The sequence below is a fragment of the Heterodontus francisci genome, chromosome 2 (assembly GCF_036365525.1).
Source record: "Heterodontus francisci isolate sHetFra1 chromosome 2, sHetFra1.hap1, whole genome shotgun sequence".
Lineage (NCBI taxonomy): Eukaryota > Metazoa > Chordata > Chondrichthyes > Heterodontiformes > Heterodontidae > Heterodontus > Heterodontus francisci.
This window is the reverse complement of record NC_090372.1, coordinates 158,028,919-158,317,276: the sequence shown is the minus strand read 5'-3', so window position 1 is coordinate 158,317,276 and position 288,358 is coordinate 158,028,919. Positions and strand designations below refer to the sequence as shown.

Genomic DNA, 288,358 nt, shown 5'->3' with positions numbered 1-288,358 from the left:
TCAATTGACTGTAAAATGAACAGCCCTGGCTCCAAGAACAGACATTAAAAAAACAGTGGGAAGGCACAGTAGAAGCAAACTAACCAAACTAAAATAAAATAAACAAATAAAAATGAAAAAATAACTGCAAATAAAAAGGGGGGCCCGTCATGCTCTGAAATTATTGCACTCAATGTTCAGTCCGCAAGGCTGTAGTGTGCCTAATCAGTAAATGCGGTGCTGTTCCTCGAGTTTGCGTTGATGTTCGCTGGAACACTCTAGGACAGAGATGTGAGCATGAGAGCAGGGGTGGGGGGGGGGGGTTGTTGGGTGGGGTGTGTGTGTTGAAATAGCGAACAACTGGAAGCTCAGGGCCATGCTTACAGACTGATCAGAGGTGTTCCGCAAAGCGGTCACCCAATCTGTGTTTGATCTGCCCAATGTAGAGGAGACCACATTGTGAGCAGCAAATACAGTATACTAAATTGAAAGAAGTACAAGTAAATTGCTGCTTCACCTGAAAGGAGTGTTTGGGGCCTTGGATAGTGAGGAGAGGGGAGGTAAATGGGCAGGTATTACACCTCCTGTGATAGCAATGGAAGGTGCTGTGGGAAGGGGACAAGGTGGTGGGGGTAATGGAAGAGTAGACAAGGGTGTCGTGGAGGGAACAATCCCTTTGAATGCTGACAGGGGAAGGGAGGGGAAGATGCGTTTGGTAGTGGCATCATGCTGGATGTGGCGGAAATGGCGGAGCATGATCCTTTGGTTGTGGAGGTTGGTGGGGTGGAAAGTGAGGACAAAGGAAACCCTGTTTTGGTTCTGGGAGGGAGGGGAAGGAGTGACGGTAGAGGTGCGGGAAATGGGCTGGACACGGTTGAGGGCCCTGTCAACCACAGTGAGGGGAAATCCTCGGTTGAGGAAAAAGGAAGACATATCAGAAGTCCTTACAGGAGGCAGGGTGTGAAGAAGTGTAGTCGAGGTAGCTATGGGAGTCGGTGAGATTATAATGAATATTAGTAGACAGCCGATCCCCAGAGATGGAGACAGAGAAGTCGAGGAAGGGAAGGGAAGTGTCGGATATGGACCATGTGAAGGTGAGAGAAGGGTGAAAATTAGAAGCAAAGTTGATAAAGTTTTCTAGTTCTAGGAGCAGGAAACGGCACCGATACTGTCATCAATGTACCAGAAAATGTGCTGGGGGAGGCAGTCTGAGTAGGACTGGAACAAGGAATGTTCGACATATCTCACAAAAAGACAGGCATAACTAGGACCCATGTGGGTACCCATAGCAACACCTTTTACTTGAAGGAAGTGAGTGGAGTTGAAGGAGAGGTTGTTCAATATGAGAACAAGTTCAGCGAGGCAGAGGAGGGTGGTGGTGGATGAGGACTGGTTGGGCCTCTGTTCAAGGAAGAAATGGAGAGACCTCAGACCGTCCTGGTGGGGGATGGAGGTGTAGAGAGATTGGACGTCCATAGTGAAGAGGAGGCGGTTAGGGCCAGGAAACTGGAAATTGTCAAAATGATGTAGGGCATCAGAGGAGTCACGGATGTAGGTGGGAAGAGACTGGACCAGGGGAGAAAAGACAGAGTCAAGATAGGAAGAAATAAGTTCACTGGGGCAGGTACAGGCTGAAACAATGGGTCTGCCAGGACAGTCCTGTTTGTGGATTTTGGGAAGGAGGTAGAAGCAGGCTGTCCAAGGTTGTGGGACTATGAGGTTGGAAGCTGGAGAGGGAAGATCTCCAGAGGAGATGAGGTCAGTGACAGTCCTATGGACTGTAGCTTGATGTTCAGTGGTGGGGTCATGGCCCGGTGGAAGTAGAAAGAAGTGTCGGAGAGTTGGCACTGAGCCTCTGCAAGGTAGAGGTCGGTACGCCAGACAACAACAGCACCACCTTTGTCTGCAGGTTTGATGGCAATGTCGGGGTTAGAACTGCGAGAACGGAGTGCAGCAAGTTCAGAGGGGGACAGGTTAGAGTGAGTGAGGTGGGCTGAGAAATTGAGACGGCCAATGTCTCACCGACAGTTTTCAATGAAAAGATTAAGAGCGGGTAAGAGGCCAGAGGGAGGGGTCCAGGTAGAGGGAGAATACTAGAGGCGGGTGAATGGGTCTGCTGTCGGGGGGAGGACTCCTGGTCAAAGAAGTGAGCCCGGAGGTGAAGGCGACGGAAGAAGAGCTCAATGTCATGCCGAGCACGGAATTCATTGAGGTGGGGGCGTAAGGAGATAAAACTGAGTCCTTTGCTGAGTACAGAATGTTCAGCATCAGAGAGGGGAAGGTCACAGGGTATAGTGAATACACAGCAAGGGGTCAGATCAGAAAGGGTGGGGTCAGAGAGAAATGAAGGGGAAGAAGGATCTGGAGGGGCATTAGTCCCCATCAGCTGCTGGAGCTTGCGTTCCTTAACACCTGAAAGGAAAAAAAAAGTTTTTTGTTAATGCTAGTCCTAGCAACACCTTCTCCTTTGTTATCCCTTGCCCCACCCCCGCTTTACTTGCTTAAAACCTTTTACATTTCTAACATTTGCCAGTTCTGATGAAGGGTCATTGACCTGAAATGTTAACTCTGCATCTGTCTCCACAGATGCTGCCAGGCCTGCTGAGTATTTCCAGCATTTCTTGTTTTTATTTCAGATTTTCAGCATCTGCTGTATTTTGCTTTTATTTTAGGCTTTGTGGTAGCTAGATTCACATTCTCACCACTCTTTTGGAAAGAGGTTTCTCCTGAATTTCCTCTTGACTTTATTAGTAACTGTTTTATATTTATGGCCCTCAATTTGTCTCTCCCACAGTGGAAAGATCTAACCGAGTAAACCCTTTCATAACTACCTCCATCAGGTCACCCCTCAGCCTCCATTTCCACACAAAAGAGCACTGGCCAGTTCATCCACATCCTGCTGTTGGACTTAAAGGGGAAAGCAATTTGTATTTTGTTTGAGTGGTGGTCTTTGATACAAGAGCAGAAGCTGAAGGAATGTTTGGAAACAGTACAGCAGCAGTACAGAATCCTGCTTCAAGGAGGAGATGATTAAAATCTTGCTGTAGCAAGTGCAGCACAGGAGGGCCCCCGGGTTCTGCCCGATGGTCACTGAGTCAGCCAAGTAATGGGCCAGAGGTCTTGTCAGGAAATAACTGATGAAGCAAATACCAGTAGCTCTGTGCAGAGGACTTGGATTCAGTCCTAGAAAATATGTTCAATGATTTCTCATTTAGCTCATTCATATATGCAGCCTTCACAGTATGGTCCCTTAGATTTCTGTGTGTCTATGGGACAGTTGATACATTTAAGACAGTTTTTACTTACTAAAATTTATTTCTTGATTGAATAGTTTGTAGAGTGCTTTAAAAAGAATAATGCTACAAAGCACATTTATTCATTACAGCCTATCAGCTAACATCTCAGAATTCTCAATTAATATAGGAACATAGGAACAGGAGTAGACCAATTAGCCCCTCAAGTCTGTTCTACTGTTCAGTTAGATCAAGGCCGATCTTCGATATAATTCCACATACCTACCTTTGCTCCATATCCCTTAACATCTTTGGTTAGCAAAAACCTATCAATCTCAGATTCAAAATTAACAATTGATTGCCATTTGTGGAAGAGTTCTATAGGTCTACTACCTGTTGTGTGTAGAAGTGTTTCCTAATTTCACTCCTGAAAGGTCTGGCTCTAATGTTTAACCCATGCTCCCTAGTCCTAGACTCCCCAACCAGCGGAAATAGTTTCTCTTTTTCTACCCTCTCTGTTCCCCTTAATACCTTAAAAACTTTGATCAAGTCACTCCTCAACTTTTTAAATTCCAGAGAATATAACCTTAGTTTGTGTGATCACTTCTCATAATTTAACTCTAAATATCATTCTGGTAAATCTATGCTGGAGTCTTTACAAGGCCAGTATATCCTTCTCAAGGTGTGGTGCCCTGAACTGCTCACAGTACTCCAGGTGTGGTCTAACCAGCACTTTGTATAGCTGTAGCATGACCTCTACCTCCTTGTATTGTCAGGCAAGCCCCCTACCTGCCAAGAATGAGGAAAATTAATTTTGCCACATGAACATCGATTTTAAACTGTTGATGGTGAAGAAAGAACTTGCTTTAAAAAACAATTGGAGACTTTGGCTGGAGAGAGACATTAGCATATCCACAGACAGTCCTTCAAAGGACAAAGGGGCTATTCCTGCTCCACTTTAATCCACAATGGACTTTTGATTACCAGACGTTGAAGTTGGAATGGCTAGCATTCCAGGTTAACTACTAAGATGGCTGAATACGCAAACAGATGGGGTCAGACTGGTTTGGGTCACATGACTAACTGACTGCTGGACTTTTTTTGACTTTGCACTTCCAAAAAGGGAATTTAAGTGGAGAAAAGCTGTTTGCTCATGGACTGAGAACACCTCTCTCCTGTCTTCTCTCATCTCGCTCTAACCAGCTTCGGAAACCATTGAAGACATACGAACCCCAAGGGAGAAAAGTCTCTTGCAGTGAACAAGGTTTAAGAAGAATATTGGGCCCTAACGAAAAGCAAGACTACCTACAATCAAGGATCCTACAGCGAGCTCGAAGCACAGTAAAAACCCTCTTCAGAGATTGCCTCAAACCTCTCCATTTTATTTTTCTTCTGCTCTTTTCTGTCCCTATTTGCATGTGTGTATCGCATGTGCATGCCAGTGTGGAAGCAGCGTATATCCGTAGGCGTTAACTGCATTAGAGTTTAAGTTTAAGATTTAATAAAGTTCACTTTTCTTCTTTAAATCTAAGAAAACCTGGTGTGCTCATTTCTTTGCCTCACAATTGGAAAGCTGTGAACAAGCATTCACCAAAGTGGGAGTTCAAAACACACTGTGTTTAAAATTAAACCCTGTTACAGTAAGACCAGGTGAAAACTAAAAGGGACCCCTAGACACCTTTCTCACCTGGTTGTAACAGTATTCTAGTCTTTTAGATATAAACTCAGGAGTTCCATTAGATTTTTTTGTCATACTTTTTCATGACATTTTAATGATCTATGTATCCAAGTATATTTGGACTTCCAATGTCTCTAGCTTTTCACCATTTAGAAAGTACCCTGATAAATCCAGCCACTACACTCCACTAGGGTGGTGGAAAAGCTTTCAGAAACAATAATCTGAAACAAAATTAGTCGTCACTTGGACAAATGTGGATTAATTATGGCAAGCCAGCACGAATTTGTTAAAGGCAAATCATGTATAAACAAATTTGATTGAGTTTTTTGATGAGGTAACAGAAAGGCTTGATGAGGGTAATACAGTTGATGTTTGGTACATGGACTTCCCAAAGGCACTTGGCAAAGTGCCACAAAATAGACTTGCCAGCAAAGCTGAAGCCCATGGAATGACAGGAACAGTGGCAGCATGGATACAGAGTTGGTCGTGTGACAGGAAACAGACAGTAGTAGTGAAGGGTTGTTTTTCGGACTTCTTTGGCCTCCTTGTCTTGAGAGACAATGGGTAAGCGCCTGGAGGTGGTCAGTGGTTTGTGAAGCAGTGCCAGGAGTGACTATAAAGGCCAATTCTAGAGTGGCAGACTCTTCCACAGGTGCTACAGATAAAATTGGTTGTCGGGGCTGTTACACAGTTGACTTTCCCCTTGCGCTTCTGTCTTTTTTTCTGCCAACTGCTAGGTTTCTTCGACTCGCCACACTTTAGCCCCGCCTTTATGGCTGCCCGCCAGCTCTGGCGATCGCTGGCAGTGGACTCCCACAGCTTGTGATCAATGTCACAGGACTTCATGTCGCGTTTGCAGACGTCTTTAAAGCAGAGACATGGACAGCCGGTGGGTCTGATACCAGTGGCGACCTCGCTGTACAATGTGTCCTTGGGATCCTGCCATCTTCTATGTGGCTCACATGGCCAAGCCTCTGGTCCAGTACACCTACTCAGCATCTATGCTCCAACACTCTGCTCCCCACCTGAAGCTAAAGAACAGTTCTACGAGGAACTCCATAATATCATTAGTAGCATCCCCAATACCGAACACTTGTTCCTGCTGGGGGACTTTAATGCCAGGGTTGGGCCGACCATGACTCATGGCCCTCCTGCCTTGGGCGCTATACTATTGGAAGGATGAATGAGAATGGACAGAGACTGCTTGAGTTGTGTACCTATCATAACCTCTGCATCACCAACTCGTTCTTTCACACAAAACCCTGTCACCAGGTTTCTTGGAGGCACCCAAGATCATACCTTTGGCACCAGCTGGACCTCATCGTCACAAGGCGAGCCTCTTTGAACAGCATTCAAATCACACGCAGCTTCCACAGTGCGGACTGCGACACCGACCACTCCCTGGTGTGCAGCAAGGTTAGACTCAAACCAAAGAAGCTACATCACTCCAAGCAGAAGGGCCGCCCGCGCATCAACACCAGCAGAATTTCTCATCCACAGCTGTTACATAAGTTTCTAAATTCACTTGAAAAAGCCCTTAATGTCCTTATAAAATGCCTTGGGATTTTCCTTTATCTTGCCTGCCAATGCTTTTTCATGTCCCCTCTTCGCTCTCCTTTTTTAGGTACCCTCCCCCTACACTTTCTATGCTCCTCTAGGTCCTCCGCTGTTTTCAGGACTTTGAATCTGCCATAAGCCTCCTTTTTTTGCCTTATCCAATCCTCTATATTCCTTGGCATCCAGGGTTCTCTGGACTTGTTGGTCCTATGCTTCACCTCAATGGGAACATGTTGGCCCTGAACCCTCACTATTTCCTTTTTGAATGACTCCCACTGGTCTGATGTAGACTTTCCTACAAGTAGCTGCTCCCAGTCCACTTTGGCCAGATCCTGTTTTATCATATTGAAATCGGCCTTCCCCCAATTCAGTACTTTTATTTCCGATCCCTCTTTGTCCTTTACCATAACTAACTTAAATCTTACAGAGTTATGGTCACTTTCCACAAAATGTTCCCCCACTGACACTTTTATCACTGGTCCGGCTTCATTCCCTAGGATTAGGTCCAGTACTGCCCCTTCTCTTGTAGGACTTTCTGCATGCTGGCTCAAAATGCCTTCCTGTATGCACTTTAAGAATTCCGCCCATTTTAAGACTTTTGCACTAAGACTATCCCAGCTAATATTGGGGAAGTTGAAATCCCCTACTATTATTACCCTATTATTTTTACACCTCTCTGAGATTTGCCTACATATCTGCTCCTCTATCTCTCCCTGACTGTTTGGAGGCTTGTAGTACACTCCCAGCCAAGTGATTGCCCCCTTTTTGTTTTTAAGTTCTACCCATATGGCCTCATTTGAGGAACCATCTAAGATATCATCCCTCCTTACTGCAGTAATTGACACCTTGATCAACAGTGCAATGGCACTTCCTCTTTTATCCCCTCCCCTGTCACGCCTGAAGATTCTATACCCTGGAATACTGAGCTTCCAGTCCTGCCCTTCCCTCAACCATGTCTCTATGATAGCAATAATATCATATTCCCATGTGTTAATCAATGCCCTCAATTCATCTGCCTTACTAGTAAGACTCCTTGCGTTAAAATAGATGCAATCCAGCCTTGCATTATTCGCTTGTGCTTTAACAGGTCTATATTTGCTCTGCCTTCCAGAGTGACTCAGTTTCTCTACCACATTTGACTGTGCATCACCCCCTACTCTAACTCCACTCTGTATCCCATCGCCCTGCCAAATTAGTTTAAACTCCCCCCCAAAAGCACTAGCAAACCACCCAGCAAGGATGTTGGTCCCATTCCGGTTCAGGTGAAACCCACTAGCACGTGACACTGGGAGTAATACAGAGATTACAACTTTTGAGGTCCTGCTTTTTAAACTGCTACCTAGCTCCTTAAATTCTTGTTGCAGGACCTCATCCCTCTTTCTACCTATGTCGTTGGTACCAATATGTACCACGACCTCTGACTTTTCACCCTCCCCTCCCTACAGAATGTCCTGCAGCCACTCCGTGGGATCCTTGACCCTAGCACCAGGGAGGCAACATACCATCCTATCCCTCAGTATCTTCTCCAGCAGCTTCCCTACCACTGACGTCAGGCTCACCGGTCTATAATTACCTGGATTATCCCTGCTACCCTTCTTAAACAAGGGGACAACATTAGCAATTCTCCAGTCCTCCAGGACCTCACCCGTGTTTAAGGATGTTGCAAAGATATCTGTTAAGGCCCCAACTATTTCCTCTCTCGCTTCCCACAGAAACCTGGGATAGATTCCATCCGGACCTGGGGACTTGTCCACCTTTTTGCCTTTTAGAATACCCAACACTTCCTCCCTCCTTATGCCGACTTGACCTAGAGTAATCAAACATCTGTCCCTAACCTCAACATCCGTCATGTCCCTCTCCTTGGTGAATACTGATGCAAAGTACTCGTTTAGAATCTCACCCATTTTCTCTGACTCCACGCATAACTTTCCTCCTTTGTCCTTGAGTGGGCCAATCCTTTCTCTAGTTACCCTCTTGCTCCTTATATATGAATAAAAGGCTTTGGGATTTTCCTTAACCCTGTTTGCTAAAGATATTTCATGACCCCTTTTAGCCCTCTTAATTCCTCGTTTCAGATTGTGCCTACAATCCCGATATTCTTTCAAAGCTTCGTCTTTCTTCAGCCGCCTAGACCTTATGTATGCTTCCTTTTTCCTCTTAGCTAGTCTCACAATTTCACCTGTCATCCATGGTTCCCTAATCTTGCCATTTCTACCCCTCATTTTCACAGGAACATGTCTCTCCTGCACGCTAATCAACCTCTCTTTAAGAGCCTCCCACATATCAAATGTGGATTTCCCTTCAAACAGCTGCTCCCAATCTACATTCCCCAGCTCCTGCCGAATTTTGGTATAGTTGACCTTCCCCCAATTTAGCACTCTTCCTTTAGGACCACTCTCGTCTTTGTCCATGAGTATTCTAAAACTTACGGAATTGTGATCACTATTCCCAAAGTAGTCCCCTACTGAAACGTCAACCACCTGGCCCGGCTCATTTCCCAACACCAGGTCCAGTATGGCCCCTTCCCGAGTTGGACTATTTACATACTGCTCTATAAAACCCTCCTGGATGCTCCTTACAAATTCTGCTCCATCTAGACTTCTAACATTAAGTGAATCCCAGTCAATGTTGGGAAAATTAAAATCTCCTATCACCACCACCCTGTTGCTCCTACATCTTTCCATAATCGGTTTACATATTTGTACCTCTATCTCATGCTCGCTGTTGGGAGGCCTGTAGTACAGCCCCAACATTGTTACCGCACCCTTCCTATTTCTGAGTTCTGCCCATATTGCCTCACAGCTCGTGTCCTCCATAGTGCCTTCCTTCAGCACAGCTGTGATATCCTCTTTGACCAGTAATGCAACTCCTCCACCCCTTTTACCTCCCTCTCTATCCCGCCTGAAGCATCGGTATCCTGGGATATTTAGTTGCCAATCATGCCCTTCCCTTAACCAAGTCTCAGTAATAGCAATAACATCATACTCCCAGGTACTAATCCAAGCCCTAAGTTCATCTGCCTTACCTACTACACTTCTTGCATTAAAACAAATACACCTCAGACCACCAGTCCCTTTGCTTTCATCATCTGCTCCCTGCCTACTCTTTCCCTTAGTCACGCTGACTTCATTATCTAGTTCCTTACAGGCTTTAGTTACTACATCCTTACTCTCTACTGACCTCATTTGGTTCCCATCCCCCTGCCACATTAGTTTAAACCCTCCCCAACAGCATTAGCAAAAGCACCCCCAAGGACATTGGTTCCAGTCCGGCCCAGGTGTAGACCGTCCAATTTGTAATAGTCCCACCTCCCCCAGAACCGGTCCCAATGTCCCAAAAATCTGAACCCCTCCCTCCTGCACCATCTCTCAAGCCACGCATTCATCCTGACTATTCTTTCATTTCTACTCTGACTATCACGTGGCACTGGTAGCAATCCGGAGATTACTACCTCTGAGGTCCTACTTTTTAACTTGGCTCCTAACTCCCTAAATTCTGCTTGTAGGACCTCATCCCGTTTTTTACCTATATCATTGGTGCCTATGTGCACAACGACAACTGGCTGTTCACCCTCGCCCTTCAGAATGTTCTGCAGCCGATCTGAGACATCCCTGACCCGTGGACCTGGGTGGCAACATACCATTCGGGAGTCTCGTTTTCGACCACAGAACCGCCTATCTACTCCCCTTACAATCGAATCCCCTATGACTATAGCCCTTCCACTATTTTTCCCGCCCTTCTGAACAGCAGAGCCAGCCACGGTGCCATGAACCTGGCGACTGCTGCCTTCGCCTGGTGAGCCATCTCCCTCAACAGTATCCAAAACGGTATACCTGTTGTGGAGGGAGATGACCGCAGGGGACACCTGCGCTGCCTTCCTGCTCTTTCTCTGCCTTTTGGTCACCCATTCCCTTTCTCCCTCAGCAATCCTAATCTGCGGTGTGACCAATTCGCTAAACGTGCCATCCACGACCTCCTCAGCATCGCGGATGCTCCAAAGTGAGTCCATCCGCAGCTCCAGAGCCGTCATGCGGTCTAACAAGAGCTGCAGCTGGACACACTTCCTGCATGTGAAGGAGTCAGGGACATCAGCCATGTCCCTGAGCTCCCACATTGAGCAAGAGGAGCATGTCACGGGTCTGAGATCTCCTGCCATTTTTAATCTTAAACTTAAACTTAGTTAAATGAAAAAGGAACGAAAAGTTTTTTACCAATCACACGATTAAAAAAAAGAGAAATAGAAAAAACCTTACCTTATCTACACACCACCGAGTCCTTTTTTTTTGGTTAGAGGAGGAGGGCGGGTGGGAGACACTACAGGTGTAGTGTCTCGGGTTCAGAAACGGCCCAAATATATAGAGTTTTACTTACCCAACAGCCCCCTGGTCTCCGCCGAAAACAAAAAGAAATTAAGTTTACTTTAAACTGACCTTCCCAGCTGCTCACTCGCTCGCACTCTCTGCCCCCGAAAAAGCTGCTGCAATGAAAGGCAAGTTCTTTTAAACGGCCCAAATATATAGGGTTTTACTTACCCAGCAGCCCCCTGGTCTCCGCCGGAAACAAAAAGAAATTAAGTTTACTTTAAACTGACCTTCCCAGCTGCTCACTCGCTCGCACTCTCTGCCCCCGAAAAAGCTGCTGCAATGAAAGGTAAGTTCTTTTAAACGGCCCAAATATATAGGGTTTTACTTACCCAGCAGCCCCCTGGTCTCCGCCGAAAACAAAAAGAAATTAAGTTTACTTTAAACTGACCTTCCCAGCTGCTCACTCGCTCGCACTCTCTGCTCCCGAAAAAGCTGCTGCAATGAAAGGCAAGTTCTTTTAAACGGCCCAAATATATAGGGTTTTACTTACCCAGCAGCCCCCTGGTCTCCGCCAAAAACAAAAAGAAATTAAGTTTACTTTAAACTGACCTTCCCAGCTGCTCACTCGCTCGCACTCTCTGCTCCCGAAAAAGCTGCTGCAAACCTGTAAACCTAGCATGGATTGCCACTGAAATTACTATTAAAATTAATTAAAATAACTTTGCACATAGTGAGGATTCAGTAAGTACAATGACCACTGCAAAACAAGAAATGTTGAAGGATCAATATTGCAGGAGCATCATTATTGATTAATTTTTATTCTTGCTGCTGTTATCATTGCATTGTACAAAATCATCTTTTTCCAAAACCACACACCCATTTTGTCAGTAGCTCATAAACCCCAGAAAAAAGAAAGAGAAAAATCTAGATTATGGTTTCCAGGTTGACGATTTGTATTGTTTCCGACTGAATGAATAATACACCCATCAGTTTTCTCTCCCCATCCTGAAAACAACTGAAAACTACCTCTTTACCCTTAGACTCGGCAACATGGCAGTTACAGACCACTGTAATCTACTGCAAGGAGATTTACAGCCAATCACCATCCAAGGAATGGCACAAACAACTTGTACATTAGCTTTCCTGCTTCAAATATAAAGAGTGGATATTGTCCCACTGCAACCATTTCATGTAATTTTAAATGACATGTCATGTAGGTGGATCTTCAATTTCCGTAACAATTTTATACATTTCCTAACCTCATTAGCTGACAACTGTTAGAAGGAATTGTAGATTTAAACAGAGGTCCAAGTGATACAATGTAGTTTCGTTTGTGTCACATAACTGGTGATATCTGTTATTATCTCAATTGTTGGGGAGCAGAAGCAAAATGCTTTAAAATTAAATTGGTTTATTTTACCCAGCCGTTCGCACTCTGCTGAGTCTGTTGGGTGTGTTTTGAGACTACAGTGATATCTATAAATTAGTTTTTCTTCCATGCTGTTGCACAGCAAGACTGATTAAAGACTCTCATGAACTTTTGTCTCATTAATGGTCTCGAATTTATGTTTCAAATCTCATTCCAATGTGAATTTAAGTATTTATATGCTTCATGCGGGCATATTAATATAGATACAACATATAAAGGAAATTTGGTTGAAGCTCCATTAATGGCGGCTAATCCAAAGTATTATGCCTGCACCCAAAGTAAAAATGACAGCCTTTCTCTTTAAAGGCTTAAAAGTACTTTATACTATGACATTCTTTTTGCATTAGTCTCAAGTGCGTAGGGAGGCAATAAAACATTATCCAAAATAAGAAGTGATTAGTCGATTATGTTCCTCATTTACAAGTCTTGCTGCAAACTAGGCCAGAATTTTACAGCCCCCCAACGAGCGGGCGGTGGTGGGGGGGTTGATATAAAATCGAGTGGGAGACAGGGGAGAGGGGGTGGTGGGGGGTGCCGTTCCCAACCCCCTCCTGCCTCCACTGCAATTTTTTGCAGGGCAGCAGTGGCAAGAAATGGCCTGTCCACCCCAGGCCAATCCAGGCCCTTATGTGGCCAACTAACTGGCAGTTAAGGGCACCTCTCGCCGCCGCAGGTATTTTACCCTTGGCAGCAAGAGGACAAAGACCCTGTGCCCCATGGAGTGCTGCCGCTGAAGCACAGTCCAAAGTAAATTGATTACCAATCCTTGAACATAATGGGAGAACGATAATGCATCTTTTTTTAACTGTGAAGTAGCTGCCAGGAATTATTGGAGCCAATGTTCGTCTCCCGGCATAGAAAGGACAATGGATGGGTGGGGTGACATGACATTACTGTCGTGGGAGTGACCTGTTCGATATTATGGATCACCCCATATTTGAATGGGTCAGGCAAGCTGCTGCATATTCTTAAGGTTCTGCTTGTTAGAAAGAGATCCCTTCCAAGTTCACAGAGGAGCAATTTGCTCCAGATACTTTAGGTGCTAAAGAACCTCCAAGTTGGCCTAGGTAGGATCTGAAGCTGAAATGGTGGTTTAGCCCACATTTAATGAAAGACACCATCTTAGTAAAGGGGTTGAAGCCTGTGCTAGAAGCAGCCGCCTGGAGGATCATTAAGCAACTGATTACCACTTAAATTGCCTGCTGGTGCTCATTAAGGAGGCTGTACAACATTTTGGAGGAGTGCCTTGACCTGACAGCAACCAGCTTACTGGAAGTAAACCCACTGTTGCAAAGGATTCTGGGTGTTACTTAAAGGTATATCACCTTTTACTGTTTTACCACCAAGCATTCCACTAGCATCCCAGACACTTATGATCACCAGTATTTGTTAAAGCATTTGTTCTGATTACAGACCTATTAGATGCATGCATATCAGAACATTTACAGATGGGCCCATTATACGTTCTTGTAACAGCCAGAGGAAGGTCTTGCCCCTTTGTGTAAGTGTCAGCCCAGGAAGGGACCCTTGGCATGAAGGGTGATATCATATCTGACCATTCATGAAGCCGATCATGTGGGGGAATCAATCATTGATCACCACAAGGTCTCAGCACAAGGAAAAGCCGTGCACAGAAGTGGATAAAAAGGGCCTTATTCCTTTGTTTTATTGCTGTGCAGCCAGACCGTTGGCCAATGCATCAAGAATCAATTCCCCTTGAGTGTCTGATCAGTGCCCTGAGTGGGAGTGGGAACAAAGACTAAAGAGCCCGCGCTGGACTGGATAAAAGAAAAACTTGTGGAATCATATGTGGAAACTGGATAAGAAAACCTTTTAGTCTTTGTGGTTTAATCAGTAAATACAGAGTTGGGTGGGAGAGTGACACCAGTTTTCTGTGGTTGAGTTATAGAAAGGACACAGGCTGGACAAAGAGGTCAGTTTCGTGGGGTAATAATAAAGACACAGATTGGGTAACACAGATCAGTCTGTGTCATTGATGATAAGTTCTGTGCAGTGATATTCGCCTGTTCATCGGCTCTCAGTGTGCTATTTTTATCCTTGTGGTTTTGAAGCATAGTTCAATAAAGTTAGTTGAAGAATGTTGCAATAGTATACCTTTTGTCAGTGTCGTTTTTTTATTCTATTCGAGTCTGAATCCGAGTAACAGTTAAATATGTTACAGGTTGCTGGACCGAGCAATCTCCCACTGGGCATTTCAGATGACTTTTTTGGAGTGATGCCCTTGAGTGCCTCACTATATGCATCAGTAATACGAGGACATCAGTTGTAAATGGGTTTCTTCCTTAATCAGGAACTATCCATTGGTGATAAATACTGTGACTGTTTAATCTCTTTGCCTTCAGTTCATATAAAATAGAAGCCCTTTAAGCATCTACAGCAATGCTTTAACTCTTATTATCAGTGCATGCAAAGTTCCACAGGCTGTCTGTTGTATGGGCAGACATTCAGCATGAATATAAAATTAGAAGCAAGTATGAAGCTCTGGAACAGCCATGGGCAAACAATGATCAATCTCCTGCAGTCCATCAGACCTGCTGGCAATGCACCTTTATCAGGACGTTTTCCTGTATAATCATTAGCCCACGGAGTTGTAGCAATCATGTAATTTCAACTGTACATATACACAGATCACACCGGGGGAAAATTTGCTCTGGTTGCTATGTGTAGTGAAATCATAAACACATTCTTTCTGAATCTATTTACATGTCACTACACATATTAAGCAGAACAATTCTTCTCTCTCTCCCAGCTCTGGTGGCTCATTAACTCCTTAAGGCTAATTTCCTCAATGGTGTCATACCCAGGCTTACACGAAAACAGTTTCAAAAACTCAGTAGAAATTTATAGAAAATGAAGTAAATGTTCATCATAATATTTTACAGTTGATTTTAAATAATGCAGAAACAGTGATAATGCTTCTCTTTTCCTTTCCCTTTAGGCACAGTCAACATGGTTTTATAAAAGGTTTTTTGAGGGTGTAACTAGCAATGTAAATAATGGGGGACTAGTGGATCTAATATATTCGGATTTTCAGAAGGCATTCGATAAGGTGCCACACAAGAGATTGTTACATATGATTAGGGCTCATGGGATTGGAAGTAATATGCTTGAAAATCAACTAACGGACAGAAAAATGGATAGGAATAAATGGGTCATTCTCAGGATGGTAGTGTGTAACTAGTGGGGTGCCACGAGGATCAGTTCTTGGGCATTAGCTATTTACAATCTATATCAATGACTTAGATAAGGGGACTGAATGTAATTTATCCACGTTTGCTGACGATACAAAGCTAAGTGGGAAAATAAGCTGTGAGGAGGATGCAAAGAGGCTGCAAAGGAATATAGAACTATTAAGTGAGAGGCAAGAAAGTGGCAGATGGAGTATAATGTGGGAAAGTGTGAAAGTATCCACTTTGGCAGGAAAATGGAAAAACAGAATACTTTTTAGAAGGTGAGATACAACTAAATGTTGGAATTCAGAGGATTTGAGGGTCCTTGTACATGAATCAAAGAAAGTTAACATGCAGGTACAGTAAGCAATTAGGAAGACATATGGTATGTCAGCCTTTATTGCAATGGGATTGGAGTACTGACGTAAGGCAGTCTTGCTGCAATTATATAGAGCTTTGGTTAGACAACCTGGAGTACGATGTACAGTTTTGGCCTCCTTACCTTCAGAAGGATATACTTGCCTTAAAGGAGTGCAACAAAGGTTCACTTTATTGATTCCTGGGATGAGAAGGCTGTCCTATGAGGAGAGACTGAGTAGTATGGGCCTGTATTCTCTGGAGTTTAGAAGAATGAGAGGTGATCTCATTGAAACTGTATAAAATTCTTAGAGGGCTTGACAGGGTAGATGCTGAGAGGTTGTTTCCCCTGGCTGGAGAGTCTTCAACTAGGAATCATAGTTTCAGGATAAGGGGTTGACTGAAATTAGGAGAAACTTGTTCACTCAGAGGATTGTGAATCTTTGGAGTTCTCTCCCCCAGAGGACTATGGATGCTCAGTGGACGAGTATATTCAAGACTGAGTTTGATAGATTTTTAGGTACTAAAATAATTAATGTATATGAGGATAGGATGGGAAAATGGAGTCGATGTGAAAGTTTAGCCATGATCTTATTGAATGGCGGAGCAGGCTCAATGGGCTATACGACCTACTCCTGCTCCTATTTCTTGTGTTCAAAAGTGGCAAGGTAGAAAACGCCCTTGTGATTTCTCAGTGCAGCAACTATTATTGGCAAAGAGTGTTTTTTCCGACTCACGCATTTCTTTGTTTATCTAACCTCCAATGTTTGCCCATTAGGCTGCACCTTCCAGCATCTCCTTAAGCAAGCACTAACTCCCTCAAAAGGAGCCTCAAAGATAGAACTCCCTACCAACTCTTGCTATGTACAGTATCTATATGATGTATATTTCTGCTATCCCGATATCTATGGATATCACCCTGAAACATGGATTATACTGTTTGTGATGCCATCAATGTCAACTCCTTAATGAATGTCTCTGCTTTTGTTGGATAAGACAGTGCTTAACAAGAGGGAAGAAGAGCTGAAAAGCTGCATCATAAGAAGATAAGAAATAGGAGTGGCCTTTCAAGCTGCTCTGCCATTCAACAAGATCATGGCTGATCTTCTATCTCAACTCCACCTTCCTGCACTATTCCCATATCTCTTAATTCCCTTAATATCCAAAAATCTATCATCCTTTGTCTTGAATTTACTCAATAACTGAGCATCCACAGCTCTCTGAGATAGAGAATGCCAAAGATTCCCAACCCTTTGAGTGAAGGAATTTCTCCTCAGCTCAGTCCTAAATGGTTGACCCCTTGTTCTGAGGCTGCAACCCAGTGTTCCAGATTTCCCCAGCCAGAGGGAAACATTTTCTCAGCACCTACCCTGTCAAGCCACTTAAGAATTTTATGTTTCAATTAGATCACCTCTCATTCTTCTAAATTCAAAGGAATATAGGCCTAATCTACTCAATCTCTCCTCATAGGACAATCCCTTCCCTCCAGGAACCAGTTTAGTGAACCTTTGCTGCACTTCCTCTAGGGCAAGTATGTCCTTCCTTAGGTGAGGAGACCAAAGCTGCACAGAGTACTCCAGGTGTGGCCTCGCCAATGTCCTACATAATTGTAAGCCTTCTTTACTCTTGTACTCCAATTCCTTTGCAAGATAACATACCATTTGACTTCCTAATTGCTTGCTGTACCTGCATGTTAACTTCCTGTGATTCACGTACAAGGACAACACCAAATTCCCTCTGAATGCAAACATTTCCCAGACTCATCATTCAAAAAATAGTCTGCTTTTTAAAAAATTTTCTACCAGGTTAACTTTACACTTCGCCACATTGTATTCCATAGGCCATGTTCTTGCCCACTCACCCAACCTGTCAATATCCTTCTGACCTGACCACTGACTTGAAACATTAACCCTGCTTCTCTCTCCTCAGATGCTGCCAGATCTGCTGAGTATTTCCAGCATTTTTTGTTTTTATATCCCTCTACAACCTATTTGCGTCCTACATAACATAATTTAGTAAGGATATAATAAGTATTTTTTTATTTTAAATAAGTTTCTTAATTAGTGCTAGAAATGTCAGTTAGAGGGGTAAAGTGCTTCACCTGTGAGATGTGGGAGGTCCGTGACGCTTCCAGCGTTCCGGAATACTACATCTGCAGGAAGTGTACCCAGTTACAGCTCCTCACAGACCGCATGGATCGGTTGGAGCATGCAGGTGACAGAAAGCATCATAGACAGGAGTTTTAGAGAAGTGGTTACACCCAAGGTGCAGGCAGATAGATGGGTGACTGCTAGAAGGGGCAAGCAGTCAGTGCAGGAATCCCCTGTGGCTATCCCCCTCTCAAACAAGTATACCGTTTTGGATACTGTTGGGAGGGATGGCCTATTTAGAATAGTGGGAATGGAGGTTAAGGCAGTTGAATGTTCCTCCTGCAGAATGTGGGAGGTAAGGGTCGCCAAGGGTGTTCCTGCTGACTGCATCTGCGGGAAGTGCACCCAGCTCCAGCTCCTCGAGGACCGCGTTAGGGAACTGGAGCTGGAGCTGGAGGAACTTCGGATCATTCGGGAGATTAGATTAGATTAGAGATACAGCACTGAAACAGGCCCTTCGGCCCACCGAGTCTGTGCCGAACATCAACCACCCATTTATACTAATCCTACACTAATCCCATATTCCTACCAAACATCCCCACCTGTCCCTATATTTCCCTACCACCTACCTATACTAGTGACAATTTATAACGGCCAATTTACCTACCAACCTGCAAGTCTTTTGGCTTGTGGGAGGAAACCGGAGCACCCGGAGAAAACCCACGCAAACACAGGGAGAACTTGCAAACTCCACACAGGCAGTACCCGGAATCGAACCCGGGTCCCTGGGCGGAGGGGATTATTATTGAGAGGAGTTATCGGGAGGCAGTCACACCTCAGGTAAAAGAAGAAGGTAGATGGGTTACCGTCAGGGGAAGGAGAGGGAACCAGCAAGCAGTGCAGGGATCCCCTGTGGCCGTTTCCCTCAACAACAGGTATACCGTTTTGGATACTGTTGGGGGAGACGACTTACCAGGGGCAGGCAATGGGATACAGGTCTCTGGCGCAGAGTCTGTCCCTGTTGCTCAGAAGAGAAGGGGTAAGAGGAGCAGAGCATTAGTCATTGGGGACTCCATAGTTAGGGGAACAGATAGGACGTTTTGTGGGAACGAGAGAGACTCACGGTTGGTGTGTTGCCTCCCAGGTGCCAGGGTACGTGATGTCTCGGATCGTGTTTTTGGGATCCTCAAGGGGGAGGGGGAGCAGCCCCAAGTCGTGATACACATAGGCACCAACGACATAGGTAGGAAGACAGATGGGGATTTAAGGCAGAAATTCAGGGAGCTAGGGTGGAAGCTTAGAGCGAGAACAAACAGAGTTGTTATCTCTGGGTTGTTGCCCGTGCCACGTGCTAGCGAAGTGAGGAATAGGGAGAGAGAGGAGTTGAACACGTGGCTGCAGGGATGGTGTAGGAGGGAGGGTTTTGGTTTCCTGGATAATTGGGGCTCTTTCTGAGGTAGGTGGGACCTCTACAAACAGGATGGTCTTCACCTGAACCAGAGGGGTACCAATATCCTGGGGGGGAGATTTGCTAGTGCTCTTCGGGGGGGTTTAAACTAATTCAGCAGGGGGATGGGAACCTAAATTGTAGTTCCAGTGTGCAGGATGTTGAGAGTAGTGAGGTCAGGGATAAGGTTATAAGGACACAAGAGGGCACTGGCAAGCAAGAGCTTGGTTTAAAATGTGTCTACTTCAACGCCAGGAGCATCCGGAATAAGGTGGGTGAGCTTGCAGCATGGGTTGGTACCTGGGATCTCGATGTTGTGGCCATTTCAGAGACATGGGTAGAGCAGGGACAGGAATGGATGTTGCGGGTTCCGGGATTTAGATGTTTCACTAAGAACAGGGAAGATGGTAAAAGAGGGGGGGTGTGGCATTGTTAATCAAGGAAAGTATTACAGCGGCAGAAAGGACGTTTGAGGACTCGTCTACTGAGGTAGTCTGGGCCGAGGTTAGAAACAGGAGAGGAGAGGTCACCCTGTTGGGAGTTTTCTATAGACCTCCAAATAGTTCCAGAGATGTAGAGGAAAGGATAGCAAAGATGATTCTTGACAGGAGCGAGAGTAACAGGGTAGTGGTTATGGGGGACTTTAACTTTCCAAATATTGACTGGAAATACTATAGTTCGAGTACTTTAGATGGGTCTGTTTTTGTCCAGTGTGTGCAGGAGGGTTTTCTGACACAGTATGTAGACAGGCCAACCAGGGGCGATGCCACATTGGATTTGGTACTGGGTAATGAACCTGGCCAGGTGTTAGATTTAGAAGTTGGTGAGCACTTTGGTGATAGTGATCACAATTCGGTTAGGTTTACCTTAGCGATGGGCAGGGACAGGCATATACAGCAGGGCAAGAATTATAGCTGGGGGAAAGGAAATTATGATGCGATTAGGCAAGATTTAGGATGCGTAGGATGGGGAAGGAAACTGCAGGGGATGGGCACAATCGAAATGTGGAGCTTATTCAAGGAGCAGCTACTGCGTGTCCTTGATAAGTATGTACCTGTCAGGCAGGGAGGAAGTTGTCGAGCGAGGGAGCCGTGGTTTACTAAAGAAGTTGAAGAGCTTGTCAAGAGGAAGAAGAAGGCTTATGTTAGGATGCGACGTGAAGGCTCAGTTAGGGCGCTTGAGAGTTACAAGCTAGCCAGGAAGGATCTAAAGGGAGAGATAAGAAGAGCAAGGAGAGGACACGAGAAGTCATTGGCGGATAGGATCAAAGAAAACCCTAAGGCTTTCTATAGGTATATCAGGAATAAAAGAATGACTAGAGATAGGTTAGGGCCAATCAAGGATAGTAGTGGGAAGTTGTGTGTGGAATCGGAGGAGATAGGGGAAGTGTTAAATGAATATTTTTCGTCAGTATTTACAGTGGAGAAAGAAAATGTTGTCGAGGAGAATACTGAGATACAGACTACTAGGCGAGATGGGATTGAGGTTCACAAGGAGGAGGTGTTAGCAATTTTGGAAAGTGTGAAAATAGATAAGTCCCCTGGGCCAGATGGGATTTATCCTAGGATTCTCTGGGAAGCCAGGGAGGAGATTGCATAGCCTTTGTCCTTGATTTTTATGTCGTCATTGTCGACAGGAATAGTGCCGGAAGACTGGAGGATAGCAAATGTCGTCCCCTTGTTCAAGAAGGGGAGAAGAGACAGCCCTGGTAATTATAGACCTGTGAGCCTTACTTCGGTTGTGGGTAAAATGTTGGAAAAGGTTATAAGAGATAGGATTTATAATCATCTTGAAAAGAATAAGTTCATTAGAGATAGTCAGCACGGTTTTGTGAAGGGTAGGTCGTGCCTCACAAACCTTTTTGAGTTTTTTGACAAGGTGACCAAACAGGTGGATGAAGGTAAAGCCGTGGATGTGGTCTATATGGATTTCAGTAAGGCGTTTGATAAAGTTCCCCACGGTAGGCTATTGCAGAAAATACAGAAGTATGGAATTGAAGGTGAATTAGTGCTTTGGATCAGAAATTGGCTAGCTGAAAGAAGACAGAGGGTGGTGGTTGATGGTAAATGTTCATCCTGGAGTATAGTTTCTAGTGGTGTACCGCAAGGATCTGTTTTGGGGCCACTGCTGTTTGTCATTTTTATAAATGACCTGGATGAGGGTGTAGAAGGGTGAGTTAGTAAATTTGCGGATGACACGAAGGTCGGTGGAGTTGTGGATAGTGCCGAAGGATGTTGTAGGTTACAGAGGGACATAGATAGGCTGCAGAGCTGGGCTGAGAGATGGCAAATGGAGTTTAATGCGGAAAAGTGTGAGGTGATTCACTTCGGAAGGAGTAACAGGATTGCAGAATACTGGGCTAATGGGAAGATTCTTGGTAGTGTAGATGAGCAGAGAGATATTGGTGTCCAGGTACATAAATCCCTGAAAGTTGCCACCCAGGTTAATAGAGCTGTTAAGAAGGCATATGGTGTGTTAGCTTTTATTAGTAGGGGGATCGAGTTTAGGAGCCACAAGGTCATGCTGCAGCTGTACAGAACTCTGGTGCGGCCGCACCTGGAGTATTGCGTGCAGTTCTGGTCACCGCATTATAGGAAGGATGTGGAAGCTTTGGAAAAGGTGCAGAGGAGATTTACTAGGATGTTGCCTGGTATGGAGGGAAGGTCTTACGAGGAAAGGCTGAGGGACTAGAGGTTGTTTTCGTTAGAGAGAAGGAGGAGAAGAGGTGACTTAATAGAGACATAAGATAATCAGAGGGTTGGACAGGGTGGATAGTGAGAGCCTTTTTCCTCGGATGGTGATGGCAAACACGAGGGGACATAGCTTCAAGTTGAGGGGTGATAGATATAGGACAGATGTCAGAGGTAGTTTCTTTACACAGAGAGTAGTAGGGGCGTGGAACGCCCTGCCTGCAACAGTAGTAGACTCGCCAACTTTAAGGGCATTTAAGTGGTCATTGGATAGACATATGGATGAAAATGGAATAGTGTAGGTCAGATGGTTTCACAGGTCGGCGCAACATCGAGGGCTGAAGGGCCTGTACTGCGCTGTAATGTTCTATGTTCCATCAGGGGCAAACAACAGCAGCAGCCAGAGCAGTGGTACCACGGCTGGCACAGTTGTTCAGCAGGGAGGGATAAAGCGCAGAAGAGCAATAGTTATAGGGGACTCGATAGTCAGGGGCACAGATAGGCGCTTCTGTGGACGTGAAAGAGACTCCAAGATGGTATGTTGCCTCCCTGGTGCCAGGGTCAAGAATGTCTCTGAACAGACAGGGGGCATTCTGAAGGGGGAGGGTGAGCAGCCAGAGGTTGTGGTACATATCGGTACCAACGACATAGACAGGAAGAGTGACGAGGTCCTGCAGGGGGAGTTTAGGAAGTTAGGTAGAATGTTAAAAGACAGGACCTCTAGGGTTGTAAGCTCAGGACTACTCCCTGTGCCATATGCCAGTGAGGCTAGAAATAGGAAGATAGTGCAGCTAAACAGATGGCTGAACAGCTGGTGTAGGAGGGAGGGTTTCAGGTATCTGGATCATTGGGATTTCTTGAGGGACAGTTGGGACCTGTACAAGGACAGGTTGCATCTAAACTGGAGGGGCACAAATATCCTGGCTGCAAGGTTTGCTAGCGTCACTCGGGAGAGTTTAAACTAGTGTGGCAGGGGGGTGGGAACCAGAGCAGTAGGACAGAAAGTGAAATAAATGAGGGGGAACTAGTAAATAAGGCCAGTAAGACTAAGAGGAAGAGCAGGCAGGGAGATGTTGCTGAGCACAGCGGGACTGGTGGTCTGAAGTGCATTTGTTTCAATGCGAGAAGTATAACAGGTAAGGCAGATGAACTTAGAGCTTGGATTAATACTTGGAACTATGATGTTGTTGCTATTACAGAGACTTGGTTGAGGGAAGGACAAGATTGGCAGCTAAATGTTCTGGGATTTTGAAGCTTCAGGCAGGATAGAGGGGGATGTAAAAGGGGTGGGGGAGTTGCATTACTGGTTAAGGAGAATATCACAGCTGTACTACGGGAGGACACCTCGGAGGGGTCATGCAGCGAGGCAATATGGGTGGAGCTCATGAATAGGAAGGGTGCAGTCACAATGTTGGGAGTTTATTACAGGCCTCCCAACAGCCAGCGGGAGGTAGAGGAGCAGATATGTAGACAGATTTTGGAAAGATGTAAAGGTAACAGGGTTGTAGTGGTGGGTGATTTTAACTTCCCCTATATTGACTGGGACTCACTTAGTGCTAGGGGCTTGGATGGGGCAGAATTTGTAAGGAGCATCCAGGAGGGCTTCTTGAAACAATATGTAGATAGTCCAACTAGGGATGGGGCAGTACTGGGCCTGGTATTGGGGAATGGGCCCGGCCAGGTGGTCGAAGTTTCAGTAGGGGAGCATTTCGGGAACAGTGGCCATAATTCCGTAAGTTTTAAAGTACTTGTGGATAAGGATAAGAGTAGTCCTCGGTAGAAGGTGCTAAATTGCGGGAAGGCTAATTATAACAATATTAGGCAGGAACTGAAGAATTTAGATTGGGGGCGGATGTTTGAGGGTAAATCAACATCTGACATGTGGGAGTCTTTCAAACGCCAGTTGATTAGAATCCAGGACAGGCATGTTCCTGTGAGGAAGAAAGATAAGTTTGGCAAGTTTCGGGAAGCTTGGATAACGAGGGATATTGTGAGCCTAGTCAAAAAGAAAAAGGAAGCATTCGTAAGGGCTAGAAAGCTGGGAACAGACAAAGCCCTTGAGGAATATAAAGACAGTAGGAAGGAACTTAAGAAAGGAGTCAGGAGGGCTAAAAGGGGTCATGGAAAGTCATTGGCAAACAGGATTAAGGAGAATCCCAAGGCTTTTTATACGTATATAAAGAGCATGAGGGTAACCAGGGAAAGGGTTGGCCCGCTCAAGGACAGAGGAGGGAATCTATGTGTGGAGCAAGAGGAAATGGGCGAGGTACTAAATGAGTACTTTGCATCAGTATTCACCAAAGAGAAGGACTTGGTGGATGATGAGTCTAGGGAAGGGAGTGTAGATAGTCTGGGTCATGTCATTATCAAAAAGGAGGAGGCGTTGGGTGTCTTGCAAAGCATTAAGGTAGATAAGTCCCCAGGGCCTGATGGGATCGACCCCAGAATACTGAGGGAGGCAAGGGAAGAAATTGCTGGGGCCTTGACAGAAATCTTTGGATCCTCATTGGCTCCAGGTGAGGTCCCAGAAGACTGGAGAATAGCCAGTGTTGTGCCTTTGTTTAAGAAGGGTAGCAAGGATAATCCAGGAAATTATAGGCCGGTGAGCTTTACGTCAGCGGTAGGGAAATTATTAGAAAGGATTCTTCGGGACAGGATTTACTCCCATTTGGAAACAAATTAACTTATTAGCGAGAGGCAGCATGGTTTTGTGAAGGGGAGGTCGTGTCTCACTAACCTGATTGAGTTTTTTGAGGAGGTGACGAAAATGATTGATGAAAGAAGGGCAGTGGTTGTTATCTATATGGACTTCAGTAAAGTCTTTGACAAGGTCTCTCATGGCAGACTGGTACAAAAGGTGAAGTCACATGGGATCAGAGGTGACAAGATGGATACAGAACTGACTCGGTCATAGAAGACAGAGGGTAGCAGTGGAAGGGTGCTTTTCTGAATGGAGGGCTGAGACTAGTGGTGTTCCGCAGGGATCAGTGCTGGGACCTTTGCTCTTTGTAGTATATATAAATGATTTGGAGGAAAATGTAGCTGGTCTGATTAGTAACTTTGTGGATGACACAAAGGTTGGTGGAGTTGCGGATAGTGATGAGGATTGTCAGAGGATACAGCAGGATATAGATCGGTTGGTGAGTGGGCAAATGCATGGCAGATGCAGTATAACATGGATAAATGTGAGGTTATCCACTTTGGTTGTAAAATCAGAAAGGCAGATTATTATCTGAATGGTGATAGATTGGGAAAGGGGGAGGTGCAACGAGACCTGGGTGTCCTTGTACACCAGTCGCTGAAAGCAAGCATTCAGGTGCAGCTTGCAATTATGAAAGCAAATGGTGTACAAAGAACAAAGAACAAAGAACAAAGATAATTACAGCACAGGAACAGGCCCTTCGGCCCTCCAAGCCTGCGCCGATCCAGATCCTCTCTCTAAACATGTCGCCTATTTTCTAAGGTTCTGTATCTCTTTTCTTCCTGCCCATTCATGTATCTGTCTAGATACATCTTAAAAGACTCCATCGTGCCCGCATCTACCACCTCCGCTGGCAATGCGTTCCAGGTGCCCACCACCCTCTGCGTAAAGAACTTTCCACGCATATCCCCCCTAAACATTTCCCCTTTCACTTTGAACTCGTGTCCTCTAGTAATTGAAACCCCCACTCTGGGAAAAAGCCTCTTGCTATCCACCCTGTCTATACCTCTCATGATTTTGTACACCTCAATCAGGTCCCCCCTCAACCTCCGTCTTTCTAATGAAAATAATCCTAATCTGCTCAACCTCTCTTCATAGCTAGCGCCCTCCATACCAGGCAACATCCTGGTGAACCTCCTCTGCACCCTCTCCAAAGCCTCCACATCCTTTTGATAACGTGGCGACCAGAACTGTACGCAGTATTCCAAATGTGGCCGAACCAAAGTCCTATACAACTGTAACATGACCTGCCAACTCTTGTACTCAATGCCCCGTCCGATGAAGGAAAGCATGCCGTATGCCTTCTTGACCACTCTATTTACCTGCGTTGCCACCTTCAGGGAACAGTGGACCTGAACACCCAAATCTCTCTGGACATCAATTTTCCCCAGGACCTTTCCATTTACTGTATAGTTCACTCTTGAATTGGATCTTCCAAAATGCATCACCTCGCATTTGCCCTGATTGAACTCCATCTGCCATTTCTCTGCCCAACTCTCCAATCTATCTATATTCTGCTGTATTCTCTGACAGTCCCCTTCACTATCTGCTACTCCACCAATCTTAGTGTCGTCTGCAAATTTGCTAATCAGTCCACCTATACTTTCCTCCAAATCATTAATGTATATCACAAACAACAGTGGTCCCAGCACGGATCCCTGTGGAACACCACTGGTCACACGTCTCCATTTTGAGAAACTCCCTTCTACTGCTACTCTCTGTCTCCTGTTGCCCAGCCAGTTCTTTATCCATCTAGCTAGTACACCTTGGACCCCAAGCGCCTTCACTTTCTCCATCAGCCTGCCATGGGGAACCTTATCAAACGCCTTACTGAAGTCCATGTATATGACATCGACAGCCCTTCCCTCATCAATCAACTTTGTCACTTCCTCAAAGAATTCTATTAAGTTGGTAAGACATGACCTTCCCTGCACAAAACCATGTTGCCTATCACTGATGAGCCCATTTTCTTCCAAATGGGAATAGATCCTATCCCTCAGTATCTTCTCCAGCAGCTTCCCTACCACTGACGTCAGGCTGTTGGAAAATCTCTCAAAAACTGCCAGAAAATTCAAAAGTGAGGTACGGGGCCACCTCTTTAAATACTGTTCGACCTAAAAGTGCAAATAAACAACCCTGAATGCTCAGGTTTCATGGGAATTTGTTGAAACTGTTGTCGGCCTAAAGCAAGTCAAGGAAAAGATGCAGAATATGTTATTAAACCACCTCCGCATCATTTACACCTCATTTGCAGCTTCCTGCACCCAGCCATTCATACAGAATGTACTGAATGGGCAAAGATCCAGTGTTATTTGTCCCGACACCTTTATCGGCACCGCTACAACTTACAAACTAGTACACACAGGGCAGTAAAGGCAGGAAAAGTGGGGCCTCTGTTTCAATAATCTCTCTTGCAGTCTTTTAAAAGATCTGGCAATATTTCACAGCAAATTCATGCTGGCAAACGAGTTTGTGAATTGTAAGCCGTGTAATTGACACTTCCTCACTTGCATTAAAAATTTTGATTGCACAATATATTTCAACATGAATGACTTTGAAAAGCAGATTTGGTAGTGTTTAATACTTGAGCTCTATATATATACATATGTAGATCAAAGGGAGCCAGAAAATAGTGGTATTATATCTGAAAGAAGAATTAAATTATAACGAGCACAGTGCACCTTGCATTTATGGTGTCTGGTTCATTATTGGCATCATTTACCTGGACAGACCCATGTGGAATAATGACATCGAACGTTCATGGGAAGGAAACACTAATGTCCCTCAGGGAACAAAATCTGCTGCCCTTGCCCAGTCTGGCCTACGTGTGACTCCAGACTCACAGCAATTTGGTTGACTCTTAACTGCCTTCTGAAACAGCCTTACATGTCACTCAGTTGTATCAAACTGCTATGAAAAACTTTAAGAATAAAACTGGAAACACCACCTGGCATCAGTCTGGGCACTGGGTTTGTGGAAACAACACCCAGCATTAATCTGGGCACTGGGTTTGGGCACAACAAAGGCACACTCAGCCTAGTTAGCCCTGCAAAATCCTCCTCACTAACATCTGGGAACTTGTGCCAAAATTGGGAAAGCTGTCCTACAGACTAGTCAAGCAACAGCTGACATAGTCATACTCACCAAATTGTACCTCACAGCCAATGTCCCAGACTTCTTCATCACCATTAACAACTGGCAGGACAGACCCACCAGAGGTGGTGGCACTGTGGTATAGAGTCATGAGGGTGTGGCCCTGGGACTCCTCAACATTGATTCCTGACCCCACAAAATCTGATGGAATCAGATCAACATGGGCCAGGGAAGCTCCTGCTGATTACCAGGTACCACCCTCCCTCAGTTGACGACACAAAGCTGGGCGGTGGGGGGTGGAAGTGAACTGTGAGGAGGATGCAAAGAGGCTTCAATGTGATTTGGAGAAGTTGGGTGAGTGGGCAGATGCATGGCAGATGCAATGTAACATGGATAAATGTGAGGTTATCCACTTTGGTTGTAAAAACAGAAAGGCAGATTATTATCTGAATGGTGATAGATTGGGAAAGGGGGAGGTGCAATGAGACCTGGGTGTCCTTGACACCAGTTGCTGAAAGCAAGCATTCAGGTGCAGCAAGCAATTATGAAAGCAAATGGTATGTTGGCCTTCATTGCAAGAGGATTTGACTACAGGAGCAAGGAAGTCTTACTGCAATTATACAGGGCCTTGGTGAGACCACATCTGGAGTACTGTGTGCAATTTTGGTCTCCTTATCTCAGGAAGGATGTTCTTGCCATGGAGGGAGTGCAAAGAAGATTTACTAGGCTGATTCCTGGGATGGTAGGATTGATGTATGGGGAGAGATTGGGTTGACTAGGCCTATATTCTCTAGAGTTCAGAAGAATGAGAGGGGATCTCATAGAAACCTATAAAATTTTAACAGAGCTCGACAGGCTAAATGCAGGGAGGATGTTCCCGATGGCTGGGGAGTCCAGAACCAGGGGTCACAGTCTCAGGATATGGGGTACGCCATTTAGAACCGAGATGAGGAGAAATTTCTTCGCTCAGAGAGTGGTGAACCTGTGGAATTCTCTACTGCAGAAGGCAGTGGAGGCCAAATCATTAAATATATTCAAGAAGGAGATAGATATATTTCTTATTGCCAAAGGAATCAAGGGATATGTGGAAAATGCGGGAACAGGGTACTGAATTAGATGATCAGCCATGATCTTTTTTGAATAGTGGAGCAGGCCCAAAGGGCCAAATGGCCTACTCCTGCTCCTATTTTCTATGTTTCTATGTTTCTAATTGGTGAATCAGTACTCCTCCATGTTGAACAGCAGTTTAAAGAAGCACTGAGGGTAGAAAGGGCACTGAATGTACTCTGAGTGGAGACTTCAATGTCCATCACCAAAAGTGGTTCGGGAGCACCACTGCTGACTGAACGGGCTGCGTCCTGAAAAACATATCTGCCAGAATGCGCCTGCGGCAGGTGGTGAGAGAACCAACACCAAGGCAAAACCTACTTGACTTCGCTCTCACCCATCTGCCTATTGCAGATGCATCTATCCATGAGAGTATTGGTAGGAGAGACCACCACACAGTCTTTGTGGAGACGAAGTCCCATCTTCATACTGAGGACACACTTCATTGTGTTGTGTGGAATCACCGCCGTGCTAAATGAGAAGCTATCGCATTGTTAAATTTGAAATAGAGTTTAATACCTCCTGCAGTCTACACAGCCACTTGCATTGTATTCAAGAATATAAATTTACTATGAGTCATGCAGCTTTAAGACTTCATCAGCTTTCACTTTCACATGATGTGAGTCTGGCACGTTTTAATTATTTTGATCTTTGCAAAATAACAGTTACGATTACAGTTCCCCCTGCACTAGGACACTAACCTTTCATGCTTTATGTTTTATCTAAACAGGCAGTACTTTATAATCTTCATGTATCGATTAAGAAAATTCAAAAGATAAAGCTGCAAATGTAGAAGGACATTCCAGAAACTGAAAATGTGAGACCTGAGGGGATCAATATGTGCTGTATCAGAAACTTAGCAGTTGTTTTTTTTTATCTTAATATGAAATGACAATTGGCCACCTGCATCGAGCAAAAAGGACCTGAAGGCAGAAGTAATGGAAATGTTTTATTTAACATTTTTCCAATCATACATGATTAAAAAAACTTTTCTCAATAAAATAAAAATAATAGTAGTTGATAATACCAGAAATGCTGCACGTCTGAAATAAAAACAGCAATTGCTGGAATTGTACTGTGGGTCAACCAATACATGGAAGACAGATATAATGATGGGCATGATGTTTTAGGTGTAATGCAAGTAAGATTATCAGAATCAGAAGAATCTGTTGGTTATGTCTCCTCTTTATTCAAAATGTGAACTGCTGGGAGCCATTCTGTTTAGAGATAGGGGAGGTTGGAGAGAAGTGAGATCTTTTTGCATTTTGTATATCCTTACTGATGTTCATTTTCTGGGTGATTCAAGCAGTTATTTTAATGCTCTGCCAAAACTGGGACTTTGATGCGGGACTTTATGATGGCTTGCTGTCTCTCTTTGTTTACTTTTTAAAGTAAAACTTCTGATTCTGTTTCTCTGGACCATGCCTTCACATTATTCTGAAGGATTTACTGTCAAAGAAAAGTGGTTCAGGCTCATTAACATATTTGTTTCTTAAAGTAATAAATTAGCATAGTTTACTCCTATTTACCACTGGATGGCTTAAGCTATTACTAATTGTCGATTGCCATGCGAATCATAGCACTCTTATGGATTAACAGTGAATATGAGCTGTTTGTACCAAATCACCTATTATCCTCATGCAAAATAATTCTCTACTTATTGTAAAGCATCAAAAAGAAATACTGCCATGTTAAAGCTGCAGGTCACATACATTAAACTGTTCGAACATCAATATTATAAAAACAATGGCAGATTCCATTATTTATACTCTTTTCAGTGACCTTTCATTGTCCTATATTTATGTGAAGGAGTTTATTTTTCACCATAATAGAAATACTTGGTGATAATGTGACCTAGACATTCAACACACTCATTGCTGGGCATGCCGCAGGGACCAGGAACAATTCCTGTGTCTGAGTAATAAAGCGCCAGGTGCACTGACATTGGGCCTCGGTCCCCATTACCACCAAGCCGGAAGTTGCAGACAATAACAGGCATCTTCTTGGTGAAGTGGGATTGAAGTTCGAACCATTATGACACCAGCAGCGGCTCGTAAGTCAGTGATAAAGGGGGATGACAGGAAGAGGATGATTGAGGCGGAAGATAACGGGAGAGGTAACAGTTGTCGGGGTGGGCATCAGCAGCAGTGTGTGAGGGAGGAGCAGTTGTTGGTGACAGCAACTTATGTTCTTTTAATGTGGGGTTAGAAGGAGCACTCCTGCTCCTCCTGGCTCCTCAGGGAAGTACCTGACTGGGACCTAACCACATGTAGAAGGGGTGTTCCTGAGAGCAGCCAGCGCTGGGTTTCTCAGGGTAAATCAATCTTGCAATGGGGGCCTCAAACAATTGCATATGCAATATATTGGCCTTTTGCAATTGGCAGTCAGCACACTATCTCGTAATGAGTGTACACTTCCTGCCCACCATATTGGAGGCTTAGTAAGTCATTTAGCATCCGATAAATGGCCAAATTTCTAGGCTTGTATCTTCCATTACCAAAAAATCCCAATATTTTACAAACTCCTTTGAAAATGCTTGAAGCCCTGATGGAATTTCTTGTTTCTGTCATTGTACACCATACAATAGTTAAAGCTAGAAGATACCCGCATACAATTTTGTATGAATTGCATAACATAAAAATCAGCTGGAAAAAAAATTGGCCCAGACTTTGCTGGGAATATAATGGTGAGTATAATGAACTCAGCAATTTGCTGCACAATTTGCACCACTCCTCATTTAGCCTCATATTAGAGGTTTTCAAAATTAAAGGAGTCTTATTTTTCCCTTCTCTTTTTTCTCTCTCAATCCAATTTTTTTCCCCTCTCTTTATTCCTCTTTCTGTACCTAAGTTGACTCTAAATTAATTAGTTCACTACATTTCCTTCTGCATCATTGATCTGTTTATTTCTTTATCCTTTCATTGGTTAAGGTGAGAACCTGGAGCACTCTTGTTCCTCCTGACTCCCCATTCAGGGAAGTACCTGACTGGAACCTAACCACATGTAGAAGGGGTGTTCCTGAGTGCAGCCAGCGCTGGGTTTCTCACCAAGATGCAAGATGCCCCATTGCCCCCATCGCACAGTTATCAAATTGCACTTCCAGAAACACAAAACTTTTTCCAGTTCAAGAGTGATGGAAAATGCACACTCCAGCAAATTTTGGGCCAAATTATTTTGTATATTGTCAAAAGAATCAGTTCCAATGTTTCCATTTGCCTCTTATGAAGATTCACCTTTCTGCAGTCTCCGTGCTGAATTTAATGGGCCCGCTGCCGGTCCTGGCGACAGACCTGGAAATGGTGCTGTTACCATCTGTCACCCGGTGACAGCCGCACCGCGAGCACGCAGCGGCCAGCCATTTTCCATAGTGGAGACTCAGGCTCCCCTCAATCATGTGGCAAGGGTGGGATGCATGTCGCTGAATGTGGCGTCAGATGATGTCGGAGCAGGTGCTGGTGCCATTATTGAAAAGCCTGCCAGCCCTGCATTCACTCCTGCATTAGTCATTGTCAGCTTGGTGCAGCTAAAAACATTGCTGGACACCCAAACACCCCCCCCACCCCCACAAAGAGGACAGCACAGGATGGCTGAGGCAAGACCAAGGGTGTCGCCACGGTTTAGTGATGCCGCTCTGAAGCTTCTCCTCCAGGGTGCCAGGGAAAGGCGCCAGGTTCTCATCCCCAGCAATGGCAAGAAGAATTCCTCCCGCCTGACCAAGCAAGCTTGGGTGGAGATCGCAGAGGAGGTCAGCAGCCATGAGGTCACCAACCAGAACTGGGTCCTGTGCTGAAAGAGGGTCAACGACCCCCTGTGTTTGGCCAAGGCATGTGCTCCAGACCGCTGTCTTTTTTGGGATTATGTGGGAGCGTGCACGACATAGGGAGGGTGGCACTAGCATGGCGATGGCAGAACAGCTAAAGTCTTACCTCATCCTGACAAATGCATGACTGCATCTCTGCCACAGGTCATCTTTCTTCATAGCTCACCCCTATTAATTCCCTGACAGCATGTGTCAGCAGGGGAGACATCAGATCCCCCAGTAGTGAACGAGGGGCTGTCATTAGCAGAACTGACATGTTGATCTCTCTGTAAATTTTTACTTTTTCCATCCTTCCTCTTGCAGGACATGAGGGCGCACAACATAAAGGAGAAAGCCTGGACTGGTGGAATTGGCAGGGACCCAGGGAGGCCAAGCAATCCCAGACGTCGAAACTGGAGTCCCTGCACAAGAGAGTGAGGATTGGCTTCCATCGACATATAAATCACTTTTGGAGACCGTATCACGTATGGTTGTCATAATGAGATCCACACAGCCTAACCGACACATGTTTGTGTTCCTTCATGCAAGTCAGCGTGCATAGAGGACTGCAGCTGCAGAAGGACAGATGTCCACCTCTGAGGAGGAGGACCACTCAGAGGATGCACCGTCCCATGTCTCTCCTACGCCTGCCACCAGCACAGATACTTTCACCTCGGTGGGTAATCGTTTAGCTTTAGAATCAGGGTCACAAGCTGGTGAGAGCACCGCACATGTACCTGAGCAACTGGCTGAGGCTGAGACAGCCGAGGCCTCCAACAGTCGGAGGACTGTGGGTGGCCAAGCCCATGCTGAGCCCCAGGCTCCTGATGGGCCTCTAGTGTCGACAACACTGGGCATGCTGGAGTTGCAGAGAGAGGTAAGGCAACACCCGGCAGAGATGCCAGAGGCCATGCACAGCCATGAATGGATGATGGAGGAGTCCATCCACGACATGACTGCTGCCACGTCTCAGGCATGTGAGTGCATGGCTTCCTTCATCGAGAGGTTGGTGACCCTCATGGAGAGCCAGATCCCACAGATGCGCACAGACCTGCATGTCATCCCCTTGAGCTCGATGCAGCAGTGGCAAGGCGAGAGAAGGACCAAAAGCCTGGAGATTTCTCCCACTCCTTGTCCTTCGCTGGTGAGCAGGAAGGTTCAAGTGAGCCTTGAAAGGGAGGAGGAGAGGATGACCTTCAAATCTGGAGGCTCCCTTCGGGGCGCTCCAAGTGTGGACACCTGCTCCTCAGTCCCTCTGTCGGTGAGCCCAGTTCCAGCAGCTGCAGTGCAGGACATCCTCAGGCAGCTGCGGCCTTCCAGGCATCAGGCAGCCAGAGGACGCCCGCCAAAGTTATCACAGGCCAAGGGGCAGCCTGATCAGCAGCCTGTCTCCAGCCAGCTGCTGTTGCAGGGATCACACCACGTAGAAGCACCCACAAACATATGAAGAAAACCACCTAGCCAAACTTAGGGACTCACAGGTGTAGGAAATATTTCATGTATTGATCAATTAAAAGTTATTTTGTGCAAATCATTAACAATCATTGTCTGAGAGTCATTTTCCATTATGCCTTAATTATGAGTTGCTGACTTCCCCTTTCCCCTTGTTGTCAGATGCCCTTAAGAGGACTACCTTAAGAAGCTGTAGGTGAAGGTCACCGGAGGAAGTGGTGTCATGTCCCACATGTCCAGGGAGTAATGAATGTAGCCCGATAGAATAAGAGGTGTATGGATGTGGCTCCTGTAGTAGATTTATATATATTCTCGTTAAGTTGTAATAAAAATCACTTTTCTTTGGATATTACTTGTAGTCCTGTGAGTCTTACAATAGTTCACATACTATAAGTAATATTACACCCCTTAGTGGAATGCCAATGTGACCACAGACCCATTAACATATGTTCTCTCATGGGCACTAGCACAGGTTGCAGTTGGGTGCAAGTCAGGGAACACTAATGGAAAGAAGGCGACAGACTACATGCATTAAGGTGTGTCTTTATTGGATTCTCTGTGAGTGGACATCAGGGTGGCTGGAAGTGGGTGATTTTGAGGTTGTTCCTTGCCTCCTTGGCATGTTGCTCAATCTGCCTGGCCTCAGGCAGAAGGTCTTCAACCATCCAGAGCTGCTTGCCACTCTCCCTCTTCTGCATCCTCCTCATCAGTGGAAGAGTGTTGCTCAGGCATCTCATCATCATGTAAGGCCTCCCCCCTCTGCAGTGCTAGATTGTGCACAGCACAGCAGACCACCATGATGTGCAAGACCCGAAGCATACAGCAGGGCTCCGCTGGATCAATCTAGGCAACAGAATCTCATCTTCAGTAGTGCAAGGGCCACTCAATGGTTGCTCAAGTGGAGCCGTGGTAATTGTACCTCTCCTCTGCTGCATTGCGAGGATTCCTCACTGACGTAAGAAGCCAAGTCTTCAACGGGTAACCCTTGTCCCTGAGTATCCACCCCTGAAGGGGAATGGGAGGATTGAAAAGCTGAGGCATCTGAGATTGTCTTAAACAGGGGGTCTCACTTCCTTTTAAGGTCCTGACCCCGTACTGAGTATCAGTCGCATGAAACAAACTTTGGATATAATTTCCACTTTATGTGGAAAACCTTCATTCACCCGCTAAGCAATAGTATGTACTTACAACACCAGTTGCTTAGTTAGAACCGCGTACAGGAGCTCGTTCCCGGGTGGTCAGATCTACTGAATGAATTCTCCCGCACGACTTCCTGTGACTGACCAAGTCACATTTCCTGGCTGCAGCAACAATGGCCTTCTGTGCTGTGGCTTTATACCCCTTTCTGGTCCCTCATTATATAAGATAATGTCTTGAATTGGGTTATCCGATTGGGTTTCAGTGCCTTATCAATCCCACCATGGCTATGCAGAACAACCTGCATGTGGTCATATCCTACTCTCAGCAGGGGGGGGGTCTTAGGTGCATTCCAGCAATAGCAATCTAACAGGACTTGACAGGGTAGATGCAGGAAGAATGTTCCCGATGGTGGGGGAGTCCAGAACCAGGGGTCATAGTCTAAGGATACGGGGTAAACCTTTCAGGACTGAGATGAGGAGAAATTTCTTCACCCAGAGAGTGGTGAGCCTGTGGAATTCGCTACCACAGAAAGCAGTTGAGGCCAAAACATTGTATGTTTTCAAGAAGGAGTTAGATATAGCTCTTGGGTCCAAAGGGATCAAAGGGTATGGGGCGAAAGTGGGAACAGGCTACTGAGTTGGATGATCAGCCATGATCATAATGAATGGCGGAGCAGGCTTGAAGGGCCGAATGGCCTGCTCCTGCTCCTATTTTCTATGTTTCTATGTGATATCTATATCTTGATAAGGCAAGAAGGAAACCATTCACACATATTCTAAGAGGCCATTGTCCACGACAGTGGTTGTAGACAGACTGTCTGATGTTGTAATAGCCTGGGGCTACCATATTCCATGTGTTTGTGTGTGTGTGTGTGTCTTTGTTCAGTTACACTGTCTCTAATCTTAAAAAGTCCAATATGAACCCCAGTGATGATGTCTTCGGTCAGGAATTCTTCTCCCTTCGGCCCGATGTTCTCTGCACCCATGTTCTTACCAATGGCGAGCCCCCTCACGCTGGTCCACACCACAACTAGTTATATTTTATTTATGAACAGAAATGCAAGAGATGTTAAAAATGCCTTACAGCATAACAAAAATACAAGAGATAGCCAAATGCCTTACAGTCGAAGTATGTACGCATCATGGCTGCTTCCCAGGAAGTGGGCGCACACTTGCAGGTAACGCTTTCGCTGGTCACAGAGCAGTTAAACATTGATTGAATGGAAGCCCTTCCTGTTGATGAAGGCAACTGGCTGGTACATGGGAGCCTTGAGGGCCAGATGTGTGCAATCTATCACACCTTGCATCCAGGGAAATCCAGCGATGGCTCCGAACCCGATGGCCCGCTCGGCTTGACTGTCAGGGTAGGTCCGGTAGTGTTTAAGGTTGCCGGCCCCCTTAAAAAGGGAATTGGTCATTTCGTTGATGCAGTGGTAGGCTGCTGCCTGGGACACCCCACACATGTCCGTGGTTGATCCTTGGAAAGCTCCAGATGTGTAGAGGTTTAGTGCCACAGTGATCTTCAGGGCCCCTGGCATGGGGCAACCCCAAAATCACATAGGTCTCAACCTGTCCTGCAGCAGGGCTCATAGGTTGTTGATGGCCTCCCTGGAGAGCCGTAGCCTTCATTGACAATGGCGCTTGGATATTTGGAGGTAGCTGGTACGACTCTAGAACACATTCTGGCTTGCATGGGCCCTTCTTGGTATTGCCGGCTGCTGTTGCACTCCCTGTGGAGCTTCATGGACAGGCATAGCTGCCTCTTGGTCCTCCCTCCATCAGAGGTGCTGCATCATGCCACAAGGGCCCAAGAATACAGGGTGTATGAGACCCATGCCAGGTGACCTGTGGGCCTGCAGATCGCTGTTGATGCAGAGACGACCCTGTCTTGGGAACTAAACTTTTGACAATTCTCCTGACAGAGTAGAGCCCTTGTTGGCCCTCAGAGCCCAACCATGCTGACAGCCGGCCCTCTCCTCTAGCAGTGTGAATGACCAAACATCTCACACAGCAGTTTGGTAACCCAATACAGCAGCCCCCCATACCCATACTAACCCTTTGAAGACTCTCCAAGACTCTGATCTCCCTTGCAGAATCCCCGAGACTGGAGACTCTTTTGCAGAGTTTCCAAACCCTGAAACCCTATGCTGAGCCCCTGAAACGTCGAAGCCTCTTGCTGAGCCCCCGAGACCCCGAACCACCCACACAGCACCACAGTTTGAAATTGACCTCTGAACCCCCATCATCCCTTATGCTCAGGGCTACCTTCCCATCGCGGCACTGAAGCCTCTCGCCTTGATGCTACCAGGTTTTGACAACCATGAAACCAAAGGCATGTGAGTGCCGCCCACTATCCACTAAATAAAGAGCCAACCATTAAATCGAGAATAACTAGATGTGAATGCATTACAAACAACCGCTCGGCAATTTAAAATAGCTTCCTCCTGTATTGGGGCACTAATGCCACTCTTTTTCTGGGCAGACAGTTCTGATGTGATTCTCTGTGCCCCCAAGCCATCATTCCCACCTTAAACAGCCACATTAAATTCTGTCTTCCATGTTCATGAGCATGAAGACAAAGACCTTGGCTAGTTACAGTAAGTGCCACTGGATAATATCAGAAGTGCCAATTTTTCCTGCTCATTGAGGTCAATAATCTCAATTACTATAAAATATTTTCCCAAGTGGCCTTAATGAGAAATTAACAAACTTTGTGAGGTTGCCAATGGTGAAGCATGTTGAAGTTAGTGAGGTCATGAGATGAGCATCCAGTTCCACTTTTTAATGTATATTGCAGCTTTAACTCAATTTCTAATTGTGGTATGTTTTTCACATCAGTTGTAATTGAGTTTTTCTCGTGTAGACCTCATTTACAACTGCACCGTTTCACTAAAATGACATATGAAGTATCTACTGCTACACTGCACTGTCTCCAAGTTTTACTCCATAAAGCAGTTATAAATTATATTCATGACAGTAACGCAAAAATATGTAGTATAAAAACACAGCTCATTTATCTCGGTATGATAAAAAGGTAGGACATTTGAGCAACATTGTGTAAATGGTAATTAGGTGAACAGAATTCTTCCATATGATTTGGAACTTTAAATATACAAATTCATAAAATAGATAATGCAACATTAATCTTTTCATGTCCATATGTGCTGTTGTGATTTCTTTGGTACATCTAAGATGGTGTCAAAATTAAATTTAGCATGATGGGTTACAGTTCATTCCATAATGAAAGCCTTTATCTTTGTTCCAGCAGTGATACTGGAAGAATGAATATTAAAGAGATTTTTTATGTTGGATTACAAATGATCGAAAACAGTGCTGCTTCTGAGAAACAATCTGAACAACATCCGCCCTCATTTATGTATTAATGGAGAATGCTGCTGGTAATTAGGGTAGTACATAGAATGACTTATTGACTGTTGGTGATATCTCTTCCTGCAAAATATTCACATTTCACTCACTTGATTGGCACCTACCTTGCTGGTAGCTCTAATAGATTTAAAAATTATTATTTTTGTTTTGATTGTAAGGCGACATCATTCAACCAGAACATATATTACATTTCTTCTATATGAAATGAAATTCAATATTAAAGCAATGTTAAACTTTATATATATCCTTATAATATATATCGAGAAGCTGAATGTGAAATTTAGTTATTTATATTCCCCATGGCAAACACCATTCTCTTGCCAAATATGTGCACAAATAACTTACTTTCCAGGCGTCTACCATTGCCATACATTGCTTTTCAGTTTTCCATCCAATTTGCTCCCATTGTTTCTCCAGTGCTGAAGGTGGAAACTCATGATGGGTGCTGATGCTACAGATGGTGTTAACTTGTTTCTCACTCAAGTGTCCGATAACTTCAGGCCTGAACCTGAACACGCAATATTGATTTACTTTTTCTTTGATGCATACAAGGAAAATTACAGCTAATTATACCAATTTCCCTGATGAGTCATAGAGTCATAGAGAGTCATAGAGTGATACAGCACAGAAACAGGCCCTTCGGCCCATCGTGTCTGTGCTGGCCATCAAGCACCTATCTATTCTAATCCCATTTTCCAGCACTTGGCCCGTGGCCTTGTATGCTATGGCATTTCAAATGCTCATCTAAATACTTCTTAAATGTTGTGAGAGTTCCTGCCCCTACCACCCTTTTAGACAGTGCTTTCCAGATTCCAACCACCCTCTGGGTGAAATTTCTTTTCCTCAAATCCCCTCTATACCTCCTGCCGCTTACCTTAAACATGTGCCCCCTGGTTATTGACACCTCCGCTAAGGGAAAAAGTTTCTTCCTATCTATCCTATCAATGCCCCTCATAATTTTGTATACCTCAATCAGGTCCCCCCCTCAGCCTTCCCTGCTCTAAGCAAAACAACCCTAGCCTATTCAGTCTCTATTCATAGCTGAAATGCTCCAGCCTAAGCACCATCCTGGTGAATCTCCTCTGCACCCTCTCCAATCCAATCACATCCTTCCTATAGTGTGGTGACCAGAACTGTACACAGTACTCCAGCTGTGGCCTAACTAGCATTTTATACAGCTCCATCATAACCTCCCTGCTCTTATAGTCTATGTCTCAGCTAATAAAGGCAAGTATCCCATATGCCTTCCTAACCACCTTATCTACCTGTGCTGCTGCCTTCAGTGATCTATGAACAAGTACACCAAGGTCCCTCTGACCCTCTGTACATCCTAGGGTCCTACCATCCATTGTATATTCCCTTGCCTTGTTAGTCCTCCCACCTCACACTTCTCAGGATTAAATTCCATTTGCCACTGCTCCGCTCATCTTACCAGCCCATCTGTAGCATCATGTAATCTAAGGCTTTCCTCCTCACTATTTACGACACCACCAATTTTCGTATCATCTGTGAACTTACTGATCATACCTCTTATATTCACGTCTAAATCATTAATGTACGCTACAAACAGCAAGGGTCCCAGCACCGATCCCTGCAGTACACCACTTGTCACAGGCTTCCACTTGCAAAACCAACTCTCGACCATCACCCTCTGCCTCCTGCCACTAAGCCAATTTTGGATCCAATTTGCCAAATTGCCCTGGATCCCATGGGCTCTTACCTTCTTAACTAATCTCCCATGCAGGACCTTATCAAAAGCCATACTGCAGTCCATGTACTCCACACATCTAGACACCTCCTCGAAAAATTCAGTCAAGTTTGTTAGACATGATCTCCCCCTGACAAAGCCATGCTGACTATCCCTGATTAATCCCTGCCTCTCCAAGTGGAGATTAATCCTGTCCCTCAGAATTTTTTCCAATAGTTTCCCTGCCACTGATGTTAGACTCACTGGCCTGTAATTACCTGGTTTATCCCTGCTACCCTTCTTGAATAATGGTACCACATTCGCTGTCCTCTAGTCCTCTGGTACCACTCCTGTGGCCAAATAGGATTTGAAAATTTGTGTCAGAGCCCCTCTCATGTCCTCCCTGGCCTCACATAACAGCCTGGGATACATCTCATCTGGGCCTGCGGATTTATCCACTTCTAAGCCCACTAAAACAGCTAATACTTCCTCCCTTTCAATGCCAATTTGTTCAAGTATATCACAATCCCCCTCCCTGATCTCTACACCTACATCGTCCTTCTCCACCGTGAACACAGATGCAAAGTAATCATTTAAAACCTCACTTACATCCTCCGGCTCTACATACAGATTGCCACTTTGGTCCCTAATGGGCCCTACACTTTCCCTGGTGATCCCCTTGCCCTTAATATACTTATAAAACACCTTGGGATTTTCCTTTATCTTGCCCGCCAGTGTTTTTTCATGTCCCCTCTTCGCTCTCCTAATTACTTCTATAAGTACCCTTCTACACTTTCTATACGCCTCTAGGGCCTTTGCTGTTTTCAGCACTCTGAATCTGCCTCCTTTTTTTCCCTTATCCAATCCTCTATATCCCTTGACATCCAGGGTTCCCTGGACTTGTTTGTCCTAACCTTCACCTTTACGGGAACGTGTTGGCCCCGAACTCTCACTATTTCCTTTTTGAATGACTCCCACTGGTCTGATGTAGACTTTCCTACAAGTAGCTGCTCCCAATCCACTTAGGCCAGATCCTGTTTTATCATATTGAAAATGGCCTTCCTCCATTTCAGTATTTTTATTTCCGGTCCTTCTTTATCCGTTTCTATAACTACCTTAAATCTTACAGAGTTATGGCCACTATCCAGGAAATGTTCCCCCACTGATATTTCTACCACTTGTCTGGCTTCATTTCCTAGGATTAGATCCAGTACCACCCCTTCTCTTGTAGGACTTTCTACGTGTTGGCTCAAAAAGCTCTCCTGTATGCACTTTAAGAATTCTGCCCCCTTTAAGCCTTTTGCACTAAGACTATCCCAGTTGATATTAGGGATGTTGAAATCCCCTAGTATTATTACCCTATTATTTTTTACACCTCTCTGAGATTTGCCTACATATCTCCTCCTCTATCTCTCCCTGACTGTTTGGAGGCCTGTAGTACACTCTGAGCCAAGTGATTGCCCCTTTTTTGTTTTTAAGTTCTACCCATGTGGTCTCATTTCAGGAACCTTCTAAGATATCATCCCTCCTTACTGCAGTAATTGACTCCTTGATCAACAGTGCAATGCCACCTCCTCTTTTATCCCCTCCCCTGTCACCCCTGAAGATTCTATACCCTGGAATATTGAGCTGCCAGTCCTGCCCTTCCCTCAACCATGTCTCCGCAATAGCAATAATATCATATTCCCATGTTTTAATTCATCTGCCTTACTAGAAAGACTCCTTGCATTAAAATAGATGCAATCCAGCCTTGCATTATTCGCATGTCCTTAACAGGTCTATATTTGCTCTGCCTTCCAGACTGACTCAGTTTCTCTACCACATTTGACAGTGTATCACCCCCTACTGTACCTCCACTCTGTATCCCATCCCCCTGCCAAATTAGTTAAAACGCCCCCTCCAACAGCACTAGCAAACCATCCAACAAGGATGTTGGTCCCGTCCGGTTAAGGTGAAACCCATTCAACTTGTACAAGTCCCACCTTCGCCAGAAACAGACCCAGTGATCCAGAAAACTAAAGTCCTCCCTCCTGCACCTTCTCTTCAGCCATGCGTTCATCTGCTGTATCCTCCTATTCCTATACTCACTAGCACATGGCACTGGGAGTAATCCAGAAATTACAACATTTGAGGTCCTGCTTTTTAATCTGTTACCTGGCTCCCTAAATTCTTGTCGCAGGACCTCATCCCTCTTTCTACCTGTGTCCTTGGTACCAATGTGAACCACGACCTCTGACTTTTCACCCTCCCCCTTCAGAATGTCCTGCAGCCACTCCGTGACATCCTTGACCCTAGCACCAGGGAGGCAACATACCATCCTGGAGTCACGTTTGCAGCCACAGAAATGCCTATATGTACCCCTTATGATAGAATCCCCTGTCACTATAGCTCTCCCACTCTTTTTCCTGCCCTCCGGTGCAGCTGAGCCACCCAAGGTGCCACAGACTTGCTCTTGCTGCATTCCCCTGAGAAGCTATCTCCCCCAATAGTATCCAAAGTGGAAAATCTGTTAGGTAGGGAGATGGACCCGGGAACTCCTGCACTACCTGCCTAGTTCTTCTACTCTGCCTGGCGGTCACCCATTTCCTTTCTGCCTGAGCAGTCATTACCTGCGGTGTGACCACCTCCCTGTACTTGCTATCCACAATGATCTCAGCCTCGCAGATGCTCCACAGTGTCCCCAGCTGCTGCTCCAGAATCAAAACATGGATTTTGAGTAGCTGCAGCTGGAGACACTTCCTGCACACATGTTCACCCTGGACACTGGACGTGTCCCTGATTTCCCACATTGCACAGGAGGAGCACTCCATGCTGCCAAGCTACCGTTCCATGACTTACCCTTAATTTACTCCCTTAAATTACCCAAAAATTCGATTATTTACACTAGGGACCTTGATTCCCTAAAAAACACTACCTACTAGATTTAAAAACGACTGTAGACCTTTCTGTTTACTTTGGTTACTTGCCCAGCTATTTAGAGTTATTCCCTAACAGCAGTTACTCACCAACCAGTCACTTTGCAGCATTCCTCTGATGTCACTGTTGACTTTTATTTTCAAAACTCTGGCGCGACTGCTCTCCACTCCTGACGGTAAGTGAAGACCCTGAGCCTGGTGCTGAATTTATCTTCTCCCAGTTCTAGGCATTCCACACAGGTCCAACTGCTCTCCGCTCCTGAAGGTTGCTCCTGAGATTGGCCAACATCACAAACCAAGGATCATACCTGGGATCTCTGTGACCTGAGTGAGTGGCTCTGTGCAACACCATGTGTCATGTTAGACAGAGCCATCAAGGTTTAGGAAGCAGTAGGAGGTGCAGTCTAGGGCAACTGTAATACAAAGAACAAAGAACAGTACAGCACAGGAACAGGCCATTCGGCCCTCCAAGCCTGCGCCGATCTTGATGCCTGTCTGAACTAAAACCTTCTGCACTTCCGGGGTCCATATCCCTCTATTCCCATCCTATTCATGTATTTGTCAAGATGCCTCTTAAACGTCGCTATCGTACCTGCTTCCACCACCTCCCCCAGCAGCAAGTTCCAGGCACTCACCACCCTCTGTGTAAAGAACTTGCATCGCACATCCCCTCTAAACTTTGCCCCTTGCACCTTAAACCTATGTCCCCTAGTAACTGACTCTTTCACCCTGGGAAAAATCTTCTGACTATCCACTCTGTTATGCCGCTCATAACTTTGTAAATCTCTATCATGTCGCCCCTCCATCTCCGTCGTTCCAGTGAAAACAATCCGAGTTTATCTAACCTCTCCTCATAGCTAATGCCCTCCAGACCAGGCAACATCCTGGTAAACCTCTTCTGTACCCTCTCCAAAGCCTCCACGTCCTTCTGGCAGTGTGGCGACCAGAATTGCACGCAATATTCTAAGTGTGGCCTAACTAAGGTTCTGTACAGCTGCAGCATGACTTTCCAATTGCCCGACCGATGAAGGCAAGCATGCCATATGCCTTCTTGACTACATTATCCACCTTTCCCTCTTTGCCCCAATATTTCCCTCCGTGCCCCAATTCCATCTAAAACTGCATGAATTTTCTAATTGTGGCTGTAGCAAACTAAACGTCTAATTTTGTTAAAACAGCAGATGATACAATAAATTACTGGTAGTTTTTACAGTCAATAAAAAAAATTACACTATTTCTTGCAATAACTCATCCCAGAGTTCTGAATCTGATTCTACAATGTACTTCAGTTCACTGCCACTATAATTCCTTCCAGCTAAACTCTAACGTTTGACCACTGTTACCACGGTAACCACAATGTTTTAGTACGCTGACATTTTCCTAATGTTCTTTAATGAACATAGCTAAATCTCATTGCCTCAGCAATGGTGGAGCAGGCTCAAAGGGCTGTATGGTCTATCCTGCTCCTACTTCTTATGTTCTGATCTTTTTCATGAGACCCACCTTCCCCCTTGACCCCTTCCCACAAGATAACTGGCATTATTAATGGGTTCCTTTCCTTAAGCACCAGCACCTCTCTTTTAAAAACTCTGTAATACCTCCTCAAAAAATCTACTATCAGCCCAATCCTCACAACCGATCTCTTGATCTCCAAGTTTAATTTCCTTTTAAACATTCTATAATGGCTTGACATAGGCATATAATGCTTTCAAAATCCCTTGTTCAAATTCCTCCAGTCTGGCTTTCATTTTGTTCACAGTGCCGAGACAGCTCCAGCCAGTCAGAAATGATGTGCTCTGTAACTGTGACTGTACCCAAAGTGCATTATCCCTTAAATGAAAACAGAAAATGCTGGAAATACTCAGCATGTCAGGTTGCTTCTCTGGATAGAGAAACAACATTAACATTTCAGGTCAATGATCTTTCATCAAAACCGGCAAAACTTGGAGATATAATTGGTTTAAAGTAAGTACAGAACCAGGGAAATTGGGTGAGGAAAGAGCAAAAGGTAGGGTCTGTGATAGGGTGAAAGCAAGGAGTGAGTAAATGATAAAAGAATGATGGTGCAAGCAAAAGTGGGTGTAATGGAACAAGGAAAGAAACACAAGATGGGTCTAGAGAAGGTGTAAATGACAACAGCAGAATGATAAGCTTCACCTGCTGTCCGAGACAATGGGAGCAGTGCTTATGATCTGAAATTGTTGAACTGAATGTTGAGTCCAGAAGGCTGTGAAATGCCTAATTGAAAAATGAGGCGTTGTTCCTTGAGCTTCCTTTGAGCTTCATTAGAGCAGTGTAGGACGCTGAGGACAGGGTTCAGTGTGGGAGCGCAGCAGCTGTAAAGAGGAGCTCGCTACCATATAATGAGTTATTTTTATGTTGCCTGAAGCAACATAAATGAGATGCTTGGAGTCCAGTTAGTTGAAGATCTCAAACAGGTTTATTAACAGCTAACTATTAATTACAGTACAAAGCAACTATTTACAGAACCTTCCTCTAGGTGTTACAGTTACAGATTGATTCAGGCTTGTAGTTAGCATCCTAGTACTTGGCTCATTAGCATACTAAGATCTTAATGGGATATCACTCTTAAAGGCAATCATACAACATCCCCTTTCTTTCCAAAGATAAGTCTCGTATGCTAAAAGTAAAAATGCATAACCTTAGATAACATCAAAATTATTTACACATGGATAGAGATTGTGAAATTTACAAATGTAGAAGCTTATGAATCCACATATTGTTTTTTTGGTTTGACATCTCTTCCAGATATGGTTATGTTATAACCTTCTGGGGATATGGATTTCACCCTTGGCTATCCTGGGATTGCAGACATGTTGTCAATGCGTTGGCTGACATCCTGTTGATCTGCCACACCCCCACCATTGCAGCATGCTCCTTCCAGTCTGCTATGTGCAATTGGAGTACTGCACACCTCTCTCAGTTGGCTATGGTTCCTTCTCAACATTGCTCTGCTAGATGTTGTCATCTTGTAGGACTTAGGCTCACCGCACATTCTGGACACCTTTGCAGGCAACCATGTTTTCATTTTGGGGTGTATGACTCTGACCTTTTGTCCTACATGTAGCTGCGGTAGTTCTGCCCCTGCATGTCGGTCATGAACCATCTTCATTCTCCCCTGTTTTTCGAGCAGTGTCTCCTGCATCTCAGAGAATTTGGACAGATGCTGGCTTAGCAGAGTCATCCGTACTTGTCTGTCAAACATGATCTCTGTTGGTGACAGTAAGCTCATATCCATAGGTGTAGCTCTGAGGTGGGAAATGACAACATGAAAATCTTGTTTTGTTCTCCAACACTTTAGGCTAAGTGCTTTGACTGTGTGAACCATTCGCTCGGTGAGACCATTCAAGCTAGGGTAATGTTTGGAGGACATCACATGGTTTACGCCCCATTTGGTGCACATATCCCTGAAAGGTTTGCCCGTATACTGTGGCCCATTGTCAGAAGTAATCTCTTCAGGTGCACCGAATAGACTGAATATAGCACTCAATATGCCAGTCGCCTTGTTCGCTCTATGCCCATATGGTCTTTGTGAAGTTGTGACAAGGTGTCCTCATGGACAGCATTGGGCACAATCACTTGTTTTCCCTTAAAGGTGGTGCCTCTCGTGATACTGAGTTCATCTCTGTAAGGCCAGAAACATCTGAGGGTTTCTGGCACCTCTTTTACCGTATCCGGCCAACCTTCGATGATGACTCTCCACAGTGCCTTCAGTTGTGGGTCATTTGCTGTTTCTGATTGTAGTTGGTCATATTTGTGCTGACCAAAATGCAATAAATCAGTTTTGAACACATTTTCCACCTCAATCTCCATGCTGTCCACTTGTAGATCTTAATTCTTGCTCAGGTTTGGCAATCTGCTCAGTGTATCCAAGGTGACCATTTTAGTACCCGGTTTGTGGTACAAGTTGAAGTCGTACCCCTGTACCTTCACTAAGTGTCGCTGTAGTCGAGGTGGTGCACTTGTCAATGGCTTGTGCCAGATCATCTCCAGTGGTTTGTGGTCAGTTTCCACCCTGAACTGCTTGACAAACAGGTAGGTCTGGCCTTGTGATACCAAATGTCAGAGCAAGTATTTCACACTCTATGTTTGAGTAATTGGACTGTGCTGAGGATAAACATTTAAAACCTATTACAAGCAGGTGAGAAAGGGGACTAGAGTTTCCCTCTCAGCCTTTGCCTGGTTTGACCATAACAGGGTTTAATTTTTAAAATACTGTGTTTTTAGCTCCTCCTCAGTGAATCCTTGTTCACTGCTCTCCAGTTGTAAGGCAAAGAAATCAACCAGACAGGTTTTCTTAGATTTAAACAAGAATGGTGGAAATTTACTAACCTTAAACTTTAATTCAGTTAATGACTATGAATACGCAATGCAACCATGCTAGCATGCATACGCGATAAACACATACGCAGATAGAGACAGAAAAAGTAGAAAGAATAAAGGGGAAAAGTTTGAGGCAATAACTGGGATTTATTTATGGTCCTTTGAGTTCGATGTAGAGTCTTTGATTGTCGGTAAGTCTTGCTGCTTCATTGGGGCTCCGTGCATGCTTGAAAACTTGTTTCGATGTAGGAGTCTTTTCTCTCTTGAGGTTTAAATGATTTCAGTTGATCCGGAGATTCGTGAGAGAGAGAGAGAGAGAGCTAGCCAGAAGAGAGGCCCTCTTCTTCCAAGTTCAGTTGCAATGTCCTGTGAGCAGTTCAAAACCAAAAACCTGGGCCGGCAGGTTAGTCATGTGATTGATTGTTGTTTAACAAACCCTTGCGTTTGTGGATTCTCCATCTTAGCAGACACTCTGGAATGCTGGCTTTCTTACACATTCAATATCTGGTGATCAAAATCCATTTGGGCGAATTTGATCAGGGAGCCATTCTATTTTCTCTTAGTATGCAAATGTTTTCCAGCCACTGCTAATCTCTTTAAACAAGTCGTTTCTTCATTCCAGCAACAGTTTAAAATTAATGTTCATATGACAAAATTAATATGCCTCATTCTTGGCAGCTGGAGTCTTCATGACAAACCGAATGCACTTGGTTTGCCATCCTGTAGGATTCATGCTTCTAGCCCTTTCTGTGAGATGCAAGTTCCACGATTGTCTTCTTCTTTGGGTCATAGGGTACAGGTTTCTGCTGACAATGCTTGTTTGAGAAACTCAAACATATGCTGATGGGGTCCTCCTGCCATACAAATGGTACATCTTTCTTTTAGAGCTCTCTCAATGATGATGCTTTGTCAGAAAAATTTGGAATGTGTGGTGCCAAAAAGTTGTCTTGTGGAGTAGGCATATGCCTTACATCTTCAACATTTCCTGGGTTAGGACGGATTCTGCAATGGAATAAATGGAGCCAAAGAAGTCTATCTGACTTACATTCACATGGTACGTGTTACTGTTAAAAACAAGCCCTTTGTGACAAGTTACTGCCATCACGGAATGGAGATTTTGATCATGTTATTTGGTTTTGCCCATTACCGCAATGTTATTGGCAATGTATCTGCAGCCAGGCACGTTTTCTATAATTCTGTCCATATGCTGCTGAAACAGATCTTGACTGACAGATAAGCTGAAGGATAATCGCTGGAAGCAGTTTCTTCCAAATGGTGTCCTGAATGTGGAGACATCTTGAGATTCCTGAACTAGGTGCACTGACCAATATCCATATTTGGCATCCAACTCGGAGAAGAATTTGGCTCCTGTGAAATTGGAATTCAATTCCTCTAATGTTGGAATCTTGTGGGAGCATGTCTTTAGGGAGAGGTTTAGACACCTCGGATCTAGACATACCCTGATTGCTCCATCTTTCTTCAGTACACAAGTATTGAGCTGCACCAGTCTGTGTGATGATGCACATGATGGATGATGCCATTGCGTTCCATGTCATCAAACTCACACTTGTGTTTTTCTTGTACGTGCACACTGCACTTTCTGGGAGGGTTGATTGACGGAATTGCATCCTCTCTGAGGTGCAGTACGGCATTGTCTTTGAAATTTTCTATGGCGCTGAACTTGTCTGGGTACGTTTGCTGTAGGCCATGGACTAACTCAATGCGGGTACCCTTGGTCTCTTCTGCTGTAATGACCTCGTGGATGGTTATGATGTTGACGTCCTTACACACTGGCAGTCCTGCCACTGCTGGTCCGCTCATGTCTACTAGGTGGAACGTTTGCCCTATCTGCATTGCATTATTAATATGTGCAAGGGATAGGTGACCCCTTTTATGCAGCTAAGTTGGCAGTTGTCACTTGTATCATTGATTTCCGATTACTCTGGTCTGTATGTTTGAGGATTTGGACTGGTAGGATATTTGCACTAGTGCTGGTGTCAATCTTGACCCTGAATGTATGTTTGCCAGCTTTCTTTCGGCACATGATGTTAATAGTGGCAAAAGTTCCAATTGTTTGACTTCATCAACATGATGTGTCAGGTTCACAGTTTGGAACGCCTGTTCATCTTCTGGCTGAGACTTACTCCTCGTTGAGTCTTGTCTCAGGTCTGTTTCACTGTGGACTTCGTGTATTGGCTTGTGTTTACGCAGGTCTCTGGCACTCTCCTTGCTGTTGTTGCCCTGTTGCTGTGCCTGTCTTCTGTTTGTCTGTGTCCTGCTGCAGCTTCTGGCCATGTCTTTGGAGCCAGATTTCTTGCATAAGCGGGCCCAGTGTCCTTTTGCACCGCACACCTTGCACAGGTCATGAAATGCATGGCAATTTTGCCGTGAGTGGGACAGACTGCACTTACCATACAGCTTGCTTGCTCTTTTTACCCTGGTTATGGTGTCGATACTGCATCTAGTGCTTGCAGGTGCTGTTGTCCAGCTACAATGGCTCTGTATTTCCTGCCATCTTCCAGCAGTGCATCAATGCTATGACCTTTCTTTTTCCCCAAGAGATCTTTCTGAAATGGGCGTTGATACAATCACTAGCTCCATTAGTCAGTCTGACAGCTCAGTTTCTGAAAAGTCGCATTCATTGCCCTTACTATGGCATCTACTGACAAACTGGTCTATTGATTCCTGTGGCTATTGCCTGTAGGACATCAGTTCCAGGTGACGAATTCTAAAATTCACGCTTAATCTGAGCTGATCTCCTAGCACTTTCCATATCTTTGCAGATCTTTCTGGTCCTTGTCAGATGAGCATAAGGTATTGATTCTGTGCAAGCCCTCATTTCCAATTGCTGTCATTATTTTTATTATGCTTTTCTGGTTGCACAATTATTTGGTCTGTAAAGCATAACTGCATTCTCTGTTTGAAAAGTTGGAACATGGATAGGTTGTCCATGATCTTCCAGTTCACGCAGAGAAATTTGGTATCCAACTTCCTGCTGTTCTTTTGCTTAAAATGTGCTATTAGACTTGGTTCTGTGGCTCCGTACTGTTTTGCCTTTAAACATATTCTCTGTCACTTAGACTGGCTGCTTTGATTGACAGGAGCAGGTGTTTAGCACTGCTTGTCTATTTATCTAGCTTTCAGCAATTCAGTCTGCCTATTTACACAGTTGTACAATAGATATTTCAAGTATTTTTTCCTCTGCCAGAGTTTGTTTATACAGCCGTTAAACAGGCAATTCTTCACACTTGAGTGGTTTTATGTTTTTAAAACTTTAGCTGAGTGAATGAAAGCTCTTCATGCTTGAGTGATTTAATGGTTTTTTAAAGCTTCAGCTGCGGGCTGCGTGGATGGAGGATTCCAGCGCTATTTGCTGTCGGGCACATCCTGTAATGCTGCCAACTCAATCGGCCTGGGAGAGGAGTCGGGTCTTCCCTGTATTTTTTTGATGGAGCTCTTGAAAAAAAATCAACTTTTTAAGCACTTTAAAGCTTTTTTTTTAACTGGGACTGCTTGACCATCGGAACAATGACTCACCCAATCACAGTGATTGATTTGCAGCCTATCATTCAGCTCTGTCTTCTACAGCTGGAGGTAAGTTTTTATTTACACTGTTTGGGCCAGTATTTCTTATTAACTTTCTCTCTTTTAGCTGTTTTCCCTGTGGTCTTTAATTTTAGACTTTGTCTTCTCACCACCCACTGCCTTCATATAGTGAGGAACTCGCTACCATATAATGAGTTCTATTTATGTTGCCTGATGCAACATAAATGAGATGCGTTGAGTTCAGTTAGTTGAAGATCTCAAATGGGTTTATTAACAGTTATTATATACAGTACAGAGCTAACTATTTACAGAACCTTCCTCTAGGTATTACAGTTACAGAGTGACTCAGGCTTGCAGTCACATGACTGCATCCTGGTACTTGGCTCATTAGCATATTAAGATCTTAAAGGGACATCATTCTTAAAGGCAACCAACAGCAGCAAACTAAAATGGCAAATGATCGGAATCTCAGGACTGAACAGTGGTGTTCATCGAAGCAATCACCCAATCTTTGATCTCCCCACTGTCAAGGAGACTGCATTTTGAGCAGCAAATGCCGTTTATTAATTTTTTATTCTTTCACGAGATGTGGGCATTGATGGCTATGCCAGCATTTATTGCCCATCCCTAATTACCCTTGAGAAGGTGATGGTGAATTGCCTTCTTGAACTGCTGCTGTCCATGTGGTGTAGGTACACCCATAATGCCGTTAGGAAGGAAGTTCCAGACCCAGCGACAGTGAAGAAATGGGGGTATAGTTTCAAGTCAGGATGATGTGTGACTTGGAGGAGAACTTGCAGGTGGTGCTGTTCCCATGCATCTGTTTTGGTCCTTCTAGTTGGTAGAGGTCACGGGTTTGGAAAGTGCTGTCTAAGAAGCCTTGGTGAGTTGCTGCAGTGAATCTTGTAGATGGAACACATTGTTGGCACTGTGTGTCAGTGGTGAAGGGAGTGAATGTTGAAGGTGGTGGATGGAGTGCCAGTCAAGCGGGTTGCTTTGTCCTGGGTGGTGTTGAGCTTCTTGATTGTTTTTGGAGCTACACTCATCCAGACAAGTATTCCATCACACTCCTGACCTGCGGCTTATAGATGGTGGACAAGTTTTGGGGAGTCAGGAGGTGAGTTATTTGCTGCAGAATTCCCAGCCTCTGACCTGCTGTTGTAGCTACAGTATTTATATGGCTGGTCCAGTTCACCTTTTGGTCAATGGTAATCCCCAAGATGTTGATAGTGGGGGATTCAGCGATGGTAGTGCCATTGAATGTCAAGGGGAGATTGTTGGATTCCCTCTTGCTGGAGATGGTCATTGCCTAGCAATTGTGTGGTGTGAATATAACTTGCCACTTATCAGTTCAAGCCTTTATGTTGTCCAAGTCTTGCTGCATATGGACATGGACTGCTTCAGTATCTGAGGAGTCTCGAATGGTGCTGAACAATGTGCAATCTTCAACGAACATCCCCACATCTGACCTTATGATGGCGGGAAGGTCATTGATGAAGCAGCTGAAGATGGTTGGGTCTAGGATATTACCCTGAGGAACTTCTGCAGTGATGTCCTAGGATTGAGATGTTTGACCTCCAACAACCACAACCATCTTCCTTTGTGCTAGATATGACTCCAACCAGTGGAGAGTTTTCCCCCTGATTCTCATTGACTCCAGTTTTTCTGGGGCTCCTTGATGCCACACTTGATCAAGTGCTGCCTTGATGTCAAGGGCAATCACTCTCACTTCACCTCTTGAGTTCAGCTCTTTTTTCCAAAGAACAATGCTGTAATGAGGCTGTAAATTGAAAATGGTACAAGGCAATTGCTGTTTCACCTGGGACTCTGGACAGTGGGAAGAGCGGAGGTGAAAGAGCAAATGTTTCATCTCCTACGCTTGAACAGGAAGCTGCCCTGGGCAGATATGTTGGTGAAGAGTGGACTTGGGTATTCTGCAGTTAACAGTCCTTTTATAATGCTGAAAGGGGATGGGTGGGGTATTATTCCTTCTTGCTCTTCTTAACTTCTACAAATGTTTGGTATGATGAACCATGCCATCATGGTTCTCCCCACTGTCCAGCTCTGGCACTCATTCCAAATACTGCTAGCAAAGTATTTCTTCCTGTCCCAATATGGGCTCCTCCAGAATTCGCCAAGGTTCAATGCTTGATCCCTTCTTTCTCATTGACACTTTGTCCCTCAGTGCCATGATCCATTGACACATATTTGTATTCTTACCCTTTTTCCTCACCCCATGACCACTCCTATGCTTTCAGACTGCCTGTCCAACATCAAGTCATGGACAAGCCACAACTTTCTCCAACATTGCATTGGAAAGACAAAGCCAACAGCTTCAGCCTCCACTGTAAATTGCCAATAACTCTAGCCCCCTTCCTGGTCACTTTCCCAAACTGAACCAAACCTTGACATGCTCTACAACCCAGAGCTGAGTTTGAAACATCAAATCCAGACTGCCTACTTTAAATGGTGCAATATTGCCTCCCTGTGGTCCTATTTTAACCCCTACACCAATGAAATTGTAATCCATGCCTTTGTCATTCCTAGATTCAATTATTCCAGTGGCCTACTTTCTGGTCTTCTATCTTATACCCTCCACAAACTCAAACTTGTCCAAAATGCAGGAGCCCGTATGTATCCTGTCTCACACTGGGCCCCATTTGCTATTTACTCCCATCTTTGCTAACCTACACTGAATCCCTGTGTTAAGTGTGTATTAAATGAATGTAATTTTATGCAGGTGATGGGCATTAACTCGGGATTCACTTGTGCCCCCTATAAATATGACAGACTGAAACTGTGGTTGTTGGGTTAGGAGGTGCATGCTTATCATGTGTAACTCTGTAAATACATGCTTATAAAAGTGTGTAAAGATTGGCTCCAGTTCTATCCTTCATCAACTGGCTTTCTGGAGTATAACACCCTGTTTCCTCAATGCAACAATAACAACTTATATCGTGGTATTTAAGGGATTAATCTTACCCTCTCCCCCATCCCCCAACAGTGCAAAACTGAAGTCAATGCAACGTTAAATCGAGCAGGGTAGAAAACGGTCTGTCAATTAGATCCTGTCAGTTTGCTGTTAGGTGGGTTCGGGTGAATTTAGCCTCTATGTCTGTGCCCTCATCTTCAAATTCCTTCCTGGCCTTACAGCCATATATTCCTCCTGTCTTCAATCCTCTCCCCTGTCTCTGGCCTTTGTTGCATCCCCTTCTCTTCAACAACACTAATGGCAGAGCCTTCGGACACTTTAAGAATTTAAGAATAGGAGTAGGTCATCCAGCCCCTCAAACCATTCAATCGTATTATGGCTGATCTACACCTCAACTCTAATTGCTGGTCTTTGCTTCATATCCCTTAATACCCTAACCTAATAAAAATGTATTGATCTCAGTTTTGAAAATTTCAGTTGTGTCAATATCCATAGTCTTTAATGACAGCTTTCCAATACCCTTTGTGTGGAAAACATGTTTCCTCTTTTCACTTTTAAATAACCTAATTCTAATTTCTGATTGTAGTCCTTTATTCTGGATTCCCCCACAAGGGGAAATAGTTTCTCTCTATCTCCCCTAATAATTGTCCGCATCAATTTAAGCACCTCAATTAGCTCAGCCCTCAAAAAAAAGGGACAGGGAGATACTGGCAAACAAACCCTGAATCAACTTTTGTCAAGAAATCCAAACTGCCTGTGACAATGGTAATCTATGAGCTATGTACGAAGGGATCATGAGGGCGCTTGGCCCTGCCATCACCAAAGTTGCTCCCCTGAAGTTGACAGATGGTGAAGTACTCACTGGCAGAAGTAAACAGATGTCCTGCTGGGCTGAACATTACTGTGAGCAGTACTCCTGTGAGTGGGACATCTCCCAGTCTGCGCTCGGTGCTCTCCCGCACTTTCCTGTCATGGATGAGTTGGATGAAGAACCTCATCACTTGAGCTTGAGAAGGCTATAGATGGCCTTGTGAACAGAAGGGCACTCAGCAAGGTCAGAATCTCAGCCGAGCTGCTCAAGCACAGAAAGTCCCATCTATTGCCAGAACTTTACGACCTTCTCCTTCTCTGCTGGAAAGTAAACTCTGTTCCACAAGAGATGCGTGACACCAAAATCATCACACTAAAAAAAAAAGGCAACAGAGAAGACTGCAACAACTACAGGGGCATCTCACTCCTTAGCATCATGGGGAAAGTTTTTGCTAGGGTCATACTTAAAAGACTCCATCTACTTGCAGACCGAGTGCACCTGCAGGCACAGTACGGTGTCCGTGCCGGAATATCTACTGTGACATGATCTTCTCCATAAGCCATCTACAGATAAGTTTAGGAAACAGGGTATACCTCTTTACATTATTTTCATCGATCTCGCTAAGGCATTCGACTCCGTCAGCAGAGCAGGGCTCAACATGATTTTGGGGAAAATTGGTTGGCCACCAAAGCTCCTCAGTCTCATCCACTCCTTCCATGACAACATGCACTGCATTGTACTGTTTGATGGCTCCACTTCTGACAGTTTCGGAGTGAAGAATGGAGTGAAACAGGGCTGTGTCCTACCCCCATTCTGTTTGGCATCTTCTTCTCCATGCTCTTGACCCTGCAGATATGGAAGGCGTCTACTTGCACACTAGGTCAGATGGCAAGCACTAACATCTATCAAGGCTGAAAGCAAACACAAAAACACATCATGTCCTGATCAGAGAACTCCTCTATGTTAATGATGCTGCACTTCTCACTCACACGGAAACTCAGCGACAAAGACTCATGGACTGTCTCTCCCATACCTGTAACTTGTTCTCCCTGACTATAGGCATCAAGAAAACCATGGTCATGGGACAAGGTGTTGCATCTCTGCTACTGATCACACCCCACTGGAAGTGGTTAGCAAATTCTGCTACCTTGGGTCCACGGTGACAGACAGTCTGTCCCTTGATGCAGAGCTCGATACATGCATAGGGAACTCATGAAAACTTTGGCCAACTCATGAAACACACATGGATTAACATCAAGCTGACCCTTAGGACCAAGCCGATAGCTTTTAAGGCCTGTGTTCTCAGCACCTTTCTGTTTGACTGTGGAACACGGGAAATTTACATTTAGCAGGAAAAAAAGTTTAACAATTTCCATCATTGCTGTCTGCGGCACATTATGGGTATATCCTGGCAGGGCAAAATCGAGAATGCAGCAGTCCTCGCAAAGGCAGAGCTCCCAAGTGTGTTAGCACTAATCAAACAGAGGTGGCTTTGGTGAATTGGACCCATCCATAAGATGGAAGATGGTCACATACCCAAGGACCTTCTCTATGGTGGGGTAGCTAGAGCCAGCTGACCAGTTGCGTGCCCAAAGCTCCGCTTCAAGGTTGTCTGCAAGTGTGACATGAAGGCCCTAAACATTGACTATCACACCTGGGAGTCACTAGCTGATGAAAGAGGGACATGCAACACCTGTTGTGTGCTGGTGTGTACCACCACCATGACCAGTGGCTGCAGCAGCTTGGCAACAGGCGCCAACGCCAAAATCATCATCTGGCAGCTTCGCGTGCAGCATTTGTGGCAGAACCTGCTTCTCAAGGATTGGCCTTCATAGCCATCAACCAAGAGAAGACACCCCATCTAAATGGGTTGTTTGCTCTGTATTTATCATCTTTCGTAGATGGAAAAATGCCAACCAAAACACGCCATATATCACAGAGTGCACCATACTTGCAGATAGATAGAAAGATAGATGAAAGTCATGAACAGTTAAACAGTTCTATACATTTGAATGGATATACACAGCAACAGGTCCAGGGTCAATCCTTATGTTCAGGGCTACCTCAGCTTTTGCCTTTACCGTCCTGGCAGCTTTTACTTTTGCTTCATTTTTATGCTATTCTCTGAACAGAGGGCGTTTCTCTTCCTTTTCAATTTGGCATTTTTCATTCTTTATTTATTGAAGTTAAGTCTGGTCTTCTTCCTTCAATTGTGAGAACTGTTTCTGTATTTTGTTCTCTGTGAGATTTACTCTCTCTATTTGTAGTAGGCAGCAGTTTACTTTTCTCATATTTTAAATATTTGTTGAAAATTCTTCCACTTCTGCCAATCGCTGCATAGTAGTAAATGTTTCATCATGAAAATGAAAGAAAATCTCACTGTCACCTTTTAAAAAATAAATGCAGTAATAGTGAATCAGATTCCTACTGTCGATAAAGCTTCACTCAAAAACTGTATGTTGTTTGGGGGTTAAGAAAGCTACATATTACAAAATGTAATACAAGTTTGCCGAATGGGGCATTAATCTCAGGTCGCTGTTTTCACCTCCAAGCATCTTCCTTCAAGCACAGTTAAGAGACTGGTGATGATCTAAATCTTTCTATTACCACTGTTAAGAATCTAATGAATTTGAAGACCAGGAGATAAACAGCAAATTAAAGGGAGCTCACAGCAAGATACAATGGTGCAGTACCTAAGCAAAACAAACCTGCGCTGATTCTTTGTTTTTGAAGGATGTATGTTGGAAAGAAAGGCAGCGTGACTGAACTCAAAGATTAGATTTAAGATTAGAAGCACAGAAATAAGTTTAAATGTAAAGTGAAATGGGTTAGCACATGCCAGAAACAGCTAGTTGTAAATGTACTTATTACTGAAGAGCAAGTGTTGAGCAAAAACAAGAAATGCTGGATTCACTCAGCAGGTCTGGCAGCATCTGTGGAAAGAGAAGCAGAGTTAACGTTTCGGGTCAGTGACCCTTCTTCGGAACTGACAAATATTAGAAGTGTTGAGCAGGACCCCTTTTAAAAATCAACCACATTATTTAAAAGTGTTTATTTGATCAGTGCCCATGTTGTATCTAATATTTTATTGGCTTTAATGCATTAGGAAACATATAAAGACAGTTGGCTTGTAACCTGCCAACCACCCTAAATGGTAGATTACTACTTGCCTGCAAGATATGATTCCATCAAATGCACTATCCCTGAAGAGCTGCACACAGTAAATTAGTTTCATATATCAGTCCAATGCTTACTATTATTACAAACTTAGCCCAAAAAGCAGCTGCAATGGAATCTCTACAAGGAGTAGAATGAAGATTGTAAATCATATGTCTACCAATTATGCCATGTTAGTGCCATCAAAATTCACTGCAGCAATCACCCTCTGTGACATTCAGATCCCAGCTGGTGTTATGACAGGCAACAATGAGACATCACTATTTTAGAATCACTACTGCATCTTTTGAGACATCTATACGTTCCATACGTAGAGCACTAAATTCAATGGCGAAATATTAGGATATTTCAAATTGCAAGACCACTTGACGTTTTGGGTCCCATTGATTGTGCTCGTGTGACCTCAGATCTGAATTAGATCACTTTTAGAATCAAGGGCCTATAAATTGGATTGCGCCCACATTGGGATCTGATCCCAGTACAGTTCATGCTGAAAATGACTAATAAGGCTGGTGGCACGAACACAGCAAATTATTTCAAAAGTTGCAATGGGATAGTACTGGTGAGCTACGGGTGCTATTTGTGGCCCCAGAAGCAGATCACTGTTTGCAGTGGGGCAGCAAGATTAGTCAGGTGGGATGTCACATGTCAGCTGAGGGGCAAACTAAGTCTAAGAGATCGGTGAGCAGTGCCTTCAGCACCCACAGTATTAACGTAGAGCCAGGAGGACGATTCCTGCTTCTCCTGGCTCCAGAGTTTTAACAAAACTTTCCTTTTTGGTGGTGGTCTCCAGTGATCCCTTTAAGGAACATTAGTTTGGGCACATGTAGATTTACAGATGTCTGCTGCATTCAAGGCAAACCAATTTCTGGTTTGAGTCATAAAACAGGGGTTAGGCCTCTTCTCGCTTATTGTATGGGCCTAATGCTTGTTTTAGGTGGCTGTCAGGGTCACCCCTACAGTGCTTACACTAATATGGCATCAGACGTGTTTCTAAAGCTGTCCAGATAGTGAAGATTGCGCCCCCACCCCACCCCACTGAATTAGACCTCTTTGTATTTGTTTTCTGCCTGGAAACAGGTGCAATGAGGTCATATTTATTTAGTGACTGTCCAAGTAGCATGTAAAACATATGACATTTGTTGAGAAGGGGAATTCCAAGTTGGAGAGGTAGAACTTGCAGATTATCTTTTCTCAGGGAAGGAACCTAGTACCCCTTAATTTAAAAGATCAGCATGTGATGGTGGTAGGGATGGCCATAAAACATTAGTCATGCATGGGTTCTGGTTGGAGTGGATTCCATAGCTTGAATGGCTTTTCCCAGAACTTCCTTATATGCTTCTTACAGAACGTTCTAATTCTCTGTATTTTGCCTCATTCCCAGGAAAAGAATTTTGCTGGTGGCAAAAACTCAAGAAGGAAGAGACGGATAAATCAAGTAACTATGGATCAATTAGTCCAACTTCACTTTTAGGTAAGCTCTTAAAATCCATAATTCAAGTTAATATTAATGAGCACTTAGAAAGGCATGGTAAATCAAGGACATCCATCACAGTTAAAGACAAGTCATGTTTTACAATTTTAATATTTTTTTGAGGAAGTGATTGATTGGATTGATAAAGAGAATGTTGTGTGTAAGAAATTTTGGAAGACTTTCAATAAGGTGTTTCAAAAGACTTGTTAGAAAAATTCAACTGTACAGTATAAGAGGAATTGTAGCAACATGGATGGAAAGTTGGTCTATGGACAGGAGAAGAGTTATAGAGTCATTTAGAGTCATTTACATCACAGAAGGAGGCCATTCGGCCCATAAAGTCTTTGCCGGCTCTCCATGGATCTATGCAGTCAGTCCCACTCCCCTCGATCCCCATAGCCCTGCAAGTCTATTTCTCTCAGGTAGCCATCCAGCTTCCTCTTGAAATCATTGATTGTCTCTGCTTCCACCACCCTTGTGGACGGCGAGTTCCAGGTCATTACCACTCGCTGTGTAAATAAGTGCTTCCTCATATTCCCCCTGCAACTTTTGCCCCAACCTTTCAATTTGTGTCCCCTAGTCCTTGTACCATTTTGTTAAGGGGAACAGTTTTCTCTTGTCTAACTTATCTAAGCCTGTCATAATCTTGTACACTTCTATTAAATCTCCCCTCAATCTCCTTTGTTCCAAGGAGAACCAACCCAGCTTTTCCAACCTAACATTGTGACGAAACTCCTTTTCTCTTGGATTGAAGAAAGGTAGGGAGAGGTCTACCCGGATATATACGAATATGAGCATAGAGATAACATGTTCAACAATGATGTCTGTTACTCATTTTTTATTTATTAATCAAAAATGCAATTAACAACATCTGGATCCCCAATTAGCCACATGTGGAGTGCAGCTAATATATTAACCAACACTATGATAGTTAAGGTAACAAAAATCCAAAGGTTTTATAAGTAGGCACATAGAATACAAGTAAAAACTAATGATAAATTTATACAAAATATTAGTTAGGCCGCAGTTAGGGTACTGTGTGCAGTTTTATAATGGAATATATTAAAGCTGTATAGAGTATCCAGCGTAGATTCACCGGGATGATGCAAGTGCTAGGAAACCAAAGAAATAAGGAGAAACTAAAGCTATTGGGAGCATTTCCACTGCAGCAGAGAAGGCCAAGGGGTGGTTTTTGAAATTATGAAGGGTTTTGTGAAAGGTTTTCATAGAGTGAATATGAAAAGACTTTCCTCAGGTTAGGGAATCAGTGTGCTGATTTTACAGACCTTCCTATGTCGGGGGTCGTGATGCGGGGGGCCGGAAAATGCCTCCGAGAGAGGCCAACCATGAACCTCGACACCGGGAATGCCTGGCCCCATATTGCCGGCAGCAGCAAAGCCTCGTGGCGGCCCCCCCTCAGTCACTTGGTGACGGAAGCCCAATTTACCTATGTAAAATAATTTACATACCTGAATTAATGATCGTTGCACTCCTGCCATCCATCTCGGAGTGATATTGGTGCCGGTAGCCGGCACTTCCACGCCTTTGGATCCCCATCCAGGGATCCAAGGCGGAACATTGGTGGGAAGGGGGGGATCAGGTAAGTTCTTCAGTGCGGTGGGTGGGGAGCAGCAGCAGACTGATTTCATTGGTGTAGAGGACGGTGGGAAGGGGTAAAGATTAAAGTTTATGAAATTTGCGGCGGGGTGGAAGGTCAAGTGGGCAGGGGAAGTGTTTTGAGGGGGGAGAGGTCAAGTAATTAATTTTATGGTTATTGGGGCGGGGAGATGGGAGAGGGGCAATTTAAATGGATTTAAATTTTTTTATCGTATTTACCTTTAAAAATTTAAATTGAATGGAAGGGCTCGAAACCCTTCAAAAATGGCATCAGAGCCTGCACAAAGGCTGCTGACGCCATTGCCGGGAATGGACAGCCCACCCCCTCCACGTTATTGGAGTGGGCGGTCCGTCCAGCCATTTCAATGAGCCATCACTGTGCGGTCCATGCGGGCGGACAGCCATAGTTTACGAAATCGGCAGTGGAAATGTAAAATGCAGCCCAGTGTATGAACAGTCATCAGTTTAAATTTGTCACTAGAAGATTGAGGAAAGGGGTGAAATTTCTTTCCACACAAGGTGCAGGACAGCATCATAAGGAACCGTTGATGTAGAGACCATTGCATGTGATGCAGTTGGATAAATATTTGAAGCAGGAGATGTAGGATTATGTGGAAAAAGCAGGGAAGTGTGATTAGTTTTGGATTACGTTAGCAAAGAGATGGCACAGACATGGTGGGTTGAATAATTTCCTTATGTGCTGTAAACTTCTATTATTCCATGGCTGTCTGCCACAGTTAATCAAGTATTTGAAAGGTAAGATGTCCATCAAATATGTTATTTGCTTCTATTTAGATCCCAATTAATGCCAGAAGAGGCTGTAATTATCCATCATTTGAAAGGTGGATTTCTTAGGTCACTACTGCCTTGTGCAAAAGACTTATGCATTGCTTCTCATCAACTGTGCATGTTTCTGGCTTCGCTGACCCTTGTGTATGTTAAGACCTAGAAACTGACTTTTCTTTACCTAGTTCCCTATGTGCCACCGTTTTAGGGGTACTCAGCAAAGGGTATAGGTGTGAAACCCTGTAAAAGCAAGTATCCACTTGATGCGCATTTAGTGGGCAGGACGCTCCTACCTAAATTAATACATAATTGACATTGAAGTGATTTCAGGATGGCCTGGATTTTGCAATGGCAATGACGGTGAAACTCAGCGTTTGCCATCATTATTTCACTGAAACTGTCAGCAACATGTGGAGTCTGCAGATGTGCAGAATAACACAGAAATCCAGAAGATGCTGTCAGTGATTCTACACTTCTCCAAAGGATACACAGTTGAGGCACCCCCTGATTACAATCAATGGGAAATAAATTGAATTGACGAGAATATCCACTTCTGCGCATTTAATGTCACTGTAAAATCCCTTGAAAAAGTTACATCTTGATGAATGATGTTTTTGACAGCATAATAACTTCATAATTACTGCTAAATACCCTCACTGGCCCAGAAAAGCTAACATTATATTTGTGGATTGTCAAACTTATCCATCATGATAAAAAAAAATCTTTTTTTTAAGTTGGTTTATCTTTATTTTAGTTTATATCTTAATCCAATCATAATCATTTATTTCACTATCTGAAAATCTAAATTAAAAGTGAAGGATATTAAGTGCTTTTTACTTCCTGGTTTGCTGTTTGTGAATACTTCAATGTGATTGCCCGATTACCTACTTGCTGAGATCACTGCGGCTGCATACAAAGACATCCCGTTGACATGAGACCAGATTTTAAACTGCCCTGAGCAAAGAGGAAAACCACATCACACTAAATCTGTGGATAATTTTCTTCGAGATCAGTGGTGAGGGCGTTTGCTTCACCATTGACTGCAAAATCTGGGCCGAAGCCCTCCTGTCACTTTCCGGGGATTCTGCTGGTTGTATTCCTGCTTTGAAGACCACCCAAGCCAGCTGAGTATTTGACATTGCAGAGCTGCTCCTTCAGGTTGGTGGGTCTGTAAAGGGGATGTCAGTAATTTTATCTCATTGCAGATAACATTTTTTTTCAATTCTTGATTGGAGCAGGGCTGATCTATGGCCTGGAGGCTATTTGACAACATCCAACAAGCCAGTAATTTATTTCCGAATAAAGGTTTTTAACAGCAGCAGCTTGCTTTATTTAGAGCCTTGAACAAACAAAAAAAAACCAGAAGTGTAATCAGACAAAAATTTATGCTGTGCCAAAGAAGAAAGCATTAAATGGGATGATCAAAATCTGGGACAAAGAGATGGTTTTAGGGAATGTCTTAAAGGAACAGAGGGATGGAGAGGAGGAGGGAATTGGAGACCATAGGGCCTAAATGGCTGAAGGCATCTTGCCAATGGAGGGAGAGTCAGAGGAACAGAGAGATCAGGGGATATCTGAAGAGGCAGTTTTCGAGGGAAGGAGAATGGCAATGGAGGGCTTTAAGCATAAGGATGAGAATTTTGGAATTTTGAAAACATTGAGGGGGTTGAGAGCCAATGCAGATCGAAGAGACAGAGGTGATAGGAGAGAAGGACCTAATATTTACTAGGATATGGTCAGCAGAGCTTTTGATGAAGTGAAGTTGATGAAGTGTGCAGGATGGAAATTTAACCCAAAGAACATTGGAATAGTTATGTGTAGTGACAGAGGCATGGATGAGGCAATGAAAGGAGTTGCTAAGGAGAGATGCTGTTTCAGTGCTAGGGCAGGGGAGAGTCTGGGAGGAGCAGAAAAAGTAGCTAAGGCAGAGGAAAGGTGGTCTCAATTTTAGTGACAGAGTCCATGAGTTCCTCGCATTTATTGTTGCAGGTGAGGGTGGAGGAGGCAGGGGAGAGGGTTTTAAAGAAATAGTTGGTTGTGCAGCATAGAAGCTGGGAGGTTACCTTTGTTCTCCAGGATGATCTTGCAGTATGGGACAGTTTTTGTGGGGGAGAGTGAGGCCTCATACCATTTGATGTGGTCCAACCAGATTGGTGCTGGTTGACCATATCTGTTGTACACTTGATACGCTCACGTATATGCCAAATGTGGATGAAGGCAAAAGAATAAGGCCTATACTAGGGGGTACAACTAAGATGGGAAAGAGCAAAGGTTTTTTGGGAACAAGGACATCAAAGGCCGAGGTGAAGGAGTGATTAAGCAGATCAGCAGCAGTGAATGGAGGATCAAATGCTTGGCAGTTATAAGTAACTTGGGAGAGAGGTGCAGATGTAGAAGGAAATAACGTTGGACTCTAGAGCATCCCTAATTTTAATTGCTCCACCACTGGTGACTGCGCCTTCAGCTGCCTAGGCCCTAAGCTCTGGAACTGTCTTTCTCCACCTCTCCCCTCTCTTCCCTCCTTTAAGATACTCCTTGAAACCTACCTCTTTGACAAAGCTTTTGGCCATCTGTCCTAGTAACGCCATATGTGGCTCAGTGGCAAATTTGGTTTTATAATGCTGCTGTGTGTTGTATGATCACTTTAAGAGTGATGTCCTTGCAACCATACAAGTATATGAATTAGGAGCAGGAGTAGGCCACTCGGCCCCTCGAGCCTGCTCTGCCATTCAGTAAGATCATAGCTGATCTGATTGTAACCTCGACTCCACATTTCCCCTACCCCAAATAACCTTCCACCCCCTTGCTTATCAAGAATCTATCTACTTCTGCCTTCAAAATATTCAAAGACTCTGCTTCTACCGCCTTTTGAGGAAGAGAGTTCCAAAGGCTCACAATCCTCTGAGAGAAAAAATTCCTCCTCATCGCTGTTTTAAATGGACGACCCCTTATTTTTAAACAGTGACCTCTAGTTCTAGATTCTCCCACAAGAGTAAAGATCCTTTCCACATTCACCCTGTCAAGACCCCTCAGAATCTTATATGTTTCAATCAAATTGCCTCTTACACTTCTAAATTTCAGCGGATACAAGCCTAGTCTATCCAACCTTTCCTCATAAGACAATCCGCCCATTCCAGGTACTAGTCTAATAAATCTTCTCTGAACTGCTTCCAACTCATAAACATCCTTCCTTAAATAAGGAGATCACACAGTACTCCAGATGTGGTCTCACCAATCCCTGTATAACTGAAGCATAACTTCCCTACTTTTGTATTCAATTCCCCTCACGATAAACGATAACATTCTATTAGCTTTCCTAATTACTTGCAGTACCTGCATACTAACCTTTTGTGATTCATGCACGAGGACACCCAGATCCCTCTGCATCTTAGCCTTCTTATATCCTCTCCACACTTACTTTCCTACCTAGCTTTGTGTCATCAGCAAATTTAGCAACCAGATCTTCAGTCCCTTCATCTAAGCCATTTATATAAATTGTAAAAATTGAGGCCCCTGCACTGTTCCCTGTGGCACACCACTCGTTATATCTTGCCAACCATAAAATGACCCATTTATGCCTACTCTCTGTTTCCTGTTAGCTAGTCAATCTTCTATCCATGCCAAAATGTTACTCCCTATACCACGAGCTTTTATTTTCTGCAATAGCCTTTTATGTGGCATCTTATCAAATGCCTTCTGGAAATCTAAGTACAGTATATCCATCGGTTCCCCTTTATCCACAGCACATGTTACTTCTTCAAAGTACTCCAATAAATTGGTTAAAGATGATTTCCCTTTCACAAAACCATGTTGACTCTGCCTGATTACCTTGACTGTTTCTAAGTGCCCTGCTATAAAGTCTTTAATAATAGCGTCTAACATTTTCCCTATGACCGATATTAAGCTAACTGGCCTGTAGTTTCCTGCTTTCTGTCTCCCTCCCTTTTTAATAAAGGAGTTACATTTGCTATTTTCCAATCTAATGGAACCTTCCCCAAATCTAGGGAATTTTGTAAAATTAAAACCAATGCATCAACTATCTCACTAGCTACTTCTTTTAAGACCCTAGGATGAAGTCCATCAGGACCCAGGGACTTGTCAGCCCGCAGCTCCAACAATTTGTTCAGTACCACTGCTTGGTGATTGTAATTTTCTTGAGTTTCTCCCTCCCTTTTATTTTCTGATTTACAGCTATTTCTGGGATGTTACTTGTATCCTCTATGGTGAAGACAGACCGATGCAAAATACCTGTTCAATTCATCTGCCATCTCCTTATGTTCCCTTATTAATTCCCCAGACTCACTTTCTATAAGACCAACGCTCACTTTGTTAACTCTTTTATTTTTAAAATATCTATAGAAACTCTATCTGTCTTTATATTTCTCACCAGCATTCTCTCATACTCTAATTTCTCCCTCCTTATTAATCTTTTAGTCGTTCTTTGATGCTTTTTATATTCTGTCCAATCTTCTCACCTGCCACCCATCTTTGTGCAATTATATGCTTTTTTTTTCAGTTTGATACTAGCTTTAACTTTTTTAGTTAACCACGGATGGTGGGTCCTCCCCTTGGAATTTTTCATTCTCGTTGGAATGTATCTTTTATGTGTATTCCGAAATATCCCCTTAAATGTCTGCCACTGCATCTCTATTGGCCTATACCTTAACCTACTTTGCCAATTCACTTTTACTAGCTCTGCTTTTGCACCCTCATAATTGCCCTTGTTTAAGTTTAAAATACTAGTCTTAGACCCACTCTTCTCTCCCTCAAACTGAATGTAAAATTCAAGCATATTATGATCGTTGCTGCCTAGGTGTGCCTTCACTATGAGGTCATTAATTAATTCTATTTTGTTGCACAATAATACCAGGTCTAGTATACATTCTGGTTGGCTCCAGAATGTGCTGTTCTAAGAAACTGTCTTGAAAACATTCTATGAACTCCTCATCTACGTTACCTTTGTCCATCTGATTTTTCCAGTCTATCTGAAGATGAAAATCCCCCATGATTATCGTCATACCTTTCTGACAAGCACCCATTATTTCTTCCTTTATACCCCATCCTACCATGTGGTTACTGTTAGAGGGCCTGTACACCACTCCCACAAGTGACTTCTTGCCTTTATCATTTCTCATCTTGACTCAAACCACCTCTACATCCTGGTTTCCTGAGCTTATGTCATCCCTCTCTATTGTGCTAATACCATCATTAATTAACAGAGCCACCCCTCCACCTTTTCCTAGCTTCCTGTCCTTCCTACATGTCATGTACCCTTCAATATTGAGGTGCTAATCTATGTCATCCTGCAACCATGTCTCTGTAATGGTTATCAGATCGTACATATTTATTTCTATTTGTGCTATCAGTTCATCTTTTTTTAAAGAACTCGGTACGCTAATGAGCCAAGTACTAGGATGCAGTCATGTGACTAGAAGTCATAGTCACTCTGCACTGCAACACACTGGACAAAGGTTCTGTACATAGTTTGCTCTGTATTGTATATACTAGTTTAGCCATTAATAAACCTTCTAAAAATCTTCAAGGAACTGGAATCCACATACCTTATTGTATTGCTTAAGATAATACAAAGAAACTCATGACATTGTGAAGTGCTTTGGGACATTTTATTACATAAAAGGCGCTATATAAATACAAGTTGTTGTTAGAAGAAGGACATGGCTAATGGAAACACCAGGAAGTGGTCAGATATGGCACTGCCTGTGATCAAGACTATAAGAGTAGAGTGTTGAAAATGGGTAGGAGAATTTATATGGAGGAAGAGGTTTAGGGAGGACAGGATAGCAGTGAAATCAGAGAGAGGCTAAATGAGAGGGCTGAGTTGGATATTGAAATTACAAAATGATGAGAAATCATTTAGTGCAGAGGCTGAGGGAGAAAAAGCGGGAGGATTTATGAAGATATATCGTTGCAGTGTTGTTTTTCTAACATTTGGCCGTTCTAGCTAATTGACAAAGATCAGTGTACATCTAGTGAAGCAATCATCTGGGTAATTTAATAGCTGAACAACGACAGTAATCCACTGAGATATTACCTCAGGCCCTGAAAGAGGAGATTTACATCTCGCAAAAGTTTAATGTTTTGCAAGCTGCCTGGAGAAAGAAAAGTGAAAATGTCATTCAGTGAACTCCCTCTGTGTGCTTAAATAAGCACTATCAGAATAATTACACAGCATGAAAATAATTGCATAATCACTGCCAAATGTTTTATGTAATGCATGCTTTAAAATTGCTGATTTTTATCCCCATTTTAAAGCAATACCTTTTCCACACAATTTTTCAGCAGCAAAATGGTAGGCTGCAGCAGTGTGCAGGTGCAGCCCATTGCTTAGATGTTGAGGAGAGGCCCAAGAAAGAAACTAATTAAAAACTAGGATGCATCAAACTGTGAGTAATACCAAAGAAATAGCATTGGAGAATAACATTACATTTCATTGTTTAAATGCACAGGAAAGGTAAATAATAGAAGAAATTACAACACAGTAGCTGATATGCTCATTTGTGGCCTGCAATTTTACAATTTATGGGAGTAAACGTGTTTGAATAGCATGGACTAAGCGATCCCATTGAGTGTATGCTGCACAACATACAATATAGGGGAAGTTAGAAGAGAAGATGAGGGAGAAAGGAATAGAAGGATATGCTGATTGGGCGAGATGAAGTTGGTCAGAATTTTATTGGCACAGCGGGCCATCCTCTGCCTTCTCAGCCACTGGTAAAATGGCATGGCAGCTGGAAGACGATGGGCACTCCACCCCCTGCCTTCCCTCGCCATTTTACAGAGCCCCCTACCCCCTGTCTCCCAGCTGGTAGAGTGAGAGGAGGCAGGTGTGGTGTATAAACACCAGCACAGACCTGCTGGATCAAATGGTCTGTTTCTGTGCTGTAGAGTCTATGTAGTTTTCATTTCCTCACTTGTGTCATGCAAAATGCTGCCATCAAGTGAATGTATGGACCCTTCTCCTGGGCTTCTGCCTGTAGCGCTCTGTAACCAGCCCTAGGAGATGTGGGGGAATTGCCTCTATTTCTTTAATGTTTAATGCTCTCTCTTTCTCTGAAAGCAGTACCTGAGCTCCATGCAGTACCATTCCTTTTAGGATAGCTGAAATCGATGGCTCAATGTTGTCCAGAAAGTGATGATCTATCTCTCCTCAGTGAAGCTTCTTGGTGGTACAATATGAGGTAGCACAGAGCCATTGTCTTGCACCTTTTTTGAGAAGCTAAGCTGGTTAAGACAAGGAATAGCCCTGCTTCCATTCCCATTCTGTGCTGAAGTAGACAATCTCAGTCAATGTGGAGGTAAAGGTGCTAAATTTGGTCCATTTCCCGCACTTCTACCCTCACCCCTTCCCCTCCCTCCCAGAACCGTGACAAGGTTTTGACCCAGCAACAGGGAAGGAGTGGCGATATAGTTCCAGGTCAGGATGGTGTGTGGCCTGGAGGGGAACTTGTCCTTCTACGTGGTGGAGGTTGCGGGTTTGAAAGGTGCTGTCTAAGGAGCCTTGGTGTGTTTCTGCCGTGCATCTTGTAGATGGTACACACTGCTGCCACTGTGCATCGGTGATGGAGGGAGTGAATATTTGTAAATGGAGTGCCAATCAAATGGGCTGCTTTGTCCTGGATAGCATCGAGCTTCTTGAGTGTTGTTGGAGCTGCACCCATCCATGCAAGTGGAGTGTATTCCATCACACTCCTGACTTGTGTCTTGTGGTTACCAATTCTTCTGAAACTGGAAACAGTTTCACAACCCAATAAGATTTTGAACATCTCTAACAAATCTTCATTAACCTTCTCTTCTCGAAGGAGAAAAATCCAGTTTCTCTGATCTCTCCACATAACTGTTATCTTTTAACCCTGGTATCATTCTAAGTCTCCACACCATCCTGTCTAGAGCCTTGCCACAATACTCCAGCTGGGGCCTAACCAGTGTTTTATAAAGGTTCAACATAACTTCCTTGCTTTTGTATTCCATGTCAATTTATAAAGCCAAGGATCCAGTGTGCATTTATAACAGACATCTCAACTTGATATGCCACCTCCATGTTAAATTTCATCTGCCATGTGTTTGCCCAATTCACCAGTATGTCCATGTCCTCCTGAAGTCTGTTACTATCCTCCTCACTGTTTATTACATTTCATAGTTTGTCATTTGCAAACTTTGAAATTACGCCCTGCACTCCCTCCAGTCTGAAAAACAAGGGTTGACTTTCTGCTTTCTGTCCCTCTGCCAATTTCGTATCCAGGCAGACAATGCCCCTTTAATCCCATGGGCTTCAATTTTGGTAACAAGTCTATTATTTGGTACTTTATAAAATGCTTTTTGAAAGTCCATACACACAATTTCAACCATTCTACATTGTTACAACTGAGGCAAGAGGAGTGCACGGTCTTTCTAGTTCCACTTCTCCACAGATCACAACATTTGTTTTTAATGTTTACCCAGTTACCAATGCAGTCAATCATGTACTCTACTCTTTATCCCACAATAAAATACGCCAACCAGGCTTCTTTAATAAAAAACAAAATTATCAGTTTATTATAAAACAAGACTCAACCCGTAATGAAGCAAAGCATTAACACACAGATTGAAATATGAAAGTTCCCCCTTTCTAGTTCACCACACACAAACTCACACACACACTGAAAAAAAATACAGAAGTTTTCTCTGCAGAGATCTGTTACAAAAATATACAAAAAAAACTTTGGCCAAATACTTACTAATACTGGAAGAAAAAAAGAGAAGATATGGAAAGATGTCAGTTGTCCCTTTTTAGGTCTGATGTCCCAAATACACGTAGATGGCTGTCACTGGGATCTTTCTGGAGCAGTTCTTTTCAGGAGATGTTGAGGATCAGTTTGGCAGGTTTTCCAGGAGAAATGCAGCATCAGGGATTTCTGGCAGGCTTTCAAGGAGAAATGCAGCATCAGTTTCTTTATTTCTTATGATTGATTCTCATGAAGTTCTCAAAGAGATGGAAGAGGGTGAGTTGAGTGTGGATGCTCTCTTGGCTGATTTTCTCCAACTGTCTTCAAAACAATTCACACCCCAAAACACTGTCCTTCTTCTTTGGCCTCCTTATCATGAGAGACAATGGGTAAGTGCCGGGAGGTGGTCAGTGGTATATGGAGCAGCGCAGCGCCTGGAGTGGCTATAAAGGCCAATTCTAGAGTGACAGGCTCTTCCACAGGTGCTGCAGAAAAAAATGTTTGTCGGGGCTGTTACACAGTTGGCTCTCCCCTTGCGCTTCTGTCTTTTTTCCTGCCAACTGCGAAGTCTCTTCGACTCGCCACACTTTAGCCCCGCGTTTATGGCTGCCCGCCAGTTCTGGCGAACGCTGACAACTGACTCCCACAACTTGTGATCAATGTCACAGGACTTCATGTCGTGTTTGCAGACGTCTTTAAAGTGGAGACATGGACGGCCGGTGGGTCTGATACCAGTGGCGAGCTCGCTGTACAATGTGTCTTTGGGAATCCTGCCATCTTCCATGTGGCTCACATGGCCAAGCCATCTCAAGCGCCGCTGACAGTAGTGTGTATAAGCTGGGGATGTTGGCCGCCTCGAGGACTTCTGTGTTGGAGATACGGTCCTGCCACCTGATGCCAAGTATTCTCCGGAGGCAGCGAAGATGGAATGAATTGAGACGTCGCTCTTGGCTGACGTACATTGTCCAGGTCTCGCTGCCATAGAACAAGGTACTGAGGACACAGGCTTGATGCACTCGGACTTTTGTGTCCCGTGTCAGTGCATCATTTTCCCACACTCTCTTGGCCAGTCTGGACATAGCAGTGGAAGCCTTTCCAATGCGCTTGTTGATTTCTGCATCTAGAGACAGGTTACTGGTGATAGTTGAGCCTAGGTAGGTGAACTCTTGAACCACTTCCAGAGCGTGGTCGCCGATATTGATGGATGGAGCATTTCTGACGTCCTGCCCCATGATGTTCGTTTTCTTGAGGCTGATGGTTAGGCCAAATTCATTGCAGGCAGCCGTAAACCTGTCGATGAGACTCTGCAGGCACTCTTCAGTGTGAGATGTTAAAGCAGCATCATCAGCAAAGAGGAGTTCCCTGATGAGGACTTTCCGTACTTTGGACTCGCTCTTAGATGGGCAAGGTTGAACAACCCGCCCCCTGATCTTGTGTGGTGGAAAAGTCCTTCTTCAGAAGACTTGAACGCATGTGAAAGCAGCAGGGAGAAGAAAATCCCAAAAAGTGTGGGTGCGAGAACACAGCCCTGTTTCACGCTACTCAGGATAGGAAAGGGGTCTGATGAGGTGCTGCCATGTTGAATTGTGCTTTTCATATTGTCATGGAATGAGGTGATGATACTTAGTAGCTTTGGTGGACATCCAATCTTTTCTAGTAGTCTGAAGAGACCACGTCTGCTGACGAGGTCAAAGGCTTTGGTGAGATCAATGAAAGCAATGTAGAGGGGCATCCGTTGTTCGCGGCATTTCTCCTGTATCTGCCGAAGGAGAACAGCAGGTCAACGGTCGATCTCTCTGCACAAAGCCACACTGTGCCTCAGGGTAGACGCGCTCGGCCAGCTTCTGGAGCCTGTTTAGAGCGATTCGAGCAAAGACTTTCCCCACTATGCTGAGCAGGGATATTCCACGGTAGTTGTTGCAGTCACCGTGGTCACCTTTGTTTTTATAGAGGGTGATGATATTGGCATCGCGCATATCCTGAGGTACTGCTCCCTCATCCCAGCACAGGCATTGCAGTTCATGTAGTGCTGAGAGTATAGCAGGCTTGGCACTCTTGATTATTTCAGGGGTAATGCCGTCCTTCCCAGGGGCTTTTCCTCTGGCTAGAGAATCAATGGCATCACTGAGTTCCGATTTTGTTGGCTGTATGTCCAGCTCATCCATGACTGGTAGAGGCTGGGCTGCATTGAGGGCAGTCTCAGTGACAACATTCTCCCTGGAGTACAGTTCTAGGTAGTGCTCAACCTAGCGGTCCATTTGTTTGCGTTGGTCAGTGATTATGTCCCCTGATTTAGATTTGAGGGGGGCGATCTTCTTGATGGTTGGCCCAAAAGCTCTCTTAATGCCATCATACATTCCTCTGATGTTTCCGGTGTCTGAGGCTAGCTGAATATGACAGCATAGGTGTTGCCAGTAGTCATTTGCGCATCGCCTGGCTGTTCTTTGTGCAGTGCTTCTGGCTGCTTTAAGTGCTACGGATGTTAACTCGCTGGGGGCTTTCTTGTAGTTCAACAGTGCAATGCGCTTAGTGGCTATGACAGGTTCCAGCTCTTCATTATGAGATTGAAACCAGTTTGCATTTCTCTTCGCACGTTTGCCGTAGGTGGTCAAAGCTGACCATAGATGGCGTCTCTGATGTGGGCCCACTTGGTCTCAGCATCCCCTGTGGGAGTGTTTTGAAGGGCTGTTACAAGTGAATTTAGAAATTTTTTTAACAGCTGTGGATGAGAAATTCTGCTCATGTTGATGCGCGGGTGGCCCTTCTGCTTGGAATGATGCAACTTCTTTGGTCTGAGTCTAACCTTGCTTCACACCAGGGAGTGGTCGGTTTCGCAGTCCGCACTGTGGAAGCTGCGTGTGATTTGAACACTGTTTAAGGAGGCTCGCCTTGTGACGATGAGGTCTAGCTGGTGCCAATGACGCGATCTTGGGTGCCTCCATGAAACCTGGTGACAGGTTTTAGTGTGAAAGAACGAGTTGGTGATGCAGAGGTTATGATAGGTACACAACTCAAGCAGTCTCTGCCCGTTCTCATTCATCCTTCCAACGCCATCGCACCCAAGGCAGGAGGGCCATGAGTCATGGTCGGCCCCAACCCTGGCATTAAAGTCCCCCAGCAGAAACAGGTGTTCGGTGTTGGGGATGCTGCTAATGATGTTATGGAGTTCAAAGTGTCACTGTCCAAAGTGAAACCAAAAGCCATATCTCTAGAGTCAAGCCTCCTGACCCCTATAAAGCTTGACCTGCCGCTTACAGTAAACATCTTCCCCAGGTCACCAAGATCTCTGTTGTTTATTACTTAAAGCACATGGCTTCCAGCAAAGCTGTTTTTAAACAATATCTCTGTGTCCTTTTAATGAACTGTCAACAACAAAGCAAAGTTCAGCTTCTGTGAAATCTTCAGCATTCTCCACAAATCCATCTCCACAATTTAAATATAAGTCCTCAAAGACATGTACTTAACAAAAAATATAGAAGCACTTTCACAACAACATGCACGTAGTCACTTTGTTATTTCATCAAAGAAATCAATCAAGTTAGTCAAACATAATTTGCATTTAGCAGATCTGTGCTGGCTTTCATTTATTAACCCATACTTTTCCAGTTGAAAATTAATTTTGATCCAGATTAATGCCTCTAAAAGTTTCCCCGCCACTGACATTAGGCTGTATGGCCAGTAATGGCTGAGTTTATCCCTTTACACATTTTTGAACAGGGGTGTAATATTTGCGATGCCGCAGACCTCTGGGACCACTCCCATATCTAAGTGGAGGGGTTGGTGGGGAGGGGGGTGGGGGGGCAGGGTTGGAAGATTGTGGGCAGATGCTTTGCAATTTCCACCAGTACTTGCCTCAGGAAGCTAAGATACATCCCACCCAGACTGGGCGACTTTTCTACTTCGATAAATAGAATTGAGGCCATTCCAGTCAATTTTCCGCACACATCTAAATCGCATCCTGTAGCTTCATTGCAGTGTCAGGGTGACATGGAATGACCTTTCATTTATAGAGCATTAAAATCACTGAGGTCTTTTCCACATTACAATAAAGGAACATTGTAGAGATTTTAAAGAATGACATTATATTCATCATACACACTTCACTCCTGTGGTTAGTTACTGTGGCAGTAGCTAAGGTCATGACAAATACACTCAAAAACAAGGTACCAGATTGTGGTACCTAGGCCAATGCTTTATGGCGCTGAATATTAGAGCACCAGCACGCGGGCGAGGGAGAGATGAGACGTGTTTACTGCTGTGATTCCTCCACAAAGCATCAATTTGGTGAGGGTGACCAGCTTGGATGTTGAAGGGAGGGAGAGCTGTGGGAACAATCAGTCTGGACCTCTATAACATGTCTCTCCATGGTAACCAGCTGACCCTTTCAGCCCTGATAGATACTTGGCGCAGGTAGGCCCAATAACAGAAAACAACTTTAAAAGAGGAAGTTTTGTCCTTAACAATAAAAACACAACAAAGTAAGTGTCAGGACATTATTTCACACAATTTAATAGAATCTAGCTCAGAATCTGCTGAATGATTTGGACTAATTCAGTATTCTACTACTTGCCACATAGGTGAATCTACTACCAGCTCCACTTCAAGACATCATCTTGGCTGCTGACCGTACATAATTGTCATTGTCAGCCAAGTCACATGGGCACAGATTAACTATGTGTTCTGCTTCACATCAGCATTCCTTTGTTGCTATGACTCATGGCAGAGAGCTAATTTGCTTGACTTTTACCCTTGATAATAGAGTTAGGAAGTAAAATACTCAATTCCTGAATCATAACTGATGTACATTATGAAGTTTGAGCACAATCCTTCAAATTAGAACAATAAGTGGCAGATTAACATTTTGCTAAATATATATTCAAATATTTCAGTTGATATTTGTGTTAATGTGATAGAGGATTTTCATTTTATGATCCCTAATGACATTTTATTACTGTCGTGTTCAATGTTTAATTGATCTGTGTTTGATTGTGTTAGTCTGTTCACTGATTGCTGTTCACTGTGCTTAATTGCTTAAGCCTGTGGATAGAGCTTAAGAGTTTATGACACTGAAATTACATATAAGGAAGTTCTGGAAAAAAAAACAACTAAATTCTATGGAGACAATGTGCTGAAATCTTGTAAGTGCTGAGATATTTTAAAGTACTGTAAATAAAACTGTCATTGATTTAGAACTAGTGACATCTCTGTATTGCTTTGAGGAAAATCAGAACTATAAAATATCCAGCAAACTGGCAAATACATAACAATTATGTGATTGTGCTTGGAAAACTGTCTATAAAAGCTGATCTCTGAAAACTGCATCCACTGAAGTATAATGCATTTGACTTTATGTATCAAATTTGATCCCAGCCTCTCAGCAACATGGTGATCTATAACGGGAAGATTATTAGTTGGCCAGTGCTGGGGCGTGGTACAAGAGCCAAGCTTGACCCTGATTGTCAGCTATCACCCACATATGCATACTTATCACCATGGGTTACTAGATAGCTATCAGTGGTAATGCTAGCTGATTTTCAATTCCTTGAACACGAAAACAGAGGCTAATTGTAGCAATTCCAATTGCTGACCCAGTCTCAGAAATCAGCTGAATACAGATCTGGGAATTAAACTGTGATCATCATGGTATGTGTGGCAGAGCATCAAGTGCTGACAATACCTAGTTGTTGGCATGTTTGTTAAAGAATTATGATTCTAAATGCAGAATTAAATGATATGTAATGATATAAAGGCCCTGATGAGCAGGAAACTAGAACTTGGCCTTTGATCCTCTGATTACTGGGTTCACATCTAGTGGGATACTTGTGCCTGAAAGGAATGGAGTGTGACACTTCCCCTCAACCCCACCTGTAAATATGGACTAAAATGACAACACAACTGAATTGAAAGAGGTCAGTTTATTTATTTAGAGATACAGCACTGAAACAGGCCCTTCGGCCCACTGAGTCTGTGCCGACCAACAGCCACCCATTTATACTAACCCTACATATTCCCTACCACCTACCTACACAAGGGACAATTTACAATAGCCAATTTACCTATCACCTGCAAGACTTTGGCTGTGGGAGGAAACCGGAGCACCCGGCGAAAACCCACATGGTCACAGGGAGAACTTGCAAACTCCACACAGGCAGCACCCAGAATTGAACCTGGGTCCCTGGAGCTGTGAGGCTGCGGTGCTAACCACTGTGCCGAGTTCTGTTTTCCAGTGACATGTCCTGAATGGTGTTATTCACTTCTTCATCAGCTTATCAGTGTGTTATTCATATCCTTGTGATTTTAAAGCACAGTTCACTGAAGTTTGTTCTCGAATTTTGTCATCCTATATCTTTGCCAGTGTCATTACTTATTCTATTTGCATCTGAATCCTCAGCAAATGGAATGTGTGTGAGGGTCATACAGGCAGTGGGATGGGGCTGTCGGAAAAGATATTGATCACGCACTGTGATTGATCATGCAAGGAGAGACCCTATCACTGATCCCGGTGATATCGTGCATGAGAGGAGAGTGGGGTTCAATCCTGGATATAAGGGGGTCCCCTTTCCTTTATCTGGCACTGCAGTCAAGATAGCCTGGCCAGCTATTGGAAGAAGATCCCTCCTGAACAATTGATCCTCGATCAGCAGGATCTTGATGAGATTAAAGACACAGTCTAGGTGAGAGTCCGGGGGAATAATTTGTAACATTGATTTTACAGTAAATTTCACTGGAAGTTTAGTGCTATTTTACTGGAATTCTATGTAAACTATGTGTAATCTTTAATCTTGTAGGGCATGTTTAATTTTTTTTGAAAGCCATACAGAATAAAGCTTAAGGTACTCCAATGTACTCACGAGTGTTGGCATTTATTTCCTTATCAGATCAAATCTGTAGTTACGTAGGACTAGACTTATGAATAATTGTTTTTGAGTTGCTTGTCCTACACACTCCACATACACATTGCCTCAAGCCAGTTCGCCTGTTAGGGAGTTAATAAATTTGCCTACGTAACAAAAAAAGAACTTTATGACGGAAAATAAAGCAAAGCATGAGCTGCTTTATGTAAAGCAGTGGAAGAAATGGGTCGTTTCATGTGCTGTTAGGCATGGAAGAGAAGAAGAATGATATAATGAGGTTGAGGGCAAAGCAGGATTTGTAAATGTCATTCTTTCTCCTTCGAGTCATCTCTAAATGATTCCTAGTGAGTTTGAAAAATATTTCAAAAAGGATATAGTTGATTGCATATATTTGTGGTGTCACTTTTTTATTTTGTCATGCTCGGCCCCCACCTGCCAAGAATGAGGCACATTAATTTTGTCATGAACATTGATTTTAAACTGTTACAGGAGTGAGGGGCGGACTTGTCGAACAGATCAGCCATAGCTGGAAAAGACATTTGCATATTAACAGGGGGTGTTTGGAAGGACAAAGCAGCCATTTCCTGACATTCAACCCACAATGGACTTTTGATCACCAGACGTTGAAGGTGGGGGAGCTCGCATTCCAGGTTGACTGCTAAGATGGCTGAATACACAAACGCATATGGTCAAACCAGCTAATCACATGACTAATCTGTTGGGCAACCTGAGCTTTGTGAATTTGTACAAATAGTTTGTGCAGAAAGTCTGTTTGCTCCTGGACTGAGAAGATCTCCCTCCTGTCTGCTCCCATCTCTTTCTCACAAGCCTCTGAATCCACTGAAGACACATGAACCCCAGGAGAGAAAAGTCTCCTACAGTGAACAAGGTTTAAGAAGAATACTGGGCCCCAACGAAAAGCACGATCTACCTACAATCAAGGACTCTACAGTGAGCTCAAAGAACCGTAACAACAACTCTTCAAACATTGCCTCAAACCTGTCCACTTTATTTTTCTTCTGCTCTTTTCTGTCTCTATTTGCATGTGTGTATTGTGTATGCATGGTAGTGTGGGACGCAGCATGTATCTGTAGGCGTTAACTGAATTAGAGTTTAAGTTTAAGAAATTTCTACTTTTCTTCTTTAAACCGAAGAAAGCCTGTTTGTGCTGGTTTCTTTGCCTTATAATTGGAAAGTGATGAACAAGGATTCACCAAGGGGGAGCTGAAAACATGGTGTGTTTAAAATTAAACCCTGTTATAGTATGACCAGGTGAAGGCTGAAAGGGAACCCTAGACCTCTTTCTCACCTGGTAGCAACAATTTGGATTATGAAAATAATTGGAATGCATTTTAAAATATATCTGATGCAATTAAATAGTTGTGGACAATGTAGACAAATAAAGAAAAAAGCTAATCCATTAATTTGAAACTACAGTTTACATCCGCAGGATGGAAGACAGTCGTATACCTTCTGTATGATGAGGTAGCCAGAGCCAGATGATTAGTGAGGTGCCCAAAGCTCTGCTTCAACGATGTCTGTAAGCATGACATGAAGGCCTTAAATGCCAAGTATCACATCCTATTGCACGTGAGTGTCACTAGCTGACGAAAGAGGGAAATGGCGATGTGTGTTGTTGTTGCAGTTATAGCGTAGCTAGGGCATTGTTGATAAAGTCTTGGAGTCTGGATAAGGTCAATTAATAACTCTTATTATTTACACATCTCTATTTACACTCTCCACAAACCTCTCTAGGTAGCATCCTTCATGCTGCTGCTCTCTTCTTCCAAAGCCCATTATCATGTGACTATTACATCATCATCTCTACAGTGGGAGGGGTTGCTCTCACTGTCTCCAGCATTAACCCCTTCAGGTCCTTATACTATAGGCGACAGCTACAGCGGCTTGGCAACAGGTACCAACTCTGAAAGCAATAACCCAAAATGTCACCTGGCAGCTTTATGTGCGGCACTTGTGGCAGTATCTGCCTCTCAGGGATTGGCCTGCACAGCCATCAGCAAAGGTGCACCATAGGAAGACACCCCATCTAAATGTATTATTTGCTGCGTATTCATTATCTCTCATGGATGGAAGGATGCCAACAAAAACAGTTTACAGAAAGACTGTACTTATTGCTGTACAACTTTAAGAGCATACCAAAATATTGAATGAGAAAATTACATTTTTCTCATCAAAGCTACACCCAGGGATAGGCACCAACATGTTGCGCCACAGACATTTGACAAAATTATTGACTCATCCACTGCCTAAAGGCAGCGCACGCCAACACATGGTCTACGAGTTGCACTAGGCCATAATCCTCAGGCTGGGAGCGCTCCTTTGCCTTGACAAAGCCGATGTCTTTGGCCTTTTGTCTGAAGCATTGGTGGCACATGTTTAGGTCGTACCTCTGGATCAGGCCATGTTAGTTCGCACAGACTTATCTGGAAGGGGGAGGAAAGAAGAAAGACAGTGAGATGTGTAGTTGGATGGGAGGTGGCATTGGGAACCTCAGTCCGACAGGGCAGAAATTAACACCACTAGTGCCCTTTTTATGAGGCTTGGAGCAAGACATTTACAGTTACCACAGACCTTCTAAATTTTAACCTCAGACACTGGTGTCCTTGTATGGACACGTTACGATCCCCTGGCCGCACCTTCCACAGCCCATATGCATCTGCCCTGTTATACATTCTACCCTGGTCCATAAATACTCCCTGATCCACAAAGATAATCAAACAAAACTCCAGAATATTCATTCTGTCTCACATCTCCATTATTCAGCACTTGTTTGAGGTCTTCCAATTCAACTTAACAGGAACCATGGGGGAAATTTTAACAGGAAAGGATAAGTGGGTTTGGGTATGTGCAGGGAGCTAAATCCCCTAAAAATAATGTCTGGTCTAGATCCAAACCTCATCCCACCCTCTTCCAGGTTTCACCTGGGCAGGTTTGAAGGTGGGTGGGGAACCACTGTGCTTGTTGGGTAAGGCATTTAAATATTCTAATAGGCAATCAAGTACTGTTTTAATCAAAGATTCTGGATTCAACAGCCAGCGGACCTATTTCCTGAGTTGTCAGCAACTCTCCAGCGTCACCAAGGTGAGTGCATAGAGGAGCATAGTTCTTCAGTGAAATTGACAAGCTGGGCAGCCTTTGATCAGTGAAACTGAAGAGCTGCACCCATGACCAGGTGAAAGGCTACTGCTCACAGCACTCCTTCTCAGAGAGTGCTTTCAGTTACGAACATAAGAACATAAGAAATAGGATCAGGAGTAGGCCATTCGGCCCCTCAAGCCTGCCTTGCCATTCAATAAGATCATGGTTGATCTGCCCCAGACCTCAACTCCTCTTCCGTGCCAGCTCCTTATAGCCCTCTTAGTTCCCCATAGTTATTAACAAATGATTGCTAACTTCTTAGAAGTCACTTCACCTGTCTTGTGCTTCCTTGCTGTCAGCCTTTACCATGACATGGAAGCAGCTTATGAAGCTCTACCTTGCACCTCTGATGAAGAACAAGAGGAGCAGCAACATTAACAGCAGCAGCAGCAGAGGCTGCACCAGCACCAGCTGCCTTTTCCTCAGGCACATGCTGGAGCAGAGGGAATGAACACAGAGATCCAGGTCCATGGAGGTGAGGCCTCCAGCACAGGGTCTACAGGCAAAGGATCAGCTCTCTTGACATGTGTGAGCACCAGTGCCTAAGAAGGCTTAGGTTTTAACAGCAGTTCGCTGATGACATCTGGACCCTCCTGGAACAAGACCTCCTTCCCAGTGGACCAGGTGGGCACACATTGCTATGGCTGACAAGGTACCTGTGACTGGAGGATTACCACCTCAATGCACCCCACCTCCCCCCCCCCCACACCCCTACCATCTCTGCCTCTCCCCCAGGTTGCGTGCTGTTTTCTTCCACAAGGAGAGAAAACAGAGAGCTATGAATGTTAGCAATGGCTTCTGTGAATAGGAGGGAAGGACAACATTGTGGAGGGTGATTGTGAGGCATGAGTGCAAGAGGGCAATAGGATGAAGGTGAGTTTTTGGGTGTTCAGAGAGGAGTGTGAGGTGCCTGCAGAGAAAGAAATGACTGTAAGGTATGTTGTTCTGAGGAGTGCTATGCAGGAGAATGCTGGGAAAGTCAGAGTGTGGGGCTTGGCACTGGAAATTGCTAAGCCACTCACATTTCCCACCCTCTTGAGCACCTGGATTCTCTTGGCACACTGTCTCCAGGTTGGAGGGACCACATGTTTGCTGCTCACTTCCAACCACACCTGCTTGGTTGGAGAAGTTGTCCTGTTCCTCCCCTCCTTGGGAAATATTACCTCACTGCAGCCTCTCAGATCCCACAGCAGAACCTGCAGGTAAGAATGAGAAACCCGATGTGGGGGAGGGGGAAATGAAGTCTTCCCAGGCCTCCTCTCCGTTCCTGTGGTTGCTGCGGCCTCAAAAATCCACATGCAGCTGTGCCATTCTAACTCATATCATGCTCCCTTTAATTAGAAATCCTTCCTTTGACAGATTCAACACATGATCCCGCCCACCCTCTCTGATTGGTCAGGGAACCCGGATGTGGGATGCTACTGTCGTGGCTCAGTTAAAGAGCATTGGCAAAGCCCCCTGGAGATTCCAACGGGTTCCCGACCAACAAATGATTTCACTGTTTTGGCTGGGACTAAGTTGTGAAAACTCCATCCCATGAGTCCATGGAGAATCTGAACATCTGCTGTATCCCATTTCCAAATGGATGCTAATCCATGTGCTTCTTGAATGAATTGGACGAGGCACCTTGTGGCACTTTTATCTTGTGGGATAATAAAAGCAAAATACTGTGGATGCTGGAAATCTAAAATCTTTCCTCATTCATAAGGTCAGAAGTACAGATATTAGCTGATGATTGCACAATGTTTCAGCACGATTCGTGACTCCTCAGATACGACAGCAGCCCATGTCCAAATGCAGCAAGACCTGGACAACATCCAGGCTTGATCTGATAAGTGGGAAGTAACATTCACGCTATACAAGTGCCAGGCAATGACTATCTCAAACAAGAAAGAATCTAATCATCTCCTCTTGACGTCCGATGGGATTACCATCATTGAATCCCCCCACTATCAACCTCCTGGGGTTATGATTGACCAGAAACTGAACTGGACCAGCCACATAAATGCTGTGCCTACAAGAGCAGGTCAGAGGCTGGGAATTCTGTGGTGAGTAACACACTTCCTGACTCTCCAAAGCCTGTCCACCACCTACCAGGCACAAGTTAGGAGTGTGATGGTATACTCTCCACTTGCCTAGATGGGTGCAGCTCCAACAACACTCAAGAAGCTCGACAACAGCCTGCTTGATTGGCACCCCATCCACAAACATTCACTCCCTCCACCACCGAGTCACAGTGGCAGCAGTGTGTACCGTCTGCAAGATGCACTGCAGTAATGCGCCCAGGCTCCTTAGACAGCACCTTCCAAACCCATGACCTCTATCACCTAGAAGGACAAGGGCAGCAGATGCATGGGAACACCACCACCTGCAAATTCCCCCATAAGCCACACACCATCCTGACTTGGAACTATATCGCCGTTCCTTCACTGTTGCTGGGTCAAAATTCTGGAACTTCTTTCGTAACGGCACTGTTGGTGTACCTACACCCCAAGGTTCAAGAAGGCAGCTCATCACCATCTTCTCAAGGGCAATAACGGATGGGCAACAAATGCTGGCCCAGCCAGCGACGCCTACATCCCATGAAAGAATTTTAAAAAAAATTAAAACAGAAAGTGCTGGAAATAATCAGCAGGTCTGGTAGCAGCTGTGGAGAGAGAAACAGAGTTAATGGGCTGGACTTGGTTCTTCCTCAGGCATCGGGTTCTATGGCAGCGGGGTGTGGGGGTGGGGGTGGGGGTGGCGAGTGCTGAAGATGGCTCCGGATGAGGCCCGCCACAGATCTCGACGCCATTAGGGCCGAGCCCGATACTCCTGGCAGCGGCAAGACTCCGAGATAGCACCCCCACCGCTGGTCGATGGGACCACAATTTATATATTCAAATTAATAAAATTAATAAATGTAACCATAATCACCTGAGATCTTGAGGGTCCGCGCGATCATCAACACGGTGGCTGGCACTCCCATGCCTTCAGATCCCTGTCTGAGGAAACAAGGTGCCACACTGATGGGGAGGGGGGAGGTGTTAAGTTTGTCGGTGTGGGAGTGGGGGAATAGGGTCAAATACATGTAATGGGTGTAGGAGATGGTTATGCAGTATGTGGGAGGGAAAGATCAGTTGTAAAAGGTAAGTGTTTTGGGGGAAAGGGTAAATAGTTATTGTAATTGTTTTGGGGGGATGGGAAAGGGGCGTTAAAAATTTATTTACTTAATTTTGAGGGATCTTTCTTTAAAAATTTTAATATGCCGGCAGGGCTGTCTGCTCTTTAAAAATGGCGCCAGGCCTGTGCACAGGCAGCTGATGCCACAGAGATGGACAGCACCACCAACCCCCACCCGCCCCCGGCTATTTAAATGAGTCGCCGTGCTTAAGATCACGCTGGCCCGCACGGTTGGGCTATCATTTTTTGAGCTTACCAACAAGATCGGCGACGGGCTCTTAAAATCCAGCCCAATAGGACAGAGCGCAGGAGAGATGAACAACAAAGGTGTCACAGAATGAAAGGTAAAGGGAGTGCTAATAGTTGTGGTAAAAGACAAAGCATTAGTCCAGAAAGACTGTTAATGGCAGAATAATGAACAGCTCTGTCCAAAAGCAAAAACATGAAAGACAGGTTTAAGACTAGCACATGGTTAAAAAATAAAATAAAATAAAGTAAATAAAAATTTAAAAAAATTAAAATTGCAGTTATGCTCTGAAATTGTTGAACTCGATGTTGAGTCCAGAAGGCTGTCGAATGCCTAATTGGAAGATGAGGCGCTGTTCCTCAAGCTTACGTTGAGCTTCATTGGAACACTACATCAGGCCAAGAACAGCAAGGTGGGCATGAGAGCAGGGTCGTGAATTTAAATGACAGACAATCCAAATCTCGGGGTCATGCTTGTGGACTAAGCAGAGGTGTTCTGCAAAGCAATCACCCAGTCTGCATTTGGTCTCCCCAATGTACAGGATAAAGCATTGTGAGCAGCAAATACAGTATAATAAATTGAAAGATGTACAAGTAAATTGGTGCTTTACCTGGAAGTAGTGTTTAGGGCCTCGTTTGGTGAGGAGAGAGGAGGTAAAAGGGCATTCGCCCTCACTCACTTCCATCCATGCCTGTTTAGTTGGAGAGGTTGTCCTCTTGCTCCCCTCCTTGGGAAATATTACTTCACTGCTGCCTCTCAGATCCCACAGGGGAACCTCCAGGTAAGAGGATGAGACTCAGTGTGGTGGGGGGAACAAAGCCTTCCCAGGTATCCTCTCCATTCCTGTGGTTGCTGCAGCCTAAAAATCCACGTGCAGCTGAGCCTGGACCCCAGGATCTGGCAGCAGTGCCACAAAAAGTTTAATGATCTCACAAGGTGGTCAGTGTCAGTGAATGTATATTCACATAACATTTCCTACCCACCACAACACCAACTTCTCAGGCAGCTGAATGCACCACACCAACATCTCTCACCCATCACCAGTCCCTGGCACTCAGAACTCAAGCCTAACATCCAGATACTCCATCTCACTCTCACATGCCTACCAATGTTGCCAGTCTCACACCGACCTCCTACTGCCTCCACATACCTCCAGCTATTCAGCAATGGCAGGCAAATATCCAAACACAGTGCAAGACAATCACTAAAATAAAAGCAAAATACTGCGGATGCTAGAAATCTGAAATAAAAACAAGAAACACCGGAAATACTCAACAGGTCTGGCAGCCTCTGTGGAGCATCTGAAGAAGGGTCACTGACCTGAAATGTTAACTCTGCTTCTCTCTCCATAGATGCTGCCAGACCTGCTGAGTATTTTCAGCGTTTCTTGTTTTTATTGCAAGACAATCACTGACATTCTGCCTTCTCTCTTGCAGGATAAGGTGGCCCTCAATAGAAGGGAGCAAAGCAGAGCTGGCAGGGTAAAAGGACCATCTGCATCACCTGAGCTCTATGGAGGAGATAGTTCTCAGTATCATGGGGCCAGCTGCAATAGAGTCCCTGCCATACGACATCACTGAGAACATTGACGATGACAGCCTTAAGGTCCTTCTCATCTCCCAGTATGTCAGAATCCTGCTAAATGGCATAATGAGAAAGCTGCTGATGGTGTGGCCATGGACCTCTGGCTTCCCACACCACTGTCCTTCCCTCACACCAACTTCCCTTTCTGAATTCCTGTTTTCCGACACCTGAGAACTGCTGCCTACCCCACCACAGGAGCCCAAGGAGGAGAAAGAGAGAAACAGCACGGCATTGATTAAGAGGTCCCATCACTTGATCTGACACTCGCAGGCATCAGCTTAGATACTGGCATTGCATGTACCCTGGAAGCAAGTATAGAGTTGGCATTAGCAGCTGGTAAGTCATCTGATTTTTAGATTTTTAGATTTAGAGATACAGCACTGAAACAGGCCCTTCGGCCCACCGAGTCCATGCCGACCATTAACCACCCATTTATACTAATCCTACACTAATCCCATATTCCTACCACATCCTCACCTGTCCCTATATTCCCCTACCACCTACCTATACTAGGGGCAATTTATAATGGCCAATTTACCTATCAACCTGCAAGTCTTTTGGCTGTGGGAGGAAACCGGAGCACCCGGAGGAAACCCACGCAGACACAGGGAGAACTTGCAAACTCCACACAGGCAGTACCCAGAATTGAACCCGGGCCGCTGGAGCTGTGAGGCTGCGGTGCTAACCACTGCGACACTGTGCCGCCCTGGGCATGTGTTACCTGCAGACAGGCCAGGGGTAAAGGATTATTTGGTTGCCAGCTCACTGGAGGACAAGATCTGCTGCAGAGAACTCAGATGAGGACCTTGGTGGGTAGGCATACAGGAGAGTGCTGATGGGATGCACACCAAGATGCTGGATGTATTGCTTGGCCTGCCAGTCAGCCTCCTGTCACTGTCAAGGTGCATTGAGGAGTTCAGCTCCGAGTTGGCAGAGGGCATGGCATAGAGCTCCAACTCCATATCGGAGAGGCATTGCCACTCCTGCCCCCATACCTGTTGTAGTCTTTGTGTGGACAGGCCACCAGATCTTCTGGCCCTCCCTGTGTGGATGCAGCAACACTCTCTGGCAAATTCAGAAACTCACCAAAACACTTCCAAGAACACTCCAGAGTACTGCTAGACACTTTGCAATCGAAAAAGTTCCACAAATATCACCTTACCTTCTATTTATATGTCTGTTTAAATAATGCTCGTGCAGGGCCCATCTTGCAGTTTCATGATTGTTGTTCACAGAGCAATGTAAGAATATGCTGACTGAACACTCATTGGCTAATTTAGGAATTCTGCCGTCACATGAGCCAGTTGGCCAGTGTGACATCAGGATAGTGTCGATTCACAGCCTTCCAGCGCATGCAGGGAATGTCCCCTCATTCTACTAACAGAACACCATGCGGGATGTGCAGGAAATGGCTGGTGGCATGAAGGGCACACAGGGAGCAGTGCAAGGCCTTCATCACAAGCAGTGCTACGCAAAGCATTAACTCATCCATAATGTGTTGAATAAGAAAAACTCTGTCAATGGAAACATGCATCATTTGGGAACAATCTAGTTTAAAAAACTTGGTTTGATGATGTTCCTATTTTGGAGATCTTGTTTTCCTCCTCCTCCCTCCATTAAGTGATGGCGCAATTTTAATTTTTGCGGTTTAAGCTGATTCCAACTAGAAATATAATTGTTTTAACATTGCACAAACATATTGCAGTGAGTTTGGAAATCAAACTGAATTCCATTTGCCTTGTCATCTCATCAAATCAGAACTCCTCAAACTTTTGGATAGAGCAATTATAGTTGAAAATATTTTGATTAGTATTCTGTCAGATCGAGTGTTGTTGAAACTTACATTGCTTTGCAATACCTTAGGTGTGCTCAGGTTAATTTGAAGAGCTACAATTGTTACATATATGAGACCTAGTGGGTTGAAATCTCCTCCTGTTGGCAGAGCAGAATCATAGTATGATCCAGGAAAGAAAGAGGGCATTCGGCCTATCCTGCCTGTGCTGGCTCTTTGAAAGAGTTGTCCAATTAGTCCCCTTCCCCTGCTCTTTCCAAATTGCCCAGCAAGGTTTTTCCCATTCAAGTATTTATCAAATTACCTTTTGCAAGCTGTTATTGAATCAGCTTCCACCACTCTTTCAGGCAGTGTTTTCAGATCGTAATAACTTGCTGCTTATAAAAATATTTCTGCATGCTGTCTCTGGTTCTTTTGCCAATCACAATAAATATGTGTCCTCTGCTACAGACCCTTCTGTCACTGAAAACAGTTTCTCTTTACTTGCTGTGTCAAAACCCTTCAAGATTTTGAACACCTTTATCAAATCTCACCTTATCTTTTTCTTTTGGAAGGAGAGAAAAACCACTTTCTCGAGTCTCCCCAGGTAACTGAAATCGTTTATCGCTGGTACCAGTCTAGTAAATCTCCTCTGCACTCTCTCTAAGGCCTTAACATCCTTCTTAAGGCTTAAGTCATGATTTATAAAGGTTTCGCATAACTTCCTTGCTTTTGTGCTCTAAGCCTCTATTTATAAAGGCAAGAATCCCATATAACTCTTTAACAGCCTACTTGTCCTGCCATTTTGAAGGACTTATATTCCTGCATTCCCTTTAAAATTATACCATTTAGTTCATATTGCCTCTCCTCATTCCTCCTACCAAAATGAATCACTTCACATTTCCCTGTGTTAAATTTCATCTGCCATGTGTCCATCCATTTTGGCAGTCTTCCTGAAATCTGTTACTTTTTTTTATGCTTTCAGCGGATGTGGGCGGCGCTGGCTAGGCCAGCATTTATTGTCCATCCTTAATTTTTTTCTTTATTCATTCATGGGATGTGGGCATCACTGGCTAGGCCAGCATTTATTGCCCATCCCTAATTGCCCTTGAGAAGGAGGTGGTGAGCTGCCTTCTTGAACCGCTGCAGTCCATGTGAGGTAGGTACACCCACAGTGCTGTTAGGAAGGGAGTTCCAGGATTTTGACCCAGCGACAGAGAAGGAACAGCGATATAGTTCCAAGTCAGGATGGTATGTGGCTTGGAGGGGAACATGGAGGTGGCTTTCCCATGCATTTGCTGCCCTTGTCCTTCTAGTTGGTAGAGGTCATGAGTGTGGTAGATGCTGTTGAAGGAGCCTTGGTGAGTTGCTGCACAGCATCTTGAGGATGGTACACACTGCTGCCACTGTCCATCAGTGGTGGAGGGAGTGAATGTTGGAGATGGTGGATAGGTTGCCAATCAAGTGGGCTGCTTTGTCTTGGATGATGTCGAACTTCTTGAGTGTTGTTGGAGCTGCACCCATCCAGGCAAATGGAGACTATGCCATCACACTCCTGACTTTTGCCTTGTAGATGGTGGACAGGCACTGGGCAGACAGGAGGTGAGTTACTCGCTGCAGAATTCCCAGCCTCCGACCTGCTTTTGTAGCCACACAATTTATGTGGCTGGTCCAGTTCAGTTTCTGGTCAATGGTAACTCCCAGGTTGTTGATAGTGGGGAATTCAGTGATGATAATGCTATTGACTGTCAAGGGGAGATGGTTAGATTCTCTCTTGTTGGAGATGGTTATTATCTGGCGCTTGTGTGCTGCGAATGTTACTTGCCGCTTGTCAACCCAAGCCTGGATATTGTCCAGGACCTGCTGCATATGGACATGGACTGCTTCAGTATCTGAGGAGTCACGAATGGTGCTGAACATTGTGAAATCATCAGCGAACATCCCCACTTCTGACCTTATGATGGAGGGAAGGTCATTAATGAGCAGCTGAAGATGGTTGGGCCTAGGACACTACCCTGAGGAACTCCTGCAGTGATGTCCTGGGACTGAGATGATTGACCTCCAACAAGTACAACCTTTCTGCTAGGCGTGACTCCAACCAATGGAGAGTTTTTCCCCTGATTCCCATTTGCTCCAGTTTTGCTAGGGCTCCTTGATGCCATACTCGGTCAAGTGCTGCCTTGATGTCAAGGGCATTCACTCTCACCTCATCTCTGGAGTTCAGCTCTTTTGTCTATGTTTGGACCAAGACTGTAATGAGGTGAGCAGCTGAATGGCCCTAGCAGAACCCAAACTGTGTGTCAGTGAGCAGGTTATTGCTGAGCAAGTGCTGCTTGATAGTACTGTTAATAACCCCTTCCATCACTTTGCAGCTGATTGGGAATAGACTGATAGAGCGGTAATTGGCTGGGTTGCATATATCCTGCTTTTTGTGTACAGGACATACCTGGACAATTTTCCACATTGCCAGGTCAATGCCAGTGTTGTAGCTGTACCGGAACACCTTGGCTAGGGGTGCGGCTAATTCTGGAGCACAAGTCATCAGTACTATTGCCGGAATGTTGTCAGGGCCCATATGCAGTATCCAGAATCTTCATCCATTTCTTGATATCACGTGGAGTGAATTGGATTGGCTGAAGACTGCCATCTGTGATGCTGGGGACCTCAGGAGGAGGCCGAGATGGATCATCCACTTGGCACTTCTGGCTGAAGATGGATGCAAATGCTTCGGCCTTGTCTTTTGCGCTGAAATGCTGGGCTCCCCCATCGTTGAGGATGGAGATATTTGTAGAGCCTCCTCCTCCTGTAATGTGCTTAATTTTACACCACCATTCATGACTGGATGTGGCAAGACTGTAGAACTTAGATCTGATCCGTTGGTTGTGGGATCGCTTAGCCCAATCTATTGCATGCTGCTTCCTCTGTTGGCATGCAGGTAGTCCTGTGTTGTAGCTTCACCAGTCTGACACCTCATTTTGAGGTATGTCTGGTGCTGCTCCTGGCATCCCCTCCTGCACTCTTCATTGAACCAGAGTTGGTCTCCCGGCTTGATGGTAATGGCTGAGTGGGGGATATGCCGGGCCATCAGGTTACAGATTGTGGTTGAGTACAATTCTGCTGCTGCTGCTGATCCAAGGTGCCTCCGGGATGCCCAGTTTTGAGTTGCTGAATCTGTTCAAAATCTATCCCATTTAGCACGGTGGTAGTGCCACACAACACGATGGGGGGTACCCTCAGTGTGAAGACGGGACTTCCTCTCCACAAGGACGGTGCGGTGGTCACTCCTACCAATACTGCCATGGACAGATGCATCTGTGACAAGTAGATTGGTGAGGACGAGGTCAAGTAGGTTTTTCCCTCACCAAACTGCCACAGACCCAGTCTAGCAGCTATGTCCTTTAGGACTTGGCCAGCTCGGTCAGTAGTGGTGCTACCAAGCCATTCTTGGCAATGGACATTGAAGTATCCCATCCAAAGTACAGTTTGTACCCTTGCTACCCTCATTGCTTCTTCCAGTTGGTATTCAACATGGGAAAGCACTGATTCATCAGCCACAGGGGGAATGGGTGGTGCGGGCAAGTAGGTGGTAATCAGCGGGAGGTTTCCTTGCCCATGTTCGACCTGATGCCATGAGACTTCATGGGTTCTGGAATCAACGTTGAGGACTCACAGGGCAACTCCCCCCCACCTGTATACCAGGCACCGCCACCTCTGGTGGGTCTGTCCTGCCAGTGGGACAGGACATTCCCAGGGATGGTGATGTCTGGGACACCAGATATGGTATCTGCAAGGTATAATTCCATGGGTATGACTATGTCAGGCTGTTGCTTGACTAGTCTGTGGGACAGCTGTCCCAATTTTGGTACAAGCCCCCGGATGTTCATAAGGAGGACTTTGCAGGGTCAACAAGACTGGGTTTGTCCTTGGCATTTCTGGTGCCTAGGTCGATGCTGTGTGGTCTATCCGGTTTCATTCCTCTTCTTAAACTTTGTAGCAGTTTGATACAACTGAGTGGCTTGCTAGGCCATTTGAGATGACTGTTAAGAGTCAACCACATTGCTGCGGGTCTGGAGTCACATGCAGGTCAGACTAGTAGGCCACATGTAGGAGTGGCGCAGTGGCTAGCACCACAGCCTCACAGCTCCAGCGACCCAAGTTCTGTTCTGGGTACTGCCTGTGTGGAGTTTGCAAGTTTGCCCTGTGACTGTGTGGGTTTCCTCTGGGTGCTCTGGTTTCCTCCCACATGCCAAAAATTTGCGGGTTGATAGGTAAATTGGCCATTGTAAAAATTGCCTCTAGTGTAGGTAGGTGGTAGGAGAATTGAGGGAAGTGGGGATGTGAGAGGGAAAATGGGATTAATGTAGGATTAGTATAAATGGGTGGCTGATGGCTGGCGTGGACTAGGTGGGCCAAAGGGCCTGTTTTGGTGCTGTATCTATCTATCACTAGGTAAGGTGGGCAGATTTCCTTCCCTAAAGGACATTAGTGCACCAGATGGGTTTTTACAACAATAGTAAATGATTTCATAGTCACCACTAGACTAGTTTTTTTAATTCCAGATTTATTAATTGAATTCAAATTCTGCCATCATGGGATTCAAACACATGTTCCCAGAACATTAGCCTGGGCTCTAGGCTACTGATATTACCACTATGCTGCTGCTTGTGTCTTCTGCAAACTTTGAAATTATGTCCTGTACACCTAATTCAGGTCATTAATATAAATAAAAAAAACAGTTGTCTGAATATTGACCCCTGGATTACACCACTATCTACCTCCCTCTGGTCCGAAAAACAACCGTTCATCACTAGTCTCTGCTTTCTGTTCCTTAGCCAATTTTATACTCATTGCCCTTTTAATCACATGGGCTTCACTTTTGGTAACAAGACTATTATGCAGTAATATAGCCTGCCCACGTGAATCTACTGTTGACCTGTAACATTTTCCTTGCAGCGTCCTAATTAATAATGCAGAGGGATGCTTACAGCATAAATATTGTTCCTGATAGGGTTACTGCTACTGGGAGGGAATGAAATTGAGTTCTGATGAAGCCTTTAAAAGCCCGCAGCCAGTTAAAGGGGCTCATCCATTTTCCAGAAGCTGGCAAAGACAATTGTTTCAAGCAGCAGCAGCCTTGGTGGGATGGGGCAGAAGTAAGGGCTCCCATGTTTTTTGATGCATCTGCAGAAGTGTTGCTGGCTGAAATGAGGGCCAGCCAGTTGGGCATTTTGGGCAAATTCCCCATAAGAGATTGGTGCAGGCTTTCTGGACAGAGGTGACAAAGATAGTTAGTGCTACCTCCACCATCCCAAGAGCTGTCACACAGTGCAAAGAGAAGTTTGTTGACCTCGCAAGGGTAGCAATGCTGATCCTAGACATTGGTGCCAATACATATACCATTCAAACTGCCTTCATTCATCTCCTTATCTATCATTCCCTTCCTCTCTTAGCATTTGAGTGTCAAGGAAACTAATTAATAGAAAGAGGAACCTCTCAAAACGGGAGTCATCATAACTGGCAATCACGCTATCAGCTCACATTGGCTGTCACAAGGGCTCCTGTTAACTTAGAATAATACTTCATGTAAAGGGACAATGTACCTGCTCCTGTCATTATCATGGTATGCACACACACATATAGGGCAAGTGTCCATGCCATCGACATGCCTTGAACATTCACATCTCTCCCTCCAAAGGAAATGTTCACCTGTCTGCTCCAACCTTGATTTTTGATTCCAATGGTGAAAGAAGATGCTCTAATAAATAATAGGCTTCTCTGGTATCAATGATATAAATTGTTCTGGTCAAATTCCACACAGCAGCCCTATGTGGACTTTTTGTACACCCTATGTACTTTGGATGGTGGTGATTATTCTATTTGAATTTTTAAATGTAACATTTGGGATTCATCTTATCAACTAAAATAAAATGCAAGGTGTTCCACCAGCTCTTTGATGTCTTCCTTTGAAACACATCATTGAAATATTCTTGGTAATATAATCCAAATGTGGAAGCACTTATGAAGAACCATCCAGTCGAAAGTATGCTCCACCTTGGACTTTGTGGGATTGTGATTTATGGAATTCAGCACCTATGTTTGGCCAAAAAAAAATCTCCCGGAGTCAGTTATCAGACTGTCTTTGAAAAATTATGGCTTTAGGAGAGTTAGCTATTTTCTGTAACAAAACTAGTGTTATAGGTTTCCAGGCAGGGGCTATGATCATTTGTTTAGATCAAGTGTTCTAGTCTTAACATTCTGTTTTAGTGCTAGTATCACACTACCTCTATGAATCTCCAGTCACTGTTGAAGAGAATGCCATAGGCCATCCAGATGCGACAATGAAAAGTTAAAACAGAATCTAGATCAATTTTATCAAATGTTCTGAAAACAACCAGAAGCAACAGTTTGTATTACTGAACAACAAAAACCGAAGCATCATTAAAACAGTTGCAGTGTGAGCTTTCAGTGCAAACCAGAACCACAGAGAGAACTTTGGCTCCAGTTTAAATTAGTATCCTCATCAAAAGCCAAATAAAGAACTGCTGAATTTGCTGCAACTCAGCATAGTCACTGCAATTAAGCTCTTCTTTCTCACAAGTCAATAAAACAGAGAAATGCCATGATAGTGCTGAGTGAATGACACTGTGAAAAACTAATCATGTGGAACATACAAACTCAAATCAAGTTATCAGCACCAATTATTGTCCAGAAATGTTGTGCTGGCCACAAGAAAAGTGTTTTGGGTTTTAAGAGTAAACATGTTTGGGTCCGAGGTGGTCGTACGACTGGTGTTAGTCAGAACTATTTCACTGCATCTATTGTTACATTCATTCAATGTAGCAGCACGTAAATAACACCAGGATTCAATAAACCATATCCTTCAATGTGGAAAGATATTCATTTATCAGAGCAATGCCATCTGATGTTTAGCCTTTAAACCCCTTCTGGAATCAATGCCGCCTATTCATTTAAATTAAAACAGTAGGTATATAGCATGTCGGCCTAAAAATAGGGAGTTTGTTTGCATAGACAGGATTCTAGCTGAACAGTTAATGATGAAAGAAAAATCAATATGAATTCCCATGAGAAATAAATGAATCCGGCTTTTTGTTTTCTCTTTAAATAAAAGTCCATTAGTTCAAGATGGCCTGTGACATGTTACTTAATGCTATTGAACAGTCAGGTTGTTTCTACCTCATTTTCCAAGCATTAGCTATGGGTCAATGCATGTTATTTTCAGATCAGCTGCACCCTTATCCATAAGTATTCTCCTGCACACTACTATTCCTTCACATGGCCCATGAAATAGAGTACAATATTACTATTGATAAAACCAATATTAGTGTAAATATTTGTCACACATGTAAAATATTACTGTTTCTGTATAGACATTTGATTTACGCTACACTTTCAAATGCAATTCCAGGGTCTGAAATGAAAATAACTTTAGAATGGAATTTAATTCATCTCAGCTTCAATTCAGTAGCTGCTTCAGTTATTGAGTCTTAAAACCAGGCAGTTTGCAGTTTGCACAACATGACCCTACTAACACATGATTGAAATTTTTTGATTTGAGATTAGCCAGCAGCAATGAGTAAGATCAGTTTGAAGCAGAAAATGGAAAGAATGCAAAACTGAATCATTTCAATTTTCATGCAATATTTATGATATTGAGGCTGAGGCTAAATCATAAATTGACTGAAATTCAGCACTTTACATATAGATTTATGTGAATGAAAAGTACAGTGCTGGAAAACAGAGCTTAATAATTGTTTCAGCTTTAATATGCTGACTTTCTAGCTTTCCACTTATTCTAACAATCTAACTTAAATTGATTAATTGATCAAGTAATATACAAATTCGTAAAACCCAGGAACAGCAGAGCTTGCTGGATGCGGTGAGGAATAAAGCTTGAATTTGCAATGGCATTTGACCATATTCAATAAAGCTGCATCAATTTTAAATGCTTAAAATATTAGTTCAGGGTAAAATAGGATATTTTATTTCTTTAGCACAGTAAAACAGAAGGTTTGTTTTCCACCAGAAAATAGTCAAGGCAGTATGTTTGTTTTCCCTTTTTCCGTGCCCGTCAAGGTGAGGGATGTCAGCGCAGGGAATGGATCTTCCTTTGTTTCTCACACCCATTGTCATCATCTAGAACAGGGTGAAACTCTTTCTACTCAACAACAACTTTTTGTATTTATGGAACGTCTTTAATGTAGAAGTATGTTCTAAGATGCTTCACAGAGACATAATCATAAAAAAATGGACACTGAGCCAAAGAAGGAGGTAAAGTTGCCCAATAACGTGCCTCAACTCCAACCAGTACTACTCCTACTGCACCAATGTGACAACTTTTCCATTTCCCACACCGGTCATCCTGTGGCCTCTAAGTGAGATCAATGTTAAATTGCAGGCAGCAAGGACACCCATTTGATGTTATGAGAACCTGATTTATTATTTTAATCTGAGGCCTGAGGAGGGGAGCAGTGATGGCTTCCCTGCCAAGCCAAATATGCTGGCAACGGGAGCTAGGGCAAAAGAAGCCCAGTAAAGCTTTAAAAAATCTTTTGGGCCTCCCATATCTCAAGCTTCCTCTTCCTCCCTGGACCAGAAATCCTCTCTCAAGAGCATTTACCTGGTATCAGAGACAATTCCTTTGGGTCCCCAAATGGCAGTCTCCTGCCGACCAACTTTAACAGCTAGACAATTGCTTCCCACCAACATTCAGTTGTTTAGGTTGGCAAGCAGCATGCTAATAAGGCCTGATCATTAAAATTGGCTGGGCTGCTCCTGGAAGGACCAACTGATCATTTTGTTATGTTCCTGCCCAGGAGTTAAAATTCAGTCCATCGAGTCTGGAAGCAATAAGGCAGTTTGCAATGGAGCTGAAGTCAGGTCAGAGATGAGCAATATCTAGGAGTTGAACAGAAAGTGCTGGAAATATTCAGCAGGTCTGGTAGCATCTGTGGAAAGAGAAAGAGTTAACATTTAAGGTCTGTTACCTTTCATCACAGGTCACAGACCTGAAACATTAACTCTGTTTCTCTCTTCACAGATGCTACCAGACCTGCTGAGTATTTCCAGCACTTTCTGTTTTTATTTCAGATTTCCAGCATCAGCAGTATTTTGCTTTTATCTAGGAGTTGAAAATAGGTAAGAGTGATGATTTGGGCCCCACCCCCCACTATCACTGCAACCTCCTCAAGCCCCACAGCCCTCCGTGTATCTGCGCTCCACCAATATTGTCTTGTTGCGCATCCCTAATTTTAATAACTCCACCACTGGTAGTCATGCCTTCAGCCTCCAAGGGCCTAAGCTCTGGAATTTCCTTCCTAATTCCCTCTGCCTCTCTAATTCTCTTTCCTCCGTTAATTTGTTCCTCAAAAGCTACCTCTTTGAACAAGCTTTTGGTCATCAGTCCTAATTTCGCTTAATGGGGCTTAGTGTCAAATTTTGTTTGATAGCACTTTTCTGAAGCACCTGAGGATGTTTTATTACGTTTATATAAATACAAGTTGTTGTTGTTGACTTCCGATTTAGTTCAGATGTAGATGAACATGCATGTACACAGCTTCTGCTTCCACAACTAAAACACTGGCGAGAGAGCAGAAAGAAACAAGCATAATGGGTCTGTTGATACCATTGGCAGGATTTTCCTTGCAGGCATCTGAACCTCGTCATCAGGCTGAAATGTGCGTCAGAAGCCTGCACTGTGTGGAAAACAGTCGCATTTTTTCCTTTCCCCAAGGGCAGCTATTTAATGGCCAGAAGGTAGCTTGCCATCCAATAAAGGACAGCAGGCAAGGTCTCGAAGCTAGAGGGCCATTTAGAGGTCTTCCAGCTTGAAAGCAGCAGCAGGCTGTAATGGGAGGGAAGTAAGGGAGAGGGCAGTTCAAAATGGAGGTACCCTCTCTCTTACTTCTTTAAATTTAAACTAAAAAATGTGCTTTGCAGTCGGGCCACCATTGTGAGGTTGGGGGGAGTCCCTCTACAGGGCGGCCTGCGACTGTTGCTGCACCCAGGCAAGCAGGGAGGGCCTCCAGACCCCAGGAGTTCTGGCTCCCAGATCTGCCACCAGGAAGCTAACTCCAGAAAGTTAATAAAAACAAGAAATGCTGGAAATACTCAGCAGGTCTGGCAGCATCTGTGCAGAGAGAAGCAGAGTTAACGTTTCAGGTCAGGCACCCTTATTCAGAACTGACAAATATTAGAAATGTGAAAGATTTTAAGCAAGTAAAGTTGGGGTGGGGGGCAAGAGATAACAAAGGTGAAGGGGTTGATAGCACAGGGTCACAGAGAGTTCCAGAACATTAAACTGGCTCCGACTGTCTGAGGGAACCTGGAGGCCAACTGGAAAATCCAAGTCAGCCTCCTTTAATCACCTTTAATATGCCCTTAATGAGCTGTGTCAGCTACCAGCCGCATGCGGGCGAGTAACCCAGCCAACCACCCCCACCACCATCTCACCTCCGCGGAAATGGCCTTGCGGTGGGATGGAGCCGAGGAACGGACATGCAGGCTAGCGGCGCTTTTGTACCAACTGCCAGCCTCCGATCCCAGCCCCGGCAGGGCCTAAAAATCAAGCCCCATGTCAGCACTGGTATCAAACTGGTATGTGTAGTACAGCAACCTCCATGAGGAATGTGTGTTGACTGATGTCTGTAAAACTAGTTAATTGTCTGCTCATTCACTCTTTAATTACCAAACGTCCCCAAACACCAATAATTATTAAAATACAGTACTGCAAACCATTTTAGCTGACAAACAAATTTTTACAATAAATATGTCTTTAAATGTATGACAAATTTAAGAGCAAAATTATCTGTGCAACATTATAATTTAATGCTGTTCAATGTATTCTTTGTGCATTAAAGTTATAATATTCCTGATTTATAGTTTGCACGTGTCCAGAAACAGGTACCAGAATAATATTTACGTTTCTGGTGTTGAATCGTCGACAGAATTAGACCAATGTACTGAACCAGAGAGCATTTATTCCTTTCAAAATAGCCTAAAATATCAACATGTTTGGTATATTGTCTGACATGGACTTACATGACATTTGTGCAATTTCCTTTTGCGATTTGACTTAGCTGGTAGTCTTACAGTGCGACTACAAGGTTGCAATTCTGTGACAAATGTCATTTTGTTGTGTCATAGCACAATTGTGCCCTTCATTCTGTATAGGCAGTGTCATGTAAAATTAACCCATTCAAAGATCAACTGAGACCTTAAGTTTTCCCTCTGTCGTTCATATCATGCTGTCACTGATGCAAACAAGAGGTTCCATTGAAGGACATATAGAAGGTCATGATTAAAGCAATAACTACACCAGATACTTTTTGGTGGCACTGGAGGCCTTAAGCACAGTAATGTCAAGAGAAAAGGTCAGAAGATATCATGCTTTGCATGCAGACTGCTGTTTAATAAATTAAATTCAGTTGGAGGTACTAATGATTTCAAAAAAGCAGATTAAGCAAAAAAAAAGAAATACACTTTATCTCAGTTGATTGTTGCCTACGTCACGTTGAGTCTTTTTACATATTAATTGATTTGGCAGCGTGATTCCTGGGTCCATGCATAAAATGGGCCGAGTGCAAAAAATGAAATTTATTTACCGAGTTAATGTAACTATTATTTTTATTCTATTATTTTTAGCAGGTTCAAGAGGTTCTTAGTCCCTGCTACTTTTAATTAGCTCTAATTGGCAATGTGGTTATGCATTTGTTGTTGATAAGCTGAATTTAGTAATAATAGACATTTCACCTTGATGAGATCAATAGTTAAACATAATGGAATTAGTAAGCTCCATCCAATGGCTCAGTTAATGCAAGTGTTGTATGATATGCGACTGAACCATAAAAGGAGGTCACTGATATGATTCCTGCTCTGTGCTGAGTTTATCAATTTTCATTGAGGATGGTCGTAGGATACTTACAATTGGTCTTGATGTCCCTGTGCTATATTGTGAGGGAACAAGACTTCACACCAGCCGCGTTTTTCAATTTCCTGGGCTGTTTGTGGGATCAGCACATGATGGGTGACAGACCGGAAGGTGGGGGGCTTGATGGGGTGGGGGGATCGTGGCGACCCCGCCTTGGCCTTGTTTTGGACACCCAGCCGAATTCTACAGCAGGCAGCCACTTAACTGTCCACCGTCAGGGTCTCCGTCCGTTTAAGGAGGGGGATCCAGCCCCAAGAGCAGCAGGCCAATCAGAGGACCAGCAGCTCAGTAGTACTGGCAGCGCCACCAGGAGCAGTGGCCACTGCAGGTACTACAGGAGTCTCAGGACCAGGAGCAGCACTGGAGCCCTGGACCTCGCATAAGTGGAGCCTGATCACCGGTGCCAGTCCATCAGGTCCTGATGAGGGTGATGGGGACGGTGGTCATTGAGGGCAGGGTTGTTTGCAGAGTGGCTGCCTTTGCCACCAGGGGTATTCTGTCGGCCACAGATTGCCCAAGGAGGAGGAGGCGCCCCCCCCACCACCACTCTCCACTGCCCAGCCCACAGGGAGGCCGCCTTGTTTTACTGGGCGACCTCCCCGCGTAACGGGGCTCCCACCAGCCGCTGGTAAAAGACCAGCAGCAGTGGGAAGAGGCCCTTAAGTGGCTATTAATTGGCCACTTAAAGCATCAATTGGCTTCTGGGCAGCAAGGCCATTTTCACCTTCCCCGCCCCCAACAGTCACATGGCATCAGGAAGGCAACGGGCGCGTCATCCCCCGCCTTGCCTCACTATTTTATGGGCCTTGCCACCTCATAGCCCGTTTCCCAAGGGCCCATAAAATTCAGCCTGATGAGTTAAAACAGCTTTCTGCTGAACATGGATGTACTGTATAGGTGAGCCTAAGGCAAGGATATATCCATAGTATTAAGCAGGGATAGTCAGCAACATGTTGCACCACGGACATTTCACAAAATTATTGACTCAGCCATGGACAGGGGAGCAATTAATCTGTATATAAAGTGTATCCAACCGAATGCCATCAAAACAAATTTCTCCCTATTTAGTGATATACCTGGAATTGATTTTGGTTGCACAATTAGTCAATGTCTGCCCGCACACTTGAAATAGCAGTGCAGAGAATTTGGACAAATGTTTATCTCAGGAGTTATTTTGACCTCTTTCTCTCGCCTCTCTCCCCGTCTCTCTCTCTCTCCTCTCCCTGTACTCTCTCCTCCTGCCTCTCTCTTTCCTCGCCCTGTTTCTCTCTCCCGCTCCCTATTTCTCTCCCTTTTCCCCTCCCTGTCTCTCTCTCCCTTTGCTCCCTGGGCCAGTGCTTGTTAAAGGGCTACATGCTCCCTCCATGCAGCACCTCTGACTGTGTGCTGTCCTGCTTCCTACTCTCCCCTTGATCTCTCTCGGTCTGTCCCCTGCAGCAGCCATTCCCGCTCACTCCGTGATCCATGCGATCTCCGTCGATCCCAGTGCGCCTGCACCCGCGAACCACCTTCACCACTCATCCTGCCCAGGCAGCCTACTGTCAGTCACAGATAGTGACCAATCACAACCAAGCAGCCGCTGTCCATCAGACGCAGTTCCCACCTACCTCCTGGGCCTGACGTACACTTTAATAGGAAAGCCATCAATCAAAGCCGAGCTACCCGAAGCCCGCTGTCAGTCACCGGGGATTCGTGGGCCGAATGGAAACCACAGACCTCTAAAGGACACATTGCTGACTGCTGATATTAAGGAGCAAAAACAAGAAATGCTGGAATCACTCAGCAGGTCTGGCAGCATCTGTGGAAAGAGAAGCAGAGTTAACGTTTCGGGTCAGTGACCCTAGAAGAAGGGTCACTGACCCGAAACGTTAACTCTGCTTCTCTTTCCACAGATGCTGCCAGACCTGCTGAGTGATTCCAGCATTTCTTGTTTTTGTTTCAGATTTCCAGCATCCGCAGTATTTTGCTTTGATATTAAGGAGCTGATGTGATGTGTGAAATTCGCTCATTCATGTAACTGATGGTCTGCAAGACCACCTGACATGGTGTCAGCAGATCTGTTTTGCTGCTGTTCCGTTATGCTCTCTGGTCACTTGTTTATAGTGATAAAGTAAGGGCAATATAATCATGGACCTTACGAGGACAATATAATCCTGGTAGCAGAATAATTAGAGGAGATTGAGAAGAGTTAAGTGTATTTTGCTGGCTCCATGTTGTTATTCTGATGTCACGTTTATGTGTCTTTGATGTATTATGATTTAATGGTAGTATGCAATAGAATGTAGAGAACATGCTGTACACATACGGGATTGTGTCATATGATGTCTCACCAATGGGCAAGGGACTGCACAGGAGGGAACAGCAAAGAGTAGAAATGCAGCTGTTTTAGGAGATTCTATAGTTAGGGCGAGAGACAAGCATTTCTGTATCCGTTATTATGAGTCCTGTATGGTGTGTTGCTTCCCTCATGTCATGGAGAGGGTGCAGAATATTCTGCAGGGGGATGGGAGTGAGCCAGAAGTTGTGGTACATGTTGGCAGCAATGACATAGAGAGCAGGTGTTGAGGTCCTAAGGTCAGATTTTTAGGAGCTAGGGTGGAAGCTAGAAGCACAAATCACCATGTGGGAATATTGTAGCGTCAATAATGGAAATAATGGTGAGGACTGGGCACTTAATATTCAAGGATACAAAGTATTCAGAAAAGATAGGGAAGGAAAAATGGGAGGTGGGATGGCAGTACTGATTAGGGAAGACATTGTAGTGTTGGAAAGGGAGGAAGTTCTTGAAGGGGCAAAGACGGAATCCATTTGGTTTGAGTTCAGAAGCAAAACAGGTATGATCATGTTACTAGGGTATTCTATAGGCCTCCAAATAGTGAGAGAGAGATAGAGAAGCAAATCTGCAGGGTGTGCACTGAGTACTACTAGAGGGCACAGTGTGTGAAGAAGGAAGTTTGGTAAGTGAGTGGATTTTAAGGGTTAATCCCTCAAGTCTACTTTTTGTTTTGTTTACATTCAGCAATTAACTGAAGTTACTATTTAAGTTAAGATGCAAGGTAGGTTTCTTACAGTTTTAAACTGTCTGAGAGCAGCTGTAGCTAGGCAATTAGGTAGCTAACTTAAACAGGTTTCGGAGCTCCGGCAGAGCAACGTGGACACATCATTGTTTTCAGTGAGTATAAATTCAGGTGACTCTCAGTGCAGCTTGTCTGCATTATGAGCTGCTGGAAGCTACAGAGTGTGAAGGAGGGAGTTCAGTAAGGAGGGGAACTATAAATTAATTAACAGAAAACAAATTAAATTAAATTAACACTAAAGATGGCAGGACAGGTGATGTGTCACAGCTGCAGTATGTGCAAGTTTCTGGATGCCACGGCAATCCATGGCATCTGTAGTGTTTGCCACTTGAGGAGCTTCAGCTCAGAGTCATTGAGCTGGAGGCCAAGCTCCAGACACTGCGATGCATCAGGGAGGGGGAAAGTTACCTGGATATTTTGTTCCAGAAGGCAGTCACACCGCTTAGGATAGGGTTATCTGTTCTTGCCAGTGGTCAAGGACAGGAGGGTGTGACTGTGAGTCAGGCAGGTAAGGGGATCGAGAAGGTGGGAGTGGAGGAGCCTCATCCCTTGCAATTGAGCTCAAGTTCAAGGTTCTTGCAGCTTATATGGAGAGAGCGAGGGCTGTAGTGTGGAAGAGCAGACTGACCATGGCACCATGGTACAAGAAGCTGTTCAAGTGGACGGAGCAAAAAGGAAAGTAGTGGTAGTAGGGGACATTATAGTAAGGGGGATTGACACTGTCCTCTGCAGCAAAGAGCAAGAGTTCAGAAGGCTGTGTTGCTTGCCCGGTGCCAGGGTTTGGGATATCGGCTCAGGGCTGGAGAGGAACATACAGTGCGAGGGGGAGTAGCCAGTCGTTGTGGTCCATGTAGGTACCAATGACAGACAAGACAAGAAAAGAAATTCTGCATAGTCAGTATAAGGAGCTAGACACCAAATCAAGAAGCAGAGCCTCAAAGGTAATAATCTCTGGATTATTACCTGAGCCATCTGCAAATTGGAGTAGGGAAAATAAGATTAGAGAAATGAATGCGTGGCTCAAACACTGGTGTGGTAGAAGTGGGTTCCGGTTTGTGGGGCACTGGTACCAGTACTAGGAAAAATGGGGAGGTCGACACCTGAACTATGCTGGGACTGGTGTTCTGGCGAGTTGCATAACTAGGGAAGTAGACAGGGTTTTAAACTAAATAGTGGGGGAAAGGGATCAAATCTGGGAAGATGTGGTAAATCCAAGAGTAGAGACAAGGCAAGAGATAGGTATTAATATGGGAAAAGATAAACAAATCATGGCAGGAAGGGACAGTAATTACAAACCTAAGAGTAAATGAGCAGACAAGGCTGGAAGTTACAAAAATAATTAAAGGACAAAACTAAAGATTCTGTATCTGAATGCACATAGCATTCGAAGCAAAACAGATGAACTGAGATCGCAAATAGAGATAAATAAGTACGATCTGATAGCCATTACAAAGACATAGCTGCAGGATGGCATAGATTGGGACCTGAATATTGAAGAGTACATGACATTTAGGAAGGACAGGAAGCTAGGAAAAGGTGGAGGGGTGGCTGTGTTAATTAATGATGGTATTAACACAATAGAGAGGGATGACCTAAGTTCAGGAAACCAGGATATAGAGGCAGTTTGGGTAGAGATGAGAAACGATAAAGGCAAGAAGCCACTTGCGGGAGTGGTGTACAGGCCCTCTAATAGTAACCACATGGTAGGATAGGGTGTAAAGGAAGAAATAATAGGTGCTTGCCAGAAAGATACAGCGATAATCATGGGGGATTTTAATCTACATATAGATTACAAAAATCAGATGAGCAAAAGTAGCCTAGATGAGGAGTTCATAGAATGTTTTCAAGATAGTTTCTTCAAACAACACATTCTGGAGCCAACCAGAGAACAGGCTATACTAGATCTGGTATTGTGCAACAAGATTGGATTAATTAATGACTTCATAGTGAAGGTGCCCCGAGGTAGCAGCGATCATAATATGCTTGAATTTTACATTCAGTTTGAGGGCGAGAAGAGTGGGTCGAAGACTAGTATTTTAAACTTAATTTAGTTTAGTTTAGTTTAGTTTAGAGATACAGCACTGAAACAGGCCCTTCGGCCCACCGAGTCTGTGCCGACCATCAACCACCCATTTATACTAATCCTACACTAATCCCATATTCCTACCACATCCCCACCTGTCCCTATATATTTCCCTACCACCTACCTAAACTAGGGGCAATTTATAATGGCCAATTAACCTATCAACCTGCAAGTCTTTGGCATGTGGGAGGAAACCGGAGCACCCGGAGGAAACCCACGCAGACACAGGGAGAATTTGCAAACTCCGCACAGGCAGTACCCAGAATCGAACCCGGGTCCCTGGGGCAATTATGAGGGTACGAAAGCAGAGCTAGCAAAAGTGAACTGACAAAGTAGGTTAAGGTATAGGTCAATAGAGATGCAGTGGCAGACATTTAAGGGGATATTTCAGAATACACAGAATAGATACATTCCAACAAGAAAGAAAATTCCAAGGGAAGGACCGACTATCCATGGTTAACTAAAAAGTTAAAGAAAGTATCAAACTTAAAGAAAAAGCATATAATTGCACAAAGATGGGTGGCAGGTCAGAAGATTGGACAGAATATAAAAAGCATCAAAGAACGACTAAAAGATTAATAAGGAGGGAAAGATTAGAGTATGAGAGAAAGATGGCAAGAAATATAAAGACAGATAATAAGAGTTTCTGTATATATTGAAAAAAGAAGAGTTAACAAAGTGAGCATTAGTCCTATAGAAAGTGAGTCTGGGGAATTAATAAGGGAAAATAAGGAGATGGCACATGAATTGAACAGGCTGTTTGCATCAGTCTTAACTATTGACGATACAAGTAATATCCCAGAAATAGCTGTAAATCAGAAAGTGGAAAGGGAGTGAGGAATTCAAGAAAATTACAATCACCAGGGAGGTGGTACTGAACAAATTGTTGGAGCTGCAGGCTGACAAGTCACTGAGTCCTGATGGATTTCTTCCTAGGGTCATAAAAGAAATGGCTAGTGAGATGGTTGATGCGATGATTTTGATTTTCCAAAATTCCTTAGATTTGGGGAAGGTTCCATTAGATTGGAAAATAGCAAATGTAACTTCTTTATTCAAAAAGGGTGGGAGACCCAAAGCAGGAAACTACAGGCCAGTTAGCTTAACATCTGTCATAGGGAAAATGTTAGAAGCTATTATTTAAGACGTTATGGTAAGGCACGGAGGAAAATTCAAGGTAATCAGGCAGAGTCAACATGTTTTTGTGAAAGGGAAATTATATTTAACCAATTTATTGAAGTACTTTGAAGAAGTAACATGTGCTGTGAATAAAGGTGAACTGGTGGATCTACTGTACTTACATTTTCAGAAGACATTTGATAAGGTGCCAAAGGTTATTGCGGAAAATAAAAGCTCATGGTGTAGAGGGTGACATTTTGGCATGGATAGATGATTGGCTAGCTAATAGGAAACATAGTAGGACATAAATGGGTCACTTTCTGGTTGGCAAGATGTAACAAGTGGTGTGCCACAGGGATCAGTGCTGGGGCCTCAATTTCTTACAATTTATACAAATGACTTGGATAAAGGGACCGATGGTATGGTTGCTAAATTTGCTGATGACACAAAGATAGGTAGGAAAGTAAGTTGTGAAGACGACATAAGGAGGCTACAAAGGGATATAGATAGGTTAAGTGAGCGGGCAAAGATCTGGCAAATGGAGTACAATGTGGGAAAATGTGTAATTTGCCATTTTGGCAGGAAGAATAAAAAATAAGCTTATTATCTAAATCGTGACAGATTGCAGAGCTCTGAGATGCAGAGGGATCTGGGTGTCCTAGTGCATGAATCGCAAAAGGTTAGGATGCTGGTTCAACAAGTAATTAGGAAAGCTAATAGAATGTTATCATTTATTACAAGGGGAATTGGGAAATTATGCTTCAGCTATACAGGGCATTGGTGAGACCATGTCTGGAGTGCACTGTACAGTATTGGTCTCCTTATTTAAGGAAGGATGTAAATGCATTGGAGCAGTTCAAAGAAAGTTTACTAGACTAATACCTGGAATGCACAGATTGTCTTATGAGAAAAGGTTGGACAGGCTAGGCTTGTATCCGCTGGAGTTTAGAAGAGTAAGAAGTGACTTATTGAAACATATAAGATTCTGAGGGGTCTTGACAGGGTGGATGTGGAAAGGATGTTTCCCCTTGTGGGAGAATCTCGAACTAGGGGTTACTGTTTAAAAAAAGGGGTCACCCATTTAAGACAGAGATGAGGAGAAATTTTTTCTCTCAGAGGGCCATCAGTCTTTGGAACTCTCTTCCTCAAAAGGCGGTGGAAGCAGAGTCTTTGAATATTTTTAAGGCAGAGGTAGATAGATTCTTGATAAGCAAGGGGGTGAAAGGTTATTGGGGGTAGGCAGAAATGTGGAGTTGAGGTTACAATCAGATCAGCCATGATCTTATTGAATGGCAGAGCAGGCTCGAAGGGCCGAATGGCCTACACCTGCTCCTAATTCGTATGTTCGTATGAATGTTCGTATGATAACAGAGATGTGCAAGAAGTATGGAGTGGTGATATTGGGGGACTTTAATTACCCAAATATCGATTGAGATAATTTTACAGTAAAGGGTAAGGAGGGGAAGCAATTTCTGAAATGTGTTTTTTTTTTAGTTTAGTTCAAAAGAAATTTCTTGATCAGTATATTCTCAGCCCAGCTAGAAAGGAGGCATTGCTGGATCTGGTGCTGGGAACTGAGGTGGGTCAAGTGGACCAGGTATCTGTTAGGGAGTACTTAGGTAAGACTGACCATCATATCCTAAGGTTTAGACTAGTAATGCAGAAAAGCAAGGAATAAAATAAGGTAGAATGTTTAGATTGGACGAGGGCTAATTTCAACGCAATGAGAAGGGATCTAGCCAGGGTAGAATGGAACCAAAGACTGGCAGGAAGAGCTGTATCAGAACAATGGGTTATTTTTAAGGAAGAGATGCTTCAGGCTAGGTGCATTCCAGTGAGGGAAAAATGTAGGGGAACCAATAACAGGGCTCCTTGGATGATGAGGGAGATAGAAATTATGATGAAATGAAAAAGAGGGTGTATGATGCATGTCAGGTGAATTCTTCAAGTGAGAACCAGGCCATGGTACAATAAGTTAAGAGGAGAGGTGAAGAGGAAAAAAATACTGGCAAAGAATGAGAATAGAATGGCAGTCAACATAAAAGAGAACTCCAAAGTCTTCTAGCAGCATGTAACTAGTAAGCGGGTACTAAGAGGTGGAGTGGGGCCTATTCGGGTCAAAGCGGGTAATATAGTTAATAAGTACTTTGTATCAGTGTTCACTAAGGAAGTGGAATATGAAAAATATCGATAGAAGCAGAGAAAGTGGAGGCAATGAGAGGGTAAAAATTGAGAAAAAGGAGATACTAAAAAGGCTGGCTATGCTTAGCGTAGATAAGTCACCTTGGCCAGATGGTTGCATCCCAGGTTGCGAAAGGAAATGGGGATGGAATATAGTGGAAGTGCTTGCCATAATCTTCCAATCTTCCCTGGATATGAGGGGAGGTGCCAGAGGATTGGAGAATTGCAAATGTGACACCCTTATTCAAAAAAGGGTTTAAGGGCTGTTGTGGCAACTACAGTCCAGTTAGTTTAAGATCAGTGATGGGTAAGGTTTTCGAAACAATAATCAGGGAAAAATCAACACACACTTGGAGAAGTTCAAGTTAATTAAGGATAGTCAACACGAACTTGTAAAAGGCACATCATGCTTGATTAATCTAATTGAATTTTTTGATGAAATAACAGAGAGTCTTGACGAAGGGAATGCAGTGGATGTTGTTTATCTGGACTTTAAGAAAGCATTTGACAAGGCTGGTTAACAAAATTGAGGCTCATGGAATAGGATAATTTTATCCAATTGGATAAAATATTGGCTGTAGGGACAGAAACGACGAGTCGTAATAAATGACTGCTTGTCAGACTGGAGGATGGTAGACAGTGGTGTTCCCCATGGGTCAGTGCTGAGACCACTGCATTTTTTGATCTATATCAATGACTTGGATCATTTCAATGACAGAGTAGAATTTCAAAAATTGTTGAGGGCACCAAACATGGAGGAGTTGCAAACAGTGATGATATGAACCACCTGCAACAGGACATAGATAGGCTAGCAGAATGGGCAGACAAGTGGCAGATGGAATTTAATGCTGATAAGTGTGGGGTGATGCTTTTTGACAGAAGGAATAGGGTGAGGCAATATATACTAAATGGCACAGTTCTAAATGGTGTGCAAGTACAGAGGAAACTGGGGGTTCATGTGCATCCATCTTTAAAGGTGGCAGAACATATTGAGAGAGTGGTTAGTAAAGCATGTGGGATCTTGGGCTTCATAAATAGAAGCATTGAGTACAAAAGCAGGGAAGTTATGCTGAACTTTTATGACGCTCTGGTTAGGCCCCAACTGCAGTATTGCATCCAGTTATGTTCACCACACTTTTAGGAAGGAGGTGAGGGCCCTTGAGAGGGTACAGATGAGATATACCAGAATGATTCAAAGGAGGGAGGATTTTAGTTACAAAGTTAGATTGGAAAAACTGGGATTGTTCTCCTTAGAACAAAGGAGATTTGATAGAGGTGTACAAGATTATGACCTGCTTAGATAAGTTAGACAATGAAAAAGTGTTCCCATTAACTATGATACAAGGACTAGGGGACACAGATGGAAGGTTTTGAGCAAGAGATGCAGGAGGAATATGAGGAAGAACTATTTTTACGCGTGGATGGTAATGACCTGGGACTCACTGCCACAAGGGTGGTGGAAGTAGAGACGATGGGCTGGATTTTACCAAGCCCTTGACATCGTGCTCCATGGCTGGGGGGTGCTGTGGCTCTCCACAGACCTCGACATCAGGAGGGCCCAACCCGATCCTCCAAGAGGTGGAAAGGCTCTGTGGCGATGCCCCTGCCGCAGGGCGATGGGACTACAATTTAAATATGCAAATGAATAAAGTTAATGAATTACATACACTTACCTCCACACTTGAGGGCCAGCTGTGATCTTTGGTGCGGCAGTTGGCACTCCTGCGCCTTCAGATTCCTGTCCATGGAAACGCGGTGCCACGCTAGTGGGGAGAGGGGGAGGAGGTAAGTTTGTCAGTGCGATGCCGTGGTCGGGGGGGGAGAGGGTCAAATAAACGTAATGGATGTCAGGGATGGTGGGAAGGGTTGAACCTTAAACTTTGTGCAGCTTTGGGGGAGAAGGTCAGATGCTAAACATAAGTGTTTTGAGGGAGAAGGGCAAATAGTTATTGTGATTGTTATTGGGGGCGGGGGTGGGAAAGGGATGTTAGAAATTTATTTATTTAATTTTGGGGATTAGGATTTAGAACATTTAAATTGGGTGGCAGGGCTGGCTGCCATTTAAAAATGACGTCAACACCTGTGCACAGGCAGCTGACGCCATTGCCGGGCATGGACAGCCCACCCCCACCACGAAATTGCGGTGGGGGGAGGGGAGGGGGCCATTTTTTGAGCTCGCCACCAAGATTGGCGGCGGGCTCTTAAAATCCAGCCCAATGACTTCAAAAGGAAATTGGCTGGCCACTTGATGGAAATAGATTTGCAGGGCTATGGGAATTGAGCCGGGGAGTGGGATGGACTCAATCGCTCTGTGGAGAGTCAGCATGGACTCGATGGGTGGACTGGTCGCCTTCTGTGCTGTAAATGACTCTCTATGGGCTGGATTTTAAAGCCTCTCCGATGCCAGGAACGGTGGCGGGGGTGGGGGGGGGGCAATGAAGACTGCAACAGAACAGGCTCACCACCGACTCCGACGGAGAGGGGGGCGGAGGTGTTTTTCTCTGTGCAGGACTGGGGAGTGGGGTTAGAATGCCTCGGATTGGTCGGGGGAGTGATGGGAAAGGGTAAAGGACAAAGGGCTGAAATTTACGTCACCCTGATGAGTGGGGTGGTGGTGGGGCGGGTGGGTGGCGTAAAATAGAGCGGGAGGCTCCGGGAGACCGTCCCGACCTGCTCCCGCCTCCGCCAACACTTTACGCAAGGCGGCAGCGGTGACAAATGGCCCGCCTGCCTCAGGCCAATCAAGGTCCTTAAGTGGCTACTTAAAATATGGGTCAGATTCCCAGGCGAGGCAGAAGCGGGTTCGCCACTGATTTTTTAGACGGTGGCCGGCTCCCGTCCGCCTAGGGCAAAATCCCGGCCGCAGTTTCCGAACTTTGTTGAGGGGTGGGGAACAGGTCAAATTTTCAAGGCAGGTATTCCAGGGGGCAAAAAGGCAGAAATGTTGTGTTATGCCATTATTGGGGGGGTGCTAGAGGGCATGGAAAACTTATTTCATTCATTTTTAAACACTTAACATCCAAGGTACCTTTAAATTTTAAAGGCACATTGAGATGTAAGCCCTTTAAAAATGGCGCCGGCGCCTGCGGATTGGTGGCGGACGCCGTTGCTGGCGATGGCTCGCCTGCCCCTTCCACATCATTGTGGGGCGTGGGCACCGTGGCCTTGATAACGAGCCGCCACGTTTGGCATCACGGCTGCTCCATGATGTGGACCCCGTGTGTGCGGGCTTGCATTTTTTTACGCCCGCCGCCTATTTTGGTAGCGGACTCTTAACATGCAGCCCTATGACTCTAAGAGTAAGAAAGAGTTGAATTTTATAAGCCCGCCGCCGATTTTGGGATTCCAAGCACGGTGGCTCATTTAAATAGCCAGGTTGGGCCGCACACCCCCAGATCACGTGGAGGGGGCAGGCTGTCCATCCCCAGCAAAGGTGTCAGCTGCCTGTGCGCAGGTGTGACACCATTTTTAAAGGGCTGTCAGCCCTACCGGCATATTTAAATATTTAAAGAAATATTTAATTAAATTAAATAAATGCACCTCATTTGCCCCTCTCCCACCCACCCAATAACAATTAAATTAATTTGCCCTTCCCCCCCCAAAACACTTACCGTTACCATCTGACCTTCCCCCCACCCCACAAACTTTAAACTACAACACATCCCACCACCCCCTTCACCCATGTTGTTAATTTGATCCCATCCCCCCCCACTCCACACTGAGAAACTTACCTCCTTCCCCGCCCCACCAGGGTTGCGCCTCGTTTCCCCAGGTGGAGATCCGAAGGCACGGGAGTGCTAGCCGCCGGGTTGAAGATCACAACGAGACATCAGGAGGTGACAAGTTTATTTAAATTAATTATTTTAATTGATTTAAATATTCAAATTATGGTCCCGTCGCCCAGCGGTAGGGAGGCCACCACAGTACCTCGCCTCCACCGGTAGGATCAGCCCTTACCCTGTTGGCGTCGAAGTCCGTGGTTGGCCTCATCCAGGGCCATCTTCAGCCCCCCCCCCCCCCCCCCCCCCCCCGCCATGGATCTTGACATTGAGGGATCCTTAAAATCCAGCCTGAACAATCTATAGTAGAACTTCGAATTTGGAAGAAGACAAACCTCATTGGGCTGAGGGGGGAATCTAGCTAGGGTAAAATGAACTAAAAATTGACAGCAAAATCTGTAACAGGACAATAGGTGATCTTTGAGAAGATGTTTCAGGTACAAGATAGTTACATTCCAACAAGGACAAACGGTAAGGGAACCAAAGCCAGGGCTCAGTGGATGACGAGGGAGATAGAAAATATGATGAAACAAAAAGAGGATATATGATGTCTGTCAGGTGAATTCTTCAAATGAGAAACAGGCCAAATGCCATAGGTTGAGAGGGGAAGTGAAGAGGAAAATAAGACTGACACAGAGAGAATGTGATAATAGAATGGCTGTTATCATAAAAGGGAACCCAAAAATCTTGTATTTACATGTAAATAGTACGCGGGTACTAAGAGGCAGTAAGGACCTATTGGGGCAATTAATTATTGGGAAGACTGAAGCCATTGTTTTTGCTCCCTACCCCAAACTCCGTTCCCTAGCTACTGACTCCATCCCTCTCCCTGACAACAGTCTGAGATTAAGCCAGTCTGTTCACAACCTTGGTATCATGTTTGACTCCAAGATGCACTTTCCACCTCACATTTGTGCCATCACTAAGACTGCCTGTTTCCACCTTGCTAACATCGGCCGACTTTGCCACTGTCTCAGCTCATCTGCTGCTGAAGCCCTCTATCAGCCCTTGTTACCTCTAGACTTGACTATTCCAATGCACTCCTGGCTGGTCCCCCGCATTTGAGTCTCCATAAACTTGAGGTCATCCAAAACTCTGCTGCTGTGTCTTAACACGCGCCAAATCCAGTTCCCCTATCACCCCTGTGCTCGCTGACCTGGTCAACACTGCCTGATTTTAAAATTCTCATCCTTGCTTTCAAATCCCTCAATGGCTTCACCCGTCCCTATCTCTATAATCTCCTCCAGCCCCACAACCCTCAAAGCTATCTACTCTCCTCGAATTCTGGCCTCCTGTGCATCCCTGATTTTAATTGTTCCACTATTGGTGGCCTCACCTTCAGTTGCCTGGGCCCCAAGCACTGGTATACCCTTCACTATGCCTCTCTGCCTTCCTACCTTACTTGCCTCATTTAAGATACTCCTTAAAACCTAGATCTTTGACCAAGCTTTTGGTCATCGGACCTAATATCTCCTTTTGTGGCTCAGTCTCATACTTTTTTTTATCATGCTCCTGTGAAGCACCTTGCAGTGTTTTATTACATTGAAGGTGCTATATAAATATAAGTTGTTGTTGTTGATATATGCTTAGAGGTGCAGGACAAGGCTAGAATACTTAATGAGTACTTTGTATTGGTTTTTACTAAGGAAGAGGATGCTGACAAAATATCGGTAGCATCAGAGATACTAGAGTTCATGGATAGGGTAGAAATTGATAGGCAGGATGTGCTGGAAAGGCTGGCTATGTTTAGAGTGGATAGGTCACCTGGTCCAGATGGCTTGCATCCCAGGTTGCTAAAGGAAGTGGGGACGGAGATAGCGGAAGGGCTTGCCATAATCTTCCAATCTTCCCCAGATATGGGGTCGGTGCCAGATGATTAGAAAGTGGCAAATGTGACACCCTTATTCAAGAAAGGGCGCAAGGACATTCCTAGTAACTACAGGCCAGTCAGTTTAAAATCAGTGGTAAGATTTTAGAGACAATAATCAGGGTAAAAAAATCAACAGGCACTCGGAGAGCATTGAGTTAATTAAGGAGAGCCAGCACGGATTTGTAAAAGGCAGATAATGCTTGCCTAATCTAATTGAATTTTTGATGAATTAAAAAGAAAGTTGATGAGGGGAAAGCAATGGATGCTGTCTAAATAGATTTTAAGAAAGCCTTTGACATAGTACCACATAAAAGGCTGGTTCACAAAATTGAGGTTCATGGAATAGGAAGGTCAGTCAGCTTGGATAAAAAATTGGCTTAAGGACAGAAAACAGTGAGTAGTGCTAAATGGTTGTTTTTCAGAATTGAGAATGGTAGACAGTGGTCTGCCCCAAGGTTCAGCACTAGGATCACTGCTTTTTTGATATAAAGAAATGACTTGGATATTGGAAAAGTAAGTAAAATTTCAAAAATTGCGAATGATACCAAACTTGGAGGTTTAGCAGACAGTGAAGATGCTACCAATCAACTGCAACAGGACATAGAAAGGCTAGCAGAATGGGCAGACAAGTGGCAGATAGAATTTAACACAGAAAAGTGTGAGGTGATGCATTTCGGCAAAAGGGATAGGGAGAGACTATATAGACTAAATGGTACAGTTCTGAAGAGTGTGCAGGGACAGAGTGATGTGAGGGTTCATGTGCATAGATTTTTGACGGTGTCAGGACATATTCAGAGTAGTTAACAAAGCATATGGGATCCTGGACTTCATAAAGAGTGGTATTTGATATAAAAGTATTGAAGTTATGCTGAACCTTTATAAAGTTCTGGTTAGGTTAGATCTGATCCAGTTCTGATCACCACACTTTAGGAAAGATGTGAGAGTCCTTGAGAGGGTGCAGTGGAGATTTACCAGAATGGTTCCAGGGATGATGGGTTTTAGCTACAAGTTTAGGTTGGAGAAGCTGGGGTTGTTTTCCTTGGAGCAAAGGAGATTGAGGGGAGATTTGGTAGAGGTGTACAAGATTATGATAGGTTTAGATAAGGTAGACAAAACAAAGCTGTTCCCATTAGCTGATGGTACAAACACTAGGGGACACAGATTGAAGGTTTTGGGCAAGAGATATGAGGAGGGCGCAAGGTGGTGGGGGGGGGGGGGGGGGGGGGGGGGTGGGGGGGGGTTGCACGTGTGAGGAAGAAATTTATACGCACAAGTGGTAATGACCTGGAAGTCACTGCCTATGAAGATGGTGGAAGTGGAGACAATCAATGATTTCAAAAGGAAATTGATGGCCACTTGAGGGAAATAAAAGTGAAGGGCTGAGCAGATATAATGGGGCCATGGGACTGATTGGATTGCTCTAAAGAGAGCCAGCATGGACTTGATGGGCTGAATTACCTTCTTCTGTGCCGTAATGCCTCTAAAGACCTGAGCACAAACTGGAATCATGTAGTATGGTGACTCATTAAAGACCTGATTCTGCATTGTTACAACTGCATGTGTCTGCACTCCAGAGTTTAAAGTAACAAGACAAATCAGAACCAGAAAGCAGCCCCAATATGTCGTGGAAAAAGAGCCAGATCATACTCAGCATTCTGCTGAATAATGGATAAGAACACAATCACATAATTGTAACAGCACAGAAGGAGGCCATTTGGTCCATCGTATCTGTGCCAGCTGTCTGGAACAGCAGTTCATCTAGTGCCACTAGCCAGCCATTTCCCCGTAGCCCTGCACATTCTTTCTTTTCAGATAATAATCCAATGATGAAACCTTGTGCACACTCTACCTAGTTGGCAATAATTCTAACTTATGGAGGAGGCAAAAAAAAGCAGAGAAAAAGACCTGAGGCCAATTTCAGGAAAACGTGGGAAATTCCACTTTAACTCCCTAAAGCAATCCAGAATGCTCCAAGGGACAATGGCTAACAAGAATATATCAACAGTGTTATGACCAGGTGAGAAAGAGGTCTAGGTTTCCCTTTCAGCCTTCACCTGGTCTTACTATAACAGGGTATTTTTTAAGACACTGTGTTTTTAGCTCCCCCTTGGTGAATCCTTGTTTACTGCTTTCCAATTATAAAGATTGAAATTTATTAAACTTAAACTCTATTTTGGTTGACGCCTATGGATACATGACACACCCATGCTAGCATGCATACGTGATACATACATGCAAATAGAGACAGAAAAGAGCAGAAGAAATAAAGTGTAAAAGATTGAGGCAACATCTGAAGAGTTTTTGTTTTGGGTCTTCGAACCTACTGTAGTGTCCTTGATTGTAGGTAGATTCTTGCTTTTCGTTGGGGCCCAGTATTCTTCTTAAACCTTGTTCCCTGTATGAGACTTTTCTCTCTTGGTATTCATGTGTCTTCAGTTGGTTTTTGGAGTTTTGTGAGAAAGAGATGGGAACAGACAGGAGAGGCTGTGGTGTGCCAGCCAGGAGAGATCATTTCAATCCGGGAACAAAAAGCTTTCTGCAGGCTCTCAGTTCAAAACTCTACAACAGCCAGTTAGTCATGTGACTAACTGGTCTGACCACGTCTGTTTGTGGATTGAATTGGAGCAGGGAATAGCTCCTTTGTTTACAAGCACTGTCTGTTAATATGCAAAAATGTCTTTCCAGCCAGAGGCCTGGCAACCCCTTGCCACAGGCCTTCTCTTCCTCCCAGCAACAATTTGAAATTTAATGTCCATGTGGCGAAATGAATGTGCCTCATTCTTGGCAGGTGGGGGCCTGCATGACAAGTCATACTTAACTAACCCACCAGCCAAATATGCCCCAATGTTCTTAGTGACACTGGGCCAAAGGTCACAGATTTCCTACCCAACTTTATCTTTTATACCCTTCAACAGGACAGAGTTTGGCTTTCAGCACTAAGCAGCCTGCTAATATTATCCACCTTTATATAAAGAATGGTTACTTTAATGAGCTGCTGTTGCTATCATTAGACCATTGTGAATCTGGATCTTCAGGAGACAAGAGGTAAACAGAGAAAGCTGGAGGAAAGAAAAAATCATTTTAGTAATTGTACTGTAATGTTTTACTTAAAGCAAGTACACCCAGGTACCAATTTGTCAGGGGTTCTCTCCATGCTAAGTGACTTTTTGCTGTAAGTTGCCTTGAAGTATTTATCACAGGAGAGATTGACTGGTGATTGGGACTATAATTGGTGGCAAAACTCAACAGGGTTTGTTGGTTCTATATGATTGAATCTTTTGTAAGAGAACATCAATGAATGCCTACATCTGCAGCTTAAATATTACATTCTGCTGACAAAGTGTACTAATATACTCTTTATGCCTCCTTGTAATATCAGGTCTGCCACGGTTCTGACAACCGATGATTTACTCAACAGTCTCTTTATAAAATAAATGGCGTCACTAGTGTCCACACTTTAGTCTATGAAATGCGTATTATGGTCTTAGGCAGCCTTTTAAAACCCCAGAAGCTCTCTATCAGTTGACAATAAGACCGTCAAAGTTTAGTGTGCGCTATAAAATATATGTTTAGATTACAAACTAAAGTTACTACACTTACACAATTTATTGAAAACGTAACAACTTTTGTTTTGCCACAATTTATTTCCAACTCCTGCCATATAACAATCATTATTCTTCAGCACAGAGTATCATACAGACATTTGTAAGTAAACCTTAACAAATTTCAAGACAAATATACAATACAGTAAATAAAAAGATAATATTCCTGGCTTGGGAAAGTATAATACAGATTTTTACTTCTAAAGTAATGCTTTACTGCATTGACTTTATTTACATTAGGAACCACATTATGTACAATATCATTCGTTGATAGAACCAAATTTATTATGGAAAAATATTATTGCATTATACAGTACTATAATCCCATTTTATAGGGAAAAATCTAACAAAGCAGCACTGGATGTACAGTATTCAGTGCAATTCTATCCACTTAGACTGTACTCTGCTTTTTTTTTATACACAAAATACAAATGCTTTAAAGATTACGTTTTCAAGTTAACTAAAAGTCTAAAGAGCTATTAACAGCATAAAGTACAAATGTAATACATTCAAGTTAACTAAGAGACAGGATTTCTGGAAAACAGTTAAATGGAAAGTGTGATATAAATCCATACTTTAATACATTAGATCTGAAGCATTTAAAATCATGAAAAGGGATCGATGTCCCCAGTGTCCGAACAAAAAATTGCTCTATCCTAATGGCAAATTTGAGGAGACCATCTGGAAAATACCATGACACTTTCACATAATTATTGTTAATACTAAGGCAGATGGAATCTATGACATGGAAAACTATTATAGTGCACAGGGCAATGAGTGTCATTATCTAAGAACTTCACTGAAAAAAAGCTAAAGTCTGACAAGAATCCACATGAGTACTTCAGCTCAGAAAGACCAATCAAAAATGTTGAAACAAAGGCCAGAATTTTATATAGATGGCAGGTGTCCCGCTGCCGGGGCCGAAGGCTGGCCGATCCCACTTCGGTGGGCAGTGGGACCTGGGACCGCATTTTGTCAGCGGCAGCCAATTAAGTAGCTGATGCCGGGGCTGCTGTCCCTATTAAGAGTGGTGGTCCGTCCCAATCAGAGGGCCGGCAGCTCAGCAGCGCCACCGCTAGCAGTGGCCACTGCTGGGGCTGTACCTGCAGGATGAGGGTGCATCCATGGCTTTGCATCCTCAGAGTCAGGTAAGTGGGGTCTGGTGGCACCGGGTCAAGTCAGGCAGGGCCTGGCGAGGGGATGGGGAAAGGGTCGCAGAGGGCCGGTGGCACCATTGCCATGGAGCCCGCTGGTAGACTACCAGGTTTCACTGGACTGTCTCCACACGCGGCAGAGGGACCCCAAGAGCTGGTAAAATGCCAGCAGAGGCAGGAAGAGGCCCTTAATTGGCCCCTTAAGTAGCTCAATTGGTCTCCAGATGGGTGGGCTGTCTGCCACCTTTCCTGCTGCTGGCAAAATGGTATAGCAGCAAGAAGATGATGGGCACACCACCCAATGCCTTCCCGCACCATTTTGCCATCCTTGCTGCCTCCTAGCCCATCCCCAAAAGGCTCGTAAAATCCAGCCCAAAGTCTTTTATAGCATGTCCTTTTGGCTAACCAGTGCATACATATCACGAACATGAATAAACCCAAGTATTTAAAAATATTTTTAACATTTTATTTACTGTATTTGACTTCCTAGTATTTTGTTTCAGGTGTTTGGAGCAGAGCGATGTTGCAGTTCGTGCCCTGGAAACAGAGGATGGAGCAAAGGGTGGAGGTGGATAGCTGAAGCAGCAGCTGCTGCTGCGGCTGGGTGAGGGGCAAACAGAGTTGGACAGAGAGCAGTGTGTGGCAGTGGATGAAGTGCCAGGTGGGCTGGGTGGATAGCAGCTGCAGGGATGAAGTGCAGCGGGTGGCCGGCTAGGAAGGCGGCAGGGTGAGCCGGAAAAATTGCCTGAGCAATTGGAGAAAAAGAGAAGGGTGTGATATGTGGCTGAGTGATATGGTGAAGCTGTGCCATCGCTTGATGGTGGGCATTAGGGTGGAGAGCAGCTGTAAGAGTGGCCGCAGCATGATGCTGGAGGAGAGTGTGGTGAACAGTGGTAACAGAAGAAGCAGCAGCAGCAGTAGAAGGTTGCTGAAGGGAAACTGGTTGAAATGCTGGTACTGGAGAGAAAGTAACCCCTGCTGATGATGATGGGAATGTCTTGACTTGTTTGGCAAAGAGCTGTTGCTGGATATGCTGCTGTGCCTGTAACTGTAATTTGCTATATTTTTCCATTTCTTCAGGTGTGAAAATTATAGGTTGACTAGCCAGAGGGGGTGAGATTGATTTAGTACGCTCCATGAATGGAGGGTCCATTTCATCAACATTCTCTGAGTTAGTGTTGTAATCAAACATAACCTCTCCCATTGGAACAGAATTTATATCACTAGAATTATAAAGCATCGTTGGGGAATTCTCCTCTTTGACTGCCATTGAACCATCAGTAAAAATAGCTGCAGCAGAGGAAACAACACTGGATGTATCTTCAGGGACTGGGATAACATTTTCTTGAGCAGCCTGTACTTGGTATATAGTAAGGCCTATCTGTTCCTCCTCAGTAGTTTCTATTACACTACACTTTGATCCTTTTCCTATGTCTGTTTTATCCACGTGTACTTCTTTCAGAAGAAGGCTCTTGTCTTGGTTAATAACAGATGCAGTTTCATTTTCATTCCATTCTGAGTGTTCAGCCTCATCTGCTTTGTCACTGTTATCGCCTTTACTATTATCATCTTTTTTCACACCTGTCTTTTTTGTTGTAGCTAATTTTCCAACTAAAGACAACAATGTCAAATTATCCATGGACGGAGGAAGCCTGGGGCCACAATAACCTGGTGGAGGATCCTTTAGCTTTAGACCCAGTGAATTTGAAGCTGATCTTAGGTCTTCCGTGGTCATTGTTTCCTCTTCAATTTTTTTACGTTGCATTTTTTCTAACAGGTGCTCTGCTAGCAAGGATGTTTTTTCATCTTGAATCATTTCCTTCAATGGAAGAATGGAACAACCAATGCTCACATTCCTCTGGAGTACGCTAGGTGACATTGGGCTGTAATTCCGCATTGTATCTTCATTCTTTATTGTTCCATGTTGCTTTCCTTTGTCTCTTTTTACCTCATGATAGTCACGATAGCAATGCAATGACTTTTTATGATAGACTGTGTCTTTTGAGAAAGACCTGGAGCTCCTGTGACTTGGCTGCCTCTCACTAGATATTTCTTGCCCGCCCTCTTCCTTATATCTAGAGCACAATCTTCTCAAACTGGGATGTCTACTGCTTACATAATCTCTAATGGGACTTTCTTGTCTATTCCAGCTATGCTTTGACCTGCTCCTATATCTACTTCTACTGTGAGGTTGGCTACTGCTGGAGTTTCTGCTTCTGCTGTGCATTCGGCCTTTTGTGCATGTGTGAATCCGAGTATGGGTGTTACTTCGGATTCTGCCTCGACTGCCACTTCTTTTCCTATTGTACTGGTCATCATCAGAAGATAATGATGACACTGACGAATGGCTGTGCCTTTTCTTTTTAAGTCTGGAATGACATTTGTAATCATAATGTGACCTACGATGTCTTTTTGAACAATGCCGAGACCGACTTCTGAGACTGTAATCACTTGATCTATCAGAATAATTTCTGCTACTCTGACTAGACCTACTGCGGTCACTTGAGGTATCAGAAGATGACCTAAATGATGAACCATGTGAAGATGAATAGCTTCTGGATTTTCGACAAGCACTTCTATTACTTTCTGAATCATCTTCATAGCTACAATGTGAAGATGATTTACGACACTTTCTGTGGTACTCCTCTGTGCTATCAGTGTCATTGCTGTTCAAATTTAGGCCGTCATGTTTGTATTTGTGCACCCTTTGATCTTCATATGTTTCTTTGAAACTACTTAAAGAATTATTAGGTGAAACCTTCTGTTTTTTGTTGCTTAAATCAAGAAGAGAAACTGATTGTTTCTTGATCATGCTGCTGCTGATTTGTTCCAGTTCCTCTCCAGTGCTAGAATGCTCACCCTTTAAAGCTCGTTTTGGAGTTAGCTTGGAATGCTTTTCTTCTTTCAAATTTTCTTCAGTACTCTGGTATCCTGGGTCTGCTTTTTTCCATACATATTCATCCTCTTTTTCCAGATTATGTTTGCACTTTCTTCCTTTCTTTTTTTTGCTCACATTATCTGCATGGCCAGGCTCTGATTTTTGCTTAGACTTCTTGCTGGACTTGTGGTGGTTCTTCCTTTTCTTTGATTGGCGTGATAGTACTGTTTTTCTCTTGTTCAGATCTTCCTCATTTTCTTTTCTTCTATTTTGCACTTTAGTTACGTCTGTTCCGTTATCTCCTTCGATAGCAACAGCTGTATTTTGTTGATGCTCCTTATTAGGTTCCAGCCCTGTAATACCATTCGCTCGGTTTTTATTTCTTGACAGTTTAAAATCAAAGTACAATGGATTGCAACTGTATGAAAGAGATGGCTCAGTCTGAGTGAAGAGTAAAAGTTCAGACGGCCACTGAAGTGTAGTTGATTCATCTCTACTTAGCACTGAAAGAAAGGGTCCAGTTATTTGCTTTGGCCTGTTTGATGGTTCCACCCTGCCCAACTTTTCTTTAGCTGGCAATATGGGCTCTGTCTGTTTTTCATTAAACATCGATGGTTCTTCACCTTTTGTCTTCCAACCATCCTGATCCAATGTTTCCCCTTCCTTTTGTTCGGCTGCCTGCTGACAAGTAGGAGAATTCAATTGTGGTGCAGCCATTTTCTTGGTATCTGTGACCTTGTGCTTTCCATTGCCAATTTCTGAGATCGTGGAACATTTAAAGTCAGAACTATTAGTCTGAGACTCTTTAATTATGTCATTATGAGCTGTCACTTTGTCTGTATCTGCCTTCTCAGATGATTTCATGAAAAATAAGAAAGGGAACTTTGTCTTGGTTTTGCAAAGTGTAGGAGTATAACAATAATATTGGTTTTCTGCTTCATCCTTATTTTCCTTCAACATGAGTGCCTTTAGCTTTTTAACTCTCGCAAAAGGATTGCTCCCAATGCTACTGTCCATCTGAGACTGTTTGGTTTGCTCATTATTTTCAGTGTATGCAGTGCTATTTATCGCTGCAGGTCTCTCTGACATCTCTGCTTCAGCTGCTGCTTTCCCTTTGTGATTCTGTGGTTCATCTCCACATTGCTTTTCTTCAATGGTGTCATTGAAAACTGAAGCTGATGATTCCAGCTTCAATGGAGCTTTTTTGGAGAAAGAAAATGAGACACTACCCTTGTGGGTGGGGATGCAGGGGCTGCTTTTATTTGTGAACAGATTGAAAGGCTTTAAACCTAGCTGGCCTTGTATCTGTGGTGTAGATTTATCATGAGCACACTGATTACCACATGGGGGACATTGCAGGCTATTTTCCAGATTCTTTTTCAGTGCCTCTTCTTTTTTGAATGAAGCCCTGGTATTGCTCTTTCTTCCACTATCTCTACCTTTGGCAATGGATCCAGCAGCAGCTCTTTTTGAGCGATTGTCAATGGCCACGGTTGTAGGTTTGAACATAGGGCCACTTCCTGGAGCACTGTGTAAAACCAAACAAATTGTGCGATAAGTCACCTTATAACAAGTGAGAATAAAGTGCAAAATGTAACTTAATTTCATTTGATTCAGTTATTTGGATAACTAGATTTTTTTTATAATTTCAATATCTTTGTGTATTGTGTAGCTATGAAAATTTTCTAAATAATCCTTATTCTAGTTAAATATACTTCAATTTCTATAAATTGTGTAATAAAATTCATCTAATAGCTGCAGTTAGTAAATATTGTTTTGGACGACTGTACCATAAAGAGTTGTTTGTGGTTTATGACTGCACCTGAAGAATATTCCAGTGTGACAGAAACATATGACTGGTAAACCTGCTGTAGCCTTCACAGACTGAAACAGCAATTTTTATTGCTTCAAGTTTCGCATAGGCTCATTTATAGTATTCCCTCAATGCTTTACCTTGGCATGACAATGTTGTTTCAACTAATTACCTGCATCAGTGGGGGATTTTTATTCACAACCCACCTGCAATTAGAAGTTTATGTTGCATTATTAAGCTGCTGTCTAGCAGTATTCCATTGATTCACCAACTCACAAGTGAAAATGACTGCAAATTGGGTACATTAATTTTTGTTCACTTTAGAGGATTCTGTACATTACCTGATATCTGCAGAAAAGAGTCAAAGGTGAAAGAAGACTATCTCCACAACAAACTCCTATGTGATGAATGTCAATTGAAAAGGGACAGAGAGAAATGTTCACAAAACTGAAATACCAATTAGTTAGGCATCAGTCAATTAGATAAATGAGCAAGAAATATCTGATGTAAGATTTAGAACAATACATCATAAAACTTTTCACTCATACTGTTTTGAAAATCTATTCAATAGTATAATTAGTGGCTTTTCGGCATCTTATGTAAGTAATGAAAAGATTGTACATTATTGTGCTATTACCATTTTTATCAACATAAAAGGCAGTAAGACGACAGAACATATAAATTTAAATGCACAATCTGTATTGGCTCAAAGTCAATGCAATATTCATTACTTTCTACTATAACTATCACCCTATTGCCCTTATATTGGTTCTTCATAATGTTACAGAAATTGATATTAACTCTCAATTTATCCTTTACATTGAAAGCCCTGGTCTAATCCATAATTGCCAGTATGATTTTCAGCATATCCATTCTACTAGTGATCCTGGTGCCTATCTTATACATCTCTCAAACTCTTTGAACACTTTGGTGAATCATGTATTTAGCGCCATCTCCAAAGTCCTGCACTATTGACTTCATCCTTCACCTTGGTTTCACAATTTTAAAAAAAAGTGCATTAGATTTTATTACAACAAATTATAAGAACAGTGCCATTCCCTGTAAATGTACCATATCAGAACTAGCAGTAATAATCAAACAAACCAGTGTTATGTCTGGCTATTAACCCCATGCAATATCTTTTAAATATGTATCTTAACTTTACAACATGTATTAGCTCTTTTTCCAAATGAAGAATATGGACATTGCACAATTGCAACACCAGAAAGTGCTCTTAAGTTCCATTTCTGTTGGTCTTCGGCCACTGCCTCCTGCAGTATGGATCTTCTACAGCTGGCAACTACATTAAGGTCAACCTGGCAGGTATTTTAAGACTGGTGGCCAGTAAGACTCATCTTTTTCTTTTACTGGGCCTTTCTGGCTGATGCTAATCTGCTTGGTATCAGTAAACATGATCTACTGGAAATGCCATCATGCTAATCCCTCTGGAGGGATGGTATGATGTCATCACATATGCCAGTAGCTATTCTCTGTATAAGGATGCCATGATGTTGCTGGCGAGGCATATTTACTGGCTGTAGGTAGAGCATTGGCAGTCATGACCTCACTACTCTGCACAAGAGCATCCACATAACAGCAGGCCCCCACTGTGTAATCAATTTAAAGGAAGACCAGCTGTATGTTAGAAAGGTAGATGTAAGAGAGCAACTCAGTTTACTTATTGTCTCAATATCTGGGCTGCAATAGAAAAACATAATAATAAAAATATTGCAATATTATTTTTATTATAGAGTAGCTAAAACTATAAAATGGTCTTTATATATTTCATGGTACTGTGATTCTGAAATTTGAAAAGTAGGTATATCTAGTAATTGAGAGTGTAAAATGAGTTTAAATATTGACAGAAGACATCTACCATTCAGATATTGATGGGTACTGACCATTCTGACTGTTTCCGTAGCTCTGCAAGCTGATGAAGACGTTTCAGTGCCTTTTCCTGTTTCTTTTCATCTTTTCTTGATCTTGAAGCTACATTTCGAGCAAATTCTCTTTGCTTTAGTTCTTTCAGTCTCTGTTACAGAAATGCAGAATGCGCAAGATTAATTGGTGTCAATTACCCTATCCTGCACAATTAGCTTATAAATGTTCACTTAAGGCCAACCAAATGTACTGAGCAGTTTCAAACAGCAAGGGCAAAAATAATTTGTTCCTGGTTTCCAAGTGTGCCTCCTTTCACTAATTAAAGAGTATTATAAAAAGGAGTCGATATGAGGTTTGATGATATACACAAAAGTTCATTAAATCAACTCGAATCGTTCTTTATAGCTTGCACTTTTGAAACTGCAACAGAAGATAAAACAAATCATCTAAAATATTGATAAAGCCAAGGTCTACAAATAATATTTGGGGCCCAAAAGACTACTATCATGTTTGAATTTAGTACCACATGACAGACAGTAAGAAGCAAATGATCTAATCCTTGTGTCCAAACATACAGCAGGCATACAGCAGGCAAAAAACTGGAACAGTATAGCTCTGGCCTTTGTCCCAACCATGTGCAGTAGGCTTTGTTTCACCTGTCAAATCTGAAAAATGGCCGAGGAACTCTCTGCAAGGTTTTCCTTAGTGTCACGCGCTGCATTTCAGCTGTCACTGTATGTTGTTCATCTGCAAACATATTTGTGGGGAAAGCAAAAAAGAAAACAGAGTTTCTACTTGTCAAGGAAAGAATTTAATGCTTTTCTGGCACTGCAGAAAGCAGGCAGTGGAGAGCAAATGTCATTTCACTACTTACAGTCCACATGACAACCAACAAAGCAAACGGACCAGCACTAAAAACAGAACACCAAATTGCTCATAGCACGTTTACACTAATGATGCAGATGTCAAGGAAATGGGAGACATAAAGAAGTACAGCTATACTAAGATAAGGGAACTCACTCTGGTGATCTGCGCTCCAAAAATTAGAAGCACTTTTGTGCAGAGTAGTATTTTGTTTGATGTCACACCATAAAACAAAAACAAAGTAAAAATACAAAGCAGTGAGAGAACAAGTGAACACATAGAAAGCATTACAAGGCAAGCAAAATTATATTTCTTTCCAGGGTTTTAAATCAATACATGTAGACAACAAAATGTTCTATTTTTCTGTGCTTATTAATGATAATCATGAGAATGCAGGAAAATTGGGACTGGGTAATTGATGGTGATAATCTCTTCCAAGGTATGTGCATGGTACTGTTTCCCCTTTAAACAACCCTGACAATGAAACAAAGAACAAAGAACAGTACAGCACAGTAACAGGGCATTCGGCCCTCCAGGCCTGCGCCGATCTTGATGCCTGCCTAAACTAAAACCTTCTGCACTTCCGGGGTCCGTATCCCTCTATTCCCTTCCTATTCATGTATTTGTCAAGATGCCTCTTAAACGTCTCTTTGGTACCTGCTTCCACCACCTCCCCCGGCAACAAGTTCCAGGCACTCATCACCCTCTGTGTAAAGAACTTGCCTCGCACATCCCCTCTAAATTTTGCCCCTCTCACCTTAAACCTATGTCCCCTAGTAACTGACTCTTCCACCCTGGGAAAAAGCTTCTGACTATCCACTCTGTCCATGCCGGTTATAACTTTGTAAACCTCTATCATGTCGCCCCTCCACCTCCGTCGTTCCAGTGAAAACAATCCGAGTTTATCCAACCTCTCCTCATAGCTAATGCCCTCCAGACCAGGCAACATCCTGGTAAACCTCATCTGTACCTCAAAGCCTCCACGTCCTTCTGGTAGTGTGGCGACCAGAATTGCACGCAATATTCTAAGTGTGGCCTAACTAAAGTTCTGTACAGCTGCAGCATGACTTGCCAATTTTTATACTCTATGCCCCAACCGATGAAGGCAAGCATGCCGTATGCCTTCTTGACTACCTTATCCACCTGCGTTGCCACTTTCAGTGACCTGTGGACCTGTACGCCCAGATCTCTCTGCCTGTCAATACTCCTAAGGGTTCTGCCATTTACTGTACACTTCCCACCTGCATTAGACCTTCCAGAATGCATTACCTCACATTTGTCCAGATTAAACTCCATCTGCCATTTCTCCACCCAAGTCTCCAACCGATCTATATCCTGCTGTATCCTCTGACAATCCTCATCACTGTCCGCAACTCCACCTACCTTTGTGTCGTCCGCAAACGTACTAATCAGACCAGCTACATTTTCCTCCAAATCATTTATATATACTACAAAGAGCAAAGGTCCCAGCACTGATCCCTGCGGAACACCACTAGTCACATCCCTCCATTCAGAAAAGCACCCTTCCACTGCTACCCTCTGTCTTCTATGACTGAGCCAGTTCTGTATCCATCTTGCCAGCTCCCCTCTGATCCCGTGTGACTTCACCTTTTGTACCAGTCTGCCATGAGGGACCTTGTCAAAGGCTTTACTGAAGTCCATATAGATAACATCCACTGCCCTACCTTCAATAATCATCTTCGTCACTTCCTCAAAAAACTCAATCAAAGTAGTGAGACACGACCTCCCCTTCACAAAACCATGCTGCTTCTTGCTAATAAGTCCATTTGTTTCCAAATGGGAGTAAATCCTGTCCCGAAGAATCCTCTCTAATAATTTCCCTACCACTGACATAAGGCTCACCGGCCTATAATTTCCTGGATTATCCTTGCTACCCTTCTTAAACAGAGGAACAACATTGGCTATTCTCCAGTCCTCTGGGACCTCACCTGTAGCCAATGAGGATCCAAAGATTTCTGTCAAGGCCCCAGCAATTTCTTCCCTTGCCTCCCTCAGTATTCTGGGGTAGATTCCATCAGGCCCTGGGGACTTATCTACCTTAATGCTTTGCAAGACACCCAACACCTCCTCCTTTTTGATAATGAGATGACTGAGACTACCTACACTCCCTTCCCTAGGCTCATCGTCCACCAAGTCCTTCTCCTTGGTGAATACTGATGCAAAGTATTCATTTAGTACCTCACCCATTTCCTCTGGCTCCACACATAGATTCCCTTCTCTGTCCTTGAGTGGGCCAACCCTTTCCCTGGTTACCCTCTTGCTCTTTATATACGTATAAAAAGCCTTGGGATTTTCCATAATCCTGTTTGCCAATGACTTCTCATAACCCCTTTCAGCCTTCCTGACTCCTTGCTTATGTTCCTTCCTACTGTCTTTATATTCCTCAAGGGATTCGTCTGTTCCTAGCCTTCCAGCCCTTACGAATGCTTCCTTTTTCTTTTTGACGAGGCTCACAATATCCCTCGTTATCCAAGGTTCCCGAAGCTTGCCAAACTTATCCTTCTTCCTCACAGGAACATGCTGGTCCTGGATTCTAATCAACTGACGTTTGAAAGACTCCCACATGTCAGATGTTGATTTACCCTCAAATAGCCGCCCCCAATCTAAATTCTTCAGTTCCTGCCTAATATTGTTATAATTAGCCTTCCCCCAATTTAGCACCTTCACCCGAGGACTACTCTTATCCTTATCCACAAGTACCTTAAAACTTATGGAATTATGGTCACTGTTCCCGAAATGCTCCCCTACTGAAACTTCGACCACCTGGCCGGGCTCATTCCCCAATACCAGGTCCAGTATGGCCCCATCCCTAGTTGGACTATCTACGTATTGTTTCAAGAAGCCCTCCTGGATGCTCCTTACAAATTCTGCCTCATCCAAGCCCCTAGCACTGAGTGAGTCCCAGTCAATATAGGGGAAGTTAAAATCACCCACCACTACAACCTTGTTACCTTTACATCTTTCCAAAATCTGTCTACATATCTGCTCCTCTACCTCCCGCTGGCTGTTGGGAGGCCTGTAGTAAACCCCCAACATCGTGACTGCACCTTTCCTATTCCTGAGCTCCACCCATATTGCCTCGCTGCATGACCCCTCCGAGGTGTCCTCCCGCAGTACAGCTGTGATATTCACCTTAACCAGTAATGCAACTCCCCCACCCCTTTTACATCCCCCTCTATCCCACTTGAAGCTTCTAAATCCTGGAACATTTAGCTGCCAATCCTGTCCTTCCCTCAACCAAACCTGGTCACCAACCACAGAAAAGCATCCTTTGCAACACCAAACACCCTTTCTCACTTCTACCTTCATAATTCTTGGGCAAGTTAATTAGTTGATGATAATTAAACAATCAAAAATAAAGCAAACAACAATAGTCAGTGACGTGATACCAAACTAAATAACTCTTTCTGTTCCACAACGAATTTGCTCCAAAGATGGTTTGGTCTTAAAACAACAAAGCCTTGTGTGCTCCCCATGTGATTTTGCAGATGCTGGAAATATTAACCATTATCTAAACAGCAATTTTGAGAGCATTATGTAGCATTTGAATATTTGAAACAACTTATTATGTAAAATTAAACCTCACGATTTATAGTAAACTTGTTGCTGCTCTAATTAAACAGACTTTGTTTTACAAGGTACTTTTCCATTCAAGTATGTTTTATCATACAAAAAAGTGATGAGTGAGGCCAACTACAGTACAGGAATATTAGATATCCATGTCCAGAGCATTGTTCAGGTACAGGGGAAGGGATGATATCACTATTATCCCAATCTGCATACAATTAAGGTTGGTCACCGAAGCACATTGGGCAAAGTAATTGTCCTGGACATCGAATTCACTGAATTTTACAGAATTCACATTCTAATACATTGCTCAGTACCAAAGTAATTGTATAATGATCAATTATCTAAATAAATGAAGTAGTCAAATAGAGTTTTAGACAGCTAGTTTTGAAAGCTTTTAGGCACAATTTCAGCACACATATTCTCTACTCTTCTATCCCAGTGGGAAAGGATATTCAAATTGCACCAGGGGACTGGCTTTCCTCATTTTTGCCTTCTGTGAGTAAAAAAAGGAATGGCAGAAATCTTTGAGGCAGAATCTCTGCCCACTTTACCATGATCCAGAATTTCTGGGGCTTTTCCTAATGTAGTACACACGAGCCCAGGACAGGATAATACGCATTCCTGGCTTTCATGCATCAATTTTTTGAAGTTACATTATGTACAGCAGACATCAAATGCAGGTTTGTGCAAGTACTCTCCTCAGACTGGAGGGTCTGAGACTCAACTGCAAGCTGAAAAAGGAATCCCAGGACTGTGTTTTCTCTATCTCAAACCAGATGTTCTGGCTTTAGAGTCTTCAGGCAGCTAGAAGAGCAGCATCTAGAAGGTTGCAGAAAGGCACCCAGGATAGTAGCTGCAGGTCTCTTTGAAATGTACTATCACTCCTGTTTCCAAGCCTGCTTCATGATGAAAGGCCTTGCTAGGAGGTTGGCCTATGCAGAGGAAGAAAACTGGCTATGCTAATGGACTAAGACACCAAAATGGGGTGCAGGGAGGCTTGACCTGTCCACCGACTGTGCACAGTCGGGGACAGAGTGGGGGACAGAGGAAGACTGGACCTGAACCTAGCAGCAATAACTGGGTTCTCACCATTAATATAATTTTCCATGTTGAGCACCAATTGGTACTGAGGGTAGCAAGGGCACAGAAGGTAACTTGGGTGGGGGTTGAGGTGGGGGGGGGCGGGGGGACTTCAATGTCCACCACCAAGAGTGGCTTGGTAGCACCATTACTGACTGAGCTGGCCGACTCCTGAAGGACATACCTGCCAGATGTGGTGAGAGAACCAACAAGAGGGATAAACCTACTTGACCTGGTCCTCACCAATCTATATGTTGCAGATGCATCTGTCCATGACGGTACTGGTAGGAGTGACCTGTGGAAATGAAGTCCCATCTTTACACTGAGGACACACTCCATCATGTTGTGTGGCACTACCACTGTGCTAAATGGGATAGATTTAGAACAGATCGAGCAGCTCAAAAATTGGGCATCCATGAGGTACTGTCTGGTATTTATATCCTTTAGGACACAGCCAGCTCAGTCAGTAGTGTTGCTCCCGAGCTGCTCTTGGTAATGCACATTTAAGTCCCCGACCCAGAGTATATTCTGGGTAGTTGCTATCCTCAGTGCCGTAGGAAATCAACGGCATCAAAATTATATTTCACCACAATGTGTAACCCCCACATGACCCAGCATATCCCTCACTCTACAATTAATATCAAGCCAGGGGACCAACCCTGGTTCAATGAGGGAGTGTAGAAGAATATGCTAGAAACAGCATCAGGCATACCTAAAATGAGTTATCAACCAAGTGAAGCTAAAACACAGGACTGCGTGCTTGTTAAACAGCAGAAGCAGCATGCTATGGACATGGCTAAGTGATCCCACAACCAATGAATCAGATCAAAGTTCTGCACTATTGGCACATCCAGTTTTGATTAACAGGGCTAATTAAACAACTAACAAGAGGGGGAGTGTCCACGAACATCCCCATCCTCAATGATGGCAGAGCCTCGCGTGTGGGTGCAAAAGACAAGGCTGAAGCATTTGCAACCATTTTCAGCCAGAAGTGCTGATTGGATGATCTGCCTTGGCCTCTACCTGAGGGTCCCAGTGTAATATTATTTTTTCCTTTGATATGTGAACTATTGTAATGATTCAAAGGACTACAAGTAATATGCAAAGGAAATGTGGGTTTTTATTATAACAACCTGAACATTATATATATATATATATATATTTATACACAAACAGTTACTGCATGAGTACATCTAAATACATCTCACTCTGCCAGGCCACACCCATAATTTTCTGGTCATGTATGATACAACATCACTTCTTCCAATGTTCTTCACTTACAGCTTCTTAAGGTAATTCGCTCTTAAGGTCGTCCCATTACATCCCTCTTTTTTCGAAAGATAAAAACATACGTACAATAAAAAATTTTGCGGTTCAGATTAACTATACATGATTAAAACAAACATTATTTACAGGTAAGCAAGTTGAACACTCTCTAAAGCATAGAGGAGGTTTGCTGATTCATCCTGATATTGTTATCATAAACCTTTTCCCAGAGCAGAGCTTGTCTTGATGACTCTTGAGACTCTGGTAACTCAGAACTCTGGTTAGCATGTTCTTCAGCTGTGCTTGTAGTCGTGGTACATTAACATTCAGACTTTGTCTTTGAACATGTCCGCAATGCCACAGAGTTGTCACATGTAGTGTTGCTGTATAGGTCTTTGAGTTGACTTTGGTTCCATCTAAGAATTGCACCATTGGGTGTCTGGACCTTGTACGATCTGGGCTGGTCACATATCCTCGCAATCTCTGCAGGATACCAAGTTCCAGATGCACGATTGAGGACTCTTGCCTTCTGCCCTACTCGTAATCGAGATAATTCTGGCCCTGCTTGCTGGTCAAATGATGCGCTCATCTTCCTTTGTTTCGAAAGCTTAGAAAAATGATTGGCAACATCACCAATCACTGGCAATCCCTCTGGCCTCCGGGTACTTAGAGCAAAGAACTGAAACCCGAGGAGAGACTCCCAATCAGATCACCTCTTCATGTCAAGACTCTGCCTTTATGTTGTCCTTTGCATGCATCAACCCGATACACTCAACCTGGATATTTTGTACCATCTTCCATGCATTACTGAATCCATGTATTGTGACAATTTGTAAATTTCGGAATACTGGAAGTCCTGTTACAGCTGGTCCAGCTGTGTCTACAATATAAAGCATTTGTGGTAGCCATTTGGAGCTCCCATAGCCCCACTGCAACATTATTGTTCCAATGCACATGATTGGAGAACCATTGTAGGCAGTTAGCCTAGCTATGCTAGGACCATTGTTGTTTCCAAATTGCGTTGATGATTTGGACTTTGGAATCACAAACCTAATTTCTAAATTTGTGGAAGACACAAGTTGGGGGGATAGTCAATACTGGGGGGGATAGTCAATACTGAGGAGGACTGCAACGAATTATAGAATGGGCAAATAATTGGCAAATGAAGTTCAACACAGATAAATGTGAGATTGTGAATTTTGGTAGGAAGAATAGGGAAGTCACATTCCTTGGAAGGTGCAAGTCTAGGTGGGGTAGAGGAACAAAGGGATTGGTACAAATATACCAATCATTAAAAGTTGTGTCACAGATTAGCAAGGCCATAAAAAAGCAAGCCAAGCACTAGGCTTTATTTATAGAGGAACAGAGTTGAAAAGTATGAAAGTTATACTAAAACTGCATCGAACCTTGGTTAGACCACACTTAAGAGTACTGCATGCAGTTCTGATTGCCATATAATAAAAAAGATATAGAGGTACTTGAGAGGGTGCAGAGAAGATTTACAGAATAATACCAGAAATGAATGGGTAGACATATCAGGAAAGGACAAACAGGCCGGGTCTCTTTTCTGTTGAGTAAAGAAGGCTGAGGGGTGACCTAATAGAGGGCTTTAAAATTATGAAAGGTTTTGATAGAGTAGATACATAGAGAATGCTTCCATTTGTGGGGAAGAGAAAAGAAAAAGGAAAGACTTGCATTCATACAGCACTTTTCACGACCACTAGATGTCTCAAAGTGCTTTACAGCCAATGAAGTACTTTTTGAAGTGTAGTTATTGTTGTAATGTAGGAAACGCAGCAGTCAATATGCACACAGAAAACTCCCACAAACAGCAGTGTGATAATGACCAGATAATCTGTTTTTGTGATGCTGATTGCGGGATAAATATTAGTCAGGAACTGGGGATAGCTACCCTGCTCTTTTTTGAAAAAGTGCCATGGGATCTTTTACATCCACCCGTGCAGGCAAGTAGGTCCTTGGTTTAACATCTCATCCAAAAGATGGCACCTCTAACAGTGCAGCACTCCCTCAGTACTGAACTGGAGTGTGTTTTTTGTGTTTAAGTCCTGAAATTGGACGATGAACCTGTACCTTTGTGACTCAGAGGCAAGAATGCTACCAACTGAGCCACAGCATAACTAGAAACCATCAATGTGAGACAGTCACCAAGAAATCCAATAGGGAATTCAGATGAAACTTCTTTACCTAAAGAGTGGTGAGAATGTGGAACTCACTACCATAGGGACTAGCTGAAGCAAGTAGTACAAATGCATTTAAGGGGAAGCTAGACAAGCATATTATTATGACTGAGGCAGGAGTAATGTACTGTCAATTCAGTCCCAATACTCTACAGGTCACAGCATATTATTAAGGTTTCCCACCTACTGGAAATTAGCCAAATTAAACACTTAATTAAACCCCTAGAATAAAACACACCAAACAAGGTACCTTTAAACAACAACAAATTAACTGTTTATTAATAAACTAAATCTTAAACAATACTGGGATACATCTATGTCTGAAAAGACTTATAACTTCTTATTCCTCCTAACCCTCATGCACACACACATACATTCAAAAACCAATGGTTAACCGGTTCAAAAATGATGTTTTAAATTAGAGCTGTTTCTTAGGAATACAAAAAAACTGGGTTATAAGTCTTGGTGGGTTACATTCCCAGTTTGGTGAGGAGTCCCAGAATCGAACAGTCAGATGCCATTCCAAGCCTCCAGGTGCGTTTGATGAACAGTCTGTAATGGATAGGTATTCATGGTACTTCGACTGCAGTAGTTATCACACAGATCTTTCAACAAGAAGTATAACAACAGGTATATTTACATTTTTGAATTACCAGTCTATCAGCAGAAAATTTACTGAGTTTCCAGAACTCACAGAAACACAAAAGGCAACAGAAAGTCAGTCCTGAGGTAGAGACTGCTTAGAAATGGGAGTAAAAAGGAATTTGCTACCTCCAATGATGCAAATATTCCTTTCATGGGGTCTTTTCCTCTTTGAGTGAAACACAGCCTGTCGGCCAATGCAGATTTTCTGCTTAGAGAGACAAATCCTTCCTTTCTTCAAGAGAGCATGCTTCGCTGCTCTGCCAGTTCAAACCACTTCTAGCCAGTCTTTCTTCTTCTTTGGTCTCCTTGTCTCGGGAGACAATGGGTAAGCGCCTGGAGGTGGTCAGTGGTTTGTGGAGCAGCGCCTGGCGTGGCTATTAAGGCCAATACTAGAGTGACAGACTCTTCCACAAGTGCTGCAGATAAAATTGGTTGTCAGGGCTGTTTCGCAGTTGGCTCTCCCCTTGCGCTTCTGTCCTTTTTCCTGCCAACTGCTAAGTCTCTTCGACTCGCCACACTTTAGCCCCGCCTTTATAGCTGCCCGCCAGCTCTGGCGATCGCTGGCAACTGACTCCCACGACTTGTGATCAATGTCACAGTACTTCATGTCGTGTTTGCAGACGTCTTTAAAGCGGAGACATGGACGGCCGGTGGGTTTGATACCAGTGGCGAGCTCGCTGTACAATGTGTCCTTGGGGATCCTGCCATCTTCCATGCGGCTCACATGGCCAAGCCATCTCAAGCGCCGCTGACTCAGTAGGGTGTATCTTTACACACAGTCAAACTGATACAATATGGCATGTGACCTCTCTCTCTTGCTGTTGCTTAGGAAACAGGCTTGCAGTTCACACACAGTTCCCAGAGAATCTTAAAAACTGCTCTCAGTCTTAAAGGCACACAGATCCCCGTCAGTTTAAAAAGAACACTTCCATGACAATATGAGAGAGAAGGGAATCGAGGGATACAATGATAGATTTCGGTGAGGAAAGATAGGAGGAGGATCGAGTGGAGCATAAATGCCGGCATGTTCTGGTTGGGCCGAATGTCTTGTTTCTGTGCTCTATATTGATGTAATCTTATGTAGTCTTCAATCAATTCAATTCACTCCACATTATATCAAAAAATGACTGAGCACCCTGGGTATGACAAAGGCTATGGGCCCTGACAACATCCAGACTGTAGTGCTGAAGACCTGTGCTCCAGAATTATTTGAGCTCTACTCAAGAGGTTCCAGTACAACTACAACACTGATATCTATCCGGCAATGTGGAAAATTGCCCAGGTATGTCATGCCCACATAAAGCATGACAAATTCAATCTGGCCAGTTACTGCAACATCAGCCTACTCTCAACCATGAGAAAAGTGATGGAAGGGTTCACCGACAACGCTTACTCACTAATATCCTGCTCACCAATGATCAGTTTGAGTTCTGCCAGGACCATTTGGCTCCATACCACACTATGGCCTGGGTCCAAACATGGACGATAGATTTGAGATGAGAGTGACTGCCCTTGACATTCAGGCAGCTCTTGACCAAGTATAGTATCAGGGAGCCACAGTAAAATTGAAACCAATAGAATTAGAAAATTTTTGAATTAGCAGTCTATAAGCAGAAATTTTACTGAGTTTCCAGAACTCACAGAAACACAAAAGGCAACAGAAAGTCACTACTGAGGTAGTGACTTCTTAGAGATGGGAGTAAAAAGGAATTTGCTACCTCCATTAATGCAAATATTCCTTTCCAGGGGTCTTTTCCTCTTTAGGTGAAACACAGCCTGTAGCCTAATGTAGATTTTCTGCTGAGAGAAACAAATCCTTCCTTCCTTCAAGAGAGCATGCTTCGCGGCTCTGCCAGTTCAAACCACTTCTAGCCAGTCTTTACACACAGTCAAACTGATACAATATGGCATGTGACCTGTCTCTCTTGCTGTTGCTTACGAAACAGGCTTGCAGTTCACACACTGTTCCCAGAGAATCTTAAAAACTGCTCTCAGTCTTAAAGGCACACAGACCCCCATTAGTTTAAAAAAGCACTTCCATGACAATATGAGAAAGGAATCGAGGGATACGATGATAGATTTCCGTGAGGAAAGATAGGAGGAGGCTCGAGTGGAGCATAAATGCCGGCATGTTCTGGTTGGGCCGAATGGCTTGTTTCTGTGCTTAGAAGACTCTCATTTGACTGGTGTCATGCCTAGCACAAAGGAAGACGGTTGTGGTTGCTGACGGCCAATCATATCAGTCCCAGGATATAGTTGCAGGAGTTCCTCAGGGCAGTGTCCTAGGTCCACCTTGCTGCAGCTGTTCCATCAAAGACCGTCCTCTTTCATAAGGTCAGAAGTGGGAATGTTCAGTTCCATTCACAATTTCTCAGATAATAAGGCAGTCCATGTCAACATGCAGCAACACCCTGAGATCATCCAGATTTGTGCTGATAAGTGGTAAGTAATGCTCGCGCCACATAAATGGCAGGCAATGACCATCTTCAACAAGAGTGAATCTAACTATTGGCATTCAATGGCATTACCAACCCCAAATTCCTCGCTATCAATATCTTGGTGGTTACCATTGACCAGAAACTTAAATGGACCAGCCAAATAAATACTCCAAGAGCAGGTCAGAGGTTGGCTATTCTGTGGTGAGCAACTCACCTCCTGACTCCCCAAAGCCTTTCCACCATCTACAATGCACATGTCATGAGGTGATGGAATACTCTCGACTTGCCTGGATGAGTGTGGCTCCAACAACATTCAAGAAGCTCAGCACCATCTAGGAAAAAGCAGCGCACGTGATTGGCAACCCATCCACCACCTCAAACATTCACTCCCTCCACAGCTGGTGTACCATTTCTGCAGTGTTTACTATCTACAAGATGCACTGCAGCAAATCACCAAGGATTTTCCAACAGTACCTCCCAAAACCACGACCTTTATCACATATAAGGAAAAGGGCAGCACCAGCACCTCAAATCTCCTCACCAAGTCACACACCATCTTGATGTGGAAATTTATCACTGTTCCCTCATTGTCATTGGATCAAAATCCTGGAATTCCCTACCCAGCAGCACTGTGGCTGCACCTTCACCACACGGACTGCAGCAGTTCAAGGTGCTGGTTCACCACCAGCTTCTCAAGGGTGGTTAGGGATGTGCAATAAATGCTGGCTTTGCCAGTGATGCCACATCCTGTGAATAAATTAAAAAGAAAAGAAAGTTTAAAGGTGGTACAGCATGGAATTGTATTAGATTACGTGAACATTTGGTACTTTACTTCAATGTGCTCTGATCTCTAATTATTTAGGGACTGTTCATTTAGTTGTAGGACTTCACAATAGAAAGGTTCATTCCTGCTTTTAGGCTAAAAGTACTACAATTATATTCCTAACCTGATCTAAGTGCCTTTGAATGTTTATTATACTGGACTGACAGTCAACATGGATAAAGGACATACCATAGAAACTCATAAAGTATAGTATTCCTGTAAAATACCATATACTCATTTTCAATAGTCTGCTTCTACTTGATCATATGGGGTAAAAAACAATGGATTGAAAAAGTGGATAGTGCTGTCCAGGCACAATTACATCGAGTTACATTGATTGCACAGCACAGAAATTGGCCATTTGGCGCAATTGGTCTATGTCCATTAACAGTTCTTGGCTGTCTGAACCTTACCATCATTTTTTAAACTCAGAGGCACTGCAGAATGATATCTCTTGACTGGATCGGGCCATTGAAGGTAAAAACAAAATAAATGGCAAAAATTCAAGGTGGCTCTATATTGAGAAGATGTCCACCCAGCAGTCCCACATCCATTCATCGAAAAGTGTTATGAGGAGGGCTCTAATTTACATAAGTTGAACCTTGTAGTTCAGTGCAATACATGCCATTCAGCTGAAGCAGTGTTGCTCCACTATGCAGCTTTATTTATTGCTGGTGAGGGAGAGGAGACTTTTGTCTTAGTTGGCCAGGTGCTGAAAAACTAGTAGGGATGTAATCCCAACTCCTAATTAATTATCACACACATGACAATATTAAAAATATTTCTCCAATCATTAAACCATGTTATCGTGTAGAAAATGGAATACCATAGTATTTCTTGAGTAAGCTATTATGGTAAATTGTATATAATTTAACTCAGTAATATATTTCTATCAACATAAAAATCTTTTTCCAAATGCCATTTAATACTGAGATCATGTACTATGTGTTTGGCTACTGGAGTTACTGAAAACAGCTCAACAAACAATCAAGTTAAATGTTACAAACAAAAGAGCATATCGTATGAAAAAACAGGCACTCAAGGATTAGTTGAAGGCTGTAATGATATGTAGTCTAAGGATCATGATGATGAGAGTTCTAAAGTACTTGGGCTTTGTTTTGAAGGTTTATTGGATCATATGAATGCTAAGATTCAATGATAACAGTATAATTCATCTAGTTTTAGCAAATGTACTCATGGGGTATATTCACAATGCAGTTATATATATTACACAGTGTTTTTTCCCAATAAATAAATTATTACATATATTCTGTAATGGAATATTACTTTGGCAAACATTTAAAATTCTACTCCAAATCCCGTTACTTTTTTCCATGTTTATTCACTCTTCTTCAGATGGTACATAGACACATTATTTTATTAAATGATGACTTCAAAGAATTTTTATTTGGAATGTATAATTCAGTCCCTTGAAATCTTTTGACTTTAATAAGATGATTTATGGTTCATTTTCTCTAATCTGAGGCGGTATATATTCAATTCATGTTAAAAGCAAGGTCTATTTGGAGAAGTCAGTGGCATCCCCAATTCCCCTGGGCAATCTGCTGTTCTGTGGAAGACAGCGCAACATAAATTCCCATCCAATTTTAAAAGCGGGACCCTGGATTTTATCCAAAATAATTAAACTCAAGGGGAGTGTTGAATAAGTATATGTATATGGTGACATGTACTGCAATAACAGGTGATATATATTTGTAAAAGAACACATAGGAACAAGCAGGAATTAAAATAGTAAGTTAAGGGCATGACAGCATAATGGTAAATTACTGGAATGGTAATATAGAAGCCTCGACTAATAATCTGGAAACAAGAGTTCAAATCTCACCACAGCAGCTGGGGAATTTAAATTCAATGAATTAGATAAATCTGGAAAAACAAAACTAATATTAGTAATGGTGACCATGAAACTACCAGATTGTTGTAAAAAGCCATCTGGTTCACTTTAGTGAAGGAAATCTGCCATCGTCACCTAGTCTGGTCTATATGTGACTCCAGACCCACAGCAATGTGGTTGACTCTCAATTGGCCTCTGAACTGGTCTAGCAAGCCACTCAACTGTCTTCAAGAAGGTGGCTCACCACCACCTTTTCAAGGGCAATTCAGGATGGACAATAAATGTTGGCCTTGCCAGTGACACCCACATCTCGTGAATGAATTAAAAAAAACAATCAGTTCCCCAATGGATGAATTGGTAAATGCACCATCCAATATGACAATGAGCCTAGAGAGCAGGAAGCTAGAAAGAAAAGAGTTGGGGTGATTTGATACAAGATGGAGCTAGCAGTACAAATAACCATCTTTGACAGGCAAGCTGGCAGAGGAGGCTTTCATTAGGTATATGCCTCTGGACAAGAGAGAGGAAACATAGAGTCATAGAGTGAATGTAGACAGTCAGTAGGTTAGGATCAGGCTCAGCTTAGCCTGACTGAAGAATAGCCACTTGGGTAAAGTACTGGAGGGCCGCTGACACATGTACAACCTTAACACAAGTCATCACCTTAAAGGAAGAAGAGAGGAGTCTCTACAATTGAATAGGAAAAAGAATACAATTAAAAGCACTGTTCAAGGATGGTTTATTTCTTCGCATATTTTACAAAAAGAGAAACTGAATCATGGAAATGCAGTACAGAAGGAGGCCACTCAGTCTAGCAAGTCTGTGCCATTGGTAGCTTCCTCAATGGAGTATTCTAGACAGAATGTCTGGCACACAGACCACCAGGCAAGCTGGTGCTGACAGGAATGCTGTTGGCGGGGTCTGTGAATGTAGCCTGAAGGTACTGGAGAAAGTTGTAAACTAAACTCTTTTCTCAAAAGGGAGAGGATGCTACAATATGATAGCTTGAAATCTGATAAAACATCATTGGACACAGAGCAACACAGAGATAGCCAGAATTGGAATACTTATATAGCAGAGGTTATAAGGTGAAAGCAGTGGAGGAATCATATGCCAGATCGCAGAATGCTATGTAATAAACTAGCAAGAAGGTTTTCTATGAGATTGTCATCGAATTTGAGATGTGTCCCTTGGGTATTAGTACCTCGGGATAGTATATTAGAATTGTAACCAGTAAGGCTGGAATTTCTGGATGGACACATAATTGTGTGCATTCCCCTGAATATAAAACCCCTCAACATATTAGCACTCCTGAAGGATAAGGTAACCTCCAGGCAATGAAAATCAATAAAACAGTAATTCAGAAGAACGTGAGGACAAAAAGTATTGGGCCAGAACTTCATTTAGCTACGATCACACTACAGGAGCAGTTTTTTTCTCAGAATAATCATGATACCGAAGGGTAGGTTTTAACCTTGTCAGTTCAGCTGGAACAGCGTGAGTAGGGGTTAAAATCACTTCTGGAGGCTGCCTGCACCCCCACAATTTTAACTCGCCAGATTTTGGCTGCGTGTCAGACGCCTGTCTCAGGCAAGTGAGGTCCTAATTAAAAGGTCGGAGCTACGCTCCAAAGACATCACCTCCGATTCCACTGCATTTTAACTCAAAACTCCAGTTGCTCCACCCAGACCCAGACCCACCAGCAAAAATAAGTAGCACTGGCTCTGACAATCTTGTGCTGCCTGATTTGGGAGGAGAGTTTCCAGCTTCCAGATCACTACTTCAACACTTTTAATGCCATATAATCCTTTAAAGCGCTTTCTCAGATTTCTGATGAAGGCTCACTGACCTGGAACGTTAACTCTGCTTCTCTCTCCACAGATGCTGCCAGACCTGCTGAGTATTTCCAGCATTTCCCAGCTTACGATTTGTGCTATTCTTGCTTCTTTGTTCTGAATGGAGCGAGACTTAAGGGAGCAGCAGTCACAGCCTCATCAACCAGCACCTGGGCCTCACTGAAGATACCAGATTTGGAGGGGGGGTGGGGGGTGCTGCAAGTAGGAAGTCATATCCACCACAAAGGGTCTACAGGCAACGAGTCACCTTATTGTACCTCTCTGAAGAGCAGTGATGGAGGAAGCTGTGCTTCTCTAGGCAGGCTGTCACAGACCTCTGCAATCTTCTGCATCAGGTCTTGCTGGGTCAGGGGGGCATGCTAAGCCAGGTCACCACAGCCCTGATTTGTTAATGGCATTGCATCCATTCAGTTTGCTTCTGGAGACAAAACAGTCAAGTCTCCCACTCTGCAGTTCACAGCCGCATTAAACAGATGCCTGATGTCCTCTTTGCCAGGATATTTCCTTCCCCACTTACCCCAGCAATCTACAGGATTGAGCTACTGGCTTTGCAGCAATGGCTGACTTCCCTTGCATACAGGTTACGGTTGACTTTGCACATAGGCAACAGGGCACCACAACATGTGCCAGCAAAGTTCATCAGCAGAAAAGGATTCCACTCTGTCATTGCACAGCTAGTGGCTCATCAGAAGAGCATCATCATGCAGGTCTGTTCAAAATAACCGGGGAGTTACCAGAGTGATTTTACTCTACTTTAACACACTACTATCTGTAGTTTAAGGGTTTGAAAGGGTTAATGTCTGGGACAGTGTGAGTCACACTTCCCACTATGATGTAAGAGAACACATGTAAAAGAGAAGAAGAAACAAACAGAGGAGTTAGACATGTTTGACTGAAGTGTATATAGTTTCTTATCATGTAATAAATAGTTGTGTTTCATCCTTACCAAAGACTCTGTAATCACTGCTGGTTAGAGTAACCAAACATACAATATGTTGGCAATGGTGAACAGCGGTGGTTCTTGCTATACAACATCCAGAAAAATTTGAAAAATGTCAGACATGAAGAAGTAGCTCCAAAACTAAAGAACTTGAGAAGAGGCTGTGAAGAGCTCCAGATCTGCTCCGTGGATGAAGTAGTGAGTTGGAGAGTCCGCTTGCAGAGGCATGCAGGCTGCATCACAGAGGCGTGGTGAGTCTGTGAAGAAAAATCCCAGTCCAGCGATCACAGCTTTGAGGCGGAGAATCAACAACGTTCTGTATCTGGTGAGGAACCCTTAAAAAGGGTAGAAAATAGTTCCTAACGGCACACTCGGCAGACGGCATCAGGAAAAAACAAAAATCCTTAAGAAGGGCAGATCCGAGGTCAGCGCCATTACACGAGGCGACCGTGAGGCTGAAAAGCGTGGGAAACTTCCAAAAAGCATGGGAAAACTTCCAGCACAGGAAGGGAAATTTAAAAGGGAACGAAAACTACACAAAGTTTAGAAAAGCCATGGATCTTAAATTTACACTACCTGAGTGGTTTGAATACATGGAAGGACCAAATCAAATTCAAAATTGGTCTCTCTGGAGAAAAAGATTTTTGAGACACAGAATTGCTTCTCAATTAGTCAGCAAGTCTAAATCAGAACAAGTCAACACTTTACTCAATAGGAGCAATAGCAGATGATGTTACTGCAAGACAAGGCAATAATGAGATATCAGTTAAATTTGATGAAGTCTTAAAAGCCTTTGATAAGTGTTTCAACCTGAGGAACAACAAGATTCTAGAAAGGGCCAAATTCAACAGTAGAGTCCAGAAATCAGGTTAATGGGTAGATGCTTTCATTAATGACCTTTACAGACTAGCTGAAGGATTCAAATATGGAGACCTAAAATCAGAATTAATATGAGGCAGCATTGTAGTAGGTATTGCAGATGAATTCCTATCAGATTTATTGCAGTCTAAGGAAGACCTCACCCTAGGCAAAGCAATACAGCTGGTGAGACAAGCAGAGGTCCACAACAGTACAATCCTGAGAGGTGAAGAATAACCTTGGTTCAGGAAACCTCCAATGACCATGCAGTTCCTTAAGCACAGGACTGTAAAAGAAACACCAGAAAAGAAGGTACACTTGGGAGGGAAGGTGCAAGACACCATGAAACCCTGCCAGTGCTGTGGCACCAAAAAACTCACAGGCGCAGACAGTGTCCTGCAAACAAAGAACAGTGATTTCACTGCAAGTAAGTTGGTCATTTTGGGAAGATGTGCCAAAGTTAAATCTCTACTTTCAAAGCTTCTAAAGAAAAGGTCTTCATGAATAGAGCTATTAATGAAGTTGAACAATCTCCATCAGAAGAGAAATTAGAAAACCTCCTTGGTGAGATCAATGACCCTAATCATGAATTTTGGTCTGCAGATATATATGTCAATGAACATATCACCAACTTTAAACTAGACACTGGAGCAAGTGTGACTGTTTAATCAGACAACGGCCTGTGGCTATCAACACATTGCCTGCAACCAACAGACATTCAGTTACACAGTCCAGGAGGGATTGAACTGAATGTAAAGGGAAAGCTACAGGGAGCACTCCAGTACAAGGGAAAGCAGATATTGGAAATACTGTGGGCTGAATTTTGTGCTCCTCTGTAAGGCGGGATTTTATGTGGGGGGGGGGGGGGGAATAGAATTGGCATGAATTCGGCTGCTACAGAACTCGATGCCATAATGCTGCGTTCCGATTCTGTCGGAGGTGGCAAAGTGCCTTCGCAGCACTTCCGCACCACCACAATGGCACTGGAACTTACATGTTCAACACTTTTTAGCATACATCTGAATCCAATTAATAGTGATCTTACTAGGTGTTCGTAATCAGTGTCTAGTTTAAAGTTGGTGATATGTTCATTGACATATATATCTGCAGACCAAAATTCATGATTAGGGTCATTAATCTCACCTGCAGGTTTTCTGCTTTCTCTTCTGATGCAGATTGTTCAACTTCATTAATAGCTCTATGTGCACTCACATGCCTTCAGATGAGACCCTTTAAAAAGCTGGCAGCACTGAGGCAAGAGTCCTCGGTGACTTGAAACGGTAATTTACTTTACCACTGTCATTTGGGGGAAGTGGTTGGGAGAACACTGCAAGTGGTGTGTCTGTGAGGGGGGGCGGGGGGGAGGTGGAAGGATTCTGCAAGTGGTGTGCCGATGGAGGGGGGGTTTGGGAGGACTCTGCAACTGCATTGTCTGTGGGTGGAGGGAGGGGGGAGGTGGTTGGCAGAACTCGGCTAGTGCAGAGGTATTTTTCTTTCGGAAGGTCAGTGCAGGGCACTGAAATGTTCTTGGTTTGCTCATGATGGCTATCAATTTTGGAAATTGTCCAACATCAATCCATACCATGGAGCTAATGGATGCTCCCCATAACCAAAATTCCAACATTTCTTTGCCCAGATAGGTAAACTTAACCTTTGAAGGAACCTAAAGGTCCAGGGAGGATAGAGATGGGTATGATTCACAATGTTTTCTTGGATCCCCATGCTGTGCAGTGGTAAATCCACTGGAGATGGGCACAAGAGGCAGCTGCGGTGCAAGAGGAGCCTCCCAGACATGACCAGCAGCAGCTGAGAACACAACAAAGAGCACAGATACAGCAGTGAGTATACAGAACTCACCTGACATACCTGCAGATGTCTGAGTGGAGCTACTGGAGAAGACTGTGGCTGTCCAGAGACCGTCACAGACCCCTGCGCACTGCTCAATGACAATTTGTGACCAGTGGGTTTTGGTGGTCACCTTATGCCTGTGGCCCTGAGGATTGCTGTGGCCCTAAACTTTTATGCCTTTGGATCATTCCAGGGATCCACCAGGGACATGTGTGGGGTCTCTCAATCCGCAGTGCACTGCTGCATCAAGGAGTTGACCAATGCTCTGTTCCGGAAGGCCGTTGAGTATGTATGCTACAGCACAGACTCTGAGAGTCAGGCCAAGAGGGCCATTGGATTTGGGGCCATTGCAGGATTCCCGCAGGTCCAAGGGGTGATCAACCACATGCATATGGCCATCAAGTCTCCCACAGACCAACCATCCACCTACATCAAGGCTTTTCATTCCATAAATGGACAACTTGTATGCAACCACAGAATGCACTTTCTACAAGTGTGTGCCCGTTTCCTGGGAATCTGCCACGTCTCATTCATACTTCGGCAGTCCCATCTTTTCACTCCCCCCGCTCGCCTTCAAGGGCGGGTTCTCAGGGATAAGGGCAATCCATTGAGGACATGGCTTCTGACGCCTGTAAGGAACCTCAGCAATGATGCGGAAGAGCATTGCAATGCCTGTCAAGGCTCCACCAGAGTGACCATCGAGCAGGCCATTGATATGCTGAAGATACGGTTCCGTTGCCTCGATAGAGCTGGACGAACCCTTCAGTATTCTCCACAGAAGGTTGGACACAGCATTGTGGTCTGCTGCATTCTATGTAACATAGCACTACAGAGGGGAGAGGCATTGCCAGAGGAAGACATGTGGAAGTCTGACGAAGAGGATACAGAGGGCACACAAGGCCAAGCAGCCATGTAGCAGAGTGATGGAGAGCAGACATCTTCAGCAGCGCGTAAGTGAGGCAAGGTAGAGCCTTAAAATAGAGCTTTTCCTAAATCCATGACTTGCAATAAATATACTTCTAACTAAAACGCGTCCTCATGTAGTATCAAGTTTTCTGCCTCCATACTATCTTGTCCTCCAGCATTAATGGCAACATCCAATTCAGCCAGTGTCCATGTGACATCATTCAAATAATGAAATGATCAAGCTTATTGGCATGTTAATAATGTCAGTGGTCACTTTGCCAATGCAGTAAGGCATTTGAGAGGATTGCAGTGAGTACACTCACGCCATGGTGGAATACGGTTATCCATCAATGAAGGCTGAGGATTTGGGCACCAATGAACTTTTAATTACAATAAATATGAGATATCTATTTCACCCCTGAATACCCATGTGAGTCAAGGTGTCTTTTTATACATTTGCGTGCGTTCCTGCGTGGTACATCCTCTGTGACAGCAGCTGGACTGGAGCCCAGGCTGCTGATCATGATGCCCCTTGACTTGTGATGACTTTGGCAGGCGTCCTCTGGGTGCCTGAGGCCTGGGGGGCCTCGGCTGCCTGAAAGCTTCCTGCACTGGTGCAGGAGTGCACTCAGCTATAGCAGCTGCTGGAGCTTGGCTCACTGGCAGAGGGGATGAGGAACCAATGTGCACACTTGAATCGCCCTGAGGGAAGACAGGAGATGTGGAGTGCATCCTCTCCTCCTCCCTCTCAAGGCTCCTTCGAACCTCCCTGCTAACTGGAGAAAGACTAAGAGCTGGAACATTCTCCGGCCTCTTGGTCCTTCTCTCGCCCTGCCACTGCTGAGTGGACGTCATGGTCACGGCAAGTGTTTGCAGGTCATTGCGCATCTGTGGAATGTGGCTCTCCAAGAGGGTTGCCAACCTCTCGATGGATGATGCCATGTGCTCATATGCCTGGTACATGGCAGCAGTCATGGCATGGATAGACTCCCCCACTGTCCGCTCAAGACTATGCATGACCTCTGGCATCTCCACCAGATGTTGCTCTAACCCTCCCTGCAACTCCAGCATGCCCTGTGCAGCCAAAATCAGAGGCTCATTATCAGCCTGGGACTCCACCTGGGCCTGGCCACCCACAGTCCTCCAACTGTCAGAGGCTTCGGCTATCTCAGACTCAGCCAGCCGCTCAGGCGCATGTGTTGTGCTGTCACCAGATTGTGACTCTGATTGTAAAGCTGAGTGGAATCCCACCGAGGTGAAAGTATCTGTGCTGGTGGAAAGTGTAGGAGAGTCATGGGATGGTGCATCCTCGGAGTGCCCCTTGTCCTCAGAGGTTGTCGTCAGTCTCTCAGGGCCTGTAGTCTCCTGAGAACAACGACCTGCAAAATACAATGCAAACAACACATGTGTGGGTTAGGTTACACATATCCCATTAAGGACAACATGCCAGAGCTAATTCGCCATGACTATTGCATTTGTATCTGATTGGCAATAATCACTCTCTTGCGCTGGGACACGAGCTCCATGTCTGAGATGGTGCGTCCTCTTTGGCTCCTGGCTAGTTGCAGTGCCTCCTCTTCTGCCTGACTTAAAGGATGCAGGTCAGGCACTCCGCCACCAGTCCTGTCTGCCTCCCTCCTGTTTTGGGCTCCTCTTCTCCTTAAAGAGCAAGGATGCAGATATTGAACATTGCCAAACATCAACATCACAGTTCTGCTAATATGGGCGCTTCATCAACACTTGGGGAATGCTTTGTCTGGCCTACTGACTCAACATGTCATAACTTGCTCTGAGGTATTACCGAGGGAGACTTGATTCACTTATGCAGCCAGCCATCTGCCAGCAATCTTCTATGACCTCCCTGTCTTTGAAATGGCAGTGGCACCCATGTGGCATACCATGTAGTGTCAATCAGATCACACTGAGCAATTTTGGAATGTGGCAGTTACCTTTGCTGAATGCAAGAGATCATTGATCCTCTTCCTACACCCTGGACCCAGTTTTGTCGGGTGACCCCACGGCTACTAACCTCCTCTACGATTTCCGTCCAGGCTTGCTTGCTCAGGCAGGAGGACCTCTTCTTGCCATCACTGGGGAAGAGGACCTCCCGCATTTCCCTTGTAGCCTGGAGGAGAATAAGCACAGATGCATCAATGAACCGTGGGGCCAACCTTGCTTGGACCTCTGACATGATCAGAAGGATGCTCAGTGGGGCAGCTTGCTGAGATTTAACTTCTTGGAACAGCACAGATGTGTTGCTTCAGTGAGCTTCTATAGAATGCAAGGAGAAAGTGAATACAGGGCTGGCAGGCTTTTAAAGGTGGCGCCAGCATCTGGTCCTGCATCAGGTGACGCCGTGAATGCCGTCTCCAATTCCATTGCCGCCACATGATTTGTGGGGTCGACTACCTCCATTATACAAAACGGCCGCCTGCTGCAAAAGCTCGGTGGCACGGCCAATCACGGGACAAGCGGGAATGCCGCCATTTTGCACACCTGCCATTGCACCCAGTGGCGTGATGAGAAAATTCAGCCCTGTATGTTCTACAGAATTAAGAATTTTCTCTTTCAAGCAGAAGAACTTGTATAGACCTACATCTTATCAGGAAAGTGGAAGAAATTAAGCAGCAAGAATCCAGGAGTCACTTCCAAAAAGACTCTTTGAAATTATTTATAGTCTAGGAAGACTTAAGACCGAATATCGCATTACGTTGCAAAAAGATGCTAAACCTGTATGTCTTTTCACACCAATGAAGATACCACACCGACTAATGAAGCAAGTTCAACATTTGCTCGAAGAGATGACCAGGATGGGAGTCATTTTTCCTGTGACGAAGCCAACAGAGTGGTGCCCTGGAAAGATTCCAGATCCTAAACCTAACGGTAATCTTCGCATTTGTGTAGATTTAACCCAGCTTAATAAGGTTGTGGCATGAGAAATTCATCCAATGTTCTCAGTAGACAAAAGCTTGGAAAAGTTACCTAGCTCGACGTGAATAGTGGCTTTTTGCAAGTCCCTTTGGATGAGAAGTCAAAGTTACTGACAACATTCATCATTCCGTTCAGAGGATTTTGCTTCAATCGTTTACATTTTAGTATAACATCAGCTTCTGAAATATTCCAAAGAACTACGTTGAACATTCTACAGGGCCTTAAAGGAGTAATATGCCATTCTTAGACATCTTAGTCCACGGTAAATCCGTTGAAGAACATGACCTGAGGGTTAGTGCGGTTTTGAACTGTCCACTTGAAGAAGGCCTGACACTTAATGCGTAGTGTGAAAACGTCTATTCATTTTTTAGGACAAATTGTCAGTAGCAAGGGCTGAATGTCAGACCCGCAAAAGACGAGAGTCATGAGTGAATTCCCAATTCCTACTTATGTCCAAGATCAATGATTCCTTGGAATGGTTAATCAGTTGGCAAAATTTCCACCCAATCTGGTGCAAGTTACTGAACCCTTAAGACATCTATTACGGAAAGCTCAAGCATGGTGTTGGAATGCACATCAGAAGCAGGCATTTCAAAGGATCAAGGGAATGCTTATTTCGCCAGACAACTTAGTGCATTGTAACTCCTCACTAGCGACCACAATTGCAGCAGATGGCACATCTACAAAGCTGGGGGCAGTCTTTTTTTTAAGAACAGCCAGATGGATGTCATGGACCGGTTTATTGTGCATCTCGAGCACTGTGTGAGACTGAGACAAGGTACACTGTCATAGAGAAAGAAGCTCTCGCAGTCTCATGGGCTTGTGAAAAGTTCTCAGATTATATCATTGACTTAAAGGTTGTCATTGAGATGGACCACAAACCCCTAGTTTCCTTACTTGATGAAAAGGAACTGGCTTGAATGCCTCCGAGAATCCAGAGATTCCAGTTGAGGTGAATTAGATTCACATATGAACTGGTATATGTACAGGGCAAGTTGCAAATGTCAGCAGATGCATTGTCCAGAGCTACTGTTGACCATCCTACACAACAGGATGTTAACTTCATTAATGAGATTGAATCATATTCCCAGTTTGCTGCATCACAATGACCAGCAAGCTCAAAAAATCCCCAAGAAGTTCATCATGTTCAGATGCAAGATGAGGAATGCATCCATATTAGCCAATATTGTACGCAAGGTTGGCCACAGCAGCATCCCAGTGGTACGATGATGAAAATCTTCTTTGAGTATAGGAAGTACTTTACTATTGTGGATGATTTGCCGGTATATGATGAGAGGCTGGTGATTCTGGTCTCACTCCAGGCAGATATCTTGGAGAAAATGCACCAGGGCCACATGAGTATCACAAAATGCAGAGCAGTCATCCGTGTGGTGGCTGGGAATATCGAGAGATATAGAAGAAATGATTTCTGATTGCCAGGTATGAGCAGTGCACAGACCAAACTAGAGGGAACCCCTTATCTCAACCCAATTTCCAACCAGATGTGAGAACGTCTGGGGATGGATCTATTCATATTTAATGGGAAATCCTACCAAATTGTTATGGATTTTTTTTTAAGGTGGAGCGAAGTCAAACTTCTGTGCACAATGACTCCTGAGACAGTCATTCAAGCTTCATAGCAGATCTTTGCAACACATGGCATTCCTGATGAGATTGTGTCAGATAACGGACCTCAATTTGCAAATGACTACTTCACGCACTTTGCGGAAAACTGTAGATTTGTACATCTTAAAAGTCCCATAGATATCCTCAATCTAATGGTGAAGCTGAAAGAGGAATCAGAACTATCAAAGCACTGTTAGAAAAGAATGAAGATTTTCAAACAGCACTCCTAAACTACCGATTTACTCCATTGCTACATGGATTAGCACCATCAGAACTGTTTTTTTTTTATTCATTCAGGGATGTGGGAGTCGCTGGCTAGGCCAGCATTTATTGCCCATGCCTAATTGCCCTTGAGAAGGTAGTGGTGAGCTGCCTTCTTGAACCGCTGCAGTCCATTTGGGGTAGGTCTACCCACAGTGCTGTTAGGAAGGGAGTTCCAGGATTCTGACCCAGCAACAGTGAAGGAACGGCAATATAGTTCCAAGTCAGGATGGTGTGTGACTTGGAGGGGAACTTGCAGGTGGTGGTGTTCCCATGCTTTTGCTGCCCTTGTCCTTCTAGTTGGGAGAGGTCGCGGGTTTGGAAGGTGCTGTCTAAGGAGCCTTGGTGCATTGCTGCAGTGCATCTTGTAGATAGTACACACTGCTGCCACTGTGTGTCGGTGGTGGAGGGAGTGAATTTTTGTAGATGGGGTGCCAATCAAGCAGGCTGCTTTGTCCTGGATGGTGTCAAGCTTCTTGAGTGTTGTTGGAACTGCACCCATCCAGGCAAGTGGAGAGTATTCCATCACACTCGTGACTTGAGCCTTGTAGATGATGGACAGGCTTTGGGGAGTCAGGAGGTGAGTTACTCGCCTCAGGATTCCTAGCCTCTGACCTGCTCTTGTAGCCACGGTATCTATATGGCTACTCCAATTCAGTTTCTGGTCAATGGTAGCCCCTAGGATGTTGATAGTGGGGGATTCAGCGATGGTAATGCCGTTGAATGTCAAGGGGAGATGGTTAGATTCTCTCTTGTTGGAGATGGTCATTGCCTGGCACTTGTGTGGTGCGAATGTTACTTGCCACTGATCAGCCCAAGCCTGGATATTGTCCAGGTCTTGCTGCATTTCTACATGGACTGCTTCAGTATCTGAGGAGCCACGAATAGTACTGAACATTGTGCAATCATCAACGAACATCCCCACTTCTGACCTTATGATTGATGGTAGGTCATTGATAAAGCAGCTGAAGATGGTTGGGCCTAGGACACTACCCTGAGGAACTCCTGCAGTGATGTCCTGGAGCTCAGATGATTGGCCTCCAACAACCACAACCATCTTCCTTTGCGATAGGTATGACTCCAGCCAGCGGAGGGTTTTCCCCCTTTGATTCCCATTGACCTCAATTTTGCTAGGGCTCCTTGATGCCATACTTGGTCAAATGCTGCCTTGATGTCAAGGGCAGTCACTCTCACCTCACCTCTTCAGTTCAGCTCTTTTGTCCATGTTTGAACCAAGGCTGTAATGAGGTTAGGAGTTGAGTGGCCCTGGCGGAACCCAAACTGAGCGTCACTGAGCAGGTTATTGCTAAGCAAGTGCTTGATTGCAACTGTTGATGGGGAGGAAGCTCAAAACACAACTTCCCATCCTACCCAAAAAATTACTTCCGGGGCTAGAAGTCCAGGATATCAGAGCGTTCAAGACAGAGAAAAGTCTCATCAAAAACAACGCTTATAACTAGAACAGGTGATATTGTACCAGGAACCTACCCAAGTTGATGGAAGGAGAAATGGCATGGATACAAGAACAAGGTAGAGAAGGAGTCCAGAGAGATAAAAATCAACAGAGATCTTATTTAGTACTTCACAAGCTACTATAAGAAGAAACAGGAGAAATCTTAATCCTATTCATCAGACGTCAGTCATACATTTGGATGAACCAGATATTGAACCTGAAATTCAGAAAATACCGGCTACAACAAACCTCAATGAAGGCTGTCCAAGTCAAGAAACAAGAGTTCAGAGAAAGACCAATGATCTTCCGAGTCATATAAGAACATGATCATGAAGCCTCCTGACAGATTGAATCTGTGATGTTAGAGACTTGGGGGAGATGGAGTAGTATGTAAATGTGAAAATGATTGTAAATAAATATGTGAACAAAGACTTGGGGAGAGATGTAGTATAAAGGTTTGAAAGGGTTAATGTCTGGGATAGTATGAGTATCACCTCCCACTATGATGATGTAAGAACATATGTAAAAGAGACTTGAGAAGGAGCATCATGACTATCAGAGTAGTTAGAGATGTTTAAATGTAAGTGTGTATAGTTACTTATTATGTAATAAATAGTTGTGGTTCATCCTTACCAAAGGTTCTGTAATCTCTGCTGGATAGAGTAACTAAATATAAAACACCGTCCTCCTGCTATTTGACCATGTGAGGAATGTGGCATGATGGCTGCTAGGGGAAATGGAATCCCCCCCTGCAGAGCTGGCTGATGACATCCCTGCGCAAACCCACCATGCCCAAGCAGCACAGATACAATCAAGACCAGGGCACGACCAGAATCCTTATGGAGCCCACAATTGGAAGGCTCAAATAGAGGTTTAGGTGTCTGGTTAAAATGAGGGCTCTGGTTACTGGTTCACTGCTGTTCACTATCTGAAGATATTGCAACGAATCTAATATTAACAACTATTAGAGACAGATTATTTTAAATTATGTAATGATTCACAGTAAAGAATGACAAAAGAAAGAGCATCTCCCGAAATTGAAATACATTAAGTTTATCTTGCCCTTCTCCCTGGACTTTAAGTATGTTAGAGGTACAAAAGGTGAGCAATTGTCTCTAAACATAATTTAGGAGTACAAAGAATGAAAAGATCGAGAAAACTGCAGCAATGTCAAGATGTAAGTTGATTTTACAACGAGAAGCCTGATATTTAACATTATATGCTATGGCCCTGGGGAGAAAAGTGGAAACACTGGATAAATGGAGTAAATGCCATTAATGTTCTACTCTCGTGTTTCTGCAGCTCCTCAGGTGAAGTTATGATGGATGAGCATGAGAGTCCTTCAGAATTTCACCCTCATTTTTCTCTATCCCTATGAAATAACAGTAACTGTTTTTACTTTGTCAGATTGTTAGCACTGCATAACAACTGATAGAATTATCAACAACAGAAGAATCACATGGTATTTAAAGCACAGAAACAAGCCATTCGGCCAAACTGGTCTATGCCAGTGTTTATGCTCCACAAAAGCCTCCACCTATCCAACTTTAACAGTATATCCTTCTATTCCTTTCTCTCTGGTGCATTTATCTAGCTTCCCCTTAAATGCATCGAAGCTACTTGCCTCAACTATTTCATGTAGTAGCAAGTTCCACATTCTCACCATAGAACTACATATAAATATATATATTATGTATACACATTACATGTAAAACAAATAAAGGTTCGTATATTGGGCCTATCCACAACTAATTGTGCTCCAAGTAGTGCAAATAATTTTAATTGCTTTAATGACACTGTATATGCCTTTCTAAGCTTAATGCAATAAAGTTTACAACTGGTGAATTAAAAGTACCAATTTAGTCAATTATTGAGTAGTAACTCCAACTAAATTAAGTAACATTGCATGCTTTGATACTTTAGACACTTCACACATCATTTGCCACAAAGTCCACAATTCATTTAATATTATTTATATCTAACTGTATTTCCCGTGTAAAATAGCTGTTTAAATTTTACGCAGGCAACACTAATTTCTAACAATGACACTCAGTCCAATATATGCAACAAACTCAGTTAGATTATACGACAGTGTGTTGCGCCCAGGTAAGAAAGGGGCTCCCTATCAGCCTTTTCCTGGTTTGACTTTAACGGGGTTTAATTTTTAAAATATCATGTTTTTTGCTTCCCCTCAGTGAATCCTTGTTCACTGCTCTCCAATTGAACTGGCAAAGAAATCAACCAGATTTAAACAAGAAAGGTGTAAGTTTATTAACCTTAAAACTCTAATTCAGTTAAAACTACTAAAAATACACAACGCGACCATGCAAGTATGCATACGCGATGAACACACATGCGGATAGAAACAGAAAAGGAGAAAGAATAAAGGGGAAAGGTTTGAAGCAATAGCTGGAGTTAATTTACTGTCTTTTGAGTTCAATGTAAAGTCTTTGGGTTGCAGTAAAATCTTGCTGTCTCGTTGGGGCCCAGTGCACTCTTTCAAACCTGTTTCGATGGTTTTCTGTCTTCTGGAAATCCAGTTGTAGTCTCTTCTTTTCATGACAGAGGGAGAGACAGGGAAAGACCTACCTTCTCTTTTGTCTCCAAATTGCAGTCTGACTCAAACTGTTCTGTGAACACAATTCAAACCAAACCTGGGCCAGCAGGCCAGTCATGTGACTAGCTCTTTTTTTCGGGACAATCTGCCCGGCAAGTTTTGTGGATTCTTTCAATCTTAGTAGACATCCTCAGTAGGGGGCTGGAATGCTGACATCCACACACTCAATGTCCTTTGATCAAAATCCATTCGGGTTAATTGAATCAGGGAGCAGTTCCATTGTCTTCTCCAGCCAACTGTCTCTTAGAATGCAAATGTTTCCAGCCACTGTCTTTTTAGAATGCAGGTGCAGCCATGTTTTCAGTCCAGTGAGAGTTTAAAATTAATGTTCCATATGACAAAATTAATATGCCTTATTCTTGGCAGGTGCGTTTTCCTCACACCTCCATATCCAGTGGAATGAAATGTGATTTTAGAAGAGTTTCATTCGAAGAGAATAGAGAGGAGTAAGTACAGGAAAACACATATGCATTTCTCTCATTCATTCAGAAATCCTAAAAATTGTTACCACCTGTCTTTCCTTTGTAGCAGTGCTGCTTTAAACTGCCCCTTTTCCCTTGAGATGGGTCTAGCTATGTGTTGCCCCAAAGGGGTTTGAAGTTTCTTCACTATCTACCTGTAATGGTTTGGGAAGGGGCATCCCAGTACACATCTAATTTCTGGGCAGGTTTTCAGTTTGCACATTTCCATGACTGTCTAGGGTGCCTTTGTTCCTGTTGAGGTCTGCAGGGGGAGGGTTAGATTTGATTAGCCCCAGTTTGGAGATCTGCTCGAGAATCAGTAGTGGGTTGCTCCATTCTGAACTCTCTTTCAGTACGTTGATGAGTCATGCAAGGGCTTTTCACCTTAGGGGATAGTTTTCTCCTGATTGTGGGGGTGGATGCTTTGCTAATCTTCCCTTTGTCATCTGGGATACTCCAGTCTGCAGGTATTTGTCCAGATTCTACTGCACTCCCCTGCGACACTTTGACTAGGTGAGGCATCACCCTCACGATTTCTCTGCCCTCTTGAGGACTTTCTTTGTCTCTGCAGGTTTCTGTAAATGCTGTCAGCAACTCTGGTGGGGTGATTCTAGTGTCTGCATTTACATAGGATGATGTAGGATCTAATTTTTCAAACATTTCGGGGCTGGCTGACTGGACACTAGGGGTTTCCATTTAGGAATCCTCCAGGAATTCCTTTAAACTGTCCTTTTTGGGTCAAAATCCTAGAACTCCTTTCCTAACAGCACTCTGGGTATACCTACCCCAAATGGACTGCAGCGGTTCAAGAAGGCAGCTTACCACCACCTTCTCAAGGGCAATTAGGGATGGGCAATAAATGCTGGCCTGGCCAGTGACACCTACATCCCATGAATGAATTAAAAAAAAAATCCACTTTCCTCCCTAACCTTTTGGCAACCCTGTGCCTGTCTGTCCCCTTTTGTTCTCAGCAGGGGTCCCTTACAATTTAACTGCCCTCTGCTGGAGGGTCCTCCAAACACCTTTTTTTTTTATTCATTCATGGGATGTGGGCGTCCCAGCACCCACAGTGCTGTTAGGAAGGGAGTTCCAGGATTTTGACCCAGCGACAGTGAAGGAACAGCGATATAGTTCCAAGTCAGGATGGTGTGTGACTTGGAGGGGAACTTGCAGGTGGTGGTGTTCCCATGTATGTGCTGCCCTTGTCATTCCAGTTGGTAGAGATCGCGGGTTTGGAAGGTGCTGTCTAAGGAGCCTTGGTGCATTGCTGCAGTGCATCTTGTAGATGGTACACACTGCTGCCACTGTGCGTCGGTGGTGGAGGGAGTGAATGTTTGTAGATGGGGTGCCAATCAAGCAGGCTGCTTTGTCCTGGATGGTGTCGAGCTTCTTGAGTATTGTTGCAGCTGCACCCATCCAGGCAAGTGGAGGGTATTCCATCACACTCCTGACTTGTGCCTTGTGGATGGTGGACAGGCTTTGGGGAGACAGGAAGTGAGTTACTCGCCTCAGGATTCCTAGCCTCTGACCTGCTCTTGTAGCCACGGTATTTATATGGCCACTCCAATTCAGTTTCTGGTCAATGGTAGCCCCTAGGATGTTGATAGTGGGGGATTCAGCGATGGTAATGCCGTTGAATGTCAAGGGGAGATGGTTAGATTCTCTCTTGTTGGAGATGGTCATTGCCTAGCACTTGTGTGGTGCGAATATTACTTGCCACTTATCAGCCCAAACCTGGATATTGTCCAGGTCTTGCTGCATTTCTACACGAACTGCTTCAGTATCTGAGGAGTCACGAATGGTGCTGAAGATTGTGCAATCATCAGCGAACATCCCCACTTCTGACCTTATGATTGAAGGAAGGTCATTGATGAAGCAGCTGAAGATGGTTGAGCCTAGGACACTACCCTGAGGAACTCCTGCAGTGATGTCCTAGAGCTCAGATGATTGACCTCCAACAATCACAACCATCTTCCTTTGAGCTAGATATGATTCCAGCCAGCGGAGTGTTTTCCATTGACCTCAGTTTTGCTAGGGCTCCTTGATGCCATACTCGGTCAAATGCTGCCTTGATGTCAAGGGCAGTCACTCTCACCTCACCTCTTGAGTTCAGCTCTTTTGTCCATGTTTGAACCAAGGCTGTAATGAGGTCAGAAGCTGAGTGGCCCTGGCGGAACCCAAACTGAGCATCACTGAGCAGGTTATTGCTAAGCAAGTGCCGCTTGATGGCGCTGTTGATGACACCTTCCATCACTTTACTGATGATTGAGAGTAGGCTGATGGGGCAGTAATTGGCCAGGTTGGACTTGTCCTGCTTTTCGTGTACAGGACATACCTGGGCAATTTTCCACATTGCAGGGTAGATGCCAGTGTTTTAGCTGTACTGGAATAGCTTGGCTAGGGGCGCAGCAAGTTCTCGAGCACAGGTCTTCAGTACTGTTGCCGGAATATTGTCAGGGCCCATAGCTTTTGCAGTATCCAGTGCCTTCAGTCATTTCTTGATATCACGCGGAGTGAATTGAATTGGATGAAGTCTGGCATCAGTGATGCTGGGGACTTCAGGAGGAGGCCAAGATGGATCATCAACTCGGCACTTCTGGCTGAAGATTGTTGCAAATGCTTCAGCCTTATCTTTCGCACTGATGTGCTGGGCTCCCCCATCATTGAGGATGGGGATATTTGTGGAGCCTCCTCCTCCAGTTAGTTGTTTAATTGTCCACCACCATTCACAGCTGGATGTGGCAGGACTGCAGAGCTTAGATCTGATCCGTTGTTTATGGGAATGCTTAGCTCTGTCTATTGCATGCTGCTTACGCAGTTTGGCATGCAAGTAGTCCTGTGTTGTAGCCTGACCAGGTTGACACCTCATTTTGAGGTATGCCTGGTGCTGCTCCTGGCATGCCCTCCTGCACTCTTCATTGAACCAGGGTTGGACTCCTGGCTTGATGGTAATGGTAGAGTGGGGGATATGCTGGGCCATGAGGTTACAGATTGTGGTTGAGTACAATTCTGCTGCTTAGGTGTAGGTGTAGATGTAGGTGTAGGACTTAGGTGTAGATTTCACTGTAGGTTGGGATTTCCCCTCAACCTGGCATATGTGGCAACTCCTACAGTACTCCAACACATCTTTGTGGAGTTTTGGCCAGTCAAACTGCTGTCTTATGCAGGCTTTGGTTTTTCGTATACTGACATGTACAGCCATTGTAATCTCATGGGCCATTCTCAATATTTCTCTCCGGTACCTCTGCGGCATCATTAACTGGTGAACCGCTGTCCACTCCTTGCTCTCAAGTTTGGGAGGAGAACTGCACTTCCTCATCAGAATCTCATTCTTTAAATAGTAGCAGTCAGGGACCCCCTCTGCTTCAATTTCAGACTGGGCAGCCCGTGCTAACTCTCTCAATACTGGGTCGGCTCGCTGAGCCTTGGCTAGGGAAGATTCATTTAATTCATTCCCTGGGTCTTCTAACTTTCCAAAGAAAGTCTCAGACAGACAGATCTCATGGCGATTTGCCTGCAGTGCTAATTCAGTCTCTTCTGGAGGAGCTGGTTTGATCATGGCCTGATCCACTACACATCCAGGGGATCTGCAGGGGACTGTCTCCTGCCACTGCCCTGTCTCTTGGCCTCCTGCGGTCTCTCTTTCACTACTGGGGAAGCTACCACCTTCGCCCCTGCCAGATCATTACCTAGGAGCAGGCCAACCCTGTCTACAGGCAAACTAGGGACAATCCCTACGGTCACCAGTCCCGAAACTAGAACGCACTCCAAGTGCACCGGACATAAAAGGTACAGGCATACACTGCCCTCTAATACAATTCACCACCGTTCTGGTATTTACTGCACTCTCTGGGGGAAAGGTCAGGCCTTTTCCCAGAAAAAGGATCTAGTGGCCCCTGTGTCCCTGAGGATTACTATAGGCTTGCTTGCCCCACTCGAGGGGTGAGGGTTTACTCTCCCTTCAGACACAAAATCCTGATAACCCTCAGGAATCCTTTTATATTTTCCTGCACCTGCAGCAGTACATTTCCTGGGCCTTACTACTGCTGCAGTTAAAGCCACAGCTTGTTCAACTGCGTTTTCTATCAGGTTCCTTTCTCCTTCACTGAGCGGGTGTGCCCTGATTAACCTTACAGGCTTTCCCTGTAGTTTCCAGCAGTCAGCTCTTAGATTACCTGCTTTGTTACAATGGAAGCACACAGGTCTCCGGGTCTCATTCCTACTTACAGCACCTTCCTTTTTGCCTGGAGGAGGGTCCCCTGTGTCTCATACTTTTCTCTCTCACCCAGGACTGCTTGGGCTTCTATCACCTTCCCTCCCTTTATCCTTTTTGGATTTGTGGGGGTGACTAGGAAAGGTTTACCCTGGGGAACCAGGGGATGAAAGCAAACTCATCAGCCAGAACTGCGCTTGCCTGGCTCTATGAACTTTTTGTTCCTCTACATGTGCCTTTATGGAGAGGGGGAGAGTGTTTTTAAATTCTACAAGCAAAATTACCTGCGTGAGATTTTCATAGCTGGGCTGCACTTTAAGATCCCTCAACCACTGGTCAAAAGCCAGCTGCTTACTTCTCTCAAACTCCAAGTAAGTTTGATCAGCTTGCTTATTGAGGGTTCCAAACTTCTGGCAATAGGCTTTAGGTACGAGCTCATATGCCCCAAGGATAGCAGTTTCGTCAGTTCATAATTTGATGAACTCTCATCAGGCAACACAGAATAAACCTCATGGGCTTTTCCTGTTAACTTGCTTTGTAACAGAAGAGTTGAAGTCTCAGCTGGCCACCATAACTGCCTTGCAAGTTTTTCAAAAGATACAAAAACTTCATTCCACGTCTACCTCATTGAATTTTGGGATCAGTTGGGTAAATTTTTAACAATTCAGTACCCAGCCCAGAATTATGATCCTCCATATTGGCCATGCTTTCACTGGGGTTACTCTGTTGCCCCCTAGTTAACTCAAGCCGCCTCAGCTCTCTCTCCTCACGTTCCTTCTGGAAGGTTCTCTCTCTTTAGTCATAGAGTTATCCAGCACAGAAACTGGCCCTTCAGCCCATTGTGCCTGTGCTGACCATCAAGCACCTATCTGTTCTAATCCCATTTTCCAGCACGTGGCCCGTAGCCTTGTATGCTATGGCGTTTCAAGTGCTCATCTAAATACTCCTTAAATGTTGTGATGGTTCCTGCCTCTACCACCTCTTCAGGCAGTGTGTTCCAGATTCCAACCACCCCCGGGTGAATTATTTTTCCTCAAATCCGCTCTAAACCTCCTGCCCCTTACTTTAAATCTACGCCCCCTGGTTATTGACCCCTCCACTAAGGGAAAAAAGTTTCTTCCTATCTATCCAATCAATGCCCCTCATAATTTTGTATACCTCTATCAGGTCCCCCCTCAGCCTTCTCTGCTCTAAGGAAAAAACTAGCCTATCTAGTCTCTCTTCATAGCTGAAATGCTCCAGTCCAGGCAATATCCTGGTGAATTTCCTCTGCACCCTCTCCAGTGCAATCACATCCTTTCTATAGTGTGGTGACCAGAACTGGACACAGTACTCCAGCTGTGGCCTAACTAGCATTTTATACAGCTCCATCATAACCTCCCTGCTCTTATATTCTATGCCTTGGCTAATAAAGGCATCCTAACCACCTTATCTACCTGTGCTGCTGCCTTCAGTGATCTGTGGACAAGTACACCAAGGTCCCTCTGATCCTCAATACTTCCTAGAGTCCTACCATCCATTGTATATTCCCTTGCCTTGTTCGTCCTCCCAAAATGCATCACCTCACACTTCTCAGGATTAAATTTCATTTGCCACTGCTCCATCCATCTTACCAGCCCATCTATATCGTCCTGTAATCTATTTAAATCTTCACTATTTATGACACCACCAATTTTCGTGTGATCTGTGAACTTATTGAGCATACCTCCTATATTCACGTCTAAATCATTAATATACACTACAAACAGCAAGGGTCCCAACACCGATCCCTGCGGTACACCAGTGGTCACAGGCTTCCACTCGCAAAAACAACCCTTGACCATCACCCTCTGCCTCCTGCCACTAAGCCAATTTTCGATCCAGTTTGCCAAATTGCCCTGGATCCCATGGGCTCTTACCTTCTTAACCAATCTCCCATGCGGAACCTTATCAAAATTCTTACTGAAGTCCATGTAGACTAGATCAACTGCTTTACCCTCATCAACACATCTAGTCACCTCCTCGAAATATTCGTTAGACATGATCTCCCCCTGATTAATCCCTGCCTCTGCAAGTGGAGATTAATCCTGTCCCTCAGAATTTTTTCCAATAGTTTCCCAACCACTGATGCTAGACTCACTGGCCTGTAATTACCTGGTTTATCCCTGCTACCCTTCTTGAATAATGGTACCACATTCGCTGTCCTCCAGTCCTCTCGTACTTCTCCTGTGGCCAGAGAGGATCTAAAAATTTGTGTCAGAGCCCCTGCTATCTCCTCCCTTGCCTCACATAACAGCTTTTCTTTCTCCTCTCTTTCTTTCTCTCTCTCCTCTCTTTCTTTCTGTCTCTCCAGTCTTTCTTTTCCTTTCTCGTGTCTCTCTCTTTCTCTTTCTTCAAATTCAAATTTCCTCTGTTCTAATTGTATCTTTGTTAGCAATACTCTGTCAGAGTCTATTTCTAACCCTGTTTCTGCTTGTTCAGATTCAAGAAAAAAATGGTTGGCCACTAGTCTTAGGAGTTCAGACTTTCTAGCCTTGGCATGAACAGTGATTCCACACTGCTTAACTATTTTTCTTACATAGACGTTGCTTTTAACTTATCCCAAGTGACTTCACCCTGGCTTGGGGAGTTACTGGCTTCAGTTGCACTCATGTTAGTATTCTAACACACACAACCACAGGAAAACCTGTATTTAAATCTTTTCTCTTTTTGATTGGGATCAATTTGATTTCTCACTTACAATTTCTCATTTGTCTGTAGGTCGAATCTGGACACTGGCCCCCAAATTTCTGTTATGACCAGGTGAGAAGGGGGTCTAGGGTTTCCCTCTCAGCCTTTTCCTGGTTTGACCATTACTGGGTTTAATTTTTAAAACACTGTTTTTAGCTTCCCCTCAGTGAATCCTTGTTCACCGCTCTCCAATTGTAATGGCAAAGAAATCAACCAGACAGGTTTTCTGTAAGGTGTAAGCTTATTGACCTTAAAACTCTAATTCGGTTAAAACTACTAAAAACATGCGAGGCGAACATGCTGGCATGCATCCGCGATGAACACACACACAGATACAGACATAAAAGGAGCATAAAGGGGAAAGGTTTGAAGCAATAGCTGGAGTTCATTTACTGTCTTTTCAGTTCGATGTAAAGTCTTTGCGTTGCAGATAAATCTTGCTGTCTCGTTGGAGCCCAGTGCACTCTTTCAAACCTGTTTCAATGGTTTTCTGTCTTCTGGAAATCCAGTTGCAGTCTTTTCTTTTCATGAGAGAGGGAGAGACAGAGAGAGGCCTACCTTCTCTTTTGTCTCCAAATTGCAGTTTGACCCAAACTGTTCTGTGAACACAATTCAAACCAAACCTGGGCCAGTAGGTTAGTCATGTGACTAGCTCTTTTTTTCGGGATAACCTGCCCGGCGAGTTTTGTGGATTCTTTCAATCTTAGTAGATATCTGCAGTAGGGGGCTAAAATGCTGACCTTCACACACTCATGGGCTCAATTATACCAGACCCTCGACGCCATGGGTCGCGGCGTGGGGGCCAATAAAATGCTACAGAGAGAGGCCCGCCTCGACCTGCGATGTCGTGAAGGGCCCGCCACATATTACCTGCAATGGCAGGACCTCGATGCGGCCCCCCCCCTATAACACTGCCTGGCGGCGGGTCATTCATCAGCATATGTAGATGAGCATTTAAAAATTGAAATTAACTTACCTGCAGGCAGCGGCCGTCCCACTCCAATATTATGGTCGCCATTCGTGCTCTGCGCGCCTTCAGAACTCCAATTGGAGTTCCGGGCGAGAACCTGGTGGGGAGGGGGAAGGAATAAAATTTTCAGGGCAGAAGGGCTGGCGGAGCAGGTAAATCAATTTTTACTGGATGTGGGTATGGTGGGAAGGGTTGGAGGGCAAAAGGTCGAAGGTTGAGAGGGAAAGTTTGGGTATTTGAACAAGCAATTGATGGTCACTTCATTGCCGGAAATGACCATTGGGTGGGGGGTTGGGGAAGGGCCATCACTTATTTTTATCTGTAATAACAATTACGTCATCGGGGTGGACGCTCCGCCCCCGCTATTGAAATGAGCCCCAGTGCGAAATATCGTGGGGGCTCCTCGGCGGCCACTGAATGCGAGCGCCGTGCTGAGTTTAAAGGGCGCCACCACAGACCGCGGCGCTCGAATAACTTTCAGCCCAATGTCTTTTGATCAAAATCCATTTGGTTAATTGAATCAGTGAGCAGTTCCATTGTCTTCTCCAGGCAACTGTCTCTTAGAATGCAAATGTTTCCAGCCACTGTCCTTTTAGGATGCAGGGGCAGCCATGTTTTCAGTCCAGTAAGAGATTAAAATAAATGTTCCATATGATAGACACATAGAAACGTAGAAAATAGCAGGAGTAGGCCATTCTGCCCTTCGAGCCTGCTCCGCCATTCATTATGATCATGGCTGATCATCCAACTCAGTAACCTGTTCCTGCTTTCACCCCATATCCTTTGATCCCTTTAAACCCAAGAGCTATATCTAACTCCTTCTTGAAAACAGACAATGTTTTGGCCTCAACTGCTTTCTGTGGTAGCGAATTTCACAGGTTCACCACTCTCTGGGTGAAGAAATTTCTTCTCATCTCATTCCTGAAAGGTTTACCCCGTATCCTTAGCCTATGACCCCTGATGAAATTAATATGACTCATTCTTTGCAGGTGTGGTTTGCCTCACAAGTGGTGCAAGGCAATGACTTCCTTTATAAAAATATTAATGAATGCAAGACCCAGTGGATAAGTTCTGCACATAACAGAAAATTTCAGCAAGTATTAAGAACTGCATTGAAGCCTGTGAAGAGGCAACATGCTCTTGGTTTTTGACATATATATATATAAATAATTGGTTAGGAGAACAAGGACAAATTGGTAACTAAAAATGAACTGTTAGATAACCAAATAAATTTCACAGGTAAGTAAGCATCTTTCTTATAATTCATGTACAAACATTAGACTTGTTAATTCTACTTTGTTACTTCAAAAAATTTAAAATTGAAAACAAGAACATTTTTCTCTAAAATATTTGAATCTAAACAAATTATCTATTAATCTAGAAGTGAATAAAGAAACAAAGAAATAATTTTTGAATATTCTAAACTTTTTGTAAACTATATTTATTTACATGATTTACAATGAATTGTCTGTCCAGCTTTTAGGATCATTGGCAACTTGAAGATTGTTCCACAGGCTCATTTCTGAATTTAGTGGCACATCAGCAATTTCTAACCAGCTGCTGTTCCCAGTGGTTTTTGAAACACTTGATGGAACTCTGAAGCATTTTAGTCTCAGTAGGGAGGAAGCTTGTTTGTTCCTACCCAGTGTGTTGGGCAGACTAACTACAGAGCTAACCTCATCTGCCACAATGCTATTCTGCTATACACCTGAATGATACCAGATTGTACACTGTCACTCCACAGTTGTTAATGTTGTCACTATGCCAAAAGATTCTCAGACTTATATAGAATATCCAGAGATGGGTGATAGCTCTGTAGAGGGTCCTGTCTTAAGTATGGATACATATGAACATACAAATTAGGAGTAGGAGCTGGCCACTCGCCCCCTTGAGCCTGCTCTGCCATTCAATAAGTTCAAGGCTGAACTGATTACTCCACATTCCCGCCTACCCCCGATAACTTTTCATCCCATTGCTTATCAAGGTTGACGGTGTGGTGTAAGATTACTTTCCTTTGGGGCTGTGGTGTGCACTCCTCTGTCCCACCCTCATCAGACACCACGTTGCTGTCCATAATTTTATCCTTCTTTGAGATGCGAATGTGGGATTTTGGCATAACTCTGAAAAATCGATACAGACAAGTCATCTGTGAATACTTAAAATAATATTTTCATTAATTGGTCAGAGGCTGTGTGTGAAATGTAGGCTTCTACAATGAGGTAGAAGGAACAAAGAAACAATAATTATATACTTTCACTTCAAGCATAGCAAATGATTATGAATGCTGAAGATATCAGGATTTGCAAAATATTAAATATCAGTAGGACTGTTATAGAAAATGCAATGAACATTGTAATGGTAGTAACGGTAATTTATCCACATTTCTTAAAAAGGACCATGTATAACATACCAGAGTTGGAAGGTTCGGAGGGTGTTCTGGCTCTCTTTCTTTATAGATTGAAAAATTTTACAAACATTTATTTATTATTCTGTAAGGGTTTTTGGGGGATAATATTGCATGTGAACATTTTAAAATTAAACTGTTCAGACATTTTTTCAGTACTCTATTTCTCGGAAAGTTTATTGAGATGTTTAAATAATGATTGTCTGTGTCCTTTTGATGATTCTTCTATAGGTAATGCTGCTTCATGTCCAAAAAATTCATGTTTAAATTTGATATGCTACTTCACTAAAATACACTGACTGTGATATTCCTCTTTGTAGCACCAAGGGAATGTTCACTTTTCAGACACCACAAAGAGGACACCAACAGGGTAGGGACCTGTTTTGTTGGCCCCTTTTACACTGCCCTGGGAATTTTGAGCATCCCTAGATGGGCGATGCAGGACTCATACCTATTGCTGGTGCAAGTCCATGTTGCAATATAAATAAAGGAAGCAGTGATCCCAGCTTCCCACTTCACTTTCCTCCCACTACGAGCACTTCCAGTGGTGCCCCAGGAAGTTGTACTGGGCCTAAAAAGGAAGACTTGCATTTATATACCACCTTTCATGACCACCAAAAATGCTTTACAGTGAATTAGTACTTTGAAGTGTAGCCAATTTGCACACAGCAAGCTCTGAGAAACAGCAATGCAATAATGACCAGATAATCTGCTTTCGTGATGTTGATTGAAGGATAAATATTGACCAGAACACCAGAGATAACTCTCCCGCTCTTCTTCAAAATAGTGCCATAGGATCTTTCACATCCACCTGAGAGGGCAGATTGGACCTGGGTTTAAAGTCTCATCCAAAAGTCGGCGCCTCTAACAGTGCAACACTCCCTTAGTTCTGCGCTAGATTGTAGTGCTCAAATCTTGGAGTGGGACATGAATCCACAGATCAGAGGCAAGAGTGCTATCAACTGAACTATGGCTAACACACAGTTCAAATGACCTGAGGGGGGCTGGCAGTGGGCCTAAGGGTATGCTTCCATTTTTCTTTTCAGGGACTCAGCAGTATCTTTGGGCCTCGAGGTCATCTGGTTGTCAGTGGAGGACAGAGGCCTGATGGTCCTGAAGCCAGCTGCTGAGTGTAAAACGTAACAGCAGTAGATCAGAATATTTTACATTGGAGGCTCAATGGTAAATGTGTGTGACTAATGCATAGCAGTTGTTACAGTTCAGGTTTTCCATAGATATGTTTAAGAGTTTTGTGACATTAGCTGCTTCTGTACGTGGTCTGAGCACCTTACTTTTATGGGAGTATACTCACACTGCCCTGTATTTACTTTCCTGATAGCATAATCCAGAAATGGAACTCCAGCATCCCTTTGTGATCTGGACCAGATTTTTAAATAGATGTTTTGGGGATTTGGAATGTACTGGCAAAGCAGTATATATTGCCTCTTAGAGTCACACAGATGGCATTAAGAGTCAACCATCTTGTGTGGGATTGGAGGCACTTGCAGACCAGATTGGGAAGGAGTAGTAGATCCCAAGGCCATTAGTGAGCCAATTGTGTTTTTGTGACAATCCAACAGTTTTTATGGAGATTGTTTTCTGGTGTCTGCCACAAATTACCCGATTTATTGAATTACATTTGATACTTGTACCTTTTGCACATATATTCTTTCTCCAAAGGCAGACCAAGTTAAACCCAGACAAGGCAAGGTTTGGGTGGAATCATAAACTGCATTATTCCACTATATGTGAGCAATAGATATTTTCAGAGTTGCTTGATTCAAAAGATATATTTGTTTAATGGTGCAAGATACACCGACACAACACTACCCTCAGTTTAGTGGATATACTGATTTAACACTTTTGCACCCTGTTCCACAGCCCAAAGCAGAAACCACTCCCTGCAGTCCTCTGTGTTTCACAGTCTTTTGCTGTAGTCTGTGCAGCACCCTGTTTACAAAAGCCTGACTGATTGGTGCCAGTATTCTGTTCTTAAAAGCTTCTCACTCTTTGTCAAAAAGCCTGTTCCTTTTACATTGACAGACAGCAAAGGCTTTGCCAACATAATGGCAAGAGATGTCTTTCTGAAAAATCCAACAAAATAATTAATTGCTGATTGTGCAGTGGCTATGAGAAGCAACTTCCATTTAGCATATCAATCACCTTTTGTCTGTTTTTAAACTTGAGAATGTGCACTGCTTTTGAAAACCCAGCATTAAAGATGACTCGTCACACTCTCAGGTAAACGTAAAAAAATCCCATGGCATAAATTTCAAAAAGATGTGGGGGAGGAGTGGGGGAGGTTATCCTTGATGTATTGGACAAAGATTTTGGGAAGCTCGTAGTCTTCGGTTGCAGGCTCGCTGGTGGCTAGTCAGGCCTATCCGTGACAGGCAGATTCTCCCACAGCGGGTGCAAGTGAAGATGTAGTTGCTGCTGGGGGCAATTGGATCTATCCTTCTCCTCCTTTTCTCTTTCATGCTGGTTCTTTGCTCAGTCTCAAAGGTGTTTGTAGCCCTCCTGATATCGCATCTCCAGGCATCATGATCTATGGCCTGCACTTCCCACTGGCGATGGTCGATGTGGCGTACAGAGAGGGACTTCTTCAGGGAGTCCTTGAAAGGTTTGTGTGGGGCCCCTCTGTTCCTTTTACCCGTGGTCAGCTCTCCATACACCACGGTCTTGGGCAGGGGACTGTCATCCATCCTGGCAACATGACCCGCCCAACGCAGCTGGCTTTGCAGGAGGATGGCTTCGATGCTGGTGATGTTGGCTGTTTCCAGGATATGTTTCCAGGCTGTTTTGAGGCTATCCCTTAACCAACATTACTTAAAAAAACAGATTATCTGGTCATTTATCACATTGCTGTTTGTGGGACCTTTCTGGGCAGGTTGCTGTGTTTTTTACATTCAGCAGTGACTGATGATAATGATGGCTATTTCTTTGCAAATGAAGATGACTACACTGCATTAAAAAAACACTTCATCAGCTATAAATGCTTTGAGACATCCTGAGGTCATGATGTGATGGAATATAGGTATAATAGACTTAATTACAAAGAACAAAGAACAGCACAGGATCAGGCCATTCAGCCCTCCAAGCCTGCGCCGATCTTGATGCCTGCCTAAACTAAAACCTTCTGCACTTCCGGGGTCCGTATCCCTCTATTCCCTTCCTATTCATATATTTGTCAAGATGTCTCTTAAACGTCGCTATCATATCTGCTTCCACCACCTCCCCTGGCAGCAAGTTCCAGGCACTCATCACCCTCTGTGTAAAAAACTTGCCTCGCACATCCCCTCTAAACTTTGCCCCTCGCACCTTAAACCTATGTCCCCTAGTAACTGACTCTTCCACCCTGGGAAAAAGCTTCTGACTATCCACTCTGTCCATGCCGCTCATAACTTTGTAAACCTCTATCATGTCGCCCCTCCACCTCCGTCGTTCCAGTGAAAACAATCCGAGTTTTTCCAACCTCTCCTCATAGCTAATGCCCTCCAGACCAAGCAACATCCTGGTAAACCTCCTCTGTACTCTCTCCAAAGCCTCCACGTCCTTCTGGTATTGTGGCGACCAGAATTGCACGCAATATTCTAAGTGTGGCCTAACTAAGGTTCTGTACAGCTGCAACATGACTTGCCAATCTTTATACTCTATGCCCCGACCGATGAAGGCAAGCATGCCGTATGCCTTCTTGACTACCTTATCCAACTGCGTTGCCACTTTCAGTGACCTGTGGACCTGTACGCCTAGATCTCTCTGCCTGTCAATACTCCTAAGGGTTCTGCCATTTACTGTATACCTCCCACCTGCATTAGACCTTCCAAAATGCATTACCTCACATTTGTCCAGATTAAACTCCATCTGCCATTTCTCCGCCCAAGTCTCCAACCGATCTATATTCTGCTGTATCCTCTGACAATCCTCATCATTATCCGCAACTCCACCAACCTTTGTGTCGTCCGCAAACTTACTAATCAGACCAGCTACATTTTCCTCCAAATCATTTATATATACTACAAACAGCAAAGGTCCCAGCACTGATACCTGCGGAACACCACTAGTCACATCCCTCCATTCAAAAAAACACCCATCCACTGTTACCCTCTGTCTTCTGTGACTGAGCCAGTTCTGTATCCATCCTGCCAGCTCACCTCTGATCCCGTGTGACTTCACCTTTTGCACCAGTCTGCCATGCAGGACCTTGTCAAAGGCTTTACTAAAGTCCATATAGACAACATCCACCGCCCTTCCCTCATCAATCATCTTCGTCACTTCCTCAAAAACATTAGGTAGAATTTAGATATAATTAATATATTATACATTTAGAATTAAAGATTGAATAAATGGTCAGTTTTCAAGACTCACTGAAATTCCCTTTAAGGGCAGAGTTAAAAATCCATGAACATCCCTATTACAATAGAATGTGTACCAGAAACACCTTTTAAGTTAAATGAGACAGGCTGCACATGGCCCGTACTGATAACTATAATCTTAATTGGTTGATAATGTTAATGATATAGACAGACTGACTGAAGGAGATGGTACAAGGTACCACCAAAGAACCATCACAAAATGGAATGTTACCTACAAAAACAGTTACTGCACAAATTTAATTCAAAAATTCTTAAGTATAAAACACATTTATAAAGTTAAGTCTTAGTGTTACTATAAAACACTACCAACATTTTGTCCAGATAAAAGCTCACAACTTCATGAGAAGGGAATTCTCAGCAGATAATTAATTGTGAATAAGTAGCTAATGATATTACCATGGATGTATAACGAAAGCAGGAAAAACACGCACAGAAAGGTAACAACTATATTCCAAAAGATGAGTTAATAGATTAGAAACAGTATAAACGTGAGAGTTTTGAATCAAAAAATCAGGGGTATTGAAATTCCTCATCAATGCTTCTCAACCTATGGTAAGAACAACTGACTGCATGACAAGAGAATTCTGTTCTTAACCAAGAGTGTTTTGTCTTGTTAAGCAGGAGGCTTACCTGGGGAATTTAAGGTTACACTTTACTTTGAAGTTTGATGGATATTAAGATAGCTTGCTGTAACATTGTCAAGGTTGAACTTTTGGATTCTATTTTAGAAATAAGATTATGTTTTACATCTTTTAGTAATCACCCCCATTAACTCTCCTGACAGCGTGTGTCAACATGAGATATATCAGATCTGCCAGCAGGGAACGAGGCTCTGACATTAGCAAAACTGTTAGGTTGAACTCACTGCCAATCTCTACCATCTCCATCCTTCCTCTTGCAAGACAAGAGGGCCCACAACACGAGGGAGACAGCCCAAACAGGCGGAGGCCTGCCAGCTATGCAGCCTCTCACTTAAAAGTTCTTTTGTTCAAATCATTAATGACCAATCATTGTCTGAAAGCCATTATTCCATTATGAATTAATTGTGAACAGCGGACTTTACCTTTCCTCCTTAGTGGAATGCCAATGTAACCACAGTCTTCCTTAACATATGGTCTCCCATGGGTACTAGCGCAGTTTGCAGCTGGGCGCAAGTCATGGAACACAAATGCAAAGGAGGCACAGACTACATGCATTTTTGAGGTGAGTCTTTGTTGGTTTCTCTGTGAGTGGACATCAAGGTGGTTGGAAGCAGCTGATTGAGGTTATCTCTTGCTTCCTTGGCATGTCACTCAATTTGCCTGTCCTCCGGTGCAAGGGTCCGCCATCCAATACTGTTTGCTCATCTCCCTCCTCTGTGTTCTCCTCATCGGTGGAGGAGTGTTGCTCAGGCTTCTCATTGTCATGTAAGACCTCTGGCTCTGAAGTGCTAGATTGTGCAGAGCACAGCAGACCACCAGGATACGCAAGACCCTCATTGGGGTATACTACAGGACTCTATTGGATCAATCGAGGCAGCGGAACCTCACCTTCATCAGCCTAATGGCCTGCTCAATGGTTGCTCGGGCAGAGCCATGGCAATTATTGTACCTCTCCTCCGCTGCATTGCAAGGGTTCCTAACGGGCGTGAGTAGCCAAGTGTTCAATCCAACCCTGAAGGCAAGCGGGGGCCTGACAAGCTGTGGCACCCAGGACAGGCAAAGCATGTAGGTGTCACTTCCTGGGAAGCAAGCACACACCTGCAGGAAACATTTTTGATGGTCACAGACCAGTTGAACATTGGATCGAATGGAAGCCCATCTTGTTGATGAAGGTCTGTGGGAGCCTTGATGGCAACATGCATGCAATCTGTCACACCTCACACCTAGGGAAATCCAGCGATGGCTCCGAAACCAATGGCCTCTCTGCCTGACTGTCAGGATCAGTCCATTAGCGCACATAGTTGCTGGTCCTCATGTACAGGACACTGGTCACCTCCTGGATGCAGTGGTGGGTTGCTGCCTGGGAGGCACCACACCTATTCCCGGTGGATCCCTGGAAAGATCCAGATGCGCAGAAGTTTAGGGCCATGGCGATCTTCAGGGCCACTGGCACAGGGTGATCCCCAAATTCCATAGGTCGCAACTCGTCCTGCAGCAGAGCACATAAGTCGGTGACAGCTGCCCTGGAGAGCCATAGTCTTCGCTGACAATGGCACCCTGACATTTGGAGGTAGCTGACTCGACTTCGGTACACTCTCCGGAGCAGGTGGGCCCTTTTTGACCTGGCTGGCTGCTGTTGCTGCTGCTCTCATCGTGGAGCGTCACAGACAACCACAGCTGCTTCTTGGCCCTCCCTCCATCAGAGGTGCCACATCACGCCATGGGGGTCCAAAAACAAAGGGTGTATGAGACCCATGCCAGGTGACCAGCGTGCCTACCGATTGCTATCGATGTAGGTGATGACCCTGCCTTGGCAGCTGTTCTTTTGAAAATTCTCCCGGCAGACTCCCTAATGCCCCTAAGTGCCCAACCTTGCTGATTGCCGACCCTCTCATCCAGCAGTATGGGCGACCAAACATCGCACACAGCAGTTTGGTCACCCAATACAGCCCCCAAACCCAAGCACTCCACCATTGCAGAGCACACGGCAACACAGTCTGACAATGGCTTCCGACCTCCCCTTTCCCTTATGCAGCACTGTTCATGGCTGCCTCCCCATCGCGGCACTGAAGCCTCTCGCCTCGCTGCCACTAGCTTTTAATGGTTGTGATCCCGAAGGCACGTGAGTTCTGCCCGCCATCCACTCAATCAAAATCCAACCATTAAATTAAGGTTAATTATATGCAAATGCATTACAAATAACTACTCAGAAATTTAAATTAGATTCCAGTCATGTTAGGGCAGCAACGCCGCCTTGGTGCTTTCCCGCTGCTTACAAAATCTGGAACCGATATCATGATGCCGGATTTCCAGGTGAACAGTTCCAATGTGATTCTCCATAACCCCCATGTCACCATTCCTGCTTTAAGCAGCCACATTAAATTCAGCCTGAAGTGTGCCACATGACATACTGGTTTGGGCGCCCTGTAGTTTTCCAGGGTGCCTGTCCCAAATTGTCATTTGGCTCAAATTGAGGGGCTAGTGCACACCTCAGGTGCTTTGTAAAATCTGTTGAAGACTGATTGCAGCATGCAAGGTAAATGCAGCAGCATTATCCCAATGAAGCCTGCAACCAATTTGCTGTGCTCCTGCTGTTGACTTAATTAGGCAAGTGAGCATGCGCTGCACCACGATCATAACCCAATCCGGGTACAACCAATTTCAGGTCAGACTGTTCAGCTCAACCACTTTTGCCTGCATGCAATCAGTAGTCATAATCCCATGTGCCAGTACTGTTCTCATAACCCTTTATTCCCCTCTCCTTCAACCATCTATTCCTAAATGTTGATATGACCTCTGTTTCAATCACCAGCTCTGGCAGTGCATTCTAAAGCCTCAGAACACTTTGTGTATTTTTATATATATATATTCTCATACTCTGATATCTAGTTGGATTGATTTCTGAGTCAATGAAGCAGTATTTAAATGGAGATTCAGCTGCAAGTAATTGAATCACAAAATTTATGTGCCATTGTGCTATTTGCGATGCCAAGGGAGTTTCCAGTTTCTCTCTCTTGAGTTATGTACTGCCTGTCCTACAGAGAGGGGGTGAGTTGATGAGTGGCTGTTGAAAAGGTAAGTGCAGATGTGTGGAACTTGAGTATATAATTCATCTGCTGAGAGCTGGCAAAGAAGCAAGGTGGAATGAGAATGGGGAAATGTTAAGTGAAAAGAGAAAGATGTCAGTATTTGGTGCAAAGACAAGAAGAGGGGAGTGTGTTTGGAATGAGAAGGAGAAGTGTTGCAGTGTGCCTTTGTGGTGTACGCTGAATGATTTAATGGAGGGGAGAGTGTTGGAATGGGGACTAAAAGGAGTGTTGGCTGGTCTTGTTGAGAGAGATGAAGAAATGTCTTCACCCTTGCTGCACTTGTAAGGTCATTAAATCTCTTTCTACATTAAACAAAGGTCCTCAACATGATGTTGCTGGCACTAATGCATTCAGCCACCTTTGTTCAGGCCCACTGGATACTGAACCTGTTTATGCTCCTGCAGTTGCAGGGAACAGGATCTTGCTACTCCTCCTGATCTCTTCCACCAGGATATCCAAAGAAGCATCAGAAAACTTAAGGCACCCCAGTAACTAATCACTGTGATGAGAATGCTGGTTACACTGCTCCAACAAAATCAGCAGAAGGGAATGCAATCTTGCTTAAGAGGTGCATTCACACTCTAATACAGGACTCTCAGTGAAAATGGGCATGCTGCCCATTTCCATGCAATCAGTTGGGCAGTCCATCAATCATACTAAATGGAGGCCCGGGCATTTAAATTGTGATATCAATGGGGCTTGCTGCTTATTTTGCCCCTGCCTGCCCTGATTTCTGTCCTGAGTTAAAATTGAGGATTTTGTTTGTAAATATTTTTCCTCATGCCAGGCAGCGTCCTAGTGTGCTGTACCCTCTCTATTGCCTTAAGATCTTTCCTGTCATGTGAAGCTCAAAATGGCACAAAGTAATACAGTCTTACTCAGGTTTTATATGTATTCAGCAGCACATCTCAGCTTTCATATTCTACTCCCTCTTCTTGTAAAATCAAGAATTCTATTAACTGCTTTTTAGGCCTTATCCACTTGAAATGTAACTTTAAATGTCTTGTGAACCTAAATCCCTAAATATCTCTGGTCTTCCACATAACCCACTCTTTCCTCATTCCCAATACAATAACTTTTTTAAACCAAAATTTACCATCTTACACATGGTAACAGTGAATTCTATGGGTTGCTTTTTTGCCAGTACCACCACCTTATCAATCTCCCCATGCAGCTTCTTTTTGTCCTCAGAATTATTTACTATGGCATCTATTTTAGTACTGCCTGCAAATTTTGACACCATTTCCTCCAGACCTATATTCAACTCATTGCTGTTCACAGTGAACGGAAACAGTTACAGAAATGAACCCCATGTGGTGGCACTGCCCACTTCAAACCACCTGAGTGACTGTGTTTAACTCCTATTCCCTGTTTACTAATCACTAATCAGTTTATAATCCAACTTGCTAGTCTCCTTTTTCCATACCTTTTGATCTTTTCCAATAGTTTCCTATGGAGTATCTTATCGAAGGCTTTTGAAAAATCCGTGTTGTTATGACTGACCACTCAAGACAAAGCCCCCAATCAAAATATATGATTCTGATTGTGACGGAAGGAATGCACTATTGATTTAGTCCCGTCCCTCCACAGATCGCCTAACATATCATTTTTAAACTTTCCAAATTAAAGAAAGACTCTGCCAAATTGTACCATCTATTAACCCCCAAATGAGGCTAACCAAACCAGGTGTATTTAGATCAACAGATCAACAAGAAATTAGAGACGCATGCAATAAGGATACAACTGTAATCATGGGTGGCTTTAATCGACATATAGACTGGTCAAACCAAATTAGCAATAATAATAATACAATAATTCCTGGAGTGTGTACGTGATGGGTTTTTAGACCAATGCGTTGAGGAACCAACTAGAGAACAGGCTATCCTAGACTGGGTATTGTGTCATGAGAAAGGATTAATTAACAATCTTGTTGTGCGGGGTCCCTTGGGGAGGAGCAACCATATGACAGAATTCTTCATTAAGATAGAGAGGGAAGTAGTTGAATTCAAAACTAGGGTCCTGAATCTAAATAAAGGAAATTATGAAGGTATGAGCCACGAGTTGGCTATGGTAGATTGGGGAACTTTACTAAAAGGGTTGACGGTGGATAGGCAATGGATAATATTTAAAGAATGTGTGCATGAATTATAACAATTAGTCATTCCTGTCTGGCGCAAAAATAAAACCGGAATGGTGGCTCAACTGTGGCTTACAAAGAAACTATGGATAGTATTAGATCCAAAGAGGAGGCATATAAAAGTGCCAGAAAAAGCAGCAAGTCTGAGGATTGGGAGCAGTTTAGAATTCAGCAAAGGAGGATAAAGAAGTTGATTAAGCAGGGGAAAATAGAGTATGAGATTAAACTTGCGGGCAACATAAAAACTGGCTGTAAAAGCTTCTATAAATATGTGAAGAGAAAAGATTAGTGAAGACAAATGTAGATCCCTTACAGTCAGAAACAGGGGAAATTATAATGGGGAACAAAGAAATGGCAGAACTATTAAACACATACTTTGGTTCTGTCTTCACAAAGGAGGACACAAATAATCTCCCAGAAATGATAGGGAACCAAGGGTCTAATGAGAGAGAGAAATTGAAGGAAATCAGTATTAGTAAAAAAAAATAGTGCTAGGGAAATTAATGGGGTTAAAGGCTGACAAATCCCCAGGGCCTGATCATCTACATCCCAGAGTAATAAAGGAAGTGGCCCTGGAAATAGTGGATGCAATGGTTGTCAGCTTCCAAAATTCTATAGACTCTGGAGCAGTTCCTACAGATTGGAGGGTGGCAAATGTAACCCCACTATTTAAAAAAGGAGGGAGAGAAAAAAGAGGGAATTGCAGACCAGTTAGCCTTACATCAGTAGTGGGGAAAATGCTAGAGTCTATTATAAAGGATGTGACAGCAGAACACCTGGAAAGCACAAACAGGATTAGACAAGTCAGCATGGATTTACGAAAGGGAAGTCATGCTTAACAAATCTACTGGAGTTTTTTTGAGGCTATAACTAGTAGAATAGATAAGGGAGAACCAGTGGATGTATTTGGATTTTCAGAAGACTTTCGATAAGGTCGCACATAAGAGGTTAGTGTGTACAATTAAAGCACATGGGATTGGGGGTAATATACTGGCATGGACTAAGAACTGGTTGGCAGACAGGAAACAGAGAGTTGGAATAAACGGGTCTTTTCCAGGTAGCAGGCAGTGACTAGTGGGGTACCGCAGGGATCAGTGCTTGGGCACCGGCTATTCATAATATATATTAATAACTTGGGTGAGGGAACTAAATGTAACATTTCCAAGTTTGCAGATGACACAAAGCTGGGTGGGAGTGTGAGCTGCGAGGAGGATGCAGAGAAGATCCAGTGTGACTTGGACAGGTTGAGTGAGTGGGTAAATATATGGCAGATGCAGTATAATGTGGATAAATGTGAGGTTATCCACTTTGGTGGCAAAAACAGAAAGGCAGATTATCTGAATGGTGATAGATTGGGAAAAGGGGAGGTACAACGAGACCTTGGGTGTCCTTGTACACCAGTCACTGAAAGCAAGCATTCAGGTGCAGCAAGCAGTTAGGAAGGTGAATGGTATGTTGGCCTTCATTGCAAGAGGATTTGAGTACAAGAGCAAGGATGTCTTACTGCAATTATACAGGGCCTTGGTGAGACAACATCTGGAGTATTATGTGCAGTTTTGGTCTCCTTATCTGAGGAAGGATGTTCTTGCCAAGGAAGGAGTGCAAAGAAGATTTACTAGGCTGATTCCTGGGATGGCAGGATTGATGTATGAGGAGAGATTGGGTCAACTAGGCCTAGATTCACTAGAGTTTAGAAGAATGAGAGGGGATCCATAGAAACCCATAAAATTCTAACAAGACTAGATGCTCTTCTGGATGCAGGGAGGATGTTCCCGATGGCTGGGGAGTCCAGAACCAGGGGTCACAGACTCAGGATACGGGGTACGCCATTTAGAACCGAGATGAGGAGAAATGTCTTCACTCAAGAGGGTGGTGAACCTGTGGAATTCTCTACTGCAGAAGGCAGTGGAGGCCAAGGCATTAAATATATTCAAGAAGGAGATAGATATATTTCTTAATGCCAAAGGGATCAAGGAATATGGGGAGAAAGCGGGAACAGGGTACTGAATTAGACGATCAGCCATGAACTTTTTTGAATGGCGGAGCAAGCCCAAAGGGCTGAGTGGCCTACTCCTGCTCCTATTTTCTATGTTTCTATAAACAGCATTTAAAATAGAAAAATTAGTGTCCTTGAATATTTATGCTCCTGTCGAAGTGAAATCTTCCAATATGGAACAGTCTAAGGTTGCTTGAAGTCCTCACAGCCATCCGATGGGGAAAAAAGTGGTTCTTCAACAGTTGAATTGATGCTCTTCTTTTCCAGTGATGAATTTCAACAATTACAGTTCAGTAATTAAAGGAATTTGGTTATTTTCTTTTAAGAAATTAATCTGACCTGACATCAGAATTTTGAGAGTGTAATAAATAGGGTTTAAATAAACAGAGAGCTCTCATTTCCTTCAGTGTATGCTGGTCCAGCTGTTTGTCTGTCTCAAAAACCAGTTTTTTAACTAGTTTCAAATGTCAATTGACAACAATGTATCTCTCGATTCTCAGTCTCCGAGTGGCTATATCCCGGGGCAACGAGAATGCATTCTTTGGAGCTTGTTGCCTTAAAGTAGTACTGCTCCTTTTCCAGCCTTAAAGGCACATCGCATTCTTCCCGGAAAAATAACTACAGGAGCATAACAATGTACACCATAGCAATTACATTCCCCCTATCTACAATATCCACCATCTCCCCAGGCAATTTTATTGGACTCTGCCAAGCATGATCTTCATTTCTGAAATCCCTGTTGGCTGCTTCTAATTATTTTCTTCTCATCTAGCTATTTAGTAATTTTATCTTTAATTAAAGATTTGAAAATTTTCCCTACCACAGATGCTAAACTAAGTGACCTGCAATTTGGCTCTGTATCCCTTTTAAAAATGGTGCTAATTTAGACAGACAAATCTCCAGTCCTCCATCACTCATCCACGTTCAATAGAACCCTGATCTAAATATAGAAACATAAAAATAGGAGCAGGAGTTGGCCATTCAGCCCTTCGAGTATGCTCCGCCATTCAATACGATCATGGCTGATCATCCAAACTCAGTAACCTGTTCCCGCTTTCTCCCCATATCCTTTGATTCCATTAGCTCCAAGAACTACATCTAACTCTTTCTTGAATATATTTAATGATTTGGCCTCAACTGTTTTCCGTGGTCGAGAATTCCACAGGTTCACCACTCTGTGGGTGAAGAAATCTCTCCTCATCTCAGTCCTAAATGGCTAACCCCTTATCCTTAGACTGTAACCCCTGGTCCTGAACGCCCCCGCCATCAGGAACATCCTTCCTGCATCTAGTCTGTCTAGTCCTGTTAGAATTTTGTAGGTTTCTATGAGATCCCCTCTCATTCTTCCAAACTCTAGCAAATACAAGCCTAATTGACCCAATTTCTCTTCATACATTAGTCCTGCCATCTGTCTGGTGAACCTTCGCTGCACTCCCTCCATAGCAAGAATATCCTTCCTCAGATAAGGATACCAAAACTGCACACAATACTCCAGATGTGGTCTCACCAAGGCCTTGTATAATTGCAGCAAGACATCCTTGCTCCTGTACTCAAATCCTCTCGCTATGAAGGCCAACATACCACTTGCCTTCTTAACTGCCTGCTGCAGCTGCATGCTTACGTTCAGCGACTGGTGTACAAGGACACCCAGGTCTCGCTGCACCTCCCCCTTTCCCAATCTATCGCCATTCAGATAATAATCTGCCTTTCTGTTTTTGCCACCTCATATTTATCCACATTATACTGCATCTGCCATATATTTACCCACTCACTCAACCTGTCCAAATCATACTGGAGCTTCTCTGCATCCTCCTCGCAGCTCACACTCCCACCCAGCTTTGTGTCATCTGCAAACTTGGATATATTACATTTAATTCCCTCATCTATATCATTAATATATATTACGAATAGCTGGGGTCCTAGCACTGATCGTTGTGGTACCCCACTAGTCACTGCCTGCCACTCAGAAAAAGACTCGTTTATTCCTGCTCTTTGTTTCCTGTCTGCCAACCAGTTCTCTATCCGTGTCAGTACCTTACCCCAATCCCATGTGCTTTAATTTTGCAAGCTTATCTCTTATGTGGGACCTTATTGAAAACTTTCTGAAAGTCCAAATACACCACATCCACTGGTTCTCCTTTATCTATTCTACTAGTTACATACTCAAAAAATTCCAGTAGATTTGTCAAGCACGACTTCCCTTTCGTAAATCCATGTTGATGTTGTCTGATAAATAAAAGCAAAATACTGCGGATGCTGGAAATCTGAAATAAAAACAAGAAATGCTGGAATCACTCAGCAGGTCTGGCAGCATCTGTGGAAAGAGAAGCAGAGTTAACGTTTCGGGTCAGTGACCCTTCACTGACCCGAAACGTTAACTCTGCTTCTCTTTCCACAGATGCTGCCAGACCTGCTGAGTGATTCCAGCATTTCTTGATGTTGTCTGATCCTGTCATTGTTTTCCAAGTGCTCTGCTATTACATCTTTTATAACGGATTCTAGCATTTTCCTCACTACTGATGTCAGGCTAGCTGGTCTATAATTCCCTGTTTTCTCTCTACCTCCTTTTTTAAATCATTCTAATAATAGTATTAGAAATTGCAATCCATAAAGTTTGTACTTGTTAAGCAATCACAACATCAAAGATATTTCAGAACAGAAGGTGACAATTTTGAAAGAATGGACAGAGCCAGCCACTGCAGTGTAAGGTCATCTTAGAACTCAGTAAAAAGATCCACCTGGATGACAAATGGCTCTGACTGTAACTCTTCAGCCAGCACATCTACTCCTTCCAAAAGAGAAATATGCCCATAATTGGGCACTTACATATGCAAAGCGGCTACCACTGATCTAATGACGTCATGTTCTACCTTTCTTCTGGTCCTGCCATCAAAGCTCCCTCAGCAGAACCGGGAAGATTCCACCCAGTGAGTCACCAGCCAGGGCAAGGGGAAGGACAGTGCAAGTGCCAGCTCCCTGGAGGACGAGATTGCATACAAGTTCTGCTGCAGGAAACTCAGAGCAGGATATCGATGGGGCAGCATACAAGAAAGGACTGATGGGCCTGCACACAGAAATGCTTGGTGCAATGACAGGTCTGCCAGAAAGCTTGATGTCACTGTCGAGGAGCATGGAGGAGTCCAGCTCCAACTTGGCACAGTAACTTCACACAGAGCTTGGAGCTCATCCTCTCCAGCGTGGAAATGGTGGTCAACTGTATGAGAAGATTTGCGAACCTGACCATGATACAATGTCTGGTGACCAATGTCTCAGCTTCCACTGCAGCACAAGCAGAAGCCACCCAATGTCTCAGTGCTCAGATTGAGACCATGCAAGCACAGCTTGGTGCCGTGCTGCCATCATGGCTGCGGATAAGGGCTTTCAGGGTCTCAAGCAGTCCACCAATCTGTGTGGATTACTAGGATTCCTAAGTCATCACATCTGGGGAGTGGCAATGGCTCCATGGAGCATGAACCTGCTGTCCTCTCTCAGGATGACAGGATTCATGCTCCCACCACTGCAACTCTGCTGCTGTCTGTCAACTAGACAACCCAGATGGCTGGTACCAATGCTGAGGTGCTACAGTGTGAAGATGGGTCTTCTGGGCACAGAGCTGCTCACTATCTGCAGTCTTCCTAAATGAAAGTCAGCAGCCTTCCACCAGCCATGCTGCAGCCATTGGGGTAGAACTGCCTAGGAGCACTAAGCCAAGCAAAGTCACCCGCAAGACAGGCACTCAGGGAAAGCACAAGGGTGATTATTTGACTTTTGTATGGTATATTGGATGGTTTGTTGGATAAATTTGGTTTGGAATGGCTGTTTTGTGCTAGCTTTTATTTCAGCATGGTGGTCAAGCAGATGCTGTGATATTCCATTCGGAGGGATAGTAAGGCAGGTGACTTGTACAATGGGAATTTGAGATTGTGTTCAGTGGAACCGTAAATGAGGGGCCCACAGAAAGGGGTTGTGTTGTATAAACAGAAAATCCTGGAAATACTCAGCAATCATGAAATACTGGGCTGGATTTTCTGGCAGGTGATGAGACCCCCACATGGGCCCTTATGGGGGTCCTGAGCGCATCCATTGTGTCAGTGCACTTGCCGGTTTAACGATCTGGGAGGCAGCCTCCTAATTGGCCACCTCACATTTGCCATCCTTGGTGGACTCCCATGGCTCCAGGCCCAATCAGATGCATTATAGCATCTGCTCAATCAGAGGGTCTGCAGCACGGTCAGGCCAGCAGCTCCACCTTGAGAGGCAGGCAGGTGAGCACCAGGGCATCTCAACATGGAGGCACCCTCAGTAGCCTGCATAGAATTAATGAAATAAAGTGGTCCGAAGCCGGTAGGGCCATTGGGGTGGAGGGGGAGCCCCTCTGTAGGATTAGTGACAGAGGGGCTGCGGGCTTTGCTCCTCCAATTCCGATGGTCCCCCGGCCTGCTGCCGGGAAGCTGCTCAGATGTTCGTAAAATACCGGTGGCGGCGCAACATTGCCCCTAAGTGGGGCATTAAATGGACTATTTGGCTGCTCACCTCCATGGATCAGGCAGCTGACCTGGTTTTCATATCGCCCCATGAAAGCCCCCTAGGGCAGGAATGCATCGGGCAGCGGTCCCAACATGGCACCCTCTTATTTTCCCAGCCTGCCACTTTCAACTCCATCTGCACGTTAACTCTGTTTCTCTCTCCACAGATGCTGCCAGACCTGCTGAGTATTTCCAGCATTTTCTGTTTTAATTTCAGATTTCCAGCATCCGTAGTATTTTGTTTTTGTATAACGGGTTGTGTTGATTACCTCCTCCCTTCTTCTTGTTCCTCCTGCTCATGGTATCCCATGATAGCCAGGTTGTGGAGGATACAGCAGACCATTATGAATCGGGACATATGCTCTGGTGAATACTGAAGGGCTCCTCCCGATTGGTCTAAGCAGTGCAATCATTGTTGCAGTACTCCAATGGTTTGCTCAATGATATTTCAGAAAGCAGCATGGCTCTCATAGTACACATGCTGGCCACATGTGGTTAGGTCGCGGATCAGAGTTATGTGCCAGGTGTTAAGCGGATTGTCCTCGTTGCCCAGCAGCCACCCTCTGACTTGATGTGGTGGCTCAAATACTGAGGAAACAGCAGACTGGCACAGAATAAAAGCATCATGACTGCTGCCAGGATAGCATGCATTCACCAGCATGATGTGCTGAGCATGGTCGAATACCAACTGCACAGTGAGTGGAAACATTTGCACTTGTGGTAGCTCTCAGCATTTAGATGTGGCGCCCACAAATTACTTGTGTGCAGTTGATGGCACCCTGCTATCCTGGAAAAGCCACGTGTATGCTTCACCTGCTTCTCTCTGGTCATTGCCAGGTAGTTGTGCCTGATCCTGTAGATTAGGTAGCTGGCATGCAGGTAGTTGTCCCCAGAGACTGGCTCTGACATCATTTGATATCTAACATTTGCTCTTTGTTCATTGTAGAACTCATCCTTTAAATCAATTAAGAAAGACACACTGACAGTAACTGCCATAGTTTACAAGTGTGTGGCAGTGAAACAAATAAACAATACAATGTAAAGGGGCCGATAAGATGAGTGTACTGCATATGCGGGACATGCAAGTTAGTGAGGAAGGGAAGTGGGTGACCGTCCATTTGGGCAAGAAGAGTACACAAAAGGCAGCCCAGGGATCTCCTGACAGTGCTGCATTGGAAAACAGGGATTCAGTCTTGAATCCCTGTGATAATGACAACAACTTGGAGGATAGCAACCACAAACATAACCACAGCTCCGGGGAGCAAATGGTGGTGGGTAAACAAAGAAATTAAGTGCAGTAGTATAATAGTATGAGGCATTCCATAATCCATAGAATAGGTAGCTGCCTTTACAATTGCAACCCAGAGTTCTGAATGGTGAATTGCTTTGTAATATTACCTGTTCCTTTGGTATGTGAAGTATTGTAAGACTTGTATGGACTACAAGTAATATCCAAATACAAGCGTTTTTATTGTAACTTAATCTGGAACACATATACACACAGCTACTACAGGAGCACATCGACACACATCTTACTCTGTCGGGCTATATACCCACAACTCCCTGGTCATGTGTGACGCAACATCGCTTCATCCGATGACTCTACACTTACAGCCTCTTAAAGTGATGGCACAACATGCATCCAAAGAGCTAGGGTAAGGATAACACAGAACAGGTGCAAAAGATTTTTTGACAGGGAAGGGGAAAAGCCGGAAGTTTTATCAGAACTAATGATATAGGTTGAGATAGAATTATGGTCTTGCAAAAGGTTGTACAATTTAGGCGATAGATTAAAGATAACCTCAAGTTAAGTAATCTCACGATTACATCTGGTGCTGCCTAATCAGTAAATGAATATTAAGGAAATATTAATGTGTGGCTGGAAAAAGGATTGAAAGATTCAGAATTCTGGGTTTAGTTCTGGCCCAGGTAACTATAGACTAGTCATCCTAATCTGTAGTGAGTAAATGTCTAGAGGTCATAATAAATGATAAAATAAATATACACCCAGAAAGGCATGGGTTAATAAAGGATAGCCAATGTGAGTTTATAAAAGGCAAAACATGTCTAACAAATGTAATGGAGGGAAAAATGAGTTTTGTTTTATTCATTAATGAGATGTGGGTGCCACTGGCAAGATCAGCATTTCTTGCCCATTTCTAATTGCCCTTGAGAAGGTGGTGGTGAGCCGCCTTCTTGAACTGCTGCAGTCCTGCATCGTGTTGCACTGCTTGATTGTTATTGGAGCTGCACTCATTCAGACAAGTGGAAAGTATTCCATCACACTCCTGACTTGTGCCTTATAGATGGTGGACAGGCTTTCGAGAGTCAGGAGATGAGTTACTGGCTGTAGAATTCCCAGTCTCTGACCTACACTTGTAGCCACAGTATTTATTTGGATGGACCAGTTAAATTTCCGGTCAATGGTAACCCCCAGGATGTTGATGGTGGGGGTTTCAGCAATGGTAATGCCGTTGAATGTCAAGGGGAGGTGGTTAGAGTTTCTCATGTGGAACTGGTCACCGCCTGGCACAAATATTGCTTGCACTTAGCAGCCCAATCCTGAAAATTGTCCAGGTGTTGCTGCATAAGAGCACTGACTGCTTCAATACCTCAGGACTTAGAAATGAACACTGCAATCATCCCCACTTCTGACCTTATGATGGATGGAAGGTCATTTATGAAGTAGCTGAAGATGGTTGGGCCTAGGACACAACCCTGAGGAAATCCTCCAGTGATGTCCTGGGGCTGAGATGATTGACCTCTAACAACCACAACCATCTTCCTTTGTGCTACATATGACTCCAGTCAGTGACGAGTTTTCCTCCTGATAACCATTGACTTTGGTTTTTCTAGGGTCCCTTGATGCCACACTAAGTCGAATTCTGCCTCAATGTCAAGGACACTCACTCTCACCTCACCTCTTGACCTCAGCTCTTTTGTCCATGTTTGGATCAAGCTTGTAATACGGTCTGGAGCCAAGTGCTCCTGGTGAAACCCAAACTGAGCATCAATGAACAGGTTATTGGTGAGAAAGCGCCACTTGATAGCACGAACGATGACACCTTCCATCACTTTGTTCATGATTAAGAGTAGACTGATGGGGTGGTAATTGGCTTGATTGGATTTGTCCTGCTTTTTGTGGACAGGACATATATGGACAATTTTTCACATTGTTGGGTAGATGCCAGTGTTGCAGCTGTACTGGAATAGCTTAGCTAGGGGCACAGCTAGTTTTGGGGCACAAGTCTTCAGCTCCATAGCCAGGATGTTGTCAGGGCCCATAGCCTTTGCTGAATCCAGTGTGTTCAACTGTTCCTTGATATCACATGGAGTGAATCAAATTGGCTGAAGACTGGCATCTGTAATGCTGGGGACCTCAGGAGGAGGCTGAGATGGATCATCCACTTGTCACTTCTGGCTGAAGATGGTTGTAAATACTTCAACCTTCTCTTTTGTCCTCATGCGCTGGGCTCCCCCATCATTAAGGATGTGGATGTTCATGGAGTCCCCTTCTCCTGGTAGTTGTTTAATTGTCAACCACCATTCCGGATTGAATGTGGCAGGACTGCAGAGCTTAGATCTGATCCGTTGTTTGTAGGATTGCTTAGCTATAGCATGTTGCTTTCACTGTATAGCATGCATGTACTCCTTTGTTGTTGCTTCAATAGGTTGGGACCTCATTTTTAGGTATGCCTGGTGCTGCTGCTGGCGTGCTCTCCTACACTCCTTACTGAACCAGTGTGACCCCCTGGCTTGATGGCAATGGTAGAATGAGGGATATGCAAGGCTATGAGGTTACAGATTGTGGTAGAATACAATTCTGCTGCGGTTGATGGCCTACACTGCTTCACGGATACCCTGCTTTGAGCTGCTAGATTTGTTCTAAATCTATCACATTTAGAACGGTGGTAGTGCCACACAACATGACAGAGTGCCCTCAGGATGAAGATGGCACTTCATCTCCACAAGGACTATGTAGGCCTAGTCTGGCTGTCCTTTAGGACTCAGCCAGCTCAGTCAGTAGTGGTGCTGCCGAGCCACCGATGGACATTGAAATCCCCTACCCAGAGTACATTCTATGCCCTTGCTACCCTCAGTGCTTCTTCCAAGTGGTGTTCAACATGGAGGAGTACTGATTCATAAGCTGACAGAAGGCAGTAGGTGGGAATCAGCAGGAGATTTCCTTGCTCATGTTTGACCTTATGCCATAAGACTACACGGGGTCAGTAGTCAATGTTGAGAATGCCCAGGGCCACTTCTCCTGACTGTATACCACTGTGCCATCATCTCTGCTGGGTTTGTCCTGCGGTGGGACAGGACATATCCTGGGATGGTGTTAGGGGAGTCTAGGATGTTGGCTGAAAGGCATGATTTGGTGAGTATGACTATACTTGCAGGTTGACTATATATGACTATACTTGAGTATGCCAAAGACTTGCAGGTTGATAGGTAAATTGGCCATTGTAAATTGCCCCTAGTGTAGGTAGGTGGTAGGAGAATGGTGGGAATGTGGTAGGGAATATGGTATTAATGTAGGATTAGTATAAATGGGTGGTTTTTGGTCGGCACAAATTCAGTGGGCCGAAGGGCCTGTTTCAGTGCTGTATCTCTCTATGACTCTCTATTACTCTATGTCAGGCTGCTGCTCAACTAGTCTGTGGGACAGCACTCCCAATTTTGGCACAAGTCCCCAGATGTTACTTTTCAGGATGACTGGGCTGCGTGTTGTAGTATAAAGATCTGAAAGGGTTAATGTTGAGAATGTAAAGAATACCTCCTACCATGATGATGTAAGAGATCACATGTGAGAGAGACTTGAAGATAGATGCAGCGTGACTTTAGCGGAGTCACACAGACTGGTGTGAATATGTACATAGTTATAATGTAATAAAGGTTAATGTTCTAATTACACTGGACTAAAGAATCTCTCTAAGCTAGACTAACTAAGGTGGCAGCATATCAAACAAACATACAACAGGTGTGCCTTTGACTTGCCCGTTGCCTAGATAGCTGCTGCATGGTCCATCCAGTTTAATTCTTATTGGACTTTCTTGTAGCAGTTTGCTACAACTGAGAGTCTTGCTAGGTTATTTCAGAGGGCAGTTAAGAGTTAACTGCATTGCTCTGGGTCTATAATGTGTATTGACAAAGGAAATGCTGTGGATAGCATATATACAGATTTTCAAAAGGCATTTGATAAATTGCCACATAGTAGGCTTGATGATAAAGTTAAGGGAGATGACAGTGAATATAGTGGTGTAACAGTGAATATAGTGGTGTAACATGGATAGGAAGTTGCTTAAAGGACGGAAAGCAGACAGTAATAGTTTATGGATTTTAATTTTGGACTGAACGTATGTAAACAGTATTCCCTAGTGGTCTGTAGAAGGAGTATTAATATGTACCTATATATATATTTTTTTGAGAGTATGGGTAAAATATCAAGTTGGCAGATAGGGAATATGTTTAACTGTAAACAATGTTGACAGGTTAATAGGTTGGACAGATAGGGTGAGACTGCCGAATAGCTACACTAAGATGATACCACTATTTAAGAGATTTTAGTTATAGGGAGAGACTAGATAAACTGGGGCTCTTTTCGTTAGAAAACAAGACGACAGCTAATAGAGCTGCTCAGAATTATGAGGGATTTTATGTGTAAATAGGGATAAATTATTTTCATTGTTCAGTGAGTCAGAAACTGAATGGTATAAATCTAAGATCATCCCTGGAAGGACTCAAGAGAATTTTTTATACATAAGGTTGTTAGAAAATTAAATGCCTCACTAATAACAGTAATGGAAGTAGAACTATCATAATTTTGAAAAAAAGTTATATATTTGAAAAAGAAAATATTGAAAGGATATGGGAAAAGAGGAAGGGAATGAGATTTAGTGTATAGCTCTTTCAGTTTACTGGCACAGGCGTGATGGGTCAAATGGCTTCCCCCTGTTCTGTAATACCCTATGAGTTTATAAAACATGAAGGAGCTCCTCCTTTACATAGTGTACATGATTAGATTACTTTGCTAATGAAGTAAATATATATTCTGTATGAGAAAACGGATCACCAATGGAAAGCAGCACAAAAATTTACAATTCTGCGCTCAAGGAGTGGGATCACGTACAAGGTACAGTAAATTCCAGCCATCATTAAATAATTTCAATATAGTGGGAAAGCACAGGCTTTTCTAACATTATATCTATAAATTATTCCCCACAGACACATTTAAACATTTTTTTGCAATTATAGCACTGAATTCCTAAAACATCAAATAACATAATTAGGACTAGTCAATGTGAATGTAAAGTATGTCTCAACATCTTAAGAATGTGGTGGCATGAATATATTAATTACCACTATTGATTTATTGGGATCACTTTTACCTTGACTGCATTCTGCTTTATATAGTCAGACATTGATTTTAAGTGTTATTGTAACATTCTAAGAATTTTTTTCCAATAATGAAAACATGATTAAATACATCAGATCATATTGTTTTTCATTTACACAGAATACTATGAGAATAGCATTTAATAAAATACCAAATAGGTTCACATAGCTATCAAAGATTATGAATTGTATGTTCTGATTTTCAAACTTGTGCCTTCAGTGTATCTCAGTTTTAAATGAGATTTCCTCATCTCCAGGTTCTCCTTGACAAATGGCTTTTCCAACTGGGCCCCAGCAAAAATCTCTTAAGCGTTCATACCCCTCCATCTGACAATACTGGGCGTGAGTTAGACTCTCACTTTTATTTCTCTGTATCACTTTCTCACTGTTGTTCTCTCCTCTCCTTCACTTTTGCTTTACTTGCACGTTCCTCCTTTGATTTTATCTTTACCATTCGTTTTTAATGCTATTTCTCTCCTTCACTTACACACTTCTCACTCTGTTGCTGCTTTACCTTTGTTTTTCTTAGTTTTTCTCTACTGCTGTTGTTTCTCATTCCTTCCCATTTCTTCTTTCCGTTTTCCCTTTTCCTGCTCTTTTTTTTTTTACAAAGTGATTCCTGACAACGCTGGCCAGCGCCGACGTCATCAGGCTGCGCCGCGGTGCGCACATGCGCAGACGGTCTCCTGATCTCTGCGCATGCGCTGCATTCCGGCTTGCCAGGACCAGTTTGCGCATGCGCTGGTGACGTCATCGCGTTACGTCGTCTTCCTCGGGCAACGCGCCAGGTTAGCCTCTGCGCATGCGCTTCATGCAATGCCACCGGATATTCACGCATGCGCCAATCTTCCGATATTCACGCATGCGTCAAAGCTTCGGCGCGAGTTTTTGAAAGTGGAAGGAGGAGAGGTTTCGTCGGGCATTTTCTCGCATTTTATCTCAATTATTTAGTCGTTTTGGAGATTTGCTTCATTTTTATTAGACAGAGGAGATTGTTCCAAGGTAAGTTGCTCTGAAAACATTTCCATTGTCTGGGGCACTGCATGTGCTGTAGTCCCTGTCGTAAATTGCTCTGAAAACATTTCCATTGTCTGGGACACTGCATGTGCTCCAGTCCCTGTTGTAAGTTGCTGTGTGCAGGCAGTACATGTGCTGCAGTCCAGCGAACAACCTTCCATCTAAACAGTCACTTTCGTTTTTGTAACGTTTCAATGGAGTGCATTCTGTATTTCTTATCTCATCTCATGTATCCTGTGTGGTCCCTTAACAGCCTTCCTGAACTTCCTGAACATATGCCTGCCTGTTCAAAGCTCCACTTCGCCCACCTGCAGTACCCTCTCCTTGCTGTTCAGTTACACAGTCACCTGTTCCTGCACCAATCAGAGCAGTGCACATGGACACACAGCCACCTCATGCCGTGTCCAGTGGTAGCACAAATGTGAATGCTCTGGCTGCGTACACAAGTGGTGAGGTGGGAGTGCAGCCACACCGTTCTCCATCCTCAGAGTTGCTTTAAGGCAAAGGTAGGTAAGAGTGAAAGAAATGGAAGGTGATGCTGATAGTAGTAGGCAGGATTAAATGAGAGCATATGGGAAGGCGCAGGAGTAGCATAACCACTAGGAGGGAACAGCTGGGCTAAATGGCCTGCTTTATGTTCATAGTCCAAAAGAAATGTGCTTCTTTTTCCAGCACCCTCACATCATTCATGTTTTCCCTGCGAGCAGCATTGAACCATCACGAGATAGGGGCAGTTACATCATCCTGACTCCTACAGCTGAGGTGGGTACTAAGTGATTCATTGGCGGTGTTATCAGTACATGCCTATCCTGCAGAGCATAAAGCATGCGCAACAGTAATTTCATTGGAGGGAGGGAAGCTCTGACACTCCTGTTCTTTCCTTATTTCTTTTCATGTAAAACGTGCCCTTGAGAAAACAATCCTTGAGACTTAAGGATGGCATTCAAGCAAAGGAGGCAGTGCAGGAGAGGACGCAAGGATGTGCTGATTCCTGCATCTGAGGTGGGTAATAAGTGCTTCAGTGGCGACGTTATCAATTGGTGCCTTCACTGCAGAACTTAAAAAGGTGTGCACAACAGTAATTTCAGTGGATGGAGGGAGGCAAGCTCTGACTCTGATTTGCTTTATTTCTTTTCATGTAAAACATGCCGTCGAGAAAACAATCCTTGAGACTTAAGGTCAGCATTCAAGCAACGAAGGCAACTGGATCATGCTGCGGAGCTTGTTACGATGTGGAAAGGAACATTGCATTTATGGATGAATTGGGAATGCACATTGGGATGCGCTTGGGGAACATTCACCAAGAATAGACTGAGCTCAGACTCTTGTGACTTTGCCTTCTTCACATGGACAATACAGTAGTGGAATAGAGAGCCAAGCGTTCATTCACCACAAGGCTCTCCAGGAACAATCTCTTCAGCTGTGCATAGCAGAGACTCGGCCTGTCTGTCTCACGGGAATGCTGGACACAACACTCATGTATCCATGCACAGCAGTTCCTCGGATGTTTAATGAACTTAATAAAACTTCTCAATAATTAAATCCAGATTTGTTGAGGTTTTGTTTTGGATGCTATTTCCTCGACTTTGCAACTGCACTGCAGATATTCAACTGTGGTGGAGGGGTGGAGGTAGGGGTGTAGAGGGAGGGGTGGATGTAGGGGGGTGGAGGTAGGGGGGTAGAGGGAGGGGTGGGTGAAGAGGGGGATAGAGGGGTGGGTGAGGAGGGGGGAGGGGTGGGTTAAGAGGGAGAGGGGGGAGGGGTGGGTGAAGAGGGAGAGGGGGTAGGGGTGGGTGAAGAGGAAGAGGGGGGAGGGGTGGGGAGAGCAGGGAGGGGTGGGGAGAGCGGGGAGGGGTGGGGAGAGGGAGCATGCAAAAGGCAGGGACCAGACAGTTGCAACGCCTGAAGTACTGTTGAGAAGTAGGGGAGAAAGCAACTGGATTGGGCATCCGCAGCTGGAGGGAATGGCTGAATGGAGAGGGCCAGAAGCGAGAGGCCATAGAGAGCCGCGGGGAGGGAGCGGCCAAAGACCTTGGTGTTGCCGGGTGCAGGGACTGGCCGGTAAGTCTTTTGCTGTTGTGTTTATGGCGCATGCACAGAAAAAGGCATTCCTCTTCTGCTCCGCTGCTGCCCCCCCACTCTCCCCCACCGCCGCCCTCCCCCCCACCACTCTCCCCCACCGCCGCCCTCCCCCCCACCACTCTCCCCCACCGCCGCCCTCCCCCCACCCCCACCCCTTCCTCCCTCTCCCTCCCCTCCTCCCTTCCCTCCCTCTTTCCCCCTCCCTCCCTCTATCCCCCCTCCCTCCCTCTCTCTTTCCCTTCCTCTCTCCCCCACCCCGCCGCCGTCGCTGTCCCTGCGCTGGTCTCCCCGGCCCGCTCCACACTCTCACTCCGGCCATTGTATGCTGCCACGTTCTTGTTAGGTTGCCTCTGTGTGATTCTTTGACCAGTGCCATCTTTAGTCCTGGCAGCTGCTACATTCGCAAGCTGTGACGTTTTAGCGGCACATGCTGTATTTGCGCATGTGCTAAAACAGCGCCACCTACCGATAGCGTTGTCAACAAATGCAGTCTTTTTTTTAACCTCTTCAACAGTTTTCTTTTCAGTCTACTTTTTACAGCATTAAAGATTCTGTGTGAGAAGCAGTATGGGGAAGACGAGGGAGTTGAATGGATTTCTCAATTAGTCAAGGAGTGGGACTTCAAAAGAGCAGAACCTAAAAAAATTAGAACAGGAAATTAACAATCCAATGCTGGTTCGGACTGGGATGGTCGTTCCTAGTGATAATTCTACCAGTGAACTTACCTTTTTTTTCATTCTGGAACTCCCTTTTCAAGAAGCCTGAGCTTTGTGGGTAAATCACATTTTCTACATTTTTGTGTAAACTTGAAGTGCTGATTTTGTACAATGTGGTTCCTTTGGAAGTGTGAAAGGAACATAATGCTAAATGTATTGTGATTAGTCAGTTTATTGTGATTCCTACAATGGAATTTTTGTTTCACCATGTGCTTCCTACAATCAGCAGATGAGTCACAAACTCTTTAGCCTCCTTTGTGCAGACACATTTCATTTAAATCCCTCCATTCTCTCTCCATCCCTAATGCATTCATAATAATGAATTGCCATAGGCCTTCAGGAATTCCTTGCAAGCACAGAATTGGTGGTGGTTAAATTTACAAAAAATCTGAGTTATCAATTTTCTTTACAGGAATAGAACAAAACCCCTTTTGAATGTTTCCTTGTTGGAGCACAGATCAATCTGGCCTTCTATTGATCCATTCCTTTTAAGCACCTCAGTTCTAGTCTCTGGGACTCCTCCTAAATCTCTCCCCATTGCTCCATCTCCTTCTGCCTTCAAAAACATCCTCAAAATCTTTCTGACCAGTTGTTTGGTCAGCTAACTCTCAAGTTACTGCTCTGGAATCAATTCTTCTCTTTAAAGTACCTTTGGTACATTTTACTACAATAAGGTGGTGTACAGATGTAAGTTGTTGTTGAGGCAAAAACAGATGGAAATACAGAAATGGAAAGAAGGAACTGCATGGGGTTACAAAAAGGAAAAGAAAGGAAATTTAGAAAACAGTAAAAGCAGGTAAAACTGACAGCAAGAGTTGCTCCAACATGCTTTTCCACAGCATCATACAACATGGCTTTGCACCCACAATTCCCCTAACAATGAGTCCTAAATCTTAGCCAAGCTGCCACTGGGACATAATGAACACTGGCCATGTGCTTCCCACAATCAGCAGGTGAGTCACAAACTCTTTAGCCTCCTTTGTACAGACATTTAAATCCCTTACATGCTCTACTCTCTCTCTCCATCCCTTAAGCTCTCATCTAATGCATTCATAATAGCGAATTGCCATAGGCCAATAGGAATTCTTTGCAAGCATAGAATGAACCTCATCTTATTTCCATTAAAGTTCCTGGTATGAGGAAAGACCCAACAGCATAAATAGCAATAGGCCAGAAAGCTCCCATTTAAATTATACCTACAATCTATACTGTAAATCTGCAGCTGTCTGTACGCATTCTTTTTAAAAAATTGTAAACCATGATATCTTTCAACAAACTTAAAAACTATGTAATAAATACTTGAACACTTTCTTACCACTCTCAAGCTTTTCATTTCAAGAATAATGGTTTTGTGACATGGGATGTAATTACTATTTATAATTAATAGCTAAAGGAATTAACTCTTCCTGATTAGCTTCTGGGACAATGTGTTTTTTCTTAACAAGGGAAAAAGTTAAGTTACAAAACAAGATTGTGTACTGATGACCATTGTTCAAACGATTGTTGCCTCTACATCGGAGGGACAATTCCAATATCTGGTGCTCACCAGATCACAGATTCACCCCTTTGCTTTCTCAGTAATTGCTGAGGGTCTTCTGTTGTGCAAGCAGACTAAATGTGGAGATCCATCCATGTTTGCGAGAGTTAACAGACAGAAAGACGCTATGGGCTGTATTTTAATTTCTTGACCTGCTAGGAGTGAGAGGCTCCAGTGGCATGCAGGAAACCCGGAAGCAAGTGGCTTTTTAACCCAGCCATTGCAATGCCTTATTATTTCCAGGTTTCCTGACCAATTAGTGTGAACAGGTGAGATGATGATCTGCTTGAGGTGATTCCAACTCCAGTATTTAAAGGGAAACTCCAAACATGCAAATTTGATGGATTTTGGAGTTGGGAGATCAACAGAAGGAATTGGTAGAATGGAGTCTAGACTTTCAAAGGCTGTGCCTCATTTTCGTGAATCCTGCCTGGATTCTGGGGGCTGTGAGGGCCTGCAGTGAGATACTCTTCCATACCGATGGGAGAAAGAAGCCTGCTAGTGAAACAGAGAAGGCATACCTGGAGGTTGCCCATGAAGTCAACAGCAGGAGTCAACATCAAAACTGGTTTAATGAACTAAACATGGCAGGGAAGGCGAGTACAATGGCACATATACCTACATCGTAATGTGCAAATCATCCGAATCCCCTCACTTTGCCTTCTCAAGCCTACTCACTTACCTTGCAGGTGCACCTATCCCTCTCTGTCTGTGCACTTCCTCACATCCCCATCTGTCCATGCACTACTGACACTCATCCTCATCCTTATGCAATGCCATGCCTCTCCCTCATAGTCACCCTCAACAAATGCTCTACATCCATCAGGTGAACACATGCCAGTACTCTCAATCACAGCTCTCTTCTTTCCCTTCTTGTAGGAAAGACAACATAGAACATGAGGGGATGACAGAAAACTGGAGGTGATCCTCCAGCTATCTCACAACTGATAGCTTCTGAGGAGTGGTGCTGGAGATCAGTGGAGTCTCAGAGTATTTGGCCATCAGAGATGGGGAGATGGGGTCCTCCTAGCTACCTAGGTGACAGAATTAAATATCAGACAGTCACATGGTATACAACACTCTGCAAGCATGCACACTGCAACAGGAACACCTGGCAATACATCACACATTCTTTACTGCAGCTCCAGAAATGCCAACATTGAGTGAAATATGATTATGTGCATAACAGTCATTTAAAACATTCTTACATTGATAGTTCTATAATCTCCCAAAGGGCCTTCAAGCATCCCGCAGAGGTGATCCAGGACATGACTCCTCCTCAGTGGAGGTCACTCACTCTGCGGACAGTCACAGGACTCATGCAGACCACGTACCAGCTCAGATAGTCACAGTTCTGTGGGACTGGTAAGGCAGGTAGTTGGGTTTTCACTTGGTGATTCACATATCACAAGTGAGCAAGAATGGATGGTGGAGACAGGAACAGCAGTGGAGTGTCCGCATAAGTGACTGCAGAATGCTCCGAGCTCTGCTTAGCTGGATGTAGTTGCAGTACCTCAGGGGCCATTGAAGAACAGGATATTTCTGGAGCTGCAGTAACGAATGTGTGATGTATTGCCAGGTGTTCCAGTTGCAGTGTGCACGCTTGCAGAGATTGAAGGAGTTAGTCTCAAGTATGAGTGGCATGATGTAGCAGGCCTTTGTGATGATGTTTTTGTCCATGAAAAGAGTGGCCTCTTGGATGGAGTATTAACCATGGCAATCAAATGAGTACATGCTGGAATAAAAACAAGAAATGCTGGAAATACTCAGCAGGTCTGGCAGCATTTGTGGACAGAGAAGCAGCGTACATGCTGGCCTTCATCAATATCTTGCACACTATAGGGCTGAATTTAGTCAGCCTGCCGCGGGTACCAGCTGCAGGCCCGGAAATGGTCACTGTTCCCATTTGTCATGGCTGACCCACTGCAATCACACCCGGGCGGCCATTTTGCATAATGGAGGCGTTGACTGCCCAATCATGCTGCAGGGCAGGATGCGACACACCAAATACAGCGTCAGATGACTCTGGAGCAGGTGCTGGCACCATATTTAAAGGTATGTGAGCCCTCCTTGCATTGCTTCCCTGCACCCATTTGCTGCAAGCTGCTCAAAACTGTGACCCATTTTGCAGTGACTCTGGACACCCACCCCCCCCAACCCCCGAGACAGACCCTGCAGGGTGACACAGGCAAGACCCAGCGTAGCCCCATGTTTCAATGATGCCTCCCTCCAGATTCTCCTCCAGGCTGCAAGGGAAAGGTGGGAGGTTCTCTTCCCCAGCAATGGCAAGAAGAGGTCCCCCTGTCTGGCCAAGCAAGCCTGGGTGGAGATAGCTGAGGAGGTCAGCAGCCATGGGGTCTCCCTCCAGAACTGTGTACAGTGCAGGAACAGGGTCAATGACCTCCTTCATTCTGCTTCTCTCTTTTTTAGTGATTGCAAGTGGATACGCAGCAGGAAGCGGGATATGGGAAGGGAGGCACCACAACGGCAATGGCAGAGGGGGTTAGGCATCACCTCATCCAGACAGATGCATGGCTGCCTTTTGGCCACAGGCCACCTTCTTTCACAGCTCACCTCGCTTAACTCCCTTGAGAGCGGACTGCAGCGTGAGTATATGTGAGAGCCCAATAGGGGATGAGGGACTGTCATTAGCAGAACTGTCATGTTGATCTCCCTCTGAAGTTTGATTATCTCCATCTTTCCACTTGCAGGACAAGAAGGCCCACAACAGGAGGGAGACAGCCTAAACAAGTGGAGGGATACCGGATCTTATGCCTCTCACCCTAGCCAAGGAAGAAGCATTGGAATTGGCAGGGACACAGGGTGGCCATGCCATATCAGATGGAGAGACTGGAGGCTCCACGCAAGAGAATGAGGATTGGCTTCCTCACTTCTGAAGATCACTTCTGGAGAATCACATCACGTATGGTTAGCATGACAAGATCTGCACAGCCTAACCCACACTTGTTGGTGTTCTCCCATGTAGGTTAGATTATGCAGAGCGCAGCAGACCACAACAAAATGTGAAACCCTCACCAGGGCATACCGCAGGGCTCTACCAGAACAATCTAAACAGTGGCTCTCATCTTCAGTAGCCCAATAGCCAGCTCGAAGGTCGATCAGATGGAGCGTGGCAAGGTTTGCACCTCTTCTCTGCTGCACTGCGAGGGTTCCTCACAGGCGTCAGAAGCCATGGCTTCAATGGTAGCCCTTGACCCCGAGAATCCATCTCTGAAGGCGAGAAGGCTGAAAAGCTGTGGCACCTGAGACCATTGAAGTATATAGGTGTTGTGGCTGCTTCCTGGGAAGCGGGCACACATCTGCAGGAAACGCTTTCAGTGGTCGCAGGAGGGTGGAACACTGATTGAATGAAAGCCCTTCCTGTTGATGAAGGCAGCTGGCTGCTCTGTGGGAACCTTGATGGTGACATGTGTTCAATCTATGACACCTTGCATCCGGGCAAATCCAGTGATGCCCCCAAATCCGATGGCCCTCTTGGCCTGACTGTCAGGGCCGGTCTGGTAGCGCACATAGTTGCTTTAACAGGGCATTGGTCACCTCCTTGATGCAGTGGTGGGCTGCTGTCTGAGAGACTCCACACATATGGGCAGCACAGTGGCGCAGTGGTTAGCACCGCAGTCTCACAGCTCCAGCGACCCGGGTTCAATTCTGGGTACTGCCTGTGTGGAGTTTGCAAGTTCTCCCTGTGTCTGCGTGGGTTTTTGCCAGGTGCTCCGGTTTCCTCCCACCACCAAAAGACTTGCAGGTTGACAGGTAAATTGGCCATTCTAAATTGCCCCTAGTATAGGTAGGTGGTAGGAGAATATAGGGACAGGTGGGGATGTGGTAGGAATATGGGATTAGTGTAGGATTAGTATAAATGGGTGGTTGATGGTCGGCACAGACTCGGTGGGCCGAAGGTCCTGTTTCAGTGCTGTATCTCTAAATAAAAAAAATAAAATGTCCCTGGTGGATTGCTGAAAAGATCCAGATGTGTAGAAGTTTAGGGCCACGGTGATGCAGCAGGGCACATAAATCGGTGATGGCCTCCTTGGAGAGGCATAATCTTTGCTGGCAATGGCGTCTGGACATTTGAAGGTAGCTGATTCAAGTCTGGCACATTCTCTGGCACAGGCAGGCCCTTCTTGGCATGGCCGGCTGCCACTGTTATGATGCTTCATGGGCAAATGCAGCTGCCTCTTGGTCTTCCCTTCATCAGAGGCGCTGCTAAACGCCATGGGGGTCCAAAAAGACAGAGTGTATGAGACCCATGTTAGGTGACCAGTGGGCCTTCAGAGCGCTGTTGATGCAGAGACAACCCTGCCCTGGCAACTGAGGTTTTGCCACTTCTCCAGACAGAATCCCTGAACTGCGCAAAGTGTTCTCCCACTCATTGCTAGCAGGGAAGTGCGGGTGGGCCATGAGATGGGTAGTAGTGAAAGGGGGCATGCAACTAGGGACTCTGCTTCAGAGCAGTTAAGAACTTGGTTAGGTTTTCTTTTCAGGTTAGCCTGCTGGTCTAAACTCAGTGTCCACCCTTACTGATGGCTAACCATCTCATCCAGCCAAACAGCTTGTCCAACAGTTTGTTCACCCTATACAGCTACCCATACCCAAGCCCAAACGCCACCCCCCACAATGCAAAGCTCCCGTGACTTCGACACCCCCCCACCCCACAACCTTGCAGAGCTCCTGAAAACCTAACACCCACACCACCCCCCCCCCCCCCCTTGCAGAGTGCACAGCATTGTTGTCCAAAAATGGCCTCCGCTCCCCCGCCTCTTCCCCTATGCAGTGCTGGACATAGCTGCCTTACTGTCACAGCACTGAAGCCTCACCTGAGTGCTGCCAGCTTTTAGCAGTGGGGAATCTGATGGCACATGAGTGCTTCCCGCTGTCCACTGAATCGCAAGCTCCTCATTGAGTCTTGATGAATTAGGTGCAAGTGTATTAAAAATAAGTGTTCAGCAATTTAAAATACATACCCGTTGCATCAGGGCAACAATTCTGCCTTGATGCTTTCCTGCTGCTGATTAAGTTGCCTGTAAATAGTGTCATGCTAGGCCCCCCACCTGCCAAGAATGAGGCACATCAATTTTGTCATGAAAATTGATTTTTAACTGTTGTTGGAGCGAGGAAATGACTTGTTAAACAGATCAGCCGTGGCTGGAAAAAAACATTTACATACTAACAGACATCGAAGGTGAGGAAGCACATTCCAGGGCCTGCTAAGGAGGATACAATCCACAAGGGCCAGGGCTGGTTATACCAGTTGGTCACATGACTACCTGGCTGTTCCAGGGTTTTCTCTGGAACTGGCCACAAAGAAATTGAACTCAGAAAGACTTTTTGCTCCTGGACTGAGAAGATCTCTCCTGTCTGCTCCCATCTCTTTCTCAAAAGTCTCTGAATCCACTGAAGACACACGAACCTCAAGAGAGAAAAGTCTCCTACAGCAAACAAGGTTTAAGAAGAATATTGGGCTCCAACAAAAAGCAAGATCTACCGACAATCAAGGACTCTACAGTGAGCTCAAAGAGCCATAACAACAACTCTTCAGTTATTGCCTCAAACCTTTTCACTTTATTTTTCTGCAGCTCTTTTCTGTCTCTATTTGCATATGTGTATCGCGTATGCATGCTAGTGTGGACGCGTCGTGTATCCATAGGCATCAACCAAATTAGAGTTTAAGTTTAATACATTTCAACTTTTCTTCTTTAAACCTAAGGAAGCCTGTTTGTGCTGGTTTCTTTGCCTTATAAATGGAAAGCGGTGAACAAGGATTCACCAAGGGGAAGCAAAAAACACGGTGTATTTAAAATTAAACCCTGTTACAGTAAGACCAGGTGAAGGCTTAAAGGGACCCTTAACATCTTTCTCACCTGGTCGTAACAATAGCTTAAAAAAAATCAGAGAAAAAAGTTATTTTTTTTTAAAACCGTCAAATAGCTACCTTGTAAGTGGTAAGGTTGGTTTTAGTTAGTGTAATTTATTAGTAATGACAAATTGGAAAGTGCTGTTTGGACAGAGAGCAAGGCTGTGAGTTGTGTATGAGGAATTTATTGACGAGGGGAAAGAAGTGCTTTTTGCTGTCTTTCTTTTCTTTTCTACCTTTTCAGCCTCCACGGTACAGGGGAAGAAGCTGATTGGCAAATAACTGCTAAGTTATTCTACTTATTATATTAGCAATTTTTTTTTGTAAAGCTAAGGTATGGCAAGGCAGTTCGGCCGAGCAGAATGCGCCTCCTGTGGCATGTGGGAAATCAAGGACACACCATGTGTCCTTGACAAACACATCTGCAGGAAGTGTCACCGGCTGCAGAAGCTTGAGTTTTGGAAATCAAGTGGCAGCTGGAGTCACTGTGGCGCATCCGCAACGCAACTATGTGGATAGCACATTTCAGGAGGGAGTCACCTTGGAGCTTAAGAGAGCAGAGGCAGAGAGGGACTGGGTGGCTGCCAGACAGACAAGAAGGTCGAGGCACATAGTGCAGGAGTCCCTGGCGAGGATCCCGCTTTCTAACCAGTATTCAGTTCTGAGTACCGATGGGAGAGAGGGTTCCTCTAGAGAGTACAGCGAGACTCATGACCAGAGCACCATGGGTGCCAATTTGCCAATTTAACTGCCCACCCTGCTCATCAAGGAGGGTTAAAATTCACACCAATTAATTGACTGTTATATAAGTAAATGTGCTTCCTAAATTCCATAAGCATTAATGAGATGAATGTCTGCTTAATCTGTTTTTTGGTGGTATCAGTTGAGACAAAAATGTTGGTCAAGACATCAGGAAAATTCTCTGCCTTTCAAACAGCTCTATGGATCTTCAATGCCCATCTGAGACAGGATAACAGACAGACACCAAGTAGTAGACTTTACAAATGCATGCTCCTGGCACAAAACTTTATGTAATATGAGCATGCGTTAGGTACTCAGGCATAGAGGTCATTATCTCCTGCATGATTTCTACCCAATAATTGAGCAGCAATTTTATCTCCTTTCACCTAAAGAGTGACAGGACCATGTCATAGCTGCCCAATACCAGCACACTGTTGCATTTGAGACAGTACAGCAGGTAACTGATGGCAGCTATGTGGTCTTCTGGCTAGCAATTCCTGGTTCTTCCTCTGCTCGCACCACTTGTTGCTCTTCACCTGGACACTGCGACTCAGCCAGTGCTAGCTTCACAAGCTCACTAACTGCATCCTCTCTATGTGTGTTACTGTAATAGTGCTTGCAAACACTGATGAAAGTTGCACAGGCTGCTATTTTGTTTTGCGTCACTGGCAGGTTGCTCTTGCAGTTCTACAACAACAGAAAAGAAACAAATCGTGGCGGCAATAAATACTTTCAAATGACACTTGCTGGCAATATAAAGTGTGAAGGAGTACTATAAAGAAAGAATTTGCATTTATATAGCACCTTTCATGGCCTCAGGATGTTTCAAAGCACACATTCTAAGTGCAGTCACTGCTGTAATGTAGGGAAGTTAAGACCAATTAAATAGTTTGAGAGATGTTGGCTAAGGAATAAATGTTAGCCAGCACATCAGGACTGCCCCTACCCACCCACCACTCTTCTCCAAACTGAATCTTTTATGTCCACCTTAGAGGATCTCAGTTTAATGTCAAATTCAAAAGGTGGCAACAGTACAGCACTGGACTCTCAGCTGAGATTTTGGGTTAAATCCCAGAGTGGGACTTAAACCCATAACAGACTGACCCAGTGGAGAGTCTGTTACCACTGAACCATGACATACAAGATATAAGAATAGGTTTCCAGCACTGAGTTTTATGAAGACCTGCAGCTTCATCCTCACCTCCTCCTGAAGTCCCCAGCATCTTTAGCGAATCATGCGTCTTTAGCCAATTCAATTCACTCCACGTGATATCAAGAAACGACTGAACGCACTGGATACTGCAAAGGCTATGGGCCCTGACAATATTCCGGCAATAGCACTGAAGACCTGTGCTCCAGAATTAGCCATGCCCCTAGCCAAGCTGTTCCAGTATAGCTACAACACTGTCATTTACCCGGCAATGTGGAAAATTGCCCAGGTATGTCCTGTACAGAAAAAGCAAGACAAGTCCAACCCAGCCAATTACCGCGCCATCAGTCTACTCTCGATCATCAGTAAAGTGATGGAAGGTGTCGTCAACAGTGCGATCAAGTGACACTTGCTTAGCAATAACCAGCTCAGTGACACTCAGTTTGGGTTCCGTCAGGGCCACTCAGCTCCTGACCTCATTACAGCCTTGGTTCAAACATGGACAAAAGAGCTTAACTCAAGAGGTGAGGTGAAAGTAACTGCCCTTGACATCAAGGCAGCATTTGACCAAGTATGGCATCAAGGAGCCCTAGCAAAACTGGAGTCAATAGGAATCAGAGGGAAATCTCTCCAATGATTGGAGTCACACCTATCACAAAGGAAGATGGTTGTGGTTATTGGAGGTCAATTATCTCAGCTCCAGGACATCAGTGCAGGAGTTCCTCAGGGTAGTGTCCAAGGCCCAACCTCTTCAGCTGTTTAATCAATGACCATCCTTCAATCATAAGATCAGAATCTTATGTTCGCTGATGATTGCACAATGTTCAGCACCTTTCACGACTCCTCAGATACTGAAGCAGTCCGCGCAGAAATGCAGACCTGGACAATATCCAGGCTTGAGCGGATAGGTGGCAAGTAACATTCGTGCCACACAAATGTGATGGAATACTCTCCACTTGCCTGGATCGGTGCAGCTCCAACAACACTCAAGAAGCTCGACACCATCCAGGACAAAGCAGCTCGCTTGATTGGCAACCCCTCTACAAACATTCACTCCCTCCACCACCGACAAACAGTGGCAGCAATGTGTACCATCTATAAGATGCACTGCAGCAATGCACCAAGCTTCCTTCAACAGCATTTTCCAAACCCGTTACCTCTACCACCTGGAAGGGCAACGACGGCAGATGCATGGGAACACCAGCACCTGCAAGTTCCCCTCCAGCCACACACCTTCCTGACTTGGAACTATATTACCGTTCCTTCACTGTTGCTGGGTCAAAATCCTGGAACTCCCTTCCTAATAGCATTGTGGATATACCTACCCCACATGGACTGCAGTGGTTCAAGAAGGCAGCGCACCACCACCTTCTCAAGGGCAATTAGGGACAGGCAATAAATGCCGGCCTAGCCAGTGATGCCCACATCCCATAAACAAATTTTAAAAAAAACTCCAAGATATTATATGCAAAGATATTTTGGGTGACCTCCTTCTATGGAGTTAAATGCTTGTGATTTCTGTCCTCTTTTCCAGTTTGAATTTATTCAACTGCAGAATGTGTCATCCTGTTCAGCATGCAGTAAACTATTATTTAGGTGCTGGAAATTGAAGGAACACATAAACAAACCCAACTTGAAGCCTATCCTGGGTGCCAGTAAATGAGCATACAGTAAATTCTGTTATAATTTTTATATGTGTTGTTACAAACCGGTGAGTAAGGGGTCTCAGGCTCCCCTCTCACCCTTTTCCAGGTTTAGCCGTAATAGGGTTTAACTTTTGAAAAACCAGTGTTTTTAGCTTCCCCTCAGTGAGTTCTTGCTCACTGCCCTCCAATTGTAATTGTAAAGGAATCAACCAGACAGGTTTTCTCAGGTTTAAAAAAGAAATGCATAAGTTTATCAACATTAAAACTCTAACTCAGTTAAAGCTACTAAAAATATGCGATGCAACCATGCTAGCACGCATACGCAATAAACACATGCACATATAGATACAAAGGAGGGGAAAGAATTAAAGGGGGAAGATTTGAAGTAGTATATGGAATTCAGTTACTGTTTTTTGGGTTTGCTGTGAAGTCTTTGACTAAAGTTAAGTCTTGCAGTTCTCATTGGAGCCCAGTGCACACTTTCAAACTTGTTTCAGTTGCAGGGGTCTTCTGGCTTGAGGCTTAAGTTTCGTCCATGGGTCCCTGGAACTTTGCATGAAAGGGGGAGAGAGAGAGAGAGAGAGAGAGAGAGAGACCTTGCTTCCCTTTGGTCTTCAAAATGTGGTTTGTCTCAAAACTTTACTGTGAAGCACAATTCAATCAGTTCCCAGATTGGCCAGCAGGTTAGTCATGTGACTAGCTCTTTGTTTGAGACAGCATCACTTGCAAAGATTGTTGATTCTTAAAAGCTTGCTGGACACACTCAGTGCAGGGGTTGGCGGGGGGGGTGGGGGGGGTGTGGTGTGTGGAAATGCTGGCTCTGACACAGACAATGACTCTCAATGTCTTTTGATCATCACTTGACAAAACCGATCTGGCTAACTGAATCATGGAGCACTCCCATTGTCTCTCTATCCAGCTGTCTCTCAGAATGCAACTGTACAGCCATGTTTTCAACCACTGCTCTGTGGTCCTTTTAAACAAGTTATGTTCAATGTCCAGTAAATGTTCAAATATTGTTCCATAGGACGAAATTAATATGTTTCCATTTGGCAGGTATGGTTTCCATCACAGTGTGAAGAACTTTGAAGTTGCCAGTGTACCAACTGTACTGTGCCGCTAGAATATATGCCATGCTGAAGTATGGATAAGAAGAGTTAACAGGATGTGTGGGTGCTTGATATGGATGAACACATTGACAGGTAAGATACTGTAGCTTTATCTTGATCCGTCCACCTAGAACTGTTGTGTAAACTTTCTTTGCTGGGTTGTTTTACGCATGCTGTCTTCCCCACGTCTGTTCTCAGGTCCTGAAGACACTGTGTAAAGTACTGAGCTTGGCTGCCATCTCCTACCAGACATGGTGGATGACCACCTTATGGGAAAAATTCCTAGAGTGCCAAACAAGGCATCTTTTCTCTTATAAACCTCATATACCTGCACATCCAATTTGGTAGTCATCGAAGAATGGATCTGTAGCTGTGCCTCTCCACCACCTTCCCATTAAGTCCATTGTGTCTCTACATTCCATTTGTCTTCCCTTATTTTTTGCCTGTCACTTCTTTCTCCCACATAGTCCTTGAAAAGGCTGAAAAACATTTAAAAACTATTGTTGCCTTCAGAAAGGCTTAAAAAAGTGGTTACATTCCTTTAAACTTTCTCTTTAAGAAATGTTGGCTTGTCAGATATCTCAGCCATACATGAGGTGCACTTCCTGCACTTTGGGCAATGTATGCAGGGAGCATAATTCAATTATTCAAATGAACTGACCTCAAAAAATCACACAAGCTCAGTTCATCTGTCAAAATGCGTACTGTTTACCTTTTGAGCCTTCTACGGGCTTAAATAGATTTTCAATATTTTTCGGCCTTTCCAAAGGCTATTTAGAGGGAAACAAGGGGTCCACTGGGACTATCCCTCAGAGAAAAACAGATACAATATATACTGACTGTAATTTTTCTGGTAATCAACTATGGATTATCCATTGATAAACTTCCAGTGATAATGCCAAAAATGTTACTTTTTCAATAATACATTATCAGTACTTGACACATCCTAGTTATTGATGCCCATCATGACATCTTCCTCAAAATGCTGCACTACAAACAAAATATGATTGCTGTCATTGCAATGGCACTGAATGGTAAGATGTAGGTTCTATTCCCTCACTCCTCTGAGTTCCAGACTCAGCTGTACATCTGTGTGAAGACATTGAACAGAGGGAGGCTAGGCATCTCCACATAAAGAGGGAACATACGAACATACGAGCTAGGAGCAGCAGTAGGCTATTCGTTCCCTCGAGCCTGCTCCACCATTCTATAAGATCATAGCTGATCTGTTTGTGGACTCAACTCCACTTTCCTGCCTACCCCCGATACCCATTGACTCCCTTGTTTGTGAAGAATCTGTCTACATCTGTCTTAAACATTCAATGACCCCGCCTCCACCGCTCTCCTGGGAAGAGAGTTCCACAGACTCATGACCCACAGAGAAAAAAATTCTCCTCATCTCTGCCTTAAATGGGAGACCCCTTATTTTAAACTGTGCTCCCTAGTTCTAGTCTCTCCCACAAGGGGAAACAGCCTTTCAATATCCACTCTGTCAAGTTCCCTCAGTATGTTATATGTTTCAATAAGATCACCTCTCATCCTTCTAATCTCCAATGAATACAGACCCAACCTGTCCAACCTTCCCTCATAAGACAACCCTCTCTCTCATCCCAGGAATCAGTCGAGTGAACCTTCTTTGAACTGTTTCCAATGCAATTATATCCTTTCTTAAGTAAGGAGACCAAAAATGTACACAATACTCTAGATGTAGTCTTGCCAACGCCCTGTACAACTGTAGCAAAACATCTCTACTTCTATATTCCATCCCCTTTGCAATAAATGACAACATTGCATTTACCTTCTTAATCACTTGTTGTATCTGCATACTAACCATTTGTGTTTTGTGTATGAGGGCGCCCAGATCCCTCTGCATCTCAGAGTTCTGCAATCTCTCTCCATTTAAATAATATTTTGCTTTTCAATTCTTCCTGCCAAAGTGGACAAGTTCACACTGTCCCACATTATACTCCATCTGCCAAATCTTTGCCCACTCACTTTACCTATTTATATCCCTTTGCAGACTCCTTAAATCCTCTTCACAGCTTACTATCCTACCTATCTTTGTGTCATCAGCAAATTTAGCAACCATACGTTCTGTCCCTTCATTCAAGTCATTGATATAGATTGTAAATGGTTGAGGCCCCAGCAGTGACCCCTGTGGCACTCCACTCATTACAGCTTGCCAACCTGAAAACGATCCATTTATGCCTACTCTCTGTTTCCTGTCAGCTAACTAATTCTCTAACCATGCTAATATGTTACCCCTTATACCATGGGCTCTTATTTTGTTTAGTAACCTTTGATGTGGCACCTTGTCAAATGCCTTCTGGAAATCCAAGTATACCACATCCACGAGTTCCCCTTTATCCACGTTGCTTGTTACTTCCTCAAAGCAGTCTAATAAATTAGTCAAACAAGATTTCCCTTTCACAAAACCATGTTGACTCTGCCTGATTGCACTGAGATTTTCTATATAACCTCCTTAATAATAGATTCCAGCATTTCCCGTATGACAGATCTTAGGTTAATTGGCCTGTAGTTTCCTGCTTTCTGTCTTCCTCCTTTCTTGAATAGTGGAGTTACATTCACTATTTTCCAATCTGATAGGACCTTTCCAGAATCTAGGACATTTTGGAAAATTAAAACCAATGCATTCATTATCTCAGCCGCCACTTCTTTAAAGACCCTAGGATGAAGCCCATCAGGACCTGGGGACTTGTCAGCTTTTCGTTCTAATGATTTTCTCAGTACCTTTTCCCTGGTGATCGTAATTGTTTTAAGTTCCTCCCTCCCTTTCAACTCTTGATTCACAATTATTTCTGGGATGTTATTTGTATCCTCTACAGTGTAGAGACAGATGCAAAAAATTTGTTCAATTCCTCCACCATTTCCTTATTTTCCATAATTTATTTATTTTTATTTAGAGATACAGCAGTGAAACAGGCCCTTCGGCCCACCGAGTCTGTGCTGACCAACAACTACCTATTTATACTAATCCTACATTAATCCCATATTTCCTACCACATCCCCACCATTCTCCTACCTACACTAGGGGCAATTTACAATGGCCAATTTACCTATCAACCTGCAAGTCTTTGGCTGTGGGAAGAAGCCAGAGCACCCGGCAGAAACCCACGCGGTCACAGGGAGAACTTGCAAACTCCGCACAGGCAGTACCCAAAACTGAACCCGGGTCGCTGGAGCTGTGAGGCTGCGGTGCTAACCATTGCGCCACTGTGCCGCCCTGACTACCTAGACTCACTCTCTAGAGGACCAATACTCATTTTGCCTATCTTTTCCTTTTAAAATACCTATTGAAACTTTTACTTTTTATATTTCTAGCTAGCTATCTCGCGTACTCTAATTTCTCTCATTATTCTTTTAGTCATGCTTTGCTATTTTTTATATTCTGTCCAAGCTTCTGACCTGCCACCACTCTTCACTGAATTACATGCTCTTTCTTTCAATTTGATATCATCTTTAACTTCCTTAGTTAACCACGGATGGTGCGTCTTTCTCCTAGTCTTTCTCACTGGAATGTATCTTTGCTGAGTGTTATGAAATATCTCCTTAAATGTCTGCCACTGCCCTATCCCTTAACCTAATTTCCCAGTTTATTTTAGCCAGTTCTGTCTTCAAACCCTCATAATTACCCTTATTTATGTTTAAAACACTAGTCTTAGATCCACTCTTCTCACCCTCAAACTGAATGTGAAATTCAGTCATATTGTGATCACTGCTACCTAGGGATGCCTTTTCTATGAGGTAATTAATTAATCCTGTCTCGTTACACTTTATGAGATCTAGAACCTGCTCCTTGGTTGGCTCTAGAATGTGCTGCTCTAAGAAACTATCCAGAAAACACTCCATGAACTCATCTTCCAGGTTATGTTTGCCAATCTGATTCGTCCAATCTATCTGTAGATTAACATCACCCATGATTATCTTTCTCACCGGGGCCTATAAACTACTCCCACAAGTTACTTCCTCCTTTTACTATTTCTTGTCTCTACCCAAACTGATTGTACATCTTGATTTTTAGAACTAAGGTCACCTCTCTCTATTGTACTAATGTCATCCTTAATTAACAGAGCTACCCCTTCACCTTTTCCCGGTTTCTTGTTCTTCTGAAATGTCATGTACCCTTAAGTATTCAGGTCCCAGCCTTTGCCATTTTGCCGTCATGTCCCTGTAATAGCTATAGATCATAAATATTTATTTTTATTTGAGCTAACAATTCATTTGTTTTGTTACGAATGCTAAGCGCATTCAAATACAGAGACTTTTGTTCTGTCTTTTTACTATTTATGCAACCTCTAGCCTTAACTGCTTGCACAATCTTAATTTTGTATATTCTGTCCCTTCCTGCCACGCTTTGTTTATTATTTCCCTTATTGCTACCTTGCTCTTTCCTTGTCCTCTCTTTAATGTATCATATCTTCTCCCTCTTGATCTCTCACCCCCACTATTTAGTTTAAAGCCCTCTCTAGTCTTGTTATATGACTCGCCAGAACACCAGTCCCAGCATGGTTCAGGTGAAGACCATCCCAATGGTACAGCTCCCACTTTTCCCAGTACTGGTGCCAGTGCCCCATTTCTCCCACACCAATCATTGAGCCACGCATTTAACTCTCTCATCTTATTTACCCTATGCCAATTTGCTTATGGCTCAGGTAGTAATTATTACCTTTGAGGTTCTGCTTTCTCATTTAGACCCTATCTGTTCATACTGCCTATGCAGAACCACTTTCCGAGGCCTATCTATGGTGTTGTTACTCACTTGGACCATGACAATTGGATCCTCCCCCTCCCACTGCAAGTTCCTCTCCAGTCCAGAGCAGATATCCTGAACCCTGGCACCGGGCAGGCAACACAGCCTTCTAGACTCTCGCTCTTGGCTGCAGAGAACTGTGTCTATCCCCCTGACTATACTATCTCCTACTAGCACTGCATTTTAGATTTAGATTTTTAGATTTAGAGATACAGCACTGAAACAGGCCCTTCGGCCCACCGAGTCTGTGCCAACCATTAACCACCCATTTATACTAATCCTACACTAATCCCATATTCCTACCACATCCTCACCTGTCCCTATATTCCCCTACCACCTACCTATACTAGGGGCAATTTATAATGGCCAATTTACCTATCAACCTGCAAGTCTTTTGGCTGTGGGAGGAAACTGGAGCACCCGGAGGAAACCCACGCAGACACAGGGAGAACTTGCAAACTCCACACAGGCAGTACCCAGAATTGAACCCGGGTCGCTGGAGTTGTGAGGCTGCGGTGCTAACCAAAGCGCCACTGTGCCGCCCATTTCTGTTTACTCACCCCACCTGAACAGTTTCCTGTACCACAGTACCACTGTCAGTTTTCTCGTCCACCCTGCAGCCCTCGCTCTCATCTATACAAGCTGACAGAACCTCAAACCTGTTGGACAATTGCAAGGGCTGAGACTCCTCCATTTCTGCCTTCTTGATCCCCTTACCTGCCTCACTCATAGTCACACCCTCCTGTCCCTGACCGCTGCCTGAATCAGCCGACCCTATCCGAAGGGGTGTGACTGCCTCTGGAACAAAGTGTTCAGGTAACTTACGCCATCCCTGATGCATCGCAGTGTCTGTAGCTCAGCTTACAGCTCACTGACTCTGAGCCAAAAATCTTCGAGCCACAGAGACTTATTGCAGACATGTTTGCTGTGGATCACACTGGTGTCCACCAGCTCCCACATACTGCAGCTGTAACACATCACCTGCCCTGCCATCCTTAATGCATTTTAATTAACTATTAAACTAATTATTTTGTTAATTTTTAAAATTAATTAATGCCCCACCTCACCAGTGCTTACTGTACTAATTTAAACCTTGGTAATACAATAAACCTTAAAGTAAAACACAACAGTAGACTCACCAGCTTTTATATTTTTCCATATTCTAGCTATTTACACACGTTTCCTAAAAGTATTTGCAAACAAACCCTTACAGTAGATACTCACCAACCAATCAATTTAAGACTTTACTGTGAAGTCACTGTTTACTTTTCTTCACTCTTCCTTCAAACCCAGCACGCACCGATTCCAAGCAGCTGACTGGTGCATCTCTCCAACTTTCAGCTAAGCGTAGACCTTGAGCCCCGGCCCCGATTTATATCCTCCCGCTCCGGTCTGCTTCCACACAGGTCACCCGCCTCTCTGACACCCAGGTAGTCTAATAATTAATTTCTAATGAACTGCTCTCATACAATCCTCTAGAAGGCACCCAAGAGCACCACTGGCAGTGACATAGAGCACAATACCTCCTTTGCCGTCTCAGATATAGGAATCAGGAAGTGAAGATGATGAAGGGAGGGGGAGAAGTGGAGTGTAAAAAGGGAGCAGATAGTCTCTGAAAATAAATCTGACTTATCAACCATAGAATAAATTACAAAAATGAATGCACGCCAGGAATGATATCCAGGGAGAAATCTCACCTGCTCAGGTAAATGTTATAAACCACTCATATTTTACTGGCATAATTTCTGATTTATTCTTAACTTCTTTACCATTATTTTCTACTTCTAGTAATAAAAAGATGAGAAGAATATTCATTCATCAAATATTTAAACATCAGAATAGGTTTTTATGTTTAGTAATTAGACCAAGTATGGAGATACACATTCTTAAATTGTGTTTCCCTACAAGACCTTGAGATTGAATTAATTCTATTTTGAATACTAGTTGGGTATTAAGATATTAGTTGGTTTTTTCATTGTCAAAAAATATATTTTTTTTTAATGGGAGCAATTTAAGTATATTTTTAAACTCCCAAAGCTATAGACTCAAGTGGAGGAGCATAATGGACTGGTTGGGCCAAATGGCCTGTTGCTGTGCTTTATATTCTATGCAATCCTAAAATCTATCATGGTAGGTATTACCGTTTTATTACATAACCCCAAGGGCCTCCTCTAAATAAACATTTTGAATGAATATAAATAAGCTCCAGGTATATATTATCCTAAACCCATGTCTTTCACTTTCCGGCCTACTGTCAGAAAGGCTTACATGTGATCTGTCAGTAGCTTGCAACTGACACTGTAAAATATTTACAAGATCCTAGCACTGACTGAATACCTGCAACTTTGCAGTGAAAGGCCAAGTATTTGTTTTCTGAGATGTAATTCTACCAATACTGACCGTAATGAGCACTGTAATGAAGGGAGGCGGTGGCGCAGCAGTAATGTGACTGGACTAGTAATCCAGAGGCTTAGGCTAATGCTCTGGGGCCATGGGTTCGAATCCCAAAAGGGTCAATCCCAAGATGGTGAATTTCGAATTCATTTAATAAATCTAGAATCAAGAACCAATCTAATGGCAACCATGAAACCATTTTCAATTGTTGTAAAAACTCATCTGGTTCACTAATGTCCTTTAGGAAATTTGCCGTCCAGGGTCTGGCCTAGATGTGACTCCACAGCAATATGGTTGATTCTTAACTGCCCTCTGAAGTGGCCTAGCAAGCCACTCAGTAGTATCAAACAGTCGAAGAAAGTGGTGCAGTGGTTAGCACCGCAGCCTCACAGCTCCAGCGACCCGGGTTCAATTCTGGGTACTGTCTGTGCGGAGTTTGCAAGTTCTCCCTGTGACTGCGTGGGTTTTCGCCGGGTGCTCCGGTTTCCTCCCACAGCCAAAGACTTTCAGATTGATAGGTAAATTGGCCATTATAAATTGCCCCTAGTATAGGTAGGTGGTAGGGAAATTGAGGGAAGGTGGGGATGTGGTAGGAATATGGGATTAATGTTCTAGTTCTTTGGCCTGCTTGTCTCGAGAGACAATGGGTAAGCACCTGGAGGTGGTCAGTGGTTTGTGGAGCAGCGCCTGGAGTGGCTATAAAGGCCAATTCTAGAGTGACAGACTCTTCCACAGGTGCTGCAGAAAAATTTTTTTGTCGGGGATGTTACACAGTTGGCTCTCCCCTTGCGCTTCTGTCTTTTTTCCTGCCAACTGCTCGCGATCGCTGGCAACTGACTCCCACGACTTGTGATCAATGTCACAGGACTTCATGTCGCGTTTGCAGACGTCTTTAAAGCGGAGACATGAACGGCCGGTGGGTCTGATACCAGTGGCGAGCTCGCTGTACAATGTGTCTTTGGGGATCCTGCCATCTTCCATGCAGTTCACATGGCCAAGCCATCTCAAGCGCCGCTGACTCAGTAGTGTGTATAAGCTGGGGATGTTGGCCGCCTCGCGGACTTCTGTGTTGGAGATACGGTCCTGCCACCTGATGCCAAGTATTCTCCGGAGGCAGCGAAGATGGAATGAATTGAGACGTCGCTCTTGGCTGACATACGTTGTCCAGACCTCGCTGCCATAGAGCAAGGTACTGAAGATTAATGTAGGATTAGTATAAATGGATGGTTGATGGTTGGCACAGACTTGGTGGGCCGAAGGGCCTGTTTCAGTGCTGTATCTCTAAATAAAAATAAAATAAAATAAAAAAGGAATGAAACCGGACGGACCACCCGGCATCAACCGAGGCACTGGAAACAACACAGGCAAACCCAGCCCTGTTGACTCTGCAAAGTCCTCCTTACTAACATCTGGGTGCTTCTGCCAAAATTGGGAGAGCTGTCCCACAGGTGAGTCAAGCAACAGCCATAGTCATACTCAGGGTATCATACCTTACAGACAATATCCCTGACGAGAGATGGCGGCACAGTGGTATACAGTCGGGAGGGAGTTGCCCTGGGAGTCCTCAACATTGACTCCGAACCCCATGAAGTCTCATGGCATCAGGTCAAACATGAGCAATGAAACCTCGTCCAGATGACCACCTACCACCCCCCTCCTTGGCTGATGAATTAGTGTTTCTCCATGTTGAACACCAATTGCAAGAAGCACTGAGGGTAGCAAGGGCACAAAATGTACTCTGGGTGGGGTACTTCAATGTCCATCACCAAGAGTGGCTCGGTAACACCACTACTATGAGGAGCTGACACGAAAGAGGAGTTGAGGTCTGGGGCAGATCAGCCATGATTTTATTGAGTGGTGGGGCAGGCTTGAGGGGCCAAATGGCCTACTCCTGTTCCTATTTCTTATGTTCTTATGTACTGACCAAGCTGGCCAAGTCCTAAAGGACAAAGCTGCTGGACTGGGTCTGTGGCAGGTGATGCGGGAACCAACAAGAGGGAAAAATATACTTGACCTCATCCTCACCAATCTACCTGTCACAGATGCATCTGTCGATGACACTATCAGTAGGAGTGACCACCGCACAGTCCTTGTGGAGACGCAGTCGCATCTTCACATTGAGGATATCCACCATTGTGTTGTGTGTGGCATTACCACAATTTCGAACAGATCTAGCAACTCAAAACTGGGCATCCATGAGGCACTGAGGGCCATCAGCAGCAGCAGAATTGTATTCAACCACAATCTGTGACCTCATGGCCCAGCATATCCCCCACTCTACCATTACCATCAAACCAGGTGTCAAACCCTGGTTCAATGTAGAGTGCAGGAGGGCATGCAAGGAGCAGCACCAGGCATACCTAAAAATGAGGTATCAGCCTGGTGAAGCAAAACACAGGAATACTTGCATGCCAAAAGGTGGAAGCAGCATCCAATGGACAGGGCTTAGCGATCCCACAACTAATGGATCAGATCGAGGTTCTGCAGTCCTGTCACATCCAGTCGTGAATGTTGGTGGATAATTAAACAACTAACAGGAGGAGGAGGTTCCACAAGTACCACCATCCTCAACGATGGGGGAGCATAGAACATAGAACATAGAACAGTACAGCACAGTACAGGCCCTTCGGCCCACGATGTTGTGCCGACCCTTTAACCTACTCTAAGATCAAACTAACTACCTACCCTTCATTCTACTATCATCCATATACCTATCCAAGAGTCGCTTAAATGTCCCTAATGTATCTGCTTCTACCACCGCTGGCAGTGCATTCCACGCACCCACCACTCTGTGTAAAGAACCTACCTCTGACATCTCCCCGAAACCTTCCTCCAGTCACCTTAAAATTATGCCCCCTGGTGATAGCCCTTTCCGCCCTGGGAAAAAGTCTCTGGCTATCCACTCTATCTATGCCTCTCATCATCTTGTACCCCTCTATCAAGTCACATCTCATCCTTCTTCGCTCCAATGAGAAAAGCCCTAGCTCCCTCAACTTTTCTTCATAAGACATGCCCTCCAGTCCAGGCAGCATCCTGGTAAATCTCCTCTGCACCCTCTCTAAAGCTTCCACATCCTTCCTATAATGAGGCGACCAGAACTGAACACAATATTCCAAGTGTGGTCTAACCAGGGCTTTATAGAGCTGCAGCATAACCTCGCGGCTCTTAAACTCAATCCCCCTGTTAATGAAAGCCAACACCCCATACGCCTTAACAACCCTATCAACTTGGGTGGCAACTTTGAGGGATCTATGGACGTGGACCCCAAGATCCCTCTGTTCCTCCACACTGCCAAGAATCCTGTCTTTAAGCCTGTATTCTGCATTCAAATTCAACCTTCCAAAATGAATCACTTCACACTTTCCCAGGTTGAACTCCATCTTCCACTTCTCAGCCCAGCTCTGCATCCTGTCAATGTCCCGTTGCAACCTACAACAGCCCTCCAAACTATCCACAACTCCAGCAACCTTTGTGTCATCGGCAAACTTACTAACCCAGCCTTCCACTTCCTCATCCAAGTCATTTATAAAAATCACAAAGAACAGAGGTCCCAGAACAGATCCCTGCGGAACACCACTGGTCACCGAGCTCCAGGCTGAATACTTTCCATCTACTACCACCCTCTGTCTTCTATGGGCCAGCCAATTCTGCATCCAGACTGCCAAATTTCCGTGTATCCCATGCCTCCTTACTTTCTGAATGAGCCTACCATGGGGAACCTTATCAAACGCCTTGCTAAAATCCATATACACCACATCCACTGCTCTTCCTTCATCAATGTGTTTTGTCACATCTTCAAAGAATTCAATAAGGCTTGTGAGGCATGACCTGCCCCTCACAAAGCCATGCTGACTATCTCTAATCAAACTATGCTTTTCCAAATAATCATAAATCCTGTCTCTCAGATTCCTCTCCAATAATTTGCCCACCACCGACGTAAGACTGACTGGTCTGTAATTCCCAGGGTTATCCCTATTCCCTTTCTTGAACAAGGGAACAACATTTGACACCCTCCAATCATCTGGTACTACTCCATTGGACAGTGAGGACGCAAAGATCACCTAGGACATCAGTGCAAAAGGCAAGGTTGAAGCATTTGCATCCATCTACAGCCAGAAGTACCGACTGGATGATCGATCTCAGCCTCCTCCTGAAGTCCCTTGTATCACAGATGCCAGTTTTCAGCCAATCTGATTCACTCCAAGTGATAGTAAGAAACAGGTGAAGGCATTAGATACTGCAAAGGCCCTGACAACATTCCGACAATTGTACTGAAGACTTGTGCTCCAGAACTAGCCGTACCCCTAGCCAAGCTGTTCCAGTAAAGCTACAACACTGGCATCTATCCGCCAGTGTGGAAGATTGCCCAGGTATGTCCTGTCCACAAAAAGCAGGACAAATCCAACCGCCCTATCAGTCTACTTTCAATCATCAGCAAAGTGATGAGAGGGGTCGTCGACAGTGCTATCAAGTGGCACTTGCTCAGCAATAACTTGCTCACTGACGCTCAGTTTGGGTTCTACCAGGGCCACTCAGCTCCTGGCCTTGGTCCAAATATGGGCAAAAGAGCTGAACTCCAGGAGGTGAGGCGAGTGACTGCCCTTGACATCAAGGCAGCATTTAATTGAGTATGGCATCAAGGAGCTCTAGAAAAACCGGAGTCAATGGGAATCGGAGGAAACCTCTCCAAAGGTTGGAGTCATCGAAGACAAGAACAAAAGACAGTAAGGGGAATAAGAAAAGTGATGTGCAGAGAAATCAAGGGCCAGAATCAAACAGGGCCACAGTGAAAAATAGTGGGAAGGGGACAAAGTAATGTTAAGAAGACAACCCTTAAGGCTTTGTGCCTTAACGCGCAGAGCATTCGCAATAAAGTGGATGAATTAATCACGCAAATAGATGTAAATGGGTATGATATCGTCGGGATTACGGAGACATGGCTGCAAGGTGACCAGGGATGGGAAACTAACATCCAGGGGTATTCAGTATTGAGAAAGGACAGACAAAAAGTAAAAGGTGGTGGAGTTGCATTGCTGGTTAAAGAGGAAATTAAAGCAATAATGAGGAAGGATATTAGCTCTAACAATGTGGAATCTGTATGGGTAGAGCTGAGAGACCCCCAAACTGTAGTGGTGATTTTGGGAATGGCATTAAACAGAAAATTAGAGACGCATGTGATAAAGGAACATATGTAATAATGGGTGATTTTAATCTGCATATAGATTGGGCAAATCAAATTAGTCACAATAGCGTAGAGGAGGAATTCTTGAAGTGTATACGGGACGGTTTTCTGGACCAATACGTTGAGGAACCAACTAGAGAACAGGCCATCCTAGACTGGGTATTGTGTAATGAGAAAGGAATAATTGTCAATCTAGTTGCACGAGACCCCTTGGGGATGATAGAATTCTTCATCAAGATGGAGAGTGACATAGTTGATTCTGAGACTAGGGTCCTGAATCTTAATAAAGGAAACTACGATGGTCTGAGGCGCGAGTTGGCTATGATGGATTGGGAAACGTTACTTAAAGGGATGACGGTGGATTGGCAATGGCAAACATTCAAAGAGCGCATGGATGAACTGCAACAATTGTTTATTTCTGTCTGGCGCAAAAGTATAACGGGAAAGGTAGCCAAACCATGGCTTACAAGGGAAATTAGAGATAGCATTAGATCCAAGGAAGAGACATACAGATTTGTCATAAACAAATAACAGACCTGAGGACTGGGAGCAGTTTAGAATTCAGCAAAGGAGGACCAAGGGATTGATTAAGAAGGGGAAAATAGAGTACGAGAGTAAGCTTGCGGGGAACATAAAAACTGACTGTAAAAGTTTCAATAGGTATGTGAAGAGAAAAATATTGGTGAAGACAAATGTAGGTCCCTTACAGTCAGAAACAGGGGTATTTATTATGGGGAACAAAGAAATGACTGACCAACTAAATGCATACTTTGGTTATGTCTTCACAAAGGAGGACACAAATATCATACCAGACATGTTGGGGAACACAGGGTTTAGTGAGAAGGAGGAACTGAAGGAAATCAGTATGAGTAGAGAAATGGTGTTGGGGAAATTGATGCGATTGAAGGCCAATAAATCCCCAGGGCCTGATAATCTACATCCCAGAGTACTTAAGGTAGTGGCCCTAGAAATTGTGGATGCATCGGTGGTCATCTTCCAAGATTCTATAGACTCTGGAACAGTTCCTACAGATTGGAGGGTAGCTAATGTAACCCCATTATTTAAAAAGGGAGGTAGAGAAAAAACAGGGAATTATAGACCAGTCAGCCTGACGTCGGTACTGGGGAAAATTCTGGAGTCCATTATCAAAGATTTTATAGCAGAGCACTTGGAGAACAGTGGTAGAATTGGACAGAGTCAGCAGGGATTTACGAAAGGGAAATCACGCTTGACAAATCTACTAGAATTCTTCGAGGATGTAACTAGTAGAGTTGATGAGGGACAGCCAGTGGATGTGGTTTATTTGGACTTTCAGAAGGCTTTCAACAAAGTCCCACATAAGAGATTAGCGTGTAAAATTAAAGCGCATGGGATTGGGGGTAGTGTATTGTGATGGATAGAAAATTGGTTCGCAGATGGGAAACGAAGAGTAGGAATAAACAGGTCTTTTTCCGAATGGCAGGCAGTGACTAGTGGGGTACCGCAGAAATCTGTGCTCGGACCCCATCTATTCAAAATATATATTAATGATTTAGATGAGGGAACGAAATGTAATAACTCAAAATTTGCAGATGACACAAAACTGGGTGGGAGAGTGAGTTGTGAGGAGGATGCAGAGAGGCTTCAGGGTGATTTGGACAAGTTGAATGAGTGGGCAAATGCATGGCAGATACAGTACAATGTGGATAAATGTGAGATTATCCACTTTGGTAGCAAAGACAGGAAGGCAGATTATTATCTGAACGGCTATAAACTGAGAGAGGGGAATATGCAACGAGACCTAGGTGTTCTCGTACACAAGTCACAGAAGGTAAGCATGCAGGTGCAACAGGCGGTAAAAAAGGCAAATGGTATGTTGGCCTTCATAGCGAGAGGATTCGAGTACAGGAGCAGGGATGTCTTGTTGCAATTATACAGGGCCTTGGTGAGACTACACCTGGAATATTGTGTGCAGCTTTGGTCTCCTTATCTGAGGAAGGATGTTCTTTCTATAGAGGGAGTGCAGCAAAGGTTTACCAGACTGATTCCTGGGATGATGGGACTGACGTATGAGGAGAGATTGAGTCGGTTAGGATTATATTCGCTGGAGTTCAGAAGAGTGAGGGGGGTTCTCATAGAAACCTATAAAATTCTAACAGGACTTGACAGGGTAGATGCAGGAAGGATGTTCCCGATGGTGGGGGAGTCCAGAACCAGGGGTCATAGTCTAAGGATACAGGGTAAACCTTTCAGGACTGAGATGAGGAGAAATTACTTCACCCAGAGAGTGGTGAGCCTGTGGAATTCGCTACCACTGAAAGCAGTTGAGGCCAAAATATTGTATGTTTTCAAGAAGGAGTTAGATATAGCTCTTGGGTTTAAAGGGATCAAAGGATATGGGGGGAAAGCGGGAATAGGTTACTGAGTTGGATGATCAGCCATGATCATAATGAATGGCAGAGCAGGCTCGAAGAGCCGAATGACATACTCCTGCTCCTATTTTCTATATTTCTATACATAGCACAAAGGAAGATGGTTGGAGATCAATCATCTCAGTCCCAGGACATCACTGCAGGAGTTCCTCAGGGTAATATCCTAGGCCCAGTCATCTTCAGCTGCTTCATCAATGACCTTTCCTCCATCATAAGATCAGAAGTGGGGATATTCGCTGTTGATTGCACAATGTTCAGCACCATTCATGACTCCTCAGATACTGAAGCAGCCCGTGTCCAGATGCAGCAAGACCTGGACAACATCCAGGCTTGGACTGATAAGTGGCATGTAACATTCACGCCACACATGTGCCATGCAATGACCATCTCAAACAAGAGAGAATCTAACCATCACCCCTTGATGTTCAATGGCATTACCATCACTGAATCCTCCACTATCGACATCCTGGGAGTTACCTTTGACCGGAAACTGAACTGGACCAGCCACATAAATACTGTAGCTACAAGAGCAGGTCAGAGGCTAGGAATTCTGCAGCGATTAATTAACCTCTTGACTCTCCAGTGCCTGTCTACCATCTACAAGGCACAAGTCAGGAGTGTGATGGAATATTCTCCACTTGCCTGGATGGGTGCAGCTGCAACAACACTCAAGAAGCTCGACATTATCCAGGTCAAAGCAGCCCGCTTGATTGGCACCCCATCCACCACCTTCCACATTCAATCCCTTCACACAAGAACACAAGAACTCAAGAAATAGGAGCAGGAGTAGGCCATTCAGTCCTTTGATCCTGCTCCGCCATTCAATGAGATCATGGCTGAACTTCTACTCAACACCATTTTCCTGCACTATTCCTGTAACCTTTGATGTTTTTAATATGTAGAAATCTATCGAGCTCAGTCTTAACCATACTCAACGACTGAGCCTCCACAGCCCTCTGGGGCAGGGAATTACAAAGATTCACCACTCTCTGTCCTCATCTCAGTCCGAAATGGCCTGCCCCTTATTCTGTGACATTGTCCCCTGGTTCTGGACTCCCCAGCCAGGGGAAACATCCTTCCTGCATCAACCCTGTAGAGCCCTGTAAGAATTTTGTATGTTTGAAGCAGATCACCTCTTATTTCTCTAAACTCCAGAGAATAAAAGCGCAGTCTATTTTAATCTTTCCTCATAGCACAATCCCTCCATCCCAGGAATTAGCTTGGTGAACCTTCGTTGCACTCCCTCTATGGCAAGTATATCTTTCCTTAGATAAGGAGACCAAAACTGCACACAATACTCCAGGTACGGTCTCACCAAGGCTCTATATAATTGCAGTAAGACATCTTTACGCCTGTACTCAAATCCTCGCGTAATGACGGCCAACATACCATTTGCCTTCTTAATTGCTTGCTGTACCTGCATGTTAGCTTTCAGTGACTCATGAATAAGGACAGCCAAGTCCCTTTGAAATTCAACACTTTCCAGCCTTTCACCATTTAAGAAATACTCTGTATTTCTGTATTTCCTACCAAAGTGCACAACCTCACATTTCTCCACATTGTATTCCATCTGCCAAATTTTTGCCTACTCGCTTAGCCTCTCTAAATCCCCTTGAAGCATCTTTGCATCCTCCTCACAACTCACACTTCCACCTAGTTTTGTGTCATCTGCAAACTTGGAAATATTACATTTAATCACCACATCCAAATTATTGATAAAGATTGTGAATAGCTAGGGCCCAGGCACTGATCCTTGCGGTACCCCACTAGTCTCGGCCTGCCAATCGGAAAATGACACATTTATTCCTACTCTCTGTTTTCTGTCCGTTTACCAGTTCTCAATCCATTGCCGTATATTCCTCCAAATCCCATGTGCTCTAATTTTGTTTACTAACCTCTTGTGTGGGACCTTAGCAAAAGCTTTCTGAGAACCTAAATATTCCACATCCACTGGTTCCCCCTTATTTCTGCTACAAGTAACATCCTCAAAAAACACCAACAGGTTTGTTAAACATGATTTCCCTTTCATAAATCTAAGTTAACTCTGCCCAATCCTACCATTATTTTCTAAGTGTCCTGTTATCATATCCTTTATTATAGATTCTAGCATTTTCCCTATGACACAGGCTAACAGGTCTGTAGTTCCTGTTCTCTCTCCCTCCTTTCTTAAATAGTGGCATTACATTTGTCACCTTCCAATCCACAGGAACCATTCCAGAGTATATAGAATTTTGAAAGATGAGCACCAATGCATCGATTATCTCTACAGCCAATTCTTTCAACACTCTGGGATGTGGATCATGAGGTCCAGGGGATTTATCTACTTTAAGTCCAATTAATTTCTCTAGTACCTTTTTTTGCTAATATTAATATCTTGCAGCTCCTCACTTACACTAGTCCCTTGATTCTCCATTATTTCTGGGAGGTTTTTTAGTATTTTCCTCTGTGAAGACAGACACAACATATTTATTTAGTTTCTCTGCCATTTCCCTATTCCCTACTATAAATTCTCCTGACTCCGCTTGTAATGGACCCACATTTGTGTTTGCTGATCTTTTCCTTTTTACATACCTATAGAAGCTTTTACAGTTCGTTTTTACGTTTCTCACTAGTTTACTCTTTACTCTTACTTTCTTAATCTTTTTCTTGGTCCTCCTTTGCAGAATTCTGAAATGCTCCCAATCCTCAGGCTTACTATTTCTTTTGGCAACTTTATACACCTCTTCCTTTGCTCTAATACGATCCTGGATTCCTTTCGTTAGCCACAGTTGGAACACTTTCCTTGCTGGGTTTCTGTGCATTAAAGGAATGTTTTTTTGTTGTAAACTATGTATTAGTTCTTTAAATGTTCGCAATTTCCTGTCTACTGTCATACCTTTTAACGTAGTTTCCCAATCCACCATGGCCAATTTGCCCTCATACCTTCGTAGTTTCCTTTGCTTAAATTTAAGACCCTAGTTTCTGATTGAACTACATCACTTTCAAACTTAATGTAAAATTCTATCACATTACGGTCACTCTTTCCTAAAGGCTCCTTTCCAACAAGATTAATTAGCCCTTTTTTGTTTCACAATACTAGATCTAAAATGGCCCATTTCCTAGTTGGATCCTCAATGTACTGCTCTAGAAAACCATCTTGCGTACATTCCAAGAATTCATTATCCACAACATGAGTACTAATAAAATTTATCCAGTCTATATGTAGATTAAAATCCCCCTTGATTACTGTATTACCCTTGTTACATGCACCTCTAATCTCCTGATTTATACATTACCACTGCTGTTTGGTGGCCTATAAACAATTCCGACCAATGTTTTCTACGCCTTGCTGTTTCTTAGTTCCACCCAAATTGATTCTACGTCTTGATCTTTAGAACTAAGGTCATCTCTCACTACAGTACTATTGTCGTCTTTAATTAAGAGAGATACTCCACCTCTTTTCCTAGCATCCTGTCCTTCCTGAATGTCACATACTCTTGTATATTCAGGTCCCAACTTTGGTTTCCTTGTAGCAGCGTCTCTGTAATGGCTATCAGGTCATACATGTGAATTTCTACTGAGCTGACAATTCACCTGTTTTATTGTGAATGCTGCGGGCATTCAGATACAGAGCTGTTAATTCAGTTGGTTTTACTGTTTTTGAAAACTCTGGCCCTATCTGCTGGCACACTTTTTAAGTTTGCAATCACTGCCCCTTCCTGCCATACTTTGATCATCATTATCTTTATTGCTACTTTTATTGCTATATTGCCTTGTCATTTCCCTTTAATTTACTCAATCTTTCCCTACATGATCTCTTCCCCCCTCTCTACATCCCTAGTTATACAACTCGCGAGAACACTCCGAGAACACACTTCACCACTGACACACAGTGCATCTACAGATGCACTGCAGCAACTCACCAAGGCTCCTTCGACAGCATCTTTCAAACCCGTGTCCTCTGCCACCTAGAAGGAAAAGGGCAGCAGATGCATGGAAAAACCACCTGAAAGTTCCCCTTCAAGCCACACACCATCCTGACCTGGAACTATATTGCCGTTCCTTCACTGTTGCTAGGTCAAAATCCTGAAATTCCCTTCCTAACAGCATTGTTGGTGTAGCTACACCCCAAAGACTGCAGTAGTTCAAGAAGGCAGCTCACCACCACCTTCTCAAGGGCAATTAGGGATGGGTAATAAATGCTGGCCTAGCCAGCGACATCCACATTCCATGAACGAAAAAAAAAAATCAGGCTCCCACAGATTTGACTGCGGTTGTACTATATTTTGGAAGAAAAGTTTTTTTGGTTCAAAAAAATGCTATGTGTAACCCAGAAGCCCATTTACAAGGGATATTCATCACTTTTGTCTTAATTTGACAAACATATTTACATTTTGCAAAAAGCCACAACTGTGTTTGCTGCAGTAATTCTGACAACCTTGACCCAGAACTATTCGCCAAAGAAAATTGACTTTCTTACTTCGATTTGCTGAAAAACAGAATAAGGGAATGGGCCTGATAAGACACATGAAGCAGATATGCACTGTGGAATACAATGCTAATGACAACAGACTCCAGTGCTTCTGGCTGTCTGGAAACAGCTGGGCACTTTTTAACTCTTGACACTAGAATTTATCGAGGTCACTGCTCTCCTGTCAGCAAAGCATAGTAACTTACAGCTGCTACTCTGAAATCTGAATGGTTTTCTCTTTATTTGTCCTTCAAAATCCACAGACATTACACTGACTTCAGCCAGTCTTAAAGACAGGCAATATATATGTGACTGCATAGCTGATGTGATGTGTCATGACAGTAGAAATAATGCACATTGAAGTATATTCAATCTTGAAAATTAAAGTGCTTAATCTTGTGAAATATATACCTATGAATTACATCATTCCAGCTCTAACATTATATATAAATATATATATATATATTTTTTTTTTTTTTAAATACATTTTTCAGATTCGGTTGTTCATTTTCTATTATGGTGTTAAAATGAATACTAGGTTAAGTTTACCGGATATGTGTGAGGACAAGGCTGAGCAGCAGTGGTGGATGGATACTTAGGGATGTGAGGAAGTGCAATGAAAAAGGATGGATGCACTTGTAAGTGGCTGTGAGGAGTGATGTGATGCAGTGGACTTGACAAGGCGGAATTGGGGACACAACAGGAAGTAGGTGAATGTACAACTGTACACTTTCCTGACATAGGCATCCTTGTGCAATTTCCTACCTCTCCCTGATGGTCACCCTCATCAAATGCACTGCATCCATCTGGTGAACATATGCCATTACAGTCATTCATAAGTCTGATCTTTCTGCTGTTGCAGAGGAGTGTGCAAAAACCGAAGGGAGAAGGAGAGCACCAGAGGTGGCCATCTACAGATCTTGCAGATGACAACTGTAGAGGAGGTGCTGGAGATCATTGTTGTTTTGGCAATCCTGGCCATCAGAGTTGGGGGGTTTGGGACTTCCCAGCTACCTAGGGAAAGAATTAAATATTACCCATCCACAGGTCATACTCAGTCATGCTGATTTGATTTCAGCAGCGAGTGACATATGATTATCTTCATAATGGTAAGTTGCAACATCTCTATCTTGCCCGTACTAATCATATCATTTTTTTCAGCAGCAGTCGATAGATCTTGCAAACAATGAATCCTCAGAGGAGCTGATCCTTTCGGAGGGTACCCTCTCACCAGAATCATGATTACAATGCTCCAGCTCAGATACATGCACTTCAGTGGGTCAAGTTAAGCAGTTAATTGAGTTTTCACCTAGTGACACACAGTTTACAAGTGAGCAACAGCAGACATCGGCGGAGACTCCATGTTGGAGGGCCCAGCCCGCTCCAAGCTCTGCTCAACTGAACACAAATGCTGTTACCTGGGATTGTGGGGAACATTGGGGGAGGCATTGATAAAAAGGATAATCATTGAGCAGTAATGTGTGACCGACTGACAGGAGCTCCACGCATACCATCCATGATTGAAGAGAGAATGGAAGAGTCTGCCTTTAGCATGAATGGGTTGATTATATTGGGCATTGTCAGGATCTCTTCTGTCATGGATAGACTGGCCCAAATCGTAGAACATCAATTGTGGCAATGAAATGTGTTCGTGTAAGCTTTGACCACATGATGCAGACTCTGGATGCCAACATGTCTGGCTCCTTAAATAGGATGACAGACACCTTAGCCTTAGCTTTACAGTGCATCACTGACCTACACCAAGCTGCTGTCCAGAAAAGTGGTAAAAGTGAAGTGCAGCTGGTCCATGAGAGGGATAATGGCGAAAGAGAACATGGAAGTGGGAATACCACCCAAAGTGCTCCCACTTCTCACCCATTTTCTACCCCGTCAATGAGTACCTGACACGTTGCTCCATGTTCCAATGGCCGAGTCTGCCCCTGTGCAGGTGCAGCAGTCTATGATGAGGCCTCACAAGCTCCAAAATCTAAAGTTCATTGGTCATGAGCATCACAGCAGTCAAAGCAGGGATCTGGGGAGCCTGCTTCTACCTCTGCTCAAGCCACAGCGGTTGCATCACATAGAAAGGGAAGAATAAAGCTTTCTATGTTCACCAAAGATATGCACACTAGTGTATGGGAAAATATTAAGTTGTTAAATTTGTATTTTTAGTACAATTGCATAAAATATATTACTTTCCACCAATTTCATATGTTGCCCATTTTGGTTCTTGGGAGGTACCTCACCTTCTCAGTTGTTTATTGATGAAAGGGATGACATGAATTCACAGAAACTAATGAAGGGATATGTAATGGGTGGTTGGTTGGTAGCAAGTTTGCATTGGGTCAGTAGGATTGGAGGGGAAGCAGGGGATGAAATTTGCTGTTGGATGTGGTTGTAGCATGGATCCAATGATGGTAACTAACTGAATCTTATGGCTCTAAGAGAATTACTGGCATTCTGGGTAAAGTGGCTGGTGCCAAGATGAGTTTGCCATCTTCCTCTTCCTCCTCCTCTTTTCTCTCCAATGCAATTAGAAAATCAAAGCATGATGAGGCAAAGTCAACATGGTTTTACAGAAGGGAAATGTGTTTCATAAATTTATTAGAGTTTGTTGAGGATATAACTAGTAGGGTAGATAAAGGGGAGCCAGTAGATGTAGTATACTTGGATTTCCAAAAGGCATCGATAAGGCGCCACACAAAAGGTTAATACACAAGATAAGGGCTCATGGAGTTGGGGGTAATATATTAGCATGGATAGAGGGTAAGTTAATGGACAGGAAGCAGAGAGTTGGGATAAAACGGGGCATTTTCAAGTTGACAGGCTGTGACTAGTGGAGTGCTGCAAGGATCAGTGCTGGGGCCTCAGCTATTTACAATCTATATTAATAACTTAAACGAAGAGACCGCGAGCAATGTATCTAAATTTACTGACCATACAGAGCTCGGTGGGGAATATAAGCTGTGAGCAGGACACAAAGAGACTGCAAACAGATATGGACAAGCTAAGTGAGTGGGCAACAAGCTGGCAGATCATAGAGTCATTTGTGGCGTAGGAGGACGACATTTGGCCCATCAAATCTATGCCAGTTCTCTGCAGAGCAATCCAGTCAGTCGCACTCCCTTGCTCGTTCCCCGTCAATGGAGTATAATGAGGGGAAGTGTGAAGTTATTCAATTTGGTAGTAAGAATAGAAAAGCAGAATATTTTTTAAAAGGCGTGACACTTGTAAATGTTGATGTTCAGAGGGACTTAGGTGTACTTGTACAAGGAACACAGAAAGTTATCATACAGGTACAGCAAGCAATTAGGAAGGCAGATGGTATGTTGGCCTTTATTGCAAGGGGATTAGAGTAGATGAATAAGGAATCTTGCTACAATTGTAAAGGGCTTTGGTGAGATCACAGCTGGAGTACTATGCATAGTTTTACTCTCCATATTTAAGGAAAGATATACTTGCATTGGAGGCAGTATAGCGAAGGCTCACTAGATTAGTTCCTGGGATGAGAGGGTTGTCCTATGATGAGAGGCAGAGTAAATTGGGCCTATACTGTCTAGAGTTTAGAAGAATGAGAGGTGATCACATTGAAACATTCAAGATTCCGAGGGGTTTGACAGGGTAGACACTTAGACGTTGTTTTCCCAGGCCAAGGAATCCAGAACACTGGGGCACAATCTCAGCATAAGGGGCCGATCACTTAGGACTGAGATGAGGAGAAATTTCTTCACTCAAAGTGTTGTGAATCTTTAGGATTCTCTACCCCAGAAGGCTGTGAATGATCTATCATTGAATATATTTAAGGCTGAGATAAACAGATTTTTGGTCTCTCAGGGAATTAAGGGATATGGGGAGCAGGCGGGAAAGTGGAGTTGAGACTGAGGATCAGCCATGATCATATTGAATGGCAGAGCAGGCTGAGGGGTCGTATTGTTTACTCCTGCTCCTATTTCTTATGTTCTCCTTGTTGGATTCCTCTACAGATAATGTGTGCTCAGTACCTGTTCCTCCTTGCTGCTGTGCAATGATGTAATGATGTGCAAAGCACAGCACACCACAATCTTTCTGGAGACCCTGGCTGATGAGTACTGAAGAACACCTCTGGTCTGTCCAGGACTGACAGGCATCTTGAGCATGCCTATCACTTGCTCAATGACACATCTGGTTGTCATGGTTTTCGTTGTACCGCTCCTGGATGTCTTTGGTTGAGTTCCTCACAAGTGTGATTAACCAAGTTTGAAGCAGGTATCCTTTGTCTCCTAGCAACTACCCCTTAAGTGTTCTTTCAGATCCAAGGAACTGAGGGAGCTATTGCAGGATGAAAGCATCATGGCAGCTCCTCAGGAATCTAACACAAAACTGCAGAAACCTTTTCTTGTGATTGCACACCAGCTGCATGTTGATGGAATCAAACCCCATGTGGTTTACAAATAACCCTGGCTGATCCGGAGGTGTATGGATTGTCACCTCCGGCACCTGTGAGAAGCCAGAAAGAAACTCAAACCCGAGTGCCTGCTCATTTTGATGGTTGGCATCACAGGCAAAGTTAACATATTAGTGACTTGCCATATGCATTAACGTGCAGCCGTTATGTCTCCACCAGAGCCCTGGAAGGATCCGGAAGCTAAAAGGTTGAGGGCGGTGGTCACTTTCACAGCCACAAGTAATGTGTGGCCACCAGACCCAGCAAGGAGCAGGTCTTTTTCACGGAGGCTGCAGATATTTGCCACCACTGACGTGACAATCTGAGTCTCCAGAAGTACTGCTGTTCTGAGACATCTGGGAAATTGAGCGTCTGCCTATACACCATGATATGCAGGTAGTGCCTCCTGTGAATGCAACCCCTCAGTTGCTCCCCTCTCCACTCAGCGCCTGCAGGTCTATTAGCAACTGCTCTTCTCTGCTCACCAACTGCAACTCTCTCTACAGTAGGCTGCTGCTGCTCATCTTGCTCCGCGTCAGAGGTCCAATCTAAAGCAACCAAGGCACCACCCATCATGATCGGAGTCTCAAAACATCCAAACTGTTGAAACTAACTTCTCACCACAAGTACTGTCAACAAACTCTTTCCTAGTGGTAGATAACAAAGCAGCTGTGAGAACTGAATATTTATTGCCCTAATTGTCTGATTTTTAATGAGTTCCATGATCTTGCTCTGCGTTCTCGCCTTGGTTTCAATGGTGAGTTTTAGGAAGTTCGGGAGACCAGTGGATATGCCATTGAATCTGAAAGTACATTGAAATCCTGCTGCAATCCAGTGATTTGCACATTTAAATTGATAACTGTCTCACCTGATGGGGTTATGCGCAAACTGTCAAATACGCCAAAGTTCAACATTGAAGTCAGCGGGTTGAAGTTTTTCCACATTTTGCACAAACTTAAACTTCCACCTGCACCTCAGCTCATGCATTGGCCCATGGTAAAATTCCTCCCCACCACCAACAACATCCCCCCCCTCCCCGCCCCCGACTTTGGTAGAGGATTGGCAGGAAACACTTCAAAAATGAGCTTGTCTTTAAAATTTGTTCCTTAAGGTGTGGGTGAGGCTGGCAAGGTCACATTTATTACCCATCTTAAGATGGTATCAGTGGGCCTTTCTCTTATTTTGTAATGTCACGCTAATGTGGCATGCAGCAATTGAAATGCAGAACCCAAGCTGAAGAGTTATAAAAAATTGACTTTTCCTTTAAAAAGTGGACAATGTACCACCAAAGGTCAAATGACATGGCCTTGTAGATTCAAACGGTCTTACCGACTAGTAAGAACAAAAGTGTACAGTCCAAGCTAAGAGATGTCAATCATAACCATCCTGAAGCCATCAAGAGACATTTTTGAATGGAATGGGTTCTTCTGAAACAAAGGAGGTGTGAAGTAGCCACATCCTGGGCCATTGTTGGTCACCACAGGGAGGGGGATCTGCGTCTCCCTGCAGAGGCAACATTTTGACCTTAAAGAGTAGCTTTCTGGAGAGGGGGAGATCAGCACGAAAGCCTGTCCAGCTGAGAGCTGGGAGAGACACAGCAAAAGCCAAAGAAGGAACGCTGCTGTGAAATCTACACTTTAACTTGTTACAGCAGAGAATTGAGAGTGATCACCATCTTCAGCTTGAAGTCTCAACCACCAGAGAAATCTATAAACAACCCAGGCCTGCAACTTTAAAAGAGAAATTGACCTCCAAGAAGATTCAACAAGTTTACTGTGAACCCTGAAAACTTACCTCACTTGAAACCACTTACCCTTTTTCCTCTCTATCTATCTACTATTGTATGTGCGTGCGTGCGTGCGTGCGAGTGAATGTGTGTGTGGGTGCAGTTGCGACAATTTTGGGAATTAATTTTTGTCATTAAGTAGTTAATCTTGTTTTAAACCTACCAGAAAAACTGTCACTTTCTGTTCAATTGACAAGTAAAACACAAGGGGTTGAAACTTTAGCAACAAAAACACTTGCTGCAGTTACTTGGGAGTTGAACAGTGGGAACCACCCACACCTCTTACCACCTGGCCGTAACAATAGGAATAACTTTTATAATTAAGTGGCTTGCTAAACCAAATCAGAGAGCGTTAAGAGTCAACCATGCAGTGTAGGGCTGGAGTCTTATATAGGCTAGAGGGAAGCGAACCAATTGGATTTTTACAACAGATTCCACAGGCACTTTTCTGGTATCACCCCACAGATTACCACATTCATTGACTTCAATTTTACAATTTGCCATGGCATGATTTGATCTCATGGCCTTCATGTTGCTATCCAGTACTATAACAAGTACACTGCTGTACTAAAACTAGCCTAATTGCTAGAATCTAAAGTTGCAGGCGAAGAAGCATAGCCTTTTATTTGGCAAGAGGTCTCCATTGCCTGTCTGCCCCTGGTAAAAGGAGGTAACTAACAGGATAGACTAGGAAAGATGATGAGATATAATCAGCTGTGTTTTAATCCCTTTGAGCAGCAATATGATGCAACATCTCAGGGGCTAATTTAATGCAAATAGAGATAGCAAATTGGTCACCTGTTTTTACCTCTCCCAAATTTTATTTCCAGGTGAGGTGTATCATGGGAGGCTGATCTAATATCCCCCCATTTACACTATCAGCAAAAGTTTAAATGATCCCTTTTGTGTTTTGCAGATAAGGAAGTTTAGCAAATAGCTTAATTATTGCAAACTGAGCCAAAGTGTGACTTTATACATGTTGGGGTTGGGGGGGGGGGGCAATCTTCCCAGGAAAGGGGAGGCAGGTGTGGATGCATGCAGAGGAGTTAGTTCTCTTAGAAGTGTCAACTAGTTGGGATCACATCATACCACCCTCTTCCGGGTTTCACCCAGGTGGGTTTAGTGAGTGGGCGGGAAAGTGGAGTTGAATCCTAAGATAACCATGATTGTTTTGAATGGCAGAGCAGGCTCGATGGGCCATATAGTCTACTCCTGCTCCTATTTCTTGTGTTCTTGTGAAGGCAAATGGGGAAACCCTGGGCAGCTGTCAGGTAAGGTATTTAAATATTTTAATAGGCAATTAGGTACTGCCTTAACCCACAATTCTGGCTTTAACAGCCAAGCCTGACCTGTCAGCAGTTTACCAGGGTGGACGAGGTGAGTGCTCAGTGGCCAGTGTCTCTTTAGTGAAACTGACAGGCTGGGAAGGCTTTGATCAATGAAACTGAAGTGCGCCAGCCATGTCCAGGTGAGAGGCTGCTGCTCACAGCATTTCTTCACAGAGTGCTCGACAGGTGATTGCCAACTTCGTGGAAGGCACTTTCTTTTTATTCTTTCATGGGATGTGAGCATCACTGGCAAGGCCAGCATTTATTGCCCATTTCTAATTGCCCTTGAGAAGGTGGTGGTGAGCTGCCTTCTTGGACCGCTGCAGTCCATGTGGCATAGGTAAACCCACAGATCTGTTAGGGAGGGAGTTCCAGGATTTTGATCCAGTGACAGTAAAGGAACGGTGATATTCTTCCAAGTTAGGATTATGTATGACTTGAAGGGGTAATTGCACAGCGGTGGTGTTCTCATGCATGTTCTGCCTTTGTTCGTCCAAGTGATACAGGCTGTGGGTTTGGAAGGCGCTATTGAAGGAGCCTTAGCGAGTTGCTGCAGTGCATCTTGTAGATGATACGCACTGCTGCCACTGTGCCTCGGTGGTCGAGAGGTGAATGTTTAAAGGTGGTGGATGGGGTGCCAATCAAATGAGTTGCTTTTTCCTCAATGTTGTTGAACTTCTTGAGTGTCATAGAAGCTGCACGCATCCAGGCAAGTGGAGAGTATTCCATCACACTCCTGACTTGTGCTTTGTAGATGGTGGACAGGCTTTGGGGAATCAGGAGGTGAGTTACTCACTGCAGAATTTCCAGCCTCTGACCTGCTCTTGTAGCCACAGTATTTATATGGCTGGTCCAGTTCAGTTTCTTGCCAATGGTAACCTTCAGGATGTTGGTGGTGGGGTATTCATCTATGGTAAGACCATTGAATGTCAAGCGACAATGGTTAAATTCTCTCTTGTTGGAAATGATAATTGATTGGCACTTGTGTGGTGTGAATATAATTTGCCACTTATCAGCCCAAGGCTAAATATTTTCCAGGTATTACTACAAGCAGGCCTGAATCGCTTTGTTATCTGAGGAGTTGCGAATGGAACTGACACGTGCCATGTAGACGGTGGATAGGCTTCGGGGAGTCAGGTAGTGAGTTACTCGCCGCAGAATTCCCAGCTTCAGACCTCCTCTTGTAGCCATAGTATTTATATGGCTGGTCCAATTAAGTTTCTGGTCAATCATAGCCCCCAGGATGCTGATGATGGAGGATTCAGATGGATCATCCTCTTGGCACTTCTGGCTGAAGATGATTGCAGATGCTTCAGCCTTGTTTTTTTGCACAAATGGCTCTGCCATCATTGAGGACGGCTTGTGTGGGTAGCAGAGAGGACAACATTTGTGGAGGGTGACTGTGAGGCATGTGTGCAAGAGGGTCATAGGGTGAGGGTGAGTGTGAGTGTTGGCTGTTCAGCTGGCGGTGTGAGGTGCCTGCAGAGAGAGAGGAATCACTGCAAGGTATGTTGTTCTGGGGAGTGCTATGCAGGAGAATGCTGGGAAAGTCAGAATGTGGGGCTTGGCACCTGAATTTGCTATGCTACTCACCTTTCCCACCCTCCCAAGGGCCTGGATTCTCTTGGCACACTGTCTCCAGTTGGAGGGACCACACTTGTGCTGTTCACTTCCATCCATGCCTTCTTGGTTAAAGAGGTTGTCTTCTTCCTCCCCTCCTTGGGAAATATTACCTCACTGAAGCCTCTCAGATCCCACAGCCGAACCTGCAGGTGAAAGACCTGAGGAGCAGCCTTCCCAGGTCTCCTCTCCGTGCCTGTGTTTGCTGTAGCCTCAAAAATCTATATCCTGTTGAGCCGTTGTGACCATGTTGTGGTCCCTTTAATTAGAAATCCTTCCATTGCCAGATTCAGTGCTTCATTCCACCTACCCGTCCTCCCTGATTGATCGGGGAACCTTGAGGCAGGACGTTAATGCTGTGGGTCAATTAAAGAGCCTTGACAAAGCAGGCTACTTAATCAAACAGGTTCCTGATCCGCTAATGGTTCTGCTGTTTCAGCAGGGATGCTGATATTTGTGGTTTTATGCCCTTTCAGCTGTTGTTTTTGTGGAATAATATGATGATTCAGTGATACACTATCACATCAGCAACCTTATGCAACTTGAGTTGCCAGAGATGCAAAAAGTCTGCAATTTCTTATTGCTGTGCTCTTCTTATGCTGAAAACCACATATTTCCAAATGAAATTGCTGCATTCTGTTTTATAACAGTCTCTGATTGTATCATTTTCATTCTGGAATGACTTGATTCCAGAATATGAAGAAAAACAACCATACTTGTACATTCCATGCTTGCCTCATTGTCTATCGCCACAGATTGAAGATTGTGTGACATGTTTTCACAAATCATCCCCGCCTTTCCGTAAAACTACCTCTGAAAGAACAACGTATGAAAAAAAAGAATCAGCACAACATTTAATATCGCATTTTTGTGTTGCTTTTCATTTTGAAAATGTCTTTTGTATATTTTGTAAGGGCCCTATTCTCTAACTGAGGCGGTATTACAGCATTGTAAAAGGTTAGAATAGAAAAAGGAGGAAGTATTAAACTGCTCTGTTTTACTTAACACTGAGTCACAGTCTGACAGGCACACAGCAATCTAAAACTATTCTCACAGGCCCATAGTCTTGTATTTTCTTCTACTTCAAATATTAATCCAGTTTCCCCTTAAAGTTGTGCACTTCCTGGGGCAAAACATTCCATGCTCCAAAAGTCCTCTACCTAAAGAATTTTCTCCTAAGCTTTCCTATCCCTCTCCTCATGATAATTTTAAATCGATAATCACTTGTCACTAACTCTTGAACCACAGAGAAAGCGTTCTCCCACTTTTCTGTCATAACTTTGGCAGAAGAGCTGCGGAAATCCTAGAAAAATGGTGTAAATGGCATTTACACCATTTTTCTGGTGTTTTTGAGTTTTCAAACAAAATTAGGCCAAAGGAGTGGTAGAACCCAATGTAAATTCTCCTCTATTAAAACTTGACATCATTTTGAAAATCTCCTTTTAGCTTGCACTGCCCCAGTGGAAATACTCTTAGTTGGGGAGAATTTCTGCATTGGGTTCTCCAATCTCCAGCTGTAACTTTGATAGAAGATCGACAGAAACCCCAGAGAAATAACGTAAGCAGCTATTTATGTCTTTTCTACGGCAAGAGATTGGGACAAACTTTGACAATCAGTACCAAAGAATGGCTCCCTGGTCCAGCAGGCAGTAAGTCCAGTTAGCTGGAGGTTTGTTGCTTCTGAAGAACCCAAAGACCCTCATCTGACTCCCTTCTTCTCAACTCTTGTTTGATTTTGGCTATAAAAAAAGTTGGGGTTCAATGCAAGTTGGATGTTCCACCACAGAATGGAAGGTGTTAAACAACATACATTAAGGTATTTGATCAAAAAGTAGCTCAATTACACCATATATTCAGATGCATAAATTATCTTTGCATGTATAACCTGACAGAGAGTAAACAAATTAAACAGAAATTAAAATGTCACGTATATCTATTTATCACAGTTCTTTTTAGTTTCACTGTGGCACAGCATACTTATTACTATTATCAGATGAACTGACCTAAAATCTGTTTCTAGCTCCTTCTCACAAAATATAATCTAAGAAAAATAGGTTATTAATAGCTGAGATTTCTCAAACATGTTATTCCAACAGCACAACTGTCTTCAGCATCCTTCATTATGCTGACTATTAAGAAGAACTTGCATTTATGTAGCGATTCTCATGAACTCAGGGCATCTCAAAGTACTTTACAGCCTATTAAGTAATTTTTGAAGTGGAGTCACTGTTGTAATGTAGAAAATGTGTGTTATTTCTCTCTTTTTCCATTTTTGGACATTGCATTATTTCAGGTCATCCTCCAGGATTCACTGTTTCACTTATTGTGTACAGAATATCTAGGCAGCATTTTTGTATCATTATGATCCTTTTCAAGCTTTATTCATGCTTTTCCTCTCATGTATTCTTCTTTCACCTTCTAATTAAGACCATTTTTATTTTAGTATGGATTTAAAACAGATTGTTCAAGATCTAGAAATGTCTCGATTGTTCAAGAATGTTAAGGAGCTGTTCCTAACATTTGTGTAGTTTGGTATATCTCCCAGTGTTAAAATAGAAATCTACATTGCCTGAACAATTGAAGAGGGGCCTGATTTCCAGATCCACACATAACGGACTGAATTTTATGCAGTCGGCGGGGGTCCTGATGCCGGGCCGAAAAGGTCAATCAGAGGATCTCTGATTGGACCAGGAGCAGCCATGCAAGTAAGTGGGGGCAGGTTCACCGGGGTCAGTCAGGCAAGCCCTGGGGAGGGGGTTGTGGGGTGAGGGGGAAACCACAGATTTCCCATGGAAGAAGACCCTCCCTCACCAACCCACACAGAGGCCATCTGGTTTTACTAGGTGGCCTCAGCACTTGGCAGGGGACTCCCGCCACCGGTAAAATGCCAGCAGCAGCAGGAAGAGGCCCTTAAGTGCCCATTAATTGGCCACTACAGGGCCTCAAGTGGCCTCTGGGCAGGAAGGCCATCCTCGATCTTCCCCACCCCGAACTAAATTCAATGGCATTGGGAAGGCGACGGGTACTCCATCCCCCACCCCAACCCCCCTCGCAATTTTATGGACCCCACTACACTGCCAGTTCCTAGAGGGCTCAAAGTTCAGCCCAACCAGTTTGCTGTTCAATTTCTTATTGGGTTAGAGGGGAGCGGAAACAGCCCAAGACGGAATCCAATACTTATCACATTGAAGGAAACTGATGTTTCTACGCATCTCGGAAACACAATAAAACAGAAAAGCAACACGTAATTTCTTGTAAACCGAATATGGGCAGAATTATGAAATTGAAATCAGTAAAATCCCAATAAGATACAACTTCACAATTCCCACAGATTTGAAAAGTTTAAAGAATGACTAAACAAGGCATATCTATATCAAGAAGATGCACTATGGGAATTTGAAGGCTTTTGAGTACACTACAATCTACCAAGTATTCAATTATTGAAAGACCTGAAGATTTGAAACATTACCTCAATGACTGTAAATCCTCTCGATATCAGACAACCAAAAAATGTAATCACAAGAAAAATACAAACGTTTCATAGATTTATTGGTAAATGCAGCATATAGTAAAATTGCACCGACTAATTAAACACAGTTAGAATCACATCTAAAGAGCAAACAGAACTGATCCAACATAATTGTTTGGGTGATCATGTAGGTAGATATTTGTGAAGAATCCTATGGTACAGGGATACATATTCTTAAATACTGCACAGGTTATGCTATGCAATTCAATGTCTTTACCTTGTGGAAATATATCTGCTAATGATGTCAAAGACATGGCAAAAAAGTGTATGTCATATTGATTAGTACCATCAATCTCAGAGCTATGAGATTATCCATGTATGCAATATAATTTGAGGACAGTAACTAGAACACTGTAACCCAAAACAAATCAAGAGAGATTTACTGATTGAAACAAAAAAGTAAAGAACTGAACTCATGCAGGAAAATAAAACTATTATTCTGTTTTAATGTTTCTCAGTTTCAATACTTATTTCTGTCACTATTACAAAACTGTAAAATATCCCAATTTGAAATGATAGTGAGGATCTTAACCAATTCTTAATCAATATATGTAGATCAGTTGATTATGGAGGTTATAGATTTATATAGCACAGAAGGAGGCCATTCAGCTCACTGTGCCTGTGCCAGCTCTTTGATAGAGCTATCCAATTAGTCCACTCTCCTGTTCTTTTCCTAATAAACGTGCAGTTTTTATCCATTTCCCTTTCGAAAATTACTATTGAAGCTTTTTCCATCACCCCTTCAGATTCCACTTCATAACAACTCGCTACATTAAAAAAAAATTAACCTCCTGTCTAGTTCTTTTGCCAATTACCTTAAATCTGTGTCCTCTGGTTACTGACCTTCTGGCCAGTGGAAACAGTTTCTCCCTATTTACTCTATCAGTGTCCCATTGTGATTTTATCATTCTCAACTCCAATTAGCTGCTCTCAGTTTTGTTCTTAATAATAATTAGTATAGAACAGAATTGTTGCTAGTAACATACAATATGGGTAGAAAATCCACTGAACCCAACATTTCTGATAACAAGATTTATCCTGATCTATCCCTAGGATTGAAAACATAGATATCTATTATTCGCAATGGTGAAGACTGATGCAAAATATCTGTTCAATTCATCTGCCATCTCCTTATTATCCATTATTAATTCCCCAGACTCACTTTCTATAGGACCAATGCTCACTTGTTAACTTTTCTTTTTAAAATATCTATAGAAACTCTTACTATCTGTCTTTATATTTCTAGATAGCTTTATCTTGTACTCTAATTTTACCTTCCTTATCAATCTTTTAGTCATTCTCGGCTGGTTTTTATATTCTGTCCAATCATCTGACCTGCCTCCCATCTGTGTGCAATTATAGGCTTTTTCTTTAAGTTTGATACTATCATTAACTGTTTTATTTAACCAAGGATGGGGGGGATCCACCCTTGGAATTTTTCTTTCTCGTTGAAATGTATCTATTCTGTATATTCTGAAATATCCCCTTAAATGTCTGCCACTGCATCTCTATTGACCTATCCCTTAACCTGATTTGCCCTGCTTTCATGCCCTCAGAATTGCCCTTATTTAAGTTTAAAATACCAGTCTTGGATACACTCTTCTCTCCCTCAAACTGACTGTAAAATTCAATCATATTATGATCGCTGCTACCTAGGGATGCCTTAACTATGAGGTCATTAATTAATCCTATCTCGTTGCACAATACCAGGTCTAATATAGCCTGCTCTCTGGTTGGCTCCAGAATGTACTACCACTACATTCCTTTTTTCTCCCTCCACTTGAATGGCTTCCTGTATCATGGTGCCATGGTCAAGTTGCTCATCCACCCTGCAGCCCCCACTCTCATCCAAGCAAGCTGAAAGAACCTCAAACCAGTTTGGCAATCACAAAGGTTGAGGCTCCTGCACTCCTGCCCTCTGGGTCCCCTTACCTGCCTCAGCTGCAGCCACACAGTCCTGTCCCTGACCAAATCAGAAGACCCTATCCTAAGGGATATGACCGCCTCCTGGTACAAAATGTCCAGGTAACTTCTCCCCTCCCTGATGTGTCGCAGTGTCTGCAGGTTGGACTCCATGCTAATCATTTCTCATTACTTGGAATTGGCACTATGGACTAGAAATCTGATTTACATGGTAGCGCATTCCATTGTAATCAATGGAATTAAATATCAAATATAATGGTTCACATAGTGCAATATAAATAGCTGGATATATTTGGGGGGGGGGGGCAAAAATTCAGCCTGAAGAGTCTGCAAAGGGCAATAGTTAGGTTAAGTGAGTGGGCAAGAACGTGACAGATGAATACAGTGTGGGGAGATATGCACTTATTCACTTTGGGAGGAAAAATGAAAAAAAGTATATCTTGAATGGTGAGAGACTGGGAATTGCTTGCATTCAGAGGCACCTGGATATCCCTGTACAAATATCACTGGAAGTTAACATGCAGGGACAGCAAACAATTTGGAAGGCAACTGGTATGTTAGCTTTTGTTAGAAAGGGATTGGAGTATAACAGTAAGGAAGTCTTGCTGCAATTGTACAGGGCTTTGGCAAGACCACTCCTGGAGTACTGTGTACAGTTTTGGTCTCCATACCCAAGGAAGACTACACTTGCCTTAAAAGGGGGTGCAACAAAGATTCACCAGATTGATTCCTGGGATGAGAGGGTTGTCCTACAAGGAGAGATTGAGAAGAAAGGGCCTATACTCTCTGGAGTTTCAAAGAATGAAAGTTGATCTTATTGAAACACAAGATTATGAGAGGGCTTAACAGGATTAATGCGGAAAGGCTGTTTCCCTTAGCATTGGAGGAAATAGTTTCAAGATAAGCAGTCGACCAGTTAAAACAGATGTGAGGAGAAATTTTTCTCACTCGGAGGCTTGTGAACCTTTGGAATTCTCTACTCGAGAGGTCTATGGCTGCTCAGTTGTTGAGTATAGTCAAGGCTGAGAGCGATACATTTTTGGACTGTAAGGGAATCAAGACAATGGCGTTGCAGTCAGTCATGATCATATTGAATGACAGAGCAGTCACAAGGAGTCATATGGCCTAATCCTGTTCCTATTTCATATGTTCTTATGTTAAATTGCATCTATGCACCTTGTTAAGTTTTCTTCCATGCAAATGAGAACATGATGCACTGGGATAGCCTCAGGAACCATTTTGTTAGCTGGAAGCAGCAAATTTCTTCTATTTTGCCCATGATTTTGTTTGCATTGTACAAGGCAAATACGTTATGGTGCAGCTGGGCCAGGATCTCCAATGCTGAAGTTCCTGTTGACCTGTCTCATTTGGGACATGGCATCTCCCTGGAAGTTGGTAGCCCAAGTGAGTTGAGACATTGGCACCAGAAGGGTGAAGGACAAGACCCACCAGTGAGGTATAGACCACTGAACCTGAACCCCTCCCCCCCCACCCCAAAAGAAGGGGTATTTTAAAAAATAAGTTTTCTGATGGACACTATGTCATGATGCAGTTGGGAGGAAAGCCTGGCAACCTCACCTCCACAGCTGACACAAGATTTTCCAGCTGCATAGGGCTGACAACCTTGTAAGATGTGTCCATAGTAGTATTCATAAATACTGGTGATGTCAGCACTGGAGGGTCACTGCCAGGATCGTTTTTTGAGGAATTTTAAGGCTTATGTTTTTAAATCATAGAATCATAGAATGTTTACAGTGCAGCAAGAGGCCATTCAGCCCACTGAGTCTGTACTGGCCCTCCAACTCCAGCCCTTTCCACATAGACCTGCAATTTTTTTTCTTCAGGTGCTTATTCAATTCTCTTTTGGAAGCCACGATTGACTGTGCCTCCATCATCCTCTCAGGCAGTGCATTCCAGATCCTAACTACTCACTGCATAAAAAAGTTTTTCCTCATGTCACCTTTGGTTCTTTTGCCATTCACCTTAAAGCGGTGTCCTTTGAGTCGCGACCCTTCTGCCAATGCCAATAGTTTCTCTCCATCCACTCAGAGGCCCAATCAGAGGGTCTGCTGCGATGTCAGGCTGCAAGCCCCACCAGGAGAAATGGGCGCTGCTGAGGCATGCAGGTAAGCACGAGGGCATCCTCGGCTGCCTGCATGGAAGTGATCAATTAAGGCCCGAAGCAGGTAGAGCACCTTTGCAGGCCTATTCTCGGACAGGACTGTGGCCTTTCATCCCCGCAGCCCTGTCATTGGGGCATGGAGTCTCCAGCTCCAATGGCCCCCTGGCCTGCTGCCGGGAGATTGCCACAATTGATTTGGCAGCCTCCGCACACTGCGGGGAGCTGCTCAGATATCAATAAAATACAGGTGCCATTATAAAATGTCCCCTGCCCGAATTGGCTGCCAGCATCCATGGAGTGGGTAGCCAACCCAGTTCACAGCCGACTGTGCTTCCCCAGAACCTGGCTAGTTACAAAGGTGTTTGTAATTGAATGAGGCCTGAAGGAATCTGTCAGCACTAGAAAAGAACCAGAAAATGCTTTCATAAAGTCGCAACTTTGTTACTGTAAAACTTACTTGGATTAAAAATCAGGTATATGATAGTATTGACTTCATACTTGTTTTGAGTGAATCTTTAGTAGAGGATGTAGTGCCAACTTTGATGAATGAGCCTCAAGTACTGTCAGTGAGCGTGTAGAAAAGCAGCTGTGCATTCTTGAAATTGCAAACAATGCATAATATGTGCTCACAAAATAACTTCTATTAACTTCAAACAACTGGTGGATAAGCTAACCTCAGAGCGGGAAGGAGCTGGAGCAACCTGAAAGCTGATGCCATACCCACAAGCAGGGAAAGGGCACACAGTAAAATCAAACACAGATGGCGCATTTACCACAATCATCAGTCTTTTCTGGTAGCTTACATAGGGAAATACATTGGCCCAGATACTACAGTTGTAATGACTGTAAAACTGTCAGCGTTTGCTGTCATTACTTCTCTGAAATTGACAGCAACTTCTGGCATCCACACATGTGCAGTTAAACATGGAGATCAATATTTGCTCTCAGTGATTCCCTGCTCCTCCATCGAGTGTGCTGTTAAAGGACTTGCAGATGAAAATTATCTAGAAATTACTGATTTGACATGTACATCCACTTTTTGTGCTATTTGTCTCACTGCAAAAACCCTTGAAAAAGTTACACCTTTTCGTATGAGGTGTAACTGGGTTTGTAAATAGCATACTAAGTCATATTTACTGATGAACAACCTCTCTGGCCCAGAAAATCTATTTATATATTTGTAGAATGTCAAATTTTTCCATTATAATAAAAAATTCCAAAGATTTTTAAAAACTATATTTAAGTTTGTTCATGATATTTCAGCTTCTACCTTAATCCCATGTGTATATCCTAATCTTTATTTGTGTAATACGATTAAAAAGTGAAGGATAATCAGTACTTTTTACTTTCTGGTTTGCTGTCTGTGAGAATTCTTCAACATGATTGGCTGCTTAGCCTGTTTGATGACATCACTGTTGCTAAATGCCTGGAGATTCCCTATTGTTGATGCCAGAATTAAACTAAAATCAGGAAAAGTGACATCTACACCACAGAGATCGCTAGACCTTTGCGGGCAGCTTTCTTTGAGGTCAACTGTGAGCACCATCACTTCGCTGCTGACCTTGAAATCTGGCCCATATCCATTTCTTCCACACTCATTAGACAACACAATATTGTTCCTATGTGAGTGAATAAAAGGGATTAAAAAGTATATGTGAGAACTGTTTTCTTATTTTTCCCTATTTATTTTGTGTTGATCAATGCGAGGGTTGAAAACCCTCTTCCATTTTGTACTCAGCTATATTGCCAAACACTCCCAGTTCAGCTATAGTACAAAACTGATGATATTTAATTTTTGCCTACAAGGTAAACCGAATGATATAGGATCATTCTCTCATGATACACCTCTTTAGATTTTGTAGTGGTTCCCATTCAATACTCAAAACACTCAGCCTCAGCTGGACAAAATTTTAAAGAGCAATTCCCACTGCACTAATGTGGCATTTTCTATATTCTCACCAATAAGAGCTGTCAGAGTTTGATTGTTTGCTGGTGCTGAATCAAGATCCACACTCCCTATACACAACACAAGATGTACTTTCAAGGCCCCAGCACAAATCCAGATAGACAGTAAATCACAGCAGGTGCTATTGGCATGAAATGCTCAAAGTGTTTGACTGCTTACTGAACAAATAGACTGTGTAGTTAAAAGTTCTTACATTGAAATTGAAGGTTGCAGTTATGGAAACTTTAAATAACAGTTGATAAGATAAAAATTACTGAGAATGATATTCTTATACAAACACAACACTTTAGAATCAAATTCTTCACTATCTGAACGGAGGTGCTAATCAATTTGTTCAAAATATGTTATTGCCTTTGGGTTGTCAACTGTAATTTGTACCCTTACATTTCACATACATACTTAGGCTCTAAATTTGTCTACTTTGTTGTATTGGTTATTTTTATTAATGCTTATTGTCAGTAGTCTCCACACATTGAAAGGGTCACAGTATGATACCTATGTTGCCAAAGCTGGAAAAAGGTTAACTGTGCAATAAACCGCCAGCAGAAATTAAAATTTAATAAGATGGCCATGACGCTTGTTCACCTGAAATTGCTTAAAGAAGTACCAGCAACTGATTCCCCACCCCCAACAAATTATGTGCAATCAACATGACTGCAATTAAAATATTTTCAGTACTAAGGTAATAATCTGTGGGGTGCAAATTAAGTGTGACATTCTTCTGTTTAATTAATACCTTCTTCACAGAAACCTCCCTTTAACACAAGCTGCCTTCTGTTGAATGCAAAAACCTAAATGTCTACTTAAGTGAACAAACTTCCACTTACCTGTTTGTGAGCATGGTCATAGGAATTTATGTGATTGTCAAACTCCTGATGTTTGTGGTACTGCTTGTCGCATAATTCACAGTAGAAGTTGGCTTTCAGGTCCTCAAGAGCCTTTGCTATGGCCTTCTCCTTTCCAGCATAATCCTGCAGGGATAAAATTAGTGTCTTATAATATTGTTTTCAACCAAGGTGTTAGTGGACAGAAACAATGTATACCTAAGCAAAATGTGGTTGCTGTGGCAACTGTTCTCAAGTGCACTCAACTGGGGGGAAAAAATCAATTAAGAAACTGGTGTCTATCATCATCTTTCACCTCTGGAGAGTCTTTCAATGAAGCTAATAGAGGTGGCTAAACTGATCTACTGTAGATGATCTCAGGTGAGAATAAAACCTGTCAATCATTGTAAAGTGGGATAACAGTACAATATCCCATAATGCAATATTTTCTAGTTATGTCTTCGTACACAGCAAACAGGAAGCTGTTAGATATGCATTTTAGTTCCCTGCCTGAGAAAGAGCCAGTGGTTTAAGGATAGAGGAGGCAAAGATTTCCTTTAGAGAAACAAATGAACCATAAGCACAGCTGCATCTAAGAGTTTTTAGTCGGGGTAAAATAGTTGCTCGTAAATGGTGTCTCCTATTCCTCTCCCACTGCTCCATTATTTCTAAAAATTTAAAATAAACAGCCTCAGCAGCTCAGATTAAGTATGTTTTTATTCCTGGGAGCTTTGATTGATTGTAACAAATGCAATCAGTAATGTCTTTTTTGTCATTTCTTTCCCCTCAGTTGCTTTGTTTCATTTTTGTTGTACCTAGGGATTCGTGCTAAGATGTCTTTTGTTTTCTATTTATATAAATGTTTTAGATGTGAGCACAGATCAATATTATTTAAGTTTGGCAAATACCATCAAATATTGGGGCATGGCAGATTTTAGGGGGACGTAGATAGATGAGCAGATTCGGCAAGTAGGTGCATAGAGAAATGTGAAGTAACACATATTGGGGAAAAAAGAACAGTGAATTGAAGGATAGATGAACCTAAAGCAATACTAAGGTTTGTTAATCCAGCTGTGGAGTGAGCATTCTTATGGAAAGTTGCTGAAAAACAATAAAGGAAATCTTTTACCAACGAGGCACTCAATAAACTGGTAGCTTTTGCTAACCAAACGTAAGGTGGGGTAGGGCAGTATCAAATATGAAAAGGAAAAGCTGAGTATGACAATATGCCACTAAAAGGCAATGTGATTTCAGCTACTTGTTACAGCTACCTGGGGATCTAGAAGACATTGCATGACTTAAAAAAGAGCGTATCTGTAAGGCATGAATATTACTGTGCATCAGCATTGCAAGACATATATGGAAATAAAATAGCAATAATTATAAGCTCAGAAGTTCCAGTCCTTATTGGGACAGAAATCAGTTGATCAGGGATCAGTGGAGCAAAAGGTTGGGGTGGAACTCATTTTTGCTGGGTTCTGCCCATTTGGGGAGGCAGTGGCATAGTGGTGATGGCACTGGACTAGTAATCCAGAGCCCAGGCTAATGCTCTGGGGAAATGGGTTCAAATCCCACCAAAGCGGATGGTGAAATTTGAATTCAATTCATAAAATCTGGAATTAAAAAGCTAGTCCAATGGTGGCCATGAAACCATTGTCGATTGCTGTAGAAACTCATCTGATTCACTAATGTCCTTTTGGAGAAGGAAATCTGCCATCCTTACCTGGTCTGGCCTACATGTGACTCTAGGCCCACAGCAATGTGGTTAACTCTTAACTGCCCTCTGAAATGGCCTAGCAAGCCACTCAGTTCGAGGGCACTTAGGGATGGGCAACAAAGGGTTAATAAAATAGTAATAAAAAGAGCAAAGGTAAATTATGAAAGAAAGCTAGCGCAAAATATAAAGACAGATAGCAAAAGCCTCTATAAGTATATAAAAGGTAAGAGAGTAGCTAAAGTGAATGTTGGTCCTTTGGAGGATGAGACTGGGGAGTTAATAGAGGGGAACACAGAAATGGCGGAGACACTAAATCAGTATTTTGCCTCAGTTTTCATGGTGGAGAACACTAGTACCATTCCAATAGTAACAGGAAATGCAGAGATTATAGAAAGAGAGGAACTTAGAAAAATCATCACCACTAGGGAAAAAGTACTGAGCAAACTATTGGGATTGAAGGCAGACAAGTCCCCAGGGCCTGATGGCCTACATCCTAGGGTCTTAAAGGAAGTGGCAGCGGAGATAGTGGATCCATTGTTTACAATATTCCAAAATTCCCTGGATGCGGGAAAGGTTATAGTGAATTGGAAAAAAGCTAATATAATGCCCTTATTCAAAAAGGGAGAGAGGCAGAAAGTAGGAAACTACAGACCAGTTAGTTTGACATCTGTCGTTGGGAAATTGTTAGAATCCATTATTAAGGAAGTAATAAAAGGACATTTAGAAAGTCAAAACGCAATCCATCAGAGTCAGCATGGTTTTATGAAGGTAAATCGTGTTTGACTAATTTGCTAGAGTTCTTCGAAGCTGTAACAAGCAAAGTGGATAATGGGGATCCTGTAGATGTAGTACATCTGGACTTCCAGAAGGCATTTGATAAGGTGCCACACAAAAGTTTAATACACAAGGTAAGATCACATGCGGTTAGGGGCAATTTATTAGCTTGGATAGAGGATTGGCTAACCAACAGGAAACAGAGTCGGGATAAATGGGTCTTTTTCTGGTTGGCAAGATGTAACCAGTGGGGTGCCACAGGGTTCGGTCCTTGGGCCCCAACTATTTACAATATATATAAATGACTTGGATGCAGGGATAGAAGGTACTATAGCCAAATTTGCAGATGCCACTAAAATAGGTGGGATAGTAAGTTGCTATAAAGAAATAAGAAATTTACAAATGGATATGTATAGGTTAGGTGAATGGGCCAAAATTTGGCAGATGGAGTTTAACGTGGATAAGTGTGAGGTTATCCACTTTGGTCATAAAAATAGAAAGGCAAATTATCTAAATGGAGAGAAACTTCAGAATGCTTCGGTGCAGAGGGATCTGGGTGTCCTCGTGCATGAATTGCAGGTACAGCAGGTAATAAGGAAGGCAAGTGGAATTTTGGCATTTATTGCTAAACGAATAGAATATAAAAGTAGGGAAATGTTGCTGCAACTGTACAAGGCATTAGTGAGACCACACCTGGAGTATTGCGTACAGTTTTGGTCCTCTTACTTGAGGAGGGATGTAGTTGCATTGGAGGCAGTTCAGAGGAGGTTCACTAGATTGATTCCAGGGATAAGGGGTTTGTCTTATGAAGAGAGATTGAGCAGTTTAGGCCTTTACTCTCTAAAGTTTAGAAGAATGAGAGGAGATCTAATTGAGGTACATAAGATGATTAAGGGAATTGACAAAGTAGACATAGAGAGGGTGTTTCCTCTTGTGGGGCAATCTAGAATGAGAGGTCATAGTTTTAGGAGAAGGGGTAGCAGATTTAAAACAGAGATGAGGAGAAATTACTTCTCTCAAAGGGTTGTGAGTCTGTGGAATTCACTACCCCAGAATGCGGTGGATGCCGGGACATTGAGTGAACTTGAGGAGGAGATAGACAGATTTTTAATTAGTAAAGGGTTGAAGGGTTATGGAGAACGTGCAGGAAAGTGGAGTTGAGGCTGAGTTGAGATCAGCCATGATCATATTGAATGGCGGAGCAGGCTCGAGGGGCTGAATTGCCTTCTCCTGCTCCTAGTTCTTACGACCTTATGACTTTATAATGCTGGCCTAGCCAGCGATGCCCACATCCCACAAACAAATTTTCAAAAACTCAGTCCCATGACAGCTTCTGATGGTGGAAGAGTGGGCACTTCTTCCCATTCTCTCCATTCTAACATCATTTTGGAAATGTGTCTGAAAGAATCCCAAAAAACCCACCTATTACAGCACTTGTATGACCTGTGGTAAGCTTATCTGCATGAATCCAAATGCAAGATTAAGTTCTGTTTGAATTGGTAGTCCATTAATGAAGCAGTAGCTGCAGAGTTATTTTGCATTCTTTGAATCTTTGACCAAGCTAGCATATGGACACTCCTTACTGAGCAACAAGGAGTTCCAAGTTCTGCCCTGTCACACTGTCAGTGGTGCAACTGTGCTACCAGAATTTCTAGCCTATGTACAGAATATGCTGCATTGACAGAGAAATGTAAACTAGGCTGTCTATTGTAAATGAAAAAATCTTGGGGCGGCACAGTGGCGCAGTGGTTAGCACTGCAGCCTCACAGCTCCAGGGACCCGGGTTCGATTCCGGGTACTGCCTGTGTGGAGTTTGCAAGTTCTCCCTGTGTCTGCGTGGGTTTTCTCCGGGTGCTCCGGTTTCCTCCCACAAGCCAAAAGACTTGCAGGTTGATAGGTAAATTGGCCATTATAAATTGTCACTAGTATAGGTAGGTGGTAGGGAAATATAGGGGCAGGTGGGGATGTTTGGTAGGAATATGGGATTAGTGTAGGATTAGTATAAATGGGTGGTTGATGTTCGGCACAGACTCGGTGGGCCGAAGGGCCTGTTTCAGTGCTGTATCTCTAATCTAATCTAATCTAATCTAAAATCGCATGCTTCAATTCTATTGTTAAATACTGGCAGAGCACAGAGTAGCACAGAGGGTGAAGCCTATGGATATGGGATTGGATGGGTTTGCAGAACTGGTGGTACATATCCTATTAATCATACATTTTATAACATACAAGATATGTTTTATCAACATATCTATACATACAAAAGAAAAAGAATCGTGAAGAAAAACAGAAGTAATACATTTTGGAATAAATGGTTAAGATTTTAAATGGAGTAGAAGGGCAAAGAAGCCTTATTGTGCTAATATGTAGGTAATTAATGATTACAGTGCAAGTAAATAATGCCACAAACAGACAAGTAGAATCCTTATTTTTGTCATGATGGCATTGCATAGAAAAGTGAAAAGACAATATTGTACTTGTACAAGCTTTTCGTTAGGATGCAGTAGTGTGAGGTTTTAGGCACTCCATTAGAAGGATATAAAAGCAATGCAAAAGATGCACAAAGATTCACCAGAATGTTAGCAGAGAGAAGGGATTAAAGTTATGAAGACAGAGTTCAGAAGTTCAGGGGGTGAAATTGGTCTTCGCCAGCAACGTGAAACAGATTATAGTGAATCGGCAGCTCGTGAAACACTGTGGTCGATTTGACAGCAATGGAAAAGCAAATTAGGCAAAGTGAAGACCAATTTCACCTACAGGATTTTTTTCATTTGAGTTGAGGACTTATGAAGGGTTTCAAGATAATGAAGGGTCTTAATATTTTTGCAGTTTTGTGTTCTTGTTATTTTGACAGTCATATCAATGGTCACTGTCATGTTTGAGTTTCAACTCTGCATGCTTTGAAGGGTATCTCTCCAAATCTTGAGATGTAGGTAAGGTTAGGACAATGAAACAGAAAGCCTTGTCTATTCATTTTTTATAGCTATTGGTCTTATTCCATCCCTTCACATGACCCCTCTCATCTTTAATAGAGCATCACGCCATAAGACTTAATTTTAGGTTTAAAAAATATTAATTTACAAACATACAAATGAGGAGCAGGAGTAGGCCACTCGGCCCCTCTAGCCTGTTCCGCCATTCAATAAGTTCATGGCTAAACTGATTACTCCACATTACCACCTACCCCCAATAACCTTTCACCCCTTGCTTATCAAGAATCTGTCAACCTTTGCCTTAAACATATTCAAAGGCTCTGCTTCCACTGCCTTTTGAGAGAGAAAGTTCCAAAGACTCACGAATCTCAGAGAAAAAAGTTCGCCTCATCTCTGTCATAAATGGGCAACCCCTTATTTTTAAACAGTGACCCCGGTTCTAGATTCTCCCACAAGGGGAAACAGCCTGTCCACATCCACCCTGTCAAGACCCCTCAGGATCTTATATGTTTCAATCAAGTCGCCTCCTACTCTTCTAAATTCCAACGGATACAAGCCTAGCCTGTCCAATCTTTCCTCATAAGATAGCCCACCCATTCCAGGTATCAGTCTACTAAACCGTCCCTGAACTGCTTTCAACACATTTACATCCTTCCTTAAATAAGGAAACCAATACTGTACACAGTACTCCAGATGTGGTCTCACCAATGCCCTGTATAGCTGAAGCAAAACCTCCCTACTTTTGTATTCAATTCCCCTCGCGATAATCGATAACATTCTATTAGCTTTCCTAATTACGTGCTGTACCTGCATACTGACCTTTTGCAATTCATGCATTAGGACACCCAGATCCCTCTGCATCTCGGAGCTCTGCACTCTCTCACCATTTAGATAATCTGCTTCTTCGTTATTTTTCCTGCCAAAACGGACAACTTCACATTTTTCCACATTTTACTCCATCTGCCAGATTTTTGCCCACTCACTTAACATATCTACATCCCTTTGTAGCCTCCTTATGTCCTCTTCACAACCTACTTTCCTACCTATCTTTGTGTCATCAGCAAATTTAGCAACTATACCTTCAGTCCCTTCATCTAAGTCATTTATATAAATTGTAAAAAGTTGAGGTCCCAGCACAGATGCCTGAGGCACACCACTCGTTACATCTTGCCAACCAGAAAATGACCCATTTATGCCTACTCTTCATTTCCGGTTAGCTATCCAATCTTCTATCCATGCCAATATGTTACCCCCTACACCATGAGCTTTTATTTTTTGCAATAACCTTTGATGCAGCACCTTATCACATGCCTTATGGAAATCTAAGTACAATATAACTACCGGTTCCCCTTCATCCACAGCACATGTAACTCCCTCAAAGAACTCCAATAAATTGGTTAAACATGATTTCCCTTTCACAAAACCATGTTGACTCTGCCTGATTACCTTCAATTTTTCTAAGTGCCCTGGTATAATGTCTTTAATAATAGCTTCTAACCTTTTCCCTAAGACAGATGTTAAGCTAACTGGCCTGTAGTTTCCTGCTTTCTGTCTCCCTCCCTTGTTGAATAAAGGAGTTACATTCACTATTTTCCAGTCTAGCAGAACCTTCCCCGAATTTAGGGAATTTTGGAAAATTAAAACGAACGCATCAACTTTCTCACTAGCCACTTCTTTTAACACCCTAGGATGAAGTCTATCAGGACCCGGGGACTTGTCAGCCCGTGGCTCCAACAATTTGTTCAGTACCACTTCCCTGGTGATTGTAATTTTCTTGAGTTCCTCCCTCTCTTCCATTTCCTGACTTACAGCTGATACTGGGATGTTACTTGTATCCTCTATGAAGACCGATGCAAAATACCTGTTCAATTCATCTGCCATCTCTTTATTATCCATTCTTAATTCCCCAGACTCACTTTCTATAGGACCGACATTCACTTTGTTAACTCTTTTTTAAATATCCATAGAAACTCTTACTATCTGTCTTTATATTTCTAGCTAGCTTTCTCTCATACTGTAATTTTACCTTCCTTATCAAACGTTTAGTCAATCTTTGCTGTTTTTATATTTTGTCCAATCTTCTGATCTGCCACCAATCTTTGCATAATTATGGGCTTTTTCTTTAAAATGTATTTCTATTGACTTTTTAAAAATGAACAAATAAATTAAAATTATACAGGAATATATTTACAGCAAAAGGTCTCGTATCTAAATCATTGAGCATACATAATAATAAAATGTTTACAAGGGCAATTTTTGATTAGAACATGAATCTTCCGTAGTGGGCAGGTATCTGGTACACCTGCCCAATGGCATTGGTGTGAGGCCCAAATCATTTTCATGATCTGGACTCATTCCAATAATGGCTTGGATTTTGTAATTGTAATGACGGCAAAACTGTCATTGTTCACTGTCATTACTGCGTAAAACTGACAGCAACTTCTGGCATCTGCACAAGTGCAGCTAAACACAGAAAACTAGAAGTTGCTGTCAGAGATACTCCACTCCTCAACAGGGTGCATTATTGCAGTCAATACCGATGAAATTACCACAGAAATCAACGAATTGGCATGAACCTGGCCTAATGTCCGCTTGTTCCGCATTAAAACAGGAGAGAAATATTTCACCTTATCTGAGGAGATGCAAGGAGCCTGTCTTGCCACCACTTAACATTCATGTATAATTAATGAAGTCAGGGATGCAGCCAGAAGGACATTTATTAATGGAAGAAAGTTACACTGGATGCCCAAGAGACCCAAGTATCTGGCTTTTTCAAATTATTTTCACATTTACACGACTTTTTCCTTTTTTTTTCCACATTCATGTGACGTATGTCCTGGAACTGCTTATAGAGGAAGATTGTGAATATTAAATGGCAGGCACATCACCCAAACACATTGCAACTCATTCACTGACATTCTTTCCTCTTTCTTGCAGGACAAGGTGGCCCATAACAGGAGGGAGCACAGCAGAACCGGCAGGGGACAGGCACGCCTGAATCACCTGACACTTCTGGAGGACACAGTGCTCTGCATCATGGGACCAGCTGTGACAGAAGCCGTTGCATCCGGCATTGCTGAGAACATTCAGGATGACAATATGTTCAAGCCTGAAGCTGCTTCTCAAATCCCACCTCACTTTCATCCTGCTGAAGAGGAAGCTGCAAATGGTGCTACCATGGACCTTTTGCTTTCCACTCCACCACTCTTCCCTCATATCAAGCTCCCCCTTCTGCATTTCTGTTTTCAGACTCCCAAAAACTGCTGCCTGGTCAGCCAGTACAGCCTCACCATGAAGGGCGAGAGTTGCACCAGACCTCTGCTCAAAAAGCAGCGACTCTTGATCTGACACTCGCAGCCACCAGCTCAGATATTGGCTTCGCACACTCCGCAGGGGTGGGCAAACTCTTTGGCCTGAGGGCCACATCTGCGTATGGAAATTGTACTGCGGGCCATAAATGCTCAAGAAGCGAACAATTCATGTTCAAACAGAGACAACACAATTTTGTTTTAAAATCAGCACTGTGTTCAAATAATACTGTTAAACAGTACATTGTCAGAAAATTACATTGAGTTGTTTGCTGATTATACCGCACAACTGCATTGCTCCTGTCAGAACACAGAATTGTTACAACACAGCCGGAGGCCATTCGGCCCATCGTGTCTGCACTGGCTCTCCGAAGGAGCAATTTACCTAGTGCCACTCACATGCCTTCTCCCTGTAGCCCTGCATATTCTTCCTTTTCAGATAACAATCCAATTCTCTCTTAAATGCCTCGATTGAACCTGCCTCCACCACACTCTCAGGCAGTGCATTCCAGATCCAAACCACTCGCTGCGTAAAAAAAATGTTCCTCATGTCGCCATTGCTTCTTTTGCCAATTACCTTAAATCTGTTCCCTCTTGTTCTCGATCCTTCCACCAATGGGAACAGTTTTTCCCTATCGACTCTGCCCAGACCCCTTATGATTTTGAATACCTCTATCACATCTTCTTTCAACCTTCTCTTCTCCAAGGAAACAGTCCCAAATTTTATTACAGCTAAAACTTTTTGGCGCACCTCACTATATAGAAGTTTTCCCATTTATTGATATCTTCTTTACATTTAAATCTGCAATTAACTTTGTTGAATCATCAGTAATGCTGCATTCCAGGAGCTATCATCACAAGAAAACTTCCTACCTCCAATAGCCCTGCCTCACATCACAAATTTCCTTAACAATAATAAAGAGAAGTGTGCAAAGACAACAAACAAAAATTCTAGTTTTCAAACGCCTGAAATTATCATTCTAAGGCTTGCTGGCAGCAGGGCCCAGGAGATTACTGATGACTCCTGGGCAATCCAGGAGGGTTGGTTACTCCATAGGTTAACACCAGTTTCCTGCAAACAAAAGGTAATAGACAGCGGCTGCTGCTGAAAATAAACTACACAACATATAATAATAATGATTTGTAAGAGACAGAATAACGTGTGTGAATGAAATCTCTGACGGACTTTTTGTTTAACAGCGACGCTCACATCTTTCTACCCGCATCCACGCTGACGATTCCCGCCCGAATCCACTTCACTCTCTGTCATTCTCCTCAGAATTTAATTTAATAATGAATTTTCTCCTCAGGGAGCATCCAAACTACTATCGTCCTGAAAATTCTGCCAAAATCACAATGGCCATTCACAGCCCCATCATTGGATAAGATGCGGCGGCAGAGGGCCCGCTGGGAGTTGTAGTTTGGGTTCCGAAGAAGGGTCACTGACCCGAAACGTTAACTCTGCTTCTCTTTCCACAGATGCTGCCAGACCTGCTGAGTGGTTCCAGCATTTCTTGTTTTTATTTCAGACTTCCAGCATCCACAGTATTTTGCTTTTATTGTTGTAGTTTGCAATGTCTGGCTCCCTAATGGGAGAGGCGAACGTGATGGACTACAACTCCCCAGGTGCAACACAATGCAGCTCAAGGGCCAGATGAAAAGCTCCCACAGGCCAGATGTGGGATGTGGGCCATTGTTTGCCCACACCTGCCTTAGAGTGTAGTACAGAGTTGAGATCTGCACGTGGCGAGACACTGGGTATGAGTGCAGTGCAGACAGGCCAGGGCAAAGGATAGTTGGTGTGCCAACTCCCCGGAGGGCAAGGCTGCAGATGGGTTCTGCTGCAGTGGATTCAGATGAGGACTTTGATGGAACTGCCTTCAGCCGAATGCTGATGGGCATGCACACCGAGATGCTTGGTGTATTGGCAGGCCTTTTGGCAGCCTGTTGTCACTGTCAAGGAGCATGGAAGATCCGACTCCAACTTGGTTGGAGTCTAGGCTTTGCCTACAGCTTGGAGCCGATCCTTTCCAGCATGGAAATGGTGGCCAAATCCTTGATAGCATTTGTGGACCAAGCGGTGATGCAGCGTCTAGTGGTTGACAGCTCAGCTTCCATTGCAGCACAGGCAGAAACCATCCAATGTCTGAGTGCTGCAGTGGATGCTCAGTCTGAGGTCATGGGATCCATGCTTGTTCCATGCAGGCTCAGATTATTAGGATTGCTGAGGGGCCGCCCCAGGGGAGTGACAGTGGCTCCATGATGCACAAACCTGCTGACCTCTCTAAGAATGACAGCATTCGTGACCAACCACTGCCATTCCACCAGTGCCATTGCTGTTGTCTCTCAGTCAGCCAGCCTAGACTGCTGCCATATATGCTGAGATGGTGCAGTACAAATCTGGGCCCTCAAGAACCAGAGCAGCTTGGGGTCACCCTACAAAGCCATCTGCATTCTCCCCCAGTGAAAGTCAGCAGCCTTCCAGCAGCGATACTGCAGCCACTAGGGTAGCACGGCCTAAAAGCACAAGGCTGGGCAAAGGCACCCATAAGATAGGCTCTAAGGGAATGCACAAGGGTGAACAGTTCAGTTTTGTATATATTATTGGATAAAGTTGTTGCATAATGGTTTTTTTGGTGGTAACTTTTATTTCAGGATTTTGGTCTAGAGGTCGCTGTGATAGTACGTAGCAGACGGATTGAAATGTGGAAAATTGTGGAGCAACAGTGACGTTAGGATGACATCCTAGAAAAACTGGAGTCTTAGTATCCATTCACATTCAGCCTGTCAGGAGCAAAGGGGTCCTGGATGCCTCCTCCCTCGCCCTTCTGTGAAGATGCAGGTCAAGTTGTAGGAGGTTGCACAGTTTGGTGACCACCTCCTTGGTGAAATGCAGCTGCCTCACGCTGCACCTGGTTGAGGTGGAGATAGAAGAATTGCTCCTGATAATCGCTCGATATGACAGGCCTTCTATTGAGAGCCCTTAATTCTCCTCCTCCTTCTGCATGTGTACTGCTTCCCCTCTCTGAGTTCCTTTTCGAAAACATGTTGCAGTCCCCATAACTGAAGGAGGCTTTCTATTGACAGAGCAGAAAGTTCCTCTGACATCCCTTGCAGGATCCAGCATCACTCTCTTGAAAATCCAGAAAGTTAGCAAAACTCCTCCAAGAACACAACACCATACTTTCACAAACTCTGCACAAGCAAAAGTAAGTCAAAAACACCTCACCTAAAAGTTGGATGGTTAACCCTTTAAATAACGCCTGTAAGGCAGGGAGGGGGTGGCCCTCATGCAGCTGAACACATATTCAACTGGGAGTGATTATGACAGGGCGTTAACTGGAGCTGCGTGGTCTAAGATGGCAGATTGTATGTCAAATCAGTGTTAAGCAATCTGCCCACTCTGCATGCTTGCAGCACACGCAAGGTACGCTAGTGCCCTGTCAGTCAGGGCACACCATGCCAGTGATGGCCAACAACGTTCCAGCCTCTATTATTTCACTTCGATGCCTCCATAGTGCCAGCACTAGTGGCGTTACTGAGCCCAATTTCCAGCCTTACAATTGGAATGAAGGAAAATCTAAAAAAAAGCAATTTAATTTTCATGATTCATTGTTGGAATTATTGTGCTTTACCGTTTAAAACGATTACGTTCTTCCCAGAATGAGGATGCATATAACAATTGCTCAGGTCATCTAATTTCTCTTCTTATCTGCAATATTGAAGGGTTTCTAATTCAGCTTGTGAGAGCACAGAGAATGGCAGCTCAATTAATTGAAAATTGGAACTATACTCGACAAGTTTACACACACAGAGTAACTGTCAAACATTGTATTTATCGTAATTATATTTTACTTTTTTTACAGTTGCAGTTGTGTAGATTAAAACTGAAACTACATCTGTTTGAAAAGGTTTGAGGAAACAGTGATCAAAGAACTGAACACACAAGAGGTTTGTACAAAGAGCTGCATGCAGGGCCATGTGCAGTAATGACTTATTCATTGACTATATATTAATAATTCCTCAAAATTTATGATTTATGAAATACCATCAGCTGTAGCTACTTAATTGTGGAATTACCACAATTAATACAGTCATTTGCAATATTAAGGAAGCAGGTCACAAAATTAATGAATCTCACACTCACCCATTGTGAATGAATAATTAACAAAAACACCTATTATGAAAAGCTGGGAATATAGTAATGAAGGAGTAATGCAACAGAGACCATGGCTTCTCTGAGACAACAATTCATGCAGCTGATTACAACTTGATGCTGTTTTATAATCCCTCCCTGGGCATCAATTAATCCTGTGAACTCATCGTTGTCAACTAACTTGCTGCAGGCCTTGAAATTAACAGGGAAGTGGAGAAGTATTTGCTTTCAGATATAATGACCCCGCTTCTCCTGGTCTGCTATTTCATTTTTGTCTCTGCTGTATGTTTTGGGCAAGAGGTTTGAACATTTTCAATCCAGGGTTCTGTCTTTAAGGAGGAAACAAGACTTTGAAAATTGTCTTAATTGTTACCAAGTCTCTCTTTACTTTTCTGCAACTGGTAAAGCTTACCTTTCAGACAATCTACTTCAAACTAGTGACTTTGAAAATTTTCTATGTTAGGGGGACTCCCTGCAAATATCAGCCCTTGTTATTGCTTTGGGAACGTTATGAGATGGTTTTAACTATCAGGAGGTTGGCTGCTGGACCCCCGTGGTGAGACGCCTGGTCCATATTGACAGCAAAGCCTCATCCACCAGAATTATACCGGGCCATAGACAGTTAAATTTTGAGGAACAGTTGCATACAGTTGCCTTTTATTGCCTTGAATTTCGAAGATTGAGATGAGATCTAATCGCAGGATTTGATAGGATAGATGCAGAGAAACTATTTCTACTGATGGGTGAATCAAGAATGAAGGGGCATTATCTTAAAATTCGAGGTGGACGATTTAGCAGGGAAATCAGGAAGCACTTTTTCACACAACGGGTAGTAGAAATCGAGAATTCTCTCCATCAAAAGGCTGTGGCTGCTGGGAAAATTGCAGCTTTCAAGAATGTGATCAATGGATTTTTGTTGGGTAAGGGTATCAAGGGATGTGGAGCTCAGGCGGGTAGGTGGAGTTAAAGTGCAGATCAAGCTCAAGGAGCTTAATGGCCTACTCCTGTTCTTAATTTAACATCCCCTGGCCAGCTAACTCATCGGCTCTGGACTGGCACAATATCAGGAGGTGCAGAGGCCGACCTGCCCAGCAGGAAGGTAGATCCAGGCAGGGTGACTCAGAGGGTAGTGAGCCAAGATGAAACTGTCAAAATGTTTTTTCTGGAGTAATAAAAGCAAAATACTGTGGATGTTGGAAATCTGAAATAAAAACAGAAAGTACTGAAAACACTCCGCAGGTCTGCTGACTCCACAAAACTAATTTTAGACTTGCCTTTTTGCGGCTTCACTGGTTGTATTGCCTCTGTGCCTCTGTCTGGGGTTTCCTCTTCTTGGCCAATAGTTTTTAGTGAGTGACCATGGTACACAATTTAGCCAGAAGATCCACGAAAATTGCTTCAGGGTTGTATGCACATCATAGAATGTCAATATGCATATTCCCTGGTTTGCAGAGAATGGGGCAATCCTGAAGTTGGTTGGATGTTTTGTCTCCCATCACATTGACAGATGCCCCTGTGTCTATGAGAGCATCTACGTCTGAGCAACCAATGGTCACTGTCACACATGGCTGTTTGCTGTGTCTGAGAGAGAACAAAAGTATATTTAAGGTCATCTGCCTCTGCATTAGCTATATTCTCTCACCCTTTTGCTGTGGTACGCATAAGTGGCACCCTTTTGTTGGTATTGGACTTAGTAGTTGAATTTGCTGATGAGCAACAAACACTAACAAAGTTTTCAACAAGCTTTACACTGTTTAGCAGTAGCTGTCCAGTATGGGTAGGCACCGCCATAGTGGAAGTATTCTTTGGACAAGTTGCAACTCTGTGTGATGGCTGTTGTTGCTTTACAGGTGGTTTCCTGGCAGGTGAGCAATGAACAGTATTCACAGGAGTTGAACATGGAGTGTGGTAGTTACTGTTAGCCTCAGTCTCAGTAGCTCTGGACTCTGAGAGCAATAGTGATCTTGTTAACTCCAGCAGCTCTGACAGCTTTCTGTCTTTCTCGAGTGCTTTTCGGAGTAGTTGACTAGAGAGGCAACCTTTGATTATTTGTGTTTTGATTTCCCGTTTGACATCTTCAATATCACCAAAGTCACATTTGGTTACTAGTTGCCTCAGTCGGTTACTATATTGGTCAATTTTCTTGTCTGCTTCTTGCTTAGTGCATTGGCAGACAATGGTTTTGTATGTTTTTTTGGGGGCGTGATGGGGGTCGCAGCGCATTTTTGGCTGAGTTGTAGTCATTATGCTCAGGCGTAAGCGTCTAAAAGATATCTTCTAATTCTTTACCTCCATACTGCAGAAGTAAGGCCTTTTACCTTTTGGCATCTGTGATTGTAAAACCTGCCGTTGCGCCTTCAAAACGTCACAGCCACAGGACCAATACCAACAAAAGAGTGCCACGTATAGGTACCACAGCAAAAAGGTGAGAGAATGTAGCGGTGGATGACCCTGAATATAGTCACAGAGTGATACAGCACTGAAACATGCCCTTCGGCCCACCGAGTCTGTGCCGACCATCAACCACCCATTTATACTAATCCTACATTAATCCCATATTCCCTACCACCTACCTACACTAGGGGCAATTTACAATGGCCAATTTATCTATCAACCTGCAAGTCTTTGGCAGTGGGAGGAAACCGGAGCACCCGGCAGAAAACCATTCAGTCACAGGGAGAACTTGCAAACTCCACACAGACAGTACCCAGAACTGAACCCGAGTCACTGGAGCTGTGAGGCTACAGTGCTAACCACTGCGCCACTGTGACGCCTGTCGGGGTCCTTGATCCCGGGGAAGGCCTGCCAGTGTCCACTTAAGTGCCTAATTGGCACTCGATTTGACGGGCCTTCCCCAGAGGAGGCAGCGCGGGGCTCTCCCGATGTTTTTGCTGGTATTTGAGACCACCGTCGCCAAGACAAAATCCCAGCCTAGGAATCCAATGGCAAGTTTAAACAAGGAATTGATTAAGAGCTCCAACAAGACAGCAACAAATGCTTACCTTCAATCATTAAATTTTAAAATATGAAATTAGTATCTTAGGAGGTATACAATGCTTTATTAAGCAGATTAACTGTTAGCTTTAATTTAGCAACTGGACCAATCAGCAAAAGGTACAGTGGCGGGGATGGTTCAGCCTTTGATACAATTTTGTCAGCTTGTTCTTCAACACCATCTGTATCCACTGGAGCTTCATCGAGTTTAAAGGTAGTAATCCGCTCGTTTGGCATGGATTCTGCAAAACCAAACTTCCCACCTTCCTTCCTGACTTTTTAAAATCATTTTCAAGAGCTTTCTACATTAGTTCTGTGATCTCTGCCACCTTCACACCAGCGATTTTAGTGCAACGGAGAATCTGATCTTTTAGAAGCATAATTCCACCACTGGACTGAATGGTGCACAGCTCACGGTGCTTGTTCATGGCAATCACCAAAAGTCCATCCATCACCCGTTCCTCATTTTCTATTGGATCCACCAACAGGTAAGTTCCCTGCTGAAAAAAGGCAAAGCTGACAGCAATGGGCATGTGATGAATGCTCAATGGGATTGGATCACACTCCTCTGGGGTGTACACTGTGACTTCTTCTCCTTGGATGGAAACATCAGGTCTTTTGAAATGAGACAATGCCACAATGGCTGCTGTGCTTGCAGCATCAATAATGTTACCATCATGGTTGACAAATGCAAGTCTACACGAATCTGCCACACCTTTGCACTTGCTACAACACACAGGGATTCAGTGTCTATGCACTTGGAATTCCTCAGGCACTTCTCCAATAGCCGGTTCAGTTTAACTAATAACTCGGATTGCCTGCCAGGTTCAAACGCAGGTGAAGCCATTGGAGAGAGCTCCAAATTGAAGAAGATGATGCCTTCTGTAGGCCGACTAAGTTTAGGAGTAACAGGTTCACATGACACTTGTGCAAGAACCCTGTTTCTCGGCGATGGCCTGCAGGATGAATTGCCTCTCGCAGTTTGACAGCGGAGTGTCCCGCATTTCCACACAGCACCGGCAATTTCAATCCACATGAAAATGTCAGAGGGTGGCGCCTTTCTGACGGCATCAGAGGGCGACAGGCATATACTTCTGAGCTCTCTCTCAGACGCAGCAAACAGCCACGTGTAACTGTGACCATTGGCTGCTTTCATAGACACAGGAGCATCTTTCAATGTCATGGGAGACAAAACATTCAACCGACTTCAGGATTGCCCCATTCTCTGAAAACCAGGGAATACAAAAACTTTCCCTTAGAACAGTGATAAACCACTGAAAATTTTCAGAGCTTAAGAAATGCCAGTCTCATTCAAAGACACTAGAACGAAAGCTCTATTCTACGTCATATCTGGAGAATGTGACACATTTATCAGTTTCCACACAGCAACAGATCTGTACAACATGGCAGTCACATATGCGATTCCCTCTGTTACGACCAGGTGAGACGGGGTCTATAGGGGTTCCCTCTCAACCTTTGCCTGGTTTAACCGTAACGGGGTTTAATTTGAAAACATCATGTTTTTGCTCCCACTTAGTGAATTCCCGTTCACTGCTCCAATTGTAAGGCAAAGAAATCAAACAGGTTTCCTTATATTTAAAGAAGAAAGGTGGAAGTTTATTAATCTTAAACACTAACTCGGGTAAGGACTATGAATATGCGACGCAACCACGCCAACATGCATACGCAATAAACACATGCAGATAGAGACAAAAAAAGTACAAAAGAAGAAAGGGGCCTTGTTTCGAGGTCGGAGTCTTTTCTCTCTTGAGGTTTACGTGTCTTCCATAGGTCCGGTGGCTTGGGAGAAAGTGAGAGAGAGGCTTCCTTGCTCCAGCTTCAGTTTCAACTGCCTTTTGTCTTTCTCTCTGGCACAATTCAAAAAACCCCAGGTTGCCCAGCAGGTTAGTCATGTGACTAGCTGGTTTCACCACTGAGCAGTCATCCTGGAATGTGAGCTTCCTCACCTTCAATGCTTGGTGATCAAAGTCCATTGTGGGCTAAGTGGACCAGGGAACACTCTGTCTCTCCAAGCACTGTCTGTTAGTTTGCAAATGTTTTTCCAGCCACTGCTGATATATTTATCCAGTCATTTCCTCGCCCCAGCAACAGTTTAAAATCAATGTTCATATGACGAAATCGATATGCCTCATTCTTGGCAGGTGGGGGTCTGCATGACACTTCGCATAACAAAAACCGTCTAGAACTGTATGCTGATCGCTTCACTGATATCAGCAAGCTGAAAGGTATTACATGCAAGCTGCATGTGCCCCCAGTTACACATCAACAGCGACGAATACCATTTCATGTCAGGAAACAGACAGAGAAGGAAATTCAATGCCTACTTGACATTGACATTATTGAGAAAGTTGGGGATGAGCCTACCCCTTGGGTCTCACCCATACAAGTTATCAAGAAACCTAACAGCGAGAACCAGATTAGAATCTGCGTTGATATGCGATCACCAAACCAAGCTACAGAACGAGAAAGACACTTGACACTGACAAATGATGATGTCATAGAGAAAGTGAATGATGCTAAACAGTTTGCTAAAGTTGACCTCAATACATGCTACCATCAAATAGAGCTCGCAGAAGAATCTTACTGTATTTTCTACTCACATCGGGCTTTTCTGATAGAAGAGGCTCAACTTTGGAGTCAGTTCAGCAGCTAAGGTATTTCAGCACTTGATTCAATCTGCACTTCAAGGACTTGAAAGCACGCTGAACATCAGTGATGACATTCTCATCTATGGTTGTACAGAAAAGGAACTCAAGACACACCTACATGTATGCCTACAATGTCTCAGAGAACGTAACCTCACCTTGAACAAAGACAAGTCTTTGTTCAATGAAAGCAGAATTGAATTCTTCAGTCACGTGTTCAGTGGTGAATGAGTATATCCTGATCCATGGAAAGTTGAAGCCATAGCAAAAGCTGCAGATCTTACAAACATACAAGAAGTCCAGAGTCTGCTAGGACTCATCACGTACTGCAGTCATTTCATTCCTGACCTCGCTATGCTATCTTCCCCCCTAGGTAATCAGACAAAAGAGACCACCAAGTAGGAATGGGCTAAATCACACAAACAGGCAGTACACCAGATCAAATGATGCTTGTCAGAAAGTTGTATAAATGCCTGTTTCGACACTGAGAAAATCACCTAAACAGTCGTGGATGAAAGCCTGGTTGGTTTAGGCACAGTTCTCATACAGAAAGACAAGACAAGTAACCCATCAATCGTTGCAATGGCAAGCAGGTCATTAATACCCGTAGAGCAATGTTATTTGCAAATAGAGAGAGAAGCGTTGTCAATCACATGGGGTATCTTACACTTTCATCTCCACTTATATAGAAGCAAGTTTAAAATAATAACCGATCATAGACCACTAGTGAGCTTGTTCAACAATCCACATAGCAAACCACCCACTCAAACTACAAGAGTACGAGTTTCATGTTATGTATCAGCCAGGCAGGCTCAACCCAGCAAATTGAACTCGCAGAAGAATCGAGATATCTTACTGTATTCTCAACATTCATTGCCAACAGTCAGTCCTACTGGTCGTGAGGGAAAGGTTGCCAAACAACATCTTAACTACATAAGCATAAATACGGTATCAAAGTCGCTAAAACTAAACAACATCAAAGCAGCAACAAAACAAGATGAGGCTTTGCAACTATGTATGAAGGCTATGGCATAATGAAACTGGAAAGACGTGATCAAGACAGCGTCTAGAAATGAAATCGCTCATGCACTACAAGGTCTTCACAATGTTCGAAATGAGCTCACCTTTATAACCACATCTGATCTCGTATTACGCAACAACTGTATTGTCATTCTACATGTGTTGTCGATATAGTGCATGGAGGACACCAGAGATTTGTCAAAACCAAACAACTCCTTAGGGAAAAGGTATGGTTCCAAGGAACTGACCGTGCGGTAGAGCACAAAATCAATCAGTGTTTGCCATGTCAAGCAACCACAATGTCAAATCCTCGTTATCCTCTCAAGATGCCCAAACTACCTCCAGGACCATAGATTGAAGTCAGCATTGGCTTCACCTATTTACCCACAGGTGAACACTTGCTTATTGTTACTGACGACTACAGCAGATTCCCAATCGTGGAATTAGTTATGTCAACTTCAACGAAAGCAGTCATCCCAAAGATTGACCAGATCTTTGCCTTGTTTGGAATCCCCCAAACGGTAAGAAATGACAATGGATCCCCATTCAACAGTGATGAGTTCAGTAAATTCATGGACTACCGGGGGTCCACTCATCAGAAAGTCACACCCCGTTGCCCAAGAGCTAATGGAGAAGTCGAGAGATTTATGCAAACATTGAAAAAAGTGATATGTACAGCTACATCTGAGAACAAGTCTTGGAAGCAAGAGCCATATCACTTCCTTCATAATTACAGAGCGACTCCTCATTTGACTACTGGAAAACCTCCAGCTACACTCATCTTTGAACATTCTATGCGCTTGCATCTCCCTGAGCTACCCTGCCGAGCGAATGAACAACATGTACGCAAACACGATCGAGAACAGAAGCATTGAACGAAAATAAGTGCCGAGCGAGACATGAAATTTAGAGCTACATTGCTCAAGCCAGGAGATAAATTATTTGTGAAACGTGATGGTCATGTTGGAAAACAAACAACCCCGTATGACATCCAGCATTTGTTGTGACCAACACAAAATGATCAATCATCACTGCTCAGCACAGTTCACAAATCATCACAAGAAATGCGTCATTCTTCAAAACATTGAAAACACCACTCACAAGCATTGAATCCAATTCTGACATCAACACCTCAGATGAAGAACATGAGTCAAATGAGATTACATCTGATGTCAGGCGATATCCTATTCATGAGAGAAAACGTCCACCATACTTAAGTGACTATGTTACGACATGAACTATCTATGTTTAAGTTTATTGTTTACAGTGTGGAAACAAACCATTGAAATGTGCTATGTCTCTCATTTACTAAGAAGGGGAGGGATGTAGTGTTGTAGGGGAGAATTTTATCCTGGCGGCAGAGGTCTTGACATGTGGAGAACCCAACGCCGAGAACTCCACGTCACCTCTTCTACGGAAGGCCTGCCAAATTTAGTGCCAATCAGGCACTTAAGTGAACAGCAGCGGGCCTTCCATGGGATCAAGGACCCCGTTTCCGGAAGTACCACCCTTGCTGAGCTGCCGGCCAATCAGACGCCCTCTGTGGCACCCTCTCCCCTCCTTCCGAATGCCAAGGCCATTGTTTAGGCACTATATGCCTTTTAACGAGGGACCCCCATCCAGGAAGCAGCCCACACAGTTTTCCATGCCATGGTTCCCGTGTGGCAACAGGGTTACCCGTTTCAAGGCTAATTGTGGCTGCGGTGGGAAGAGGCCCTTAATTGTGAGTTAATTGTCCAGTTAAGGGTCTCAAATTGCGACAGGGTGAGAAGGCCCTTCATAGGCCTTCCTACCCTGGACTAAATTTTGGCAGAGGCGGGACGGTGGCAGGAACACCCCCCGGCGACCATCCCACCTGATTTTATGCTCTCCCCACCTCCAAACTGTGATCTTTCTGTTACTGAGTTGAACTCAAGTTGAAAAGGAAAGGTGACTCATGCTAGCATTAGCGGTGAGTTATACCCCTTTCACATTTGTAAATTCAACTTGGATTATATTACAGCAAGTGAAATTCGTTAATTCATTTTAAAATTATGAACCTTTATGTAACATAGTTTAGTTTAGAGATACAGCACTGAAACAGGCCCTTCGGCCCACCGAATCTGTGCCGACCATCAACCACCCATTTATACTAATCCTACACTAATCCCATATTCCTACTACATCCCCAACTGTCTCTATATTTCCCTACCACCTACCTAGACTAGAGGCAATTTATAATGGCCAATTTACCTACCAACCTGCAAGTCTTTTGGCTGTGGGAGGAAACCGGAGCACCCGGAGGAAACCCACGCAGACACAGGGAGAACTTGCAAACTCCACACAGGCAGTACCCAGAATTGAACCCGGGTCGCTGGAGCTGTGAGGCTGCGGTGCTAACCACTGCGCCACTGTGCCGCCCTAAATAATTTTTATCATTCACACTTCTCAACTCAGCCACTGCCTCAGTAGCATGAACCTCTCCTTGATCCATTGTATTGTGATTACATACCATGTACCTTCATCTCTGTGAATGCTACATTTATTACCTTAGAATCCAGCTCCCTATTCTATGATCAGGTTGATTATCAAAAGAAAATGTATGAAGAATATAAGGATTGAGAACTGGATTGAGGTTGGCTATGATACCTTCTCTGGGTGGTGGCCTGTAAATACTCAATGTTGAGGCTTACACATTAATAATAGTGAAGTTACAAGGATGGCATGTGCCAGTGGAAACATAGCCAGCAAAGGGACTATTCCTTCAGGAGAGGAGCAGAAAGGCAAAGATTCAGAATAAAAACAAAACAAAGCTACAAAAGACAGAATATCTTACAAAAGGTTCAGTGATTCAACAGTTAACATAATCTTGCAATCTTGTCCAATGTGGTATAATCACAGAATAATACAGCGCAGAAGAGGCCCTTCGGCCCATCGAGTCTGCACCGATGCATTAAAGACACTTGACCTGTCCACCTAATACCATTTGCCAGCACTTGGCCCATAGCCTTGAATGTTATGACGTGCCAAGTACTCATCCAGGTACCTTTTAAAGGATGTGAGGCAGCCTGCATCTACCACCCTCCCAGGCGGTGCATTCCAGACTGTCACCACCCTCTGGGTAAAAAAGTTCTTCCTCAAATCCCCCTTAAACCTCCTGCCCCTCACGTTAAACTTGTGTCCCCTAGTAACTGACCCTTCAACTAAGGGGAACAGCTGCTCCCTATCCACCCTGTCCATGCCCCTAATAATCTTGTACACCTCGATCAGGTCACCCTCAGTCTTCTCTGCTCCAGCGAAAACAGCCCAAGCCTATCCAACCTCTCTTCATAGCTTAACTGTTCCATCCCAGGCACCATCCTGGTGAATCGCCTCTGCACCTGCTCCAGTGCAATCACATCCTTCCTATAATGAGGCGACCAGAATTGCACACAGTACTCCAGCTGTGGCCTTACCAAAGTTCGATACAACTCCAACATGACCTCCCTGCTTTTGTAATCTGTGCCTCGATTGATAAAGGCAAGTGTCCTATATGCCTTTTTCACCACCCTATTAACCTGCCCTTCTGCCTTCAGGGATCTATGGACAAACACGCCAAGGTCCCTTTGTTCCTCGGAACTTCCCAGTGTCAGGCCATTCATTGAATACTTTCATGTCACATTACTCCTTCCAAAGTGTATCACCTCACACTTTTCAGGGTTAAATTCCATCTGCCACTTTTCTGCCCATTTGACCATCCATCTATATCTTCCTGTAACCCAAGACACTCAACCTCACTGTTAACCACTCGGCCAATCTTTGTGTCATCCGCAAACTTACTGATCCTACCCCCCACATAGTCATCTATGTCGTTTATATGAATGACAAACAATAGGGGACCCAGCACAGATCCCTGTGGTATGCCACTGGACACTGGCTTCCAGTCACAAAAACAGCCGTCTGTCATCACTCTCTGTCTCCTACAGCTAAGCCAATTTTGAATCCACCTTATCAGGTTACCCTGTATCCCATGTACATTTGCTTTCTTGATACGTCTCTCATGTGGGACCTTGTCAAAGGCTTTGCTGAAATCCATGTAAACTACATCAACTGCACTACCCTCATCTACACACCTGGTCACATGCTCAAAAAATTCAATCAAATTTGTTAGGCATGACCTCCCTCTGACAAAGCCATGCTGACTATTCCTAATCAAATGTTGCCTCTCCAAGTGGAGATAGATTCTCTCCTTCAGAATTTTCTCCAATAGTTTCCCTACCACTGATGTGAGACTCACTGGTCTATAGTTCCCTGGCTTATCTCTACAACCTTCCTTAAATAGTGGGACCACATTAGCTGTTCTCCAGTCCTCTGGCACCTCCCCCGTGGCCAGAGAGGACTTAAAAATATGGGTCAGAACCCCTGCAATCTCCACCCTCGCCTCCCATAGCATCTTAGGACACAAATCGTCTGGACCTGGAGATTTGTCCACTTTTAAGCCTGCCAAAACCTCCAATACCTTGTCACTCCCTATGACAATTTGCTCAAGAACCTCACAGTCTCTCTCTCTGAGTTCCATATCTGCTTCCTCATTCTCTTGGGTGAAGACAGATGTGAAGTATTCATTCAACACCCTACCAATGTCCTCTGGCTCCACCCACAGATTTCCCCCTTGGTCCCTAATGGGTCCTACTCTTTCCCTGGTTATCCCCTTCCCATTGATATACTTATAAAATATCTTGGGATTTTCCTTACTTTTACCAGCCAGAGCTTTCTCATGTTCCCTCTTTGCTCTCCTAATTGCTTTCTTAAGCTCCATCCTACACTTTCTGTACTCCACTGATGCTTCCATTGATTTGCTCTCTTTGTATTTGCTAAAAGCCTCTCTTTTCCTACTCATCGTGCCCTGAATGTTTCTGGTCATCCATGGTTCCCTGGGCTTGTTGCTCCTACCTATTACCCTGGAGGAAACATGTTGGGCCTGTACCCTCCCCATTTCCTTTTTGAATGCCCCCCAAGGTTCTTCTGTAGATTTCCCGACAAGTAACTCTTTCCAGTCTACCTTGGCCAGATCCTGCCTTATTTTACTAAAATTCACTCTCCCCCAATCCAAAACCTTTTTTTGCCACTTGTCTATTTCTTTCACCATAACAAGCTTAAATTGTACCATGTTGTGATCACTATCACCAAAATGCTCCCCCACCAACACATCAACCACCTGTCCGGCTTCATTCCCCAGAATTAGGTCCAGCACTGCACCCTCCCTTGTTGGATCCTCTACATATTGATCTAAAAAGTTCTCCTGTATAGATTTTAAGAACTTCACTCCATCTAAGCCCTTAACACGATGACTATCCCAATTAATGTTGGGAAAGTTGAAATCACCTAATATAATTACCCTATTATTTTTACACACCTCTGCAAATTGCGCACATATTTGCTCCTCAATTTCCCGCTGACTATCTGGGGGTCTATAATAAACACCTAGCAATGTGGCTGTCCCTTTTTTATTCCTAAACTCTACCCATAAAGCTTCATTTGATGCCCCCTCCAAGATATCATCTCTCCTTACTGCAGTAACTGATTCCTTAACTAATATTGAAATGCCCCCTCCTCTTTTACCCCTTCCTCTCTCTCGCCTGAAGATTCTATATCCCGGGATATTGAGCTGGTTCAGATGTAGGCCATCCCACTTGTACAGGTCCCACCTTCCCCAGAAACGGTCCCAGTGGTCCAGGAATCTAAAACCCTCCCTCCTGCACCAACTCTTAAGCCACGCATTCATCTGTGCTATTCTCCTATTTCTATACTCGCTAGCACGTGGCACTGGGAGTAATCCAGAGATTACAACCCGAGAGGTCCTGATTTTTAGTCTGCTGCCTAACTCCCTGAATTCTTGATGCAAGACCTCATCCCTCTTTCTACCCATGTCATTGCTGCCAACATGTACCATGACCTCTGCCTTATCACACTCCCCCTTCAGGATGCCCTGCAGCCGTTCATTGACATCCCAGACCCTGGCACCAGGGAGGCAACACACCATCCTAGAGTCACGTTGACGGCCACAGTAGCGCCTATCTGTTCCCCTGACTATAGAATCCCCTATTACTATTACTCTTCCTCTCTTTCCCCCTTCCTGTGCAGACAGGCTGCTTGTCGTGCCAGAAGCTTGGCTCTGTCCGCACTCCCTGGAGGAACCAGCCTCATCAGTCGCCAAAATGGAATACCGATTTGCAAGCGGGACCCCAGGGGACTCCTGAACTACCTGCCTGATTCTCTTGGACTGCCTGGTGGTCACCCATTCCCTTCCTTCCTCAAGTCCCTTCAGCTGGGGTGTGAACACCTCTCTATATGTGCTATCCACGATGCTCTCAGACACATGGATGCTCCACAGTGTTTCCAGCCGCCGTTCCAGCTCTAAAACCCAAGCTTCTAGGAGCTGCAGCTGGACACACTTCCTGCACACATGCTGGTCCCGGGGACTGGAAATGTTCCCGGATTCCCACATGCAGCAAGAGGAGCAAACCACGGCTTTAAGCTCTCCTGCCATGACTAAACCCTTTAAATTTAAAAAACTTTAGAAGACTAGTATAATAAAAAAAATTAACTAAGTCTTGCTAAAACAATGACTTACAATTCAATCCAGTGTGAAAAATACCCACCAGGACTTACTCACCAGTCAGCTGTGCTCTGGGGAAACTCTCGGCTCCCCTCACACTCTTTGAGGACAGGTAGGAAATGAAAGGAGCTCCTCTCTCCCTCCTCACTGAACTCCCTCAGTTACAAAACTCCCACTTTAGCACTCTAATGCAACCCAAGTCAGCACTCCAGTGCAAACAAAATGGGCTGGTTTTGATCACTTGAGGAGTTTGGAGAGGAATTTTCCAGGTTTCCCCCCATCCCCTCACCCCCTCCCCCCCCCTTACCCCCACCTTATTTTTTTGCCCCTCCTAGGAGATTACATGGTGCTAAGGGGTAAGAAGTATCTAGGCATGATGCTCCAGATATCATGAATGTGGGACAGGTTTGATGCAGCTGGTCTTTTCCTGTATGTTCAAAATAAATCATAAATGCCATTCAAGAGACAACAACCAATCTCAACTGTAACAATACCAAGATGCTTTGCCACAGAATGGCACGTTGTGGGTTTGTATGCACGATTTCCCTGCACAGCCAGTTTCTCATCCTATCAGTGCAGTTAGGTGTAGCTGTTACATAGACCCCAAAAAGGGATTCAGTTCAGCCAGTTTTTTTTTCACACTGGTGAAAATAAGGAAGAATTTTTGTTGTTTTTAAATGAGGCAGAATGCTACAGAATAATAAACAACAGTACTGCAATCTACCATCAGGCTACTGTTGATTGTTGGAATACTCTTTATAATATCATTAGAATTGCTTGATTGAAATACCACCTCACAACCCACTGCCACCAGTATTACAATCTCTGCCTGCATATTATATAGATGTAAAATCTATTAGCTTAACAACCTAGTCCTTGCTTTGCTCCAGCTCTTCTTCACAGCATGAATGCCAGACAGATCTCCCTCTTTTCTCTGGTGTTGCTGTTAAAATTCAATATAGGAAACTCAATCACCTGCATTACACACCTACCACTGTGCCTTTTCCCCAGATGTTCCAGATAAATATGATATTCTCAAATCACAGGGCAATTAAATGGTGCATCTGGTCTGATTGTTACAATAAGCAACCTTCTTTTGTTGTTTTCACTAATTCCTTCCCTTCACCCATATCCTCCCCTCCTCTCCAGAATATGTTGCCTATGTTGGGGTATAATACCACAGATACCAGCCCCCCTTCAGGTACCTCACCTAAATATATGCCTAAATAGTGAGTTTCGACAGGCTATTTGACTTGTGGGTATCATAACCAAGCCTAACCCTGTCTTTAATCATTGTCTACACAGGCACTTTTTCCAACAGGCTTCCATGGGATAACAGGCAGAAACAGGGACCATGGCTGATCTTTCTAGGCTAAAGGTGCTGTTAATCTCATCTTCCCTTAAAAGATGTCTCAGTTTCTGCCTGTGGGTAAGCATTTTACATTCTAACAATGTCCTAAAATATATAGGATTTTTTTTCCTAATCTCCTCATCCTCTTCATGACAAATTTATATTGATAATCTTTCATCACTGATTCTCCAACTGGAGGAAATAGTCATTTCCTCCTCACCTAATCAAGACCCTTCACAATTTCACAAAATTTTAATAAATCTCCCCTTTAGCCTTCCCTGCATCAGTAGAAATAATCCCAGTATCTCATTTTTTCCCATATAGTTTCCCATTTCTGGTAAATCCATGCTATAGGTTCTCTGTGGTCCTAATGTACTTTCTATAATGGGACAATCAGTACAGGTTTGGTTATGTTTCATCCAAAGGACAGTGCGGCACTACCTCAGTAATGTACTGAGCTGTCAGCCTAGATTATGTGCTCACATCCCTGTATAGGCCTTTGAATCCATGACCTTAGACCCAAATTCGAGATTGCTACCACTGAGCCAATGCTGATACAAATGATGTAATCAAATATGGGGAACTAGTCATTTGCACATATGAGGCCAAAGCCTACTCTGAACACCAGCAGGAATGTTGGAGGGGCACCTTTCCACTCTGACAGAGGAGAGTAAACCTGGGAAGGACTAAAAAGTGAATTATTTAAAGGTTTAGCTCCACAGTAATCATTGGAGGATTTTATGCTAAGTTTTGGGATCTTTCCTGAGGCCTCAGCAGAATGGCTTGACCTCCTTTCCACTGGGTGGAATCCTGGTGAAACTGGGTTCTGTCCCATTTTCCAGTCCCCTCCATCTAGGAGTTCAACAAAAGAAGCATCCAAATGCCATAATCCTTGTGTTATTGTTTCCATTTTCTAAATTGAACTGTCTTTCCATTTTGCATATTTCTGACGTATTTCCCTCCACATCTGTCCTCCTTCTAACTTTTTTGCTAGGGAGTTTTTTTTTATTCATTCAGGGATGTGGGCATCGCTGGCTAGGCCAGCATTTATTGCCCATCCCTAATTGCCCTTGAGAAGGTGGTGGTGAACTGCCTTCTTGAACCGCTGCAGTCCATTTGGGGTAGGTATACCCACAGTGCTGTTAGGAAGGGAGTTCCAGGAATTTGACCCAGCGACAGTGAAGGAACGGTGATACAGTTCCAAGTCAGGATGGTGTGTGACTTGGGGGGGAACTTGCAGGTGGTGAGTTCCCATGCATTTGCTGCCCTTGTCCTTCTAGTTGGTAGAGGTCGCGGGTTTGGAAGGTGCTGTCGAAGGAGCCTTGGTGCATTGCTGCAGTGCATCTTGTAGATGGTACACACTGCTGCCACTGTGCGTCGGTGGTGGAGGGAGTGAATGTTTGTCGATGGGGTGCCAATCAAGCGGGCTGCTTTGTCCTGGATGGTGTTGAGCTTCTTGTTGGAGTTGGAGTTTAAAAATAGGGAAGTCTTGTTACAACTGTACAGGGTGTTGGTGAGGCCGCACCTGGAGTGCTGTGTACAGTTTTGGTCCCTGTATTCAAGAAAGGATATCCTGGCATTAGAGGCAGTTCAAAAGAGATTCACTCGGCTGATACCTGGAATGAAGGGGTTGACTTATCAAGAACGGCTAAATAGGTTAGGCCTTTATTCATTAGAGTTTAGAAGAATGAGGGGTGATCTTATTAAACGTACAAGATTCTGAGGAGGCTTGACAGGGTAGATGTTGAGAAGATGTTTCCACTAGTGGGAGAATCTCGAACTAGGGGACATAGTTACAGAATAAGGGGACACTCATTTAAAACTGAGACGCGAAGGAATTTCTTTTCTCAGAGGGTAGTGAATGTCTGGCATTCTCTATCCCAGAGAGTTGTGAAGGCTAGATCACTGAAAGTATTTAAAGAGGAGATAGATAGATTTTTGAAATATTGGGGAGTTGAGGGCTATGAGGAGCTGGCATGAAAGAGGAGTTGAGGTCTGGGGTAGATCAACCATGATCTTATTGAACAGCAGGGCAGGCCTGAGGGGCCAAATGGCCTAACTCCTGCTGCTATTTCTTACGTTCTTATGTTCTCAAGTTATGAAGCTTTATTCTGTTAGAATTTCAATCGTGCTGCCTGCAGAAGGTATATAGGTATGACTTTCATTTCACCAGATATCTAAAACATCCTCAACAGAAGTTCCAATGAGCATTGTACAATTAAAGATATGCTGATTGAAAATGCACGGTCATAAATTTGTGGTTCGAATACTGGATATCAGCATTTCTAAGTTATAATGCTGTATGTTTTAGTGATATGCAGTGATAGACACAAAATACTCCAATCTATCTTAAGTTTTATGTTTTATGCATTTCCTATAGCACGTGTCTTGTAAGACTAGACATGCATATCAAATTAACCTAAATTAGTTATTATCTCATGTATTTTAATTTAGTTAATTTACATAAAATCAGCTTCAGCTTAGAAGCGTGAAGTTTCATGCTTTGAGCCATTAATTGCATCTCCCTTATGACACAGACATTAATTCTCACTTTTCCCCTGGTAGGTGCGTCGTCTATTTCCAGTCTCTTGCCTTTCACTGCATCTTCAGCTAGGAGACTGAGACAAGTGCTCCTATGTAACTCTCAGATTAATAATGCTTCAGTTAATAATGTAGTAATGGCTGTTTGTCTGAAAGTGGCAATTGGTGAGTCAGTCCCACATCATTCTTACAGTGAAAGCACCTCCAGCAGCAGTGTTCAGATCTTGTGAAGCTCATTAGAGTAAATATTACACTCCGACGCTGATCTTACTACTTGGCTATGTGGTAGATGCCACTTAGTACTGCATAACCCCACTGCTAGAAAAATAACAAACTCTTTGAATATTGAATACAGGCACTTTCTTCAGTCACATATTTGCATAGACTTTCTGGTCCCCCTTGATTGGGTAACATCTCCATTTGGACAGGACTCCTGGCACAGTCAGACCCCAGCAGATTCTCTAGTCTCAGAATCATTAAGCGCAGGGGGTAAGTCCCATGGTCTTTGCCAGAAAATCCTGTTGACATGGGGACAGAGTTTGGTTGCAGCAGGCCCAGTGCTGGCAACCTACAGGTAAAATAGCAAATGTTTGTTTTTAATCTTCTTCCTTCTTTTAGGGGATGATTCATGGCAGTGCTCTGAAAGTAGTTCTGCAGGTCATGCAATGGGGAACATTTTGGACACTCTCCAATGTCCTTTAGACACTGGACTTTAAATCAAGCACTTCTCTGCTTCTGCCTGCCCACCCACCCACATCCACCAATAACTTAGTAGGGCATGAATGTGTATATTTCTAAATTTAGAGTTGAACGTTAAAATTTAGGGAAACAAGCAGAACTACAAAAATCTTATTTCCCATTAATCAAGAACTAGACTTTAATTATCATCTTATCACTTTTATTTTGGTTATCAGTCCAGAAATTCTCCTTTAATACTCAAACCCATCTCTTAGAATAAATAGCAAGAGGAATAGGCAACTTGCCTCATTGAACCTTTAGGGATGAGTGACCATAATATGATAGAATTTTACATTTATCAATCTGAAGCCAGGGTGTTAAATTTGAACAAAGGAAATTATGAAAGTATGAGGGGCAAATTGGCTGAGGTGGTTTAGGAAAATACATTAGAAGATATGGCAGCACATAGGCAATAGATAGTCTTAAAAGAATTATTGCATAGTTTACAGCAACTATACTTTCTTTCAAGACATAAAAATCTAAAAAGACAACTCAGTCAACCATAGTTAACAAAGGAAGTTAAGGATTGTATAAGATTAAAAGAAAAGGCCTATAAACTTGCCAGGAATAGTAGTAAATCTGAGGATTGGAAGGATTTTAGAAGACAGCAAAGGAGGACCAAGAAACTGATAAAGAAAAAGAGAATAGAATATGAATGTAAACTACAAAAAACATAAAAATGGACTGCAAAAGCTTCTATAGGTACGTAAAAAGGAAACGTTTGGCGAAGACAAATGTGAGTCCATTACAAGCAAAGTTAGGAGAATTTCTAATGGGGAATAGAGAAATGGCAGAGAAGCTAAATGATTACTTTGTGTCTGTCTTCACTGAGGCAGATACAAGAAATCTCCCAGAAATTGATATCCAAGAGACTAGGGAGAATGAGGAATTAGGCAGAAAACAGAGAGTAGGAATAAACGGGTCATTCTTGCATTGCCAGGCTGTGACTAGTGGGGTACTGCAAGGATCAGTATTTGGGCCCCAGCTGTTCACAATATATATCAATGACTTGGATGTGGGGACCAAATGTAATATTTCCAAGTTCGTGGATGACACAAAACGAGTTGGGAATGTGCGTTGTGATGAAGATGCAAAGTGGCTTCCAGTGGATTTGGACAGACTTAGTGAGTGGGCAAGAACATGGCAGATGGAATATAATGTGGAAAAATGTGAGGTTATCCACTTAGGTAGGAGGAATAGATGTGCAGAGTATTTCTTAAATGGTAAGAGATTAGAAAGTGTAGATGTGCAAAGGGACCTGGATGTCCTCGTCAATAAGTCACTGAAAGCTAACATGCAGGTGCAGAAAGCAATTAGGAGGGATAATTGTATGTTAGCCTTTATCACAAGAAGAATTGAGTACAGGAGTAGTGAAGTCTTATTTCAATTGTATAGAACCTTGGTTAGACCACACCTGGCGTAGTGTGTGCAGTTTTGATCCCCTTACCTTAGGAAGGATATTATTGCCGTAGAGGGAGTGCAACGAAGGTTCACCAGACTTGTTCCCGGGATGGCGGGACTGTCCTATGAAGCGATATTAGGGAAACTGGGCCTGTGTTCTCTATAGTTTTGAAGAATGAGAGGTGATCTCATTGAAACCTACAAAATACTTAAAAGGATAGAAAGGGTAGATGCAGGTAAGATGTTTCCCCTGGTTGGGGGGACACAATTTCAAAATAAAAGGAAATCACTAAAGACCGAGATTAGGAGAAATTTCTTTACTCAGAGAGTTGTGAATCTTTGGAATTCTCTACCCCAGAGGGCTGTGGAAGCTCAGACATTGAGTATGTTTAAAGCAGAGATTGACAGATTTCTAAATAACGATGACATAAAGGGGATAGTGTGGGAAAAAGGCATTGAAGTGGATGATCAGCCATGATTGTATTGAGTGGCGGAGCAGGCTTGATGGGCTGAATGACCTACTGCCCTTATGCTCCTACGTTCCTGTGTTGAGTAAGCTCTACCATTTTGTTAGCCAAAGCAGCTTTTTTTAAAATCCAAATCCCCCGCAACCCCAAATTCCAAAGTAAATATTGACCCCCCCCTTTAATCACCTTGGTTGATTGTCTTTTGTGTGTCCTACATTCTCTTACCCTTTGTGTGACAGTTTTCTTGGATTTATTTTTAAACCTCCTTCATTCTGGACTCCCTAGTATAAAGAGAGAGATGTTTCCTAATTATATAGTGTTGGAGGGCATCAGCGGATGTGGTCCCTGTGCAACCCTTGGGATCACTGCCTTTGCAATTATGAGTTACTGTCTTCATTTCAGCCAGTTAACAAGTGTGATGCCAAAGCATGACACATGTGGGGTGATTTTGAGGCCTCCGACCTGGTGGAAATGGAGAGGCAGGAGGTTGTGCCCTAAAAATGGTGAGGAATGATTTACTGCCTCATTCCCATCAATAGTGTGACCCTCTCTATGCTCCCCAGGGTCTATCGAGCACAGTCAGGGTGCCTGCTTACGTCAGAGTGTAGGCCATTTTACTATGCAAATTGGGGTCCTGTGAGGTACATATGGCCCGACTGACATTTCAGGACAGTACTAGGGGGAGCTTGTGCTCTGCAAGGGGAATCTACCCCTTGGAGCGCAATGATGACACACATAAAATGTGTTAAGCTTAGTTAAGCTGCAGTATTACAAGAATACAGCTCTGTTCACTTATTGAATTTGGATTTTACACAGCAAACTCAGGTCTTTATTTTGTAGGCAGTGGGTGCAGCAAATTTTGTGGTCTACTGGTCTGCTAAAATTAATTGCAATAGTCCTATTAAGATTTTTATAGGGTCAAGGACCCAGGCTCAATGAATCCATGCAATCCTGAGCTAAGAAATTGGCATATTCAGTGAAAGCATCTGATCTACAGCTTTACAATTTAAAAAAAAATATTTATGGGATTTGGGCATCTGGCAAGGCCAGTATTTATTGCCCATCCCTGTTTACCCTAGAAACTGCGGTGGTGAGCCGTCTTCTTGAATGCAACTGAGTGGTTCACTGGGCCATTGCCAAGGATGGTTTAGAGAGCAGTATCTTAATTCATCCCGGGTGCCAGCTTCCTTCTTTTAACCTGAGATGTGATGGGTATATGGTATGGTAGTGTGTGATGGAGAGGGATGGGGTATGGTGTTGTGGGGTGTGATAGGATAGGGTGTTGTGGTGGGGAATAGCATGATTTGAGTGTGGTGGCATGATGAGGTGGGGTGGGGTGGTATGGTGCAGTGTGGTGGGATATAGTTGTGTGATGGGATGGGTAGGGTGGGATGAAATACAGTGGTGTGTTGGGGTGGGATGTGGGAGGGATGTAGTAGGTTGAAGTGGGGTGGGAGGAGATGGGATGGGATGCGATGGGTGCGGTGGAGTGGATGTGATGAATGGAACAGGATGTGGTAGAGTGGACTTGTGTGGGATGGGGAGGGTTGGATGAGGTGGGGTAGGGTGGATGGATTGGGATTTGGTGAATGGGCTGGGGAAGATAGGGTGGAATGTAGTGGATGGGGTGAATGGATGAGATGGATGGGATGTGGTGGGGTCGATGGGGTGGGGGGAGGTGAATGTGGGGTAGGATCGAGGGGGTGAATGGTAGTGTGAGGTCGATGGGTTGGGGTCAATCGGGTGGGGTAGGATCGATGGAGATGGGGATGGTGTGGTTGGGGTTGCTGGTGTGAGGTGAGGTTGATGGGGTGGATGGGGTTGATGGGGTGGGGTCAAATCTATGGGGTGGATGGGGTCAATGGGGTGGGGTCGATGGGGTGGGGTCAATGGGATGGGGTAGGAGCGATGGAGTGGATGGGGTCAATCAGGTGGGGTGGGGTGGATGGAGTTGATGGGGTGGGGTCGATGGGGTGGGTGGAAGGGGTGGATGGGTGGGGTGGATGGGGTGGGGTTGCTGGGGTGGGGTCGATGGAGTGAACTGAATGGAGTGGGTTCGACGGGATGGCGTCAATGAGGTTGATGGAGTGGGGTCGATGGGGTGGGGTCAATGGAGTGAGATCAATGGAGTGGGGTCGATGGGATGGCGTCGATGGGGTTGATGGAGTGGGGTCGATGGGGTGGGGTCAATGGGGTGGGGTGGGGAAAATAGCCACTAATGGCTACAGGCTATGTTTCAGATAGGAATTGTGGGAAAATGTGGAACTCAGTGGTTTCCTTCCCATCCCCTCCCCTAATCACTCATACAATCCTCTTCCTTCCCCTTCAATGTTCCACTACAAATTCTCCTTCCTGTTCCCCCCCATCACTCCTATTACTAAGCCTACCTCTCGGAACTCAGTAATGCCATTGATTCTCTAGCCAGCCGAAAAGCCCCTGGGAAGGACGGCATTACCCCTGAAATAATCAAGAGTGCTAAGCCTGTTATACTCTCAGCACTCAACGAACTGCTTTGCCTGTGCTGTGTTGAGGGAGCAGTACCACAGGACATGCGCGATGCCAATATCATCACCCTCTATAAAAACAAACGTGACTGCGGTGACTGCAACAACTACTGTGGAATCTCCCTGCTCAGCACAGTGGAGAAAGTCTTCACTCGAGTCACTTTAAACAGGCTCCAGAAGCTGGCCGAGCGAGTCTACCCTGAGGCACAATGTGGCTTTCGAGCAGAGAGATTGACCAATGACATGCTGTTCTCCCTTCGTCAGCTACAGGAGAAATGCCGCGAACAACAGATGCCCCTCTACGTTGCTTTCATTGATCTCACCAAAGCCTTTGACCTCGTCAGCAGACGTGGTCTCTTCAGACTACTAGAAAAGATTGGATGTCCACCAAAGCTACTAAGTATCATCACCTCATTCCATGACAATATGAAAGGCACAATTCGGCATAGCGGCACCTCATCAGACCCCTTTCCTATCCTGAATGGCGTGAAACAGTGCTGTGTTCGCGCACCTACACTGTTTGGGATTTTCTTCTCCCTGCTGCTCTCACATGCGTTCAAGTCTTCAGAAGAAGGAATTTTCCTCCACGCAAGATCAGGTGGCAGGTTGTTCAACCTTGCCCGTCTAAGAGTGAAGACCAAAGTACGGAAAGTCCTCATCAGGGAACTTCTCTTTGCTGACGATGCTGCATTAACATCTCACACTGAAGAGTGTCTGCAGAATCTCATCGACAGGTTTGCGGCTGCCTGCAACGAATTTGGCCTAACCATCAGCCTCAAGAAAACGAACATCATGGGACAGGACATCAGAAATGCTCTATCCATCAATATCGGCGACCACGTTCTGGAAGTGGTTCAAGAGTTCACCTACCTAGGCTCAACTATCACCAGTAACCTGTCTCTTGATGCAGAAATCAACAAGCGCATGGGAAAGGCTTCCACTGCTATGTCCAGACTGGCCAAGAGAGTATGGGAAAATGGCGCACTGACACGGAACACAAAAGTCCGCATGTATCAGGCTGTGTCCTCAGTACCTTGCTCTATGGCAGCGAGGCCTGGACAACGTACGTCAGCCAAGAATGACGTCTCAATTCATTCCATCTTCACTGCCTCCGGAGAATCCTTGGCATCAGGTGGCAGGACCGTATCTCCAACACAGAAGTCCTCGAGGCGGCCAACATCCCCAGCTTATACACCTACTGAGTCAGCGGCGCTTGAGATGGCTTGGCCATGTGAGCCGCATGGAAGATGGCAGGATCCCCAAGGACACATTGTACAGCGAGCTCGCCACTGGTATCAGACCCACCGGCCGTCCATGTCTCCACTTTAAAGACGTCTGCAAACGCGACATGAAGTCCTGTGACATTGATCACAAGTCGTGGGAGTCAGTTGCCAGCGATCGCCAGAGCTGGCAGGCAACCATAAAGGCGGGGCTAAAGTGTGGCGAGTCAAAGAGACTTAGCAGTTGGCAGGAAAAAAGACAGAAGCGCAAGGGGAGAGCCAACTGCGAAACAGCCCTGACAACCAATGTTATCTGCAGCACCTGTGGAAGAGTCTGTCACTGTAGCATTGGCCTTTTATTGCCACTCCAGGCGCTGCTCCACAAACCACTGACCACCTGCAGGCGCTTACCCATTGTCTCACAAGACAAGGAGGCCAAAGAAGAAGAAGAAGAACCTCTAAGAATGGACCATTCAACCCCTATATTCAGCCTTACCCCACTATCACTCACTTCACCCTTAACCCTTACACTCACACCCCACTCCCACTCACTCGCCACATGATTGGATGTTGAGAGGCTAGATGACGCCTCATCCTCAAACCGTTTCCCTCCTCCTCCCTCTCTCAACAAGGTTTTGTTTGCTTTCAATATTCAACTTTTTTTAGAAAAGGAAATAAAATTAGAATGAGAAAACAACGCCTGCCTTTTTTTCTATCAATGTCTGCCCCTGTCACTCTATCTCAAAGGTGTAAACAATTTGCATTGACTCTTTCTGTCATCAAAATAGAGGTGAAGAAAAGAGCTGATTTCAGTTGCTGATATCATATCCTGCCATACCTGCTCACGCATCACCCCTGTTCTCACTGATTGGCATTGGCTCCTGGTCCCCCAACATCTCAAATTTAAAATTCTCATACTTGTGTTTAAAATCCCTTCATAGTCTTTCATCTCCCTTGCGTTGTAACCCACTCCTGTCCTACAACTTCCCAAATTCTCTGACTTTATTTATGTACATTATCCTTACTTTGCCCCACATTGGAGGTCATGCTGTCAGCAGCCTAGGCTCCAATCTTTGGAATTTCCTCCCGAAAACCCCCAATCTCTCCACCTCCCTCTCCTCCCTTAAGACTCTCCTTAAAACCCACCTAAGTTTGACCAAGCTTTAGGTCATCCTTCCCAACATCTCTTTGATTAATATCTCTAATGAAGATCTTTGGTATATTTTTCTTTGTGAAAGACACTACACAAATTCAAGTTGTTCAAAATTCAGTTGGAATTAAAAAATTGAACTGACATTAATTTAAGAAAGCACACTATTAATTTTTCACACACTTCTCTCTCTCTCAACTTCCCTCTCTTACACACACATCGGCCGGAATCTTTTTCTCGGCAGCGGGTGAAGGAAGCGGCACCGGGCCTGCATGGACGCATGGCTATGAACCGCTGCAATCTTCCGTGTGGCGGTTTATTTGAATAGACGGGGTGGCCCGCCCCCCACCCTTCCCCCCCCCGATCACGTGGAGGGGGCAGCCCATCCATCCCCGGTAATGGTGTCAGCTACCTGTGCACAGGTGCTGACGCAATTTTTTAAGGGCTTTAAGCCCTACTGGTGTATTTAAAGATTTGAAGCATGATTTGTAAAAACAATAACACACAGTAATTCTGACCCTCTCCCACCCCCACCAATAACCATTAAATTTATTTGTTTTTTGCCCTCTCCACCCCAAAACACCTATCTGATTCACCTGACCTTCCCCCCGCCCCTCAAAGCGCATTAACTATAACCTTTACCCCTTCCCACCATCCTCTCCACCAATGAGAATAAGTTTCCGCTGCTACCTTCGCGCCCCCCCCACCCCCGCACAGAAGAAATTACCTGCTCCCCCCGCCTCCCAACCAGTGTGGCGCCTCGTTTCTCCAGACGGGGATCTGAAGGGACGGGAGTGCCGGCAAGCGCACAAAGACCTCACCGGGATGGAAGACGACAGCATGATTACCATTTATGCAGGTATGTAAATTTATTTCCATATTTAAATGGAGGGCCTGTTGCCAAGCGGCGGGGTTGCCGCCATGAGGCCTCACCGCCTCCATGAGGATCTTGCCGGGCCCTCACAGTGTCGGGGCAGACCTCATCCGGAGGGATCTTCAAGCAACCGCTCCCCCCTCCCCCCGCCATGGACACTGATGCCTGGAGGCGGTGGGGGGGGGGAGTTAAATTCAGACCATTCTCTCTCCTTCCCTTAGTTCCATGTCATTTAAAATTTGCAGAATACAAAACCAACATTACAGATGTGTCATTCAGAGCACTTTTTTTTCTCGTACACAGCCCTTGATTTTTAAGATAAAAACAATGCTCAATATAAATTTCAATTTAGTAAAGCTTCTCTTTTTTCAAAATTATTTTAAGAAAATTTGCTGGGCAGAAAATGCTGTAAGGTGAAGAAAAATATTCCATTAGCACAGGTGCCTGAACAATGCTAAAGGATCCAGGAAATATCGCTTCACTGCATTTATGCCCAGACTATACAACACAGTTCATAGTCCCAGCTCTGGGCAAAAATATTAAGTCCAAGCCCAGGATTTTGGGAGAGGCTGATGTAATCAAATAAAAACATTAATGAAGGCGTTAAAAGACACACAAACAATTCAATGAATAAATTTAATCATGCGATTGTGAAGTCTGTTTTTTTCTGTTGTTTAAAAGCCCTTCATGGCCTCAGCCTTCCCTATCCCTGTATTTTGTATATTAGAAATTTCAGTGTCTGAGAAAAAAAGTTATGGCTGAAGTATATTTTCAGAAAGTATTCTGAGTGATTTATGGAAACGCATAAATTACCAGATTGTGCAAACACAGTGGAAAACATTTTGATCAAAAACAGTACCGAGTGTGACACCTTTTACCTTGAAACTACATATCACAGTGCCACTTACAGGAATCCTCATTCTCCTTGAACTCTCTGCAGGACATGGTCAGCCAGACTATCTCCCTCCAACAACTCTCTTCCTTTGTTCTGCTTCACAGAACTGCCATTGCTTGACTCAACTCTCACCTATCTGATCAAATTGAGAGTATCCCCAGTGATGGTTTTCTCTTGCCCCTGCAGCATTTCCTCTGGAGGCACCCAACGTTCAATCTTTGACCCTTTTATCTTCTTCATTTACATACTACGCTTTAGTAACATCATTCACAAACATGGCACCAGCTCTACACGTCGCTGATGACACCCAGCTCTAAACCCCTGCCTCTGTGTTTTCAGACTGCTTGTTTGATGTCCAATTTTGAATTTCCTGCGGGTGATATCGGAAATACCAAACTATTAGAACATAGAACAGTACAACACAGTACAGGCCCTTCGGCCCACGATGTTGTGCCGAACCTTTAACCTACTCTAAGATCAAACTAACTACCTACCCTTCATTCTACTATCATCCATGTACCTATCCAAGAGTCGCTTAAATGCCCCGAACCTATCTGCTTCTACTACCACCGCTGGCAGCGCATTCCACGCACCCACCACTCTCTGTGTAAAGAACCTACCTCTGACATCTCCCCGAAACCTTCCTCCAATCACCTTAAAATTATGCCCCCTGGTGATAGCCCTTTCCACCCTGGGAAAAAGTCTCTGACTATCCACTCTATCTATGCCTCTCATCATCTTGTACCCCTCTGTCAAGTCACCTCTCATCCTTCTTCGCTCCAATGAGAAAAGCCCTATCTCCCTCAATCTTTCTTCGTAGGACATGCCCTCCAGTCCAGGCAGCATCCTGGTAAATCTCCTCTGCACCCTCTCTAAAGCTTCCACATCCTTCCTATAATGAGGCGACCAGAACTCAACACAATATTCCAAGTGTGGTCGAACCAGGGCCTTATAGAGCTGCAGCATAACCTCGCGGCTCTTAAACTCAATCCCCCTGTTAATGAAAGCCAACACACCATACGCCTTCTTAACAACCCTATCAACTTGGGTGGCAAATTTGAGCGATCTATGGACGTGGACCCCAAGATCCCTCTGTTCCTCCACACTGCCAAGAATCCTTTCTTTAAGCCTGTATTCCGCATTCAAATTCGACCTTCCAAAATGAATCACTTCACACTTTTCCAGGTTGAACTCCATCTGCCACTTCTCAGCCCAGCTCTGCATCCTGTCAATGTCCCGTTGCAACCTACAACAGCCTTCCACACTATCCACAACTCCAGCAACCTTCGTGTCATCGGCAAACTTGCTAACCCAGCCTTCCACTTCCTCATCCAAGTCATTTATAAAAATCACAAAGAGCAGAGGTCCCAGAACAGATCCTTGTGGAACACCACTGGTCACCAAGCTCCATGCTGAATACTTTCCATCTACTACCACCCTCTGACTTCTATGGGCCAGCCAATTTTGTATCCAGACAGCCAACTTTCCCTGAATCCCATGCCTCCTTACTTTCTGAATGAGCCTACCATGGGAACCTTATCAAACGCCTTTCTAAAATCCATACACACCACATCCACTTCTCTTCTTTATTCAATGTGTTTTGTTACATCTTGAAAGAATTCAATAAGGCTTGTGAGGCATGACCTGCCCCTCACAAAGCCATGCTGACTGTCTCTAATCAAACCATGCTTTTCCAAATAATCATAAATCCTGTCTCTCAGAATCCTCTCCAATAATTTGCCCACTACCGACGTAAGACTGACTGGTCTATAATTCCCAGGGTTATCCCTATTCCCTTTCTTGAACAAGGGAACAACATTTGCCACCCTCCAATCATCTGGTACTACTCCAGTGGACAGTGAAGATGCAAAGATCATCGTCAAAGGCGCAGCAATCTCTTCCCTCGCTTCCCGTAATATCCTTGGGTATATCCCGTCTGGCCCCGGGGACTTATCTGTCCTCATATCATTCAAAATTTCCAGCACATCCTCCCTTTTAACCTCAACCTGTTCGAGCATATCAGCCTGTTCCACACTGTCCTCATAAACGGCCAGGTCCCTCTCACTAGTGAATACTGAAGCAAAGAATTCATTTAGGACCTCCCCTACCTCCTCCGACTCCAGGCACAAGTTCCCTCCACTATCCCTGATTGGCCCTACCCTCACTCTGGCCATCCTCTTGTTCCTCACATAAGTGTAGAACGCCTTGGGATTTTCCTTAATCCTACCCGCCAAGACTTTTTCATGTCCCCTTCTAGCTCTCCTAAGTCCATTCTTCAGTTCCTTCCTGGCTACCTTGTAACCCTCCAGAGCCCTGTCTGATCCTTGCTTCCTCAACCTTAAGTAAGCTTCCTTCTTCCTCTTGACTAGCTGTTCCACATCTCTTGTCATCCAAGGTTCCTTCACCCTACCATCCCTTTCCTGCCTCATCGGGACAAACCTATCCAGCAGTCGCAGCAAGTGCTCCCTAAACAACCTCCACAATCCTGTCGTGCATTTCCCTGAGAGCATCTATTGTTTTAAACTGGACCAGACTGTTGGCAAGTGTTCCTGATCTCTGTTGGTGACCTCAGAATATTACTCAACCTGAGCTGAGTTACTGATCCCATATACTCTCCATCAGTGGCGCAGTGGTTAGCACCGCAGCCTTACAGCTCCAGTGACCCGGGTTCAATTCTGGGTACTGCCTGTGTGGAGTTTGCAAGTTCTCCCTGTGTCTGCGTGGGTTTCCTCCGGGTGCTCCGGTTTCCTCCCACAAGCCAAAAGACTTGCAGGTTGGTAGGTAAATTGGCCATTATAAATTGCCCCTAGTATAGGTAGGTGGTAGGGAAATATAGGGACAGGTGGGGATGTGGTAGGAATATGGAATTAGTGTAGGATTAGTATAAATGGGTGGTTGATGGTCGGCACAGACTCGGTGGGCCGAAGGCCCTGTTTCAGTGCTGTATCTCTAAACTGAATAAAAACTGCCTATTTTCACCTCATAACATTGCCCACCTCCATCCTTGCCTCAGTCCACCTGCTGAAACCCTCAAACATGCCATTGTCACCTCTAGACTTGACTATTCCAATGCTCTCCTGTTCAGCTTCCCATCCTCTGCACTCTGCAACTCATCCAGAACTCTGCCACTCATATCATATCCCACACTGTCCCACTCACCTATCAACCCTGTCCTCACTGACCTGCATTGGCTTCCAAACACCCAAATTCTAAATTCCCATTCTTGTGTTTAAAAACCCTTCATGGCCTCAGCCTTCCCTATCCCTGTAGCCTCCTGCATTGTTATAATGCCCCCACCCCAGCCCCACACTCTTCAATCATCTGACTCTGGCCACTTGTGCATTCCCATCTCCCATCATTTTGTCATTAGTGGCTATGCCTTCAACTGTCTGGGCCTGAAAATGATGGCTTTGGTATTTCCAATTCAGCTGCAGGAAATTCAAAATTGGACGTCAAACAAGCAGTCTGAAAACACAGAGGCAGGGGTTTAGAGCTGGGTGTCATCAGCGAAGTGTAGAGCTGATGCCATGTCCGTGAATTACCTTCTCCACCTCTTTAACAAAGCTTTTGGTCACTCTTTCTTTGACTAGGACCGGAATTTTACCCTTGGCAGATGGGAACCGTCCACCAACTGAAAAGTGGGTGGTGTGGCCTGGGGATCCAATCTGCATTTTGCGGTTCCCCGGCCTTTAACTGGTTGGGCTAATGGAGCTGCCGGCCAATCAGTGGGCCGGCAGCTGTTAGTCCCAGCAGTGCTAACGGGAGTGGCAGCCATTGCTGGGACTACACGCAGCCATTGGAGGCAAAAGGAAGGACGGCCCCAGAGCTCAGGTAAGTTTTTAGGGCCTCGCCGGGAACAATCGGCTGGGGGTCAGTTGGGGGTGGGAGTGTTTTGTGTTAGGGGCTGTTGGGGCTTCAGAGGCGGGTTCTTTGGCCTCTAATTGGTCTGGCAGGACTTCCACCTGCTCGAGGCAGTAAGTCCCACCTAATGGAGCTGCCAGCCAACCAGCAGCTCTCTGTCCCAGCAGCGCCACTGGGTGCGGTGGCGACTTCTGGGACTGCAACCCAGCCATCGCAAAGAAGATGTTGAGGAGCCCGGATGGAAGGTACGTTTTTGGTGCCTTGCCAGGGGTGGTTGGTGGGCCCCCAGCATGGCAAGTGTGGTCAATTGGGAGGACGTGTTGGATGCTGGGAGTAGTTGGGGCACTGGAGGCCGCCCTCCATCGGGCACAGATCATGACGGCCCCACCCCCACCCCAAGGCCATCAGAAAGCTACCTTCTTTTGTCAGGTAAAATCCCTGTGGCGGTGGGCAGTGGCACTTAAGAGGCTGTTAAATGGCCACTTAAGGGCCATGATTGGCCCGGGGCGGGCGGGCTGTTTTTCGCCACCGCCGGCCTGTGTAAAGTGGCGGCAGAGGCAGGTGGCACTGGCAAGGCCAGCATTTGCTGCCAATCCCTAATAGCCCTTAATAATTGAGTGGTTCACTAGACCATTTCAGAGGGCAGTTAAGAGTCAACCACATTGCTGTGGGTCTGGAGTCACATGTAGGCCAGACCAGGTAAGGGCAGCAGATTTTCTTCAGTGAAGCAGGTGGGGTTTTATGAAAATCAATGATAGTTTCGTGGCACCATTGCAGAGATTCCTTTTCAATTCCAGCTTTTTTATTAATTAAATTTCACCAGTTTTGGGGGGATTTGAAATCATGCCCCGAGGACACTAGCTTGGACTATAAAGTACTAGCATAGTGACATTACCACTACACTACCATCTCCCCCAAGTATAGCTGCTGGATGTTATTGTAATTACTGTAGGTACTTGTAGTGAGTTGTCAATGAAACAAACACCCCATGTACTGAATTGTATGTATAATAAGTAACATTTTTTGTTTTATAGATGCCATTTTGATGGGTATCTTATTTGGCTTTCACTGCCACAATATCTCTCTGTAACGATACCAGTAAATTTCTGACAATATTTTTTTGTGAAAATTTAAAATGGATGACTTGATTAAAGGCACCATGAACATGCATCATGATTATAAAATTGTACTTTTTTTTACAAAAGCACAGTGATATGACTCATACAACTCGAACTATGGTTCTGAATTACCAGCCAATTAAGGGCCTCTTCCTGCCGCTGCCAGGATTTAGCCAGTGGTGGTGGTGGATGGGTGGGGGTGGGGTGTTTCCTCCACCATGGGGCAAGGTCACCCTGTAAAAGAAGGCGATCTCCCTGCGGGCTTGGTGGGGGGGGGGGGGGGGGGTCCAACTTCATGGGAAATCTGTGGCCCATGGAGGGCTCCCACTGGGAAACAACCTACCTATGTGAACATCCACTTCCCCTGCATTAAATGCCCACACTCCATCCTCTTCACCAGGGCCTGCCAGTCTGGCCCCAGCGACCCTGCCTCACTGATCTTGGGACCAGCCTCCAGCTCAGGGCCTGTTTCCAAGGCCTCTTGTAGTACCAGTGGTAACAGACCTCTGATTGGCCGGCAGCTCGGAGGCAGAATCCCTGTCTTTAAAGGGAAGGGGATTTAGTGCCGGACTGTTAAGTGCCTGATCACCATCAAATCACACCAGGGGGACTCCAAAAGGCCAAGACAGATCCCCTTGCCTTTTCAGCCCAGCACCAGGAACCCCACTGGTGTGACAAATTCCAGTCATGAGTGGAGGGGCTGTGCCAGAGGAA

General features: G+C 44.0%; 1 protein-coding gene and 1 pseudogene across 1 annotated transcript; both read right to left on the bottom strand.

Moving 5' to 3' along the window:
* Nucleotides 1-118,730: 118,730 nt before the first annotated feature.
* On the bottom strand, nt 118,731-251,158 carry LOC137380838 (G patch domain-containing protein 8). The gene is made up of 5 exons (XM_068053253.1): nt 251,049-251,158; nt 248,100-248,121; nt 243,383-243,526; nt 124,824-124,954; nt 118,731-122,637 (listed from the first exon to the last, which is right to left on the bottom strand). Exons 1-5 carry the CDS (start codon nt 251,156-251,158, stop codon nt 118,731-118,733), a joined length of 4,314 nt encoding a protein of 1,437 aa, XP_067909354.1.
* An 8,148-nt stretch (nt 251,159-259,306) lies between these two features.
* On the bottom strand, nt 259,307-260,265 carry LOC137380832 (exosome complex component RRP45-like; annotated as a pseudogene).
* Nucleotides 260,266-288,358: the final 28,093 nt, after the last annotated feature.

Coding starts and splice junctions, on each gene's coding strand:
- LOC137380838 (XM_068053253.1), bottom strand. CDS start 251,158: ATGAGTCCAGATCATGAAAATGATTTGGGCCTCACACCAATGCCATTG. Junction 243,527..248,099: donor ATGTTGATAAAACATATCTT/GTATGTTATAAA, acceptor TTATCCCTGCAG/GATTATGCTGGAAAGGAGAA. Junction 124,955..243,382: donor ATGACCATGCTCACAAACAG/GTAAGTGGAAGT, acceptor TTTCTGTAACAG/AGACTGAAAGAACTAAAGCA.